General features: G+C 44.1%; 10 protein-coding genes across 20 annotated transcripts; 4 read left to right on the top strand and 6 right to left on the bottom strand.

Moving 5' to 3' along the window:
* Nucleotides 1–4,827: 4,827 nt before the first annotated feature.
* LOC105915332 (latent-transforming growth factor beta-binding protein 1) lies at nt 4,828–53,877 on the bottom strand. The gene is given in 35 exon segments (XM_021308870.2): nt 4,828–5,887; nt 5,963–6,115; nt 7,715–7,995; nt 8,077–8,248; nt 8,617–8,712; nt 8,885–9,037; nt 9,150–9,290; nt 9,363–9,491; nt 9,601–9,672; nt 9,743–9,776; nt 9,778–10,013; nt 11,056–11,199; nt 11,299–11,430; nt 11,525–11,647; nt 11,921–12,046; nt 12,138–12,263; nt 13,506–13,625; nt 13,708–13,821; nt 13,898–14,017; nt 14,132–14,245; nt 15,305–15,436; nt 16,704–16,874; nt 16,944–17,207; nt 18,995–19,123; nt 19,337–19,513; nt 21,340–21,462; nt 24,872–24,931; nt 25,998–26,100; nt 26,250–26,459; nt 27,545–27,615; nt 27,745–28,011; nt 42,886–43,103; nt 46,872–47,415; nt 48,818–48,888; nt 53,646–53,877. Coding segments are annotated over 35 exon segments (5,493 nt in total). The 5' UTR covers nt 53,870–53,877; the 3' UTR covers nt 4,828–5,744.
* A 1,475-nt stretch (nt 53,878–55,352) lies between these two features.
* On the top strand, nt 55,353–64,178 carry ilkap (integrin-linked kinase-associated serine/threonine phosphatase). Of its 4 annotated transcripts, XM_036131525.1 has the most exons (10): nt 55,353–55,657; nt 56,098–56,238; nt 56,411–56,528; nt 56,730–56,836; nt 56,912–57,005; nt 57,100–57,187; nt 62,215–62,348; nt 62,428–62,547; nt 63,788–63,869; nt 63,962–64,178. In XM_036131525.1, the coding sequence occupies exons 1-10, from the start codon at nt 55,615–55,617 to the stop codon at nt 64,100–64,102; spliced, it is 1,068 nt and encodes a 355-aa protein (XP_035987418.1). In that variant the 5' UTR covers nt 55,353–55,614; the 3' UTR covers nt 64,103–64,178. The 4 variants fall into 4 exon arrangements, with proteins under 4 accessions (XP_035987418.1, XP_035987417.1, XP_021164570.2 ...); XM_021308895.2 differs by lacking the exon at nt 55,353–55,657 and having other exon boundaries at nt 56,118–56,261; XM_021308896.2 differs by lacking the exon at nt 55,353–55,657 and having other exon boundaries at nt 56,166–56,225.
* A 729-nt stretch (nt 64,179–64,907) lies between these two features.
* On the top strand, nt 64,908–76,563 carry zgc:162872 (BAR_ACAPs and ArfGap_ACAP domain-containing protein). Of its 3 annotated transcripts, none has more exons than XM_036131517.1 (21): nt 64,909–65,383; nt 67,185–67,242; nt 68,166–68,285; nt 68,422–68,475; nt 68,556–68,611; nt 68,703–68,886; nt 70,631–70,675; nt 70,756–70,851; nt 70,931–71,005; nt 71,490–71,593; nt 71,665–71,716; nt 72,271–72,371; nt 72,650–72,958; nt 73,036–73,105; nt 73,705–73,799; nt 73,889–73,965; nt 74,046–74,197; nt 75,235–75,344; nt 75,420–75,530; nt 75,695–75,756; nt 75,850–76,563. In XM_036131517.1, exons 1-21 carry the CDS (start codon nt 65,331–65,333, stop codon nt 76,029–76,031), a joined length of 2,166 nt encoding a protein of 721 aa, XP_035987410.1. In that variant the 5' UTR covers nt 64,909–65,330; the 3' UTR covers nt 76,032–76,563. The 3 variants fall into 3 exon arrangements, 2 of the variants coding, with proteins under 2 accessions (XP_035987410.1, XP_035987409.1); XM_036131516.1 differs by having other exon boundaries at nt 64,911–65,383; nt 68,556–68,614; XR_004929412.1 differs by lacking the exon at nt 75,850–76,563 and having other exon boundaries at nt 64,908–65,383; nt 68,556–68,614; nt 75,424–75,530.
* Nucleotides 76,564–80,099: 3,536 nt separating this feature from the next.
* On the bottom strand, nt 80,100–90,489 carry LOC105915331 (galectin-9). The gene is made up of 8 exons (XM_036131530.1): nt 90,235–90,489; nt 86,534–86,622; nt 86,100–86,304; nt 85,211–85,330; nt 85,030–85,116; nt 84,815–84,903; nt 82,362–82,518; nt 80,100–80,809 (listed from the first exon to the last, which is right to left on the bottom strand). The coding sequence occupies exons 1-8, from the start codon at nt 90,265–90,267 to the stop codon at nt 80,663–80,665; spliced, it is 927 nt and encodes a 308-aa protein (XP_035987423.1). The 5' UTR covers nt 90,268–90,489; the 3' UTR covers nt 80,100–80,662.
* A 10,678-nt stretch (nt 90,490–101,167) lies between these two features.
* wdr74 (WD repeat domain 74) lies at nt 101,168–106,378 on the bottom strand. The gene is made up of 2 exons (XM_012849864.3): nt 105,623–106,378; nt 101,168–101,908 (listed from the first exon to the last, which is right to left on the bottom strand). Exons 1-2 carry the CDS (start codon nt 106,229–106,231, stop codon nt 101,396–101,398), a joined length of 1,122 nt encoding a protein of 373 aa, XP_012705318.2. The 5' UTR covers nt 106,232–106,378; the 3' UTR covers nt 101,168–101,395.
* A 2,368-nt stretch (nt 106,379–108,746) lies between these two features.
* On the top strand, nt 108,747–122,358 carry LOC105915663 (interacts with SUPT6H, CTD assembly factor 1). 3 transcript variants are annotated; one of them, XM_036131495.1, is made up of 17 exons: nt 108,747–108,964; nt 110,479–110,561; nt 111,576–112,284; nt 112,892–112,957; nt 113,086–113,296; nt 113,580–113,637; nt 113,742–113,845; nt 113,942–114,092; nt 114,918–115,000; nt 115,086–115,215; nt 115,292–115,409; nt 116,412–116,523; nt 116,870–116,926; nt 117,541–117,597; nt 118,964–119,075; nt 119,661–119,812; nt 122,029–122,115. In XM_036131495.1, exons 1-16 carry the CDS (start codon nt 108,934–108,936, stop codon nt 119,784–119,786), a joined length of 2,208 nt encoding a protein of 735 aa, XP_035987388.1. In that variant the 5' UTR covers nt 108,747–108,933; the 3' UTR covers nt 119,787–119,812; nt 122,029–122,115. The 3 variants fall into 3 exon arrangements, with proteins under 3 accessions (XP_035987388.1, XP_035987387.1, XP_035987389.1); XM_036131494.1 differs by lacking the exon at nt 119,661–119,812 and having other exon boundaries at nt 122,029–122,358; XM_036131496.1 differs by lacking the exons at nt 116,870–116,926; nt 119,661–119,812 and having other exon boundaries at nt 122,029–122,358.
* A 2,688-nt stretch (nt 122,359–125,046) lies between these two features.
* ostn (osteocrin) lies at nt 125,047–132,875 on the bottom strand. Its single transcript, XM_036131531.1, has 5 exons — nt 132,843–132,875; nt 130,563–130,655; nt 126,716–126,942; nt 126,480–126,604; nt 125,047–126,385 (listed from the first exon to the last, which is right to left on the bottom strand). Exons 2-4 carry the CDS (start codon nt 130,653–130,655, stop codon nt 126,517–126,519), a joined length of 408 nt encoding a protein of 135 aa, XP_035987424.1. The 5' UTR covers nt 132,843–132,875; the 3' UTR covers nt 125,047–126,385; nt 126,480–126,516.
* Nucleotides 132,876–155,263: 22,388 nt separating this feature from the next.
* On the top strand, nt 155,264–165,472 carry gmnc (geminin coiled-coil domain containing). The gene is given in 7 exon segments (XM_036131602.1): nt 155,264–156,005; nt 157,609–157,996; nt 160,729–160,848; nt 162,913–162,992; nt 163,129–163,245; nt 164,468–164,883; nt 164,885–165,472. Coding segments are annotated over 5 exon segments (1,206 nt in total). The 5' UTR covers nt 155,264–156,005; nt 157,609–157,996; nt 160,729–160,760; the 3' UTR covers nt 165,390–165,472.
* A 12,722-nt stretch (nt 165,473–178,194) lies between these two features.
* Nucleotides 178,195–200,248, bottom strand: LOC105915681 (interleukin-1 receptor accessory protein). Of its 2 annotated transcripts, none has more exons than XM_036131526.1 (12): nt 199,820–200,248; nt 197,471–197,541; nt 192,497–192,692; nt 192,178–192,261; nt 190,984–191,209; nt 190,714–190,882; nt 190,551–190,622; nt 188,603–188,735; nt 188,268–188,416; nt 187,988–188,131; nt 185,608–185,751; nt 178,195–180,237 (listed from the first exon to the last, which is right to left on the bottom strand). In XM_036131526.1, coding segments are annotated over exons 1-12 (2,286 nt in total). In that variant the 5' UTR covers nt 199,822–200,248; the 3' UTR covers nt 178,195–179,341. The 2 variants fall into 2 exon arrangements, with proteins under 2 accessions (XP_035987419.1, XP_012705320.2); XM_012849866.3 differs by lacking the exon at nt 178,195–180,237 and adding an exon at nt 184,587–185,516 and having other exon boundaries at nt 199,820–200,243.
* Nucleotides 200,249–211,247: 10,999 nt separating this feature from the next.
* LOC105915685 (fibroblast growth factor 12) lies at nt 211,248–259,307 on the bottom strand. 3 transcript variants are annotated; one of them, XM_012849875.3, is made up of 5 exons: nt 258,986–259,307; nt 221,738–221,848; nt 221,045–221,148; nt 215,670–215,868; nt 211,248–212,343 (listed from the first exon to the last, which is right to left on the bottom strand). In XM_012849875.3, exons 1-5 carry the CDS (start codon nt 259,011–259,013, stop codon nt 212,192–212,194), a joined length of 594 nt encoding a protein of 197 aa, XP_012705329.2. In that variant the 5' UTR covers nt 259,014–259,307; the 3' UTR covers nt 211,248–212,191. The 3 variants fall into 3 exon arrangements, with proteins under 3 accessions (XP_012705329.2, XP_012705328.2, XP_012705327.2); XM_012849874.3 differs by lacking the exon at nt 258,986–259,307 and adding an exon at nt 238,390–238,816; XM_012849873.3 differs by lacking the exon at nt 258,986–259,307 and adding an exon at nt 227,652–228,190.
* Between the last annotated feature and the right edge of the window lie 2,361 nt (nt 259,308–261,668).

Here is a 261,668-nt window from a genome sequence, read left to right as displayed (position 1 = left end):
GTGTTTGTTAAATGTCTTCATTCACAGGTTTACTTGAGTAGAGTCTGATTTTGTCTATTTAACCCTTTCTAGGTGTCCTTCAGCCAACCTGCATTTCAATCTGAAAAACTCACAGAGGAAGAAATGGCAATTAGAAGGATTTTATTGATACAATATTTTAAGTCTTTGGCGCTCAGACCTCGGCAGGAACATTAATGCTGAATTATACTTTAATATGCATAAGTAGATGTATGAGAACAGGTATGTTCCCCCCAGGTCTGAAACTGGTGGTGGAGTGGAGATAGAAGAAGTTTGTTCAGTCCATATGGTGAACTTGATAAACACAGGTTTGCATGAACTGTCCATGATGAGCAAGCTTGAAGCGACTGTGGAGAGGAAAAACTCCCCTTTGGGAAGAAACCTCTGGCAGAACCGGGCCCAACATGGTGGTCTTCTGCCGGACCAATAACGGGGTGATATTTGTAGAAAATAAATAGTTTTCAATCTGCCCTGCTGTCAAATAAAGGTTAAGACCAGCATCTGGAGCTGGAATGATGGCAGCGAGGGATTTTCACTGCTAACAACCAATCAGAGTCAGGCATTCCTCCTGTTGTGATTGGATGTTTCTGACCGGGAGTGGTGGATTTCTGCAGATGGCTGCAGGACCACCTGGTGGAGCTGGATGTTCATTAATTTCATATTTTACTGTCAGGACAGTTTTAACAAAATGTAAAGAAAAAAAAAAAAGAAGATACATTTATACTAGAGCTACCTACTGCAGCTTTTACCACTCATAACTAGCTCATCAGTTTGTTATGGTCAAAATAAAAGCCAAATGTTGCTGCTCAATATTGTGGTCAATATACAAATGTTTCTGTTTGCAATTAATTTAGTTCTCATGTATCTCTGTTGGAGGTCCTGGGAATCCTTCTTGTCTTTTTTAGCTCCCATGTGTCCTAATATTTGATTCTTGTATCTTTGATATTAATTTGTATGTCTTTTTGTTTATCTCTAAATTTACCATTCAGTTTGCAGCATTTATTAAATGTATAACTGGTTTGTCATTGGCAATGTTCTGCATCTCTGACCCTGTAAACAACAGGAGCGTTGTGGAAACTTCTGTAGTCATTTCTGTTAGAGTTAAAATGTGTTGTGAAAACAATCCGCAGTACTTTACAGCGTTACTATCAGAAGCAACTGGAGAACCAGTCAGTTAATTTACATTTTGTGCTCAGCAACGATTTACAGTAGAACTTCTTTAATGCCGGGGAGCCAAACAGAAGTTGGAATTTGAACCAGCAGCTTCAAGTCTAACAAATGAGATAAAAACAGCAAAGAAGCATAAACCACAACAACACATCTAAAAGTTAAGGTGTGCAAATGTATTTGCATTTCTTGTCAAAGAAACGATAATACAAAAATGTTAAACATCAAACGTAAAAATAAAACCATCAAAAAAAAAAAAAAAGATCTTTAGATTGTTTACAAAAGCTGCTGTGTGAAAGCTGGTCTTTGGCAAATACAGTTTAGGTTTTACTTTAACCTTTGTGTGCTGAAGAGAAAAAATAAAGCATAGGACACTTGATTTATCACAGTACTGCATAAAGTGAATATCTAAACATTTCTACATAGGAGAATGTGTTATCTTTTACTTCAAACCCATCTTCTGTAAAAATACAGCTGCCACATCATGATGGAAGCTGGATGTCACAAACTGCAAACAGAAATTAAACTAACAGATTGTTCTCTTTTTCACTGAAAATGAAATATAACTAACATTTGTTGACAAACTAGATTAATATTTAGCAGAATATAAGTTCACATTTAGTTCTGTACAATGCGTTTCTTAAAAAATATGAAGTAGAAAAATCTATTTCAAATTAAATGAAGTTAAAAATTTTAAGATTTCATGAAGAATATATACAGTAATGGGTTATATTTTGACAAGTAACTTAAAAAAGAAATCCAAACCCTTATGTTTATTTCTAAACCTCTAGCTTTTCAAACCCCTGCTAATGTTGTGTAACTGCAGACTAAGTGGGTAAAACCTAGCTAGATAGTGCGTTAGGTAGCAAAAAAAAAAAAGCCAGAACTATTTACAATTCAACAATTTAATAGTAGATTTCAAAGTTGTATATTTTTACTCCAAGAAACGTCACTATGGTGTGAAGAGTTCAACCAGATTGATGTCCACAGCCAGAGCAATCCGCATTTAGCCTGAAAGCTTGTGTCAAACTAATTTGAAGCTAACTGTTAGCCAGTTAAATGCTACTACATGCATTAAAGTAAAACATGTCAAAAGTGTAACTAAATACATTTTTAAAACTAGTCTTGGTAGAATAACAAAGTTGTGAACATATTGGAGTGTTTTTAGAGTAAATTACACTCTCCAACCCTGGTGCCAGCTGTTAGCATGACAGAAGCTAAATATTCAAAATTACACACTTTTAAACAATTTAACAGGTTTTACAAATGTAAACTTCAAGCCTCAGTAGAATTTTCTAAAGCTGAGAATAAAATACACGTTTATTTATTTTGGCATCAAAATAAGGCATTGTGGTTGTTTTAATGATCAATACAGTTTCCAACTTTATTGACTGTGACGTTGTTTGCTAACAATAGAAATCATCTTCAATTTAACAAATTATTCAAAGAATTTCAGAAATTCACCTTTTAGCCTTAACAGAAAGGTAGAATCTGAAAGCAAATCCGAGTAGCCTACATGTTATTATTTCAGCAGAAACACATCTGAGCTTACTTATTAGCATCTGAGCTAACCGTAATTAGCCTGAAAGCCAACAAACCAAAATGAGGCATTTCAACAATTAAAGTGGTTCATCTCTGAACATTTGCAGTATTTCTGTTACTACAGCGCTGGTTTTACCCCCAAGATTACAATCATTTCACCTATTTAAAAGAATCAATTAAAATTGTTACTTGCTGGTCTTATTTGTAAGCTAACAAGTCAACAGTTAAATAAAAATGCCTTTTAAACTATTCATTACTGACTTGTTAAATATGAGCAACTTGGCTAAATATAAACTGATATATGAAATCATTGTTAGCATGAAATGTTCTCCTGATGTTAGGTTATTATTGAAGACACACAGTGTTATTTTTAAGATATAAATATATTTTAAAATAAGACTAATATCAACATGTGAACAAAAGCAAAATTGCTAAATTTTAATTACAAGACGATATTTTATTGGTGTAATCTTTAACTAACATTGAATATCTGTTCCACATAACTATTTTGTCTTTAAATCTGAGGCCATTCATTTTATAATTGTTATAATTGTTTTTTATTATTATAACTGTTTACACCCTGGGCTGTTTAAATTATCTGTGAATCCATTCTTGTGGTTTTTGTAATAACATCTTGCTAATAATATCACACTTGGTCAATTAAAGTAACCCGTCATGGATATTGTGACTAGAAAAAACTAAAAAGCAGTAATTTCTGGTGTAATGTTTGGGCTTATCTATGTGTAATTAAGTGAAAAACAGAAAACAGGATATGAAAAGGATTGTTCTGGAGTAAAACTCAGTGACGTCAGTCTAAACTTGCTTCATGTAACTAACATTCAGATTGTGAATGTGAGGAAGACAAACATGCTGATGAGCTCTGAAGGCAGCTCACTTCCAAACACTGACCCCATTTATTAAAGCTAATGTGCTTTAATCTGGGCTTTAGAAAGGCCACTGTTGGTGCTGTATATCACACTGTTAATCTACTGTTGTTCAAATTTTAACTGCTAAATAAATATTTTGGTCCATCATCGACATATGTTCACATCTATTATGAATTGGAGCATGATTCTGTTCAACGAAGGAGTTCTTTTATACACAGGTTCCTGTTTTAAAGAGCCAGACAGTAAAACCGATTGCAGTCCTTCATTGGTATATAATTTACTAATATTACAATTACAAAGGACTGCTTTCATTAGCAATATTTGGATTGATATTATATTTTTTAAGTAGTTTCTCCCAATAGTTTGCGCTCACTGCCCACACTGGATGTGTATATTTTGTAGCTACGATGCTAAAGCTCACAAACAGTGGTGGAGGCAATGGGATGAAGGAAATAAAAGAACGAAATCCATCAGTAGTACAGATATTGTGCAGCCCTACTTATTCTCCAGTAATAAACTTTATGCATGTTTCCATAATGGTCAGCTAGCTGCAGAATTAGCCTACGAGTTGGCTCCTGCCGTCAGACAATCTGAACACCTTCATTTTGCCTAATCATCTTTTTACTACAGATGAACCAAAGCGGTTTAAGTTGTGTGACAGAATAAGGATTTGATGTCGCCGCAGTGCAATAGAACCCTCCTGGGTTAAAATGAAGACTGTCTATGTGTAGAAAAGTGAGACTGGCACAATCACTGCATGGCTCACTGATATAAAGTAATCTAGTGTTGAGAGAAATGAGGGTGATCATGTCTGTGGACATCAGAGCAATAATGCTGGTCAGAACTGGAGCAGAAGTTACAACCCCTAACCTGAATCCTGACAGTTTTGGTGGTTTAAATTACAGTTTTTTGTCTCCAGCAGTTATTCAGCTACTGCCACAGAGAGCGTTTAAATCCTTCCATAGGGTGCCAGTTGGTTAGGTCTCCACGGTCTTGCCCTCAGTGTTGTCTCCTGATTTCCTCCTCCTCACTGGATACATTTTCACTTTATTAAATCAGAGCTGCAGAATTTTATGTCTCTTTGGTAGACAATAGCTATATTTACGCGCACAAAATTTCACAATCGGATTGAAATGGATTTGGATTAAAAAACAAAAAATAATCAGATTGTACCGTTTATATGGGCACACAATCAATTGATCCGATCATAATGTGTGTTTTTATGCTCCTGGCTTTATTCAGAGGAGATCCCCTCTGACATAAGCAATTATCAAATTTTCCTAAAAGAAACACAGAAGATGAAGAACTTCCGTCTTTGCTGAACAACAAATGATATCAAACAAAGTTTCATACGAGCTCGTTTGTCCTCCAAGCATCTAGCTTCTAGTTACAGCTGAAACTTTACTGAATAAATAATTTTGAGCTCTTTTAATGTCGCAAACAGGAAAGTTGTATCGGGAGGACAGACAGTTTTGCTTCCTGACGTATTTCCGCCATTCACCAACGCAGAAATACGTCACGCTTACGTTGGGCACACATGTGCACTAAGTTTGCTACTTTCAGGATAACTTGATCCTGACAAGCGTTTACGGCCAATTCAGAATAAAACTTCATTCTGATTGAGTTTAATCCGATCACAATATTCCGATTAGCGTTTTTACATGAAACATTTTTATTCCGATCGGCCCTTTATTATTACGATTACTATTGTCTATGCAGATGTAGCTAATGTTTCATGCATCGATGCCCAAGTTTAGCATTAGACACATTTCATGGCTCTTCTGCAGTGTGCAGCTCTGTTGTCGGCTACCTTGGCTTATTTTTGGCATGGAAATAACTCATAACTGTCATGACCTGAAATCTTGACCCATGAGGAAAAGTTGTACAACTGATATGTGCCTTTAGAAAATTAAAAAAAGAGCTTTGATGGGCAGAAGCAGCCTGCGTTTGGCTCCATGGTGGGGATGCATGTGGTGTGATTATTGAGGAAGAATCTCCCCAGGATAAGCTGGAGGACAGCGTGACGCTAAACGGGTCTGCAGGACAAACTGTTCTGTCTTGGGGCGGTTTAGTGCAAACAGAAACAACTAAATACATCAGTCCGGTATGGATTGGCCTGCTGAGTCGGGTCTAAGCGGCGATGCAGTGGTTGCGTCTGCGGGACATGACGTATCCTCTCCTGCAGACGCAGCGGAACGAGCCTTCGGTGTTCACGCAGCGAGCGTTGACGCACGGGAACTGCAGGCCAGCGCTGTCCTCACACTCGTTTATGTCTGCGAAAACACGGCAGCAGACGTTTAACCACCTGAGTCAGAATAAAAGGGGGGGGGGGGCATGTCTGAACGCACCGATGCAGGTCATGGAGGTCATGTCCAGCTCAAAGCCCAGGTAGCAGTCGCAGGTGTAACCCTCGGCCACGCGGATGCACTGGCCGTTCTCACAGCCGTGCAGAATGCCACACTCCTCTGCTGCGTTCAGCCCGGCGTGGGTCTCATAACGCCCTGAAAGAACGGGACGTAAGAACGCTGCAAAAGTATTCACACCTTTACAGATCTGATCACTTTTCAACCAAAACATTTTATACATTTAACCCTTAAACAGGCAAGAGAGGGTAAATAAGTTGCAAAAAATAATTAAATTGTATGACTTATCTCTTTAGGCCTTAAGTGAAATATTTCCACATTCAAAATTTATATATATTCAATATTTTGGATTTTATGAGTTGTATCTCCCAGGATACGTTGCCCTATTAAGGTATAAACAGAGCCCCAATGATAAACATATTACTGTTCAATTTGATAAGATAAATTATACATTGTTGTATTCCTTGGTCATTTACATTACACATAGCACTTTTAAAGTTTATTTTATTCATTTTTACCAATACTCCAATTTTACTAATCTCATAACAAAGTGACACAAAAACGGACAAAAACATATTTAACTTTTTGTGCACTAAAGATTACACAAAAACAAAACACAGCAATTTCATTTTGCATACACAACGTGTCGGTGAAATTAAGATATTACTTTAATTTGGATTTTAAATGAGAGACCAATAATGCAGCGCAGAATTATTGAGCAGAAGGACGGTTCTAGGTTCTAGGTCAATAAAATCTGATAACTGTGGTGTTCTACAAAGTATCCGCCCCCCCGTATCAGAGCTCGGTAGAACCTCATCTGGCTGCAGGTCTCCTGGGGTTTTCTTCAGCTGCTCTAAACGTCTACAGACTGAAGGTGTTCTCCGTTCTTCGTTAATCAGCTCAGTCAGGTTGCATGGAGAACATCTGAGAACATCAGCTTTTACCTCTGGCCACAGATTCCTAGATGGGTTCAGCTCTGGACTTTGACTAGGCCGTTCTAACCCACTAATCCGCTTTGATTTAGACCATTCTATACTATGTCTGAATGATTAGACAAGATACACTTTATTGTCCCCAAAGGGCGATTTGTTTTACCAGCAAGAACAAATAAAGACAAAAACAGACATTCATGGAATAGCCAGAGATCAGCCTGCTTCAGTCTCTAAGTGGACCTATGAGGTCAAATTATTAATGAGGCCGACACTAACAGGGACAAATTAACGTCTACACCTTTCTGCTTTGAACTTTCTCAGAGCGATGGTTCTCCTGCTGGAGGTGAACCTACAGTCCTCTGCAGCCTCTAACAGGTTTTCCTCCAGGATGTCCTGATTTAGCTCCATCCATCTTCACCTCTGTCCAGCTTCTTATGCTCTGCTGGTCCTGCCTGTCAGTCCAGGTGGACGTCCATGTCCTGGTAGGTCTGCAGGAGGTCCATCCTCTCTCCAGGTCCACATGATGATCAGAACTCTGGGAGGTTCTGTAGAACCTGACCTGCTGTAAACCTCTTAGTGAGTTTTGTTTCTAAAACAAATTGTTAAAAGGCACAAATAGTTTGTCTTCCACAAAGAATCCAAATAAAATTAATTGATCTTTGTGCTTTAAAATGTTTGGGCTATATGTGAATTAGAATATTTCTGCCCTGTGGTCCACAGTTTGTTTCTGCTTGGATTTAGATCACAGTGTTTCCATCCAGGTGGGAATGTGGGTCCAAAAACACCTGCTGGACTGCAAACTTACTCTCATACAGCCTCCGTGGCGGTCCTCCGCCTCCTTCTGCGCTCCTGTCAGTGAAGGGAGGAAAGGGCGGGCCCTGCCTCCACGTCCCCACGTCTTCCTCCTCCTCCTCCCGGTCTTCGTACGGTGCCAGGTTCAGCGGAGGCGAGTCGGGCCGGGATGGAAGTAGAGGCCGCACCCCATATGCAATGTCGGCTCTGGGGTCCGGAGGGAGCCTGAAGGTCGGTGCTCTGGGCAGGGAGCCTTCAGGAGAGCCGTAGTCTCCTTCTGGGTAGTAACCAGGACTGACAGGGAGTTTTCAGCCATTAGGGCATTTGGAACATGAGGAAAACTTGGATGTCAGGAACAATCTTCTCTGTTCTCACCTGAACTCAGACCCACGATAGGATTCATCTGGCGGAGCAAAGGAGCCCGGAGTCCTGCCCCCGAATCCTGACCTGCTGCCCCCTGCTGGAGAGTAGTCGTCATAGTCAGGACCACTGAACCCTCTGCCGGGCAGCACTGGTGGAGAGAAGAACTCTGGACTGTAAGGAGGAGCTGGATAGACAGGAAGAGGAACCCGATGACTGATGTCTCTGTTCCATGCATGGAACACGACCCCATGAGGGATCAGCGAGTCAGAAAATGGATGGAAGGTTAATCATGTCTAAATAGGACCACTGATCAAAGGGAATACCTCCTTAAATAACTTGGTTGGGATCGGGTCCAACATGCAGGTAGAAGGTTTAGCTAACATTTGAGCTCTACTGCGTCTAAACAGTTCAAACACCGATCAGGTTCTAAACATATATTTTCTGTGTTACGTCTTCCTTAACCACTAAAACAAAGGGCAGATGCACAATAGTGATGTAGGGGCATTAGTAAAAACTGCATAAACTGGGTTATGCCATCTGTTCTGCTTCTACCTCCTCGTCCGGGTCCAGCTTCTGGTCCGGCTGAGTCTGGGAATCTGCTTTGGTACGTAGCTGCAGAATATGAGCTGCACAGAGAGGCGTAGTCGTCTGCAGAGGCAAAGAGAGGAAACAAAGACTTTCACCCTAATGTGACTCTATTCTCTGGTTCTGTGGCAGAGAGGAGCTGCTCTGACCACCTGGGTACGTCGGGTTGCCCTTTACCTGTTTATTGTGGTTTCCTTGTGTTGTTTTACCGTTTTTTAATGTTGTCGTTGTTTACCTGAGTCAGTGGCGGGGCAGAGAGCGCAGCCCATGCCCCAGCCCTCCCCGTACAAACAGCAGCAGTCGATGAAGGTGACCTGGCCTCCAAGCAGAGGACTCTGACACAGCAGGTCGGCGCTAACGTGCTGCCAGCACACAGACAGGTTCTCATCTGGAAGAGCAACAAAAACTCATGCATACGCAGACGACATGTCGGTGTTTGTGTCTGACTTTAGTGTAATCTGAGGTTCTGGTCACATCGCAGCAGTGGGAGGAAGGCTTACCCACAGTGAGGTGGGAGGCGTTCACACAGTTTCTCTGAGTGTCGTCCAGCACCATGGGAGGCGGGCAGCTGCAGTGATACGAGCCCACCGTGTTCACGCACACACCCCCGACGCACGTCTCCTCCTCACACTCGTCGTAATCTGGGAGAGGTGAAGCTGAACGTCAGCAGCAGGAAGTCAGGACCGTCTGCAGGCAGCTGTGATTGTTCGTACCGACGCACTCCAGCAGCGCGCTGTTGTAGACAAACCCACTGGAGCAGTAGCATCTGTAGCCCGGGATGTTGTTGACACACACGCCGTTCTTACACACCTCCGGCTGGAAGCGCTTACACTCGTCTACGTCTGCAGACAAACAGGAGAAGCAACGAATCAGCCAGCTACGTCCACGTCTCCTGGCTGGTCAGCAGACGTGATTCTGGGCTTAGCGACACTCGACCAGGTGGGTCTGTACCTGTGTAGCTGAAGGCTCCAGATCCTGATGTCACATATCCTCTCCCGTTGGGACAGAGAGACAGAAACTCGGCTGCAACACGGAAAGCAGAGCTGTAAGAAGTGAAGTGAAGGCGGTAAGATGGTTCCACCTGAAGTCTAACCTGTGTCTCCAGGTGGACAGGTGTGGTACTGGCAGTCCCAGCCCCCAGCCCTCTCCCATGGTGCAACAGCACTCCTGCTGGCTGACGTTGGCGGTCAGCAGGCTGCAGCCGCCCTGGTCGCCCAGGTTGTAGTAACACTCCCTCAGCTCCCCGGGCCGGGCCGCAGTCAGCTGGGTCAGCACCGGCACAACGTCCACCGTGCTGGTTTGGAAGCCCGAGGAAGACGAGGAAGACGAGGAAGAGTGTCTGAGGTCAGGAAGAGTCTCTGATGCTAGAAAAGCAGAAAGACGCTTTAATTTCATGTGTTTTATGAAGTTAAATACTTACAGTGGATGATTTTATTGAAACATACAGTCATGTCATCCTATGGTCATCATATAGCCTTTATAATAGGGCTGAACTATTATGGAAAATAATCTAATTGCGATTTTTTTTCTTAATATTGCGATTTAATGCGATTTTTTTCCCCAGTTTAATTTATCATGTCTTTTTAAACATATACAAACAACAAATCAATTTGTTTCCTCGATGTGCAGATTAGTTGCTAAAAGACCCACAGCATCTAAACTCAGAGCAGAAATTATTACGTTCTGCCTACAATATATTTCAACCAAAATTACAATTTTGACTTTTCTCCGCATTAACCACAAGCAACAAAAATGGCCTCTAAATAAAGATGTTTGTAAACAAGGACCATTTTAAACAATAATTTTTAATGTTTCTATTAATCAGAATATTGTTCAAGAGAACAGCTTTTAGTTGATTTGGACATCAATCCTTGTTGAACATAAAGTGCAACCAACAAGCAAGTCTATGTATTAAACTGATTGACCTGTACTTAATGCTATGTATGATTATATAAACTCTAAAACAAGTAATAAAATTAGATTATCTCACTGCTGCAACTGTCTTCCCTTCCATGTGGAGGCAAACCCACTTTAAACATTTTACCAACACCTAATGGACGCGTCTGATTCACTAATTGTTACATAGCCAAAAATTGCAGACTCTGCAATTTGGAAATTGCGTTTTTTTAAATCGCGATTATATTGAAAATGCGATTAATTGTTCAGCCCTACTTTATACATTCAAAACACAGTCAGACAGTCATTATAGAGTCATAATGTCATTATACAGTTTGTATTATGACTGACGACAGTATAATACAGTCAGGCTCTTAGTTTCAGACTTTAAACAGAAACACAGTGTTGCTTTGGGCTTTTCCCAGTAGGAGGGAGTCAGCAGCAGGTTGGCATCGGCTGCCTGTAGCTGAACACACACATCATGTATGAACAGACGTGAGTGTGTGTTACCTGGCCTCACAGGACTCACGCACTCTCTGGCTGAGGAGTCAAAGACGTCCGTCGCTCCGTCACATTTACACGTAAAGCTTCCCTCCGTGTTCTCACAACGGGCCGAGCCGCACACGGCCGGCTGAGACGCACATTCGTCCTCGTCTGAGACGTGGAGACACACACACACACACACGTCACACTATCAGCTGAACTAGAACTAAGCAACGACTGATTTGTGTTTTTCTGCAGACTCAGACTGACCCACACAGCTGCCGTCCGCTGTCACCTGATAACCTGCCTCACAGGAGGCGAGGCACCGGAACGAGCCGATCGTGTTCTCACATCGCTGCGACGCACAAACAGAACCGCCGGATGAGACGCACTCATCCACATCTGGGAACGCAGACAGAGGAGGACATGTCAGGAGGGTTTGGACGAGGACAGAGACATCATCTAACGGGAGGCATAAGACTCTGTGTGGGCGTACCGAGGCAGGCAGTCCTCTCAGGGTTGGTGGTGAAACCGTTTTCACATCGACACTCAAAGGACCCTTCAGTGTTCACACAGCGGCCGTCTGCACACACGCCAGGCCTCACGCACTCGTCCACGTCTGCAGAGAAGGAGACAGAAAATCCAGGACACTCAGATCCAGCAACCATGCATGCACATTACTACCTTAGACAAATTTATTCAGTTAACCCAACATTCATGTTTCTGGACTGTGGGAAGAACCCGGAGTACCCAGAGAGAACCCACGCATGCACAAGGAGAACATGCATAAAGACCCAGGCTGATTGTAGAACAAGGTTCTGGGTTCTACTAACAGGGCCACGTGTAAAGCTGCCAGACGTCAGTGTTATGAGAGCTAAAAGGAGAACCTCACCGAGGCAGGCCGTCCTGTTCTCATTCAGCAGGAATCCTAGCGAGCACACACAGGTGTATGATCCAGGTGTGTTCACGCACTCCCCTCTGGAGAAACAGAAGTCCCCCTCCAGACACTCGTTAATGTCTGTGGGGACAGAAGCCTCATATGAAGCGTGGTTTAAAAGCTCAAAGTGCTGCAGCAAAAGGTTCAAACCCGTCTTTGTTGCCTTCCTCACCTCTGCACTGCCTCCCCAGGCCTGAGCTTCGGTATCCGGGCCGACAGTCGCACCTGAACGAGCCAACGGTGTTAACGCACACCTGCTCCGCTTCACACGCGCCGGCGCTCGCACACTCGTCCACGTCTGCAGGACAGAGTTAGCTTTTCAGTTTAGTCTAGTTTCAAACAACATCTCCGGTTCTTCCAGATCCACCACCGAATCTTTACCAGGATGGCAAAAGTAAACCTGAGCCTGAGTCTAAGTTTGGTGGAAAGAAACAGAAACTGAAGGCTTTAATGTAACGTTTGATCTCAAATCCATGCAAACTGCAGATTTGTCAAACATCCTGTTTGATTCAGGGATCCAAAGGTGAGGAATACCTTAATAATCAGTGTTAATGGCAAGAAGCAGATAAAAATATAAGTAAAATCAAGTGGTTTCCTCTGCCGTCATTCTTCAGTGGGTCATTAGTTCTATGAAAGCAACAGGATGGAGGGCTGTAAAACTTTAGCTGATTTCAGCTTAAACTTAAATACTTCTCTACTCCCATGTCACAGTTTACATTTGCTGCGTTTCAGTCGCAGTTCTAACTTGGAAATCCTGATTTGCGATTGGAAGAATCAACCGGAACGGCCCCTAAAGTTGGACTTTCCCCTTGGAGAACTTTTTTAAGGCTGATTATCAGATCCAATATGGCCGCCCTTCGCATCGACAACAGTAAGCTGTGATGAAACACGTTTATTTTAATAAGACACAGCCGTAAGAGTGCGTCTAAAATGAATGTTACACGCAGGGGCTGCAACTTTTACCTGAACAAATGAAAAGTGATGTTTGCATGTGGAGAGTACAGCTTTAAAGGCCACTAGCAGGAGGTACTACGAACAAAACAACAGATTTCCTGCTTCTCAGCTTCTTGTTTTTATTTTGCAATCCCGACTTCCCAGACTGTGTTATCTGGAACGCCGTTTACTCGGAGCTACGCCATTCCCAGCTCCTAGTTCCGACTTCCGAGGTAAACAGAACGCAGCATTAGTAAAAAAAACAGGTGGCAGCACTGGGTGGTGTGCCATCTAGTGGAGCTGTTTGGTAGTGCAAAGGAAAATAGCCCCAGCCCTGACGATGGAGCCGTTAGGCCACGAGTTAATAAAAACTGCACAACTTATCGGTTATTTAATATGATGTTTTCACTCTATTTACAAAAAGATTTTAAGAAAAAGTCAATTAGTAAAATTAATAATAAAATCTATGCAGAGAATTAACATCTGTCCCAATAATTATGCTCATGATACTCAACAGATTCCTGTGATCGTTTTCACCTGAGGTTTGTTGGACTTATTTTTAAGGTTCTAATTAAACCACGCTGCATGCCTCTGAGTGTGCACACACCTGTACACTGTCTGTTGGTCAGCGTGTATCCTGGACGACACGACACACACCTGTAGGATCCCACAGAGTTCACGCACATCTGGCCAGGACACTGAGACGGCTCCTCACACTCGTCTACGTCTGAACACACGCAGCAGTCACTGATCACAGCGCCCACCGACCGGAGATCCCTCCGCCGGCATCAGAACCAAAGGTTATCTACCTGTGCAGGTGTTGTTGTGCAGCCTGTAACCATGGCGACAGACACAGCGATAGCTCCCAGGTGTGTTCTCACAGGGGCCGTTGGAGCACGGAGATTGCCGACACTCGTCTATGTCTGCCAACAGTGACGCCACGGAGGATCAGGTTGAGTCAGACCGCAGCGTCTCAGGTGAGAAGCAGGTGAGTGTTACCTGTGCAGAGCCCGTTGAGCAGCCCGAATCCCGGCTGGCAGGATGAGCAGCGGTAGGAACCTGGAGTGTTGACGCATTCCTGTCCGGGACACCGCAGAGGATCCACGCACTCGTCCACGTCTGAAACACACGCAGGTAGCAAACTCACCTGTAGGGTTCTCACGGAACATCTTCCAGTCAGAAGGAGGAACCGACATGAACTCGTTTTAAACGTTGTTGTCTTTCTGCCTTTACCTTCGCAGGTGTTCCCAATAAGCCTGTAACCATGGCGACAGACACACCTGTAGCTCCCAGGTGTGTTCTCACAGTGACCGTAACTGCAGGGGTTCTGCAGACACTCATCCACATCTAAAAACAGCCAAAAATAACTGGTCTCAGTGTTATTCTTCATTATTCTATATTTATATATTCCTATTTATTTATAATGTGTTTATGTGTTCTCTTAAACAAATTACCAACATTTTTCTTATTGTGCCTCATCAAAGTAAATGTTTTTCTTATGGAGCTATTAGCCTTTATTGAGAGATGCAGCAAATTGAACCCCAAACTGTAGTGATAAGATTAGAGTATTAATAAAAGCTAAATTAAATTAACAGTAAATGTTAAACTGAACTGATTTTATTCAGACTTTTAAAATGTTATCTAATAAAGTCATACCAGAAAAATTGTTTATTTTCAACGTCTCTGAAAAGTCGTTAAAATATTTTAGAACTTCTTGATGAATTACCAAAATCAATGTTATATTTTAATGATTATTTCCAGAGTTTTTTGATTTTTCGCCTATTATTTATGGATTTTCTTATAGTTTATTTTTTTCAGATTTTAATATATTTATCTGACCTTATCTTTGCGTTCTTTATGATGTTTAACTAACATTTTGCAGTTGTATAAGTAATATTTGTTCTGACTGATTTCATGCTTTTCTATAACTTTATTAGCATTTAATGGTTATCCAATGCAATAATCTCAATATATTAATATCTGTTATGATAAAGATTCATTCATAATTGTGTTTTATTTTAGCGATTTTGGAATTTCACAGAAAATCTATCAGAATAATTTTGGATTCGGGTCATGAAAAGTTACTGTGGCAGTTCATCCTATTGAAACTATACATTTCTGAATTATTATTCATATAATGTATAAATAATTGAAAGCTAGAGCTCAATGAATAAAGGCCAAAAACATCCAGCCATGGTGTCAACTAAAGGCAAGGCAAGGCAAGGCAAGGCAAGGCAAATTTATTTATATAGCACAATTCAGTACAGAGACAATGCAAAGTGCTTTACATGATTAAAATATAGGAAAATAAAACAGAATAAAAGCAAGCAGGGATAGTGTAGAAACAAAAAAGAACATTTGAAAACAGTAAAACAGTAAAGAGAGAACATTTTGTCTGTGGCTCACCGTAACAGTGGCTGCGCTGAGCGTTGGGCTGGTATCCCTCATGGCACTCGCAGGTGTGTCTCCCACCTGGCTGATCCACGCAGCGGCCACGCCCACACACACCTGGTCTGCTCTCACACGCGCCCCGAACAGCTGCACACACACACACACACACACACACACACACACACACACACACACACACACACACACACACCTTAAAGCTCTTCGAACCACCGAGGAGTTTCACACCATCGTTTTAAAATGTCAAGGTATTTGGAAAACTGCCTTTTTCCTGGGAGTTTTAATTCAATTTAATTAAATTTTATTTATATAGCGCCAATTCATGAAACATGTCATCTCAAGGCCCTTTCCAAAGTCAAATTCAATCAGAATTTATTGCAACATATGTGTAATATTTCCACTAAGAATGACACCAACAGTGTGAGGGAACGTCTTTTCTGCCAGAAAGCAGCAGATTTTGTGCTTTTTTTTTACAGAAGTTTCTGCAAAATTTAATATAGTTACTCTTATATAAATGTTGAAATATATTTCCTATAGTAGGTGTTATAAAAACGACTAAATCTATTTTGTTTGGAGGACTGAAGCTGCCTTTGAGGCTCTGAAGACATCTTGAGGTAAAATGTCTCTAAGGTTTTAACGGCTGCTGATCGTCTGTTGGGTCCGAGGCAGAACTAAGAAACGTTTAGGAGTCAAAAAGTTATCATTTTGGTTAAACTAAGTCAGAGTTTATTACTCTAACGAGTAATGAACCTTTTTTTCTGTGGACCTTTTTTTTCTGTCGATTCTACTCAAAGAAAAGAACTTGACCACATTTTACGCCGGTTGCCTGTTAGCATGATAGAAGAGACATTTTCAGCTTTTAACTTTCTGTTCTCTGTCATTTTTCTCTTCATAGAAGGTACACCTGGTCTGGCGTTCTGTTAGCTGTGACATCATCAGGGGAGGCAGATCATCCACTATTACCATCTAACATAGAAAGTACTCCTGACACTGAGTCTGGTTCTGGTTCTGCTGGAGGTTCTCCTCCCTGTTAAAGGGGAGTTTTCCTCTCCACTGTCACTTCATGCATGCTCAGTAGGAGGGATTGCTGCAAAGCCATCAACAATGCAGACGACTGTCCACTGTGGCTCTACGCTCTTTCAGGAGGAGTGAATGCTGCTTGGAGAGACTTGATGCAACCTGCTGGGTTTCCTTAGAGAGGAAACTTTCTCACCAACCTGGAGGATCTGATGGAGTCTGACTTTGGAAAGAGCCTTGAGATGAGGGGATGTGAATTAATGCTATAGAAATAAATTTAATTGAATTGAAATATCCTTTATTGTCCCTCAGTGGGGGATTTCAGGCGGTTGTTGGTCCAGATCTTGTTCTGGATCAAGTTCTGGCTGCCTCTACTCACTCTGGACTCGGGTGGGGCGGCTCGTCGGGCTCACAGCCGGGCGCCTCTCTAGACTGGGCAGCTCTCCGCCGGGTCTGGATCTATCTGAGGTCTGAGGCGGGGCAGGAGGCTGCAGAGAGTCCCCTCGTCCTGGTGGTGGGTCGGGTCGGGATCCAGAGGGAGGCTGATAAGCTGCTGATGTGGAAAGTGATTGATTAGAGGCATCAAACGCGTAACTTGAACACGGTTTACGTGCCATACCTCGATTATCAGTGGAGGGAAGCTGAGGTCTGGCTGGCAGCGGGTTGGGCCGGCGCTGCTGGGGCCCCAGTGTGTCCTGAGAAGCCCCGGCTGCAGACCCGGCAGGCTGCGGCGGTCTGGAGGACGAAGAGCCGGCGGTCAGGCTGGGCTGAGGCTGCGGTGCGGGTCGGACCTCGGGCTGACGAGGACTGGGTCTGGCAGCAGCCGATGAACCGGAGGAGGCGGGTCTCTGCTGAGAACTGGAGGCTCCACCTCTACTGGACCCTGGAACCGGACCATGAGGGAAAGGAGGTTTAGTTCAGAATCACGTTTAAGAGACAGTTGCAGCTTTGGAGGTCTGAGCTGCTGAAGGAGGAACCTGGGTTTATGTGTCCTGGTTCTGTGTCCTGGTTCTGGCCTGCACTGCAAAAAGGGAACTAAAAATAAGTTAAAATGTCTTGAAATTAGTGTATTTTTCCTTGATTTGAGCAGGTAGATAAGACTATTTGCCAATGGAATAAGATTTTTGCACTTAAAATATGAACAATCCATCTCTAAAATAACAGAATTAGAGATCTTGCACTTGAAATAAGACGATGGAGATGAATTGTTCTTATTTTAAGTGCAAAAATCTTATTCCATTGGCAAATAGTCTTATCTACCTGCTCTAATCAAGGAATAATACACCAATTTTCAAGAAAATTTCACTTACTTTTAGTTCTGTTTTTGCAGTGTGCTGCCTGTGTTCTGCCACACATCCGCTCCCCGCTGTCGGGTTCTGATCCGATCATGAATCGTTGACATCGAGTATCTCCCAGATACTACGGTGAACGCCTTCCCTACTTTAAGATGCTGCTGTGCTGCATCATATATTATCTCATGTTCTGTGAATAGTTTTTTTTTTAACACTGGTAAACTTCATCTTCTTTACCTGAGTTTGCCATATGATGATCAATCATTGTGCAATATTATAACATTAACTTTTTATTCTTGCCATTTCTTTAGAACAGACTTTAGATTAACTAGCTTGCTCGTTTTCATGACCACTTATTGTGTGTAACTCTGTCTCACCTGTAATTTCTTTACCTCATCAGGGTTATAAATCTGCTGCTCCTGTGCTGCTCCTCCAATCAGCTCATCTCACTCACCTGTTTCCTGCCCTTCATAAACCCGCTGCAGCCGGCAGGCGTCCCACGTTCCTCCCCTGCCTGATTACCTCGTTTTCACCTCAATGTTCTGGATTTCTCTGCGCTAGCTTCTGATTTCTGACTGGAACCCGTCCTAAACCCGGATGTTCCCGCTGCTCTCAGAAGCTAGCTGCTGTTAGCCTGACGACCAGCCCAGTGACGCTGTTCTGTCTGGGCCGCCACTACGTCACACAGACGGGGCTCTCTGATTGGTTGACACTCTGCGTCCAGCTGTTCAGATTTTCCCATTGCAGCATCTGCAGCTTTAGACCTTAAGATGCTTGAAATCTCAAAACGCAGCAGGACCTCTGTGCGCTCCTAGAGGCGCATCCACCAAAGACTTAACGCACATAAACCAGACGCTCAAAACACCTTCGTCTCTCTTTTATAAGACCTGCAAACCACATTCTGTATGACTGGTTCTATGTGAACATAGGAGACTTTGACACAGAGTCCTAGCTTTTATGGGCAGGACATTTAGCAGCAGCAGCAGAACCAGTGTTTTGTCTCTGAGTGGCTTCAGACCTCATTGCTGATGATCTGGTGCCGGCTCTGAGTTGCACCTCCGCGGTGATCCACCCACCAAACAGGAAGGATCAGAGCCGGATCACTTAAGAACTTTCTTCACTCAGTAGTCAAACAGGTTTGATCTGTTTTTATAAATTAAAACCCAAAATAAATGGCAAACATCCAGTTTTGAGGAAGCTTTTTGTGGGGAAGTGAGTTTTTCTCACAGAAGTTTTTTCCAAAAGTAAAACTAAAATAATTTGAGTGTTTCCATTTTTAAAAGCCTTGCAAATAAACTCTTTACACTAGAATGGGTAAACCGTTCAGAATTGGCCCAGAAAAGCCATTTGGCTGCAGGAGAAGCCGCTGAAGGCTGACCTGTGAGGTCCGGCAGTGGCTTCAGAGCTCCCTGGCTGGACGCGGCGCCGTCCGCTCTCTGGCTGAACTGCAGAGTCGAGGCGGAGTAATGGTAACCGGGACCGGCTGGACAGATCTCCTTAAAGGCGACTGGAGGAGCAAACAGAACAAACATCTCAATTATAACAAACTGGACCCAAACCGAGCAAAACCGCAAACTCTGACCAATCCTCTAAGAGATTCCAGGTGGTTAGCAGACAGAAACGAGGACTGGATCAGTTTAAACTCTGGCACCTGACCCACATCAACAGTCAACTCTGTGTGTGCAGCTTCTTTTCCTCATGTTTCTCAGCCCTGACCCACCTGAACCAAAGTAGGGGCATCTCTGGCAGCCGGGTCCCCAGGCCTTCCCCACGCGGCTGCAGCAGCAGATCTGCTTGGTGATGTTCCGGCCGATGGGCAGGGAGCAGGAAGACGGGCCCAGACCCGAGCCCACCACCCGGTAACACTGGCCCTTCTCCTCTGAGATCACGCTTTGTGCTGAGGAGGACACGCAGTGAAAGGGACACGTTACATGAAGGGTTGATGTTCTGCGAGTCCAAACGCAGCTGAGACGTGCAGGCGTGCAGAACCAGAACATGCTGGTCAGCAGAGACACAGACAGCCTCAACACGAGGAGCTTTCAAGGCATAAAGGAGGATGCAGAACCAGAACCAGGGCCAAGACCCAACTATCAGGGAGATTCTTGGACAGTTTGGGACCCAAACAAGAGTCCAGTATGTCTGCAGTTCATGTTCAGGATCAGAATCTTATCAAATTCAGCTGAAAATGTAATTCCTGCTACCAGAACTAGCTTCTAATTTAACCAGTGATAAGAGGAGGATGAAGATCAAATAAGAGGAACCCAAACGGGCCCCACACAGCTTTAAGCTTTAAGACTTTACCAGAACCAACCAACACGGTTCCCCTGGGTGCTCAGGTCCTGCTTCATATCTGTGCCTTTAGGACAAGGTGAAGGAGTTCTGTGGGAGAACCTCAGGAGAACCTGTTGGGCTAAACAGGAAACCCGGCTGGGGCTCCACTGGGGCCCATCAACTTAAAGCCTTCCTCTCTGTTAGAGCTTGTAGCTAGACTGGCGAAGGTTATCCTCTCTGCAGTCAGGCACTCTGCTACTTTTTCCTACTACTCTCCAATTATCTACTATCTGCTGTCAATAATTACACATTTCTGCCTCCTGAATAAAGCCATGGAGAGAGCTACTACTGCCGCTATCTATAAAATCATTCCATAGATTTTACTGCTTGCTACAGTGAGTTTCTCTCTGAAGGACCTCCTGCTTCACTCAGTCCTGGTTAAGTGCTTCTCTGTTGTTTTTGTGTCGGATCTGTTTTTACAACCTCCCTGAATCTGGTTCTTTTGGAGATTTCTTCCTGCTAGAAGGGAGTTATTACTTTCCACTGTCACCATGTGCTTGCTCAGGAAGAGGAATTGCTGCAAAGTTAATGACTTGCCTGGGCTTCCTGGAATAGGTAGCTGCTTAGTAGCGTGCAATGTTGACTAATTAAAAATGTGTTGTGTTGGGTTAAATAAATATATTGTATATTTCTGGATAGGAACTGGATTAAACTACATTGAACCGGACATGGAGAGCCAAATCGGGTCTTGTTTAGCTGGTTCTGGTGGCCCGCCATGGGTCCGCTACAGACACATCAGCTGGGAGGCTGCTCATCCAAGCAGAATGCTGTCTCCAGTGTTATAACCCCTCTGAGCTATAACGCTGATGCTCATTTTAATTTTGGGCTCCTAATTAATATCTAATTTTTAGGTTTGTTTATCTCAGCGATTCTGAAAAGAAAAAGTGACTTCTTAACCTTTTTCAGTCGAAGCTACTGGTTTGTATCTTTAATTGGGAATGAAAAACATTCTTATTAAAAAATAATAATCTAATACTGGTAATTCTGTTATTTGACAGTGATTCTGATTTAGTTTCTGGCCCAAAGAAAATTGGACAAACTTTGGGAGATAAAATGTTGTATTTAGTGCTTTGGAGAAAGAAATCCTGGGAAGTGAAAGTCTGAAAGACGGAGATGCTGTTAATAGACAGGCTCTGAGCTCAGAGCCTTCAGACAGCAGCCAGACCAGCATCCTGCCCCCCCCCCCCCCCCCCCCCCCGTCCGTCGATGCCGGTCGGAATGACCGGACTCCAGCCCGGCTTCACAGAAACCGCCTGAGCGGGATGTGATCCGGACTCTCAGAGCGCGCGGTGGGCTCTCGCTCAGGTGGGTTCTGGAAGTGCGGCCCGGCGTCGCGTCATTCCTCTCATCAAGCCGGAGGCGGAGTGTGTGTCACGTGTGTGCGTTACTCACAGATGCAGACTCCATGTGTGGCGTCGAGGATGAACCCCAACCGACACACACAGCTATAGCTTCCCCTGGTGTTCACACAGATGCCGTTCTCACACAGCCCCGGCTGGAGGCACTCATTCACATCTACACACACCGACACATGCAGACATGAATGATGGGAAGCTGCGGGACTTCTCCACGACTCCGACCAATCAGAGGAGACGAGGTCTGCAGCAAAGCCACCAAAAAAAGGCTGCATTCTGCATTTAATCTGCATTACTAGCTGACTTTAACAGCGTTAATAGCTAATATGTAATCCAAAGTCTCCAGGGTAAGAGAGCAGAGGCATGTCCAGGTGATGTCGAGTCAAACGTAGTCCTTGGAAGACAGCTCATCATCGTAAAATAAAATATCTGCTGTGTGGATCAATGAAGAAGCTGAAACCTTCCGCACATCAACACGTAAAGCAAACCTCTATGAAATTTAAACATCGTTCTCACGTTCTCTTCTGGTTCTGCAGATCTATTCCTGTTTTATTTTCAGCTAACGTGAGTTTTAGCGCCAGCTTCTGTATTCAACCGATAAATAAACTCCTAGGAGAGAAACATTTTATATCATCAGGAGTGAACAACCTGCATCTTTACCTGATTGGGACCTGATTGGGACCTATCTGGGGTCTAATACCTGATTGGGACCCATCTGGGGTCTGGGACCTGATTGGGACCCATCTGGGGTCTGGGACCTGATTGGGATATGTCTAGCACAGGGATGGGCAACTGCCATGATAAAGAGGGCCAAATTTTTTTCAGCACGACCATTGGAGAGCCACATGATCACGCACTTCAAATAATTGGATATGAAAGACGCTACAAATTATTCTCAATAAGAACAAATTTTAGATGAATTTATATCTGTATGTTTACTGCACCAACTTATAACTATTTTCTGCATATAAATGCATTTGAATATGTCCTTAAGCAAAAGACAAACTGTTTGCTTTTAAAAAAAAATTGCTAAAAGGGAATTTAAAATCATTCAGGAGCATGGGATATTTCAAATTTAAAAGGAAAGAGGCATAAAACGGAACAGAACTTAACTCAAACAATAATGTGTCTATCCAGAAACCGTGTGGGCTTTCTTACAATACTGAATGCTCTATAATTTTATTTCTGTTACTTTTTGATTATGCACATCTGTTAGCTTTTTATTCTGAAAAATCTAATGTCCGATGCTCCTGAATGCACCATAGCTTTCTGACTAATGCATCACACTCAACGCGGTGCTGTGTAGATGCACATCTGACCGTCCGCTTAAGACAAAGCTTTGCAGTTTCAAAACTCACGTCGGCTCTCACGGTTTATTGTTGTGTGTAAATGACAAGAGACCAACAAATAAAAAAATTCCCCATGTCCGTACTTCTTCCCATTTTGTCTGAAAAATTTGACTTTCTCGGTCAAGTTTTCCCTTTATGGCCATGGCTCTTGACTTTCCCCCCATGCCCTCTATTGTTTGGGTACGGCCCCCTATCGGTCAAAAGTATAGTTACAATTTTTATTTTTTTTTATCATTATTAAATTATTATTGCTCTATTCGCCGCCAGTTGCCCATCCCTGTTCTGGGGTCTAATACCTGATTGCGACCCATCTGGGGTCTGGGGCCTGAATGGGACCTGTCTGGGGTCTGGGACCTGATTGGGACCTGTCTATGGTCTGGGACCTATCTGGGGTCTGGGACCTGATTGGGACCTGTCTGGGGTCTGGGACCTGATTGGGACCTGTCTATGGTCTGGGACCTATCTGGGGTCTGGGACCTATCTGGGGTCTGGGACCTGATTGGGACCTGTCTGGGGTCTGGGACCTGATTGGAACCTGTCTGGGGTCTGGGACCTGATTGGGACCTGTCTATGGTCTGGGACCTATCTGGGGTCTGGGACCTGATTGGGATCCATCTGGGGTCTGGAACCTGATTGGGACCTGTCTGGGGTCTGGGACCTGATTGGGACCTGTCTATGGTCTGGGACCTATCTTGGGTCTGGGACCTGATTGGGATCCATCTGGGGTCTGGGACCTGATTGGGACCTGTCTGGGGTCTGGGACCTATCTGGGGTCTGGGACCTGATTGGGACCTGTCTGGGGTCTGGGACCTGATTGGAACCTGTCTGGGGTCTGGGACCTGATTGGGACCTGTCTATGGTCTGGGACCTATCTGGGGTCTGGGACCTGATTGGGATCCATCTGGGGTCTGGGACCTGATTGGGACCTGTCTATGGTCTGGGACCTATCTTGGGTCTGGGACCTGATTGGGACCTGTCTGGGGTCTGGGACCTGATTGGGACCTGTCTGGGGTCTGGGACCTGATTGGGACCTGTCTGGGGTCTGGGACCTGATTGGGACCTGTCTGGGTTCTGGGAGCTGATTGAGACCTGTCTGGGGTCTGGGACTCGATTGGGACCTGTCTGGGGTCTGGGACCTGATTGGGACCTGTCTGGGGTCTGGGACCTGATTGGGACCTGTCTGGGACCTGATTGGGACCTGTCTGGGGTCTGGGAGCTGATTGGGACCTGTCTGGGGTCTGGGACTCGATTAGGACCTGTCTGGGGTCTGGGACCTGATTAGGACCTGTCTGGGGTCTGGGACCTGATTGGGACCTGTCTGGGATCTGATTGGGACCTATCCGGGGTCTGGGACCTGATTGGGACCTGTCTGGGGTCTGGGAGCTGATTGAGACCTGTCTGGGGTCTGGGACTCGATTGGGACCTGTCTGGGACCTGATTGGGACCTGTCTGGGGTCTGGGACCTGATTGGGACCTGTCTGGGGTCTGGGACCTGATTGGGACCTGTCTGGGTCCTGATTGGGACCTGTCTGGGACCTGGGACCTGATTGGGACCTGTCTGGGGTCTGGGACCTGATTGGGACCTGTCTGGGGTCTGGGACCTGATTAGGACCTGTCTGGGGTCTGGGACCTGATTGGGACCTGTCTGGGGTCTGGGATCTAATTGGGACCTATCTGGAGTCTGGGACCTGATTGGGACCCGTCTGGGGTCTGGGACCCGTCGGGGGTCTGGGAGCTGATTGGGACCAGTCTGGGGTCTGAGACCCGTCTGGGGTCTGGGACCTGATTGGGACCCGTCTGGGGTCTGGTACCTGATTGGGACCCGTCTGGGGTCTGGGACCTGATTGGGACCTGTCTGGGGTCTGGGACCTGTCTGGGGTCTTGGACCTGATTAGGACCCATCTGGGGTCTGGGACCTGATTGGAGTCCATCTGGGGTCTGGGACCTGATTGGGACCCATCTGGGGTCTGGGACCTGATTGGGACCCATCTGGGGTTTGGGACCTGATTGGGACCCATCTGGGATCTGGGACCTGATTGGGATATGTCTGGGGTCTGGGACCTGATTGGGACCTGTCTGGGGTCTGGGAGCTGATTGGGACCTGTCTGGGGTCTGGGACCTATCTGGGACCTGTCTGGGGTCTGGGACCTGTCTGGGGTCTGGGAGCTGATTGGGACCTGTCTGGGGCCGGTCTGAGGTATGGGAGAGTGTCTAACTCACCAACACACTGCGATCCATTGATTCGCTCCAACCCGACCGGACAGCTGCTGTTGCTTTGACCTGCAGATGACCAGAAGAACAGATTCATGTAAAATTGATCCTGGTTCATAATATAAGATCTTTTCTCCCATTTCAGCTTTGATTGCTCCGCTGTTTAACTCTGATCTATGAAATATTCAGAACGCTTCCATAACTTCACAAATAACTGATTTTAAATGGATAGTTAGGCTTTTTAACACCACCTGTCTGCCCCAAACATTCAATTTGTTCCCATTTCTTTAGTGAATTTCTGACAACTTCCAAAGATATTAGACGCAGAAAACAGGATTTTAGCTCCAACAAGGTGTCTTTGTATGAGGCTACATTAGTTTTTATTGTTTTAACTTATTTTGTCATCACTGATCTTAGGTTTCCTTACCTTATTTCAATTTAACTGAGCATAATTCATATTTAGCATATTTAGCTTTATCTTCATTTATCCTTTCCTAGATTAGTTCACTAATCATAGCATTGTTTAATTTACTAATCATAGTTTTGTTTAGTTAAGGGAATTTCACCTTAGTTTATCTTAAATGATTTTAATTCATTATGTTTTGTCTTAAATTAACTTTGTCTAATTTAGTTCATGTTAGCTTGCCGTTTTTAGCTTAGTTTAGCTTACCTTATTTCATTTTGGCTTAAGTTTTGTTCTTATTTGCATCTTATTTTAGCTTTCTTTATCTTAGCTCTGTAATCTTGTCTTAGCTTTGTTAGGTTTATCTAATTTCACCGTAGCATAGTTGATGTTATTTTAAGAGCACACAAACATTTAAAGCCTAACTAAATGTTTAATTGAATCATACTTTTGTAATTTTTTTTGAAGGGAAACAGCAAAAAGTCTTTATACAACTCCCACAAAGTCTGACATCATCATCCTCTTAGTTTTAACTCTGGTGTTCATCTCAGGTAACAATAATTTGGTTTCATGGATAAATTTGGATGAAAAAGATGCTTTTTAAAAGATTTTGTTGCTGAAAATGATGCAGTCTGTTGCTTTCTGAAGGATGAAGCTCTGAAACCCTTTTCCAGGCGTGTGGTTTGGCTGCAGAGCTGCTGGTGGATGTGCAGCAGGATGGAGGTTTTCTACCTGGGATTTCAGGACAGAGAGTGCAGTCGGTGAGGCCCCACGCCTTCCCGATTCCTCTGCAGCACACCTCCCTGCTCCTCAGACCAGGAAGTGGAGAGCTGCACTGCAAGCACAGAGAACATGGATCACACCTCAGGAAGAATCTGCAGCAGAACGATGGAAACAGGCTAGAACTTCATCGTCTGTTAAAGCTCTCAGAAACAAAGCTGCAGATTTACTTCCTGCTGCTCGCTGCTACCTGGCTCCTCTCACCTGTCCATCTTTGACTTCTCTGAAGCAGTACTTGAAGCCAGACTGCAGGTTGTAGGTACCACTGGCCCTCAGAGTCTGGGCCTGGATTCCTCCGCCCGCTGCTGGAACTGGAGCCGGTGCAGGAGCGCCAGCCGAGCCCGAGGAGGAGAATGAGGAAGAGGAGGAGGAGGAGGAAGAGAGGGTCCGCAGGGAAGGACTGGACCCAGAAACCTGGATCCACAGCGAGGGGACAAGGAGAAAAATGGACCGTATTCTGCTTGGTAAGGGTTTACATCAAACAGAAATGTAACCACACTAAAATGGACTAAAATAAAAAATATTAAATATTTATAAATATTTATAATAAAACAAAGAACAATGGCATACAAAATAAAATACCTCAAAGAAAACAACAAATATTTAACTAAATTACCATCAAATGAAAGAATTAAAAAAGAAGATTTTTTTAGAACTTCCCTTCAGAGTAAATATAATAATTTGAACGACGAATGTTGGAGAAAATGCATTTTTATGACATTAAATAAAAATACTGGTGAGGAATTCATGAAGCTCTAAAAGAGTTTAAGGTGCATATTAATAATGATTTTGTGAGCATAAATTGATTGGGACTCTGGATAGAGGAGGGGACATAAAGCTGCTCCAGGCTCTATGGCAGCCAGGAGAAAACCAACAAGAAAATGGTTAACCCCCCCCCCCCCCCCCCCAAAAAAAAAAACATTAAATCCTAACTATATTGAGGTTCTGAAAATGGAAAATAAGTTTGCTAGACATTTGTTTTTCTTACTGAATATGTAAAAGGTAGCTTTTACATATTCAGTAAAAGCCACCATGTTGTATTTTTTTGTATGCACTTAAAAAAAAAGTAAAATCAGAAAAAAGACTCATTTTGTGTATCAAAACAGATCGTAATGTTTTTCATCCTTTTCAATAAAAAGTGAATTGGAAATAATTAGCTATGTTTTAAGAAAAACTAAAATAAATCAATTCAAAACTAAAATTACAACGAAATAAAGTATTCTATGATTAAATTAAACCAAAAATTATGTAATAAAAAAAGTAAATAACTAATAGTCAAATAAATAAAATTACCTTATTAAAATGAATTAAATTAAACATGTAATATAAATATATACTCAAGAAAATAAAAACACATAAGTGAAACAAAGTAAAAGGAAATTACCAAAATAAATAAATGACATAAATAAAGAATATGTAAGTTTTAGGAGCATGTTGAACAGGAAGTTGACTGTGATTGGATCAGGGGATGACCAGTTAAACCACGTTTATGGCGTTACCTTCATCACCTGGTGGATCTTCACACTGGCCTCGGGGGGGTGCTGAACTCTGACCTTCACCATGCGGGGGTCTCATGTTTGGTAAAAGAAACGATCAGAACAGGAAGTCCAAAGGTTCATGAGCAGAGAAATGAGAATATTACGTAAAGATGCCAAATCTTTGATCTGAAGGTTTTCCCTTCAAAGGTTTTGAGGCTCACCTGTGGACCGAGGCGCCTCCTGGTTCTGCCCCAGCGGCAGCAGGAACTCAGACTGTGTCAGCTCCTGATTGGCTGCCGCGGCAGACAGGTGCACCGGTTTGACTATCTCATTGGTGGAGGCGGGCGAGGCGGGCGAGGCGGCGGCGGGCCCGGCGGCTGAAGGAGTGAGGGGAATCTGGCAGAACTTGCCGGTGAAGTTAGCCGGGCATAGGCAGCGATCCTTCTGCAGACAGACGCCTCCGTTCTTACAGAGCAGAGGACAGAGGACTGGGAGGAGAAACACCAGAAACCAGACGCTGCTCAGTCTGCATCAACCACCAGTAGACACAGAACAGACTAATCTAAGCTAGCAGAGAGCAGCTGGAGCCTAAAATCCTAATTATCTACATAATTCAGACCATTTCATTACCTTAAGTCACATCTACAGTTCAATCAATATAAAAAATAAAGTAAAATTCTCCAAAAATGTAAATTTTTTATATTGATTGTAAAATTACAGGCAAACATGTTTAAATTAGAAAAATGTGGGAAAATTTTGTAAAAAAAATGGTATTTAACGCAATGAGTTTAAGATTTGATTTAAGATTTTATGGAATTTAAACATTAAAACAAATATAAGTAAATAACATTTCTATTTCTAGGAGAGAAAAGGGTTAAGCATTAAAAGACAGGCCAGCTGCATCATCTATAGGAGAAACACCCCAATATGTGGAAACATTGGCGTCATCATTTATTTGTGGCTCAGTGACTGTCATATTATTCTCTGTTTGTCTTTTTCTTTATCATTTGTTTTTACTATGGACCTCTTTTGTGTCTGAAATAAAGATTGATTGATTGATTGATTGAATATGCAATATTGGATATTGCATATTTTATCACATTGTTGTGTAAATGGCCTGTTGTCCTTCCTCTGCTTAACTTGAATATGCCATATTATCAATAATTGTGCAATACTTACTCTGGTTATTTTAGTCTTTCTGATAAGTTTTTGTTACTTTAGAGCCAACTTTAGATTAGATTTGTTGTTTATTTCATTACTGGAATAAAATGTGTGTAACTGTCTGTGTTTTTTTCCACTGTCAGGCCCAAATTTCCCCATTGTTGGACAATAAAGGAATTTCTTATTCTTATTTTCTTCTTCCAGCAGCCTAAGCCTATAGCAGCATAACTATAGAGATAGCTCAGGGTAACATGAGCCACTCTGACTAGAGGCTTTGTCACAAAGGAAAGTTTTAAGATTAGTCTTAAAAGTAGACGGGGTGTCTGCCTCACGGACCAAAACTGGGAGTTGGTTCCACAGGAGAGGAGCCTGATAGCTAAAGGATCTGCCTCCCATTCTACTTTTAGAGACTCTAGGAACCACCAGCAGACCTGCAGTCTGAGAGCGAAGTGCTCTGTTAGGAACATACGGGGTAATCAGAGCTCTGATATATGATGGAGCTTGATTATTAAGGGCTTTATACGTTAGAAGGAGAATTTTAAATTCTATTCTTGATTTATCAGGAAGCCAATGAAGGGAAGCTAAAATTGGAGAAATATGATCCCTTTTATGAAGTCACTGTTTCTAGGAACAATGAATAACTAAGAACACACACACTTGAAGAAGTTACTGGAGTGTTTCTCCTGTAGTTTTATCTTTCACCGCCCCAGCCCGTAAACAACAACACTCCCAGGTCATCCATATCAGAGCGCTAGCAGGTGAAAGGTGAGAACGGCTGCGGCGCCAAAGGAACCAGCAGCCACTTCCTGCTTCCTGTTGATGCCACAGGAAGCTGCTGCATTGTTACTCTGAGGGCCACTGGGGCCCAAACCGCCACTAATAAGATGGAAAGTGAAGGATTTTTCCTCTGTTCACGGTTCCTCTACTTTAGAGGAGGGACCAGCAGCTCTTCCATCACATGCGTGTGCGTTTTATGCAGGCGTGTGTGTGTTTGTGCTGTTTATGCTGTTGCACACTCAGGTTTGCTGCTACAAAGCAGCTTTGTCCTCTGCTGTAAACACGCCGACATGGTTATCATGCTGAGCATCGACCCACAGATGGAGCGCATCAGCACTCACAGTTTGGACCAAGTTTCAGAGGCAGAAACAGAGAAAGCAGCGTGATGGAAAAAAGAGTGAAGCTCAGGGATAAACAGAGACACACTGCGACATCATAAACATAGAAAGGCAGAGAAACATGAAAGATCCGGTGGACACAGGAAGAGCAGGAGGAGAAAAGCGAGCTAAGAATGTAATTTCAGACATTGGGCTCGTTTGTCTGGTTCATAACTCCAAGCAACGCAGTAACAAAGAAATCGGGTAAAAGGTTAAATCACAGGAACATCATTCGACTCAGGAAATCTTAAATCTGAAACCAGGTTTGGAAACTGCAGACATAAGGTCAAAATAAACCTTTAAAGTTAAACTAACAGCACTACGACCTAGCGGACCCCGGGATGTTGGTCCTCCTTAAATCTGAGCTTCAGTTCAGACTTAGACGGGCGGCCGCTGGTTTACATGTAAACGCTGAACCCAGCGAAGCAGAAAAACTTTATTCTGCACGTTCCTTCCTCTGCGCCAACGTTGGGAAATGCATGCAGCTCAATCTGAGGACCATGATGGGAATGCATCGTATGGTCATTGATGAGGAGAAACCCCAGTTTCCCACAGAAATGTTGATCAAAGTTCAAACGGGTCGCAGAAAGTTGGACTTTAACCGACTGGATCAGAACTTTGATCCATTTTATAGTTGATACACAATTGCAACGACTGCACCAATCACAAATTTCTCCGCGCTGAATGATAAAGTTTATCTTCTGAAGTTATTTACAGATAAAACCAAGCCTGTCTTCTAATAAACTGAACGGTTCAGTTGCTCTTCATGGGGCCGTTCTCCGCCTGCATGGGAAACGCTGACCTGAAGCTTTTTATTTGGGAAACATCCCGTAAAGCAACAGTAAATCCTCCAGAGTGAGCCAGAGGAGCTGCGACCTTTGAACTCGTTAATGCGGGGCTGTAATCCTGGCTAGTTTATGCAGACGGAGAAAAACACGACACTCCTCCAAACATTTCTGCTCTTCGTGTTAAAAAACAGAAACTGAGCAGATGTGAGGTCAGGGGACTTGACCTCTGACCCCATGATGTCATCACCCCCCCAGAGTGTTTGTGTTCATTACCTCACTGCTAGTTTAAACATTCACACGTGACCAGCAAAACCTCCAGCACACATTCTGCTGCCATTAAGGAACATTTGTGGTAAAACCATCAGCAGGCCTCATAATAATCATCATCATAATAATAATAGTAGTAGTAGTAATAAAATAATAACAACAATAATAATAATGATGATAGTAATAATAATAAATATAATAATAATAATAATAATAATAATAATAATAATAATAGTAGTTATAAAATAATAACAATAATAATAATAATAATAATAATAATAATAATAATAATAATAATAATAATAATAATAATAGTAGTAGTAGTAATAAAATAATAATAATAATAATAATAATAATAATAATAATAATAATAGTTGTTGTTGCTGTTGTTATTATTATTATTATTATATTCTTAATATATTATTATTATTATTAATACTGAGGCCAACCCAGGTCCTGATGTGGTGGGTTATTCAAAGCTAGGAATCAGGTGTGAACTGGATTTAGATTGGGGATGAGGAATATCACGGTTATAATAAAGCCTCTCTGTCAGCAGTAGGCACAAATAGAGTTATTAAATAAAAATTAAAGTCCTGCAATGATGTGAAATACTGACTTGTGTGTCTGTGCTGGCGTTTCTGCTCTGTGGAGACTTTTTACACAACATGCACTGCGAGGACAAGTTCAAATATGTTTGGCAGTGTTCAGGAAATGAATCTCAGTCGCTTTATTGTGAATCTGTGCTTTCAGAGAGTTTTCAGTTGATTAAGAATAAACGTGACTGAGCTGTTGCTTGTGTCTCTTTTCCATTAAACTGCTGAGCTAAAGCAACGTCACATTATCATAATTAAATTAAACTCCTTTAGGTTGCAGAACATAAAATAAATCAACTCTCTTCCAGCTCCTGATGTTCCACGAATTCAGGCTCAAAAAACAAATTCAATGAAAAACCAGGTTCCTCCCTGCTGCTTTCATGTGATTTAAGACGGAGAGAGTCAGCCAGGAGCTGCTGACCAAATGTCCTGATTGGCTGATCATCACCTAGAGAGCAGCTCAATGACTGCAGGTGTTCAGGCGGCCTGCTGGCCCAGGTACAGGTGTTCAGGTGTAGTAGCACATGCTGAGGTGGAAGGACCTCTGCTATGCCTTTAAAACAGCAACTGTTGCTCCTGATCACCCTGGGAGCGTTCACTGGTTATTTCCAGACCTTCTGAGTCCATCATCCTGCAGAGGAGAACATCTCAGCAGCTTCAAGCCTCCAGGATGGACATCCAGCAGGTTCAGAGCAGGAAGCTCAGAGAAATGAGCAGAACCCAGGAGCTCCACCTCAGAGTCTACAGGCCTCAGGTAGCAGGTCAAGGAGAAAGCCTCTTCTCTCCAGAACCAAGATGGCAGCAGAACTTCTGGACCGAGGAGACCAGAGATGATGGACGATGATGGAGGAACCATGATGGAGGAACCATGATGGAGGAACCATGGTGGACAGAACCATGATGGAGGAACCATGGTGGAGGAACCATGATGAGGAACCATGATGGAGGAACCCAGACACAGCAGATCAGCAGAACCCCAGTGTTGGGTGAAGATGGTTGGTGGACCATGAGCGTCAGACGTGAGGTCGTCTCTGAGCTTCTCTCCAGAAACACCAACAAACTGAGCGGGTCAGAATATCTCCACAGCAACACATGGATCATAACCTCCACCTCTGTTTTCCTTTTGTTTAATCTGGACGTTGTAGCCGTTCGGGGTTGTCGGTTAGACTCCTGACCGTCAGCATGTGCTGTTCCTGGTGAAGGCCACTCAGGCTGGGGGGTTTGACGCTAACCCAGAGCCTGCAGCAGGAAACACGCCGCAGCAGCAGCTCAGGTCTGAACCCGGCGGGTCGTGTGAAGCGGCTCCAGCGCCGTCGTTTGAATCTCTGCGTCTGAAGAGGAGCCAGCGAATATCTGGGCTGTCTGAGCTGATCCCAGAGCAGCCCTAGATAAATCATTCCTGTTCTATCAGGGAGGTTTAAAGGTTGAAGGTTCTGCCGCAGATCGACTCATTTGGTCTTTAGGTCTGGTTTCACTTCCACCTCAGACGTTTACATCATAACAACACGAATAATAATTTACTAATGCATCTTTGCACTCTGATCATCGCACCGCTGCAGTGTCTGTTTTGTTTGAAAGAAATATTTCCTTTATGGTCCCACAGAGGGGAGGGGGGGGGGGTCTCTGTGTTTAAACACTGAGCGGCGCACAGGGAGGTCTAGGGTCTTGCTCAGGGACCCAGTGGCAGACTGAGTTTCAAACCGGCGACCTTTGCAGGGCTCTCTTCCCACCAGGCGGCCATGTTTATGGTGTATAAATGTTCTGTTTACTGTCGGCTGTTTGGTTTATTACTGTCTAACTGTACAGATACGCTCAGCGTGAGCTCTGGACAATCCAGACAAGTTCTTCACGCCTTCACAGTCCAGGCAAATAAAGCCGATTCTGGTTTATAACCTTCAAAAACTTTTATGCATTTTGTTTTTTTTTTGTCTGTGATAGACCAACATGTGGAGGAGCAGAACTGTGAAGTGGAAGAGAAGCGGCTGGTTTAACATGTTTTACAAATAATATTCATAAAAGTGTGTTTTTCTGTATTCATCTTTACAAAACATCTCCAGCTCAGTCAGACTGGATGGAGAACATCTGAGAACATCAACTGTCAAGTCCTGCCACAGATTCTCAGTTGGATTCAGGTCTAGACTTTGACTAGGCCATTTCTAAGACATGAATCAGCTCTGATCTGAACCATCCTATAATATCTCAGACTGCATGTTCAGGCTGGTTCTCCTGCTGGAAGGAGAACCTCCACCTCAGCCTCAGGTCTCCTGCAGCCTCCAACAGGTTCTCCTCCAGGATGGTCCTGGTTCAGCTCCATCCATCCTCCAGCAGTTCTGACCTGCTTCCCTCAGCATGATGCTGCCACCACCGTGTGTCAGACTGGGGATGGTGGGTTCAGGAAGTTTTCCTTCAGCACCATCTTCCTCATGATTGCATGGTTGTCTCCTACTTGGCTCTTAACAATCTACAAAAAGGACCTATTATAGCTTTCCTTCAACAAAGGCTTCATTCTTTCCACTTTTCCTTAAAGGTCAGGTTTGTCCTGTAGACAGATTCCTCCACCTGAGCCATGGGTCCCTGCAGCTCCTCCAGAGCCACCATGGTCCTCCTGCTTCTCTGATCAATGCTCTCCTGGTCCAGCCTGTCAGTCCAGGTGGACGTCCATGTCCTGGTAGGTCTGCAGGTGATCCATCCTCTCTGCAGGTCCACATTATGATCAGAGCTCTGGGAGATGTTCATATCAAACCACACACTGGTGGACACTAATAATAATAATAATAATAATAATAATAATAATAATAATAATAATAATAATAATAATAATAATAATAATAATAGAGGTTCTTAAGACCATTTTCAGATTTTTATTTGTAAAAGAAAACATGTGGAAAACTACGCATCGTTATCCTTCCACTCCACAATTATACACGTATCTGTGTTGGTCAGTCAGATAAAATACCTACAAGCTGCAGGGAAGTTTGTGTTTTTAAGGTGAGGAAATGTAATTTTTTAAATTTCTTCTCCTTGAACTGACAAAGCAGATTTAAGGGTTTTTCATATTTTGCTAAAACTCCCAGAAGTTGTCAAAGTGTACTCCTCCTCCTCCTTGTATAAACCAAAGTCAACATAAGTCAAGCCATGTCCTCTACAGATTCAGCGATCTTAACACCTCTGCTGCCTCCATGAGCAAACAAATAATTGCCTAATAAAAACACAAGTCATTAGTTTATGAGATCAAATTGCTCTCATGAATTATTATTTTTGGCGCATTAATTCTGCAAACTTTTAAAGGAGCTATCAGTAATGCTGACACCTTCTGGTTTAAATCGGTACTACATCTTGCCAATCACAATCTAACATGCCGTTTTTAAACGCTGTGTTGCTGTTGGGAAGTTTTCCTTCAGCAGGACGAGTCTATGATGTTGTATTTTGTTCTAGTTCTGGACGATGTTAGCAGACTGCTGCTGCGCTCTGTGCTGGGAACCCTGGGAACTCTCACGTGATTGGCTCAGGAACCAGGAAGTAAACACGGGCTGCACTCTGAACTTATAGTTCTGGACCGTAAATCTAGGTTTGACAGGAGAAAAACGTGACGAAGACGTTGTTGATGAGGATAACTGATTGTTTCTAGGGAATGTTACTTCCATCCCAGGTGACAAATGACGATGATTTACGTTGATTTTACAGTAAATTTCTTAAATTTCTTACTTAATGCTCCTTTAATGTCTAAATTCAGTAATTCTCCTGTTTCCTCTGCTTTAATCAGAGAACGGAGATTAAGGCTTGGTTATTTCTCAAGGCGACCGTCGTTCTTGTTCTTGAAACATTTTGATTCTGCGTCTAAACTTAAGGTTAGAGCAACATCTGGTGGACATCAGTGGTTTTACATTTAAAGAGAAGTCAAGTTAGCTAATTCTTCCTTTGCACAGACCCAAAATCTTTTCTTTTCTTATTTTTTACATGCTGTATTTGAGAACAAGCCGTCTTTGCTGGATGGTTTTGCAGAGTTTTGTCCCAGATCATGAAACTGTCAAGTAACACTTACAGACTCTGAAGCCGGGACCATGAGCGCCGTCTCTCCGGGCTCCCAGCACTCCTTCGGTGCTGTAAAGCGTCGTCACGTTGCCTTTCTCGCAGCGATTGATGCAGCCGTCCTGGTTGCAGAGCACCTTGCAGATGGTCGGCGTGAACATCACCTGAATCCTCTCCATTCCTCCTCGTCTTGCTCCCGTCTGTCCATGGGTTGGCAGAGGGGAGGCGAGGAAGACGAAGAGGAGCGGAAAACATACGAGTCGCAGCTGCTGCATGTTCAGAGTTGCAGTCAGAGTTCGTGGATTTGCTGCATGGCAGGAAACTCCTAAAGCTCTCCGCTCTGAACCTTCTCTCCTTTTCTTGCTGCTTGGAAAACAACCGCTGGAGGAGGGGAAAAAAAGGAGGAAGAAGAAAACGGCATCTCCCTCCCCTTCCAGTTTTCTCCAAAGCCTCCTGAGTGAGAGCGAGCAGAGAGTTGGGGAGAGGTAGGGAGATAATTGGAAGCAGTGTGCAGCGCTGGGCTCAACTCCAAACAAAATGTTTAGCAGGGATCTGCTCCATCGGTCCACACGGGGAGGGCCAGCGGTTACTCCTCTTCCTCACTCCTGAGGCCCTGTATCTCTGCATGCAGTTTCGTAACGGGCTGCAGAACATTAGAGGATGTCAGGCTGATGATGCAACCCTGGTTTTGGGTTTCAGGGGCTCAGATTCACCAAATGTCCTGAAGCAGCTCCAGGCTGAGCAGAAACTGCTGCTTTACACACTTGTTGACATGTTGTTGTCTTTTAAGCTTGATTTGTTGGTGCCGTGTTTACACGACACATCTGGAAATCTTATCGGACTCGGTTTTGTTTTCTCTCCATCTCCTTTGAGCCACTTTGGGCTCTGCAGCTGGTCTTTATATGCCGGCCAATCTGTTGTCCTAAAACTCTTAAGAAATAAAAATGTCCACAGAGGTTTGATGGAGTATTAGCTAAACATCGAAGCTTTGGCTGCAACACGGATCAAGGGAAACATCGTGTTTATGTCAACATGCCAATAAACAAGGAAACTGCTGTTTATGGTAACAGTGGTTTCTGGCATCAGCTCATAAATACTTTAAACTAAAGGCAACAGCCAAGACAGACAGGCGAGGTCAATCTGGAAGTAGCTAATTCAGCGATTGGGTCCATGAAGCCGTCCAGTTATCAGATTAGATCTTTGGGTCATCCCTGCAGACGCTTAACAGGTTCCTCATCAGTGCTTTGACTTTTATCTAGACTTTAAAGATTTAGGGACAATGTTTTAAAAGGATTTTCCACTTGAAGATCAGTTGACCCTGTAGTTAAGCCGAGCTTCTTTCAGCCAAAGTTGAACCTTTTTTAATAGTCCTGACCTGGAAAAGGCCGTTGAGGCGTTTCTCAGCTCCAGACTCGATTATTTCAGCATCTCCATGTCGGTGACTCCCAGTAGAGCCTGAAAGGCCTCCAGCGCGTCCAGAAAGCAGCCGCCCGTCTTTCACACCCCAACCTGTGCTCATAACCCTGGTTTTACATCCTTTACGCTGGCTTCCTGTTCATTTCACAGTTGATTTTAAACTTCTAGTATTTGTTTGAAACCCTGATTTAACTGAGCTTTGACCTCCAACCAGTTTCCTGCTCTGATTCCTGTCACATTGGAATAAAATTCCTTTAATTCAGGACCTGCTTCAGGATGAGAGACCAGACTAAAGGAGAACCCACATCAGGAGCACCACGGTGCATCTCATCAATTAATGATTGTCTTTACCACTCCAGCCTTGGATGGCTTTGCAGCTTCTGAATAAAACAGACTGGAAAAGGATCCCAAGGTCTTGCACGGTTTAACTGTCTGCTGTTATGTGGCAATGGGCAGACATCTGAAACATGCTGGCAGTGTACCCTGCGGAACAAGGCTGAGGACCGTTACAATAAGGAACCAGCATCTGGTTCCTGAAACTGGCTTTAAGGAAAGCTCTTAGTCATCCAACCAAATCTTCAGGGAGCAACTCCAGTCAGACTTGCAGGCTCGTTGCAGCACACAATCAAACTTCCTCAAAGCTTAGAAGTCCTGCTGTTGTTCTTAGGCAATGAGAAATGAAACTACTCTGGAGTCCAGTGCTGCATAAATGAGACCTGGACATGTTTACGCTTATTAACAGAACCGGATCTGGACCAAGGACCAACCTGGTCTTCAGAATAAAGTCACCATCAATGCAAAATCCAAAAAAAAGGTTAAAAAACCAAACAACTGGTCTTCTGTTCTGAAGCTGAAGACGTTTCACTTCCCATCCAAGAAGCTTTCTCTGTTAAAATTTTTATTTTCAATACATTTTGAATTGATAAAAGTTTCTGGATGAAAAGAGAAATGTCTTCAGCTTCAGAACAGAAAACCAGCTGTTTTATTTTTTAAACTTTTTTGGATTGATCATGACCTAGATGAATCTTCATCAACATCAATGTAAGCACAATAGCAATGTATATTAATTCAATTGAATTGAATATTGAGAATATTGAGTTTTGCACACAATCACCTCAACTGTTTGGTCCAAACTTCTGTTCTGTGTAAACTGAGATGACTTTAACTAGTATTAGCTGTATTAGATCCTGCCTGCTGCAGACAACTCCACAAAACAAGCTTCCTCTTTCCCTGTATCCATGGTTTTGCAGAATATAGTCTAAACAGCTTCATGATGCTTAATGGAGCTGGAAAAAGTTGCCAGTTCCAGGGTATGTTCACTAGCTTGTTTGGCCTTCCACCAACAGAGCTAGAGTCCAGCAGTGGTCCTGATAAATGGATGGATTCCAACATTATTGTTGTACCTTGCAGCAAAAGCACTTAGCCTGACAGCTGGGATCCATATCTGAGACTGACACTGGCGTTGCGTGGCACAGGGCCCCATTAAGGCCCCATTAAGGCCCCATTAGGGCCCCATTAGGGCAGAGCACCGCGGTTATGGGCTGAATAGAGGCCGGTTGTTTCTGCGTGTGTTTGTCTATGATCTCATGTCCTGACTGAATGTGGCCTGAGGGCTGATGTAAAGTCAGAATCAGCGAAGCAGAAACACTACAAACACAACGAGTGGCAGAAAGTAGACCCTCTGAGAGCAATATTATTACAGCACCAACATTTCCACCTCCAGAGGGTCCGTTACAGAGAGGCGGGTCATAAAGCACCAAAACACTGCAGAAATGCTTTGAGGGACATAAAATCATCTAAGCTCCTGCCATTCATTGTATCAAGGTTTCAGGAAAGCCTGCATCTGGTGGTTGGACAGATTCCAGGATGAGCTTTGCTAAATCTAGCCCATGAGACCAGAAAGATCATGACTTTAAAATTAAAAAACATGAAGTTAAATGGTCTTTTTTCTTGTTCTTCACAAACGAATAAAGCATAAATTCATGCAACTCAACTGAAAAACTGTTTTCCAGGGATGCAGGAACCTCCATCTTAATATTGAAGAGGAATTGTCGGAGGTATTTTCTCCTGAACAATTACAGGAACTGTTTACTGGTCTAATCGCAGCGATCAGGCCTGAACCGTGTGACGGCATTAACACCCGGCTTATCTGACTTATACAGTGAACACCAGGCTGTCGGCTCCATTAACACACCATGGATGGAAAACACATTCCAGCAGCATGCGAGCAGCTTAAAGGCATGGGCTGTATGCGCCGTTTATCTCTCAGCACCAACTTATCAGCCTCACGCTGCTTATTCCACAAAATAATGATCCAGGTTCTCTGGTATGTGTGTTAAAGGATCCGGTTCATTCAGTCAAACAGCAGCCCGGCTCATTGATGTCTGCAGAAAGGAAATGGTCACAGAGATACAACATCTATATGAAAATTCTAGGTTTAGTATTTATTAATATTGGAGAAATATAAAAACACTCAAGCTAAAATGCTAACAGCATAATTTGAGGTACTATAATACCAACAAGGCAGGACTGGGCAATAAATCAATTTAACTGATTAATTTAAATTCACAATTTTGTAAGATTTAATTTTTGGAAAATCAACTAATAAACTAATTGGGCTTCAATGAAGAGAATATCAGCTACACTGAATATAAATTTAGGAAAATATGTTGTTAAAATATTGTAAAGAGTTTTTTCCACAATATCAGATTCTAATTTATTCATTTACTTTTTTTGTCAGTTTGAAGTTACATAAGTGAAATGAAGCCTGTTTTTAAATCATTATTTAAAACCACTAGCAGCAAACATTTAGTTATATTTTCATTGGTTACAACAGCTGAGCGGCCATCTTGTTTTACCAGCAGGTGTCACAGCTTGTTTTTAGTTTCTGTTTGAATTCAGGTCAACTCCCAAAAGAAATGTTTGAAATAATAATTTCTTTAATTTCTTTTTGCTTTAACATTCCAGTTTAGTTTTGTAAACTATTGTCGTTTATTTGCAGAGTACCAGCTCTTACAGTCAGGTTTGTTTTAGGGTGACGGGACGACACAGTACGTCTGACTAGCTAACAGAACGGTTAGCATTTGAATTTATGCTCATTTACAGCTACTTACACTGGAAAGCTAACACAAGATGGGATTTGTTGTTGCCTGTCAACTTAATTCTCAAAAGACAAGATGACAAACATTACTTTTTAATACTTCAGGGCCGCTGTCATGGAACATTTAGACGTGTCTCTGGTCCAACACCTGAATCAAATGGTTGAATTACCTCCTCAGTCTGCAGTCAAGTCCTCCAGAGCCCTGCTGACTATTTAACTCAGCTGTGTTGCAGTCTCCCTTTTTTCACATATTACAAAAAAGAAAACCCAATAAATATGCAGTTTAAATATTTCTCTGTAACCGAATCAAACTCCTTGATTGTTCAAACACTCATGACTAATTAAAGCTGATTCTGAAATAGCTTTAAGCTGAATTTAGTGCATTCCTTATTAGTTTGCCTTCAGGCCTTTGTGGAGCCCAGACAGATTGGGCTGAGCTCTGCTGTGCCTTGGAGCATTATCCTGCTGGAAGCACCGCTCCATGTTGGTCACAGGGGATGGACGACTCTCGGGTCGGATGCTGTGTTTAAATGATTCCCCTCATCATGATACCAACACCACCCTGAACTGCTGATACAAGGCAGGCTGGGTCCATGGCTTTGTGTTTCCTGCATATTCTGAACACTGATCTCTATTTATTGCCTGGATGCGGATTAGTCGTTGGTAGAACACGTCACCGTGAAGCCACCAGCCGCCATATTGGTACTCCCTATTTCCCCCCAGTAACTAGGGAATATGTGCGCTACAGCATCGAACAAAGATGATTTTCTCATGTTCAGGGGGGCTTAAAACTTTTAAAATGTCAAATGCCATATACTGTTATATTATGTACTAAAACTATGAAGTACTGAGAAAGTCATGTGCTGAAATATTTTGCATGTTATTTATTAATATATTTGTAAATAACATTTATGAATATATTAATAACAATATACAAAAACATATACATATCTATATATATATATATATGTATATATATATATATATATATATATATATATATATACATATCTATCTATTATATATATATATATATACATATCTATCTATTATATATATATATATACATATCTATCTATTATATATATATATATATATATATATATATATATATAGATAGATATATATAGATAGATAGATAGATAGATAGATAGATAGATAGATAGATAGATAGATAGATAGATAGATAGATATGTATATATATATATATATACATACATACATACAGACAGACAGACAGACAGACAGACAGACAGACAGACAGACAGACAGACAGACAGACAGACAGACAGACAGACAGACAGACAGACAGACAGATAGATAGATAGATAGATAGATAGATAGATAGATAGATAGATAGATAGATAAAATATAAATAACATGCAAAATATTTCAGCACATGACTTTCTCAGTGCTTCATACTGTTAGTAAATCCACTGACTGTAAAATTAGCTGTGGAACGTTTTCCCACAGCCAGAAAACTGCTTGTTGTTGCAGCCACATGCTGTGGGGTTCTGAGAGAGTAGGGAGGAGCAAGATGGCGGCCAGTGACTTCAGTTTTTCGGGCCTATCAGCACTCCAGTGAATAAATAGAGATCAGAGATTCTGAACCAACTCACCTGATCAGGAAACGTTTTTCCAACCTGTTGGTGAGTAAGTGTGAATCGTAGCCTCCGCTTCCTGTTCAACAGTGAGGGATTGCTGCAAAGCCATCAACAATGCAGACGACTGTCCACTGTGTCTCTGCTCTGTCTTCTCTACCATAGAAAGTACTCCTGGGTCAATGTGAGCTTCTGTGCTTTCTGTGTCTCTGCTCTGTCTTCTCTACCATAGAAAGTACTCCTGGGTCAATGTGAGCTTCTGAGCTTTCTGTGTCTCTGCTCTGTCTTCTCTAACATAGAAAGTACTCCTGGGTCAATGTGAGCTTCTGAGCTTTCTGTGTCTCTGCTCTGTCTTCTCTAAGCCCCAGTGGGTGGAGGCAGATGAGCGTTCACACTGAGCCTGGTTCTGGTTCTGCTGGAGGTTCTCCTCCCTGTTAAAGGGGAGTTTTCCTCTCCACTGTGGCTTCATGCATGCTCAGTATGAGGGATTGCTGCAAAGCCATCAACAATGCAGACGACTGTCCACTGTGGCTCTACGCTCTTTCAGGAGGAGTGAATGCTGCTTGGAGAGACTTGATGCAACCTGCTGGGTTTCCTTAGAGAGGAAACTTTCTCACCAACCTGGAGGATCTGATGGAGTCTGACTCTGGAAAGATCCTTGAGATGACATGTGATGTGAATTGTTGCTATTTAAATAAAATTGAATTGAATTGGTGGTCATGGTTGTTGTCTGCTGCTGTAGCTCATTTGCTTCAAGGTTGCAGGAGTTGAGCCTTCAGAGCTGGTTCTGCTTGGTTCTAACGAGTTCTTATCTAAGCTTCTGCTGCCTCTCTACCATCTGGACCCAATCTGCCCGTTCTCTTCTGGCTTCTCTCACCAGCAAAGCTTTGTGTGTTCTCACAGCTGCTGTTCACTGGATGATTTCCTCATTTTTGGGATAATTCTCTGTAACCCTGAGAAATGGTTTCTCCGTCCAATACCGTCTGTCACCAACCACTCTGCTACATTGACTTAAATTAGCTTTCTTCCTCACGTTAAGATCCATAAATGTAGTGAGTTACTGTCGTATGATTGGCTGATTTGTTGTGTCAACAACCATCGATGCATTTATTAAAGATACGAGTGAGTGACAGAGCGGCTCCACTCGGTGTGTAGAAGATCCTCCGTGGTAAATTATTCAGGATTTCACAGCAGTTAGAGTGTCTGAACTAATCCTTCGCACAGATCCACCAGGACGGCCGACATAAACTGACCTTTGGGAAGAGAGCGGTGGACGGAGTACCGTCCCCTCTGGCTGTGGAAGGTCCTCATGCTGGTTTTCACTGAGGAAGAGGAGTTGTATGAAGATGTCATGGTACGTAGCTTCCTCTTCTCTCTTGTGATGTGCTTCATCAACAGAGCGGCCATGTTGCCTCCTCTTCCTCCTGGTGATAAAGTGTTTCTCAGCAGGACTGACTGGGCCTCCCTCAGACTGACACATGCAGAACAAAGATGCATCTATCATGAATATGTGCACAGAAATACGACTAAATCACCCACAGTCAGTGTAAAAACAGGCTCATATTCACAAATGAATGACAAAATTCAAACAAGAAGCTGATTTTATACAAGCACAGCTTAAAAAAATAGAAAAAGTTCAACATGTTTTGTTACATTTCAGAAAGTGAAACTCAAATTAGCTCAAAGTAATTTGAACATATGAAATATTACTTTGCGTTTTTAAGATCTTTTTCTTTTCTCGTTTGTCTGGATTTATCTACATATTTCTTATTTGAGGAATGGCTTTGTGGTCTAATTAAATGACCGAATGAATAATTCGTCCATAAATAGAGCAACCTGGAGCTCACTGCACAGAATAATCTGCTGGAGTCCAGAGCTGATAGCTGACTGCAAGACGCCCAGAAGTCTGATTTAAGTTTACTTTCTATCCCTGTAGTGTGTCTGAACTCAAATGTTGCAACTGCTGCTGGTTTTTTAGGAGCACATTCAAAGAGGACAGGCCAGATAAAAGTGCCAGGCTATGAGAAGCTGCAGGGGTTACGGCACAAAGATGTGAACCACATGTTCCAGCCACAAACTGTCACGTTGGCTTTAAATCAGATAAGAAGAGAAATGAGTAAAGCAAACCTCATGAAGCCTTTAGGTTGTTCATCTAGTTCTCAACATTATGTGGTATAACAAATAAAATAAGTTTCTGTTAAAATGGTCAGATTCAAGGAACTATACACTAGCCCGCCAAGGGTGGACAATAATAATAATAATAATAATAATAATAATAATAATAATAATAATAATAATAATAATAAAAATAATAATAATAAGTAAGGTAACAAGGTAATCAAAATTAAACTGTTAGATAATAGTAAAAACTCAGATAGACTAAGATAATCTAACTAAAGTAAGTCAAAATCTGATACGAGATAAACTAAAATAAAGATGTCCTTTCAGCAACATGTGGTTTATTAAATTCTTCTTGGTAAGAGACGAGACAATTACAGTATTTTTATAAAGAGAGAGCTCCACAACAGCAAGATCCACCGGGCCATCACCCTGCACCCCAACAAGAACCCTCCCTACCAGTACCGCCTGCACAGCTACCTGCTCAGCCGCAAGATCGCAGACCTGCGTCACAGATCCTCAGTTACTTCGACTGCAGGCATGTCTTGATGACATCAAAAGCTGGATGACTTTAAATTTCCTGCATTTAAATTCTGACAAGACAGAAGTTGTAATCTTTGGGCCAGAGTCTTCAAAAAATAAAGTTCTTAATCAATCCCTTAATCTGGATGGCATTAACTTTGCCTCTGGTAATAAAGTTAAAAATCTTGGTGTTGTTTTCGACCAAGACATGTCATTTAAATCCCATATTAAACAGGTTTCCAGAGTTTCCTTTTTTCACCTCCGGAATATCGCCAAAATTAGAAACATTCTGTCCAGGAGTGATGCTGAAAAACTAGTTCATGCATTTGTTACTTCAAGGCTGGACTATTGTAATTCTTTACTATCAGGAAGTCCACAAAATGCAGTTCAAAGTCTTCAGCTGATCCAAAATGCTGCAGCAAGAGTTCTGATGAAAATCAACAAGAGGGATCATATTTCTCCTGTTTTAGCTTCCCTTCATTGGCTTCCTGTTAAATCAAGAATAGAATTTAAAATTCTCCTTCTAACGTATAAAGCCCTTAATAATCAAGCTCCATCATATATCAGAGCTCTGATTACCCCGTATGTTCCTAACAGAGCACTTCGCTCTCAGACTGCAGGTCTGCTGGTGGTTCCTAGAGTCTCTAAAAGTAGAATGGGAGGCAGATCCTTTAGCTATCAGGCTCCTCTCCTGTGGAACCAACTCCCAGTTTTGGTCCGTGAGGCAGACACCCCGTCTACTTTTAAGACTAATCTTAAAACTTTCCTTTTTGACAAAGCTTATAGTCAGAGTGGCTCATACCCTGAGCTACCTCTATAGTTGTGCTGTGATAGGCCTAGGCTGCTGGAGGACATCAGGGTCTAATTTTCTCACTCTACTGATTTCTACTGTTCTTCAGTCTACTGTTCTCCAGTTTTGCATTGTATTACATTGAAATGACTGTCGTCATTTCAGCTTTTAACTTTTTGCTCTCTCTCTTTTCTCTTCATAGTAGGTACACCTGGTCTGGCGTTCTGTTAACTGTGACATCATCCAGAGAAGACGGCTCACCCGCTACTACCATCTAATGTAGAACAGATTACTAGATCAATGTGTGCTTCTGTGCTTTTTTGTCTCTCTTGTTGTGTCTCTGTTCTGTCTTCTGTAACCCCAGTCGGTCGAGGCAGATGACCGTTCATACTGAGCCCGGTTCTGCCGGAGGTTTTTCCTTCCCGTTAATGGGTGGTTTTTCTTCCCACTGTCGCTTCATGCTTGCTCAGTATGAGGGATTGCAGCAAAGCCATGTACAATGCAGACGACTCTTCCTGTGGCTCTATGGTTCCCCAGGAGTGAATGCTGCTTGTCGGGACTTTGATGCAATCAACTGGTTTCCTTATATAGGACATTTTTGACCAATCTGTATAATCTGACCCAATCTGTATAATATGATTGAACTTGACTTTGTAAAGTGCCTTGAGATGACATGTTTCATGATTTGGCGCTATATAAATAAAATTTAATTGAATTGAATTGAATTACATAACTTGAAATAAACCTGCTGAAATAAATTGTTTTTATAATTTAAAGAAAAGCAGAGGTGTGTCATTCATATAGTCTTGAGCTAACAGCTCTTTAGCAATCGCTCTGCTGGAGTTAAAATCCTTTTTCTTAATTATCTATAAGCCTGAGTTTGGTAGTTTTCAGAGATTTAACAACGAAACTGAAACACGTCAGGGCTGCTGAAAACAAGAGGCCCAGAGATCTGCTTAAAACGTTCTCCTTTGCTTAGTTGTCTGTCTTGTGTCAGCAAAACACGGCCTGCTTCTGTTTGGATCATAGATGTGAAATATGTAACGTAATTAAAAACATTCCTCTGAAAATGGGAAGGTTCTGGACTGAAATGGAGCAATAAAGCATCCAAAGTCCAGGGAAAATGTCAGAATGACCTTCAGAAAGCCTTAAGATCTCGTAAACATTACAAGAGAAAAGTTTTTTTTTCCACAGTCGGTCCATTTAAAGTCGGATTCACCCAGAATCCCTCCAGAAGCTAATCTTCCCACAGGCGGCCAGGACCTGGGCAATGCTGCGTTTATTCATCTATAGATCACGCACTTGACAGAGTAACCCCCCTCAGCTGGCTTATTTCTTTACAGACAAACAATTGGGTCTTTCTCTGCTCTGCTGGGGGGAAAGCAGAAGAAAAGGTCTGAACCCTGCGGTTCCAGAGAGGAAGAACCAGCTAAAGAACATCACAGTGTGGACCGTGGCTTCATGTTGTTCAACAGGTGATGGTCTCCACCTGCTGTCTGAACATTAAACTGCAAATAGATGGAACAGCAGGAGAGAACACAAAGAAATGCTTCTGCATATTAAGTTTAAGTACGCAGCCTGTCCTGAGAAACAGCAAAGGAGGTGAAACAGATGAAGAACAGAGTGGAGATGAGGCAGAGAGAGGATAGATAAATTAATTAACAGGAGCAAAAGAAGTCCTGAGAGAGTCTAAGGTAGGAAAGGAACAAGATGGTGGGGAGAATAAAGGCAAGGCGAGGAAAGGAGATGGTACAACTCCCTGAAACTAGGAGTGAGGAGACATCAGAGGACACAAGGAATGATTGTTACCTCGGGGTCTGCCACTTCATCTCCTCTGGCCTCCTCTCAGAGGCTCCTGCTACTTCCTCTTTGTCTCCCAGACTTGATTTCAGCGCCAGGGATTCAGGTCTGTGTGGGTTCCTGTGTTCTCCTTTAGTTTGGGCCTTCGCCTCCAGGACAACATGTTCTGAAACTGTTCTCTGCCTCTCTGGATCTGGATCGCTCCTCGTCGGAGCCGTGCTTCCTGAAGAGGCTTGGTTCTTCTTTGGTGTCAGAAACCGGCCGGTACCGTCTCCTGGATCCATGCCCTCACTTTGATCTGCTGAACTTCCAGACTTCAGGAGACCAGAGTCTTTATCGTTTGGTGGCTTTGGACCTGAATCTGTCGGCTCAGGGTTTCTTCCTGTGGTCGAGGCAGGTTGACCAGTGGGAAGGCCGGAGGTCGCTGGAGGCCCTCCCCCAGGAAGTAGGACTTTGGAGAATTGGCAGCGAACGCCATGGAAACCTTTCCTGCACAGACAGCTGTTGGAAAGTCGACACGATGCTCCGTTACGGCAAGGAGGAGCACATCTGGCTGCGGGAAAAGAGGAGAGTTATGAGATCATCTGGAATTTAATCTCAACAAAAGCAAACGTCAAGCACAGTGGTGGATGGAGGCTGGTTTGGGCTGGTTTGCTCCATGCGGACCCTGAATATCTCCTGCAAATTGTTGTGCAATCAAAGCATGAGCCACTGCAACCTGGCACAGGCCTCCACAAGCAGCAGCTACGCCAGGGAAGCCAAGCTGAGGTCCCTGCTTCCACAGGCTGCCGCCCCACAGCGCTCAGTTTCCTACGGCCTAGGAACCAGAACCGCCCCCTAACAGCCACGTATCGAGCTAGCCGCATAGCCGCCTATAGCGGATCAGACAACCTTTCACCCTCCCTGCTTCATCTGCTTCTAACTGGAAGCCCAAAGTTAACCGGATGGACACAGAGGCAACGACAAGTTTGGCAGAGTTGAACGGGGAAAGTTAAATGGTTTATTTAAAATTGTTTTATTTTTTTAAGGGTTGACCTGTGAGCTTACAGGATAGCTCCTGCTAGCTTATTTGAAACCATGCTATACTGATGTAGTATGAGTGTTTTTACGGTTATAACAAACTTTATCCCACAAGGTTTTAAACATTGATGAGATATTAATGTTTGTGTTGTCCGGTCTGCTCATTATGACAAAATAGAGCTTAAGGCCTTTTAAAATTAGTGCAGAATGTCCGCTAGCATAATGCTATTAGCTTCCTGGATAACATCCGCGCTTCCACGCAACTACGGTTAATTTTAAACATAACGCTTCTATTCGTTCAGCTCCACCATTGTTCAATAGTGCTATGAGCGTTATATTATATTAATATGGAATATTAATGCAGTATCATTTAATTACTTTGAACATCCTGCTGTAAAAATATGATGTTAGAAAACTAACTGATTATGTTGGGAGACTTCTCACAGGGATGGACCATGGATGGCCTATCAAGACCCATGAAGGAGCTGCATAGACACCAAGTGTGGGAACGTGCAGGCGGTAAGGAAGCGTTACAATGACATGGACTAGTGGCTCACTGCAAACAAGGAACTAAAAGTAAACCAAATCCTCTTGAAATTAGTGTATTTGTCCTTTATTTGAGCAGGTAAATAAGATTATCTGCCAATGGAATGAGATTTTTTTGCACTTAAAAGGAGAAGAGGAGGGTTCGGCTTTCTGGACTGACCTATCTGTCCCAAAAACATAATAATGGAGAATTTAGGGACAACAATCCCATAAAACGTGTCTACAGGAACAAGAGGAGAAAATAACAACCGACACTTTTCATGCCTCTGTGTTCTCAACAGAGCCGTCCATTGTTGGGAGGAGAAAATGGGAAAAAGCAGGAAAATCTGCAGTGTTTATACTGTTTGGCTGAAATAAATCTTAAAGTAAAGAGTAAATGTTTTGCTTACGCTTGGTGCATCTCCGGGTTTTAGGTGACAAAGTCCAACCGGGACAACATCGACCTCCACAAACACGAGGACTGCAGACAGAAAGATTATTTTAGTTCTTTGAAAACACAAGAAATTGTCTGTTCTCAACAGGTCCTTCACAGAAACTAAAAACTGAGATAAAATAGGCCAACATGACGCAAACTCCAGCAGCTCAAACAACAGTGATGACATAACTGTCCTCAAACCATTTCGTCCTGTTTGTTCCCTACAGACCGTTGGACCAGCAGCTTTCTGGGGAAAACCATCAATTCACAGCCAAACCCTGCCTGGGCCACCTCCTCCTGTCATGAAACTGACGGAGCAGTGCCGCTTCACACCTGAGCGTGGAACGGGAAATGTGAGAGCAAAGTGCCAACAGGCAGCGAGGCGACCACAGTCATGAGAACAGGGTAAACTAAACTAAACCAAGAGGCTCTATTTATATATGTAATGGGGAGTGGTGCACTCTGAAAAGGCTGGAAGTACCTGGTTCAACTCCAGACTACTACTCTGGGTCCCTGAGCAACACCCTTAGCCCCAGAAAGCTCCCTGGATGCCGTACAGTGGCAGCCCACTGCTCCCCTGAAGGAGGGGGTACATACAGAGGACACATTTCATTGGAAAGTATGTCGCAATGGCAATAAAGAGGATTATTATTCTGTCTAAGGAAACCCTGCAGATTGCATCAAGGCATTGACCAGCAGAACCAGAACCAGGCTCAGTGTGAACGCTCATCCGCCTCCACCCACTGGGGCTTAGAGAAGACAGAGCAGAGACACAGAAAGCACAGAAGCTCACATTGACCCAGGAGTACTTTCTATGTTAGAGAAGACAGAGCAGAGACACAGAAAGCTCAGAAGCTCACATTGACCCAGGAGTACTTTCTATGTTAGAGAAGACAGAGCAGAGACACAGAAAGCACAGAAGCTCACATTGACCCAGGAGTACTTTCTATGTTAGAGAAGACAGAGCAGAGACACAGAAAGCACAGAAGCTCACATTGACCCAGGAGTACTTTCTATGTTAGAGAAGACAGAGCAGAGACACAGAAAGCTCAGAAGCTCACATTGACCCAGGAGTACTTTCTATGTTAGAGAAGACAGAGCAGAGACACAGAAAGCACAGAAGCTCACATTGACCCAGGAGTACTTTCTATATCAGAGGCAGACTAGCTCCACAGATGGGTGTCTAGGAGAGACACACAGTTCAAAAGATCAACTCTGATCCAGCTTTCAGGTCTAGAAGATGAAATAGAGCTCAGACAGATAGTCGCAGTAAAAGCTCAGTCAACAGCGACGTCTAGGAGAGAAACAGGGTTAGACTCTGAGAGACAGAACCAGCTGGATCATCTAAAATATGAAGCTTACATCAGCAACTCAGATGATCTGCCCCCCCTCCCCTCCCCCCAAGGATGATGTCATAGCTAACAGAAGGCCAGACCAGGTGTAAGGGAAAAATGACAGAGAACGAAAAGTTAAAAGCTGAAATAACAACAAGCAATGCAGATTGGAGAGCAGTAGGAGAACTCAGCAGAGTGAGAGAAATAGATCCTGATGTCCTCCAGCAGCCTAAGCCTATAGCAGCATAACTATAGAGGTAGCTCAGGGTAACATGAGCCACTCTGACTAGAAGCTTTGTCAAAAAGGAAAGTTTTAAGATTAGTCTTAAAAGTAGACGGGGTGTCTGCCTCACGGACCAAAACTGGGAGTTGGTTCCACAGGAGAGGAGCCTGATAGCTAAAGGATCTGCCTCCCATTCTACTTTTAGAGACTCTAGGAACCACCAGCAGACCTGCAGTCTGAGAGCGAAGTGCTCTGTTAGGAACATACGGGGTAATCAGAGCTCTGATATATGATGGAGCTTGATTATTAAGGGCTTTATACGTTAGAAGGAGAATTTTAAATTCTATTCTTGATTTAACAGGAAGCCAATGAAGGGAAGCTAAAACAGGAGAAATATGATCCCTCTTGTTGATTTTCATCAGAACTCTTGCTGCTGCATTAGCTGGAGGCTGTTGAAACAGCTCCACAGGTTGGTACCTAGAATAAACATAATCTGACGTCCAAACCATCTCAGCAGACTCCTTTCTCTGTGAAGGAGCAGCAGCACCGTTTCAAGGCTCTCAGTGGATTATTTGAACTTGTCATCTTTTCTCAAAGGCAGCGCCAGGCCAGCTTTCAGTGAGCTGCTTGTTTCCAGGAGGAGCTTCAGCTCAGTGTCAAGGTTCTGATGAGCTGGTACCAGGCTGGAAACAGAAGTTTCTGGTGTCGGTTCCTAGAGGCAAGCACACTGGACTTGTAGGAGAACACTAAAGGAGTAATTCAATGGTTGAGAGTTCAAATCCCACCAGAGGCAGTTTTAACTGTATTTTTGAACAACCAAAAGCTCTTTTGTCTTAGTTTTCATCAGCTTGATAATAATCAGTGGAGCCAGCGTCGGTTTCAGGTTTAGGACGGAGGCCGCTGTGAGCGTGGAGCTGGCCTCTCAGCAGAGGATTTAATTATTACTCACAGTTTAGTGGTTGTATTGAACCAAAGGAGGCCCACTAACTGTATCCAAACAGGACACAGTCACAGAGCGGCGGCCGGTCTGAACACCTAACCCCAGACATTTTAAACTGTTTTGGAAACAGTTTGGAAATAAGCTCCTCACAAGGTTCCTGCAGGTTCTTCAGCTTAACTTTAAGACTTTAGGATTATGTATGAGTGTGACTCAAGGTATGCACTGAAAGGCATTTTCTAAGCTACTAAAGCAATCCTCACGAATGAATGGAAAACGGCCACTTTCCCTGACTTGTGTTCCTGATCTGCAGGTCAGAAAGCGGTTGAGTCGCACGGCATGAAAGATGAATGGTCGGAAGCTGGAGATGAAACATGAGCTCCAACAGTCGGTTCTTTGTTTCCTGAACACTAAAGGAGGAGATGTTCTTTGAAGCTCAGACTGTTTGCAGAGGAAGTCAACAGAAGCTTCACGAGCAGCTGTGAACTCTTTAAAGCAATATTCTGCAGCTTGTGTCAGCTTTAAACCTCAAGCTTATAAATCCACTGGAAACAGCTGATAGGCTACATGTAGCACCTGGTCCTTTAATCTGATGAGTCTCAGCAGACTCAGCTTTGTTTCTGTAGCTTGGACCTTTCTATGCAAACCTTTTTCTGCAACACAACCACGGTGAATTATGAAATCCAAAACAGTCGTTACATTTCTAAGACAAACAGTTTTCAGTGTGAATAGAATTTGACTTGACAGCTGGATAGTAAGGCTCAAGCCAAAAACTGCTCCAAGATATGTGTAGAGTGTAAAACACAAGACAAAAAGATGATCTGATTTCCTTCTGAAGCATTTTCAAAGTCATAGATTCACTGTTTGATGGATTTATGCTAAACTAACATCAGATAAAATTAGCTACAATAAAGCTAAGCTATAAAAAAGCTACAGAAGGCTAAGCTAAGATGTGAAAAGCTAATCAAACAAACTTCGACTAATGTAAGCATAGTTATTGTGAAACTAACCTAAACAAGCAACATTAAGCAAAGCTACGCAAGCTTAATCCAACGCTAAGCCATATTGTCTCAAAGGGAATAAATAACCCAAATCAAAGTAAGCCAGGCTAAGCAAAGCCAAAGCTAAACTTGGTTTAAAGGTAAACTAAAATATATTAAGCTAAGATTAGCCAAACCAAACTAAGGTAAGCCAAGATGAGCAAAGCTAAAGTAGTCGACTAAAATATATCAATATTTGCTGAATCAAGTTAAATTAAGATAAGATTATGTTAAACTAAGCAAAGCAAATCTAAGTGCAAGTTAGACAAAGATAAACTAAAAGTCAGCAAAGCCAAGTTAAGATAAACTGAATTACCGCAAAATAAATTTACCAAAGTAAAGCTATGCTAGCTTAATTTAGCTAAAATATTCTTAGCTAAGATCAAGTTTATGGCAAGCGCTCTTATTAATATTTTCATATTTAGTTTCTTGGACAGAAACAACTTAGTATCACAAACTGAGAGCAACATAATAGAAATTATAGAATTTGTTTGAATTTTCTATCTGTCATGCAGCGCTATCTTTGGGATATTTATAGATAATTTGCTGAAAAGAAAGCAGCTAAAGATTATATTTAAATAGAAATGACTTTTACGAAGAATAAATATTCACGTATTATGCAAGAAATGTGTTAAAAAAATAAAAGCTGTAAACATAGAGGAAAAGCAGAATGATTCCACCAGTCAGTTCACAGGGTTTAGAGACACTGGTTTCTGTCACCATCAGTCAGGTTAGTCCATTTAACACTAACCTGTCACGCGGGTTCAACAGGTGGAAATCAGCAGGAAAATAACACATTTTCACCATCCTGACCCTTTAACTGCACAATGTGAGTCAGACACGTGAAAATAAACTGGACTGGATAGATCTACGAGTCCTCTGCTTAAAGCATCAGAAAATACTTATCCCTGTGCATGCAATGGGTCATTAACACCACATTTAATGGATATAGGAAACTCTGAAACACATATGCAAATAATAAGACCAGAAAAAAAAACAGTAATAGATAAATACAAGGAGACAAGAGAAATTAGCCATGTTCTGTGATTCAAAGTAAAGTCACAACACAGTCACGAAACCATTTAAAAATAAACTGCCAGAAAAAGGCAGAATTAATTAAAATAATTATTTTACATGTAAAAACACATAAAGTCTCAGGAAACCAATAAGCTGAAAACATGATAGAATAAAACATGAAAGCATTCAGAGAAACTCAGATGCCTAAAAAGCCTTTGTTTCTTTGCTTTTATGCTCCTGCTGCCTCTCACCCGCTCAGAGCAGCTTTCCTGCGGGCCCCGGACTTCCCTGCAGCCTCTCCCGGCTCACTTTCCTCCCGCTGCAAACGGCTCTGCCTCCGGGACCCGGGCCGGAACCCCTCCGGGTCCATGTGGGGCTGGTCGCCGGGCTGCACGCCTCCTTCCTCCCGCTGAGGAGGCTGCAACGCTGCGCCCAACATCCAGCTGGTCCACAGACACAGGAGCCACATCCGCATGATGAGCCGCTCAGGGGACCCCCGCAGGCTGCTCTGAGATCAGCACCCAGCCCGACCAACCTCCGGGGGACACGGTCAGGGTCGCTGCTGCCGTGGGGAGTTTCCACGGAGTCATCAAAACCCCGCAGCCCTCAGCCGGTTCCAGGGCCGGAGGAGACGATTAGAGGGTCTGAGTCAGGGACCAGAGCAGCACGAGGGGCCCATCAGAACCCAGTGCTTACAGAATAACGAAAGAAAGAGAGAAAGAAAGAAAGAAAGAAAGAAAGAAAGAAAGAAAGAAAGAAAGAAAGAAAGAAAGCAAAACTACAAACACCCCCACCCCATAACAATAGGGAAAAACAATAATAAACATGATGAATAAAAAAAAAAAGAATACATAACAAATTATGGCAAAATTAAATTATATTATGTGCAACAAACATAAAACAGACACGAGAGACTTAGACAACTTTATTTGTCATTTTGTATGCACAGAGTGCGTACAGAACGAAATTTCGTTGCATACAGCTTGTAAATTGTAGTAAAATTAAATTACAGTATAAGGTGCAGCAGTGATTTAAAAGTAAACAATTTAAATGTAACAATTTACAGTGTACAGGTGAGTGTTTTTAAAAAGGGCATTTGTGCAAGAATACAGCTTGTAAATTACAGTAGATTTAAAATACAGTATAAGGTTCAGCAGTGATTTAAAAGTAAAACAATTGAAATGTAAACAATGCAGGAGAAAGTCACTGTGCACAGGTGAGTATTTTTAAAAACCATTTGTATGTACAGAATTTAATTGTGCAAAGGGCATTAGTGCAAGAATGCATTTAACAACTAAGAGTTCGGCAGCATTTGTAATGCTAGATGGAGAGGCAATGATGCAAAATGTGCAAATATGCGAATGTTGTGCAGAGTTTATGGGTTATGAGCAAAGACAAGATACTAAACAGCCATACATTTATATTTGCTAAATGTAAAATGATCTGATTTTAAATATTTAACAGCATTTACCTCATTTATTGATCGGATGGGGGTGATCACTTTGTATTTTATGGTCCTAACACAAATTAGCTAAACATTTAAATGAGGATTTTTTTAAAGGTGTTTAATTATAAGTAAATCCTCACAAACAAAAGGAATAAAACCCAAAACTTAAATCTGACAATAATTTTGTCAGATTAATTTTATTGAAAGTCTAATTTCCCATTTAATTAAATATTTGTTGTTGAGGGAGCTGACTGCTAAACGTGTTTGAGTTTTATTTTGGAAGAACCTCCTCAAAATGAGTATTTTTTTTCCAGAATAAAAGAATGTTAAATGTCCATGCTTTTATTTTGAAAGGGTACTGTATGTGTGATTTGAAGGAAAATTCTTCAATTAAATAAGCTTTTATTTTAAAAGGAACTAATATAAATAAATTCAGATCACCAAATGACATATTTATGTTGTATGCTTTTATTTTTTAAATAGACGGCCAGAACCACACCCGCTTTTGTTTTGAAATGAATGACCGGAAACGTGTGTTAGCTCCTGCTAGCTTTATGCTAACCGCTCAGTTTGATCTGCAGACTGACGCTGCGGCAGATCCAGACGAACCCGTCCTGCTGTGCGCCATTTAACCGTCGGAACCGGTATAAACCGGACTTTGGGTTAACCTGCTCGTGGACCGAGTCAGAACTCTCACGCGCACACTCACACAGCGGCACCGAACTGAAGGTTAGCTGTTAGCCTGTTAGCCGTGGGGCTAATCCAGGGGAAGAATGGACCTGTTCGACGACCTGCCAGAACCGACACAGACTTCCGGTGAGTCCACAGTGACCGAGACCGTTAGCTGCTCAGATACGGGGCGATGTGGACCCAGAACCAGATCGGGTTCTGCTGAACCTGATGAAGAGATGCAATATCTGCAGAGCAGGAGCGGAAGTGCTGCGGGCTCAGAACCAGAACCAGGCTGGGTTCTGCTGAATTAACACCCCTGATGCTGCAGCAGCAGAAATAAAATGATTGTTACCAACAGAACCAAACTGGGTTCAGCTGAAGCAGAAAGCAGCGATGGTTCTGCAGAATTAGAAACACCAGCAGATAAACATGGACCATGTGGGTCCAAACCCAGACTCCTTCCCTCCAGAACCGGCTTAAAACCGCCGCCTGGACAGCTTCATGGTGAAGGAAGGAGATCGTGGTTTTTAGGTAACGGATCCAAAACCATGTTCTTGTCTTTAAAACGTCTATTCGGTCTCCAGCTCCATCAGCCGGTTCCGTCACGGTTCCGCCGCCGCGGACCGCGGAGGAGGAAGAGGAGGAGGCCAGAAGGTTAAAACGGAGGCAAGAGGAGGAAGAGGAGGAGGAGACGAAGGATGCCATCAAGAAAGTTTGTAGAGAAGGTTTTCAGCTGTTCCAGCACAATGTTTGTTTTCCTCCTTTGCTCTCACCAACGCCGCCAGACGAGTAGACGAGGCGAGGCAGCAGCCGGACCCACTCTGTCTGTCCCCCTGTCCCTGTCCCCTGTCCCTGTCCCCCTGTCCCTGTCCCCTGTCCCTGTCCCTGTCCCTGCAGGTCTGCCCAGGCTCAAGGGCTACGTGGCAGCGAGGCGGGGGGAGCGAGACGAGATGCAGGACGCCCACGTTCTGCTGCCCGACATGAGCAGCTGCCTGTCGTCGCTGCCGGGACACGTGTAAGATCCCCCGCCTGGTTCTGGTCCTCACGGTCCAGGTCCAAACTGCCGACCCGTTCTGGAGTCTGTAAACTTTGGAATGTTCTAGATCTCTGGTTCTCCAGGGTTTCTAACGGTCCTTCTGTTATCAGAGAAATAACAGCGTCTCCTCGGCTGTCCTGCTCTGAGGTTCTGTCTCTTTTGGGTCCGTTTGTCCCGCAGGTCTCGCGTCTCGTATTTCGCCGTGTTCGACGGTCACGGCGGCGCTCGGGCGTCTCGATTCGCCGCTGAGAACCTTCACCTGAACCTGGCCAAGAGGTTCCCCACAGGTGGGTCTGGACCCCGCTGGGAAGCCGGTTCCGCTGCCGTGGAGCTGCAGGACTGAAGAGATGTTTCTGTTTCAGGGTACAACGAGAATCTGGACAGGCTGCTGAAGAAGTGTCTCCTGGACACGTTCCGGCAGACAGACGAAGACTTCCTGAAGAAAGCGTCCAGCCAGTAAGATCAGCCTGGTTCTGAGGCGGAACCGCAGAGAACCGCAGAGACGTGCAGCAGCCTCAGAGCTGAGCAGTAATCCCGTTTCTCTGAACAGGAAGCCGGCCTGGAAGGACGGTTCTACGGCCACCTGTGTTCTGGTGGTGGACGACACGGTGTACGCTGCCAGCCTGGGGGACAGCAGGGTGAGACTTTACTGTCCGTAGGTAACGTTACAGCAGAGACGACATAAATCACATGTGGGGTTCTCCAAGGTTCCATCCTGGGTTCCTCCTGTTCTAGATCTACATGCTCCTCTAGCTCAGATCATAAACATCATCAGCTACCATCACTATGCAGACGACACACAGCTCTACATCACCATGTCACCAGGTGACTATGAACATGGACCCGGTTCTGAAGTCCTCACTAAGACTAAGAACGTAGAGAACATGAACCCGGTTCTGAAGTCCTCACTAAGACTAAGAACGTAGAGAACATGGACCCGGTTCTGAAGTCCTCACTAAGACTAAGAACGTACAGAACATGGACCCGGTTCTGAAGTCCTTCCATTAAGACTAAGAACGTAGAGAACATGGACCCGGTTCTGAAGTCCTCTCTAAGACTAAGAACGTAGAGAGCATGGACCCGGTTCTGAAGTCCTTCCACTAAGACTAAGAACGTAGAGAACATGGACCCGGTTCTGAAGTCCTCACTAAGACTAAGAACGTAGAGAACATGGACCCGGTTCTGAAGTCCTCTCTAAGACTAAGAACGTAGAGAACATGGACCCGGTTCTGAAGTCCTCACTAAGACTAAGAACGTAGAGAACATGGACCAGGTTCTGAAGTCCTCACTAAGACTAAGAACGTAGAGAACATGGACCCGGTTCTGAAGTCCTCACTAAGACTAAGAACGTAGAGAACATGGACCCGGTTCTGAAGTCCTTCCACTAAGACTAAGAACGTAGAGAACATGGACCCGGTTCTGAAGTCCTTCCACTAAGACTAAGAACGTAGAGAACACGGACCCGGTTCTGAAGTCCTTCCACTAAGACTAAGAACGTAGAGAACATGGACCCGGTTCTGAAGTCCTTCCACTAAGACTAAGAACGTAGAGAACATGGACCCGGTTCTGAAGTCCTCACTAAGACTAAGAACGTAGAGAACATGGACCCGGTTCTGAAGTCCTCACTAAGACTAAGAACGTAGAGAACATGGACCCGGTTCTGAAGTCCTCACTAAGACTAAGAACGTAGAGAACATGGACCCGGTTCTGAAGTCCTCACTTAGACTAAGAACGTAGAGAACATAGACCCGGTTCTGAAGTCCTCACTAAGACTAAGAACATAGAGAACATGGACCCGGTTCTGAAGTCCTCACTATGACTAAGAACGTAGAAAACATGGACCCGGTTCTGAAGTCCTCACTAAGACTAAGAACGTAGAGAACATGGACCCGGTTCTGAAGTCCTTCCACTAAGACTAAGAACGTAGAGAACATGGACCCGGTTCTGAAGTCCTCACTAAGACTAAGAACGTAGAGAACATGGACCCGGTTCTGAAGTCCTTCCACTAAGACTAAGAACGTAGAGAACATGGACCCGGTTCTGAAGTCCTTCCACTAAGACTAAGAACGTAGAGAACATGGACCCGGTTCTGAAGTCCTCACTAAGACTAAGAACGTAGAGAACATGGACCCGGTTCTGAAGTCCTTCCACTAAGACTAAGAACGTAGAGAACATGGACCCGGTTCTGAAGTCCTCACTAAGACTAAGAACGTAGAGAACATGGACCCGGTTCTGAAGTCCTTCCACTAAGACTAAGAACGTAGAGAACATGGACCCGGTTCTGAAGTCCTCACTAAGACTAAGAACGTAGAGAACATGGACCCGGTTCTGAAGTCCTTCCACTAAGACTAAGAACGTAGAGAACATGGACCCGGTTCTGAAGTCCTTCCACTAAGACTAAGAACGTAGAGAACATGGACCCGGTTCTGAAGTCCTCACTAAGACTAAGAACGTAGAGAACATGGACCCGGTTCTGAAGTCCTTCCACTAAGACTAAGAACGTAGAGAACATGGACCCGGTTCTGAAGTCCTTCCACTAAGACTAAGAACGTAGAGAACATGGACCCGGTTCTGAAGTCCTCACTAAGACTAAGAACGTAGAGAACATGGACCCGGTTCTGAAGTCCTTCCACTAAGACTAAGAACGTAGAGAACATGGACCCGGTTCTGAAGTCCTCACTAAGACTAAGAACGTAGAGAACATGGACCCGGTTCTGAAGTCCTTCCACTAAGACTAAGAACGTAGAGAACATGGACCCGGTTCTGAAGTCCTTCCACTAAGACTAAGAACGTAGAGAACATGGACCCGGTTCTGAAGTCCTCACTAAGACTAAGAACGTAGAGAACATGGACCCGGTTCTGAAGTCCTTCCACTAAGACTAAGAACGTAGAGAACATGGACCCGGTTCTGAAGTCCTCACTAAGACTAAGAACGTAGAGAACATGGACCCGGTTCTGAAGTCCTTCCACTAAGACTAAGAACGTAGAGAACATGGACCCGGTTCTGAAGTCCTCACTAAGACTAAGAACGTAGAGAACATGGACCCGGTTCTGAAGTCCTCACTAAGACTAAGAACGTAGAGGACATGGACCCGGTTCTGAAGTCCTTCCACTAAGACTAAGAACGTAGAGAACATGGACCCGGTTCTGAAGTCCTTCCACTAAGACTAAGAACATAGAGAACATGGACCCGGTTCTGAAGTCCTTCCACTAAGACTAAGAACGTAGAGAACATGGACCCGGTTCTGAAGTCCTCACTAAGACTAAGAACGTAGAGAACATGGACCCGGTTCTGAAGTCCTCACTAAGACTAAGAACGTAGAGGACATGGACCCGGTTCTGAAGTCCTTCCACTAAGACTAAGAACGTAGAGAACATGGACCCGGTTCTGAAGTCCTCACTAAGACTAAGAACGTAGAGAACATGGACCCGGTTCTGAAGTCCTTCCACTAAGACTAAGAACGTAGAGAACATGGACCCGGTTCTGAAGTCCTCACTAAGACTAAGAACGTATAGAACATGGACCCGGTTCTGAAGTCCTCACTAAGACTAAGAACGTAGAGGACATGGACCCGGTTCTGAAGTCCTCACTAAGACTAAGAACGTAGAGGACATGGACCCGGTTCTGAAGTCCTCACTAAGACTAAGAACGTAGAGAACATGGACCCGGTTCTGAAGTCCTCACTAAGACTAAGAACGTATAGAACATGGACCCGGTTCTGAAGTCCTCACTAAGACTAAGAACGTAGAGAACATGGACCCGGTTCTGAAGTCCTCACTAAGACTAAGAACGTAGAGAACATGGACCCGGTTCTGAAGTCCTCACTAAGACTAAGAACGTAGAGAACATGGACCCGGTTCTGAAGTCCTCACTAAGACTAAGAACGTAGAGAACATGGACCTGGTTCTGAAGTCCTTCCACTAAGACTAAGAACGTAGAGGACATGGACCCGGTTCTGAAGTCCTCACTAAGACTAAGAACGTAGAGAACATGGACCCGGTTCTGAAGTCCTCACTAAGACTAAGAACGTAGAGAACATGGACCCGGTTCTGAAGTCCTCACTAAGACTAAGAACGTAGAGAACATGGACCCGGTTCTGAAGTCCTCACTAAGACTAAGAACGTAGAGAACATGGACCCGGTTCTGAAGTCCTCACTAAGACTAAGAACGTAGAGAACATGGACCCGGTTCTAAAGTCTTCACTAAGACTAAGAACGTAGAGAACATGGACCCGGTTCTAAAGTCTTCACTAAGACTAAGAACGTAGAGAACATGGAGCCGGTTCTGAAGTCCTCACTAAGACTAAGAACGTAGAGAACATGGAGCCGGTTCTGAAGTCCTCACTAAGACTAAGAACGTAGAGAACATGGACCCGGTTCTAAAGTCTTCACTAAGACTAAGAACGTAGAGAACATGGAGCCGGTTCTGAAGTCCTCATTAAGACTAAGAACGTAGAGAACATGGACCCGGTTCTGAAGTCCTCACTAAGACTAAGAACGTAGAGAACATGGACCCGGTTCTGAAGTCCTCACTAAGACTAAGAACGTAGAGAACATGGACCCGGTTCTGAAGTCCTCACTAAGACTAAGAACGTAGAGAACATGGACCCGGTTCTGAAGTCCTTCCACTAAGACTAAGAACGTAGAGAACATGGACCCGGTTCTGAAGTCCTTCCACTAAGACTAAGAACGTAGAGAACATGGACCCGGTTCTGAAGTCCTTCCACTAAGACTAAGAACGTAGAGAACACGGACCCGGTTCTGAAGTCCTTCCACTAAGACTAAGAACGTAGAGAACACGGACCCGGTTCTGAAGTCCTTCCACTAAGACTAAGAACGTAGAGAACATGGACCCGGTTCTGAAGTCCTCACTAAGACTAAGAACGTAGAGAACATGGACCCGGTTCTGAAGTCCTCACTAAGACTAAGAACGTAGAGAACATGGACCCGGTTCTGAAGTCCTCACTAAGACTAAGAACGTAGAGAACATGGACCCCGTTCTGAAGTCCTCACTAAGACTAAGAACGTAGAGAACATGGACCCGGTTCTGAAGTCCTCACTAAGACTAAGAACGTAGAGAACATGGACCCCGTTCTGAAGTCCTCACTAAGACTAAGAACGTAGAGAACATGGACCCGGTTCTGAAGTCCTCACTGAGACTAAGAACGTAGAGAACATGGACCCGGTTCTGAAGTCCTCACTAAGACTAAGAACTTAGAGAACATGGACCCCGTTCTGAAGTCCTCACTAAGACTAAGAACGTAGAGAACATGGACCCGGTTCTGAAGTCCTCACTATGACTAAGAACGTAGAGAACATGGACCCCGTTCTGAAGTCCTCACTAAGACTAAGAACGTAGAGAACATGGACCCGGTTCTGAAGTCCTCACTAAGACTAAGAACGTAGAGAACATGGACCCGGTTCTGAAGTCCTCACTAAGACTAAGAACGTAGAGAACATGGAGCTACCCTTAAATGTTAATGTTTTAGTTTCTAGTCCAACTCTGACCTGCTACTATGTTCTCTGCTATGTTCTTGCTTCTGTAATGTTTTATTTCCTCGTTTCCTGTTCAGCACTTTGAATCGTCTCATTACTGTAAAGTGCTTTATAAATAAACGTGCCTGTCCAGCAGGGTGATATGCGCAGTTTGGCTGTGTGTGCGCAGGCGGTTCTGTGTCGGCTGGAGGCGGCGGTCGCAGACGGGCAGAAGAAGTCGGTCACTCTGGCTCTCAGTAAGGAACACAACCCGACCATCTATGAGGAGCGGATGAGGATCCAGAGAGCGGGAGGCACCGTCAGGTGGGTCACCGCCCAGGAACACCTGGAGTCCTGTCCTCGTCCAGCTAAAACCTGCGGGTGTCTCTCTGGTGTCTCACAGGGACGGGCGTGTGCTCGGCGTCCTCGAGGTGTCCCGGTCCATCGGAGACGGTCAGTACAAACGCTGCGGAGTTATTTCAACGCCCGACGTGAGGAGGTGTCAGCTCACAGCCAATGACAGGCAAGAACAGCTGCAGAGGTTCTCCGCTCAGAGTCCCTGACAGCCGGGTGGGCAGGAGGCGGCCATGACGGGTTAACGGCACATGAGAGAGGAAGAGGAGCCCACAGCATCACTCTTCATCAGACAGGCAGAGAGAATCATTAAAAACCTAAACCTGACAAGACTTACAGCTCACAACAAACTGAGCCGTTTGTCCTGGACCCTCAGAACCAGAACCACATGTAAACCTTGATATTTCAGCACCGGGACCGCTGCTGTTAATCAGTTAATATGTCCTCTAAAGACACATAAAGAAATCTAAATCATCTGGAAGGTGGACATTATGTCCAACACAGCGCCCCCTTCAGCACTATAACAATTAATCAAATATGTAAAATGAAGCCATGATAATTTTACCAAGTTATGAGTTCAATTCCAAAGGGAAAAGCTTATAAAACGTCTTGCATTTATTAACTGTTGGTGTTATTTGTTATTCAAGGGAAAACGTAGCAGACAATCATGTCTAACTTAACGGTGCATTTAGTAGCTGAAGATTTTTTTGTTCTATATGTTTGTATAAATTAAAGTGGCTCATATTTTGGGAAAAAGTTTCTCCTCTTTCCAATATTTTCCTAAACATAGATTCAGTGTCGCTTCATGGAAGCCCCGAAGGGTTCGTTAGCAAAGTAAAATTTAAATTCAAATTAATCAATTAAATCGTTTATCGCCCAGCCTTGATAGATTTATTTTATTGCCAATTCACAACATTTCACCTCATCCAGGTTGGTGAGAAAGTTTCCTCTCTAAGGAAACCCAGCAGGTTGCATCAAGTCTCTCCAAGCAGCATTCACTCCTCCTGAAAGAGCGTAGAGCCACAGTGGACAGTCGTCTGCATTGTTGATGGCTTTGCAGCAATCCCTCATACTGAGCATGCATGAAGCGACAGTGGAGAGGAAAACTCCCCTTTAACAGGGAGGAGAACCTCCAGCAGAACCAGAACCAGGCTCAGTGTGAACGCTCATCTTTGCAGCAATCCCTCATACTGAGCATGCATGAAGCGACAGTGGAGAGGACCAAAGAAAAGCAATTGACAGATAAAACGATCAGCTGGAGGTCGGCGTAGAGATGTGGGCATGAACTGGTCTCTGAAAACCGTCTGCTGCCTCCTGTCACCATCCAGATCATGTTCCTAGCTCTAAACACCAGGAAGGTGTCCCTGGTCACATGAGCTGCCATTGACAGGTGCTGTGTTTGTCTGCAGGTTCATCCTCCTGGCCTGTGACGGTTTGTTCAAAGTGTTTTCAGCCGATGAAGCCGTCAAGTTTGTGCTCAGTGTCCTCCAGGTGTCGTCTTCTTTTCAAAGCTGTAAATCTGCTCTGATGGGACTCTGTTGTGACAGGAAGTGGATTTTTTAAGCACCTCTCTCCTCCTGCAGGAGGCCAGCGTGGAGCAGAGGGAGGATGTGACGGAGGAGGAGCTTCGTTTTGAGGCTGCGTGTCAGCAGTTAGCCAGCGAGGCGGTGAAGCGAGGCTGCGCCGACAACGTCACCGTCATCCTGGTTTCCATCTGCCACTGAGCGCGCTCAGAAGCGTCGTCATCGCCCCGATACGTCTGCATGTCTCCTTTGGTTTATAATAAAATCTTTTTCTTTATCTCTTCGTGTGTTTCACATTTCCTGTGAGGGTTCTATCAGCTCAGATGAAGCGTTTGGGGATGTTCCAATAAGGGTTTAGGTATTAAAGTTTATCTACTGGGTATATGTTGAAATCATTTCATTTGAAAGACATGTAGAAAACCTAGTTAAGAATTACAAGGATATTAAGAGCACATAAAAAATAAAAAGATTAGATGAAAAGATAAATAATTTTCTGAGATGAGCCAGTTAAAAAAAATCCTGAAAAGATTTTAAGCTCAAGAAAGATGGATATATACAGTATTTCATGTATTTTTTTGTCTTGTTGCTTTTAATACTCTTATCCTGGAGCACCATGATATTTCAAAATGCAAAGTGCAATTACAAATATAATTTATTATTTCATGTGATACTGCATGATGAAACAGGTAAATCAAAACATGGAAGAAAACTTTGGTATAAAATAATACAGTTCATAGAGTTCAAACTTATTGAAATCCTTCATGATTTAATAAAAGTTACAGTAAAACAAGATTTAGGAATATTTTGAATAATTAATTCCAAAAAAAGGTAAAAAAAAAAAAAAAAAAAAAAAGCAACTGGACTTGTTTTCCGTAATTGAATAAGTAATTATTTGCATTAAATATCAGGATATAGATGAAATATAAGAATATATGAAATATTGATTTGATTTGGTATGATTAACTCTTGAAATTTGTCTTGTAAATTTACATAAGAAAAAGTATTTAAATTATAGAAGCGTTTCTGAATTATATTATGAATTTAATTAGTTTTCTCGCGTTACCGGCGCGCAGTGGGTGCAGTTCCACTCCCCGCCGCGGGGCGTCGCGCTTTCTCCGGTTTCTCCAGCTGAGCCGACACTAAACAAACCGGGTTCTGTGACGGGAGCGCAGCTGTCACGGGAATAAAACAACCGAAACGCGATATAGCTCCGGTATTATCCTTACCGAGCGGGTATGCAGGTCGTACCGGGATCTCCGGACGGTTTAGTGCGGGTCTGTGTGCACGGAGTGTAATTTTAAAGAAACGAATCACCGGAAACGAGCGGAGTCTGCAGCGGAGCTAACATGCTAACTGATGACTAACGGTTAGGATGTTGACTAAACTTTATTGAAACTCGGGGAGGTTACCCGGAAGCCTGCGTGACGTCATGGAACCCCTGTTAGACTTTGAGGAGTGCATCAAGGACTCACCTGAGTTCAGGTAACTTCTGGTTTTATTCAGTCCGATGTTACAGATAAATTAGGTTAATTCAGGTGTCGGACTCAAGATGATGACCAGCACACCTGACAGGTAAGAGCTGCAGTCTGAGGCGCCGCTGATAAAAACCCAGCGTGGAGTTTTTATATCAGCGGAGACGGTAGGAAATGTTCCGTAACGGATTCGGATGGATGTCAGATAACCAGGTGGGTGTCAGGATCAGGGTGGAAAATAGAAGTAGATCAGGTGAAGGAGGCGGGATTCCGGTCCGGATGATGTGGTTCTGGTGGTGTGTTTATTAGATGAGCTCATCTGGAAAAGGTTGGAAAGCTCTCTGGTAATAAAGTTAAAAATCTTGGTGTTGTTTTCGACCAAGACATGTCATTTAAATCCCATATTAAACAGGTTTCCAGAGTTTCCTTTTTTCACCTCAGGAATATCGCCAAAATTAGAAACATTCTGTCCAGGAGTGATGCTGAAAAACTAGTCCATGCATTTGTTACTTCAAGGCTGGACTATTGTAATTCTTTACTATCAGGAAGTCCACAAAATGCAGTTCAAAGCCTTCAGCTGATCCAAAATGCTGCAGCAAGAGTTCTGATGAAAATCAACCAGAGGGATCATATTTCTCCAATTTTAGCTTCCCTTCATTGGCTTCCTGTTAAATCAAGAATAGAATTTAAAATTCTCCTTCTAACGTATAAAGCCCTTAATAATCAAGCTCCATCATATATCAGAGCTCTGATTACCCCGTATGTTCCTAACAGAGCACTTCGCTCTCAGACTGCAGGTCTGCTGGTGGTTCCTAGAGTCTCTAAAAGTAGAATGGGAGGCAGATCCTTTAGCTATCAGGCTCCTCTCCTGTGGAACCAACTCCCAGTTTTGGTCCGTGAGGCAGACACCCCGTCTACTTTTAAGACTAATGTTAAAACTTTCCTTTGTGACAAAGCTTCTAGTCAGAGTGGCTCATGTTACCCTGAGCTACCTCTATAGTTATGCTGCTATAGGCTTAGGCTGCTGGAGGACATCAGGGTCTATTTCTCACTCTGCTGAGTTCTCCTACTGCTCTCCAGTCTGCATTGCTTGTTGTTATTTTAGCTTTTAACTTTTTGTTCTCTGTCATTGTTCTCTTCATAGAAGGTACACCTGGTCTGGTGTTCTGTTAGCTGTGACATCATCAGGGGAGGCAGATCATCCACTATTACCATCTAATATATAACAGATTACTGGATCAATGTGTGCTTCTGTGCTTTCTGTGTCGTGATAAGAATTTGGATTTATCTTGTCAACGATAAATTCCAACTAGTGGAAAACACACAAAACTTATTTTTGCCGTTTTTTTCCCAGCTGTTGGTTTTTTGAAAGAATAAATAAATCCCAATAAATTAAAAAAATTAAATTTAAAGCAGTTATGTAATAATACAAAACAATCTTTATGTAACTAGTGTCCTGATGAGTCAGGTTTAAAGTTTAGTTTTAATGTTACATTTTTAAATGTTTTTTTAAGGACAGTATTTGTGCTTATTGGGCAATAATTGACTTGCTATCACAGCCACACAGTTACCTGATAATGACACAGAGAATCTGTAAATAGTCTTTTTTATCGTTATCACAACATAACCAGAATATCTTGTGATAAAATGTAAAGTCCATGTCGCCCGCCCCTCGTTGGAAGCCTGTTTTCTTTCTTTAGGAAACAGGAGAGGTGACTGGATGGTCTACAAATGTCCTCAGTGACATAAACTAATAAACGTTTAACGTCTCTTCCAAAGGCAGCTGATTCTGACTCTGTTTTCTCCTTCAGACTGACTCTGGATCAGTTTGAGGCCGATGTTTCCCTGCTGGAGACACAGCTGGAGAAGGTACGGCTCTCCCTGCTTCTACCCGAGCGTTTCTCACTGCCACCTCCTGAGCCGGCAGACAAAACCTTTAAAACTTTACCTGCTTTTATTTTCTAACATTAAACCTTCACCTGCTGCTGGAGACCCAGAGGCCTTACAAAAGTATTCACTCCCCTGGAAGAACTGTTTGCTCCATTTTATCTGCAGAACCTTCCTGAAACCTGGTGCATGTTATTTTAATGTGCAGCAAAGACCAGAGAGGCTCCAGCCAGCAGAACCCCCCCCCCCTTCTTGTTCTAACAGTCAGTAACGTCTTCTTTCTGGCCTCTCCTCCATGAAGCCCGGTTCTACGGAGCGTACGGCTGGTTCTGCTCCTCCAGGGTGACCTCTGGTCTGGGTTCTGCCTCTGATGGAGGCCCTCCTGGCCCGGTCTGGGGGTTCTGGTGGGCGGTTCTCTCTGGGCGGGTCTGTTGTGGTACCAGACGATGGAGCTGGTGGTTCTCCAGGGGAACATCAGAGATCTGCTGCACCTCTGGAGTCCTCCAGGAAAGGTTCTACTGACAGCTCATGAGAGCCTTAGATCGCACAGCTGGACTTCATTCACTGATTAGGCACTTCTGAAGGGAACGGGTCAGACCAGAACTTTCTAGAACTTTCATAGGAAAGGAGGGTGAATAAATACGCAGTTTTTGTGTCTTTTCATTCTTTTTTAATATCTATATTTTAGTCCTTTCACTAGTTTATGCAGATCAATCTCATAAAATAAAACAGAAAAACAGTGAAATTATAGGAATGAAAGCAAAAAGGTAAAAAGCCGAGGGGTGTGAATACTTTTGCCAGGCGCTGCTGAGTCTCCTCCTTCTGAGGCGATAAATCATCAAACTCATGTGCCTGCTCTTCCGTGATTGGTCCGCTCTCACGGCTGACTGTCTCCGACCAATCAGGTGATGAAGCTGTGCGGGAAGATGGTGGAGGCGGGACAAGCGTACAACGCAGCCAATCAGCTGTTCCTGGGCGGCCTGGCTGAACTCCTGTCGCAGCAGAAGAAGGAGCCGGTCATGATGGTGAGGAGCTGCAGCGCCAGGAGGGGGGGGGGGGGGGGGGGGGTCTCCTCCTCGCTGGTCAGAGGGAAGCTCTGTTCTGTCTTCTGATTGGCCGCGGCGCCTCCCTGAACCTGACTTCCTGTTTGCTTCTCCTCAGAGCTGCCTGCAGCAGTTCCAGCAGGGCCTGCAGGAGATGCTGAGCTTCCACACGGTGAGTCCTCCCGCCGTCTCCTCCTCCTCCTCTGTGACGTTGAGTCTGGGACTGAACGTCCGGTCCTCCCTGCTCCTCAGATGCTGCTGGATCAGACGCAGAGAGCCATCGTCCAGCAGCTCACCAACCTCTGCTCGCAGTGAGTCGCTCCCGTGTCCGCCGCCACGTCTCCGTGTGACGCCATTATAACCCTGGCCTGACCCCGTCCTGCCGTCCGTGTCTCTCAGGTTCCTGCCCCAGCTGGCCGACACCAGGAAGGAGTTCCTTCGGATCGGAGACGACCTGGAGACGGCGGCGGCCAAGAACGCTCAGGTGTCGCGACACAAAGCGGCCGACGCCGAGCGGGCGAGCCACCTGCTGCTCGCCACACGCAAGTGTTACCAACACTTTGCCCTGGATTACTGTCTGCAGGTACGAGCCGGGTCACACAGGGGAACCTTCCCAACATTTACATTTACGCCTGTTTCACACAGCAAGACGGCCGATTTTCAAAACCCGCGAGACGCAGACATACCGGGTCAAACGGCGAGCCAAACACCGGCAGGTTTCACTCAGGAGCGTTCAGACGGGAAATCTCAAAGTTCAGGGTAGGGATGCAAACAATGATCGGCTTACCATGAATTAATGATGTCAATTAACGCTTAATTAGATCAGTTTGTTTCATCCGATTACCTGGTAACGTCCGCTCAGTGTAGTGTGCCTCCCATCCAGCAGGGGGCGCTGTCGGTCCTTCTCTAGCGCAGCCACGCCGTCACAAAACGCTCGTTATGCGCTTCTGTTTTTAAATATAAAGCTGATAGAAAAAGACACGATGCTGAAGGTTCAGCTGATGGAAACGGATTTTATGGGTTTATTTGATTTTCACGTATTTTATCCTCTTCAGTGACGTTTTAGCTTCCTGTTTTGTTATATTTTATAAAAAGTTTAATAATATAGGCACTTGGACATTTTTTCCAACTACTTTTAGTGCTAAATCTTTTTGGTTAACAAACAGAGCTCTTTAAATTATAAAAAATTTATCGGCAGAATTATGACTGATAATAAGTCAAGATAATCACAATTATGGACAGAACTGGAAATAACTGAAAAATATTTACAAATTAAAGCACACATTAAAAAGAATATTAAAAGGATAATAATGTTTTTAATGAAATAGATATAAAAATGAAACTTTGAATGTATTGAGGTGGATAACAGACGATAAATATTCCATTTTCATGGCCAGTTTAATGATTTCAGACAGAAATGTGATGATTTCCAAGAAAGGACTCCGGAGCGCCGCGTTTAGGAGCCGCCTCCACCTCCTGGGTAGAGACCGTCACGGCGGAGTATCAGATTTCCATCAAACTTCGTAATTAGGTACGTTATTATTAAAAAAACATGCCTGAATGATTCATTTGAATGACGGGGATGCTGTATAGTTTTGCTGTTTAAACCTACCTTACATGTACAGTCCGTGAAAAATGATCAGTACGTCTTTTTATCAAGTCAAAACAAAAGTCTCTTACTCTGTTCTCAGATTGAAAACAGGTTGTCTTTTAATCAGAAAAAACCCCCGGAAATTACGCGTAAAAGCAGAAAAATATCCGCTGAAAAAGTGTTTTTCCAAACACCGATATAATGTGTGAGAAAACCAGCATAACCCAGTTTATTCAGTCAGTGTTTAATGCAGGTAGCCAGTGAGCTGTTAAAATATGTTAAAATTCAGCATGTTTAAATAAATCAGCGCTTCAAAAGATGCTTTTGATACAAGTGAAAATGGCCGCTTATCAATTAATGGTTAGTCGATCGATGAGATCAATCAACTTTATATGAACTCGTTAATCGATAATCAGGGTAAATAAAAATGGCTGCCAAGGAATAACTAGAGAGAAAACGTTACACCGTGCGCTCTGATTGGCTCGTTTGTCCTCGGGACGCGCCACACGCTGGCGTATCGGGTCAGGACGATCCAACATGCTGAACGTCCCTGATCTGAGGTCAGAGCGGTCCCGGCGGACCCGATCACTCGGAACACGCGGCAGAACATGTGGTGCGATCATTTCAGACGCGGCGCTGATCGGGCGTCGGATCAGAACTCCGGTTCCTCGTCTTGCTGTGTGAACCCGGCATGAGTTCCCTGAGGATCCAGCTCTGGTTCTGGTTTGTTTTGCAGCTCAACGCCTTTAAAACGCAGCAGAAGATGGACGTGCTGAACTCAGTGAGTCGGTTCTGCAGCGCCTGAAGTAATTCTGCTGCCAGAACACCGACCCGGTTTCTCAGCTGTGTTTCTGCTCCCAGGTCTTCTCCTTCGTCCACGCTCAGTTCACCTTCTTCCACCAAGGCTTCGACCTGCTCCGGGACCTGGAGCCCAGCATGAAGACCATGGGAGCTCAGGTTCTTACCGCCGACCCGGTTCTGGTGGTCCGTGTGTCGGGCGACCTCTGCTCAAACTGTCTGGGTGTTTGTTCCTCAGCTGTCGCAGCTTTCTGCCGACTGCGCCGCTAAAAGGAAGGAGCTGGAGAACCGACACCTGCTGGTGCAGCAGAGGGTGAGGAACCGCATCAGAACCGCATCAGAACCGCATCAGAACCGCCGCCCGTCACCTTCTGGGTCCAGTTCTGGGCATCATAAATACCCAGAGCCCTGGAAGAGTAGCGCCGGCTTAGTTTAGCGTCTAACTGGCAGAGATTCTTCTGACATCCGCAGTGTCTCTCCCCACATTTTTTTTTGTTTTTGTTTTTTTTTAGGTTTTATTTTTTTTCTACTGTGTCCTTGAGTGTAATGAAAGGCCCCTTTATTATTATTATTATTATTATTATTATTATTATTATTATTATTATTATTATTATTATTATTATTACCATCATCATCATAATATTAATAATAATAATAATGGTAGAAATAGTGATGATGATGATGATGATGATGGTGGACTGGGACCAGTAGCATCAGGTTCTGTTCTGACGGTGGTTCTCCAGCGGCTGGTTCTGGGCCACACCTGGACTCTCACGGTTCTGTTCTGGGTTCCTCAGGATGCTTCAGGTGAGCAGATGGTCGGCTCGTGTCCCGGCAGCGGTGCCGTCATCCAGGGCTACCTGTTCAAACGCTCCAGGAGGAAACCCAAGACCTGGAAGAGGTACGGACCTGCTGCTGCTGCTGGTTCTGATCCGACTCTTTGGCCGTTAACCGTGTTTCCTCTGCTTCCAGATGCTGGTTCACCATCCGAGACAATCGGCTCGTCTACAGGAAGTCCCACAAGGTCAGCTTCTCATCCGGGTCCAGAATCCTGAAATAATCCAGATTCTTTTCTCGTCGCCTTCAGGTTCTGTTTCCTGCACGTTAACTTCCAGCTCGGTTCTGGTTCAGAAACTCTTAACCTGATTAAAATCGGATCTGTAGCTCCTTCCCTGTCTTCCTGTCAGCATGTTCCCTCTACCTCTGACTCATAGACGGTTCTGCTGACTCCTTCAGAACCAGGTTCTGCTGAGCCCAGAGTTCTGATCCCTCTGGTGATTAATGTTCATCTTAAAGCTCTGATTGTGTGTGAGATCAAACATTCAGCCAATGGCGTTGCCCTCTGTTGGTCATGTGACTCTGCTGGTTCTGATCCGTTTAGCTTGCTTCCCGTGTCTTTGGGGATTAGTCCAAATGTTCCATGAACTGGTCCAGAGTCGGTACCGCCGGGCTTCATGGGATCCCAGAAGCTCAGTGGGTGGTGAACACACCTGCTGAGCTACCTGTGACCCGTCCAGACCGCCGTGGTTCTGGTCCTGAACCCGTTCCACCCGTTCTGATGGACCCGTGTCGCTGCAGGAGGACGCCGCCGTTCTGTTCGAGGACCTGCGCCTGTGTGCCGTGAAGCCCGCCGAGCATCTGGACCGGCGGTTCTGCTTCGAGCTGCTGTCCGTCCAGAGGTAAGGCGGCGCCGTGCGGATGGATGGGGGCGGGGCCAGGTCCTGGTGGGCGGGACCAGGTCCTGGGGGCGGGGCTAGCCCCTGGGGGCGGGACCAGGTCCTGGGGGGCGGGGCTAGCCCCTGGGGGCGCGGGGCCAGGCCCTGTGGGCGGGGTCAGCCCCTGGGGGCGGGGCCAGGTCATGGGGGCGGGGCTAGGCTCTGGGGGCGGGGCCATGCTCTGGGGGGCGGGGTCAGGCTCTGGGGGCGGGGCCAGGCTCTGACTCTGTGTGTGTGTGCAGGTGCTGCGCTCTGCAGGCCGACTCGGAGCCGCTGAAGCAGGCCTGGCTGGGCGCCCTGCAGGGCAGCATCGACCTGGCCTACCGAGAGAGGAGCGACGCTCGCCTCACACAGGCAGGTCCACTTCAAGACCCCGCCCCTCTGCCCTGTGCCGGCGACGCCTCCCCGCCCTCTCACCGGCCCGCGGTGCTGGCCGTGGCCCTCGGGGGCCCGGGGAACCGGCGGTGCTGCGACTGCGGAGAGGAGGAACCTCGCTGGGCCTCCGTCAACCTGGGAGTCACCGTCTGCATCCAGTGCTCCGGCATCCACAGGTGAGCCGGCAGGTAAACGGCCGATGAGACCGACGGCGGTTCTGTGACTGAGCCGTGACTCCCTCACCTGTCCGCAGGAGCCTCGGAGTTCACCTGTCCAAGATCCGCTCGCTGACGCTGGACTCCTGGGAGAACGAGCAGCTCAAGGTACGGCAGCACCACCGCTGCTACGGAAAGCAGTTTACAGCAATAATTCATGGAGAACACCACCGGGCGCCGGAGAGCCTGGAAAAAGCTAATTATTTATAAATCATATATGCCTCTATGCATAATGAAAGAAACTCGCTAAATAAATAAATAATCAAAGAAAATTAAAGTTCAAATGAGTTTAAAGGTCAGGACAAATGTGGTATTTCCAGACTTTATTCCTGTCCTGTTTAAATAAACCCAATAAATAAGTAAATTTAGCAGCATTTAAACTGAAGATCCGGTTGTGAGCCGGCGCGGTTCTCCTCCTCAGGTCTTCATGAAGGAAACAGAATTAGGTTCTACTGGTTCTCACGTTCTCTCGTTCTAAACTAGATGTAGTTTATCTTCGCTGCTGTTTTTGAAGAATAATCTGAAGGTCTGATGAAACCAGGAAGAGTTTAGCTGCTTAAATCTGAGAAACCAGATAACAGCTGTGCTGCTCTTAGCCGGCTTTTATCTGCGGTCCCTGTTAATGTAAAAGTTCTGCGTTCATCCTGGTACCAGGTTCCGTTTAACGGTCTCACCTGAAGCCGTCACATGATCTTCTTGATCTGCAGCTGCTGTGTGTTTTGGGAAACGACGTCGTGAATCGGATCTACGAGGCCAGATGTTCCGAGGACGGACGAGTCAAACCCGGACCCGACAGCCCGAGGTGAGACGCTCCTGTTTCTGCCGTTCTTCCTCCCGGAGATGATCTGTGATCCACGGAGCAGCTGGAAGACCTGCTGCTCTCCGTTTCAGGTCCGAGAAGGAGGCGTGGATCAGAGCCAAATACGTGGAGAAGAGGTTCGTGCGGCGCAGCGTCTCGGACGGCGCCCGTAAGTCCCACCGTCAGTGAAGTATCCGCCGTTTAACCCTGAGCTCCAACGGGCCTCCTTTAACCGGATCCGTGTTCCAGAGCCTCCGAAGGGGGCGGGGCTCCACCTGTACCGGGCCGCGTGTGCTGGAGACATCGTCGCCATGGCGACGGCTCTGGCCGAGGGGTCAGAGGTCAACGGCAGCGTCGCCGAGGAGGAGGGACGCACGGCGCTGATCGGCGCGGCTGTCGGGGTGAGAGCGGCGATCCGTACCGGTAGCTCGTTTACGCCAACAGAATAACGTCCAGTAGGCGATGTTTTGTTTTTCTTACTTTTTTATTCTTTGTCTTTTTTCGGGGCGGGGGTTTCTTTTTGTACATCTTTGTATTTGCGTAAATATTGCATATTCTAAAAATTAAACAACAGAATTACATAAAAATAAATTATTTTTTGTTTCTTTAATAGCAAAAATGTATCCCAGTTGTGGTTAGGGAAATAAAAATATATACACCATTTCTTAAAGTACATAAAAATCCTGCTATAAACACATATAGGAGTATAGAAACGTATTTGATTTCGAAATTCTCCAGGTTTTTTTTTAATCATTTATTTGATTTGCATATGCATTTGTGTATTTCCTATTTAATATATGTTTTTAATAATGTATGCCTTGGTTTATTTATGTGTTCTTTGTTCTATTCCCTGTTCGGTTTTTGTAAAAAAAAAAAAAAAAAAAAAAAAAAAAAGAAACAATGTGGCTGCTATAATGACGGGTGTGTGTCTTTTCTAGTTTATGATGTTTCCACCAGAGGGCGCTAAAATCTTAATCGATAATTTTAACTTTCTGATAAAACAAATTTTTAGTACGAGATTATTTGTATAACAAAATTCACCTTATTATTAAGGATGAAAATATATTTTTCCAGTCCTGTTTGAACAAATAATAAAACTAATAAAGTGCATTTAGACAATACAGATAAACGTTACGCAATAATATGTTCCCGGACTTCTGAGCATATCCGATGATGACGTCAAGAAATACAATGGAGGGAATTTAAAACGCATCAATTTCTTCCAGAAAAGTCTTCAATATTTTCTATGCAATATAGTTTAGCATTCTTTAATGATTTAAGTATAGAAATAAGTATTTTCAGTACCATAATTACATTATTTTTGGCGACCAGGAGGTTATTCTGTTCGCGTAAATGAGCTGATGGAACGGATCGGTTAGCGACTCGCAGCTCTGGTGTTTTAACGCGGCCGGGCTGCGCTTCTGTCTGCCGCCTGCAGGGGTCGCTGTCAGCCTGCGAGTTCCTGCTGCAGAACGGCGCCAACGTCAACCACCGCGACCTGAGGGGCCGCGGGGCGCTGCACGCCGCCGCCACCGCCGGTCACACCGGGTAAGCACGCCGCCACGCCCAGCCGCTCTCACGAGCCGCGACGAGCTGACGCCACGCTCTGATTGGTCCGACCAGACAGGTGTGCCTGCTGCTGAAGAGAGGAGCCAATCAGTACGCCGTAGACGAGCGAGGGCAGGACCCGCTGGCTATCGCCGTGGAGACGGCCAACGCTGACATCGTCACTCTGTGAGTCCCATTAGTCACTGATGAATAAAATGATCTTACCTGCCTGACTGCTAACACACCTGAGCTTAATGGAAGAGCTTCCCGCTGGTTCTGTTGGGCCGCAGCCTCTCGGTTCTTGTGGTCGGTGCCGGTGTGTCTGATCTGGGACTGTGGGCGTGTTTCAGGCTGCGCATGGCCCGGATGAACGAGGAGATGAGGGACTCTGAGGGCGTCTTCAGCACCACGGGTCGGTCTCCTGGCGGCGCCCTGCGCCTCGTTAACTCTGCCGCCGCCGCCGCTGAGCGCCTCGTTAACCGACGCCTCTCGTTTGGTGCCTCAGGTGACGACGAGACGTTCCAGGACATCTTCAGGGACTTCAGCGACATGGCGTCAAACGACCCGGAGAAGCTCAGCAGGAGGCTGTTCAGCCGAGGAGCCGAGGAGGAGGAGGAGGAGGAGGAGGAGGGAGGAGGAGGAGGAGGAGGAGGAAGGGGGCTCGGTGTTGGACAGACGTCTGACTGACAGAAAGGGAATCTGGTCCGTCCATGTTACCATAGCAACACGTAGGACGGCCGCATTTTATCATGTAGAAACTTTGAGTTGGACCAAAGCTGAAGTCAGGATGAAGATTCGTGTTCAGCTTCTGCCAGATTATTTATTAGGTCCGATGTTGAGGTTCTGCTCGCTGAAGGCAGATGGTTCTGCTGCGGGGACTGTCGGGTTCCCCCGTCTCTCCGGCCGGTGAAGTAGAACGAGTTTTTATCAGCGAACGGCTCGGATCGTTTCAGCAGAGCAGGTTCTGAGGAGGAGGACCGGTTCTGCTCACGGACCCGACCCGTTCAGGCATCAAACGGTTCTCATCAGGAAGTCCGGCTCGTTTCATTTTAACAGATTCCAGGAGGGTCCGGGTCGCTTTTCTGTTGACCCAGAGAACCAGAACCGACGTTTATTCATCTAATCCAGATTAATTAGGAAAGTTCTGCACTTTGTAATAATGTGGACCACAAAGCATCCTCTGCATGTCCCGGTTAATAAAGTCCGTGTTCTGCTCCGACTGGACCCAGATGCTGGTTCTGTTCCCTCTGACAGGTTAGTGGCTGAATGTCTAGATTCTTGGAAGCTTCAGGTTCTGAACGGACCTGAAGCTGCTGCAGAACTGAAAAGGTTCTGAGTCTCTGGGTCACAGCAGCATCTCCTCAAAGCTCTGTGGATGAGATGGTTCTGCAGAATATTCAGGAAACAGCTGCGAGTGTTCCCAGCAGGAAAGGTTCACCCCGAGGTCCGACTCAGAACCTGGAGGTCCGACTCAGAACCTGGAGGTCCAGTCCCAGGATTCCTGGGTTTCCACTTCTTCCAGGAGAAATACGGCAAAACCTTTCGTCTTTAATCCTGCTCCTACATTGTCTTTAAGATGACAATGCTGCTGAACAGAGACGGGAGGTCCCACTCTGACACGTTTACAGAACATTAAACTTGTGACCAGGGACCAGTTGAAGATGATCTGAGCTTTAAGAGCTGCTGGAGGAACCTTCAGAAGATCCAGGGTCCATGGTGGTCATGAAGGTAGGAGACGGTCGGCACCAATTCTCAGGTGAGTTCTGGTGCTGACGCTCAGGTAGGGCTGATATATAGAAGAATAAATATTATTTTTATTCTTTATGAGAATAAAGTCAGGAGAATGAAGCCAAAGGGATACGAAAATAAACTCATAGTACAAAAATAAAAATATTATGAATATAAAGCATGGGCGTAGGTTTGATTTCAACTTTGGTAGGGACACTACTGGTCTCAAGTTTCATTGGTTTGATGTCATTGGTCCTACGCAGTATGCATGCCCCTATTTTTTTATACTTGACGTGAGCATCAGGGGACATTTCGTTTAAAGAGAAAAGCAGCATTTTTTTCTACATTAATACAAATTTTATAAGCACTATATATATTGTATATAAATAAAAAGCTGCTCCTTAATTTGTAATTAAAATCAATTAGACATCACCTGAATCACTGAAAGGCCAGCTGCTTCACCTCCAAGCTGCCCTGCATCTTTATTACTGGATATCTGTGTTTCCTATAATCATATAATGTTACTATTATACAAGTGTGTTTTTAGTATTAAAGGATTAAATGTAACACAACCTTTTATATCATCCTATGATACTTACTGTCTGAGTGTTAAAATAGCTCCTTATGTCTCTTTTCATTTTTGGTGGCATCATCTACAATCACAACACTAAGCATGAGCCTAAGTTTATTCAAATATAAAATCGCTTTTAACAATTATTAAAAGAAAATATAACACTATCTTATCCGTAATGTAATAATATCCAAAATAAACAGCCAGATTCAAGCATTTTTACCGGACACTAATGTTTGTACTAATTTACTTATGGACTGTGTGGAAATCTATGTAAAATCAAACCAATGTGTTCCTCTGTTTGTACTTTATCCTATTTCTAAAAGTAGAAATAATTAAATAGCACTATTATTATGTTGAACCCTAATTATGCTTTCTAAACAAAAAATAGCAATGTTTAGGCACCATCTCGTATCTATAAAACGAATAACACCTGCTATTTATATCTGAACCGCCTTAAAGGGATTTTTTGAAAGCTTACATTCTTTGCTTGTCGATTTTTCCAGCAGTCTTCAGAACTCCTGCCTGACACTGAATATTTTTGTTGATAAAATGTATTATACTTCTGAATTAAATATTATTTTAAGATGCTAACGTTGGTTACTTACATTTCTTAAGTTCCACAAATGAAAACTACTCTCTCCTGCTTCTTCTATCGCCTGTTATAGCGTGCATAATTCAATTCAATTCAATTCAATTCAATATAATATATATATTTTTAATTGGGACTAGTTTCGTAGTCTAATATTCGTTGTAGTAACCGCAGTATTCTAGTGTGAATTAAATTTAAATTTCGCGCTGCAAGCATGCACGCACATGCACGCACTAGAAAACAGCCAACCAGGGAGACAGAAGGCGGGACTTAAGGCAAAACAACCAATGAGAGTGGAGTTAAACAGCACACAGCACAGGTACGTGCGCTGCTAAGTTAAAGCGACAGGAAAGACCGACTGGACACGCAGGCTGGCAGACGGAGCTGCAGCAGCAGCCGCCGCCAAGCAGCGGAGCTGCGAGAGGAAAATAAGCGACTGCTGTAACAACGATGTATTGTAAATTATAAACATGTTATTCACATCGAATTATTGGTAGGGACATGTCCCTATGGTCCCTATACAAACCTACGCCCATGACATAAGGTGAAAGTTAGTGATGAAGGAGGAGAGAGAGAGAGAGAGAGAGAGAGAGAGAGAGAATCAGAGGCAACAGAGGAGAGAATTAAAACGAATCAGGAAATGTTTCTTTCCCTCTCCTGACTTTATGTCAGCAGAGAGAAAATTGACTTCAGGCTCAAAGTTTTATTTATCAGATCAAACTGATTGTCTTTCTATCGATGGGCGTCGCCTACAAGCTGATGATGGAGCTGTGATCCTCTACCAGCTCTGATGACGTCATGACCACCACCGCTGCTGCTGCTGCTGCTGCTGCTGGGGGGGGACTGGTGGTAGACGCTGTTTATAGACCATGTTCTGCCTCAGAGCTGTAATCATTTTCATTGTTATTCAGAAAGGTGCAGTTCATTTTAAAGATGCAGGTTTAGCGCGTATTCAGACAGGAACAGGGAAATCAGCAACAGGTGGGGCTGAGGGGAGCTCAGGTGTGTTTACCTGCTGAAGGTAACCGCTGAGAAACAACCAGGAAATAACTTTTTATTTCTCTGATTAATGACAGCTTTATTGTTACTCTACGCCACTCTATCAGTTCTCTTTCGCTCGCTCGTCAGACGCAAATCACCTTAAACTTCTTTGTGTTTGTATTTTGTGGCGTAAATAGACTCAGATTTAGAAGCTGCTACATGAAATAAATAAAGAGAGAACAAACACAGGTAGATCATCAGAGTTTAGTCTCTGAATCCACCTGGAAGGTCTCTGCTTCAGCCATCAACAATGCAGACGACTGTCCACTGTGGCTCTACGCTCTTTCAGGAGGAGTGAATGCTGCTTGGAGAGACTTGATGCAACCTGCTGGGTTTCCTTAGAGAGGAAACTTTCTCACCAACCTGGAGGATCTGATGGAGTCTGACTTTGGAAAGAGACTTGATGATGACGTGTGTTTTGAACTGGCGCTATAGAAATAAAACTGAATTCAACTGAATTTTTATTTTTTATTTTAGATTGGGTGCATCAGCCCGGCTGGGACACAGCTGGTAGAACCATGGTGATGCACCCAGAAACTGCCGGCATCCACAGCAGCAGCCAGTCAACAAAATAACTAATTACAATTGACAGCATAAAGCGAAACATTTTGAGAGGATTCTGAATCTCTCCACAGATGAGACTAAGTAAGTAAACTTTATCTATATGACTTATATAGCTTTATATAGATGAGACTAAGTAAGTAAACTTTATCTATATGACTTATAGCTTTAAATAGATGAGACTAAGCAGCAGGAAGTTACTAAATGACTGAATCGGCCCCCTTATCTGTTCTGTTCAACACAATAAAACATCAACACAAAGTACAGTGGCAGGTTTTATTGGAGTACAAAGGCGCAATAAATACCTCGATGCTTTAGAGGCAATGCATGAAGCTGAAACGGGTAACTGCTGCTTAGATATATCCCAATAAATGAAGCGCCACAGGGGGTCTGGAGCTGATCTTGTTCTCGATGGACCCTCGATCTAAAGTCCCAGTGTGGAACAGTAACAATCTGTGAGAATCAGGCTGAGTAAATTCAATAAAACTGAGTAAATGAGCCATTTAAAGATGTTAAGCTAGCAGCTGAAGCAAAATCAGAGCAGCGAAGACGAGAAAGCAACCTAAATATTTGTTGTTCCCACCAAAGATGGAACCCAGAGGGGAAAATCCTGATGAAACGTATGTTAGCTAAACCAGTTTAAATGGTCTGCATCTGAGATGGCTGCCATCTACACGTTGGCCACTAGGTGGCAGTGGGTGACGCGCCCTGCTTCTTTAACGCCTGCAGGTTCCAGGAATGTGAAAGAGAAGATGGTGCCGACCGTCTTCCTAAAAACTGAAACTGGGAGCACGGAGGTTTTAAAGGTGCTCCTTCGCCTGGAGTCTAAACCATCACTGAGGTCAGCTGGACGTCTCCTCCGATCTCCAAGGTGTTGATGCTCTGCAGAGGAGTGATGCGGTGGTTGTAGGAGTGGACCTGCATCCCGTTCACCACGATCCGGAAGGCGTTGTTCTCACAGATGATGGTCAGCTGGAAGAAACGAGGCACAGAGAGGTCATCCTGACTGGCTTCAGTCAAACGTTGGTGGATTTACAACAGCATCAGCTAAAGAACGGAAGAACTGGAAGCTTTAGGAGAGTCGAGCTGCAGCAGCAAACATCATCTGATCACACAGCATGGCTGCCACTGTCTGGATCACAAGTTCTGCAGCTCTCATGTGTCTCAGGGAGAAACTGTGAACGTGTTGCATGTTTGTGGTTTTATTTGCTGGGTGAAGTTTTTTACTTCTCCTTGTTGTTTACCCATGAAAGAGGAACCCCTGGTGACTGGAGGCAAAATGAGTGACGGTAGGGATTTGAGCGCCGGGGGGGGGGGGTTTGCAGGAGAGCAACGAGACAGCAGCAGGGAACCAGAACCAGAACCCCTTCATGCCTGAGAGCCTCTGCTGACCAACTGGACCCCATCTTCACTCAGACCTTCAGCAAGTCTGTGGAGCTGTGTGAGGTTCCAACCACTCCAGCCTCATCCTGGTACCCAGGAACCCCTCCACCCTCATCCCTGTACCCAGGAACCACTCCACCACCTTCCTGCTACCCAGGAACCGCTCCACCACCATCCTGCTACCCAGGAACTGCTCCACCCTCATCCTGCTACCCAGGAACCGCTCTACCCTCATCCTGGTACCCAGGAACCACTGCACCACCATCCTGGTACCCAGGAACCGCTCCAGCCTCATCCTGGTACCCAGGAACCGCTCTACCCTCATCCTGGTACCCAGGAACCACTGCACCACCATCCTGGTCCCCAGGAACCGCTCCACCCTCATCCTGGTACCCAGGAACCGCTCTACCCTCATCCTGGTACCCAGGAACCGCTCCACCCTCATCCTGGTACCCAGGAACCGCTCTACCCTCATCCTGGTACCCAGGAACCGCTCTACCCTCATCCTGGTACCCAGGAACCGCTCTACCCTCATCCTGGTACCCAGGAACCACTGCACCACCATCCTGGTACCCAGGAACCGCTCCAGCCTCATCCTGGTACCCAGGAACCGCTCTACCCTCACCCTGGTACCCAGGAACCGCTCCAGCCTCACCCTGGTACCCAGGAACCGCTCCACCACCGGCTGAAACGACTGCAACGCCTGGCGTCTGTGGTCATGAAATCCTTTCAGCGCCTGGTGTTAAAACATCTGAAGATGATCACAGGCTGCCTGCCTGACATCAAAGTAATCTCATGAAGAAGTTCTGTCTCAGCTTGAGACTAAAAGCATTTCCTACTTTCTATGATTATCTGACCACTTATGGACCGTTATTAAAGCACTGAGCGTTAATCCCCAGACGGTCTGTTCATCACCAAATATGGAAACGCCCATAAACCAAAACCCAGCAGATAAAACCACAAACATGCAGAAAAAGTACGGCACCCGGTCCTGACGCAGCACAACACTGAACTCTCCACCACCGCCGGCTAGGTCCTCTCACACTTCACCAGCATGATGTGGGTTAATGCACATATGATAGCAAATGTAAAAGCATCTTAAAGATCCGGTTTAGGTCCGTTTCAATCGGCTGTGATGTACCGTGAACGGCTGTCCGCGCTGGAAGGGCATCCCTCCGCCTCGCTCCTCGGAGCCCCAGCTTTCGTACTGCTTGGTGTTGCGGACCACCGTGTTCTCGTTGAAACGTGGGTTATAATGCAGAGCGATGCCCGACTGGAAGGCGAGGTTCACGTGGAACCTGAGAGGAGACAGAACAGGAACACAAGCAGCTGTTTAATGTTAACTCTGGTTGGACAAAACCCTCCAGCAGATTCAGGAGGCCTGCTAGCTCAAAAGCTCCTGATTCAGAAAAGACAGAACCTGAACCCAACAGAAACAGCTGGATTTAATCTTTGTACGAAGAAGTTTCATCTGACTTCCTGTTTAGACTGCGCTGTGGTCTGGTTCTGCACAGTGCCTTGCACAAAATAGCCTAAGTTGGTGAAGTGCAATGAGAAAAATATTTAAATAATAAAGAACCGTAATTGGCCATTTCCTATGAAAGTTCTAGGAAGTTCTGGTCCGACCCGTTTCCTTCAAAAGTGCCTAATCAGTGAATAAAGTCCAGCTGTGTGCGATCTAAGGCTCACGGTTGGTGATTTTTCCAAATCCCCTTTTTGAATAACTGCACAAGACCATCTTACCGCTCTGGCCTCATTTCTTTCTACTGAGGCCTTCCTCTTCTACGGCTAACTGCCAACCTAGCCACTAAGCTAATACCTAACCTAGCCACTAAGCTAACAGCTAACCTAGCCACTAAGCTAACATCTAACCTAGCCACTAAGCTAACATCTAACCTAGCCACTAAGCTAACATCTAACCTAGCCACTAAGCTAACAGCAAACCTAGCCAATAAGCTAACAGCTAACCTAGCCACTAAGCTAATACCTAACCTAGCCACTAAGCTAACAGCTAACCTAGCCACCAAGCTAACAGCTAACCTAGCCAGTAAGCTAACAGCTAACCTAGCCACTAAGCTAACAGCTAACCTAGCCACTAAGCTAATACCTAACCTAGCCACTAAGCTAACAGCTAACCTAGCCACTAAGCTAATACCTAACCTAGCCACTAAGCTAACACCTAACTTAGCCACTAAGCCAACATCTAACCTAGCCACTAAGCCAACATCTAACCTAGCCACTAGGCTAACGCCTAACCTAGCCACTAAGCTAACAGCTAACCTAGCCACCAAGCTAACAGCTAACCTAGCCACCAAGCTAACAGCTAACCTAGCCAGTAAGCTAACAGCTAACCTAGCCACTAAGCTAACATCTAACCTAGCCACTAAGCTAACATCTAACCTAGCCACTAAGCTAACATCTAACCTAGCCACTAAGCTAACAGCAAACCTAGCCAATAAGCTAACAGCTAACCTAGCCACTAAGCTAATACCTAACCTAGCCACTAAGCTAACAGCTAACCTAGCCACCAAGCTAACAGCTAACCTAGCCAGTAAGCTAACAGCTAACCTAGCCACTAAGCTAACAGCTAACCTAGCCACTAAGCTAATACCTAACCTAGCCACTAAGCTAACAGCTAACCTAGCCACTAAGCTAATACCTAACCTAGCCACTAAGCCAACATCTAACCTAGCCACTAGGCTAACGCCTAACCTAGCCACTAAGCTAACAGGATACATAAACACTAGAGTTTCGCAGCCAGCCAGCGTAAACTATAAAGAACTGAGCACAGACACTGGCGCTACATGAGCGGGTCAGAATGATAACATGTGGGACAACCAACAAATAAGTTGATACCACCCGAGGGGAGTGGGGGGGGGGGTATATAGGTCAGAACAGGAACAAAACTCTGACCAATCTCTGCCCTTCGGTCCGATAAGCAGAGATTGGTCAGAGTTTTACAGGCCTGCAGCTCCCACAGAGGATGATTTTTAACATCCTTTTTGTGAATACATAATGATTTTACCCAGTATTACAAAAAGTGTTTCTGAGCAGGAATACCAGCTGTGGCTTTAGTGATTCATGTCCCGCAGAGAATTCTGCTGTGAACGGGGAAATATTTGCACTCCTGACTGCAGGAAGCCGTGACTGTGCTGACTCAGCACTTCTGCTAACTTCGGACTGAACGGTGACTGTCATGTTTGTTGGTGACCTGCCAAACCTGCTGCTGTTTCCCCCAGATATTGTGCTGGGAGGTGTGCTACAGTGGTTCCAGGAAGGGCAGCTTTGGGTTTGGGCCGTTTGTTATCCTCCTGCATATTCTGCTCAGAAAATGCAGGAGGATAACAACATCTGAGATAAACGTGGGGGATCACCAGGGTCCTGGCTGAGCTGCAGACGTCTGAGGCACCTCTGAGGAACGTTGGAGGAACAGGTGCTCTGGTGTATTTCAGGTTTATGGGTTTTATAGAACTGGATTTTACCTTTATTCTCTACAAGCTGTTCGGTCCTCCTTAAACTTCACTGTTTCCAGTCCTCAGACATTAAAATTAGGTCTAAGTTCTCCAGGTGAAACGATTAATGTTCAGTTTTTACCTGGTGGCGTTGGGCTGGACCATTCCCTGGATGGTGATGGTCCTACCTGGCTGAAGTCCTCCACTGATGAAGTTCTTGTATGGAACAACCTGAGCAGATGAGGAGAAGAAATCACCAGTGATCCAGATTTTTGGTCCGGGTTTAAGTCAAAGCTCTGAGCTGAGGATTAAAATGAGGAGCAGGAGAGGATGTGCCTTCAGCTTATCTCCACTCACAGGCATCGCTGGAGGAAATCCGGGCTGGGGGAACGCCGGAAAGGATGGAAAGCCGGTCTGGGTGGGAAAGGCTTGCTGAGGAAACGCCTGCAAAGAAATCACTTCAGTGTCACAGACTCAGCTTTACTGTCGCCTGAAGCTCCAACTGTCCCTGAAGGAGACGCAAGATCATGTTTCTCACCACAGGAGTCGAGAAGGAAATGGAGGAAATGTCCACTTTTCCACCGACTGCGATGGTGTCAACGCTATGGAACGGGATGCGGTGTCTATAATCCATGAAGTGGCTGCCGTTCACGCTTATCTAGAAGCAAGGTAGTGGTTCTCCATTATTACACCGAGCACAAAAAGACAAATTTTCACAAGAACGGCCCTAAGAAACACGGTATTCTCCAAAGTTCTTTGATAAAAACAAATAGAAACCAAAGTCAAATCTGCCAAAACCAGCTTTTCAGTAGCAGCTGGGAGCTAACGCAGCTAACGCACCTAACGCAGCTGGGAGCTAACGCAGCTAACGCAGCTGGGAGCTAACGCAGCTAACACAGCTAACGCAGCTAACGCAGCTAACACAGCTGGGAGCTAACACAGCTAACACAGCTAACGCAGCTGGGAGCTAACGCAGCTAACACAGATAACACAGCTGGGAGCTAACGCAGCTAACGCAGCTGGGAGCTAACGCAGCTAACACAGCTAACGCAGCTAACGCAGCTAACACAGCTGGGAGCTAACACAGCTAACACAGCTAACGCAGCTGGGAGCTAACGCAGCTAACACAGATAACACAGCTGGGAGCTAACGCAGCTAACGCAGCTAACACAGCTGGGAGCTAACGCAGCTAATGCAGCTAACACACCTAACGCACCTAACGCAGCTAACACAGCTAACGCACCTAACACAGCTGGGCGCTAACGCAGCTAATGCAGCTAACACAGCTAACGCACCTAACGCAGCTAACACACCTAACACACCTAACACAGCTGGGAGCTAACGTAGCTAACGCAGCTAACACAGCTAACGCAGCTGGGAGCTAACGCAGCTAACACAGCTGCAGCAGACGGAGGACCGGTGCCCACCTGGTAGAAGTCCCGGGTGACGGTGATCTGCAGGGTGAAGTTACTCCCAGGGGGAAAAGGGGAGGTTTGCTTCCTCTCCTCGGAGCCCCAGCTGCCGCACTGGAAGGTGTTGGTGACCACGTAGTGGTGACCGTCGTAACGGGGGTTAAAGTGGAGGGCGATGTTTGCCCCGTGCATGGAACCCGCTTGGAGGTTCACGTGGAACCTGAGGAGTGAAGGGAAACAGGAGGTAAACACTGCAGACTGAACGCTGAGGGTCTAAAGACGGCCTGCAGTTCTGCTCGGTTCTGTTCAGTGAACCAGGTCAACGACGGCTCCGTTGTTCTTGGAGAAACTGGCTGATTGTTTGTCAGACGTGTTTAGAGTCAGAAGGAGAGTTAAAGCGCAGCATGTTTTCTAAAAAGATCTAGATGTTCTGCGGGGAAGTTACCGACCTGTCGATTCCTGGATGGACCCGTCCGCTGAGGATGATGGACTTCCCCTCCTGCAGGCCGCCGTGGATGGAGCCGGTGAAAGGGATGCTCTAAAACACAGATCAACATCTAAATGAGTAAATTTGACTTCCTCTGCTGACTGAGGAGAGCACAGGTCAGTTTTCCCAGCTGCTACGACCGTGGAGTCCATTTTTATGTGTCAGTTCTGCTGCACTTCACTGAAACATCAGTCAGTGGTTTTCATCCTAAAAACCCGTGTGTACGTTTTAGGGGTGGGGGGTGGGGAGGGGGGGGGGTCTCTGCCTTCTCTGGTCTCCCATTTCCTTTCAGAAAACAGCAAATGAAGACCGCCAGAACCACAAATAACTCACTTTTTCCAGGAAGTTCCCCGTCGCTGTTTCGCTTCTTTTAATTTGTTCATTTTAGAAAATCGTAGCTCAGATTTGAACCCGTCGTCTCACAGCCAGGGAGCTTTTTTTTTATTTCTTGGTCAGCAGTGGTTGAACTTTTAAAAGCCCTTTATTAATAAATAGGTTTATGGCCTGCAGACAGTTGATCTAAAAGCTGTTTAAATGGTTGTTTGTTCTGTTCTCTTTATCTCTCTTTGCAGGTGTAGAAGCAGACTCTGAGGATGTTATATCGCTCTCTTCCTCTCCTCTTTCTCTTTTATCTTTTCTCCATTTTAGCTTTTTGTCTCGCCTGTTTCTCTTTCTTTCCTCTCCTAACTTCCTGTTTCTGTTACCATTTAACATGAAATAGTTCCAGAATAAACTTGTGAAAGTAAAACCTGTCGGGCTCTTTTTGGTGATAAGACAACAATTCTTAATGCTACACTGCCAGACAGGACACGTTAAAAGATAAAAATAAAAGCTGTTTAGAAGAAGAATCTGTGATTATTTCACTGAACCAAGCGGACCTACAGACTCTGACAGGTTTGATGAAACTAAATCCCAAACCGAGCTGCGTCTCTGTTTCTTCCTTTGGTTGAACTGTTCTTCCGGACCGTGGTCTGCGGCTCCATGACGTCTGAGTTAAGGTCTTTAAAACCGCCGGACCTCAGAGACACGAAGACACGGCTAACAGACAGGGAGGTTTAAACATTTAAATCCAGAAGGTCTTCCTGTGAAGACGTCTCTCTGAGCCTGAGAGACTTCTAGCGCTAACAGGAAGTCGTTACTTTCAGTTCTGTAAAAAGCTGGACTACAAACTGTAATAATTTACTGTAGGTTGATCCCACAAACTCTGGTTTATGACGACTTTACGTTTTACAATAGAAATCTATTTTAAAGTGACAACTTTTAAAACCAAAGTTATTTCAGAAAACAGGAGCGGAGAGTTTGCAGATTTCTGACTGTGAGCTGGACCGGTACGGCCCTCATTAACCTTTATTAAAAACGAACATGACTCCCATCTGGACATACCAGACTTCCTTTTCTTGCCTTTAGGTTCTCTTAATTAAAGAATCTGCTCCATTTCAGCATAGCTCCCCTTTTGGACTAAGTGGTGCCGCTCGGTGCTGTCGGGCCCCAGCAGTGAGATCCGGGCCTCAGACCCGGCTGTCAGCGGGGCCCAGAACCCGGTCCAATTAGCAGACGGAACGTTAGCGGTCAGCTCGTTAAGGTCTGGCCAGGCAGCTGCTAACGTAACGGACCTCTGGGTCCTAAACGGTGGAAACGTTCATCAGGCTGATTCCTGCAGAACTCTGGGTGTTTAACGTCAGCAGGAGAACCGTCTGGTGTCTCTGATCACATCCGGGTTCCACAGTACCAGCAGAACCAGCTGATGTTCCTGCAGAATGTCGCCTTTTGTCTGATTCAGGTTCTAAACTTTCAGCGAGTGCAGCCGGTTCTGGTGCAGAACACACCTGAGTCCAAGTCCAAACGGGGCGGCAGGAGAACAGCAGAGGTTTTAATCCAGGGTTTAATCTGGTTTAGCTGCTTTTTACATTAATTTCACGTTCGGTTCTGATCGTCTCTTTGATTATCACAATTTCTCTGTGAGCCTCTTCCTTTGGATGCTTCCTTCCTTTGCACCAACGTTTTGCTTCAAACCACTTCCTGTCTCTGTGTCTTTAATTGTTTTTGTCTATTCCACTCGTAGAAACTAAAAAAAGTTTTTATTTCAGTCCAAAGAAGTGAGATGAACCGGTCAGGTTAAAAAAAACCTTTCCTTTGGACGTTTTATAAACGTCTGAAGTTCATAATAAACGGTTCTAAACGCGTTATAGATAAAGTTAAACGAGTAGACGCTTAATTATTTACAGGAATGTCAGACATTATGCAACAGCTGCAACAATAAATCCCATAAAACAGGCAAATGTTTCCCCGTCTGATCCCTGAATGCTGCTGCTGGGATCCATAAATTAAAAGAATATCGTCTTTATAATAAACTCCTGAAGCCTCACTGCCTAAAGCATTCCTGATAGAAGTTTTATCTTTCCTGTGTTCTGCTAAATTAAATAAAACTCTAGATTTATATCTAGATTTATGTTCAGCAGACATAAATATAGATATGATGCTGAGTAGCTCATTGTCACATATGGTAATAATAGATGATCAACTATTCTCCAGGTTCAGGCATAACTTTAGAAAATTAAACACAAAATTGTTCCTTCTGCACTATTTTCCAAACATAAACCAGGGGCCGAAGTTCAGCCGGGGGCCGTTTGATGGAGCCGACGCACACAGAGCCGCTCTGCAAAGGTTCAGGCTCAGATTCTCAGTGACAAACTGATATTAAATGGAAAATGTTACGTAGAACCCGGTTTGTTTTTATTTTATTGGCCTTTTTTTTTTTTTACCCTTTTTTCTAACATACGTCCATCGATCAATATTTATCGCTATTGATAAATGGCGTGGTCCTGCAATCATCGGCACGTCGTGTTCGTGGAGATCTGGAGAGCTTTGAGATAAATTTATGATCTGAACATCTGAAGCTGCAGCCGTCACAGAACAGGATGGGATTCTAACCCACAACCTGCATCAGCTAGAAGTACAACAGACTCACCGCTGAGCCCTAATTGTCAATATTCAATTTAATTTATTAAATATTTAGTTCATTTTGTTCATTTGTGTTGATTTTTAATAAATTCGGTGAGAAAAACGTAAAAATCTAAATTCTTTCTGTTCATGATCAGAACTGCTCAGCAGAACTTTTTTATGAGGAAGTTAAAAATAACTTCATGCATCTTAAGCTGAAGACAGGATTTTAGCTCCAGGCATCTGATCCATGGTTCTGGTCTCAATATGTTCGGGTGAGATCGTTTCTGGTTCTGGTTCTGGTTCTGGAGCCCAAACCTTTTCTCCATTTTCTAAAATCTGAAGCTAAGAAACCCAAACAGGTCACTTAGTAGAGAAGATCCAGCTTTATTTCCAGGTCTGCTCCTGGTTCTGCTGGTAGACCGAACCTCTGCAGAACCAGGAGGTTCAGAACCGACCCAATAGTCAGGGGAACCAGAAACGGACCCACACGCTTCAGATTCTCCCGTTTGGATCGGACTTTTAGCAGAAAGTTCTGAAAGTTGAAGAGAACCTAACAGATGAGGAGACCGCTCCTGATCCAGTTGGACCTTCACGCGTTTTGCTGCCAGAACCTGCAGCTGAACTCGGCGGAACCAGCAGGCTTTGTTCTCATAACGGAAACCCATCTGCCCCCTCCCAGTCTGCGCATCAGGATCAAAACCAGAACCAGAATTTACTCACCGGGTTGTAGAAGGGAGACTGGTTGTAAGCCATGATCGGAACCGAGCCAGAACCTCTGGGAGCAGAAAAAAAAGTGCTTCTGTTGCGCTGGAGGCGGAAAATGAGGCGTCCGGGTCGCAGCTGCTGGTTTTCAGCTCTAGGTTTCGGTTTCCAAGCAGCAGGAGGCGTTTCTGTGGGGGTGGTCCGGTTCTGCTGAAGCCTGCTGGGTTTACTGGAAGTTCTGCTGCGTCCTGGACTTCTTTCTTTGGGTTAAATGGAGAAAAACGGTGAAATTACATCAGGTTCTGGTTTTATCCAGCGGGTTTAGTTCAGTTTGATCAACTTTAACCTGCAGAGGTTCTGCAGAACTTTGACCTGCAGAGGTTCTGCAGAACTGGGCCAAAGGTTACAAACGAACATCATGCACTACGTCATGCGGGGGGGAGAGGGGGGGGGGGGGGGGGGCTAGATCTTCCATGAAGATCCAGCGCCATGAGAACTGGTTGTGGTTAGAAGGTCCTAAAAACTTGTGAAAGAATGTTTTGACCCGATGAACCAGAACTGGAAGCTGAGTCAGAGCTCCTATAGATGGTTCTGACTCTGCAGCGGGCTTCATCGTGCCCCAGGCTGAGGCCCGGCGGGGGCAGCATCATGATCCGGGTCAGAACCGGGCCCTTCAGGGAGGACGGGTTCACCAACAGTTCCAAACACGGATCAGTTCTGACCCAAAACGCTCCAGGCACGGGTCCAAATCCAGGTCGGAAGCTTTCTGGATGGGAAGAGAAACGTCTTCAAAAAGTCCAGTTGGTGGTTTTTTTTTTTTTTTTTTTTTTTTTTACTTTTTTGGTCCAGGAAGAACAACCAGGTTATCTTAGCCGTTTATTTCTGGGTCGGGTTCTGAACAGGGGGTCTCGTTTCTCACAGCAACCCAAACCAACAGAACCTGTCTGCAGCGGAGCCTGAGAAAGTCTGAAGGCCGTAAAGTTTTTATGTTCTGATCCAGAAACCTTTAGAACGGCTTCACGTGAGGGACCACTCCCAGCGCCGCCTATATGACCCTCATCACATGATGTCTTCTTCCTCTTTTCACTACCGGGTCAGAGTCCGGTCCGAGTCCATGTGGCACCCTGCCCCCCCCCCCCCCCCCCCTCACATCAGAACCGCTTCCTGCCATCCCACGAGGCTGCAGGTGTTGCATCACTTTCAGCACATGATGCAACAAAGTGATGAGAAGGAACCAGCCGAGGCTTTTCTAGAACAGAAACAGAATCCGGTTCTGCTGTCCGTCTGCAGGAGAACCAGCAGAACTCTGACAGGCAGGAGAACCAGCAGAACATAAAACCCAACAACTGAGAATAAGAGGCTGATTGATTCTCAGGTTTCTCTGATGATAACTCAAAATGAAAGCAGGAAATCCACCGTTGCTTCGGGTCACTGTCAGCTTCGGAACCGCTCCCTGAAGGTCCACATGTCAATCAGGCTGAGGCCTGCAGAACCAGAGGTGGACCTCCTGGGGTTCTGGTCATTTCTCTGAGCTTCCCGCTCTGACTATGGGCTGGACCTGCTGGGACTGTTCTGTAAAAACCTGAGACCCGCTCCAACGGGTCAGGAGACAGAGGGGTACCAGGAGGATTTTACAAACGGAGGCTTCCAGGTTACACTGTAGAACGTATAAAATACATTTTACAGAACTTTCCCTCAGAAATTCCAAGCAGAACCTGCAGGTGCCACCTGTTGTGCTATTACACACTGTTTTAAAGTTATTTAACGGTTAATAAATAACTCTGTCTGTTAGGTACTGTCTGGATGGCATTAACTTGGCCTCTGGTAATAAAGTAAAAAATCTTGGTGTTATTTTCGACCAAGACATGTCATTTAAATCCCATATTAAACAGGTTTCCAGAGTTTCCTTTTTTCACCTCCGGAATATCGCCAACATTAGAAACATTCTGTCCAGGAGTGATGCTGAAAAACTAGTCCATGCATTTGTTACTTCAAGGCTGGACTATTGTAATTCTTTACTATCAGGAAGTCCACAAAATGCAGTTCAAAGCCTTCAGCTGATCCAAAATGCTGCAGCAAGAGTTCTGATGAAAATCAACCAGAGGGATCATATTTCTCCAATTTTAGCTTCCCTTCATTGGCTTCCTGTTAAATCAAGAATAGAATTTAAAATTCTCCTTCTAACGTATAAAGCCCTTAATAATCAAGCTCCATCATATATCAGAGCTCTGATTACCCCGTATGTTCCTAACAGAGCACTTCGCTCTCAGACTGCAGGTCTGCTGGTGGTTCCTAGAGTCTCTAAAAGTAGAATGGGAGGCAGATCCTTTAGCTATCAGGCTCCTCTCCTGTGGAACCAACTCCCAGTTTTGGTCCGTGAGGCAGACACCCCGTCTACTTTTAAGACTAATCTTAAAACTTTCCTTTGTGACAAAGCTTATAGTCAGAGTGGCTCATGTTACCCTGAGCTACCTCTATAGTTATGCTGCTATAGGCTTAGGCTGCTGGAGGACATCAGGGTCTATTTCTCCCTCTCTGCTGATTTCTCCTACTGCTCTCCAATCTGCATTGTTTGTTGTTATTCCAGCTTTTAACTTTTTGTTCTCTGTCGTTTTTCTCTTCATAGAAGGTACACCTGGTCTGGCGTTCTGTTAGCTGTGACATCATCAGGGGAGGCAGATCATCCTCTATTACCACCTAACATAGAAAGTACTCCTGGGTCAATGTGAGCTTCTGAGCTTTCTGTGTCTCTGCTCTGTCTTCTCTAACATAGAAAGTACTCCTGGGTCAATGTGAGCTTCTGAGCTTTCTGTGTCTCTGCTCTGTCTTCTCTAAGCCCCAGTGGGTGGAGGCAGATGAGCGTTCACACTGAGCCTGGTTCTGGTTCTGCTGGAGGTTCTCCTCCCTGTTAAAGGGGAGTTTTCCTCTCCACTGTCGCTTCATGCATGCTCAGTATGAGGGATTGCTGCAAAGCCATCAACAATGCAGACGACTGTCCACTGTGGCTCTACGCTCTTTCAGGAGGAGTGAATGCTGCTTGGAGAGACTTGATGCAATCAACTGGTTCCCTTATATAGGACATTTTTTTTACCAATCTGTATAATATGATTGAACAGTGCCTTTAGATGACATGTTTCATGAATTGGCACTATATAAATAAAATGCAATTGAATTGGTGAATATCAGCCAAACAGCTGATATAAGGACAATAATTGACAGAAACAATTTGATCATTGGTGTTCTTTTAACAGCAAACTCTGCACATATAGAATAAAAGAGTGACAACTTCTCTTCAAGTTTAAGAATTTATTAACATAAATAAAATGAACATCCAGAGAACATCACTATAGAATGCTGTTTATCTGAAATAACACTATATTCCAATCAACAAATCCTCTTTACTAGGCTAGTGAAACTTAAGTAATAGTAATATAGTAATATCATCTTTATTGACATTGAAACATACATTACAACAAAAAGTGTTCTCTGCTTTTAACCCATCCCCTTGGGGAGCAGTGGGCTGCCATGTGCGGCGCCCGGGGAGCGTTCTGGGGTTAAGGGTCTTGCTCAGGGACCCAGAGTGCAGGCAGTGGGGATTGAACCGGGTACTTTCATCCTTCTCTGAATGCAAGCACACTGCTCTAACCACTAGGCCAGCACTCCCCAAACTAAACTCCAAGCAAAATGAAGATAAAAGAAGCCAAGGAACTATGTACACACAAAAGAAAAAAAAGACAAAATAAAATGGTTGATCATCATCATAGTCATCAGAATGATTCAGTGAATCCTGGTTCACTGCAGATCTGAGTTAAAGAACCACAGTTCATCTTAAAGAATTTCAATTGAGGTTAAATTAGCTTTACTAATTCAGAACAACATTTGGCATGCGTTTCAACCCGTGCAATGCTAATCCCGAGTTTCATCAAACATTATTTGATCAAATAACATTTTAATGAAGGATTTTCTGAGTAAGAATCAATAAACTTTAGGGACGCTTGATTTTACTAATAAGATTATACCTCCTGGAGGTTAGGGGTCACTGTAGCGATCGGTCACTAAAATCGGTTAATCCTAAAGTTATACAAAACTGCTTTAAATCAATATTAATATTCCGTATTAATGCGGTTATAATGCTCATAGCACTATCGAACGGTGGCAGAGCGAAACAAAACAAACCTTATGTTTGAAACAAACCGTATTCACGTATCCGAGAAGGGTGAATGTTATTGGAAGCTAATAGCATTAGGCTAACGGACATTCAGCACTAATTTTAAAAAGCTTCGACTTTATTTTAGTTGTAATGCGCGGATCTGAAAACACAAACATCAATATCCCATCAATGTATAAAACCCTTCTGGAGATAAGGTTTGTTATAGCCGTAAAAACTCTAGAATTACTTCAGCAATGGCATGGTTCGAAGAAGCTAGCAGAAGCTATCCTGTAAGTTCCAAATGTTCCAAAAACAAAGTGAAAATGCATTAAGTAACCTTCTAAATAACCCATTTAACTTTCCCTGTTATTTCTCTGCCAAACCTGTCGGTGCCTCTGTGTCGGTTTGTTCACTTTGGGCATCCAGTTGGAAGCAGTACTGTCAGGAAAAGCAGCGGCCATGTGGCTCTGCAGCTAGCCAAACGCAGTCAGAGAAGGCTGCTCCGAGGTCCTATATGTCTCTGACATGTGAAACTCCGCCCCTAGCAGGCGACTTCAGTCCAGATTTTGCTCTCAGCTTGGGAAAATGGGTCCTGGCTGCAGTCCGCTCCAGGCCTCTGGAGTCAGTTTCCTAAAACAGCTGAGAAAAACAAACAATGCTAGCAGAGATGGATTCTTTCACTTCGCCGTCTGGTTATACAGAAGTTAAGACTGCAGACGTAGATTTGATTCGTCCGGCAGTTCTCTGATACCAGTCGGGTCCTCCGCTTGCAGAGGACGAGTTTTCCCCTTTGTCGCTCCAGGAGCAACTGCAAATGAGTTTCACAGAAAGCATTTTATTCAGCTTGTGAGTCTTTGAGCCCCATGCTGGTCCCCCCAGCACAGACCCTCTGCTTCAGAGTCCCCAGGCAAGGAGTAAAAATAAGTGAGGTGTACCCTGGCTTCAGAGCAGGCACCCTGCGTGAGAGTGTCACGATCCCTGGGCAGTTGTGATTATTTATGTTTGAGTTTTTTATCTTTGGGATCGTGCATTTGTTCTGTTATTGTGTTTACATTCATTGATCGTTTCTCACGTCTCTTCTTAAGTTGCCTTCCAGCTGTTCTGTTACCTTTGATTATCCCACACCTGTGTCCTGTTTAGTTCAATTATCTCCTGTGTATTAAAGTTCCGGGTTTCTGTTCAGTCTTTGCTGGATCGTTAGTCTATTTTTCATCCTTGTCTGTGTTCATTCCTGGTTAGCTAGTATTTCTCTTTGGTATTCCGTCCCATTCTGAAGCCTTTGTATCCTCCTTGATGTGCTTTCTGGATTAAATACCTCTTACCTGCTTACCGCTTCTTCTGCACCGTAGGTCCTCAACAAAAACCTCAATTCATGACAGAGAGGCTGTATCTGCGTGGATGTGGGAAATTCCTTTGCTTACAATCCATTTTGATTTCTCCTCATGTTACATGTTCCTAATTCAGTCTGATTTTGACCTGATGGCACAACACACCAAACTCTGGGTCCCTGGATTGATATGGTCCTGAAATGAAACAGTCCAGTTGCCCAACACGTTAAACTAGAAGGTTTAACCTCCAGTAAAAAGTCTCCAAGGGCCCCAAACGGCCCCCGGGCCACAGTTTGGACACCCCAGGCCTAGCTCCTCCGGTAATGTCTTAGATCCGGAACCGAACTGCTGGATTTTAACACAGCCACTGCGTCTCTAGTTCTGGTCCAGATCCCGGTCCGGTTCTCCTGGGAGAACATCCCCGCTCTCAGTGAAGCTCAGCGTGGCTCCAGGGTCCCACACGGTACCAGAAGAGCAACTCACTGCGACCAGGAGGACCGTAAACGGGTCTCAGAACAGGTCTGAGTTAAAACGCTGCATCTCCAGACGGATCTTTGATGCTTCATGGGTGAAACCATCGGAACCGCTGATCGGGTTTGCTAGGGTTTTCTGCTAAACGATCAGAAAAGACCGTGTGGGATGGAGGGGCGGCGCTGATCCGGGCTCCCACCAACATTTACAGATTGGGCCCTAACGGGTAGAGAACGGGCCTCAAATGGGCTCGGTGCTGCCCGGTTTTATCAGTCTGCTGCAGAACATCTCTGGGTAAAGACCTCTTTGGACCTGGGTGTTCTGTAGGTCATCTCTGGGCTGAGAGCGACCCGGTTCAAACAGCCGGAACAGGAACCCGGAGGTTGAGGTGACGAGTCAGCATTTTGATCTGATGCAAGTCAGCAGGTTCTGTTGTGAGCCATTCACAGTCGGACCTGCGGTGCTGCTGCAGAACCCGGGCGGGTTTTACCCGGACCGTTGGTTGGACTCGCTGCCACCGGGCGGGCAGAACTCTGAGGGGTCCAGGTCCTGCAGCGGACCCAGATGATCACGGTACCAGCACCGTGTCTGACACATGGCTTTGAGGTCTGAATGTTTTCTGCACAAAGGTTCTGACTTCCTGCTGCTATGAAGAGATTGTTGCAGAACTGATTCTGGGAAATGCTCTGAACGGATCTCGGGTCATGGGGTACGCTCAGCGCTAGTTCTGCCTGCCGTTGTGAAACCGCCGTGTCACAGTTCCTACTTGTAGAAGAGGCTGGTTCTGGTAAACCGTTGCCTGTTTACACATGGCTGACTGGGTCTGTGGAGCAGAGCGGCTTCATGCTCCGGTTCTGGTCCGTCTCGCTAAAACTTTGTTAAACTCTTTGTTTCCCCTCTCTGGTTATTTTTCTTCCCCCGCATTGGACCTTTGTGTTCTTTTGGGTCAGCAGTGGTTCTGAGCTTAGAACCTTCACATGGAGGCCATTTTGTCTCTCTTGTTTAATCATGACCTCTGACCTTGATTGGTTTTCCTACACACACCATGAAGCCCAGTGATTCACCACCTGTGAAGGGAAAGAATGTTATTGTGTTATTTTATCATGAATATGTCATTTTATATCATTCATTCACTTCTTTCAGTTTGCTCTATGTTTTTAAACAGCGTTCCTGTTAGTCTTTAAAGCCACTATTAAAATATGAGGGGAGCGTTTCATCCCCCTGCAGCTTCATCTCTGATCCTGGATTTTTAAATTCTGCTTTTGTGAAACAGACCTCTGGGAAGGTTCTCCGCTGTTCTCTGCATGCGTGGATAAAGGTTCTCAGCGGCGTTCTCTGGAGGCCCTCCAGACTGATAGACTGAAACTTGTAAACATTCAATCTAAATTTGTAGACTAATCTTTTTAAATCAGCCACAGCCTTCCTAACCTATTTATTTAATTATTTATTGACCCAGGTTGTTTGTACTTTTTTATGATATGGTGGTTTTTACTCAGTATTTTACCTTGGGTATTTTGATGAGTACTTTTTATCTGTATGTCTATACCTGGAGAGCTTGCCGTCGTCGTCTTCTGTCTGGTGAGTGGAGTTTGTGTCTGCAGCTTTCTACCTGAAACCAAATCTACCCTCAGGTACAAACAAGGTGACCGTGAAAAGCTTTTCACAGACCTGTTCTGATCAAACCATAAACCATAAGAGTGTGCACCAGAATGGACGGATAACTGGATTTGATAACTGGCGGAGGTTAATTAACCAGAACCAGTTAAGAAAACGCTCAGCCTCACCATCACTATCACCCTTTAAAACAGAAGACTACATCAGTTAAAATTATTCCCTAACTCTTTCCCTTTAGGAGGGTAATGTTGTAATATTATTGGCCTAATCCTGCTTCGCTAATAAAGGCCCATTTTTACCCCAAATTAAGATTTGACAATAAATGAGAAAAGCATTGATCAGAAGTAAAACATTGTATAATATGCATATTTAATTCATAGAAATTAAATATGGAGACAGAGTTTACATTACCATTATCAGATGATTTCACAGCGCGATGTAGAAGTCTGTCTGAAGCTGTGACGTGCAGTCAGGGGAGGCAAGTGAGGCCAGGCCTCAATTGTCATCATGAAAAGAAAGAAAATATATAATAATAACATAATATAAATTGTGATTCACTCAGTCATTTGTAATAAAAGTTCTTTTTTTATCTAATTTCCTTATTTTTTATCATATTCTCTTTAAAATCGCAGACTTTTCGCTATTTTTCATGTAAATCCTTGGTGGCGCTTGATAGTGAAGCCGGTGAGGCCGCAGCGATCTTGGCCTCCCCTGAGATTGCGCAATCCCATGTTAACTGCTCTGGCTTCCATTCTGTAATGCATCTTCCTGTCTCTAGATCATAAATTCAATTGTTCAAACAGTTATGAACTGATTTTCCACAATTTAATATATGTGGATAACTTATTGTATTTTGGTCATCAAACTGTGTGCAGGTAACATGTTTTCGTGCTGCTGGGCGATCATAAACAGCAGAGAACTGGTTGTAGGTGAGGCCTGCAGTTCCTTGGCCTCTAGGCAGGGGGCGCTCAAGGAGCACCGCTCCTGATCCTAAAACTGTAGAGTGACAGCAAGTTATGGATGTATTATTAGCGAGTTATGCTAAACAAGTAAAGCACTAAAAAGACTCTAAACATGCAGCCGGAACAGGACTGATGAAGGAAGGCTTTCCTCCCTGGCAGTGAGCTCCACTGAGACTGAGAGACTTTTAAATCTGAAGAAGATAAAGAGAACTTTTACCGGAAAGTGATGATATTTTTGTTCAGAAAGAGCGCCGCATGGACTTAAATTATAAGTAGAGGTAAGACAGCGATAATTATTCATGTTTTGTTTCTGTAATGAAATGTGCGTAATGTGGGTTATAGTTTTAGAATGTATTACAAATGCAGAAATCCATCATAACTCATAAACTGTTACCAATCAAATGACAAATAATTTAGTTTTATTTTCTTCATCAAATAATTAATATTTTTTCATGTATCTTGGTGAATTGATTTGGCTCAATCAGTCTCCTTCAGCACTTTGCATTGAGTCGACTCTGTAGAGTGTATATATCTGTAAATCTGACTGATGACGTCAGAGCCTCACCAGCTATGAACCCTACCGCACGTCACTGGTCTGAAGTAAGTTTTGCCAAGACATCCTTTTTCTACAGTGTCTGTCCTCCTCCTCTAAATTAGGGAGGGAGGGGTAATCTGTAAACTAGCTGCTCCTCCCACTACGGGCTCAGGCCGCAATGACCTAACAGCCATAAAACCAAAGTTGCATGTTATCTTACCCGGCAACAGAGAGGGGAGACACTCTGCATCCCTCAGCAACCCCCACTAAGATATTTAATTTTTCTTAACAGTAAAAAGAAATAAAATAATTCCCTTACCGCAGACCATTAAGTCACATTTACTGCACAAGCATAACTTAACATTCTTTAATAAATGGGTCTCTGTTAAACTGCATGGAGCCAACATGAACACAGTTCCACTCTAACCTTAAACCAGTTTCAGGTCTACTTAGTAAATTATATTTTCCACCATCAGTCCAACTACTAGTTTATGATAAATTCTCAAACATTCATTTTTTATTTTTAACCCTCTTCACTGCCGCAGCATGGCTTCTTATCGTTTTAACTTTTCTTTCCCCCCTTCTCCTGACTTCCCCATACATCCCTCTGTGTTTAGCTCCACAGCTTTTTTCTGCACTTCATCTTCACTTTCTTTGAATTTACGGTCAGAACATCTGGGACACATCTGTTTTCCTTGTCAGGCAGCAGCTATGAGCTCATATGTTTAACTTCTTCAGTTCTAGAAACACAACATAACATTTTTTCTTATTCTGGTCACAAACATTAGTGGTGCACAGCGACACCTACTGTACATGAATGTAACTTCACCTGCTATATTCTATGTATTAGTTTTGTACTTTTCTGTAAAAAAATAGAACAAAGTTTATTTATAATCCTGATTTCCTCCTTTTCTCTTTTGTCCCTAATATTCCTCTAGACTCCATTCTTTCTGGCTCCTCTTCTTCATCCTTTAGTTCTCAGAGTTCAGCAAAGAACTGGAGGCGCGCATTAGCGCCACCATCTGGTGGAAGTCTGCTTCTTCATGGTTTCATGACTCCAGTGTGAAAGTATGCAGGGATTTCGTCTTTTTATTAATTAAACAAAAAGTAATTTAAATCAAATTGTGTGATCAGAACAAAAATATATTTTGATCAAAACAAATCTAAAAAAAGTAAAACATTTTATCAAAATAGATGCGTGATGAAAACAAATTTCCCTCAATATGTGTAAAGAAAATACTAGAAAAATCTAATTCTATTAATCTTTGTATATTAATTTCTATGTTTGCTCTATAGGTTAATTTACAATGTGCCCATTATGTTAAACTTTTATTTAAGCTTTTCAAATTCTAGCCTAAATCCTCTTTCATGCTTATATTTCAGACATACCAAAATAACAAGTTCTGCTGTTTCACACCCCCCCCCCCCCCCCCCCCCCCCCCCCCCACAGCGGTCACAACTTCCTGTATTATACTTTATTCTATAATTATGGTGATAATCAGGTCCGGTAAACTGAAATCTTTCCTGTTTTCTGCCTTTTTAATCCTATAAACCATCTTCCTGTTCTTCCACATTTCATCTTTTATGTTATTCTTTCTTCAGGTTTTGATTGATGCTTTTCATCAGCAGCAGAAATCCTTCTGGGTCCGACTGACCCGTTTCCTCCAGAACCCCGGCCACCCTAACGAGGTCCCCTAACGAGGTACCCTAACGAGGTCCCTCCCGCCGGTCTAACGGGTCATGTGACCGGTCGAGACGCATGGAGGCGGCCATCTTTAGGAACATCACCGACTGACGGCAACCGGGCCGACACCAGAACTTATCTGAACGCTGGAGCCCTCCTGGTTCTGAACATTATAGACTCCAGATAAGAGAAACGAGATTTAAGCGGTTATGATAAAAAGGTACATTTATTAAATTACAGTTAGAAAAACAAACTGTAACGGGTCCGACGGCGGGAGGAAAAAGGTGTCGGAACAGAACCGACGGGAGGTTCTGGTGGGTTCTGGTTAGCCGTAATAGACCTGCGAACATGTCTGACTTCAGTCCAACAGCGTTAACCTGTTTCAGTCTGCAGACGCTGGCATTTCCCACGCTCTGATCACACCTTAAACGCCTCTCAGTCTCCTGCTTTCTTCTTCTTCTTCACCTCCTCGCCTCCTCCTGGCTTCCTCTTCATCGCCGCCTCCTCCACCCGCTCCATGCTGTCCCACACCTCGTCCTCCTCCTCCTCCTCCTTCACCTCCTGCTCGGCCCCTCCCTCCGCCGCCCCCCCGCCCTGCAGCTCCCGGCTGGCCAGCAGGAGGCAGTTCAGCCGGGACTTCAGGTAGACTTTGTGCTGCAGCTTGCGGTCCTCCAGGCTGTGGATGCGGAGGAAGCGGTCCAGGCCGCAGGACGCCACCAGGGGCTGGGAGGCGTGGCACTGCAGGGCGCGCACGCCGCCCGACAGCCCCTTCAGGACGCCGCGCACCAGCCCCTTCCTCAGGTCCAGCAGGGCCAGCTGGCCCTGGGTGTTCCCCACCACCACCGTGTGGCCCGCCGCCGGCAGCGACAGCGCCGTCAGCGGGTACTCGCCGAACTCGGCCTCCAGGACGGGCCGGCGCCGAGGGCTGGACGGGTCGAACACGTGGACCTGAGGGGGGAAGAGGAAGCAGCGGTTCAGGTCGTAGTCGGGTCCATTTAAACCAGAACTTTTTATGGTTGGATGCTCCAGTTAGAAACACAGAACTTCTGTCAGAATCTTAGTTTTATCCTGCAAAACTACAAAAAATGTTCTTCCAGGAGACGATTTAAACTAAAGGTTCTGGACTTTCATGTCCAGAACCTTTTATCCTGATGACCAGAAGAAAAATGACCCGTCTGGAATTTCCCCTCAATAGAAATAATTTTATCGTTAAAGAACATCATGGAACCATCAGTACGCAGAACTAAGGAAGGTTCTGGTTCTGCAGAGTTCTGACTCGGTCACCGGGTCCAAACAATGGATCAGAACTTTCAGCCTCAGCCAGTTTCATCTCGTGTGTTTTTATTGGTTTTATTCTGATTTTGGAGAGCAGTTCTGGGTTTGGGTCGGCTGTTGCTGTCCCAGGCTGGTTCTGAAGGAGATTAGAAACTTTTACAGCTTGTTTTTAACAGCGGGGTTAATTAGTTTTCTAAATGTAAAAATCATTTTTAAAACCCTTCAACAAGTTGTTCTTAGGATTAAAAGTCAAAGCGCCGACATCTGAAGTGGATTAAAAGACAAAAAGACATAATATTTAATTATTGTGACATATTTCTAACAGTGATTTATTTCAACCATAATTGTGATTTAATTTAGATTTTTCTCTACATTAACCACCAGCAACAAAAATGTCCTCCAGATAAAGACATCTGTAAACAAAGACAATTTAAAACAAGAAATTTAACAGTTTTTATTAATCATAACATTACTAATCAATACAACAGCTTTTAACTGAGTTGGACATCAATCCTTTTTGAACATAAAGAATAATTGTTAAGTATTAAACCGTCTGAGTGTTACTTAATGCTGTGGTGAGATTCCTGAAAGTTTCTGTTAATAATAAAGTCCATTTATTTCTGATAATGAACGCCTCACAAGACATTATCCCGCTTATTTCTGTACCAAAGAAATAATTATAATAGCAATTAATAATACTTTAATATTTTTTAACCATTAAAATTGTACGTTTTCACAAGAAGCAGCTGAGAGAACCATTTTATCTCATTGTGACGCGTTAACCAGCATCAAGCTAACGCTGCAGCCAGCGAGATAACTTAGAACAATCAGCCGATTAGACCGGAACATTTTTATAGGTGTCTTATAGAGTTGTCAAAATTATCTTGACGAGCCTGTGAGCAAAAAGGACCGACGCCCCGGCCTTCACGATGAAAGTAAACCAAGTTTATTTACGCAGCACTTTTCAGCAACAAGATGATTCAAAGTGAATTCCAACAGGTTAGTCAATTAAACTTCCCGTTCATAACTTAACTTCATATTAGGGCTGAACAATTAATCACATTTTCAATACAATCGCGATTTTAAAAAACACAATTTCCAAATCGCAGAGTCTGCAATTTTTGGCTATGTAACAATTAGTGAATTAGACGCGTTCATTAGTTGTCGGTAAAATGTTTAAAGTGGGTTTGCTCCACATGGAAGGGAAGACAGTTGCAGCAGTGAGATAATCTAATTTTATTACTTGTTTTAGAGTTTATATAATCATACATAGCATTAAGTACAGGTCAATCAGTTTAATACATAGACTTGCTTGTTGGTTGCACTTTATGTTCAACAAGGATTGATGTCCAAATCAACTAAAAGCTGTTCTCTTGAATGATATTCTGATTAATAGAAACATTAAAAGTTCTTGTTTTGAATAGTCCTTGTTTACAAACATCTTTATCTAGAGGCCATTTTTGTTACTTGTGGTTAATGCAGAGAAAAGTCAAAATTGCAATTTTGGTTGAAATATGTCATAGGCAGAATGCAAAAAAATAGATTTGTTTGTATATGTTAAAAAAGACATGATAAATTAACCTGGGACAAAATTGCAGTAAATCACAATATTAAGAAAAAAAATTGCAATTAGATTATTTTCCAAAATCGTTCAGCCCTATTTCATATAGTAAACATTTTACTGTTACTGCGACCGGTGGGCCGCGTTAATGTTGTGATTAGCCGCGGCTAGCATCCATTAGCTTGCTAACGTTGCTCAGACGTGTTGTTTTCCTTTAAAGGTGCAGCGTGAAGCAGAGAAAACTCGTCCTGTTGGTGTAACAACCAAAGCTACATTCACACTGCAGGGAATACCACCCAAATCCGATCTTTTTACCCATATGTGACGTAAATCTGTCTTTTCACCGCAGTGTGAACGGCCCAGTTCTGATCTGTGCCTCTTCCACATGTGGTACTAATTCAGATACGTATCGGATTTTATTAAAGCGCTGCTGTCTGAACAGTCGTGTTGCATTTTATCCGTCTTTCACGTCTCTCACTGCACGTCTACACATGGTAGCAGCAGCTAGCGCTCCATAAAGACCATTAACAGCTGGGCTGCTTTCTTCTTACGTTAATTAGTCTCACTACGATGTGTAATTTAATATTCTATTTGACAGGCAGAGAAAGTGGCAGAATCCCTAAAGATCAGGTTCCAATTTACACAGTGAAAAACCTGGGTTATGTTTTACTCAAGTTGGTTATTATACGTTTACTTTTATTTTATATTGTATTATACTGTAGTTGATTGAAACATCTTTTATGTGTTTATCGTGTATGCTCTCACTTTTGGTCCGCTGTGCTGTTTTTAAAGAGCTTAGAAATAAAGTTAGCTCTGCTTCCACCACGTCTGGTGCAGCTTAATCCACATGAAGCCACTTCATGGATCATTTCTGCATTATTTGCACATTAAAAGAATAATACCTCAGAAAACATTTTTCAATATTTTCAATTTATGTTGGGTTATTTATTTTGTATTTATTCAAACCCTTAAACTTGCTACTGTGATGCTGTTGAGAAAGCGCGTCCCATGTTGAGACAGAAAAATGTCAAAAATATTTTTGTACACCTTTAATCATGTGTCATCTTTTATCCTCATGGTATGAAGTATCGATACCGACTTTAAAATTGTAGCATTGTGACAACACTAGTGCCCTTTAACACTTTTTAATGGACACCCTGCAGCCAATCAGAATCGAGTATTCACCCAGACGGTGGTATAAAGGGGGCTGATCTATCTCTGAGCCTCAGGAAATCGGTCCACAGTCACTTGTCCACCATACTGGACCCGGGAAGATCTGCTGACCCCAGAACAGCTGAAAGTATTTTTCTGCACTTTTAAATCAAATTAATATCTGTTGGAATCCTGCAGCTTTAATCTGGGCGTCACATGGGTGAACCTGGACAGCACCTTTAACTGGGCCTGCACCACCGTCTGTTTTTATTCCCAAATCTGGGAACTCCTTTAAGTCAGAAAATAATTTGACGGCAACTTTATTTATAAAGCACTTTTCTGTAACAAAACGATTCTAGGCTAGTGCCCGCATGACGCTCACGGAGTGTTTAGAAACAGCAAAAACACACAAGATATTTTGAGTTATTTCAGGATTTTGTGTTTGATCCACATTTCTAGATACTTCTGAGTCCTGGTTCTGATTCTGCAACGTAGAAAAGTCAGAAAATAAGGAAAATTGTTACAAATGACAAACGTGAAACTTTAGGCAGGTACTGCACCTTTAACTGGGGCAGTGTTTGACCTTTAACAGATGACGTCATAGTGACCCCATCAGCAGTTTACAGATCTAACTCAACGTTAACCGATGACGTAACAGGGCGGGAACCACTTACCTGATGGTAACCTGTGCAGGTGACCACCTTGTCGGACTCTGGGATGAAGGCCATGTCTCTGACCCAGTGCGGCCTCCGTAGATCCAGCCAGTCGTCCCGCAGGTTCTTCGCGGTAAACACCGGTTTCTCGGGCCGCTCCAGGTCCCAGATCTTCAGGCCGTTCTCCTTGCCCCCCGTGGCCACCCGGTTCGGGTCCACCGGGCTCTGCCGCATCCGGCACACGCTGCTCCCCGCGTCCAGCTCGGCCACGGGCCGGCTGCTGTCCTCCCGCCACACCCGCAGCTTCCCGCACTCCACGCAGGTGATGACGGCGGAGCCCCGCAGCGAGGCCAGCCCGCTGAAGCAGCCCTCCTGCGGGTCACCGCAGCTCCGGGCCTCCGTGAAGACGCCCTTCTCGGTGCTGAAGGTTCGGACGGTTCCGTCCAAACAGCCCAGCAGCAGCTCGCTCTCCGCGGGGTCCCCCCAGCACAGCGCGCGCACCTCCTGCTCGCGGCTCAGCGTGCGCGTGTTGCAGAAGTTAAAGGCCTGCTTCCGGTCCAGACTGACCCCCTTCAGGATCCCGGTCTCAGAACCGAGCCACACGGAACACAGGCGGCTGCGTTCCTCCATCACAGCACACTGACACCAGCCGAGACCCGATCAGAACCTGGATCGGACCGGACACACGTGTAGCAGCCGTGTCGCGGAAAAAATACGTCACTCTCACTCTGCTGTGTTTCTTCTTCTTCTGACAGAACAACTCTAAAGGTGTAACACCGCCACCACCTGGCCTGGAGGTTTTCCTATCTATCTATCTATCTATCTATCTATCTATCTACCTACTGCGAATTCCTTGCAATTTCTGCTAATGATTCCAATCCAAATGGGATCTTACCTCTGGTTTTATTAGACACCGCAATTAATAATAATAATGATTTAACTTTATTGATCTGACAATGGAGAAATTCACTTCTGCATTTTAACCCATCACCCTTGGGGAGCAGTGGGCTGCCATGTGCGGCGCCTGGGGACCAATCTGGGGTTAAGGGTCTTGCTCAGAGACCCCAGAGTGCAGGCAGTGGGGATCGAACCGGGTACTTGCATCCTTCTCTGAGTGCAAGCGCACTGCTCTAACCACTAGGCCACCACCTCCCCCAATAGTTTGTGATCTGAATATTGAATTACATATAAATTAACAAATGATTCATGGCATATTTGTTGTTGAGTAAGTGACATAATAATTCCAGTGAATGTATACATCATTTATATGTTCCAGAGATTAGTCATTAAGAGATACAGCAGATTTTTTAAATACACCTATAATTCATAAATTATAGGTGTACTACTTTAATCTATCAGCCCTTTTGAAATTGGGAGCTACTTCACTGGTCCAGTAATACGAAGGGCTACCTGGACTGACCTTTGAAATAGAGGAGGTAGAGTTCTCCTTAATTTTATGTAATATAAGCATATTTTTCATGCTTTTTTTATAGATGCTGTAATTTTTAAGTCTACATAATTGCAAGTGTGCATAAACAGAAATAGTAACAGAATAAAATAAAGATTTAGATGCAGCTGACTAGCGGGTTGTGCTTTTTTTTATTTAGAACAGGCTTGTGGGCCCCACACGTGGTCCTCGTGGTCCTTGGTGGCCCCTGCACTAAAGGAACTATGTGATCACTGCAATCTGCTGTCCAACACTATTTCAGAAAACTTTTTGCATGGAAATATACTGAAAGTAATTGGTCTTATTCCCATCTATTTACTAAAGATCAATCAGATCAGTCTAATCTGATAAAATCAAGGTTAGAACGAATAAGAAATCACAATGAGACGCCGTGTTCACCTGCAGAAAACTTTCATGGAGACCTGATAGAAAGCAGGAAGCACTGTGTTGTAAATGTAAGATTCTTCCTCATGGTTAGACTTTTAGCTGGGTTTGAATTACTGGGATTATTTCTTTTGAGCTTAATCTATACTTTTATGGTTTTCTGTTCTAGGTCACAACAATCATTATATTTCATATACACTTGTTTTGTTTCATCGTTGTGATTATTGATGTTTTAGAAGTTGCAAGACAGCAGCAGTTGCCATAAAACAAGAATAAATCAAAATACATTCATTCATGGATAACATGACACTTCACTTGAATTTATTTAATTAGTTGTGATGTTCATTATTATTTTTAACACATTAGTGATAGGAAAGAGAAAATAGTTTTTGGGCTTTAGGTCTTTTCATAATATTCACATGAGTAAAAGTCATTTTTTGAGTAAATAAAAACATGTATAATAAAATTTGGGGAATATTTCTGTGTTTTGTTCCTGTGAATAACAAAAACTTGTCAAGATATAAAATGACATTGATACAGAATTTCTCTTCTTAGTGTTTTAGAAACAGCTCCAAAGTTTTGACATCTCTAGAAAGAGATGAAAATTCACTGATTTCTGTAAATCTCTCCAGAAGTTTTTAACAGTTGCAGAGAAAAAGAACAAGTGGTCGGTTGTTTCAATATAATTATCATAGAATGTGCAACTATTGTCATCTAGATCCAATAGTTTTCTCAGTCATTCTTTAGATGGATATATGTGATTCATAATTTCAAGGTGTTTCTTTTGCTTTTGGAGCTTTAGGGGAAGCTAAAAACGTGGATCTTTATTAATTATTATCAAATTTATTTAAGACGTTTAAATTTTGTCACCATGGGGGGAAATGGTCAGTCAAGCATTTCTAATAAATTGTTACATTTTAAATTAAGGTCTGGATTGATAAGGGTAGGATGTGTAATTTAGTGAGTTTAGTGAGTTGTTCATTGGTCAGAAAAAAATAAACTCTTGGGGAAGCGGCACATTTAAACATGAAAAATCTAAAATATTCTCTACCTTCCATGCTTAGTTTTGTTCATATAATTTAGTCCCATGTTTTTTGTTAAGTCCTGTTTATATCTCCTGAACAGGTATTGTTGTCTTGATTTTATGCTTAGTGCTGAATAATAATAAAAAATAAATCATTTTTACAGTTAATCCAAAGTTTTTCTCCGGTGGCTACCTCCGGGCCTGTAGGGGGCGGTGTTGCATCTCACCGGGTTATTTCCCTTTCGCCATAAAACATCGCAAGAACAGAATTACGTATTGTACGACGCATGCGCAAACTGCGATGGTTCCGCCATTTTGGCTCTCGCTGTGCTAACGGCAGCTAGCTTCTGGTGTTTGTGCTTCTTATTGTATTTCTGTCAGGTTTTCGGTTGTTTTGTCTGCCGTGGTTCTAAAATCCGGTACCGAGTCACTAGTCCGACCCAGTAGGGACCGATCCGGAGTCCATCTTCGCCAGAGATGGACGGAGGAGAGGAGGAATTCGTGTCCGGTAAGTGCGCTCTCTTAGCCGCAAAGCAGAGCAACAGCTAGCCCCTAAAAACATCTCCCGGTGCGCTTCTCCAGCGGCGGGTTTCATCCCGGTTCTGAAATGCAATCCGGCTCTGTGGTTCTGGTTCTGCTGGAGTTTGGTTTCAGATCCAGAGAGCTTCCTGGTTAAACGTCCCGCTGTAAAGCACCGTGTGGGTGTCTGGGTTTCTCTCTCGGGGCTGCGGGTCAGTTTATCAGGCTTCCAGATGCGGTTCCGGTCCAGGTTCTACTTTAGTGGCTGACCGCCGGTACCTGCTGGCCAGCAAAGGTCCGGAATTACCTCTGAGGAAGAATAAATCAAAGATCTGAGCTGAAGCTGTGTGTCTTCCCCCGCTTCTCTTCCTTCCTGGGACGTTTCCGGAACCCAGGAGTCCATCAGGGCTCGGTACCGGGTCCTCTGGGGTTCTCCTCTCCTGCTGCAGCGGAACCAACTCTCCTAGTTTTTCCTGTCCTGTAGAGTTTTTCCTGTCCTGCAGATCTGATGTGTTCCTTGGTCCTCCTGGATCTTTGGCCCCAGGCTGCTGGGGGCCCCATCAGTCTGGGGCCAACAGACGCAGCGTGTGTCTCCAAACTGCACGTTAGCTCGTGTTAAACCTCCTGGATGATGGTTTTAGAGGAGATTCTGGTTTTATTAAGCCTCAATGTTCAGCTGGTAGTCATTCTGTGATGTGTGAATTTTCCTGCTTTGTTACAAAGTAAAACAACTTTTCTGCATCTTTTGTTTAATGGGAAGTTACTGGAATGACGATCAGTTCTTCTAGATATTTCCTCTCCGTCCTATTATTATTATTATTATTATTATTATTATTATTATTATTAATATTATTATTATGAGTTGTGATTTGCAGCAGGTAGAAAACCTGGTTTCATGGCTGCAGGTAGTTGCTCTGAGTTAAATGATCTTAACAAGCTCATAATGGGGAGTGGTGGCCTAGTGAAGAGCAGAGAAGGGTGCAAGTACCCGGTTCAATCCCCTCTGCCTGCACTCTGGGTCCCTGAGCAAGACCCTTAACCCCAGATTGCTCCCCAGGCGCCACACATGGCAGCCCACTGCTCCCCAAGGGGATGGGTTAAGATGCAGAAGTGAATTTCTCCATTGTGAGATCAATAAAGTTTTATATTATTATTATTATTATTATTATTATTAATAATAATAATAATAATAATAATAATAATAATAATAATAAGCTCAGAGGGTTTGAACTGAAGCTTTGCAGCGTTGGGGTTAAACAGTCCTCGTCCCGTTTTGTCCTCCAGCTCTCCTAAAGAACATTTTTAACTCTGGTCCATGAATCACTGCTGCAGTAAACCTTGGTTCCCTCTGATTATGTCCAGCTCTTTGGGGAGTTGAGCGTGTTGCAGCTTAAACGGGCCGATGGGTTTATTAAAGTTCTGCTTTCTCTTTGGATCTACTGACCAGTAAAGCTTAAAACTGCAGAGTCTGTGTGATAAAAAGGATTTTTTCTTGTTTTGCAGACGACGGAGGCGGCACCCCGGTTCAGGATGAGCATCCTCAGTCAGACGGCGAGGAGATGAGAAGCGACGGCCGCCACTCAGAGGTCCACTCTTCTTCTGTGGTTCTGATCAGCAGTTATTGTCTGTTTAATGCAGACGAGGGACACCGTCCACTCCTACGGACGATACGCCGTTATATCGATATAAACGATTAACCAGTGACATCTATGCAAAATAAAAATATCAATCATATCGTCAATTTTAAGATGCGCCTTTATTTGGAAATTCACAAGACTAAAGTGAACAGAGGATACATTCCTAATACTTTAAAAATTAGACGAATGCTGTTTTTGATTTAAATGTCTGGTGCCTGAAAAAGTTTAGAAATAAAATGGTCAGATTGATTTATTTTGTTAATATCAGTGTTAGATGATATCACATCGATGGCGTTGGTTAGAAATCCTAACAGAAACATCGTCTCCGTTAGGATAACGTCGGAGATAAAGCTGCTGATTTACTCCTCCTGTTACAAACCTGGTTCTGAGTTTGTGGCGACAGCAGAACCAACAGAACCGGGCTCAGGTGGGCCGCTGATAGGGGATGATGATAAGAATTCATTTATTGTCCTGCAATGTCGGGAAATTCAGGCGTGACAGCAGCAAACATACGGACAGTTCTACACAATTAGAGCGATGAGGCAGAAGAAAAGAGCAAACTGCTGTAATCTAAGTTTAGCTCTGAAGTAGAAGAGGTTAAATACCAGGAAATACTGAAAAAAGGAATAAAACTCCAGCCTTTTTTAATAACGTACGATAATACGCGATGCATGATGGTGCTGCAGCTTCCTGGCTAAGGCGGTGCTGCCTTTGGGAACGTGAGTCACAAACGTAGAGTAGTAGGAGAAAGCGGACAGGAGGGCCAGGGCCAGTGCTCCCTCACTGGAAGGAGAACGCTGAGGTGGTTGGTCTGGATGACTCCTGGGGGCCTGGCTCCTGGTGGTCTGGCTCCTGGGCGTCTGGCTCCTGGGGGTCTGGCTCCCGGGGGCCTCGCTCCTGGGGGCCTCTGCCTCGAGCTCTGATTGGTCAGCTTGTTGATCGGCTGCGTTTTGGTCTCTGCAGGACGAGGTCAGCAATGACGAAGACGCCCCCATCGCCATGGAGACGGGCGGGGCCGCCAGCAGCTCAGACGCAGAGGACCGCCGCGGCGTTGACAGCGACTCCGACGGCGAGGCCCCCGGGGGCCACGGTGAGAAAAGCGACTCGGAGGCGGAGGCCCCGCGGGCCGCAGACAGCGACGACGACTCTCCGGTGAAACGCAGGATGAGCGGCTCCGAAAACGAGGAAGAGGAGGAGGACGAGCTGCCAGAGAAACGACGGACAAGCGGGTCGGACAACGAGGAGGCGTCCCCGGTCAAACGTGGGGTGTCCGACAATGAGGAGGAGGAGGAGGAGGAAGAGGAGGAGGTGTCCCCCGTGAAGCGCAGAGGGAGCAGCTCGGAGCCGGAGGACGGCCCCAAAGGAGCCGACGGCAGCGAGTCGGAGAACGAGGAGGAGAAACGGGCGCCGTCTCCGGACCGCCGCTCCGACAGTGACTCTGACACAGAGACGGCCGCCAGGCGCAAGGCGGCGCCGATGGACTCCGAGGAGGAGGAGGAGGAGGAGAGGCCGGCGGAGGAGGAAGGAGCGGGGAAGTGGAAGGGGGTGATGCAGTCTGACAGCGAGGAGGAGGAGGAGGAGGGACGGAGGAAGAAAGCTGCAGCAGGAAGTGATGAAGAGCAGCAGGAGGAGCAGCACAGAGACGACAGCGACGAGGACGACGAGAAACCAGGTACCGACCCGGTCCGGTCCGGTCCGCCTGGTTCCGCTGACAGGGAGAACGCCTCGGTCCAATCAGGTTCTCCTCGTTAATCCTTGGTTGACCCTGATTGGACCGCCGCGTTGGAAGAACCGGCGCCGTTCCCGGGCCCGACCCAGACCCGAAGCTTTGTTCGGGTCGGAGTTCTGAGGAGGCCGGGCCTGATCAGAACCAGCTTAGCTCTTTGTTAGGGGTTCTGTTGGTTCTAGATGAGACTTTGTGCAGCTCATCAGAACCTTAGCAGGCCCACATTGTTCTGCTGCTCTTACTCCGCTTGTCGGGTCCAAACGGCGCCGTCTTTTCTCCACGAGACGTTGGGCCGGTCCATTTGGACCGCTGAGGGTCTCGGTCCGGCTTAAAGGTGAATGTGTGTACGAATGGTTCTGACTCTCCTGGTTCTGACCCGTTCAGGACGTTTGGGTTCAGAACCTTTTCTGGTTGTAGGTCTGTCTGAGCGACAGGCGGTTCTGTCAGGTCCGGTCTCCATTCAGGAGGCTTCATAGCAGCTGCTGGACGTGAACAGGTTCTGGTTCTGGTTCTGGTTCTGCTGCTCAGTACTAACGTCTGCTTGTGTCTGCAGTGAAGAGGAAGAAGGCGGTTCTGTCAGACAGCGAGGATGAGGAAGAGGAGAAGGAGGAGCAACCAGGTAAGGTTCTGTTACCGTTCAAAGGTTCTGCTTCACCTTATCGGTGGAGAAGGTCCAGTTTGGTTCTCCTGCTGCAGACACGGTGAAACGGACCCGGAACAGAACCGCCGTCATTCTGTCTCTTTCAGCGCCGAAGAGGAGTCGGGCCGTGTCCGACGACGCCAACTGGGCCAGCGACGGTTCTGGCGGTCTGGATAAAAGCCTGGCGGCCAAGCTGAGGGAGCTCGGGTCGGACAGCGGTACCGACGAGGAGGACCGGTCCAAACCGGCGGCGGGGAACAAGGACGAGAAGGCGCTGTTCGGCAGCGACAGCGAGTCCGGAGAGGAAGACGAGGAGGAGTGAGTACAGGCGGGCTGGACCAGAACCGGACCGGTCCGGAACCGCTGACGGCCCAGCGTTCACTCTGTCGATTGTGGGGATGGGTTAGCGACTCGTTAGCAACTCGTTAGCGACTCGTTAGCGACTCGTTAGCGACTCGTTAGCTGGTAGAGCAGATCCGTCTGGTCCAGAACCTCCAGAACAGTCCGGTCCGGCTCAGGCTTCGGCTCCGGTGTGGTTCTGAGGTTCTGGTCCGGCCCGCCGTCACAGACCTACTGACCCAGAGGGAAATGTGTGTTGCAGGAAAATCATAGCGGACATCTTTGGAGAGTCTGGAGACGAGGAGGAGGAGGAGTTCACGGTAAGGAGCTCCTGCTGATGTTGGACCTGCTGTCTGTTCTGCTCTTCCTCACCTCCTCTTCCTCACCTCCTCTTCCTCACCTCCTCCTCTTCCTCTTCCTGCAGGGCTTCAACCAGGAGGAGCTGGAGGCCGACAAGCAGCCCAAGGAGCCGCAGCGTGTGGCGGAGGAGTCCGACTCCGATGAGGGGGTGGAGCGCGGCGGACAGGAGTAAGTGTCCTCGCCTCCTCTCCTCGCCTCCTCTCCTCGCCTCCTCTCCTCGCTGCGTGTGTCAGGCGGCCATTTTTCACCTCTGCTGTCGTTTAGCACCAGCCTCCTGTCCGACTTCGACATCATGCTGGCCAAGAGGAAAGCCATGAACAGCCGCAAGAGGAGGCACCGCGACGGAGGAACCTTCATCAGCGACGCCGACGACGTCGTCAGCGCCATGATCACCAAGATGAACGAGGCCGCCGAGGTCAGCCCGCCTTTCACAATAAAAGCCTGAAACCTGGAGGCCTTTCACAATAAAAGCCTGAAACCTAGAGGCCTTTCACAATAAAAGCACAGGACCTTTAGACCCGCCTGCCTTTCAGAATAAAATATCAGCGTCTTTAGAACCACCTGCCTTTCAGAATAAAAGCCCAAAACCAGCATGCCTTTCACAATTAAAGCACGGCACGTTCAGCACACCTGCCTTTCATAATAAAAGCCCGAAACCTAGAGGCCTTTCACACTAAAAGCACAGCGTCTTTAGGCCGACATGCCTTTCACAATAAAAACCTGAAACCTAGAGGCCTTTCAGAATAAAAGCTTGGTGTCTCTGCCTACCTTTTAGAATAAAAGTGGAGGGTCTTTAGAACCACCTGCCTTTCAGAATAAAAGCCTGGCACCTTTAGACCTGATTGCCTTTCAGAGAAAAAAGCCCGGCATATTTAAAAGGATCAGCCTTTCAGAATAAAAGCCCGGCATATTTAGAAGGGTCAGCCTTTCAGAATAAAAGCCCGGCATATTTAGAAGGGTCAGCCTTTCAGATTAAAAGCCCGGCATATTTAGAAGGGTCAGCCTTTCAGAATAAAAGCATGGCACATTTAGAAGCGTCTGTCTTCCAGAATAAAAGCCCAAAACACGCACATTTTTCACAATAAAAGCCCTGCGTCTTCAGACCTGCCTGTCTTTCTCAATAAAAGCCCGGTGCATTTAGAACCGCCACCATTTCAGAATAAGAGCACGGCACATTTAGACCCACATGTCTTTCAGAATAAAAGCCCGGCAGACCTGACTGCTGATGTTTGTTTTTCAGGAGGACCGGACTCTGAACAGCCAGAAGAAGCCGGCGCTGAAGAAGCTGACGCTGCTGCCGCAGGTCGTGATGCATCTCAAGAAGTGAGTTGGGTTTCAGTTCTGGCCCGTTTGGCCACAGAACCGCTTTGTTCCCCTCTGAGGCGCCGCCTTCCCGTTTGTCCCTCAGGCAGGACCTGAAGGAGACCTTCATCGACAGCGGCGTGATGTCGGCCATCAAAGAGTGGATCAGTCCTCTGCCGGACAAGTCGCTGCCCGCCCTCAGGATCAGAGAGGAGCTGCTCAGGATCCTGCAGGAGGTGAGTTCTGGTTCTGGCTGAAGCTGACCCGAGCAGAACCTCCTGCACCTTCAGTCACAATGTTCTCCTGCTGCAGCTCCCCAACGTCAGCCAGGAGACCCTGAAGCACAGCGGCATCGGACGGGCCGTCATGTTCCTCTACAAGCACCCCAAAGAATCCCGACCCAACAAAGACCTGGCTCTGAAGCTCATCAGTAAGAACCGCTCCGTTTTCCTCAGAGGCTGGTACCAGTAGAACCGCCCCTAGACCCGGTCAGCTTTCAGCAGGTTTCCTGTAATTATTAGTCTAACCTCAGACGTTCTTTAGAGAACATCCAGCATCATGGAGGCCAGGGAACCCGGCAGAAGGGTTAGGGAGGAGGTTCTGGTCCAGTTTACAGCAGAGTCAGGTTCTATAGAACCATCCCAGAGCTCTGATCCACCTCAGCAGGGTGGAAATCTGCCTCTTTCTGTCACGTCTACATGGAAACGAGCTTTAATGGTTCTCTCATTCTCACTGGAACAGAAAACGGGTCGGACCAGAACTCCTGAGCGTTCAGGTGTGATGGTTCCTGAGGTGGATCGACGGCGGCGTTGGCGCTGCTGGAAGAACCTGGAGCGACCGGGTTCTAAAGGTTCTGCTGGAACGTGATGACAAGGGGCTGACCAACCGGTTCTGATCGGCCAGTTATTGTAGAACCGAACCCAGAGTGACAGCGGGAGACCAGGAGGAACCACATGTTCCTAAAGTTTAGAGTTCTGAAGTAGCCACAGACGGCCTAGTCAAAGTACGGGAGGCGTTTTTACGTCATTGCCAGGATCTGGTGAAGGTTACTGTGATCAGCAGCTAGGTGGCGCCGTTTGAATCTCATAAACGGGTCGGAACAGACGAGCTCTTTCAGCCGTGTTCCTTAACGAGCCGCTGATTCTCTCAGGAAGCTGCTGGCTGGAGTCAGGGGGGAGGACGGGGCGCTGCTAGGGGGCGGGGCCTAGTTCCTCAGGCCCCGCCCCCCGCCCCGTCTCCTGGACAGGATGTTTCCAGGTGCGGCGTGTCGTTAAGCGAGCGTCCGCCTGGCGCTGCTCTCTGGTCAGACAGGAGGAACGTGTCTCACCTCCTAGACTCAGAGGTGCGGTCGGTTCCAGCAGGAACGGCGTGAGCGGCGCAGGTCAGGCGTGAGCGGCGCAGGTCAGCTGATCCCCTGCTTGTCTCCTTCCAGACGAGTGGTCGCGGCCCATCTTCGGTCTGACGTCCAACTATAAGGGCATGACGAGGGAGGAGCGCCAGCAGAGGGACCTGGACCAGCAGACGCCTCAGAGGCGGCGGCTCAGGTGATCATCTCGCTCCTCACACACTTTCCACCATCACCACGCTGCTGCCAGGCAGCTTCTTCATGTCATCCTGTGGATTTCCATCACTTTCATTCCTTTTTAAGCAGAACTCAGGTTTTCTAGTCGTTTAAAGCGTGAGGCTCCTGCCTGACGTCCTTCTGCAGAGAAGATGCAGCAGCTACCAGGCTTTCTCTCAGACTTTCTCCTGCCGCCCCGACACACACGGACCTCTGACTGGTGGCAGCCGGTACCGGACCCGTCAGATCAGAACCGTCAGAACTGTCCTCTGTGTGTTGGGGCGGCTCCTCCTCTTTCCTTCCTCTCACTCCATCTCCCCCCCCCCCAGTGAGCCTCAGAAGGTGGAGAGGGCGGAGGAACCCGACGTCTTCTCTCCACCAACCAGGTTCAGTCCCACAGCTGCATGTTTGCACGCCGAGTGTCCAGCAGGAGCGCCTCTGTGCAGCTGCGGCCGCCATCGCTGCCGTAGTGACCAGAACCAGAACCAGAACCGGTTCTCCTGCTGGAGCGTGATGGAAATGCTGAAGAGCAGCTGGTGCTGGTGCTGCAGTCTGTCAGCAGACAGCAGGGGGCGCTGCTGCACAGAGGAGCCCGGTCTGCCGCTCTGAGGCCTGCAGGCAGCAACATCTGTCCAGCCTCCAGCCGGCTCCAGCCAGAGGTCAGGTTCTGGACGTTCTGGACCCGGCTGGTGGCCTCCAGGCCTCTGCAGCTGCTGCACTGAGCGGGTCTGCCTGTGTGAGTGACAGGCGGCTGAGATGTTTGCTAACGGGTCAGCTGAGCCCAGGGAGCCCCCTAACCTCTGGTTCTGAAGGGTCCGCTGTGTCGCTGCTGCTGGCCTCCCGGTTCTGACCCTGGGTTTGGGTTCCAGAGGCGCCACTCCCTGCTTCACTAACCTGCTGCGGGGTGAAGCCTGCCCATAACAGCATGGAGACTCTGCTGGAGCCTCAGCTCCCCCAGCCTGACTAATAATCCTCCGGTTCTGTTTGGGTCCATCTGCAGCTCTGGAGGCCAGACGCCCCGCCGGGACCTGGAGAAGCAGCTGACAGGAGAGGAGAAGTGAGTCCAGACTCCTCCACAGGCTATTACTATAATAATAGTTACTATAATAATAGTTACTAAATATTACTATAATAATAGTTACTATTTCTATAATAATATTTACTATTACTATAATAATAGTTACTATAATAATAGTTACTATAATAATAGTTACTAACTATTACTATAATAATAGTTACTATTTCTATAATAATATTTACTATTACTATAATAATAGTTACTATAATAATAGTTACTATAATAATAGTTACTAACTACTACTATAATAATAGTTACTATAATAATAGTTACATTACTATAATAATAGTTACTATAGTAATAGTTACTATTACTATAATAATAGTTACTATAATAATAGTTACTAAATATTACTATAATAGTTACTATAATAATAGTTACTATTATTATAGTAACTATTATTATAATAATAACTATAATAATAGTTACTAAATATTACTATAATAGTTACTATAATAATAGTTACTATTACTATAATAATAGTTACTATAATAATAGTTACTAAAAATTACTATAATAGTTACTATAATAAGAGTTACTATAATAATAGTTACTATAATAATAGTTACTATTATTATAGTAACTATTATTATAATAATAACTATAATAATAGTTACTAAATATTACTATAATAGTTACTATAATAATAGTTACTATTACTATAATAATAGTTACTATAATAATAGTTACTAAAAATTACTATAATAGTTACTATAATAAGAGTTACTATAATAATAGTTACTATAATAATAGTTACTATAATAATAGTTACTATTATTATAGTAACTATTATTATATTAATAGTTACTATTATTATAGTAATAGTAACTATTATTATAGTAGTAGCAACTATTAATATAATAATAGTTACTATAATAATAGTTGCTACTACTATAATAATAGTTACTATAATAATAGTTACTAACTATTACTATAATAATAGTTACTATTACTATAATAGTTACTAACTGTTACTATAATAATAGTTACTTACTATTTATATAATAATTACTTACTATTTCTATAATAATAGTTACTATTACTATAATAGTTACTATAATAATAGTTACTTACTATTCGGTCCAAACTAATCAGGCATTTCAGTAGGAATCTAAAAAATCTATTGTTTTTTATTTCTAGTTATTGTAGCTTTTTATACATTTTAAAGTTTACTGTCAAATTAATGTTTTCTATACATTTATTAGGATTTTTACATATTTTTTAATAGAAATTCTAGTTATTATAAATTAATTTAGTTTGTTTTCTACTAGCTGACAAATCTCCCATCAGCTCAACGTTTCAGATGAAACCCACTAATGTCTCTGCCCCCCCCCCCCCCCCCCAGAGCTCTGCGACCCGGTGACCCCGGGTTCTGCGCCCGGGCCCGTGTGCCGATGCCGTCCAACAAAGACTACGTGGTGCGACCCAAATGGAACGTGGAGGGCGACTCCAGCAGGGTGAGGACCTCCGTGTCAAACGCTCCTCTCTGGCTTTCTTTGCATCATTTTCAATAAACTGCATTCCTTAAAAGTTCTTAAAACTAAAATGTTCTTTCACTAAATGAGTTAAAGCAAACACACATTTACCGCTGAGGAAACTCTTCTCAAATGAGACTTCACTGTTAGTTAGAATTTATTCCACATGTAAACGTATATTTCCCTTTAGCTTTTCATGTTCAACATTTTAATTGAACGTTTTAATAATTTAAAACTGAGTTTCTGTTGCTGCAGATTAGAAGCTACCAGAAAATCTGAGGTTTTAAAACAAAAATCCTTTATCAAATAGGTCTTTCATTTTAACTCCAGTTTTTCTGATTCAGGTACGCAGCTTTAGCTTAAATGAACCAAAAGAGTTTCAGCTGGAGTTGGATGTTAGCAGCTTTTTATAAAGATATCACATATTTTAGAATTAAACACAATTAAAAGCCGCCACAGCTCGCATAAAGCGGAGCGGAGCAGTTTGCTGCCGGGCAGGGATCCCGTACCTGCGGTTTGTGTGACTCAGGTGAGGTCTGCTGCTGAGCTCTGATTGGTCCTCTGTAGAGCGGCTTTAAGAAAGCCATCAGCATGCTGGAGAAGCACAAGCGGCGCCTGGCCGAGCAGAGGAAGCTGCGGCGGCCGCAGGGAGCCGTGAAGATCAGCATAGAGGGGAACCGGATGCCGCTGTAGCTGCGGCTGCTGGCCTGCAGGGGGCAGTAAGTCTGTCTGCATGGTGTGGAGCAGCGGCTGCTGCTGCAGAACTAATCCATGGCCTTTGTGGCTGAGGAGCAGATGAGTCGGTCTGCTGCTGCTTGTTGCTTCAGTTAGAGCTGCAGGATCCAGAGAACTCTGGGAAATCCTGCTGCTGCTTCACTGATCCGTCGCTCTGGAGGCTTCCTGCTCCCGCCTGGAAGTCTGCCGTTAAGACTTTACCAGCTTTGGCTAGATTAGGAAATATTTAGGCTCAGATTTTATAAATTTCCTCCTCACTACCTTCCTTACTCCCTCCTTTCCTTCCTCTCCTCCTTTGTCTTGGTTCTTCCTTCCTTCCTTCCTTCCTTCCTTCCTTCCTTCCTTCCTTCCTTCCTTCCTTCCTTCCTCTCCTCCTTTGTCTTGGTTCTTCCTTCCTTCCTTCCTTCCTTGTCTTGGTTCTTCCTTCCTTCCTTGTCTTGGTCCTTCCTTCCTACTTGGTCTTGGTTCTTCCTTCCTTCCTTCCTTCCTTCCTTCCTTCCTTGTCTTGGTCCTTCCTTCCTTCCTTCCTCCCTGTGTTGTGCTATTACACACTGATGTTTTTTTTCTTGAAACGTCTAAAAATGTCACAGCTGATATTCTCATATCTGCACACATAGAATAAAGGAGTGACAACTTATCTTCAAGTTTAAGAATTTATTAACAGAAATAAAATGAACATCCAGAGAAAATCACTATAGAATGCTGTTTATCTGAATTAACACAATATATCAACAAATCCTCTCTATCAGGCTGTGAAACTTAACTAAAACTACTAAGCAAAATGAAGATAAAAAGAAGCTTTGGAACTATTTACACACAAAAGAAACAAAAGACAAAATAAAAAGGTTTATCATCATCATCATCAGAATGATTCAGTGAATCCTGGCTCACTGCAGATCTGAGTTAAAGAACCAAAGTTCATCTTAAAGAACGTGGAATGGGCCTAAATTAGCTCTTCTAATTTAGAACAACATTTGGTGTTTCAACCCATTCACAACGCAAATCCTGAGTTAAAAAGCATTATTTGAGGAAATTACATTATAAAGAATGATTTGCTCAGTAAAATCCATAACTTAAGGATGCTTGATTTTTATTATTGCGAATATAACTCTGGGAAGCTAGGAGTCGCGATCAATCAGTTAATCCTAAATTTATACAAAACACCACTAAATCGACATTAATATTCCATATTAATGCGCTAATAACGCTCATAGCACTGTTGAACGATGGTGGAGCAAAACGAAACCAACCTAATGATTAAACAAATCGTAGTCGTATCTGAGAAGTCCGAATGTTACCGGAAGCTAATAGCATTTATGCTAGCAGACATTCGGCGCTAATTTTAAGAAGCTTCAGCTTTATTTTGGTCGTAATGAGCGGACCGGACAACATAAACATTAATGTCCCATCGGTGTGTAAAACCATTATGGAAATAAAGTTTGTTATAACCGTAAAAACACTCAAATGACATCAGCATGGCGTGGTTTAGAAGAAGCTAGCGGAAGCTATGCCTGTTAGCTCAGTCTAGCTTTGAAACCACCATGAAAACCCAATAACCCATCCCTGTCTCTCCTTCCTTCCTTCCTTCCTTCCGTTCTACATCTTCCTTCCTTCCTTCCTTCCTTCCTTCCTTCCTTCCTTCCTTCCTTCCTTCCTTCCTTCCTTCCTTCCTTCCTTCCTCCTGTTCTTCCTCTCCTTCTTCCTTCCTTCCTGTTCCACATCTTCCTTCCTTCCTTCCTTCCTTCCTCCTGTTCTTCCACTCCTCCTTCCTTCCTTCCTGTTCTACATCTTCCTTCCTCTCCTCCTTCCTTCCTTCCTGTTCTTCCTCTCCTCCTTCCTTCCTTCCTGTTCCACATCTTCCTTCCTTCCTTCCTTCCTTCCTTCCTTCCTCCTGTTCTTTCTTTCTCTCCTCCTTCCTTCCTTCCTGTTCTACATCCTCCTTCCTTCCTTCCTTCCTCCTGTTCTTCCACTCCTCCTTCCTTTCTGTTCTACATCTTCCTTCCTTTCTGTTCTACATCTTCCTTCCTTCCTTCCTTCCTTCCTTCCTTCCTTCCTTCCTCTCCTCCTTTGTCTCAGCCCCCCCACCCCCGGACGGACAGATCTGGGTTTTTCCAGGACGCTGCGTAGGAACCCTGTGCAAAACTCTTGCAGTGCTCTTATTTTGAAAGGTCTCACCTCTGTCTCCTGCTTCCTCCTGCAGGGGCCGATGAAGAAGGGAATGTCCCGCGTCGATAAACAGATGCGTAGATTCGCGGACATCCGGCGGCTGACGAAGACGGGTCACGCTGTGAAGATCAGCGTGGAGGGGAACCGGATGCCGCTCTGATAGTCCACCTGTTTTTTTTATTTTATTTTCCTTCTTTGTCGTTTATGTTTTATTGTGGCTCTTCTGAACAGTTTCACAGTCGCTCCCTCCTCAGGTCCAGCTCTGCCTCTCTTGAAGGGCTTCTTAACGAATGTGTTTATCTGCTGTAAACTTTTATGGCCTCTGAACAAATTCAATAAACTCTCCAACATGATGGCGCCAGCAGCCAGCGGTGTTTCTGTCTGTCAGCGCCTCTTCTCCGCCCGCTGGGCCTCAGCAGCTGCCAAACGTTTAGGAGCCACCAGCTCAAACTTTAGTTATGCTAGTCTGGCTCGTTAGCGGTGAGCGACACCAGTTAGCTCTGCCTGAACTCATTCAGCCCATTTTAGCCTAATGCAGCGCTCCCAAACTTATTTAGTGTCCCAGCCGGGCTGATGCACCCCCGATCTTCATTAAATAAATAAATCAGAGACGATCAGATCAAACCTCCACAACCTGAAACGTCTCTGAAGCAGAAACCCTCCAGGTGGATTCACAGACTAAACTCTGATGATCTACCTGTGTTTGTTCTCTCTTTATTTATTTCATGAACCAGCTTCTAAATCTGAGTCACACTTAGTAGAGGAACAATAACAGAGCGCTCCATAAAAAGTTATTTCCTGGTTGTTTCTCAGCGGTTACCTTCAGCAGGTAAACACACCTGAGCTCCCCTCAGCCCCACCTGTTGCTGGTTTCCCTGTTCCTGTCTGAATACGCGCTAAACCTGCATCTTTAAAATGAACTGCACCTTTCTGAATAACAATGAAAATGATTACAGCTCTGAGGCAGAACATGGTCTATAAACAGCGTCTACCACCAGTTTCCCCCCCCCCCAGCAGCAGCAGCAGCAGCAGCGGTGGTCATGACGTCATCAGAGCTGGTAGAGGTCCACAGCTCCATCATCAGCTTGTAGGCGACGCCCATCGATAGAAAGACAGAATCAATCAGTTTGATCTCATAAATAAAACTTTCTGAAGTCAGTTTTCTCTCTGCTGACATAAAGTCAGAAGAGAGAGACATTTCCTGGTTCGTTTTAATTCTCTCCTCTGTTGCCTCTGATTTCTCTCTCTCTCTCACAGGCTAGGTGCGCATTTACAGCACAATGCGTAGAAGGTACTATATTTCACCTTAAAATTAAGCGTAGGACTTTTTCTAAATAAACAAATTTTCATGTGAATAGATTTTTATTTATTAAGTAAATTTAGAGGTTTTGGTTTTAATTTTTACAAAGGAAATGTTTATTTACTCGTGTGGGAAAACACAGACTGCCATTACATTTTCATCTGGCGCCCCCTAGCGGCAGCTTGTGCAGCCTCCCACAGGTTTTAGACTCTTCCATCCTCCCACCAGCTTCCTGCTCCTGGCTGATTATTCTGGGTCTCAGCTTCGACATGCAGGCCCAGATGTTGTGGTTCTGGACTCTGATCCAGTGGTGGGACCAAATTTTTAATCCCCAACTCTCTCCTAGCCAAAGATGATCTGAAACCTAGAATGTCATGTCCTTGGAAGTCTTTTCTTAACAATGTTAAATTATGTTAAATGGAAATAATAAAACATACGTTATTTTTATAAATCTGTATCTCAACTAAATATTTTGTGTTCTTTATGCAACTTCAAGTGTCGGGCAGAGATGGAGGTTGTTCCATCGCCGTCTGATTCCGTTCTTGGATATTGCATTTTATTTTTTTGTTGAGTACTTCAGTTTATCCACCTGAAAGAAATTAATTTGGGAGCATATTTGGCTTAAGCTTTAAAAAAAAAAGTCTGAATTTAATTGGCGGTTCTGCAGCTCACGCAGAAATACGAGACGTCTGCTATTAATACGGGATAAGTGAAATGAATTAATGCTGCACACTTTTAATAGTTGTTTTAAACTTTAGATTTTAGGTAAAATATCAAGTCAGGTCTGAAAATTAGTGACTTAATGGGTTAAAGTCATCTGACTTGTTTCCACACCTCTGGATCAAAACACCTTCATGAGTCTTCTAAATGGCTTAAGTTACAACAAAACGTCTGGATTTATCTCAGCATCGTCTTCATATGTTCTTCCATAAAGTCTGATTTTTGGAGTGAAATAGAAATTCCAGTTCTCCTGTGGACGTATCACCCCACCTGAGCTGCTGGTCTCTGCAGCTCCTCCAGAGCCACCATGGTCCTCCTGCTTCTCTGATCAATGCTCTCCTGGTCCAGCCTGTCAGTCCAGGTGGACGTCCATGTCCTGGTAGGTCTGCAGGTGCTCCATCCTCTCTCCAGGTCCACATGATGATCAGACATGCATTAATTTCTTTAACGAATAAAAAGAAACAGGCGAATCTTTGCTTCATTTTGTTTTTATTAAGCACGTTTAAACACAAGCAGAGAAAAACCTCTTGAAACAGAACCAGTGAGCAGGACGTTTCCACACAACATTAAATAACCTTCAACCTGAAGTTATTTTGCCAACAGCTTTTAAAGGAGATTTTACTGCATTAATGTGAAGTTATCAGCTGTTAGGGCAGCTGGGACGCTCCTTCCTACCCAGACATTCAGGGAATAAGTAAAATTTAATTGTAATTAAGGGACAAAATGGTAAGATTTTAAGATTTCTGTAAATGTAGACACAGTTTATTTAAACCTTAAAAACTAGTTTTTAGGCTTTGGAATATGACTTTCAGTAATGCTAAAACCAGTTTATACTGTTAATGAACAAAAACACATTTTGGACCGTTTTGGCCAAACAAACCCAAAAAATCTCCTTCAACATAGTCAAATAAATTGTGTAGAAAATATTTTGTTTTCTTCAAATATGGAAGACCGTTTGTGCCAAAAAGGGGAAAATAATCTTTATTCTTATTTATTTATGTTAAAATCCATTTAACAAGATTTAAAAATAGATTTTGATCAGTTTGGAAAAAAATATTTCTAAGATGACATTTCCTATTTCAAATATTTTTTTCCCTTTCCCCCCCAAAAGCTTAAGCCTGTGCTTTATTAATTGTTTTCATTAAATAAAACATTTGTCCCCTCAGGAGAAAAGTTGCATTACAGCCCTCCTCTCTGAGAAAGCCAGATTCCAAGTCTTCTGCTGAACTAATGCACTTTCCTCACTTAGTGGAAGATTGTCGTTGTAACCAAAGCTGACTTCAGCCTCCTCTCACTTTGTTTCTGTGTTGGTTTCAGCTGCAGTGGAAACGTCCCGCCGCACTGCTGCAGAATAAACGATAAGAAAATAAAAACTACGAGCAGAAATCTCAAGTCTCATCGGATGCTTCGAGTCGAGGCTGTAGTTGCCTCCAGTCCAGCAGGGGGAGCCAAAGATGGTGCAGTCAGGTGAAGCTCTAAAGACTGAACCAAGATCAGCCTCAAACTAGGTATGTTTAATAAAGCAACTAGCTATAAAGAATTTATGTTTTAGGATAAAATAAAATAAATCCAATTTGATTTTATGTATTTATTTTTAGTTTTGTTATTTAGAACCATCATGATGTTCAAATTAATTTTGCTGCCTAATTAAAGGACGTTTTACCAAAAAACGGATGTAAATATATATTTTTCTCTCTTCGATGCACCAAAAAAAAAAGGAGCTTTTTTGGAAAAAGAATAACCCACAATATTCGACTATCGGTACCTTCCATCCCCAGTAGTAACTTGTTGTCTGTGACAAACTTCTGTAAATTCAATTTATTAAATGATAAACATTTTTCACAATGTAAATGATCATCTCAGGGTTTCGTGTATTTATTTACAACAACAATAAACTTTTGAGGCTTTAAATTTGCACGGATTGGTAAAATCCTCTCAATCTGGTCTTGGGTAAATGTTCATATTTAACATGAGAACCATTTTAGTATTTATTAGAAAATTTAGAGTTTTTCTTTCAACTGAATAAAAAGATGAATCGGTATTCTTTATAGTTATTCTTTACCTAGCTATAGATTTAAAGGTAATCTACGTAACTGCAGGGTGTGAAGTTTGAACATTTTCAAAAGACAGGAAGTTTAATTTAAATTCACAACAACTTCTCATAAGAAGTTTCCCAATTCTAATCAAATTGTTATAACTTTTTGTAATCGTGAATCTGAAATTAACTTCTTTTTGCCAAATAAAGATTGATTGTCCTTAAGACTCATGTGTTTGGTCCAGAATTTACTGAGCGCACCTGAATGCACCATTTTTAAAGGCGTGGGCGTCCAGGTGTGGCGACAAATCATCAGCGATTGGCTGTTCCAAACATCTGGAGAGAGATAAAGAGGCGTTCCCATGTTTTAAAATGGCAACTCTTACTAACAATTATCGTTTAAAATGCAGAGTGATGAGCAGTTCCTCACCTGTCCAGGTGAGGGCAGCCTCTCTGAGCGGAGGACTCTATCCTCGAGTTGACGGTAGACGACTCGTTCCCACCCGGTCCATGGGAGGCGGATTCTGACGTCGGCGTGGAGTTTCCAGCCCTTTACTAGAAACAGAGGACACGTCGTGTCTCCAGTGTCTCGTTGATCTAAGCGGCTGCACTGAATCCACCTTGGACAGGTGAGTCCTACAGGTGAGTCCTACAGGTGAGTCCTACCTCTGCTTCTTTTTCCCCTGTCTGGCCTCCATGGAGTTCACCGATAGCCGGTCCAGGGGAGCGTTGTTCCCGGGGAAGCTCCTCTTCCTCTTGGGTTCAGTCACATCGTTCTCGGTCCACAGGTTTTCTGTCCGGAGGAGCTTCACGGCGGGCTTCCCTCTGGGTTTCATCGCCGCTGGGTGGCGCCAGAGGACGGCCAGGGTCCTGAGGCCGGTCCGGTCCATCAGCTGGAAGACGAGAACAATAAGAACCAGAAGGTCTGCTCAGTTTGAGGAGACCTTTCTGCTAAACTAGCATAGAACAAATAAAATAAAAATAAAATAAAAATCTGACATTATTCAAAGTGAAAAAATCTTTTTTATACATAATTTAGGAGGAATTAATATTGTATAGAAGTCAAAAATGAAACTAAGCATCTTTACAGAAAATAAAATGCGGGAGTGGTTCGAAGCTTACGTGTGATGGTGTTTATGATCAGTGCTATATAAATAAAATAAATGTAGTAACTACTAGAGGAACACGGAGTTGATTGGCGTTAAATAACCGTCTGTCTAAAAGGTTCCTATGAGAACGTGACAGTCGGAGGCGGAGAACCTGGTAGATCATCGCTGGATCTTCAGCAGCAGCGACTTTCACTGCATTGTTGGAGAAAGAACCCGAGCTTTGAGACGCTGGATTCATGCAGCTGAACTCAGAACAGACAGCGCTGGTTCCGTTGGTTAAATCCACAGGAACCTGACCTGGAGAACAAATGCAGTTTGCTGGAGGGAATGCATGTTCCTTCTATTTGGCCTGGGAACAGCTTGAGATCCCTCAGGTGGTGCTGATGGAAGTCAGGTCTGGACTCCTGAAGCTTTTAGCTCTGGGACCTGACTGCAGGTACGCTGCACATGGATGGATGAGTGGATGGATGGATGAATGGATGGATGGATGGATGGATGGATGGATGAATGGATGATGGATGGATGAGTGGATGGATGGATGAGTGGATGGATGGATGAGTATGAAGGATGCGATCTGCCGCCAGCACAAGTGGCTGATGCAAATGGGAACTTTTATTTATTTATTTTATTGTTAAAGACGAGTTCAAATCTCCCAATTAGAAGCGTTACATCTCTTTCTAACTGAAAATATGTAGAATTAGTTTAACTACAATGATCATATTTTGTAGAACAGGTAAAAACAATAAAAATATTGTTTTACTATAATTTTTTTGGCCTTTGAGTCCTTTTGACCAGTTCTGGTGCAGAGCTGCTGCAGCTGAGACTCCACCTGCTCCGCCTGCTCCACCTCAGGGTGGTTTTATTTTGGTGGGGGGTCTAATGGTGTCTGACTTCCTGTCTGCCTGCTAGTCTCTGAAGACTCTAGCAGATCTGGTATCATGCAGACTAAAGAGAAAACAGATTCCTGCTCCCTTCCTGCTGCTTCACACCTTCTGATAGCGGCACAGAGGGAGGCGCCGCTTGTTTTGGCCTCAGAAGGAGTTCATCACCGGATCTTCTGCCTGATCAGCTGTGATGACTCAGCAAATTATCCGGTTTCACAGTCCAACACGACAGGTGAACAGGTGAACAGGTGCACAGGTGCACACATAGTACAGGTGTTAACGTTAAACAACATTTTAGACACACAGAAACCTTCACATGTGAGAAGGAGCAGCTGGAGACACGAGACTAAAGACTAAAACTTTGTGGGGAGGACATCCTTCTGGACAACGTCTGAGAAGACATATTTGAGAATCTCTTTGTGTTTATTTCATTTTTTGAAGAATAATGACATTTATTCCCTGAAAACATGTTTGCCTCATGGAGAACAGGTGCTGTGGTGGGACATCCATGTATCATGAGGATATTTCTATGTTTTTAACGCACTTGGTGAGAAATGTTGTGCAGACCAGCTGCATAAAAATGCATTTTTTACTTCAATTTTTCTGTCAGTAAATATGTTTGGTTGACAAACCTGCTTTATGAGGACATTTCTGCTTTTTGTACTTATTTCAACTTTTTTCATGACGTTTCTGCATCGTTAAAATGTTGTTGTTTTTTTTTTTTTTACTGCAGATGCACATCTTCTGGAAAGATTTCTACATTTGAAAGACAAAGATAAATTGCCTGTAAATACAGATTAAAAGATAATATAAGATAAAATAGACTTTATTGATCTCACAGTGGAGAAATTCACATGTCACATCGGCTCAATAATCAAAAGAAGACGCCAAAAGGAGGAAAAGGTGCGTAATGTATATACAGTGCGTCCACATATATACAGTACAGTGGATCGAGAAATAAAAGGAAATAAAGCAGAGATTTAATATGATTTATGTACATTTAGGTGACTTATATACATATGGATTAACGTTGTGCATTAAAGTGGTACCAGGTAAAAAACAACAGTGAGGTAGTGAGATAACTATAACAGCTGAAGTCTCTTATTTAACAGGATTATTACACAGGTTATTAGAGAGCATAAATTAATTAGTTCATGTGATTCTAACAATAAAGGAATCTTTTTTCCTTGTAAATCCCAAAAACGATACATTTTAGATCTATCTATAAATGCTAAGCATATGCACCTTGTTCATACTATAGTGAATTTCAGAAATCTAACGGCTAAAGCGTTAAAAAATGTCTCTTATCTGCACCGTCACTACCTTTTCATCAGAATAGAATTTGACTGTGAGGTCGTTAAAAGTATTTGTAAATATTATAAATATTTAAAATTAAAACGTCTTTGGGTTTTTTTTATTTGTTAGAGATTATTTGAAACAGAAGATGATGGAAGATATCAAGATGCATTTTAATGTCTAAACTGAAAAACCTCCAACAAATGTCCAGATGAACTGATGGCATCTAACAGACTTCATCACACTAACCATTCAGAAACTAGTTTAGTTATTGGACTTCATGTTGGAGGTCTGTGTTACCTGTACAGGTGTCTGTGTTACCTGAGCAGGTGTCTGTGTTACCTGAGCAGGTGTCTGTGTTACCTGTGCAGGTGTCTGTGTTACCTGAGCAGGTGTCTGTGTTGCCTGAGCAGGTGTCTGTGTTACCTGTGCAGGTGTCTGTGTTACCTGTGCAGGTGTCTGTGTTACCTGAGCAGGTGTCTGTGTTACCTGTGCAGGTGTCTGTGTTACCTGTACAGGTGTCTGTGTTACCTGTACAGGTGTCTGTGTTACCTGTGCAGGTGTCTGTGTTACCTGTACAGGTGTCTGTGTTACCTGAGCAGGTGTCTGTGTTACCTGAGCAGGTGTCTGTGTTACCTGTGCAGGTGTCTGTGTTACCTGAGCAGGTGTCTGTGTTACCTGTACAGGTGTCTGTGTTACCTGTGCAGGTGTCTGTGTTACCTGTGCAGGTGTCTGTGTTACCTGTGCAGGTGTCTGTGTTACCTGAGCAGGTGTCTGTGTTACCTGTACAGGTGTCTGTATTACCTGAGCAGGTGTCTGTGTTACCTGTGCAGGTGTCTGTGTTACCTGTGCAGATGTCCGTGTTACCTGAGCAGGTGTCTGTGTTACCTGTGCAGGTGTCTGTGTTACCTGTACAGGTGTCCGTGTTACCTGAGCTGGTGTCTGTGTTACCTGAGCAGGTGTCTGTGTTACCTGTACAGGTGTCTGTATTACCTGAGCAGGTGTCTGTGTTACCTGTGCAGGTGTCTGTGTTACCTGTGCAGATGTCCGTGTTACCTGAGCAGGTGTCTGTGTTACCTGAGCAGGTGTCTGTGTTACCTGTACAGGTGTCTGTGTTACCTGTACAGGTGTCTGTGTTACCTGAGCAGGTGTCTGTGTTACCTGAGCAGGTGTATGTGTTACCTGAGCAGGTGTCTGTGTTACCTGTACAGGTGTCTGTGTTACCTGAGCTGTGGGCAGGTGGACTCCATGGACTCTGCAGTGCAGCACAGTGATGGACAGCAGGCAGAAGATAAGCAGAAAGCTGCAGAACTGCATCTGAAAACAACAACAGATCAAAGCACATTACTGAAAACCAAATACTCTCCATTCTGTTAAGATATGAAATATAATCAACTGATAAATGATCCCAAGCACAGAGAACATGTGGGTACAATAATCTGCTCAATAATTATCGTGATGATTATAGTGGTTATCTATCAAACCACCAATACTTTAGATTTAGTCCCATTCATCAATAATTAAAGACACAACCTGCACAGCTAAACTACATCGTAATGTTGGAGGTTCTCCTCCCTGTTAAAGGGGAGTTTTCCTCTCCACTGTCGCTTCATGCATGCTCAGTATGAGGGATTGCTGCAAAGCCATCAACAATGCAGACGACTGTCCACTGTGGCTCTACGCTCTTTCAGGAGGAGTGAATGCTGCTTGGAGAGACTTGATGCAACCTATAAACCTATTTGGCTTAAGCAGATTATTTCAATAAGAAATGCACCATACCGGACAGAGTGGAGTATCTTTATCCGTTTCTTCATCAAATATTTCTTTTTCAGAATCAACTTTATTTGCCAAGTTTGTGGATACAAAGCCAGAATCTGACTTCGGATTCTGACGCTCACATCGAGTGAAAAGTAACAGCAAACAGAACAACAAACTACACAGAGGTGAGACCCGGTGTTTTTCCTCCATGTCTGTTATCAGAGCAGTAAACGCTCTTTCTGCCTCAGATATACGGGACGAGGATATGAGCACCACCAGAATTAACGACTCCCTCCATGAAAAAAGGTTTATAATTAATAATGACTCTGGCTGACGACTGCATGATTTCTTTCACATTTATAAATTCAACGTTTCCCTGCATTAACAAACTGTTCAAATCTCTAATCTTGACTGAGTTTTTATCCTTAAATGCTTTTAAGTTGAAAGTGAAAGAATTTGAAGCGGCCTCAATTATCTGTAATTGTTTAACTTAATATTTTATTTTTTTATGTACCTGTCATTTCATCTAATGTATCTCTGTTGAATATGTAACTTTGCTGCCTCTTGGCCAGGACTCCCTTCAAAAATAAGGTTTTTAATCTCAATGGGAATTTTTTTCTGGTTAAATAAAAAATTAAAAAAACAACCACAAAAACACAGTGAATGAAATAAAGGATACAATGATGACAAAATGTTAAAATGAGTTATGAAAAAGAAATATTAGTAAAAACTTAAATTATATATCAACAAGGATAATATCAATATAATGAAAAGAAATGTAAATGATAAAAAATGGCAAAAGAATTCATGCAAATATATTAACAATAACATCAGGTAATGGATATTGCACATAATCTACTAAAATGATTAAACAAGAACTTTAAAACTATTGAAAAAGTATTGAAATAAAATGAAAAAAAAACTATAAAGTTGATTAAAGAGACTAAAGAGAAGACAGCAAAATAAAAAAACAGATGAAAAAACTAAAAATTAAAACATAATGAAAAGAATAAGTTTATCTAAAGTAACTGTAAAGATAAATCAGATGGAAATGAGCCACAGTCTTCAGTATTTCCTGCTGTGGGTGTAAATAATAAAAACATTTCAGCCTCGGTCATTCAAAGGTCTGATGATGGAAATCAGGACAGCTGATCAGACGCTGAGCTAAGCCTCCCTTACATGGTTTCAAACAAAAAATCCACTCCCACAGACACAGCGCGACACTTTTAGCTTTTGGGATTGTCCAGCAACATCTTCTAATTTTAGCAGTTTCCATTCCTGCAAATAAACGCCTTTTGAGCGTCACCCTGTGGCTGATGTGCGCGCTCCTGCATTCCCTGCAGCGCACACGCTGACAAAGCAACACTCTGCCCCCTAAAACACGCAGACAAAGCTTGTCACTATGAAACACTGTGCATGGGGAGCAAACATCTCCCCTCACAGCTCCGTCACGCTGTGGAGCAGCAGAGAAGGTTCACACGAACAGCACCTGGCTTTGGTCTCCTGACCTTCATCTCTGCTCTCCAACATTTCAAACTTTTATTTCTTTTATTGCTAAAAACAAAACAGCAGCCAATCACAAAACAAATACGCTGTTAACTTTCTGACTGACAGTACAAGCATCAATTAGAGCCGTGAAAAACTTCAATATCTGCTGAATTTTAAAGTTTATGGAATGGTAAAACGCGTTTGGAAGTGAAGGAAGGGGCATTTCTGCAGCTTGGTCCCGTTTCATGCAGCGTGTACCTTGAGTTTGGAGATAAATCTCTGCTGTGTCCGTCTTCCTTCCTGTGTTTCTGTCTTTTTCTAGCTGCAGGTTTTATAGCAGCTGCTCGGGTATCTCCCATCCAATCCGGAGCCTTCCCTCCTGTGACATCACCACCTCCCTTCCTCCCTTTCCAGCCTGCGTGAGATGTTCCATCATCAGGTCCGTTACCTGTTAAAGAGGTCTCCTGGGACGGGTCACACCTCACGTCCTCCTGGAAGTACGGCTTTTAAAATAAACTGTCCTCTGCTTCCCAGCAGCACGTCCGCTCCCTCAGCGGCTGGAGGTGGGAGCTCAGCGCTCGCAGGCATCAGGTGTCCCCCGCAGGAAGATCTGCAGACTCTTCAGGATCACAGCTTCCAGATTTAATTCAATAAAACGCACCAGGAGTCATTCACCGACTGCTGTGGGGAGAATATTCAGACGGAAAAGATCCAGAAAATATCTTCTTTTGGGCAAATTTAACACATTTATGACTTGAAAGACTCTAAAGGTCCTAAAGAAGCTGATCCTAAAGGCTGTTGCTTCATAAAGGTGTGAGGTTCAGGAGAAATCAGGCCACTTATGAAACACTTTTATTTACATCAAGTTCAGTAATTCATGCCAGAACATTTGAACTGTGGCAGAAAATCAGCAGAATTTGGGAAAGCCTGATGAGTCCACTGCCATGTTTGAAACCAAGCAGCAGCTTCATCTGAAAACAAGCTGTTCATGTTCAGACCAGAATCAGCAGGTCTTCCTTTGTCTTCTCTGACTCTGAGACATTTTCCAGCTCCGTCTGGAGGGCCCAGCGGCCCCCAGTGGCCCCAGTGGCCCCCAGTGGCCCCCAGGCCAGAAGTGATAGTTCTGGTCTGCTGGAGTCTCCCCCAACGTGGAGGAGCCTGGAGAAACCCCAAAGATGCAGGAGACACAGTGATCCAATGAGGTGATGCCCATGGATGCAGACCCCCCCCCCCCCCTCCCAGATAATTGGGCTCCTCTCGTTAGGTCTGAGTCTGGCGCCCACTGAGGACGTTTATTTCAGCTGCTTGTGTCTATCTGGTTATTTTAGTCATGATCCAGATCTCATGATCATCAGTGGTCTCACAGAGTCCTGCTCCATCCTCATAAGATTCGTTACCAAAAACTAAAACATGAACATTTCTGTTAAATCATCTTTATTAACCTAAACTGTGCCACGTTTCAGCGAAAAGTTACGGAGAACTAAAGATGCGACGATGCACAGGATGGAATTACCCAACAGCTTTTTCCTGATATCCACAACTGGACGTTATGTTGATCTCCAAACCATTTGGTGTGAATTTGGCTCCATGAAAGGATTTCTGTGACTTTTCCTTCATCTCTTAATGCTGTTTGTCCTGAAATCAGAAAATATTTTTCTAAATTCAGTTAAAGTCCTCCTTTACCCTGATGGATTTATTCAGAGGGAGGTTGTTGGTTATGATGGCTCATTCTCTGCTCAGGTCATTATAGAAATGACTTGTTGAACTTTTAGACTCCTGACAGCGGAGCTAAAATCAATAACAGGCTCTTAAGCGTTATTGTGACAAGATCCTGAACTCCTCTGAATAACAAACCAAAAATAAATAAATCACAGGAATCCGTAAAGCTAACTACAAGATTACACCAACAGTGATTTATTCATCCTGTAAAAACCCAGAACCAAGAATAAGCAAATAGAACCCTAAACTCACAGATGTCTCCCCCTCTGCTAGACGTGGACCTCCGTCCTCCTTGTGTTCCTGGTCCAGAGATATTGGACCATGGTGGACAGAACCATGGTGGACAGAACCATGATGGAGGAACCATGGTGGACAGAACCATGATGGAGGAACCATGGTGGCGGAACCATGGTGGAGGAACCATGATGGAGGAACCATGATGGATAGAACCATGGTGGACAGAACCATGATGAACAGAACCATGGTGGAGGAACCATGATGGATAGAACCATGGTGGAGGAACCAAGATGGAGGAACCATGATGGATAGAACCATGGTGGACAGAACCATGATGGAGGAACCATGTTGGAGGAACCATGGTGGAGGAACCATGGTGGAGGAACCATGGTGGACAGAACCATGGTGGAGGAACCATGATGGACAGAACCATGGTGGAGGAACCATTGACAGGATTGACGGAGAAGATCTAGATCAGCACTAACTCCTCACCATCCAGATGATTTAGGCTCATTTCTTGGCGGTGGGACCAGAGCATCTGGCAGTCGTTGAAGGCACCATGAGATCTTCTGTGTCTGTCTGAGTTTGTGAGTCCTGTGTGGACTTCACCTCCCAGTAGAACGTTTGTCCAACGCTGGAACACCAGTGACCTGGAAGAGAAACTGCGCTTTGGGAGAAGGAAATAAAGGTCAGAACAGGAAACAGCAGGCATGTGTTGAGGAACAATCTGAAGAGGAGACCAGAGAAGAGATGGAGGTCAGGACAGAGCAAAAGAACTTCTTCCATGGCTTCAGTTCTCCTGACCCTGCAGTTTGCTTACCATCATGGAGATGCTTCACCAAACCCACGGTCACCTGAGCAGGCCGCCTGAAATAAGGAGATGTTTCAGGAGAGACACTATGACCACCATGGGGGGAGAAATGGAGGAGGACAGATACCTCGGTGTTCACCTGGTCAGCAGACTGGACTTCCTCAGGTCCTCAGGTCCTTCAGTTTCTCCAGAGAGCTTCAGCTCTTCTGCCATCATCTGCTGGAGTAGCAGCACCAGAACCAGTGATAGAACAGGACGGTTCTGGTTTAGAGACGGCTCTGGAACCTCTGGAGATGACTGATCTGTGCATGGATGGAAGATCTGAAGTGGCAGAGAATATTTTATTGCTGGTAAATGATCTACGTTAACCCCGTTCAGAGGAGTTTATGATGTTTAATTAGATGTTCTGAGCTTCAGCAGCTTCTCTCCTGGTGTAAAAACATCACGATTCATCTGGACGGACACAAACTGGGAGTTTAACCTAAGAAGAACTTTAAGTTTCTCTCTGCCTGCCTTCAGGGGGAGAATAAGAGCAGCCGCTGACTCACAGCTTTGGCTCTAAGTCACCGTTTAAACAGAAACACAGTCGCCGTCAGCGCCGGTCGTTTAGAGGTCCTCAGATGTTGGACTACAGGTGACCTGAAGAGGTGCAGCACATGATGGAGCTGCTGCTTCCTTTAACTTTGGAAGCTTTTTGATAGAGACGACCGAACAGAACATCAAGAACTTCAGCCTGAAAACAGCAGAAGAGGGAAAGAGTTTCCTTCTTCTGCCACTGCTGGACCTCAGACTGAGGAGGAGCAGAGTGGCTCTGGAACGTTGGACCTGATCTTCACCCCCAGAGGACTCCTGTGGTCCACATGTGTTGTTTTGGATCTGAAGAAGTGTTTTGACTTTGGCCCTCAGGGTTTTATGCGCTGCGTTTGTATCCGGGGAAAATGTCTGAGGTTGATTTCCTCCAGGGCTGCCTCAGGTTCCCCGGTCCAGTTTCTGGTGTTCATGGTCATCTGAAGGCTTCACTGTGAGGCTTTCTGGTTTGGGAACTTCAGTTTCTCATCGTTGCTTCGGTAGATGATGTTCTACTGGTGGCCTTCAGCCACGATCTTCAAAGCTCACAGAAGCAGTTTCCCATTGAGGGTGAAGGGTCCAGGATGAAGGTCGGCTCCTCTAAGTGTGGAACCATGGTCCTCCACCAAGAATAAACCGTTCTCCACCAAGAGAAAACCACGTAGGACCTCGTCTGGCTGCTGATCTGTCGCTGCACAGAAAGGCTGGGCTGTGAGACGAAGCTCTCCATTTCCTGCTTCTTCTACGATGTCACCGTCACCTTCTGGTCCTGAGATGTAGAACGTTTGAAAGCATAAGAACCTGGAAACAAGCTGCTGGATCAGCTTCCTGTCGCATTAATAAGGCGAGGAGCTCAGGAAACATTTGTGTTGATTTTATGTTTGTTTCACGTATAAAAATGTTACATTAAAGGTATACTATGCAACCGGGGTTGATTTTCCAGCGAGGCTCCCCCCAGGGGGCGAAAGTAAAAGTGCACTGTCGTAAAGATGCTCAGCTGTTCTGGTTTCTCCGTCAAGCCAGGCGCTTTGGTTGTTTTGAGCTTAGCAGACAGGCGAACGCAACGAAAAGTGGAAAAAACGGCAGTACAAACAATGACTAACACAGTGAAAGTATGAACATCAGGCTTCCCGCAGCGTTATCTTGGCGAGGCGGCGGCCACCGCCCCCCGCCTCGCCAGTTTTATTATTATTATTATTATAAAATTTTTTTTTTTTATGTTGGCAAGACGCTACCGCCACCGCCTCGCCTCGCCACGGCCACCGCGGTAGCGTCTCGCCAACATAAAAAAAAATAAAAAAAATAAAATAATAATAATAATAATAATAAAACTCGATATGCTTGCATGTTTATTTGACGTTAACACGCGGTTCTTTGTTGTTGCTTTCGCGCGTGCATATAGTGAATAAAAAACACATGCAGTTCTCGCCGTAAAGCGAGACCGACTCTCGCGATGCACCAGACTTCTGAGCCTGTGGGTGCGGGCCGAGGGCTCCTGCAATTGCAAGTGCGGTATTTCCCCCACAGACCACCAGGGCGGCCGAGAAAACCTTTGTTTGACCTGAAATGACTCATTTAATCATCCAAAACGGTATGGAACACATTAATTAACTGAAAAATGTTGCATAGTATGCCTTTAAGTTTTTATCTGTTTTAAAATCCCTTTCTTTTACAGACACAAGAGGATTGGGATTCTCACTGAATAACTGAATATTTAACAGGCTGTGCTAAATAAAATGGAAGACAAAGAGGAGAGGAAAACCAGAAATGTTCTTCTTCAGGAGCTCGTTCTGGATGCTAGCAGCTGGCGACAGGTGGAGATCTAGATTTGTTATCCGAGGTTCTTCTAAAGAAACAGACTCCGTCCATCACAGCTGGAAAATGTCCTGAAGCAACATCTGAAGCTTACAGGGAACCGTGATCCGGTTCTCTGGACACCAGCCCGTCTCTGGTGGACAGAAACACAGAGGACACGTCCTTCATGGACAGATGAGTCCACATCTCAGCTGGAAGCTCCTCAGTAAAATGTGATGGAGGATCTGCAGGTGATGCTGAGGAGCATTCTGCCATAAAGCCGCTGTAGGTTCTGGTTGTTTAAGCCTGTCCTGCACGTCTAACACCAGCGGACATCTGTCTTCATCTGGAAATGTTCAGATACTCATGAAGGGTTTTAGGTCATGAAATCTCAGCTCATGAATGATTAAAGTCTGACTTTAAGTACAAAATGGTGGAAAATAAGCAGTTCTCTTATGATCAGGGTGAGACGACTTTACTGTGTGCTTAACTTCATGACGTGAATCTTAAATTATCACTTTGACTCTGTTTTAGTGTCTCCTGTCTGTCAGTAAAAGAAATAATGTCCTAATGGCAAAAAGAGCCCGAACGGTTTTACTTTCACCAGTGGAGCCTTCCTGCTTTCACCATAGAGCTTCGCTTGATTTATAAATGCAGAAGAAAACTTTATTTTTTATTCTGCTGGGACTGATTACTGTTCAATGGACACAGAAACAGGTAGAAGAGGAAAAAAGAGAGAAACAGACGAGACAAAATGCTAAAAGGGAGAAAAGGTGAGAGAGAAAGAGGAGATGGAGAGAGAGATATAACATCCTCTGAGTCTGCTTCTACACCTGCAGAGAGAGATAAATAACAGCAGAACCAGCTGATAAAGTGTTACAGGTACTAACTTTGACTTGTATAAACTGTCAGAGACCTTTTTCTCCTGTCTTTGCTTCAGGAGAACATCAGAGGTGAATCTGCGTCCAGCCAAGCATCTCCTTAAATCAGAGGAACGTGCTGCTCCTCTGTTCCCCGCTGAGCTGCTGACGCTGCAGTTCACACAGATCCGGTGACTCTCGCCTTGTGAGTGAAGGATTCCCCTGGATATTCCCCGCCGTCCTCCGCCTCTCACCTCTGGACTTCCACTGTTTGTCCAGTCTGCTCTCACGCTGAAAGCTGAGCCTCGGCTCTCTGTGGATCTGATCTGGAATCAGCCGGGAGTTAAAACACAGACAAAACAAGGCTGAGAGCAGCAGGGACCGCTGTGTGCCGTCAGCAGCCCGTCAAACAGCAGAAACTCAACGTTTCCCTGTTTCCCTGCAGCAGGACAGGCCTTAGTATGGAGCGCAGAGATTGCATTAAAAGATTTTTAAATCACATTTTAATAATTAAACGGTCTGACAGGTGGGATGTAAAACCAGTTTAGTGACATAACTGCAGATAAGATCGTTTTACTCAGGATGATCTCACATGTTTGAACTTTTCTCAGGTCAGGCACATTCTTGGTAGTTTTTTCTCTTTAAATCAGGGTTAAGGAGATAACTAACATTTGGACCAGTGCATTTCCTCAGGCGTTTCCCAAAGTTCAGTGTCTGCTAAACTCAAGCCAGTCGGTTCAGTTTCAGTTCACATCCCAGGCGAATAACACCCAACCTGCCTGCGTCTTTTTACCCTGCACATCCACACGTCTTCACAGTTCTGAGACTTTCTTATCCGCCGCCGACTGCAAAGTTAACAAGTAGAAAACTAACCGGAATATTTTGGCTTATTTAGCTAAAAACAGAACATATGCTTGTTTTTGCCTGTCAAAAGACAAGAAATTGGGCATAATTTATATTTTGACCAACTAAATATTTAATTAAAGAGCTGAATCTTTAGTTTACAAATGATATATGTAGTTAGCTGTGAAACTATGATGTCCACCTTTTTCCTCTCATGACCTGGATAACCAAAGAGTTTCTGAGACAGAAGGCTCAGATAAAACACAATCCTGCTGGTTTTCTTTCTTTTCATCTTGGCAGTTTCTCTGTCTACACATGATTCCAGCTTCTTTCAGCCGTAGATCTTTACTGGACTCATCAGCAGCAACACGTCTGAGGGTTTCACCAGACGACCCGCCTTTAAAACGCTCAGCAGCGTTTAAACAGAGCTAAATGTGGGGGTGTCCTAACTTAAGGTGCATTTTTTTACTAAACGTTTATAGAATGGTTTTGAGATCTTTTCTTCAGCTGTGAGCATTCAGTAATAATTAAGTCTCTGGGTTGGTCACAGACACCCATATTTCCCAGTGTGTGGGAAAACACCGGACTAGACCCTCCAGAGGATTCTGGTTCTGCTCAGGCTCTCCTCTCAGTCCGCCCAGCTGGAAGACGTTTGAAGCATTCTGTCTCAGATTCCCACAAAGTTTAGTATTTGTGAGACAGAATGCTTCAAACTGAGACCAGCATGGAGATGTGAGACGGATGAAACTCGTCGTCCTCTTTGATTCCTGCTTCAGACGGTCAAACGTCTCCTTCGGTTTTACTCCACATGTCTCTTCAGGCTGAATCTGCAGCTTTGGGACCTGATGGGCTTCACAGATGGAAACAGGCATGATGAGATCTGAGCAGAGGGAGGAACCCTGTTCCCTGTGTCTAACACTGAAGGCCGCAGGATGCTGGACCGACAGATGGAAAAAACGACGGATTCTCTCAGCACATGTCCTGAGCAGACGGACCCAGAGCTGGACGCAGCGGTGAGAAACTGCTGTGGCTGGAAGCATCCAAAAACAAAGCACAGAGACGTTCCATCACCTGGTGGATACACACAGACCTACAGCTGGATGATGGTGGGAGAACCAGAGCTCCTGGCTTATTGCTACTTCATGCAGCTCTAATCCACTCAGCGAGGAGCTAAAGGAGAGAATCCTGAACCCTGATGCGCTCGCTGCCTGGAGTTCCTCCGCTGATCTTTCAGGGACCGAGGCCAACATGCAGCAGAACAGATAAAACAGATAAAATCCTGTTTAGATTTACGGAGGCGGTGCCTGTCGCCTGCTGTCATTGGCTGAGAGGTGGAGTATATCCTGGACAGGTCCCCAGGCCGTCCCTGGGTAACACAGAGACAGCCGTGCACACACCTGAGGAGCACCTGGACCAGGTCGGCAACCTGGTTGCTGGACGTTCTACCACGGCTCTTAATAACTGCAGCTAAAACGATAAAGAACCTAGTAACGTTTTTTAATGAAGCTTTTGACAAAGCTTCTAATCAGAGTGGCTCATGTTACCCTGAGCTACCTCTATAGTTATGCTGCTACAGGCTTAGGCTGCTGGAGGACATCAGGGTCTATTTCTCTCACTCTGCTGAGTTCTCCTACTGCTCTCCAATCTGCATTGTTTGTTGTTATTTCAGCTTTTAACTTTTTGTTCTCTGTCATTTTTCTCTTCATAGAAGGTACACCTGGTCTGACGTTCTGTTAGCTGTGACATCATCAGGGGAGGCAGATCATCCTCTATTACCATCTAACATAGAAAGTACTCCTGGGTCAATGTGAGCTTCTGAGCTTTCTGTGTCTCTGCTCTGTCTTCTCTAACATAGAAAGTACTCCTGGGTCAATGTGAGCTTCTGTGCTTTCTGTGTCTCTGCTCTGTCTTCTCTAACATAGAAAGTACTCCTGGGTCAATGTGAGCTTCTGAGCTTTCTGTGTCTCTGCTCTGTCTTCTCTAAGCCCCAGTGGGTGGAGGCAGATGAGCGTTCACACTGAGCCTGGTTCTGGTTCTGCTGGAGGTTCTCCTCCCTGTTAAAGGGGAGTTTTCCTCTCCACTGTCGCTTCATGCATGCTCAGTATGAGGGATTGCTGCAAAGCCATCAACAATGCAGACGACTGTCCACTGTGGCTCTACGCTCTTTCAGGAGGAGTGAATGCTGCTTGGAGAGACTTGATGCAACCTGCTGGGTTTCCTTAGAGAGGAAACTTTCTCACCAACCTGGAGGATCTGATGGAGTCTGACTTTGGAAAGAGCCTTGATGATGTGTTTCATGAATTGGTGCTATAGAAATAAAATTGGATTAAAAATTTTATTGAAAAAAATACAAATATAATAACAAATGTAGATTTGAGCAGTTTTCTGAATTTCCACAGCGGAATGACAATAAAAGCACTAATGATATTTTTAAGATCAATCCTCAGATCAGGTTTTCTTGTCATTAGGTTGAAAACTGTGCTTTAGTATCAACACTCCATAAAAAAAGATCCATCCTCATTGTTCTTTTAACTTTAAAACCTAATAAAAATTTAAAGACAACAAATTTCCTGTATTGTAGATATTTATCAAAACTGATACGTCATCATGCAGCTCTAAACGAGTTTTAATGAGGTGGACTGAGGATAAAAGGCTCTGTGTGTTGTACAGGTTGCAGACCCCTGACCTGGACAGACCAACAACTCCAACAATCATACGTCTGCACTGTGGCAGGAAGCTGGAGTACCCGGGGAGAACACAGGCAGGTGCATGGAGAAAGAGGCCAGGATTCAAAGCCAGGACTGTGTTGCTGCATGTGGCTGTAGTTCATCCTGTGGCCAGACGGTGGCAGCAGACAGCAGCAGCTGACCTCTGGATCCACTGACACCTTTACCTGCCAGTTTACCTGTAACCTGGTTCTGTTTGCTCTTCTCACCCATGCTTCTAATTTTAAACCTTCAGATTATATTTCTAAACCTTTTCTTCTTATGATCCAGTTAAACCCGTCATATCACATTAGTTAGAAGTGTTTCAGTGTTTCAGACCCAACCTGACCCAGAACCTGAGAGACTCAGGTAAGGTGACATTTCCAGCCCTTTCTGCTTATTTCATGGATGTTTAAAATGTATTTATGTTGTATAAAGGTCAGCTGTGCTTTATCACGCAGTCATCAGGTGACATTAATGCAGAAAACACATCAGCGGCTGCTAACAGGGACAGAAAGCCCACAGGGCCGCCTGTTTCTACCCCTGCAGGTGGACCTCCTTCCTGCTGCTGCGACACAAACATGTCAGCGAAGCGCCAGTCTGAAGATTAACGGACACGAAGAGGAAGAAAGGCTTGGTGTGAAGTGGACCTGTCCTCTGATTGGCTGCTGCAGACTGAATGCGGTATTGGCAGGTATCTGAGGACCTGATTGATGCCAGCGACCCCCTGAGACGGAGAAACTGTGGACGCCGCGCTCTGATTGGTGGAGCTGTGTCTGGTCTGAGCGTGCTCTGCCCCGGTGGCTCTTGTTGAGTTGTGTCTCTTTGTGTTTCCCTTTTTGTGTCTTTCTGATCACTTTCCAGTGATCCTGGCTGCGTTCTGTCTTCATCCCCACCTTTGGTCTCTGTGTAATCAGCTGAAGTTGGTCTCTGTGGTGAAGCTCAGCCTTTGTTTCCAGTCTATGGGGTGTTTGTTTTGTTGTTGTTCCTCTTTGATGGTTGTCTCCTTTTGGGAGATTTTCTCACTCCTTTTGCAGTGATTTGTTTTTGTCTTTCCTTTTTTACCCCGATCAGTGGCCACCTCTCCTCCTCAGCAGACGTTGGTGAAAACTGGTGCTTTAAACTCCCTTTCCAGTCTCTACCTTCCTGTTTTTGCTGCGTTCAGACAGCAGTGCAGACCAGATCCACATCCCCGCTCAGCCACTCTGCAGTCTGTGCAGACGTCCACAGCAGCTGGTGCCATGTTGGCGGGGGCCGCTGGCTCGCAGGCGACCCCTTCAGGCTTGGCTGCTGTCCAGAGGCCCAGCGGCGGTGGAGGCGGTGGAGGCGGCCTGCTCTCGGCCTTTCTGCTGCTGCCTGGCTGCCCTCAGCAGCTCAAAGACTCGCTTTTAACATCCAGATCGCTGATCGGCCGCTCAGCTCTGCCAGAAACATGAGATTTAACTTGAATTTCCAAGCTTTATGTAACAACGCTGTCAGGAGTTTGAGCTTCTCTGTCCAGTGGGGTTACCAGCGGTCCCTTCTATGCGTCTGATTAAATTCACGTTTGAGTCAAATGTGTAAAAAATAATTTCACACACAGAAGAAAAGCCGACAAAGATGAATCGTGTCAATAAGGTGGAAGACAGCCTGGCCTTTTTTTAACAGTTGGCAACCCTACATCTGATTAAGGCTATGAATAGATCCAGGGATTTTCTCATGTTTTACTAAATAAAAACGTTACATTAAACTAAAAAAATATCAGTCTGGTTTATAGCAGTTTGTTGTGTGAGTTACTATTATCACCATACCCTTTTATTTTTAAACAAAGTTCTGTACATACAACTGAAAATAACAGTAAAATGAAAGCAGACTGGTAAAACACAGACAAGCTACGATGGTTAAAATAGTTTAAATTATTATTTAATATTAATTATTGTTTTTTGTTTCTGGAATTATTTTTTTGTGCTTTATGTGTTTTTGTGTGTGTTTATTTTCAGTTTTTAGTGTATTTTTTACACTTTAGGCTGATTTCCGTGCCTTATAGTCATTTTGTTTCACTTATTCCTCAGACTTTCACTCTGATGTTAGTTTTTCTGCGTCTTTGTTGTCAGGTCTTGGCACCGTGTATGTAAGAGTAGCAGCATATAATCAGCATATTAGTGGGGAAGGTGCTGAAGACAAAACAACAGGACATTAAATAAAACACACTAGGGTGACTCATACCCCTGGGAGGAGACCCAGAAGTCTGTGGAGGGACGGTACATGCCGCCTGGCCCGGGAACACCTCGGGGTGCCCAGGATTAGCTGGAGCATTTCTGGGGTTCCCTCCTGGACCCGATCTCTGATTAGTGAAAGAAAATGTATTTATTTCTGTTAACTCCATCACTACACATCTGGTCAAATAGTGACTCAAATTACCAAACCGGATAAAGAAATGAATTCCTGTCAAAAACAGTCAGAACAAGGTTGTTCTTTGAAATAACCAGAGATTATATCAAATAATCATCAATGTATTCTAACTTAAATATGATTAGAAATCTGCTCTGGATAAATGTAAAAGAAATGTAACAATGTTCCTGATAAAATACAACTCTTATAAACAGAGGCGAGGGTCTCCATGGACATGAAGGTTGTTCAAGGAGCTTCTTCACATGAGTGTGGTGTGAAGAAAACAGCCTGATGAAACCTGCAGGCTGAGCTTTATGTGTGGATAAAAGTCATCCATCATACATCCATCCATCCATCCATCCATCATCCATCCATCCATCAAGGGGAATCATCTTAGCTACTGGTTGTCCCACATACCATCATTCTGACGCGCTCATGTAACGCCAGTGTGTGTAATTATTCCTTCCTAGTCTCCGCTTGCTGACTGCACATGCGCGCTTCTAGTGTTTATGTATCTGGTTAGCTTAGTGACTCAGTTAGCGGTTAGCTGAGGGGCTGGGTTAGCGGTTACCTTAGTAACTAGGTTAGCGGTTATCTTAGTGACTCAGTTAGCGGTTACCTTAGTGGCTAGGTTAGCGGTTAGCTTAGGGGCTGGGTTAGCGGTTAGCTGAGGGGCTAGGTTAGCGGTTAGCTTAAGGGCTAGGTTAGCGCTTAGTGGCTAGGTTATCGGTTAGCTTAGGGGCTAGGTTAGCGGTAAGCCATTTATAGTAGCGCTGCTGCTCTCACCGTAGACTTTGAACAAGGCTGAGAGTTGCATGAAGTGAACTGCGTTCATGTTTATGAGAAGAAGAGGAAGGCCTCAGTAGAAAGAAATAAGACCAGAGAGGATTTGGGAGATTTTTCTCACATAATCCCCCTGAGGAGCAGAAGAGCAAGTAAGACAGTTTTGCTCATGTGCAGTTATTCAGAAAAGGGACTATCATGGTTTGTGGCGCACGTCCTCTGAAATCATCATTTGTGAGATATAAATGACATGAAAGGGGGGAATCCTGATATTGTCTTATTATTAACATCATTAATGCTGTTAATATTCTTTGGTAAATTAATCCAGACCGTTTTCCACTTTTAAAAATTTGTTTAACAACGAAAGAATAGGACCTTATTAGCCAAATTAGCCAAAATACAACAGTACAGTGGCGCTAACCAGTGGTTTAAAGTAAGGCTGAAGTTTGTGCTGCCACCCCAGACTCCTCACTGACTCTCCATGAAAGGTCCTTTCTGCTTTTGTCTCAATAGCAGTCGATTCTTCAGCCATACTACTCAGACCTACCACTAACCACCACAATGATCTGGTCCTCCATGGTGAGGGAAACGGCTTCATCTTCTCTGCCCACCATACGTCACAACCACAACCAGTCCCTGATTGGTTGCCGGCTCCTGCCCCGCTCTAACCGCGCAGCATGCATCGTGATAATAAGTAAATGCACCGTTCACGCCGCGGTCAGTCCATACGCACCGAGGCTGGAATGGGCCTCCCTACAGAGGATCCCAGCTGCTTGCATCCAGCATGGAGGGTTGAAATGACTGGAATGATCCCAGAGGAGCTCAGAGCTGAAAAAAAACCTGCCTTTCACTCTGTTTGCAGCACACAGCGCAGAGACAACAGATACTGATTTAACAGAGGGAATTAACTGCAGGTTTTACATCTGGATAAGCAGAAGCACTGATGCACCATTTCTGTGAATCCTTAATCAGACGCTAAAAACGGGTTCAACACGAGAGCGAGACCTGCAGAAAAATGTTTTAACTACTTTAGGACTCATAGCGATCTGATATAAATTAGCTTGTTCGCAGTTTTCTAAAATGTGAGTGAGTTGACTATGAAATGCAAGCGAGTTAAGCTCTGAAAATGAAGTTTATCCTCCTCTAGAATTTGGTGTTTTTTTCTCAGCTGGGAGACGGTTCTGTTCAGAGAACCAATGGCTCCTTTTCACCCCCAACCCCCCAGGATTTAATTATAATATACAGTCGCAGGAAGACATTGTAAATCATCCTTTTTTCACACTTGACTGACCATGAAGAACCTTTTGTCCAAACTATTATCACGCTTCGCTGGTGGCACACGTTGATGCACATTCTTACTGCCCAGTGGCTCCTCAGTCAGCCAATCAGAGGGCAGAGCTCTTGTGACGTGGACAGGTGTGTTGCTGGAAGAACAGCGGAGGCGTGTACACCTGAGTCCTCTGTGCTGAGATGTTTTTAACCTGGTATTAGTTTTCTGTCTGAACATCTAACCAGATGGATGAGAAGATGTTAGGAAGGACGCGTTCCCAAACCTGACCAAGACTGACCGGAGTAAATCAGAGTAAACTCTGGTCAGGACGTGTTTATCATGTGATTTACCTTTTCAATGTTTTATAGACCAAAACATCTGAGTTCTGACTCTCGTTTAGCTAACAGCTGACTGTTCTCATAAAGCTCACACCAAAAAGTGATTTAAAATGGCTAAACATTTGTTTTTAATTTTAGCTCTGGTCTCAGCACCACATTTCACACTAAAGACCACAAAATTAATCTTTACTTTGTATTTGCTTGAGCTGCAGGACTACATTTATTATGGCATTCTTCATGGTTTTGCCCTGGGACTGCATTTTTCCCCCCATTTCATTTATTGATCCACAAAGTGCTTTAAAACATCCAAAGAAAGAGAAAAAAGTGCACAACAATAAAAAGCTAAAACTCAAAAAGATCAAAGATTCACAAGCACCTTTTTACTTCAAACAAACTAGCCCAAAAAACACTAAATTATGTTTTCCAAAAATAACTTCATTTATTACAGGGAAAAAAGGTCCAAACCAACCTGGCCCTGTGTGAAAAGTAATTACACCCCCTTGTTAAATCACGATTAACTGTAATTAATCCCATTTTTGAAACTTTTCTAACCGGGCCTGACTGCTGCACAATCTGTAGAATCAAAAAATCAAGAGATCAGATTCAGGAACATATTAAACCATAAGAAACAGAGACGGGGCAGAAATGGCCTTTTTTCAGCATTCCTGTTTTATTTTAGGTTTATTTGACGTTGTTTGTTTTGGTTAGGCCTAATTTTAGTGTTTCAACACCAGGGGGCGTGGGACAGATGAGTGTGTATTTATGTCTGTAACCTTTTGGCTACCATGTGACTCCATGCTGGTCTCTGATTGGTTACTTTCAGATTCTCTTCGGGGCACCGTGTCCAATCAGCACTTTTTGTGCCATTCTTGGTCTGATCAGATTATTTCATCAAACCTGTCAGTCAGAGTCACTCCCCTGGCATCGCGCCCCTCCACCATGATGCAGTCAGAGTCAGACTGCGACCAGACAGGAGAGAATAGCAGTGTGATAATCTGGGTCTGTCTGGCTGCTTCAGAACCCGGACGACTTGCTGTAATTGCAGGAACCATGAATTCTGCTCTCTGGATTAAATCCTGAAGCAGAACGTCCGGCCGTCAGTCTGTGACCTTAAGCTGAAGCTCGCTGGGGTTCTGCAGAACGACAATGATCCAAAGCACACCAGCAGGTCCGCCTCTGAATGCCTTTAAAAAACAAACAAGATTTTTAGGTCAGCTAGGTCAAAGTTTAACTTAATTCTAAAGGAAAGGCTGGGGAAGCCTTTGGTGCCAAAAAAAACTCCATCATGTCTGATTGTTACCAGTTCTGCAAAGCAGAGAGGATGAACGTTTGTTAGACTCATTACCAGTCATCAGCTGTTGCTGCCAAGGGTGACAGAACCAGTTTAGGAGGTAATTACCTTTCCCCTCTGGTCCAGGTTAGTTTGGCTACATTTTCCCACTTAATAATGGAAACCATCATTTGAAAACTGCTTCTGGTGTTTGCTCAGGTTATTTCTGGAAAACCTGTTTGGACCTCCGTGGTCTGGTCACAGCTGGTCCAAAAAGATTCACCATCCGTTCCTCCACCGTCGGGCCAGAACTTTCAGTTTTCAGGTTGCTCTCCTCAGGAACCAGCTTCAGGTCTGAGATGTTAACTCTCTTTAAAATAAACTGTTTGAGTGTTTGACCTGTCCAGGGTGTACCCCGCCTCCCGCCCAGTGAACGCTGGAGATAGGCACCAGCAACCCCCGCGACCCCATGAGGGATAAAGCGGTTTGGAAAATAAATGGATGGATGGATGTTTGAGTGTTTGGCTGTGAGACAGGAAACAGGACGGCCGTCGGCCTAAACCAGCGATTCTCAGACTCCTGCAGGACGCTCGTCCAACTCAGAGGCTGCAGAGTCAGTTTCATGGTTCCCATTGGCCCAAATAAAAAAAGCAAAGAGAGAAAAGCAGCAGGACGGAGGAGAGCGTCGAGTTATCAGAGTAAAAAAAGTGAAGCTCAAAAGAACAGAATCAGGTGGACTTCAAGTTCCCAGTAGTCAGTATCTTACCTGTAGTAGTCAGGGCTGTTTTCACACAGAATCCTCAGACCAGAAGTAGCTCTGAGAGACGTCAGTTTAGGAAAAATGTTAGAATTTCCTGAAGATTTTGTTTTAGAATTTCACCTGAGTGAGATAAAAGTTATTCTGAAAGCATCCGGATCTTCAGAGCTGCTAAAGTGGAAAATGTTAGTAGAGAGGAGGACTTTTAGTGAGCCTCAGACTCAGAGAGCTGATTGGCTGATCCACCACCTAAACAGAGAGAGCTGATTGGCTGATCCACCACCTGAACAGTGGAGGAAATGAGCTCATAAACATCTTTAACAATTAAAGAATTATTAACATGTAGATATTATAAACTTTATTAATTAGTTTCAGCGGCTTGACGGGTTAAAGGTGCAGCTCTATTAACGTCGTTTTACTGAAGATAAATAAATAACAGGAATATTGGAAAATCATGAATATAAGCAGGAGAAATGTACAAAGAATATAGTACAGAGGAATTTTTACATTATTTACAGGAATGCTCTCAATAATCAACATTTTAGAAGAAACGGAAAAAGTTACAGAAAACCTTAAATACTCTAGAAAAGAGGTGATTCAGTACTTCCTGTGTTGGTGATGATGATGTCAGCATCAGAGCCTAAATGGTCGTCTAGAAGGTTGCTGGTGTGATGCCGTCTCCTCTCTGGCTCCTGATTGGTGAACGGAGCGCTGCTCACTTTGCAGGCTGGTGTTTAAAAGCAGAGAGAAAGACTCACTGATCTGCAGCAACGAGCTTCAAAGTCTGTATTCACGGACCAAATTACCTTCAACATTCCTACATTTTCCTCCCAGAGCTGAAAAGACCGAAGTCCTCTCGGTTCTCTCCGCCTTTTTCCTCCATTTTATGTCGGTTGTTTTGCCAAATCCAACCGCTTTATACCAGCAGGTGATCCCAGTGAAATACTGACAGGTGAGCACACATAATATCAAATAGATGAAGTAATAGTAAAATGACCAGAATGTAGAGGAAACATAACAAGCAGATCAGAATAATGACAAGGAGGTAAATATGGTGCATTCAATTATTTTCAGTGATTTTGATGCTGTGTGACAAGTATTTAATTTATCTTGTCACACATTCAACCAATCAGCTGTTAAAGACAGCGTCACCTCTAACAACCGTGTTCAACCTCACCTAGCAGGAAGTTTGGGGCTCTGAGAGACTCTGAGGATCTTTGGGAATATGGGAACAGAGGATTTATTGGGGAAAGTTTGCAGGAAATGAGAAAAGTTGTCACAATGGAGGAGGACAACCACTCAGACTAGCAGAACAGACTCACATGAAACAAGCCAAACCAAAGACTTTCCTTTAGCTGTAGGTCAGCCGTGAGTTTGTAACCATGCTGTCCAGCCTCTTCAACACATCATGAAGGCAAACATTTATCAGAAAGAGAAACTCTATATTCCAATAAAGGAGCTGCCACTGTGGACTAGAGCTACACTTACCATTTGGTACAAAGTCAGAACTGCCTTTAAGCTGCCAAGAGGTTTATCAGCACTAACAAGCATTGGACATATGCTTGTTAGTGCTGATAGCCTCTGTTCAGACCAATTCTTTCCAAATGGTCTGAACAGAGGCTCACGTTTCTGCATCAATTAATTAATAGGAATTATCTCATGTCATTCGAAGAATTGCGTGAGCATTTTCATCTCCAAAAAACGTTTTTTTCCGATCCCTACAGTTGCGTTCCTTTTTGTCTATGCACAGGGAAAGAGTCCTAAACCCCACGGCAATAGAGAAATTACTAATTTAACTCCAAAGAGGCGAAGGTGATAAGAAGCTGATAAAAAAATTATATAAGATGTTTTTGTCCATGAACATTAGTGGACTCACTTGGACAAAACAAAGATGGGAGGCAGAGACGGCCAAAAGTATTTCTGATGACATATGGGAGGAAGTCTGGAATGAGGCACATGGAGTCACAAGCTCAAATACATGGTGGGAATATAAATGGAAAATTATCAGCAGATATTTCAGGACGCCGGACACAGTAGCTAAGATGGATCCTAAAGTTTGTGTAGGAGAAACTGTGGCTCTGCAATCCCCAATCACACACATGTTTTGGTCATGACCCAAACTGCAAAACTTTTGGGATGAAGTGTACAAAGCTATAAACCAGATCTTTCAGAAGGTTATCACCAAGGATGCAACGGTTGCAATACTCGGTATTCTTCCAGTTGGATTGCAAGGACGAGCCAGATCATATCTCTTAAATGTTCTTCTTACAGCGGCCCTGAAATGCATCACAATTAAGTGGAAGCAACCAGAACTCATGGGTCCAAAATGTGAGGGAATTATACCAAATGGAAAAGATAACTTTTTTCGTTCTGTGGAAGATTTACTCAAGTAAACAAGTCTTTCAACTTAATGTTTGTTTATTTATTTTTTCTGGATAATGTTACATAGACCTACCATCCAAGGTGAATTCTAGGTTTCTATGGTGAAGCTGAGACCGCAAATATGATGCTGAAGCTATAAAATGTAATGCTGGGATGGTTAATCTATAGTAAAATCTCACACCCTAAAAACTGTTAATTGTCATTGTATGCTGTGTAATTGCTCTGTTTTAAAATCAATAAAATTTAAGTTCTAAAAAAAAAGAAGAAATAAACAAGGAGGGGAAACTCTGATAAGGACCAGAGGTGATGATGTCCCGTAGCAGAACAACCGATCTGTGACTGATTGAAGAAGTTACCACAGGATTCTGCTGTAATCCTGACGAGCCACTGCAGGTTTTCCTGGATGAACAGATGAAGCGCAGCAGCTGCTCAGTCCACCTCACATTTGGATCAGAACCCTGGCTGAGGCCGCTCAGAGACCCGCAGCACTTTCTCTGTGTTTCTCCCGGGCCTTTAATTGGCCCTGAGCTCGCTGCAGGTCGGCATTGTGGAGGCAAAAGAAGCTTAGCAGCACGAGGCCGACGGCCAGCGGCTCCAACTCAGTGAGCTGACCAATGGTGTGTGTGTGAAATCATGCATGCGTGATGCGCTGTGATTGTGTGTTGGGGGGTAGTACATGATTGTGTTTTGAGGGGGGTAGTTAATGTGTGCAGGGGCCTCCTGTGCAGAAGTCAGGCGTCGTCTTGAGATTATCTCTACGGGGGACAAACATGCTCAGGATTAACCAGGCAGGTCGGCACACTCTCACACCTGTGAGGTGCGTTCTGCTAACTGTTAAAACTGTTAAGGATTATGAGATTATAGCTGCAGATTATAGTACATCATAACAAAACGGTACAAGCTGCAGATAGTGATCATATAGATCATCACCTAAAAATATGAGTTCTTCGTCTTTAGCTTTTAAATCTTTATTGGGATGCGTCTCTAGTCCATGTCACAACTGGTTTCTTTTTTTCTAAGTAAGCAAATACTGAAGAAGCTTTATTTATTCTTGCTTACCTTCACTTTGCTTCTTGTCTCTATTTCTCATTTCTTATCTTTGGTCATTTTTATGCCGTGATATGGGTAAAGTTACACAGTTGAATATTATGGGTTGTTTAGCTGTCATAAGACTAAACAAATGTCATGTTTCACCATGTCATTCATGCATTTATAAATGTAACTGGTTCAAAGTAAACATTTAAATAGAATGATAAATAAATGGCTATTAATCTATATATTTAGCTCCAAGGTAAATCTTTATTTTCCAAATGAAATACTCTTTGCTCTTTTTATCATCCATCCTTTTCCTCTCCACGTGTCCAACATTTGTGACGAGACGTTTTAACGGCCATTCAGACGTTTACTCGTGGATCAACAGTAGGGAGACGTCCCTGCTTTGGACGGCCTGTTCCCGGCTAAGAAGCCCTGGAAATGTCCCTGATTTCAGCGTTGAATGAATGAGAACCAAAAGTTTCCACGGCAGCTATTCTGGTGGTTGGTGGAGCTGCTGGTAGAGACAGAGGAGTAGCAGCAGAGGCCGGGCGTCACCCCCACACCTGTCAGTCTTGAGCGCCGTTACCCCTCTACTGAAACCATCGTGACAAAGTTCTTACTTTTCATGAAGCTGGAAATGTCCCCAGATTTAATTTGAGAAATCTGGTCACCTTGATCTGCATCACCAGCTGCCACCGAACCACAGAACCAGCCGAAAGTTTGTGACCGGGATGAAAGAAGCGATTCAGTCTCACCAGCAGGAGTTTGACAGCAAGACCTTGCTGGTCCACTTCTGCTTAGCAGCAAGTAGATTTGCATATTAGCTAAACATTTAGGTTCAATATTTAGATCTGAGTTAAATATTTAGTTAGCAGCAGTAAGCTTACCGCTAGCTTAATATTTAGCTAGCAGCAAGCTTACCGCTAGCTAAATATTAAGCTAGCAGTTAGCTAGATTTACTAAGATAGCTTACTGCTAGCTTAATATTTAGCTAGCAGCAAGCTTACCGCTATCTTAATATTTAGCTACCAGCAAGCTTACTGCTAGCTTAATATTTAGCTAGCAGTAAGCTTACCGCTAGCTAAATATTAAGCTAGCAGTTAGCTAGATTTACTAAGATAGCTTACTGCTAGCTTAATATTTAGATAGCAGCAAGCTTACCGCTATCTTAATATTTAGCTACCAGCAAGCTTACTGCTAGCTTAATATTTAGCTAGCAGTAAGCTTACCGCTAGCTAAATATTAAGCTAGCAGTTAGCTAGATTTACTAAGATAGCTTACTGCTAGCTTAATATTTAGCTAGCAGCAAGCTTACCGCTAGCTAAATATTAAGCTAGCAGTTAGCTAGATTTACTAAGATAGCTTACTGCTAGCTTAATATTTAGATAGCAGCAAGCTTATCGCTAGCTTAATATTTAGCTAGCAGCAAGCTTACCGCTAGCTAAATATTAAGCTAGCAGTTAGCTAGATTTACTAAGATAGCTTACTGCTAGCTTAATATTTAGCTAGCAGCAAGCTTACCGCTAGCTTAATATTTAGCTAGCAGCAAGCTTACCGCTATCTTAATATTTAGCTACCAGCAAGCTTACTGCTAGCTTAATATTTAGCTACCAGCAAGCTACAAGCAAGCTGCTGACTGAATATTTAACTTGGATTTAAATATCTAGAGCTGAGCTAAATATTTATCTAGCAGTAAATTAGCTAAACATTTAGTGATCTAGCTACTAGCTTACTAAATGTTTAGTTTGATCCAAATATTCAGTTTGCAAACTTTGTTGACAGAGAATGCTAGCACTCAAATCACTTTTTCTCCTATTGTCCTAATATCAAAGCCAAATTGTGATATTCACAGAACAATACCAGATTAAATATTAAACTACTGAAATACTTTTTACTGCACAACATGTATTGGTGTTTAATTAAACACCCTGATTGTGCTCTCTGTCTTGTCCTCCCTGGTCTTGTCCTCTTCTGTGGCTGCCGTTTAGAGCCTGTTCAGCAGCAGATTGAGCCTGATGAGGTCAGATGTGGGCTGGGAGTGGTGGTCGGCGTGGACGTCCAGCGGCGAGGAGGCTGCTGGCAGTCAGGAAGCCGCCGCTGTTGTCCAACAAATCCCTTCTGCCCAGCCCACCGTCATTAGGATCCCAGCGGGGAGGAAGGGTAGGAAGGGAGGCGGGCGGGGTCTAACATCTGCCTCACTGAACCTGAGTTAGACCACCAGGTAGCCCACCTGTAGCCTTCTGCCTCTGCCCCACTGAGGGGTAATTAGGTCCGAACTGCTGCCAGAACCGGAGGCTGTTGGTTAAATGTCTGACAGTTTTACACCTGGCAGCTGACGATTATTACACTGAAATAGAAATGGAAAAGTCACAACAAGTCAGTCTGTATGAATCAGCCATTTTTGTCATGTTTTTATTTTCTTTTGTAATCTTCATTACTCTAAATGTCGACCTGCAGCAGGTGCATCCAGGTTGTGATGTTCCTATTGAACGCTTAAAGCCGTCTTGACACTGAGGATTCAAACTGTCATTTAATCCCATTTGTCTTGTAAACCCGTCTCACGGTGTCCCACCACAGTTTTGTTTTCATCATTCTCTGTCGGGGACAATTAAAGATCAGTGCCGTACACTCCTCTTCCTCCGCCGTGCCTCTGCAATGTGGTTTTCCATAGCATTGAGGTCCCTGGTAAAATCCCTACAGGGATTTTTCAGTCAGTGGTCATAATTTTAGAAGAAATGAACTTTGCCAAGGGTCCTGACACGAGCCCATACCATGATGCCACCTCCTGCCAACCCAGAAGCTTGCTGACAACAGGCTGGGTCCATCAATCTATTTCTTCCAGCAACCAGAAACCGAAATGAGAAAGTGAGTTTTTTAATCGTGCTGGATTAATCACTAGTTGATAAAATGTTTGTAGTCCAATAGGCGCTGTAAAGTAAAATCCTCCAGCTGTACAGATATTAAGGATAGGATCAATGGAAAATGAGACGAAATCGACTGATTACAGTTGAAGCACATTTATTTCATTTCATATGCATCTAAAATTATTTATCATATTTCTGAGGTTACATGAAGCTCAGATCATATTTCCTGTGTGTGAATAAAACCTGCTGAATAAAGTGTTTCTGGAGGACGCCTGCATCAGACCATCTCTGCTTCCTGGGATGTTTTAGCTGTAATTTGTTTTGCTCTCTGTAACCTTCAGGTTATTTTCAGGATTTCAGTTCTGAATAAAGTTAAATTTGGTTTTAAACAAAACAATTAAGTTCCTAATGAGTAATGTTGATGTTAACGTCTTTCAGGAGTAAATGAAACCAGCTGGCTGCTGAATGAGATACCACTAATCCGCTGACCTGCTTCTTGCCAGCAGGAGAACTACGGTGGCCTGCTTGCTCCACTTTTAATTGGCGGAGGCCGTCCTGACCTGCTGGCTGCAAACAGGAGCTCAGCTGGAAACTGAGCGACATGAAAGAGGAGCCGAGGGCCCGGCCTGCTGACGGACACACCCACACACACCCACCGTTACCAACCTTAACGATGATCAATCAGCCTGACTTTCACCGTCCTTTCACTATTTCTCCAATTTAAGTCGCAAATTCTTTCAGTTGTTTCTTGTTCCACACAGAAAGTATGAAAACATGGAAGCAGTTCATCAGACACAGACAGGAAATCATTCCCAGGTCAGCACAGACATACCGATGGATGGATGAGTTATTGGTGGACGGATCAGCGGATGCTCTTCCACATCCCCCGTTCTTCTGGCCCCTATTCATTTATCGGTTCCTCCTCTTCCTCTGTGGTTAATGTGTCACGCTGCTGGTATGTCAGTTTGGGAATTAGATCCCTAATTGTTGCTGGAGTTTAACTGACCTGCTGTCAGATTACAGGTTAACTCACCTGGGTCTGCGGGGGCGGATCAGCTTTCAGGTATTAATCTGATTTCTGTTAATCAGCAAAACTTATAAAGCTTCATAACAGGAATCCCAGTAATGATGAAACTCTCCTTCTGTTCGGGGATCACCTTCAGGGAGCTGAAGTCTTACAGAAGATAAAATAAGCATGTCAACATTTTCCTCAGTAAATATCTTTCTAATATTTCATTTGGCATGAAATTCAGATGCTTTTTACAACCCCAGTAACTAAGAAATCTAAGTAAATTGGTCCATATGAGGTTTTGGGTGAAATGGAAATATTGGACACGCTTGAAGAAAAGTGAGAAATCCTGTGACAACATTGTCTGAATGTGTAGAGAACTAGTCGAATGCTTTGCTCAGGCATTATTCTGCCTTTAGTTACATGAAATCTGCCTCCAAACATCTGGTTTGCAGGTGTTTCTGGTTGATGTGCAGATCTGTTCTGCCTCCAAACACAGCGAGCGTGTTAACCGCTCCACAGAGCTCTGGTTTCACTGACCAGATTATCGTCTCTTTCTATCTCGCTGGCTCGTCCAAACTCTTAGCAGAAAACTTTAATCAAGCTTTAAAATGTTTTTTCTTCAGTAGTGGAGTGCAGTGAGTGAACAAAGCTGCTTGAGTGCATAAATAATTTGCCATTCCTGCTCTCCTCGTGTATTTCTGGAGCTCCTTGGTTCTTGGGTCGCTAATTTGATGCTTCTGTTGACTGCTGTCAGAAATCCTACCAGGAGCAACTGGCCATGGTTGGTTTACGGTAAATTTATGCTCCTTCCTGCTTACGGCTCACTAGTGTTTGGCTAGTTGTTTCTTTGAGTTCACCAACCATGCCTCTATGTGCAATACTTTATAAATTTAACCAGCAGATGCTGATTTGACCAGAGCTGCAGGGAGGATTTCTAATTACCGACAGACAGATTTCTTTGTCTGGTTTAAGTTAGCAGGCCAACAGAATGCCAACTACTGCAGAACAGAAGTGGTTCTCTTTAATTTCACAAATCTGATTTAATCTGACTTTTAGTTATTGTTTGTCACAGATTATTTAGCTTTGCTGAAATCTCTTACACCTTTGCAGAATCTAAACTAAGCTCAACAGAAGAAATACTGTATGGGCAATAAGCTTAAAAAACTGAATCTTAAAGGAAAAATGCTGAGAAAAGTAGTTCTATTCAGAATTATCCTCATCTCATAGCAACAATCTGTGTATTGGTGATGAACATTATGAAGGTATCTGCAGTGGCGGAGGTTGGATGTGGAGGATGTCGCTCTGCGAACCAAACAGCTCCAACATCCTGCAGAGACCCGAAGGGGGCAGTAAAAGGAGTACCTGTCCTCAGGTGAGTCTGGCTCAACCCACCTTTCCATCTGACAGGTCCCGCGGCTCGTCCTGCGCGCTGATTGGATAAACGGGCACGTGCGCGCTGTGCGCGGGGACACGCACACACCTGGTGCTTTGAGTGGGAGGGAATCTGCTGCTTTGCCCACACGGGACTCTCTTCAGAGCAAGAAATACTCCCTCTGTCCGTTCCAGCCCTGCAGTTACAGAACCAGGACCAGAACCAGAACCAGAACCAAAACCAGGACCAGAACCAGAACCAGAACCAAAACCAGGACCAGAACCAGAACCTGGAGCTGGACCTGCAGCTGGAGCTGCTGCGCGGAGGTTTCTCTCCCTTCCCTTCAGGGGGGCTGCTGTTTTTGGAGAGTCTGGTGCGCTTTACGCGCAGCGCGCAGTGAGTTCGCGTCTGAGTGTGACGGAGGTAAATGCAGCTGCAGACGGGTTGGTTTGTCTGGTGGGTTCCCGGCGGAATGAGAGGCTCCTGTGTTTGTCTTTTATTTAACTCGTTGATGGAAGAACAGCTTTGAATGCTTTGCTCTGCAGTCTGGCTGACAGCGGCTCGTTCAACAGAACATCCAGGAGAAATCAGCTGAAAAATTAAAGGTTTATTCATTTTCCGTCCTGCAAAACTTTAATCTTTTGGTTCACAGCGCATTAAAGTCTTGGATCGGGTACCAAGTGTTTGCTGATTGCTTCATTTGTCTTCTCTGGTTTTGTTTGAAGTCTTATATTGAACTGTTTTATACTTTAAGTGGAAAACACAACTTTTATGTGAGCCCTTCTGAAATTTGCTGACAGAGTAAACATTTTTATTGTTGCCTAAAGCTAAACATGATTTGTTAGTTCAGTGAGTCCAGTCCTGTTCTCATGACAGATTTGGTAAACTGACATTATTCTGCCAATGCTGTGGAAAATCTCTTTTAAAAGGAGTAAAATCTTTAGAACGGATGATGTTTTAGTTGCAATTAATTTAACGTCCTTCAGTTTGTGTCGCATTAGAACTATGGAAATAGTTTCCTCCCATTACAGCTGCATGTCGCTGTGTGCCAGTAACTCCAGCCACAGTGCCTGACAGAAGATGCCAGACTGCCCACTTGTTGCTGCAGCGCTGGCTTCAGACAGATCCAACCAACACATGGGCCTGAATAGATGGGCAGCAAGTGGAGGTTAATGAGGTCTTTATGAGAATGAAAAGAAGGAGAAGAGGAGGAGGGAAAGGAGGCAGTGGTAGAAACACTGATGGCTGGGCAGAAGAGGGCGGGAATTAAAGATCGGTCACAGCAGCAGCAGCTAAACTGCATAATTCTCCCAGAAAATAACAGATTTTCTATGTTTTCTGTCATTTAGTGAGCTTTAAATCAGTCTGTGGGTATGTTACACTGAACGGTCACAGACAAAGGGTTCAAAGTCATGATCAGAGATTTTCTTTCATACTGAAAGATTTTGCCTGCATTCATCTTCCTGTTTAAACCTGACTTAAGAGATTCTGTGGTTTAAACAGCCTAAAATGTCACATCAGTTATTTAATTTGCTCATTTAGGTTTGTTGCTCCAAACTGCATGAAATGTGATTATGTTTAAGTGGCATGTAAAATGTTTTGCAGGTGGTCCGCATGTCAAAGTTCTGAATGGCTCGTTCCAAAGCTGATCAGAGGAACATTATCCAAAACATCACACTGCCTTCACCACGCCACCTTCTTCACACAGTAAACTAAATAAGTATGTTGTTACAGCTCAAGTTGTAGCCCCCCCCCCCCCCCATAGAGGCCGTGACTTCTGTAATTTTTATCTCTACCTGTAGAGGGCGGTGTTTCTATATTTCTTGTTTCCGTCTGTAGAGGGCGGCGTTTCTGTAATTTTTATCTCTACCTGTAGAGGGCGGTGTTTCTGTATTTTCTGTCTCTGCCTGTAGAGGGCGGCGTTTCTATATTTCTTGTTTCTGCTCGTTGATGCTGAGGTTTTTGTAGTTTCTGTCTACATGTAGATTACATGTAGATGGGGAGACCAGTTGTCCCACATTTGGTTATTTCGGATCTGGTCACCCTACCTGTAGATTGTGATGTTTTTATAGTTTCTTACCCCCATATTCCACTTCCTGTGTGACTGCTCTGTTTTGTTCCTATACGTTCATGTCTGACCAACGAAGCAACTACTTTATTGTGTTAATTAATGAGAACAGTTCCACATCCTTCGTGACTACTCCAAAAGTCACCTTCGACAGACGCGCTATCCGTCGATCAAATTACGGAACAGCTCCAATTTTCTGCTCCGCTTCCGTCCGTCGTTGTGGGTTAAGCTCCACAACCGCAATTGTAGGAAAGAGGGAAAAGAACATGAATAACCTCTGTTTTGTTTTAAATACTGTAAAAAAGATTGTTAACCACACATTATTATTTATTTCTATTCAATTCAATTAAATTTTATTTATATAGCGCCAAATCATGAAACATGTCATCTCAAGGCACTTTACAAAATCAAGTTCAATCATATTATACAGATCGGGTCAGATTATACAGATTGGTCAAAAATGTCCTATATAAGGAAACCAGTTGATTGCATCAAAGTCCCGACAAGCAGCAGTCACTCCTGGGGAACCGTAGAGCCACAGGGATTTCTAATATTCCCAACTAAATTAACAGTTTCATTTAAACATTGGATGCAAACTACTCTTTTTTTTGCACCACAAAAGGAAGCAGATTTGTCTTTTCAACATTTAATTTGAAACGTTGTGATGCTGTAAGTAAGCTTTTGTTTTCACGGACTCACGGAGGCGGTCTGGACCGGAGCGGACACGTACAGGAGTGGAGGATGTGGATTTACGGGGTTACACCACCGATGGTGGTCAGGATAATGAAGTTCTCTCTCCACCTGTAGCGGTCAGTGTTCATGTAGTTCAGTTCTCTGCCTGTAGAGGGTAGTGTTCTCAAGTCCTTTCAAGGGACCCCGCGGCCTCTAATTATAAAGAATGGGAAGAATTTAACTTTTACCAAGACACCTTTATTATAATATGTCCACGAGTTTATTTACGTAAACCCAAGATGTCTTTATGAGGAATTTGCACAAGTTCTCTTTAATCATTAAACTTCCTGACTCTCTGTGAGGATTTCCTCTGTAACTTGTCCTCTTCTTCTGTTCGTCATCACTTCTCCACCAGAAGTCTTTGGGAGCGCCATCGTTGGTGTTTCCATGGAAACACTGGGCTCTATATGGGAACATGGCCCCATGGACCTCTGTGACCTGGATGAGGGCAGAAACACACTGCCGGCTGTGTGGGGTGAGTAAAACTAACACTGAATATCAGCGTTTAATCTTCTGACCAGAACCCAACCTCACGCATCTGCTGCTGGAACAAGATCAACAGCAGACCTATTTGTAATTCTGCCGGTTACTGTCCTGTATGAGCAGCTCTTTCCTGACTATCCTCCTCCTGTCAGACATAAATGCCACATGCAGTACAGAGGGACTCTCTGCACCAGCGGCTTATTTAACAATCAGAGTGGTTCAACATCAGCGATCCGTACGGTCCACTTTCAAGTAAAAAGTAAAGTTCTAGTCCTGTTGGAATTTAATTTATACTTTAATTTACTTTTCAGTAATAAGACGACTCAAAGTGCTGTACATGATTAGAACAACATTACATTAACAAAGGAATAATCAAAGTAAATCCTTGACTAGACTTCTTTCATACATTAACAAAGACTTAATTGTTTCTATTCATAATAAGAAATAAGATGAGTATAATCTTGGGTGATTTCTGATCTAAAGCAATTTTGTCCCACTTTTCTAAAGCTACAAATAGAATAACTTCTGTGTTTCATTGTTTCACTGGAACGAGCCGCATCACTAAAATTCAAAGTTTTTCTGTTCATACATTCCTCAAAGCTATAACTTAAATTCAGAATAAATTACAAAAAAGTAAAAAAACAAAACTGGACTTTTTTCCGCAGTTTTAAGACGTTTCGCTTCCTATCCCGGAGGTTTTATCAATTAAAAATGTCTGGAGTAATGTGGAGTATCAAGCTATATATAACTGCCCAACAAAGGCTGTAATGGCTTAGATAACATGCAGATTCAAGGGAAACAGGTCCACTCCTCTGTAACAGGGAGTCATTAGAGCCGTTATTGGCCTGGCTTACAGGAACAATGTTTGGATCCCCCGTATGAGGGTAAGAAATGAGGTGATGATTGGCCGGAATCTAGGTGTATATTCCCTATTGCTATATTGTAAGTTAGGTCTCCTCACCCTCATACGGGGGATCAAAACATCCTTATGTTTCAGTGTATTTGGACAAGGCTTAGTACGTTGTGGTTTGTTATTGTCGATTGAAAAAGTTTGCGTGGCTTCCGCCCATTTTCACCAAGCGTTCATTTTTAAACAAACAGGGTTGTGCGTTTTAAAGCGTAGGCACTGTTTATGCATGAGGCCCCAGATCTACTTTCAGTTGATCAGAGCAGTTCCTGTTTCTGCCTGTAGAGGGCCCTGTATGCCATTCTGATGTCTGCCAGAAGAGGGCAGTGTTTCTGTAGTTTAATGGGCATGATAGGTGGAAAACTCTGCTTTATCAAGTTTGTAGTTAAAGGGAGAGTTTTTTCAGGAAGTTTCCCCAAGTCTAAGAAAAAAAAGGGTAAGACACAATAACGTCTTACCTGCTCTTCAGGGGGATCGTGTGATAAAAAATTCCCAAATCCACTCTGGTCTTATTTCTTTCTACTGAGGCCTTCCTCTTCTTCTCATAAACTTGAACCCAGTTTGCTTCTTGCAACTCTCAGCCATGTTCAAAGTATATAGTGAGAGTAACGAAGCTAAAATGAATGGCTAACCACTAAGCTAACTGCTAAGCTAACCGGATGCATAAACGCTAGAAGCGCACATGCAGGAAGCGCAAACTAACAATGAGCGCGTCAGAATGATGGCATGTGGAACAACCAATAGATAAGATGATTCCCCCAGAACCTGAGGGACAGAGGGGGTGAGAACAGGAACCAAACTCGGACAAATCCCTGCTATTCAGAGTATTTACAGACCTGCAGCTCCCACAGAGAATGCTTTTTTTTTAAGCTCCTTTTTCAGAATACATAATGTTTGACTACTGTCAGGAGTGAAGGTTTATACCCAGTATAAAAAGTGTTTCTGAACAGGATTACCAACTATAGCTTTAAAAAGCACTGACATGTTTTAATGTTCAGCCAAAACTCACATGGTCAGATTATTTAAACCTGCTGGCTTCAACAGTTTTGTTTGATCATATATTTGCATGTGAACAATGTTTCTAAACTATATTTCTCCAATGTTATGAGGGACCACAGGAATGTTTCTGATCATATCGTTTTCTGTCAGAATCTCAGGGTGTTTTCACGCCCCCTGCTGGCCTGATGTGGACACAGCAGCTCTCGCCTCACCTCCAGAGGAACAAACAGGTAACAACACCTGCTTGTTCAGGTTTAACTGGAGTTAAACCAGAGAGCAAACCTGAAATTGGCGAGGATGTCCATCTTGTAAACTGTGATTATACAGTCTGGCTCTCAACATTCATGATGTTTTCCATTCTTCCAGCTGCAGGAGACGCTGCTGCAGAGGGAGGAGGAGCTGGCCAGGCTGCAGGAAGAGAACAACAAACTCAGAGGATTCCTCAATTCCTCTTTCGTGAGGAACCTGCAGGAAAAAGCTAAGGTGTGTGTGTGGGTGTGTGTGTGTGTGGGTGGGGGGGGGGGCACTATCAGAATTTGTGTGATCATAACACACATCTGTTATTGTTGCACAAATACAAATATTGGATATTTCATACAGGAGGAGTGAGTACTGCAGGTCAGTGACTGGATGCAACCTGTTGGGTTTCCTTAGAGAGAAAACTGTTAACCAGCCTGGAGGATTTAATCCAATGATGACGGGTTGTGAATTGGCGCCGTATAAATAATATTGAATTGAACTTGTGTTAATGAACTAGAAAGTAATGGCTTTCCATGATATAAGTAATGTATTTGGACACATAAGAGGAAAGCTTTTTCCTAATCCCTCTCTTTGTTGTCCATCATATAAGACTTTCAATGAGCCAGAACTATAAATTAGGTTTCTTAAAGCAGGAAAACGTTGAAACATGCAGGACCTGCAGGATCCTGGTGCTTCTCGACTGGTTTGGGGATCTGCTCATGACCTGCGTGGTAATTACCAGGACGGTACTGCCTCCATGCAACCAGGCATGATGCATCACAAAACAAGTGTTTATTAGTGTAATAATGTGAAACGTTCCTGCTGGCAGCCACGTCTGACCCAGAGAAGCCCCCACAGCATTGATCCAGAAGGAAGCGCTGTGGGATGGAGGTGTGGTCAGCTGGTAGCCCAGAGGAAAGCTTCCTACAGGCCGCCTCAGCACCAGGCGCCTCCAGTAGCTTTATAGAGAAGATCCTGGTACGGCGATGGAGGGTTGCTCTGGGTCCAGAAACTCTGTTTCCACTTGTACTTCCTCTGGGTTGTCAGGATTGATGGTCTTCTTGGTGCTCCACTGTCAGGACACCAGTGAACCTTTGGGTTTAAGTGGTTTAAACAAGACTGACAGTGAGCCTCCGAATATCTCTGTTCTTTACAATTTTCAATTAACACTGAGTTTTCCTCCAGTGTGTGACCCCTACAAATAAGAGAGTTCACGTCTAAGTAGGAAGAACTTGAAGAAATGTAGAGAAAGAAGCACGTTTACATTTGTAAACAGACCTTGGTCAGAAGTTCTCTTTGACCAAATCATTATAAAATGTAAATGGAGCACTGGGGGTTAAAGAGATTTTAAGCATGTTTTTATCGGTTCTTCCTTCATGCACCCTCAGATGTTCCTCACAGCGTGGATCGCTGAATACCATCAGAGTTCTGTCTCAACCCGTCTCTCATCTGTTCTCCATCACAGAAACTCACCGCAGACACGAGGAAGACGCTCAAGAGGAACCTGGAGACCTTCGACCGGGAACCGCCCAGAACCCGCAGTCATCCGTTCTCCAAACAGATCTCCAAGAGAGTCTGCAGAAACCTGACTGCTGAGTTCTGCTCCGGCTCCTTCGAGGGCTCAGCCTGTTCGGAACCAAACCTGGATCTCTGGGTTCTGCGAACGTTGGGCTTGAAGGACCGAAACACCATCGACACGTCAAAGGAATCGTCATCAGAGTACAGCTTCAGAGATCTGCTTTACCAAGATGCTCTGCCCCCGTCGCTGGCTGCTGAACGCTCCAGATCCTCTTCCAGCTCAGCCGCCACCATGTCCACGCATGTCCACCATGTCCACCATGTCCACGCCGTCCACCATGTCCACGCCGTCCACCATGTCCACCCTGTCCACCCTGTCCACGCCGTCCACGCCGTCCACTGCCCACAGCTACTGCCGAACGGCCTATCGGTCCTCTGAATGTGGCTTTCCTGCCACGTGGACTCACGCCTGTCCAGGGTGTCCAGGAGACGTCACTGCCGCGGCGCTGACCGAGCATCACCAGTCCTCTGGAGCTCAGGCGGCTCCTGGAGGCCGGCCGCTGGAGGCCAGCTCTAAACGTTTATCGTCCAGCTGGTTTCCACATCCAGACTGCTGGACTCCTGCCAAACCAGAGCTTCCCTCTTCCAGCTCTGTGCTGCACGGACCTCAGGCGCCCTCCGGTGGCCGCAGCCCTGCAGGGCAGCCGGACACGTCTCCGGCCGCCAGACCGGCGGATTTGGCCTTCAGCATGTCCCTCAGCCCGTCCAGCAGCGTGAAGACACACAGCTTCCCCCAGGGACAAGCCTTCATCAGGAAGGACTCAGGAGGTCGGTGGAACTTCACCTGGGTTCCCCGGCAGGAACCCTAACCGACCGGAAGGTTCCCCACACAGAGAGGCGCCTGTTTTAGCCCGTTTATATAAATTATACTAGTATTCCTGCCAGTACGGGGGGGGGGTCTGAGCATCAGAAATGCTGAAGTCAGCAGGAACAACGCTTAACACTCAACCAGCATGTTGAGGATTTCTACAGGTTTTTATTAAATAGTTAAAGATAACACTAATCAGACTTGAGGAACGTTTACATGTAAATCTCAGTCAGTTAAAAACAACTTATCACCTTTTTAACGTTTAAAATGAACAAAACTGCCTGGTTACAACATTGAGGTGCTTATTTATTCTCCTTTGTGAAACTGCCATCTATCTATCTATCTATCTATCTATCTATCTATCTATCTATCTATCTATCTATCTATCTATCTATCTATCTATCTATCTATCTATCTATCTATCTATCTATCTATCTATCTATCTATCTATCTATCTATCTATCTATCTATCTATCTATCTATCTATCTATCTATCTATCTATCTATCTATCTATCTATCTATCTATCTATCTATCTATCTATCTATCTATCTATCACACAGATTTATTACAAGTTTAATACGACTTAAAGTCAAACTAACATTTCTAATCAATTCAAATCATTATAAATGTTATAAATGATAATAATAAACATGTTTACAAGTGGTTTACATTAGATTTTAGAAATAAAAAATGACAGTGATTGAGTTTCAGATCTTATTGTTTGCCTTTGATGCTAGAAATAAAGCATGTTTAATCTTTCATTTATTAATTTAGAGAAATAATGAGCCATAAATGCTAATCGTGACAGCCAATGAAATCAGCGTCTGATCACTGCGCCTGTGAACGTGTCAGATCATTTCTACTGTTTTTCTACATGATTTATGACGTTGTTTTTGATATGACCGAACAAATAAAACCTGTTTCTGGATGAGATGCCGTAGAGACGGGTTCTTGTGTGGGACCGGTTCTGCTCGTTAACATCATCTGCTCGTTAACATCATCTGCTCGTTAACATCATCTGCAGCACCAGCCCAGCTTCCCATGATGTCAACAGGAAAGCATCTCGTTTAAGTCTTAACATTCAGACTCTTTACACGTTTTTCATCATTGCTGCTGTTTAGTTTTTAGAAAGGACGACGACCCTAACTCTGTAAATATGAAAACTTTTACAGCATCGTGATCAGCTTAGAGAGTCTAAAGCTCCGTCTAGTAGCTGTTCTGCTTTTATTTCCCTCAGATATCAGGGCAGCACTGATAGTTTGACTAAAAAGTGGTTTAAATAACAGGATAAATGTGTCTGAGGTGATGCAGGTTTTAGTTTACGGATGAATCCAGCCGCCATCAGTCGTCTTGGTCAAAGTTTCCTATTTTTTCTCTAGACTTTGCTGCTTTCTCTCCTCCTCAGTCCGATCCTTGAGCGATCACGATGAAGGCTAGGCTGCCAAAGCCCCAACACTTTAACCACAACATCCCATAAATCTAATAAAATAATCTTCTCTTCTATAATCATGTGGAGAATTTTTATAAGAAGCTAATTCTATGAAAAATGTCATCCACAGTTTTTGCTCAGAACTAAATGTTTATAACTTAAACTGAGCCGATCTGGTCTTCATCTCTACGAAGGTAAACCGTCTGTTAGCATCGTTAGCATCGTTAGCGGCTCTGTGTTAACGAGCCGATCAGTAAAGGAGCGCCTCAGGCTTCTGGTCTCTGACATCTGCTTTTATCTCCATGAATTTACTCAGATCATCTCACTAAAATGTCTTTCTTATCCAGAACTCAGAAAAATCCACATCACCAACTCGAGGTTTGAACGCTGTATCCGAGGTCACCGTCTGCCTTTTAGGCTCGCCGTTGTTTTAACTCACATTTGGAGGAACCAAACGGCCATCGCTCCTGCTTTTATGGAGGCGCTCACCCTGATGGCCGGCGTGTCCCTCCTGCTACGTTCCTCTACCAAACGCATCTCTTCTGTTCTCATCTTTAACAACTCGTGCCTGTCTGGGATCTGCTGGACTCTACGAAACAGCAGGACTGAAGTCATTTCAGAACCTTTTAAAGAGCAGATTGTTTCAATGTCAGATGCAGAAAGCCCTGAGACTGAAAGATGGAGAACGTTCTTTCTAAAACGACGACAGGCTGAAAAGAAGCAGCCAAAGTCCAGAGAGCAGCGCTGTGGGAGCTCCAGTTGGGGAAGATTCCTGATAAACCTGCATCACAGGATGGAGACCAGGAAGGATCAGAATGCATTTATCTCAGGGTCAGATTTATAATAATCTGGGTTAGTTGAGAGTTAATTGAACCCTTGATTAGAAGTCCACGAAGGTGTTGTGATGTTCTATGTTCTTTATTTCCGTCTCATGATGATATTTCAGACGTTTGGACCATTTATCTGCGTTAACACAGAACCAGAGTCTGCAGCAGACCCTCCGGCTCTCGGTCTGCCAGCCGCCTCCATCTTCAGCTCAGTTACCAGCCTAACCAGTCTGACCATCCTCCTCCTCCTCACCCTGGAACAAAAGGGAACCTGCTGCTCCCAGGAGACCAGCTGTGATGATGGTGGGTTTTACTTTCTCCCAGGGGGTTCTCAACGCAGGGTCCCGGCCCTGCCCCGGTCCCCTGAGAGGCCGCGGGGGCCGAGGGAAAGTTGGGCCGGATGGGTGTCCGTGACGGGCGAGCCGAGCCGAGCGGTCCGTCTCTAATGACAAGCTGCAGATGTCCGACAGCTTGGAGGCTGGTTCAGGGACGAGGCACCCCGGAACGTGAAAGGAGGGCCGCTCCGGATCACAGTCGGCCTCGCAGAGGGGTGATTAAAGAGGCCGGTCGCATGAAACCCAATCCCCCCCGGCTGATCGGGGGAACGAACTCACCAACACGTTCTCGCAGAACCCGACAGCTTGACTCGCCTCAACACACGGCCGCTAATGAGTCGACACGTTGGGTCCAGGTGAGCTGAAAAAAAATTACCTTGTTGCAGCTTCTGCTCAACAGTTTCAGCCGGCGGCGCCGCTCGGGTTTCACATTCTGCTCAGGAGAGAACCCGGAGCGGAACCAGCCAATCACGGGCCTGCATGGGAGCGGTGAAGCTGACGGTGGTTCTGCTGAACTTCAGAACCGTAGGGATTAAAATGTTTTATTTGCAGCGTGGTCATCTGCACTCATTAGTAAAGCAGCGAGTCAGCAGGAAACAGGAAGACGTTCCACATCAGAACGATCCGGCTCACAGGGAGATCAGCGCTAAACGCATCAACGCCGTTCTCACTAAAAACATTTCTGATATTTTAACATCAAATTCTCACCAGTAGGTGGAATAAGCCACGTAATCCACAACGATGTCAAGACAAAACAGTCCTTAAGTGAATTACTGCGTATGGAGAGACAAAGGGAACAGGAACAAACCTAAACATGTTAAATATTTAGTCAGAAAGACATTCCTGGTTCGTCCAAATGTTCTGCAGCAGGTTTGAGCAAACAGCAACAGGCTGCTTGTTCTTCTAAAACATTTACCTTCTACAGAAGTAAAGAACCAGATAAAACAAGTAACTGTGACAAAACAACGAGGAATTAAAAGTGAATTTATAGCTTTGAGTGACCCTGCAGACTCCATCCTATGTAGACAACAGTAATTAGAGCTTAACTCTCACTGCTTTAAGGAAAATAGATGATTAATAGGACTGACTATATATTTCCATAGCAGAAGCCGGTCAGTGCCTACAGAAAGCGATTATTCTCTGCAGAGCTGACCGCCTCAGTGTGAACCGTATCGATCTCTGGCTCCAATCAGCTGATTGATGAGGAAACCGTCCAGTCAGGAATGCGCAGCGGAGATGCTTGTGTGGTTACAGATTGACCGAGCCGCCGCCGTGTCTTCGCTCTAATTGCTTTCAGCTAATGCGTCATGTATAAGTGAGTGGAGGCTGCTGACCTCTGACCTCTGGATGGAGGGCTCAGTGAGGGAGAAAACCTGCAGCCAGGAGGCGGAGCCTGGTGAGCGATGAGGTGACTGCTGCAGCAGGGAGCAGTTAATGTGCATTCAGAGGACGGGGAGGACGGGGGGGGGGGGGGAGAAAATAATGCTCTCCATGCTCACGTTTCTTATTTTTCGTCCTCATGACTCAAAATAGTTTGTCACAATTTCCTATTGATCCAAGTTTGTCTTTTAATGAAACTCTGCGTTTTCTGGTTAGAAGTGATTAATGAGCAGCGGTGTGAGGTCTCCATTAGGGACAGGCTGCCTCTTCATCAGGACACTTTGGCTTCTTCGACTCTTTTACCTGATTAGAGACGTTTCAAATTAGGAGATGCAGAGGAAAATCATTCATGAACCGATTAAAAAGCTCTACAGCTGCACGCCTAATGCACCGTGATGAAAAGTGTTTCAGCCTCATAACGGATCTAATCTAATCTGGAAACCGAGCACCACGCCCCGGCTGCTCTAGGTCCATGGATCACAACCTTAGGGGTGTCATGGCGGCTGTTTAAGGTTCCCAGTCTGCAGGGCTCGGCCTGAAGTGGACCGGTTCTGGTCTCCTGGTGTCACGGAGGGAGCAGGAGGTGGTGGTAAACCGACCCAGAGATATGGATCAAGACAGAACCGATGAGATTCTGGGAGCCACCAGATAAAAGGAGTCAGAGTCAGCTCCCTTTTATCACCTGATCTCAGAAAAACAAAATATGGAGGAAGGAATAATCAGGATTCTGTTAGAGACGAAGGAACTCTTTCCAGTTTGATGCTTTAAATTTATCAACCTGAGACCCCAAAAATAACCGTGCCAGAGACCTGGGACCCCCATTTTGGCAGCCGGCGGGTGTTTTTCTTTTTCTTTTGGACATTAGGAGAATAAAATCATAAAATACAGTCTTAGAAATGCAAGAATAAAGTAGTTGTGATAACTCCAAAAACTGCTGTCTTCCCCAAATGTGTGTGTTAAAATGTTGAGCATTTTGAGAAGTTATACTTTTGTACCAGGTTCACAAATAAGGAAATACTAAATCTTTTTTAGCAAATCAGCATCACTAGTATCAGGACTTTAAAATTATTGTGCACAAGGCTTCATTCTCGTAATTTGCAAAAAAAATTTATTTTGTCCATTGTTGGTTAAAGGAAATTAAAAAAGGCCACAGAGGGAGAAATCTGCACAAAACAAAATAAATTTCAGATTAATTTAACATATTTGTGTGAATACTCATAAATCTTGGGGGGGGGGGGGGGGGGGGGGGGGTAATTTTTCACGATTAAAGGCATAAATTTGCTGCATTAAAAAAAGTGTATCTCTGACATTTTAAAGTTCCCGCCTGTCTTTAAGAGACTTGTCTCAGAGAGCATCTCCTCTGCTGTGCCGCCTACCCCGTCTACCCCGTCTACCCCGTCTACCCCGCCTACCCCGTCTACCCCGTCTACCCCGTCTACTGCCCTGCCTGTGTGCCCGGCACCCTGTTGACCAGCCGCCTTCCCGCTAAGCAGCTTAATATTACATCAACTGCATTATTGACATTTCCTGCATTATTGACATTAACTGCATTATTGACATTAACTGCATTATTGACATTAGCTGCATTATTGACATTAGCTGCATTATTGACATTAACTGCATTATTGACATTAACTGCATTATTGACATTAGCTGCATTATTGACATTAACTGCATTATTGACATTACCTGCATTATTGACATTAATTGCATTATTGACATTAACTGCATTACTGACATTAGCTGCATTATTAACATTAATTGCATTATTGACATTAACTGCATTATTGACATTACCTGCATTATTGACATTAACTGCATTATTGCATCCTCGTCCGTACATCGCTTCAGATGAAGGCGTCTGCTAAATGGAGAAACAAACTGCAGGTTATGATGGTTCACATTAACCAGTTGGCTGAATCTTTACAAAAAAACAGAAATCTGCCAATCTGCATTAGAAATATTAAAACAGATCAAATGTCTGAGCAGATTTCCACCAGCAGTTGGTGATTTATCTGCCGTTAAATTAGAATCCTACTGGAAGCTACACCAGCATTCAAACATAGCAGAGAAGAGCCATAAAACTCTGTCAGGTACAGTAAAGCCTATAAATCATTCTGCCTGCACTTCGGTTTAATGGTTAATGACTCTTAATGGATCCTGTGTGATGATGAGGAACCAGCAGATACTCAACAGATAAACCAATCGGTGCCCGGAAACATTTACAACCATTACAACAACCCAGCATCGGCATAAATCGATACGCAGCACTTATTAAACACTGCTGATAACGTTGCTGTTGGAAAAGACTAAAATAAGCTGAGGATGTTTGATTTGCAGACCTTCTGAGATCCAGAGCCTCCTCTGACTCTACGGCAACAACCAGACGTTCCCAGACTGAAAGAGATGGAGCTGCTGTCAGAGACACAGAGCCTGCAGGATTTCCCTCTGGTTGCATTTTATTTTGGTAAACAGGGAATATTGTGATAAATTTAGGTGCTGATGAGGATTGAACTGTGAACACAGATTAGTGAGAGAGCTGAATGATGGGCAGTAAACTCCAGTCGCGTGTTTGAAGTGTGTGTGTTGGGGGGTAAATTGATCAGCAGTTAATCTTTGGTGTGCAGGGAACACACATTCACCACCCCCCCCCCCCCCCCCACACACTCACTGACAGCTGTAATTAATAGCCAGTTTTACCGGTCTGCCGAGGGGAAAGCAGCCTGACTGATGCCAGCCTGTCCGTCAGCGTGTTTACGGCTGAGTCCAGATCAGCCTGGCCCCCAGGGCTTCATCCATCTCTGCACCGCTCACGTTTCAACCAGCGCTCTCCAAGGAAGAAGACAGAGCAGAGACACAGAAAGCTCAGAAGCTCACATTGACCCAGGAGTACTTTCTATGTTAGAGAAGACAGAGCAGAGACACAGAAAGCTCAGAAGCTCACATTGACCCAGGAGTACTTTCTATGTTAGAGAAGACAGAGCAGAGACACAGAAAGCTCAGAAGCTCACATTGACCCAGGAGTACTTTCTATGTTAGAGAAGACAGAGCAGAGACACAGAAAGCTCAGAAGCTCACATTGACCCAGGAGTACTTTCTATGTTAGAGAAGACAGAGCAGAGACACAGAAATCACAGAAGCTCACATTGACCCAGGAGTACTTTCTATGGTAGAGAAGACAGAGCAGAGACACAGAAATCACAGAAGCTCACATTGACCCAGGAGTACTTTCTATGTTAGAGAAGACAGAGCAGAGACACAGAAAGCTCAGAAGCTCACATTGACCCAGGAGTACTTTCTATGTTAGAGAAGACAGAGCAGAGACACAGAAAGCACAGAAGCTCACATTGACCCAGGAGTACTTTCTATGGTAGAGAAGACAGAGCAGAGACACAGAAAGCACAGAAGCTCACATTGACCCAGGAGTACTTTCTATGTTAGAGAAGACAGAGCAGAGACACAGAAAGCACAGAAGCTCACACTGACCCAGGAGTACTTTCTATGTTAGAGAAGACAGAGCAGAGACACAGAAAGCTCAGAAGCTCACATTGACCCAGGAGTACTTTCTATGGTAGAGAAGACAGAGCAGAGACACAGAAAGCTCAGAAGCTCACACTGACCCAGGAGTACTTTCTATGTTAGAGAAGACAGAGCAGAGACACAGGAAGCACAGAAGCTCACATTGACCCAGGAGTACTTTCTATGTTAGAGAAGACAGAGCAGAGACACAGAAAGCACAGAAGCTCACACTGACCCAGGAGTACTTTCTATGTTAGAGAAGACAGAGCAGAGACACAGGAAGCACAGAAGCTCACATTGACCCAGGAGTACTTTCTATGTTAGATGGTAACAGAGGATGATCTGTGTTGGCAGGTACCAAGTCCTACTGGTGAATGAAACCAGCTTCTCCATGCAGCTCGTCTGCAGAGGGAAGCATGAAGTGAACCCAGTGGACCAGAACCACCAGATGACATGGTACCCAAACCATCGCTGACCGTGGAAACGTCACTCTGGAGTGGGCCTCCTGGCTCTGTTTCTCCTCAGCCCAGGTGAGACGTTTGTAACCCGTGAGTCGGATCCGTCTGTGTGCAGCAGACTCCAGAACCAGTTCACTGCTCGATGGATTCTGCTCAACAATCCTCTCAAGGCTGCAGTTAGCGCTGTCGCTGGTTACCTTTCCAATCACAGCTTTTCCTTCCACTCAACTTTCAGTGAATATGCTTGGATCCAGAGACAGTGAACAACCATTCTTTAACAATTACCTTAGCATGATGCTCAGCAGCTGAAGCTCCTTTCCTCCCTGATGGAGTTCTGCTAACCCAGGAAAGGTCAAGGAGCTAGGAGATAGGAGGTAGGAGCTAGGAACAGGAGTTAGGAGTTAGGAGTTAGGAGCTAGGAGCAGGAGCTAGGAGCTAGAAGTTAGGAGTTAGGAGCTAGGAGATAGGAGTTAGGAGTTAGGAGCAGGAGGTAGAAGATGGGAGGTAGGAGATAGGAGCTAGGAGATAGGAGCAGGAGGTAGGAGCTAGGAGCAGGAGCTAGGAACAGGAGCTAGGAGTTAGGAGTTAGGAGCTAGGAGCAGGAGCTAGGAGCAGGAGCTAGGAGTTAGGAGTTAGGAGCTAGGAGATAGGAGTTAGGAGTTAGGAGCAGGAGGTAGAAGATAGGAGGTAGGAGATAGGAGCTAGGAGATAGGAGCAGGAGGTAGGAGCTAGGAACAGGAGTTAAGAGATAGGAGGTAGGAGCTAGGAGCTAGGAGGTAGGAGCTAGGAACTAGGAACAGGAGTTAGGGGTTAGGAGCTAGGAGCAGGAGATAGGAGCTGTATAGAGGTATTCTGATGGAGCCTCAGACCTTTTAGAGGCTCAGGAAAGCTTTGCAGGTGTTTGGAGTTCATCAGCTGATTAGGACGAGACAACATGAGTTTAATTAACTCTAACAAAATATTATAATTTTCTGAGACGCAAATCTTTTGGTTTCAGTCTCTGTGGCTAGAATCATCAAGATTACAATAACGATTTGAAATATTTCTCTCTATGTTTAATGGTTCTATACATTTATATTCTTTAAATTAGAATATTATCAAAGTGTTCATTAATTACAGTGATGATTCACTATGGAAAACATAGATAAACACAACTGAAATAAAGGGTTTTAAAGCCTCTATTTCTTTTATGACTTTTCCCCCCATCTACAGCATTAAGAATTAGAATATTGTATCAGACCAATAAAAAAGTAATAATATTTTTTTTTTAATGCTGAAATAGGTGCTTCAGAAAAATATGTAAAATGCCATCTTAAAGTATATATTTTTTTCAAATTGATCCAAAGTAATTTCCATCATTAATCTGACAAATGAGCCTCTTATTAATGCATATTCCAGATGTTTTAATAATATATAGGTTAGGGTGCAAACCACAGTCTATAGCTTGGCACCAACATGCTCCAAAGTCAGGGAATAACTGGGTTTCCTCAGATCCAAACCTTTTACTGGCAGGCATAATAAACACACTTTCATAACTAGTCTTTCTGTATTTAAACTGGATTTTTTTGTATAAAGTGCCTTGAGAAAACAAGTGTTATATAAAAAGGTTACATTACTATATAAATGCACTCAATTACATTTAAAGAAAGCTAAAAATATCCTTCAGAATGTACCAGGACACTTTGGTCCTGATAAACCTGTCAGACCCCACAAAGCAGGTATGGAACTATTTGCTGGCTCTCATAAATAAGGGAAAACATTATTTACGCACACAGAAATGATGGATGGTGCAATAAAACGTTACTTTATATTTGCACAAAGCGCTGAGGTGTTTTCTCTCAGCATCATGTTGACCTCGTGCTGCTTTTCTGCTTCCAGCTGAAACCTGAAAGCATCGCAGGTATTTAAATGCTGACTTCATTTAATTTGCATATAAAGTGCATCGTCTTCTTTCTGCGGTGAGCTTTTGTGTTTTTTTTTCAGAGGCAAGATTAATGGCTTCACCTCCAAGAAACATTTTCTTATTAAATTAGGAGGCATCATTTATGTGCTTGAAGCTGCACAACATTTAGCATCTTTGACCGGACTCCTTCTTCTTTGTCTAGTGTTCACTTTAATCTTGAAAGTCTGCGGTCGATTTTAAGATTATTTTACTTATGTGCGTCCTATTGTTTTATATATTTAAGACATCCTAAATGAGAAAACATTATGTTACCATTTTAAATGTTGACAAAGACAATGAGGTGCTCTAAGACAGAAGGAACAAGCCATTAATGAGTTTTAATTTATTTTCAGCTCATATTTAATGAGCATAAATCATCTTTTTAATCTCCTAACGTTTGCTTTAACTCACAGCTTGTGCCTCATTGGTCAGCTGAGCGTTGTTTAATGGAGATAAAAGGAAAGAAAATTGTTAATTTTCAGACAATATGAAGTATTGAAGTGGAGGAGTGTGTGCAGAGGAAGAAAGGGCTTAGTTTTAGATTTCAGGTTTAGCTTTTAAACTGAAACCTGAGCCAGCAGAGAGGAAGGACAGCGGTTTCTGTGCAGGACCACAGAGTGTGTTTATGGGGTTTAGTCAGAGTAAAGACTGTAAATACAGACGGCAGAAGAAAGTGATGAAGCTGCTCACTGAAGCTTAGATTAACGACGCGGCTTTGCATCAATAATCTTAGAGCACGACCCAACTGGACCAATAAAATCAGAATAAATCACATATAAAAACCACAAAGTTACAACTCCAGCTCTGGTGCAGAAACTCATCTAATGAGAACCATAAATCCACGTATTAAACACCATTTCTCCCAGATTCACCATTATATTTTTGACATTCGTCTTATTTCCCAGTTATTCAGACTTTTCTCTAACTGATCAATATTTCTCCAGCCTTGTCGAGGATTCTTCTTTGGACCTTGACGGCCTTTTCTGGGTCAAAGTACTGGACTGACATCAAGTCCAGTACTTTGATGTGACCATTTTTAGAGAAATGTTTTCTAGATTTTCTCACCCTCTGTACTCTGACTGATCAACAATTCAAGAAGAAAAGCGTCCCAAAGTTAATTGTTTTCAACACATAACATGAATTTGAGCAAAATCTGATTAAAACTGGATTTTTAGACAATTTGCAATCAACAGACTGTCACAAAGACACAATTAGATCACAGGGACTTTTAGTGTCAGCAGGTAACGTTACATCAGAGACGACATAAATCACATGTGGGGTTCTCCAAGGTTCCATCCTGGGTTCCTCCTGTTCTAGATCTACATGCTCCTCTAGCTCAGATCATAAACATCATCAGCTACCATCACTATGCAGACGACACACAGCTCTACATCACCATGTCACCAGGTGACTATGAACCAGTTCAGCCTCTGAGGAAATAGAAAAAAATCAAAATGTCACAAAGAGACACATCATGCTCAGACTGATGTTTTTCAGCCTTTATTGATGTTAATTAGGATGATATTCTGCTTACAAAAATGAAAACCCAGCAGTTTAGATGATAATATACCATCAGACCAATAAATAAATAAATAATAAACCTTTTAATACAGAAATGAGGGCTCAGTGAATAGTATGTCTAATACACCTGCTCACAGGTTCCTTTTAAAAACGGGCCTAATCAGAACACGTACTCTAAGTTGTTGGATATGGATGGATATCAGACTTATACTGTTCTTGTGCTGGAGATATTTTTTTTTTTTTTAGAGCTGACGCTGTTGTGTATTTAGTTTAATGTGCAGCATTGGGTTCAATGGTAGTAGGGGGGTATAAACGTTGTTATGGATGAATATTCTCTCTCCTTGTCCACAGCAGAGCTAAGCTTGGCTCACAGGCGGGTAATTAATGGAAATTAAAGCCTTTTCTCAGTCCAGCAGAACACAAGGATGCACTTCCCCATCGATATTTCTCTCCTTCCTTGAAGAAGGAAAGAAGGGAGATGCCTCTTGCACTGAGGTTTATCTTAAAGAGGAAAACATTAATGAGTAATAAATAATTAATCGCTGATTGTCTCCAATAACAGATGTCTGGCACAAACAAAATAGAAAAAACAACCAGTGTACAGCTTCAGGGGCACCATGGGGAAACAAAAATGTTCCAGAAAGAACATTTGTCAAAAATAAGCTAAAAAAAGACCTACAAAAGTGTTTTTTTTAAAGCCAAACCAAACAATGTAAAGAATAAACTAATCAGGTTTGCTGGAGACGATCTCTCAAACTTCTTTTTGCACCTAGAACCTCCTGACCAGGTTGTTTTCACATTTTAAACCCACCATTTGTCTTTCAGTTTGATTGAACTTCACCTTTAACGTAAAGCTGATGGAGCCTGGCTTAGTTACCTCTGTGTGCACAAACACGTTTAGAAATGCAGGATTTTAAGCTCTTTTATGTGAAGTGTGCCTGATATAATGAGCTTCAGAGAAACCAAACACTCTCCTTTCACCAGCGGCAGCTCTTTCCAGGCGTTAGCAGGCGGATTAGGGGGGGGGAAATAATGGCCGAACATGTCAGCGACGCCTCAGGAGACACCACAACAGGTTTAAGGCAGAGAATGGTGGGATGGTGTGATGGAGGCAGCTTTGCACTGCAAAAAGGGAACTCAAAATAAGTAAAATTTTCTTGATTTTTTATTATTTTTCCTTGATTTGAGCAGGTGAATAAGACTATTTGCCAATGGAATAAGATTTTTGCACTTAGAATAAGAACTATTCATCTCTATCATCTTATTTCAAGTGCAGAATATCTAATTATCTTATTTTAGGGATAAAAATACTCATTTCATTGGCAAATAGTGTTATTTAGCTGTTCAAATCAAGGACAATATACTAATTTCAAGAAAATTTTACTTACTTTTACTTCCCTTTTTGCAGTGTGGGCCTGGATGTTGTGGTCAGATGATCAGCTGATGCAGAACCAGTTCCAGTTTCTGACCTCCAGAAAAGTTCAGCCCAGCTATGTTACGATGTTTAAAACCAGTTTTCCTGTTAAATAACCTTTTCTTAAAGTATATTTTAACTAAACCCCTTTTCCACATTCCATTTTAATATGAAACCATAAATTCAGCAACTATTTTTCCTTTTCTTCCATTTCCTCTGGTTACATCAAGATGCTGTTGCTTCTTTTGACACAAAACTCTAAAACAGGACAAGAGAAAGAGCCCAAATCAAACTTTGTACAAAGCTAAAAACTCCAGAGTAAAAGCAAACAGGATGAGTAAAAACTAATCTGAACGCTCCTGGGGAGGCTGCGGCCAGCCAGGGCGAACCCCTGATCTGGAAGCGCCTCCCACCTGCGTGATAAAGTGGAAACAGCGACACCTGCAGGATGTGAACATTTCCTACTTCATTTCCCACCAGAGCAGCAGGATCTTGAGATCTTCCAAACGTGTTCTGGGTCAATTCCTCCCATCAGAAATCATTTGATTAATTGATCTAAATAAATAAATAAAAAACATGCAGGAATGAAAACCGAGCAGAAATCCAGTTTTCTGGGATTCGTCCTTTGCAGCAGCGCCCCCTGCAGGTGACGACATTAACAGCAGGTGTGAATAATCCAAACGTTAAGGGTCTACAGTCTGTGCTGCTGACTGAATCACTAATCAAGATTAATGCAATAAAAATGTGTAGAAACAGTTTATTTGAATATTATTCATGCAGGATAAACGAGAGGAGAAGCTCCCAGCAGACATCTTACTCAGGTCATTCCTCTCCATGACGTCTGCAGCTGGCACACAGAAAGACTTGTGGATCTACAGGTCATATCCTTGACCTCCATGCAGTCATATTCATCTGCTTTAGATTTGCATCAGTTTGAAACTTTGCGTTTAAGAGTAATGAGAGGAAGCTGCTTCCTGTTAAATCAAGAACAGAATTTAAAATTCTCACATATTAAGCCCTTAATAATAAAGCTCCATCAGAGATCCGATCGCTCCAGATGTTCTCCAGCTGGTTCCTGGCTCAAATGTGACAGATGTCCTGGAGGGAAAGCTGTTGAGCAAAAGGCTCAGACCGGGTTTTCTGCTGGGGGCGGAGTCAGCTCCATCTTTAGCTTAAGCCCCTCCCTCTTTTCCTCTGAAGTCCTGGAGTTAAGCTCTTCCTGCTGATGGATGGAGTTCCTTCCTTGAAGTTCCTGGTGGCTGCTGAAGAGGGCGTGGTCAGAGGAGGCGGCGGGATTAAGGTGATTGTGGGCGGAGTTTAGTGAAGGGGTGGGGCTTTGGGCTTTGTGGGCGGGGTCAGGGATGACTGTAGAGGCTCTATCTGAGACGGCTTCAGTTCTTTCACAGAACACCTGCTGCATCTCAGTCTGCACTCCGAGCTCCACCCGTCTGTCCTCCACCTGACATGCAAATCCAGCGCACCCTGAGCACCTCCTGCTGTGCTGCAGCCCCTCCTCCCTCCTCACATGGCCCCTCCCTCTGGGCGGAGTCTTTCTGGCTCTGTGGGCCTGGGTGGCCGAAGCCCTCCTGCCGGTGCGGTTCTGTTCCAGTCCGTCTCTGCGGTTCTGGTTCCGGATGCGCTGAGCCCTCTGCAGAGCCAGCGCCGCCAGGTCGGAGTGAGACGAGGTGCTGTCGATCAGCCTCCTGCCCAGAGCCAGCGGCCGGACCGGCAGCGCCAGCCGCAGCCGCAGCCAGAACCGAGAGCGCCGCGGTTCCGAGCGACTGCCGCGCCACGTCACGGTGCAGACGGAGGCCTGGCGGAGCTGAGTCACCTCCACGCAGGGCAGCTTGCTGACGGAGCGCCGGACCACGGCCACGATGGTGGCCTGGAGGCCGTGCTGCAGGTGCAGACCCAGGCGACACTCCAGGAGGCTGAAGCTCTTCTCTGCCAGGAAGTCAGGACTGAGGACGAAGAGCAGGCGCCGGCTGCGCTTCATCAGGTGCAGGACGGACTCTGACAGATCTGAGACACAGAAGAGTGAAGAGAACCGGCTCAAACATCAAGTTTCTCATCAGCAGAAAAGATTGTTAGAGTTTTCTTAAGGTGACAGAACCATTTCACTGTGAGCTTCAGTCAGAGAACATAGGCTACGTTCACACTGCAGCCTGAAGTGACCCAATTCCGATTTTTTGCCCATGTGTGACCTGGATCAGATCTTTTTATGACAGTCTGAACAACACAGATCGGATCTTTTCAAATGTGACCTGTGTCTGTACGGCCGGGTCGCATTTATCCGACCTGTACGTCACTGATACTCGACAAACGTCACTATTCTGCGTCCTGCTATGCAGAAGCGGGAAGAGATACGACACCCATAGTGGACAACAATGAGGAGAGCAGTCAATGGAGAGAAAGCTCCGGTTAGAAAAGAAATTAATGACCACAAAATGCACGCCAGCATTATAATCCATGTTTACTTTTGCAAACACTGAGGATGCTTTGCTACGTGTGACGTCATCGCATCCTCGAGTGCACATGCGGGACACTTTGGTCGAACGCATTCAGTTCACACAGGAGATCACATACAAGTCACATATATTTAAAAATGTGAACGACCACGCAAAAAAAATCCAATTTCACAAAAAAATCGGAATTGAGCATTAAGAGCTGCAGTGTGAACGTAGCCAGAGTTAGCTAAAAGCTAAAGGCGGCTAAACGTCTGTGCTTGTTTGGAGTCCATAGAAGTCTAGCAGAAGCTCGTTCGGCTCGGATCAGTTGACGGTTCCAAGCCCGACATCTCCTGGACGTAAACTGTAGAGCACCCAAGAGTCAACTGAGCGTTCCAAACATTAGTTTCAGTTTGAACTAACCTAAGTATTTCAGCCTGAGAACGTTCCACGCAGACTGGAACACGTAGAATCTCAGCGGGTTGGGTCAGACCGGGCAGTATGAGGAGGGGAACCAACCACTCACCAGGTTGCTCTGTGTTCCAGGCTTCATCTTCTGATGCCAGCTAAACGTTCACAGCTTCAAGCCTCAGATGTGAAGCTCTGAGTCAGTTTGATGAACAAGTAACGTTTGAAGCAGCTAAAGACGATCTGACAGTAACATTCTGGTTATGGTGGTTTGTTCCGCAGCATTAAGGCTTCACAGGTTTGTGTTTCACTAACTAATAGAAAACATTTTAAAATATTTACTGGTAAAACGTTTTGTTTTGATGTTATCTGCACCAGTCGGGTATCCAGACCCAGTCTCTACCTCCCATCCTGTAAAGCAACCTGTGAAACCTGAAAACGGCCATTATTGTAGAATTACTCATCATGCTGGTCACCTTCTCCACGGCCAGCGCTCAGTTCTGTCCGGTGTTCGTCCATCACTGCGTGCTTTGGCCCGTCCACAGAACAGGACCGGTCCACAGACCAGGACCGGTCCACAGAACAGGACCCGTCCACAGACCAGGACCCGTCCACAGAACAGGACCGGTCCAACTACAGCGAACAGTCAGGGCTGCAGAGAGGATCATCAGGGCTGAGCTTCCCTCCATCCAGGACCTGTGCAGGTCAATGGTCAGGAGAAGGCTAGCTAACATCTCTGCAGAGCCACACATCCTGGACACCACCTGCTCTTACCTTCAGGTGGCGCTAAAGGTTTGCTGAAAACCAGCCGCCAGATAGACAGTGGATCCATCAGAATACGTCTAATAATAGCTCCTTTCCTGGGCCAACAGAGCTTCAGACTGCTGAGCCGATTCCAGAAAGCCTTTAACTCCGTCATTAAATCCGGCCTACAGCCTTCCAGAAATAACTACAAAGCGTGCGCTTTCTTCTCTCCGGACATTTTCGTTAATTTTCATGAGTTGTTCTGAGCTTTTATGTCATCTCACGCAAAGGATTGTGGGATTGCTTATATCCTTAGCGCTGGTAAGGGATGTTGTGAGGTTGCTTGACTAAACTAGCTATGAGAGGAAGCATACAGGCTCCTTTTTCCTACAATTAAATGAAGCCTCTCATCCATTGAGCCAAAGTTTAGGTTATTTAAATTAACCTGAATTTTCTTTGGAACATAAAAGAAAACACACTAAGATCTAATGTTGGAACAACTTTAGGACCTGATTTGTGCTTGGAGCTGTTCTCCACCATAAATCTCTCTATTTAAGTAGCAGCATTAACGTCTTTTGGGCCAAATTTAAAGCTAATTATCCCAGTTTATTCAAACGTCCATGGTAGGTCTGATCCGTCAGTCATGGATTGGCTCGGAACCACCGGCAGTAGAAACTGCAGCAGTCCATCATTAGCTGAAAAGAATATTTATTCTGTCCAGATTTAGACCAAATATGCCCAACATTTCTGGTCAGAAACGTTTCCATCAAACTTTAGTGAGTTTCACTGTAAATAAGAGTTACAGTATTTGATCACAGGTTCTGTTTTTTATTTAGGGTTTCCTGTCTGCCTGCGTGCTACACCTGAAGGGAGAGGCTTAAACTGTGTTTAGGGATGTGTGTGATACACCAAGTCTTGAACAGATCCACAATGTCATTCAGTTGGATCCCCAGATTGTTTCAGCCGAGGTAAAGCTTTGTGTTTTTTTCCTCAGCTTCTCTGCCTTGTTCTTTTGCCACAATAGAACAAGGCATTGTCCCCGTTACTGTAGACGAAGCTCCAGTCTGCTCCATCCAACCTTCACTTGTCTATAAAACAGCCAAATCCTGGAAGTCCTCCATTCGAGTCAAAGACAGATCCCCGGCATTATGTATAGCCACAGCAACCCCAACAAAAATCTTCCAGGGATTAGTTGTAAATCTCCAGATCCACAAAACGCACATCAGCCAATCTCCTGTGACCACACCAGCATTATAAATAATTACACTCATGAAGATCAAACAGACTCAACCGAAGAAAAGTCTGCAGTGTTTTTAACTGCAAACATTAACTGAGAAACAGTGAAATAGATCCACATATTCTTTATTATAAACAACCAAAACCAGAAAAACAATATAAAAATATGTTTCAGAGCATGATAAAGTGTATTAAAATACTGACGTTTAAATTCTGAAACAGCATGACATGCTTTCAACCTAGAAATCATTTTCGAACGACTGATTCTTTGTAGACAGACTTCTGTTAAAATCAAAACAGTCATAATAAGAAATGGTTAAAGAAAGTGCAGTATTGGCAGAATTTTAAAGCAGATCGTGTCTAAAGGAAGCTTCAGTGGATTGAGCTCCATCAGATTTCCCTCATTTCCTCAACAAATCCTCCTCTATGCAGATGACACCATCCTTTACGTTGGTTTCTCTCCATGAAGCAGCAAAAACCTTTTTTTTTTCTTTAAATAAAATGTAACAGGACATATAAACATTTATACAGATGGGGGTGAAATGTACTAAAATACAGTTCTAACGGCCACAAGATGGTGCAAAAACAAAACTAATTAATCCTAACGATCAGAAAAGAAAGCTGTCCTTATGTAAAGCTATATTCACTGTCCTGATGCCCAGTTCACCGGCTATGAACATCTTTCTCTGCCCATCAGTAAAATCAGGTTGTATCTGACAGTTTGTACCCTCAGTACCAGCAAGAGTTATCTCTTAGCAGGTCACACACAGTAAAACTACAGATGGTCCAGAAAACAGTGGACAGTCCAGGCTTTCTACACCGTGGCTGGCTGAATCCAACCCGATCCCTAATGCTGCCTAAAGAGTAGGGCTGAACGATTTTGGAAAATAATCTAATTGCGATTTTTTTTCTTAATATTGCGATTTAGTATGATTTTTTTCCCCCCTGTTTAATTCACCATGTCCTTTTAAACATATAAAAACAACAAATCAATTTGTTTCCTCGCCGTGTGGATTAGTTGCTAAAAGCATCTAAACTTGGTGCAGAAATGATTGCGTTCTGCCTACAATATATTTTAACCAAAATTGCAATTTTGACTTTTCTCTGCATTAACCTTAAGCGACAAAAATGGCCTCTAAATAAAGATGTAAAAAAAACTTTAAATGTTTCTATTGATCAGAATATTATTCAAGAGAACAGCTTTTAGTTGATTTGGACATCAATCCTTGTTGAACATAAAGTGCAACCAACCAGTAAGTCTATGTATTAAACTGATTGACCTGTACTTAATCCTATGTATGATTTATATAAACTCTAAAACAAGTAATAAAATTAGATTATCTCACTGCTGCAACTGTCTTCCCTTCCATGTGGAGGCAAACCCACTTTAAACATTTTACCAACACCTAATGGACGCGTCTGATCCACTAATTGTTACATAGCCAAAAATTGCAGACTCTGCGATTTGGAAATTGTGTTTTTTTTAAATCGCGATTATATTGAAAATGCGATTAATTGTTCAGCCCTACTAAAGAGGCAGTTCTGGTTCTGCAGTAGCTGTGAAAGCTCAGTCCTACAGGCTGTTGCTCCATCCGGACCCCTGTGCTCTTCTCAGGAACACCGTCTTGTACCGGCATCCCATCAGCATCTCAGTCCAAAGCGTTCTGTTAGTTCTGTGATGAGAGCAAGGTACCAGATACTACGGTAGTAGAGACTACCCTCCTTACCTTTAAGACCCTGCAGAGAATATCTCTCCTTCTAACACCACTAAGTGTCTGGTTTGAATTGGAATGTGCTTTAAGTTGATTTATTGCTTAAAGGAGTAATGTTTCTTACATCGACGTATTCAAAGTGTATTTCAGGATAGTTTTGTTTAATATCTTGGCATAGCTTTGTACTTCTCGTCTCTCCAGACCCAGTGAGAATAATAATAGGGTCTTTCTAATAGAGTCATGTGGTTTTGGTCCATTAATGCGTCTCCGATGAATGTCCAACAATTCAGTTTTAAATGCTGTCTGAACTACGAGGCAGAGTTAAAGATGTTCTGTGGTTTTTTTGTCGTGTTGCTAATGAGGCCTGTCTGGGAGTTTGTGCTGTTCTGACTACTGAGCCTCATCAGCGCCACCTCCTTACTGCCCCCCTCCTCGTCTCTGCACACTTTCCTCACAGGAAGCTCCACCCTCAGCCTCTTCCAGAAGCGGGACGTCAGCTCTTTGGACTTGTCCCCCTGCCACCGGACCAGCGCCAGAGCCACCCGGGCCCTCCGCAGCTCCCTGACCAAGCTCTGTCTCTGGACCGGCTTGTACTGGACCAGGATCACCCTCAGGTGCCCCCCCAGAGCCATGCTGTCAATGCCGGCTTTCAGCTCCAGCAGGGCCTGGGAACCCTGGGAGGCGTAGCCGGGGCTAACGACCACTAGGAGGCGCCGGCTGCGAGCCACGAAGCTCAGCGTTTCGTCTGTGATGGCTGCAGAGAAAGATGGAAGGATGAAGGGATGAAGTGGTGATGGATGGACAATGAAAGCGCGTGGATCAGGAGAAGATTGAGGAGAACTCACTTCCTCCGGGTAGACTGTCTCTGTCAAAGATGCAGACCGAGTATCCGAGGACGTTCTCCAGAACGCTGCGCAGCGTCGACAGGACAAACTGCTCCTCCTCGCTGTTCCTCGCGTACGAGATGTACACGTCAAACTCCTTATCATCTAAACACACACAGAGCAAAACTCATGAGAACAAGCCTGTCTGTGGAAAATGTCTGCACACATCATCAATATAAAAAGGAAGCCACTTTATCTGATCTGATGTCTGATCTGATCAAGGTACATTTCTTCAGAACTGAAGCCGCAGCCTCGATGTTTGTTCCTTTCCGTTGAACCAGTGATGGCAACAGGAAAGTACGTCATCGTTCTAATCTAACATTTTATGTATCAATGTGACGCCTCCATGTGGATGAATCATCAGCACAACGCTGACAGACGGTGTTTGAGCTGATAAACTGGCTTTTCTGCAAACATGGCTTTATGCGTTTTGGTCAAACAGCGTGTCCTCTGGTGCCATCGGTTCAAAGGTGACGGCTTCAGAAATCTGGTGGTTTATTCAGAATTAACTCATGCTGCCATGTTGCTTTTAGAGGCTTTCTCCTTCAACCCTTCCAAAGACGATAAACATGTCCATTATTTTTCTACTTTTCAGGTTAGCAAAGCAAAATGAAACACGTAAGTGAAGAAAAACTACACAAAATAAAGTCATGTAAAATAGATTTGGCCAAGCTTAACTGGAGGTATTTAGATTTAAAAAAAATCTAAAGTTAATCTTTAGGATTTAAGATTACTATCCCTAAAGCAGGCAAACCTAAAGAAAGTTGACCTAAACCAGGTTAAGCCAAGCTCAAAATACTAAACTAAACCAAGGCAAGATCATCTAAAATAAGATAAATTCATTTTAAATAAACTGACATAAAGCTAAGGTAAGATAACAATGACACTCTAAACTAGTGTTAATGCTAAATCGGTATTAGCTAAGTAAAGCTAAAGTAAGTTAACTCAATATAGGCAATATAAGTTAAACTTAGGTAAGCTATGATATACTAAAGTAACCTTACCCTCTTAAAGATCCAACTGATTACAGTAAACTATGCTAATATCAGGTAAAGCAAACTAACTTAAAAAGATAAATTAAGCTAAGCCAAGGTAAAATACACTAAGCTAAAATAAACAAAAATGAGACAGGCTAACCTAAAATAAGATATGTAATTCAATATATATTTTCAGCTGAAGTAAATTTAGCTAAAATATGCTAAGCTAACACAGGCAAGAAAAAACTAACAGGAGTTAGTCCATAAATGTAGCTAAAATAAGCTAAGCATAACTAAATTAGGTTAAACTATGATAAAGTCAAGGTAAACGAAATTCAAATAACCATAATCCTACACAATCTTAGCCAAAATAAACTAAGCTAAATGCGCTAAAAATGCTAAAATAATATTAGCTAGCCTAGGCTAAAGGGACTTTTTTTAATCTCATTAGTAAATTAAGTGCAACACAACTGAAAATACTGCTGGTGTTTTATCAGATACATCATCTGCCAGAAGGTATTCAGGTGTTTGAGAATTATCTGTTTTATTATTATAGCTGATTTTCTTCAGGTTTTTTTTTAAATCTAAGTCACAAATAAAAGCTGATGCCTCTTGAACGTCACAGGCAGATGTTTCACACAAAAACACCTTTTTAATTGGCTACAGTTCTTTTTTTACAATGATTTAAAATAATTACTCTCCTATTTCAATGAGCAGGATTTAATGCAAATGTAATGCTTGAAATATTTATCGTTAAAGGGTAGCTACAGATATTCATTTTGTGGTTTCCCATTGAGTCATGACCATTTTCTCAGAAACATGGGAAACAATTTCCCCCCTTATCTTATCTCAACATAATTTAGAGCCACGCATTTTTCTTTTAATACCAGCCTGATGATAACAACTTATACGCAAGAGAAAACTTCTAACCTACAACATAAATTCTCCATGACGCAGGATTAGTTTGAGAGAGAAAGGGGAAATGTTTTTAGGGTGAAACCAGAGCCGCTGTCTGACAGTTCCTGAGGCTTCGCAGAGTTTTCCCACAATGACACAAACACACCAAATGACTGAGAAGTCAAGCGGAGAGTAGTCTGAACATTTTTACAGCGTCCACTTTGGCGCCCAGATTTAAAAGCTTAGCTATAAAACATGTCGGCCCGAGCTCCAACGGTGCCGTTGGCTTTTTGCTAAAGCTTTAATAAACTAAAAGCTCAGAGTGCAGCCAAACGCACAAGAACATAAACAGTGAAAGAAAGGCGGTGACACAGCTGATATCCAGCAGAAACTTTGGCTTTTACTCCCATTTGTGAACGTAGAGGTGCTGAGAAACGTCCGGAGGTGAGAGCAGGTGGACGTCTCACCTGTGTGCCGCTCGTCGGTGCCGAACCAGGAGCGGTAGAGGAGCAGCAGCTCCAGCCAGAAGACGTGATAAACCACAAAGAGAAGAAGCATGAGCACCAGCGTGACGCCGAGGCCACAGCCCAGCTCCAGGGAGGGCAGCGAGACTGGAGGAGAAAAACACACCTGGAGGTTAACACCTGCAGGTTAACACCTGGAGGTTAACACCTGCAGGTTAACACCTGGAGGTTAACACCTGGAGAACTTTGGGCTGGATTCTCCGCCTCTCAGAGTCTTCCTCACCTTCCTCTTTCAGCTGAGCTCTGCGGGTCAGGAAGCCCTCTGCGTTCCTCACAGAGCAGTTAAACTCTCGCTTCAGGTCTTCTGACTGGAAGTCCTCGATCATCAGCACGCTGTCCTCAGTCACGTCGCCAAAGTTGTATTTCATATTGCTGCAACAAACCCACATTCACATGCCAAAGCTGTTATTTCAGCGGCCGCAGGGTGCAAACACACACATGACCAGACGTTCTAGTCCTGGGTGGACAGAACCAACCGGTGCCGTTAATGTAGAGCAGATAAATGAATACACTTCATCTAGAAATCTGAGCGAAGCATCTGATTTGTCCACTTTCTACCTGTTCTTTTGGGAGAAGCGAGGGTTGTTGAGCTGATCCACCCTCTTCCCATCCACTGTCCACCAGATCTCCCGGGAGGAGTTACGCAGGACGAGAGGAAGCAGACCTCTGCAGACCAGATGCACGTCTGAGTCTGACGGGCAACAGAAAGCAGAATCAGAACCAGAACCAGAACCAGAATCAGAACCAGAACCAGAACCAGAATCAGAACCAGAACCAGAACCAGCGCAGCCAGACAGGCTTCTTCCTCAGCCCTTTGCTGCAGCTTCACTGGATAAAACGGACCCATTCTGACTAAACTAACAGTTTAAGCTTCTCTTCCATTCGCTGTGATTTGTTTCCCTCCTCCCGGTTTCCAGTAAATCATTTTAACTCATGAATTATTCCCGATCAATAACAAATTACAGCACTAAATGGATCTGCTGCATCACTCCATCAGTCTGATGAGCCCATCCCTCAGTGACCATCAGCAGCTCTGAGACGTTCTCCGCCTGCAGCCTCCCATCCATACAGAACTCTGCAGGAACCCCGGATCAGAGGCTGCTTCTCTAAACCGCTCCCAGCTGTTTGTCCAACTAAAATAAATCATAACCCATTTTCACAGTTTGGTTTCTTACAAACGGCAGAGATGTGGTTATGATACAGGACGCTGTCACACTTTAAAAACTATGTTTTAATGTTGGAATACGTTGTCTAAACAACCCATTTCATAAATTTATGGTCTTTAACAGACAGACATCTGACATATTGATGTATTAATATGTGATTTCATGCTGAAATACTTTGTTTTATGCTCTCAAACAAAGAGACATGTGGTATTACTAATGAATAAATGTATAAATTAATACATTTTATATTCTCTCTCATAATTTCTTAATATTTTTGTGTGCATTTTTTTAAAAATGCCTGTAAAAGTGTTATTTAAAGTTTCTCACACCGTCCTGCTCATAGTGCTGGAGCTTAAGACTCTTGAAAATCAACAGTTCTGCTCAACTTCCTGCATGTGTTGGTACTCTGTAACTCCTGGGAACTTAATTTGATTCAGGCTTAATCTGTGAAATACGCCGATAACCGATTAATAAATATAAAATTATGGTCCAATGTTGGGTTTCTGCGCTGTCCTCACCAAGTAAAAACTCATCTTCAGAACCAATCTCAGCCCAGAATGGTGATAACCACTGAAAGCAGATCATGTGGGGAACATCTCTGGTTATCTAACCATCAGCTGCAGAAAATATGCTAAAGTTGCTTCCTCTGCGTTTCTAACCATCGGCTCCTAGGCGGCCTGCAGCAGGAGACCCATCCAATATGGCGGCGATGAAGGATGCGCTCCAGCATGTAATGAGGCGACTATGTATATAATGTGTGTGATTGAGGCTACATCGCTACGAACGTCACATGATGAATAATATCAATAAACTCCTGAAAGCGTATTAAACTTTATGTAACTGTAGTTTTTATTTAATATTAATGACTTCATATAATTTTTGCCATATTTTCAGCTCATCTCTTTTAGGTCTGCGTATTTTATTGATGAAGTAAAAGTAGCGCCGTCTTTCCAGAGAGAGACCGGACTGATGAAACCTTTTATCCTGCTGTTAATGTCTTATAGTTAATAAAATAGGTCAAAGTTTATAAATGGCAGCTGTTATCCGTTATTATGAAATTTAAAAGGGATTCTGGGTAATCTTCAGAGGCTTCGCTGCACTAAGAGAGAAAACAATAAAAGTTACATTTTGTTGTGATGCCGGTTCTGAAAAGGCGGTCCAAACAGAACCGGGTCTATCGCAGCTTTTTGGCTAAAAGCGTTTTAAATAAACCCGGAGAGGAAACTTTACCAGAATCCAAATCTAAAAACAGAGACGAGAGAGCAGAACTTTTGGGTCGTACTCCAACCAGAACCAGAACTCATGTTGCGTTAATCTGACCCGGTTTGACGGACACTTACTGGTTCTGACAGAGAAGACCTTGTGGGGGGTCGGGTGGAGGATGGTGGGGAGTTTGGACACGGTGGTCGGATCTGCAGGCAGAACACGGCAGCCGGGTTGAGCAGAACAGAACCAGCAGAACCAGCAGAACCTCAGCGGCTCTCAGAGGAGCCTGGGACTCACAGATGGCCGAGACGTTGATGCTCCTGGTGAAGTTGAGCAGACGGCCTCGGCGCTGGTACCGGACCGTGCAGAAGTACTGGCCCTGGTACGGGATCAGCATGTTGTAGAACCGCAGCCTGGTACCGCGCTGCTCCCGGTCCGTGTCCCAGAACGGGTACCGGTAACATTTCTGAGGACCAGAGGGGAAGGAAACATCTCAGGAAACATTCTGCAGCTCATCGGCGCCACCTTCAGGTTGATCCAGAACCTGCCGGGTCAGGAAGAACTTACCGAGTTCTCTGCACTCACGAAGGACCAGCTGACGGTCGGCTCGCTCTCGGACATCCTGGCGGCGTCCTGCAGGTCCGGACAGTCCAGAACCTGACCCATCTGCATGGCGATCAGCGCCTGGGTCGGCGGCACCGCCACCGCAGGCTCGCAGGGGGCGGACCGGACCGCCTCGTCCCACCGCAACACCTTCAGACGCATGGCGATCTTACTGCAGGACGACTTGTTGCTGCGGAGAGCAGAACCTTTTAGAACCCGGACACGGACCCGACACGTTTCTACATCTCAGACGTCGTTTAGAAATCTTCCTGTTGGGAAATGTTGGACCGCCGGGCTTTAGGTTCCTCCTCAGACCCGATGACCTGATCCATTTCACGGTCGTTGGTTCTGGAGAACCAACGAGCAGAAGCTCTGAAACCCAGAACCGGAAGTGAAGGCTTCTGGTGGTTTTCTTCCACCCGCCGTGACCCAGAAAACCTGCAGAACTTTGTGGGTTTCTGCAGCCGCTCCGTTTCCACTGTGACCTCCTTAAGTTTGAGTCTTCTCACATCCGCACAGAACCAGCTCAGACCGGACCGCACCAGCAGCGCCGCCTGCAGCCTCCCAGGACCAGTCCACCCGACCAGACTGGGTCACAGCGCGACCCGTCTACCAGAACCTGTCAGAACCTGTCAGGTTTTCTGGGTCTCATGTCTGATGGAACCATTCAGACGCGTCTCGTGACGTTTGGGCCGGTTTGGGTTCTGAAAAGCTGAGGCCAAATATTTCTGACATTTAAAGGTTTTAAAGCTCTTCATGTCTTCTTAGAGTCCGGGTTATTTATTTATAACTGAGACAAGGAATCAGAACCGGAGAGAGGAAACCTTTACTGGCCTAGTCAAAGTAAAGCTGAGACTCAGATGTTCTCAGATGTTCTCCTTCTAATCTGTCTGGAGATGTTTTACAAAGAACAGCTTCAGTCCGGAGACGTTCACCGCTGGTCTGGACCTGCAGCCAAAGGTGGTTCTGTGGTTCTACAGAGTTCTGGCTCAGGGCCCGGTCACAGCTGCAGGCCGCACTTTTCAGAATTTAACCGTCAGAAAAATACTGAAAACAACGAATCCTTCTTTAAAACCGCTTTGTCAGTCTGTTAAATAAAAACAAGTTTTTCCAGGGTTCTGGAGAGCAGAACCGACCCGTTACCTGGGGCGGACTCACCTCAGCATGCAGATGTACTGGCCCGTGTCGTTGGCCACGGCCGGCTGCAGCCACAGCCTCTCCCGGTCTTTGCTGAAGCGCGAGCTGCGGAGCAACAATCAGAACCGGAAGATTAATCAGAACCGACTCGATCAGAGACGCCGGGACGGACCCGACATCCTGAGCGGCACCAACACATCGCCTGTGGAAGGAGGTCGTTAGGATCATCATCACTGAGTCCCACAGAGCGACTCGGCTGGTTCTGCCCGGTCTGATCTAACCCGACCCAAAACCAAGTTCCTGCCAGAACTGCCTGACTGGACCCGGCTGGTTCTGTTACCTGTTGGGGATGGGCTGCTCCAGGCTGTGGCCGTCCAGCAGGCGGTACCAGAACAGGTTCTGTCCGGCGCTCTGGGCCGACGTGTAGTTGTAGACGGAGGGATGGGAGAAGAGGGCACAGTGGATGGACCCGGCCTCGCCGTCCAGAACCGAAACCTTCCCGGCGCTGGACTCGCCCCAGTCGTCACACGTTGGTTCTGGTGGAGAGGAGCAGAACCGGGTCACATCGGGTCACGACTCTTTAACGTTCAGACAGAAGCTTTTAAATCTGGGTTAGATTCTGATGACCCGATTATCTGAGCTCAGCCTGCAGGACGGAATAACGAGCATCCATCGGTCCAGTTCTGGTTCTGACCCAGTGGAGCGTACCTAGAAAACGGTTCTGGATGAGACGGGCCTGAGCTCCAGGTCCAAACGGCATGTAAGGGAAACCAGGAGTTTTATTCTGTTTCTACTGTTCAGACACGTGAAACCAGAAGGTTCTGAAGGACCTGCGGGTCGGCCCACTGGACCTGGTACCTCCAGGACACATTCACGTTTATCTGATGTTATTCATCAGTGAAATTAAAAAAAAGTTCATTATTCTCAACGATTTTCTTGCATGAAAAGTCTGAAGGTTTTCATTCAGAACCAGAAAATCAGCCTGGAGTAAAAAAACAAAAAAAACCTGGAGAGGTTCTGGGTTAAGGTCCAAGAACCGACGGGTCGATCAGGATAAGGCCAACGACCTCTGACCTTCACCCAGTCAACGCTGAAAACGCCGGACCCAGACGCTGCTCTGCTCACATGGTTCTGATGGTTCTGATGGGTCTGAGCTGCAGCGGTCCGTCTGTCCTGGATCCGCTCCAGGCTTTATGAGGTTTTATGTTTAACCAATCAGGGTTTAGAGGACCTGGTCGTTAACCGGACCTCGTTAGGACACTTCCATCTCGTTAACCATTACAGCAGAAAAGCTGCCGGGTCCAATCAGAACTTTCTGCAGACGGGCGACCCGATCGGGCCGGAGAAGAGGACCAGAGCTCAGCGACCCTGAGCTCCATGCTGGAACCACTGACTGCATCTGAACCCAGAACGAGTCGGACCTTCGCCTCAGAACCAAAACATTTCTGATGGTTTGTGACCCGCAGACTGAAAACGGAATCGCCATGGAAACATTTCAGGTGACGATTCGGACCCAGATTCAGTTTCTGGAGCTGAGCAGAGAGCTGGAAGCCCTTCGTCCCATGAGAGGGACACCAGGACAGAACTTTGGGTCGGTACCGAGGAGAGCAGAGGTACCGACCCATCACGCACTCAGAACCCGCCGCCTGCAGCTTCTCCTGAAAACAACAAACATGTCTTTCTCCCAGCTTTTATTTTGAAAAGACAACGCTCAGCATCAGCTTCCTGGTGTCAGAGGAGTCTCACTGAAACTTTCCCTGATGCTGAGCGTTGTCTTTTCCTCAGAGACGTTTACCTCATCACTGCCACGCAACCGCAGCAAGTTCTGACCCAGAGAGGCAGCTGCAGCCACGCTGTACGTACGTTTATCAAGACCAAGCCTTAATAATAATAATAATAATAATAATAATAATAATAATAATAATAATAATAATAATAATAAGCCTTAAAACGAGTCCCAACCCGATGAATTCACAGAAGCGGGTCTGAAGAAGGTCAGATCTTTTATTAAATCCATCTGATATATAACCTGGAGACACACAGAGCCCTGCTGTCAGATCCTGGGAGGGAACCGGATCCCGGGTCGGTCCAAACGTCTCCAGCGGTACACATCAGTACCTTACAGCATCTCACAGCTAACCGTCACTTTAAACAGCCTCTCAGAGGACCGGTCCATGGATTATTTATAGCCTCACAGATTTCTGCCATCACAGGACTCCTGCCTGCCGCCGGTCGCTCTGGGAATTCAACCAGCAATCAATCATCTAAATTAGCGGCGGCTAATTTCCTCCTGATTGATTTTCTGACCGATGAAGATGAAGATGAAGATGAAGCCAATCAGTCAGTGGATCTGGACGGAGACAGGCAGATGATCCTGATTCATCATAGGAAGGTTAATTAGACGCAGCCGGAGGGCAGGGGGACGATGAGGCAGACAGGAAGTCCTTAAACGCCTCATCTGATGAACGCTGCGCTAAAAAACACCAAAGTCTGTCTGGACCTGTTCCCAGAACCAAAACTCCTTAAATCAGCGTCTCAAAGATCTAAAGGTCAGAGAACTTAAAGCCTGATCCCTCTGTATCTTTAGACGTCTTCTGGTTGGTCCCAGATCAGCAGAGCGTCTGCAGACTCCACGCTTCAAACACGGCTGTCTGGCTCCTTCAGTTTATCACCACCACGTCTTCAGTAAGATCTGAACCACCTTCAGGGTTCTGCTGACCTCCCAGCAGAACCCTGAAGGTGGTACTGGAGCCGCCTGGCACCGCTGGAAGTTCTCCTCTGCTGCCAGTAAGACCCAGTTTGACTGATTTAATCAGTTAAAGCCAAATAAAACATTCAGGACTAAAGAACAACTCCAGCAGCCCAAGTTCTGCTCGGTCTGTCCAGCCCACAACTAAATATTCTTTCCCAACAGAAGCTGATTGGCTGCAGCTGATTGGCTGCAGCTGATTGGCTGCAGCTGATTGCAGCCTGGCTCTGCAGAACAACTAAAACTAACGGATGAAGCGGCTTCCTGCTCAGGAGGTAATCTCCACGGACCGGCCCGGTTCGGCCCGGCTGCTCCTCAGGATCCTGAGCTCTGGATTAATGGATCCTCTCTGCAGCTCCTGCACAGCGTGGATCTGCGGTGCTGCTGGTAATTGACCTGTCAGCTTTCCCCTGCCGGAGTATTAGTCTTCCTATTAAAGGCCCTCCACCCTCCTGCAGCACCCTCCATCCATCCTAACAGCAATCCCTCCAGCCTCATCCCTCCATCCGTCCGTCTCCACCGTGTCATCCATCCTCCTGCTGACCAGCGAGCTGCTGGCGGACGCTTTGATCCGGTTCCGGGGACTGGGACCCATCAGGAGGCGACCCGTTAACAGGTTCTGCTCAGCAGAGCCGTGATGGATGAGGAGACATTTATTGGTCACAGCAGATTTTATCTGCAACCAGCTGGAAACGACCTTCCCTACAGGAAACATGTCAGCCTGTCACACAGAAATGCAGAGTCAGCGTTTCTCTAAACGCTAAAAAGAAAACGGCTTGTTGTAAAAAAGATTCATTTGATTCTTTTAAATCTGCAGAACCGAGACAAATAGAACCGGTTCCTGAGCTGCATGTCGTCTCCGGATGTGAGAAACAGCGATGCTTCATTTTAGATCTAGATCTGTAGATCTGCTGCCTCTGGGTTTAAAGGGAGAACCTCCTGGTTCCTTTGCTGCTCCGGATCACACAGGTCACTTATGAGCCTGGTTCTGGTTCTGCTGGAGGTTCTCCTCCCTGTTAAAGGGGAGTTTTCCTCTCCACTGTGGCTTCATGCATGCTCAGTATGAGGGATTGCTGCAAAGCCATCAACAATGCAGACGACTGTCCACTGTGGCTCTACGCTCTTTCAGGAGGAGTGAATGCTGCTTGGAGAGACTTGATGCAACCTGCTGGGTTTCCTTAGAGAGGAAACTTTCTCACCAACCTGGAGGATCTGATGGAAGCTGACTCTGGAAAGAACCTTGATGATGATGGGATGTGAATTAATGCTATATAAATAACATTTAATTGATTAATTCAGTAAAAGTGACAGAACCACTGGTGATGTTCCAGAGTTTCTGCTGCAAGGTTAGCAAAATAACACCTTTTAGTCGCTGCGTCAGCTTGGACTCATCCTGAGTAAAAACTTCAGCAATGAAAGCCGTTTAGTCCTGGTTCCCCTGGTTCCTCAGATTCTGGGGCTTCTGGGTAATTAGGACAAACTCAGTCGTTCAAACAGCTTTTTAGTATCTTGAAAAGTTGCTGATATGAAAACTAATGATTTGCTGCTCCCAGTGATTCTGCTCAGTGTGGGCCGGATGTTCCCAGAACCAGCGCAGCTTCTCCTGCCATCATGTCCTCCTGCTGCATCCATCTCCCTCTGCGCCTCCTCCCCTCCTGCTGCGTTATGGATGAGGCTCCTCGCTCAGGGAGACGCCGCGCTGCAGGAGCAGAAGCTGGAAGTTCTGCTGACCCGTTTCAGGCCTGGTTTACGGAGCAGGATGCAGGCAGACGGAACCGACCTGGACTAGAACCAGCCGGGCCGCAGACGGTCCGGTCCCACAGCTGGCAGAGGTTCTGCTCAGAGCATTAAGGCCGGCGCCACGCCATGAATAATTCATCTGCTGCAGCGGCTCCAGATAAGGTCCGGCTTCCATCCGGACCGCGCAGGAACAGGACAGAGTCTGGGTTCTAAGGGAACATCTGGATCCACCTAGAACCCGTTTTCTTCCTGGTTCTACAGCAACACGGAACCGCTTCTACCAGAAAACCCAAAGTTTAGTAATTCACTGCGAGTGTTCAGTTCTTTCCTTGTGTTGCTGTTAGTAGGAGCCGAGGACGGCAGGAGGAAGAGGAGGAGGAAGAGGAGGAAGAGGAGGAGGAGGAAGAGGAGGAGGAGGAAGAGGAGGAGGAGGAGGAAGAGGAGCTTCCTGAACCCAGGTCCAGGTCCGGTTCAGGTGCCGGTACCGCTCAGTAATGGGTGTTTGCAGAGAATCATAATGAACCTCTTGAGATAACTGAGGCTTTAAAACGGGCCGATGTGGTTCTGTTCAGGTCCAGTTTCTGTTCCAGGACCAAGCTTTAGTTTCTCTTTAAGCTGCTCGTTTATTAAACGTTTAAAATGTTATTTTATAATAAAATAACATTTATATAAATAAATGTTATTTCCTGACGGTTCAGCAGTTTTTACCCTGAAAATAAAGCATTTATGTCACATTTCTGGTTCCACGTGTGAAGACAGGAACCGGACCCGGATCACTGACTCCGCCTCCTAACGAGCTCCCACCAGAACCCACCTGTCACCTACCTGTCGAATCGTTGGATTGACTGGCGGCTCCGCCCGTCACAGCCAGGAGGAAGAGGAGGATGAAGGACGCCCTGCGGAGAGACGGACAGAAGAACCCGTTTAGTTAGGGTTCTGCTAGCTGCAGCCACGGTCCGGACCTCAAACTGGACCCGGATCGTGTTCTGACTGCTTTAATGAAGAGAACATCTCAGGTTCTGCTCGTCATCTTAAAGGTTCTACAGAATCTACACGGCTGCAGGTTCTGTTTGTTCTGTTGACCCATAAACGCCACAGCTACGTGCAGCCATGAAGGAACTTCCTGTAAAAAGAGTGAAACTAGAGAATAAATAAATCTACACGTTTATGCAACACCTGATGCTCTCTGTGCAGAGGAGCTGCAGTAGGGCTGGGCGATATGGATTAAAAAATGAATCTCAGATTTTATCATACCAAATCCGATTAATCGATTTTTTTTCCTCCTTTTTGTTTCATAAAAAGAAATTAAAGAAATTATTTTAAAACCTTTCTTTTTATGTCAAGCATTATCAGGGAGTTGACCTGAATTCAAAGTGCAACTAAAAACAAGCTGTGAAACAAGATGGCAGCCGTGTCATTATAAACAATGAAAATATAACAAAACATTTGCTGCTAGTGGTTTTACACATTGAGCTAAGAACAGGCTTCACTGCACTGTGAACTTCAAACTAAGTTAAAAAAAAGTAAATAAGTAAATGAAGTACCTCGTATTATGGTAAAAAAAAGTTTCTACTTAACAATATTTTGACAATATATTTGCCTAAACATATATTCAGCATCACATGCTGTTCTCTTCATGGAAACCCAATGAGTGTATTAGCAAAATAAAATCCAGATTTTCCAAAAATGAAATCTTAAAGAATTGTAAATTCGAATTAATCGATTAAATCGATTTATCCCCCAGCCCTAAGCTGCAGCTTTTAGACGATTTCCCTCCAGAATAAACTAAAAATAAAATAATTATCCATAAACTCAGAGGAAACTTAGCTCAAGTTTTTGTTTTTTATTAATATAATAAAGGGAACATGGGCGTCACAATGCACGGGGTGAAGGTGGGACGAGGGAATTAAATTAAATATGATCAGAATAAACTGCTGGATCATATCTACGCTGCATACCCAGAACCAGAACCAGAACCAGAACCAGACAGAGCAGCAGCATTTAGTCCATTTAGTCTAAATCACGGCTGAGTCTCGCCTTTAAATGTCGATGTCTGTAGTTAAACTTTTGATTTATTTATTTAACCAGGAAGAAAATCCCACGGAGCAGCAGCTCCTGGTCCTCCTCAGACCTGGACAGAGCGCTCCACCTCCACCTGCCTGAGGAGAACATCAGGAGGCCTTCAGGTTCCACCAATCAGGAGCCGCCTTGGAGTCCGAGCTGCAGGGTGAACCGGGCCGGACCTCCTGCCCAGAACCCAGCTGCAGGTGGATTCATACGTCATCAAACCTGTTTATGGAGGTTCCTGCTTCCAGAACCCGTCCCGGGTCTGAGGCTCCACAGCCGGAGCTTCCAGGCGCAGAAAGATGGAGGAGGATGGAGGGAGGAACAGAACCAGGGGCCCAACAACACCATCCATCACACACAGCTCAATAGAACCCAGCCGGTCCGGTCGGTGCCTTTATGGGCCTCCGTGGACCTGGACCGGCTCCATCCCATCATCTCAGCTGTTTATTAAGGACCAGATTTAATTATCAGGAGGGGGGGGGGGGGCACTCTGCTGCTGCTGCCCTGATTCACATGTGATGAAGGGGAGGAAGAGGAGGCTGCAGCTGATTCTGCTGAGCTCTGCAGAGTCCAAGCGGAGCGGAACCGCCTTGATCCGATTATGAGAGCGGATCGATGAGCAGCACCGGCAGCTAGCCCAGGCCGCCGTGAGGAGGCTCCTCCTCCGGGTCAGCAGGCAGAACTTTTCCAGCCTCACGGCTTCTGATCAGCGCCTGAAAGCTGCAGTCACACCTGCGCCAGCATCACAGGTGGACGCGCTTTAATGGGCTGTTCTGGTGCCGATGGGTTCCAGCTTTACCAGAACCATCATTTAGTCTGAGCGGGTCCACTTTCTGCCCCCGGTTCCGAGACAAAAACCCACATTAATGCTTTAATTAGGAGTTTTTTACACGGAGACTGGCTCTGAGCTGTTTGGGGTGTGAACGCAGAGCAGAAGCTCCGAGGGACAAAGCTGGGCTGCTGGTCCGGTTCTGACCCATTTCAATAAGTCTGGGGAAAATTAACACTTAACTACCGGAGGTTCGGTGAACGGTACCAGCTGTCGGTACCAGGTTCTGGTAGGAAAACTGCAGATCTAGAGAAAACGGTCCGGAATGAGGGACTTACATGGGCTGCAGGTCGGGGGCGTCTGCACCGTCGGTTCCGGTCAGGATCAGCCTTCCAGGGTTCTCCAGAACCCGGAAACGGGTTAGAACCAGCACCGAGACCAGGACAGGATCAGGACCGGGCTGTCAGGGTCCGGCTGGTACCTCCGGGGTTCTGATGGTTAACTCCACGGGGCAGGACTCCGCGTACCGCCGTGGATCTGCAGCGGTGACCCGGTCCGGTTCTGTCTGAGTGGTCCGGGAACTCCTCCAAAGTGTCCCGGGGATTACCGATCCAGGACCAGGCTCCTTTTCTACCAGTTAGACCGACCAGAACCGGTCCAGTGGTCGTTTGGATCCGGACAGGAGGGAACGGGTCGGACCCGAACCGGACTCTGAGAAAAGTGCGTGAGGAGCGCAGAGCGGCGCTGCTAGAAGTAGGAAGTAGAAGTTGATTCCGGTCTGGCTCCGCCTCCTCTCTGACGTCATCACGGTACCGTCTGCTCCCCCCCCCCCCCCAACCAACTCAGCTGGAGATCCAACTGATCAGTCCGATCCAACCAGAACCGGGCCAGAACTCAGCGCTCTGGGACGTTTTATTCCCCACAGAGAGAAATATGAGGCGGAACCTCAGTTTGTTACTGCAGGGGCAGATCCAGCAGAACCAGCCGAACCGGTCCAGAACCGCACCCAAACTTCCCTGAACAGAACCTCCCAGAACTGGGCCAGACTAAAACCTCCCGGTCCAGAACCTTCCGATCCAGAACTGGTTCTAAAACCAGAACCGGTCCAGACTAAGATGTTCCCCCCATTTCCCCTCCAGACTTTTTCTACATGTTTTTGTTGTTTTTTTAATAAATTAAAATTTCTCTTCCAGAATCTGTTGTAGAGGCGGACCAGCAGGTCTGAACGAAGCACCGGTTCGGTTCCGTATTTAACGTTAATTAAAGTTTCATTTAAGAAGTTCATTTAAATAAATCTGACAGGGAGCAACATGAAGAGCCGAGCAGCTTAAACCAGGGGCGCCACCAGGGGGGCCAGGGCCCTCGGTGCCATGTTCTCTCTCCCCCCCCCAGTGTAACATCCGTTTAGCATTTTCATCCCATGATGCACAGCGAGCTGCTCTTCCTGAGCTTCTATCACTCTTTAATTTATATCCAGTATCTACTCTCTCCTACTAATGGTTTTGTTTTTCAATTCATTAATAAATGTGCTCCTTATTCCTAATATAATTACACAATAGAAATTAATTGTTCTCCAATTCAAAATGTTAACTATTGTTATTGGTCTTTGCACATTAAATCATTAGTAATCACACGTATCAGCAGGCGTTCACTTAAGTCTTCTGGTAGTTTTCTACAGGCAGCTTAACTACAGCAGTAGTTGTAGTAAAGCTTCAACTACTGCTGTAGTTGAAACATTTCTGGAGGCGCCACCGCCTTAAACATGCTAGCAGACTAACCTTCAGTACCTTTAAAGTTCAGGGCCCCTATCAGGGGCCCCACAAGGGCCGACATGCTGACAGTGGGGCGATGGGTCCAAGATGCAAGATGCATTACAGACCCAGCTACAACGAATAGGTGCCAGAACCGGGCCTGATGACATGTAAGTGGGCTGGGCTCCACACTAAAGAATATGTTTCCTTGCTGGATTAATAAAGCTGTAAATAGAAATAACATACTAATATAATATATTAATAAGGTATTAATATGAATATAAAGTAATACATTTGTCATTGGCCTAAATTCTGCATTTTATGTTTGTTCTTGGTTAGAAAAGATGAAAAAACATGTTTATTTCAGAGGGACTGATAACCTTACAGAGAATAGACTTTAAAATCCTTCTGTTAGTCTATAAATCCCTGAATTAGCACCTAAATCCATCACAGACTTGTTATCAGGGCATCAACCCTCCAGACCACTCAGGTCTTCTGGCTCCAGCCTGCTCTGCAGAACCAGAACCAGAACCAGAACCAGAACCAGAACCAGACATGGAGAAGCAGCATTTAGTTCCTATGCTCCACTGATCTGGAACAAACTCCCAGAAAACTGTAAAAGTGCTGAAAGCCTGAGTTCCTTTAAATTAAGATTAAAAACACATTTGTTCAGGATTATAACGGTTCTATTTAAACTGTGTTACTAAAACATCATTAGTTCAACTTTGTAGTCCAACTGTTTTTAACATTTACTTTTAGTTTCTATTTCCCATGTTCTATTTTGTTTCTACAGTTTATTCCTACTTGCTTTTCTCTTCTTCTTTTTTCCCCTGTATTTTAATCATATAAAGCACTTTGCATTGTCTTTGTACTGAAATGTGCTAAATAAATAAATTTGCCTTGCCTTACCATCACTGACTCAGACTCAGCTGAAGCAGACTCTGTACATTAAAAAACTTGCCTTGTCATGCGTTACGCAAATATTACACCGCTCATGTTTCTGCAGAAGAAATTAGTAAGAACTGATGATGAATCAACTTCCTGAAGCAGCTTCTCAGCGGAGAATTTACCCACAGAGGGTTATAACTCTCCAGTTCGCTTTAACTGTGTCTCCAGGAGTCAGGTCGCTCCTGGGGTTTAGATAAATCTGTGAAAAATAAATAATATGCCAGAGAAAACCGTTTTTTCAGGTGAAAACCAGGAGTGTAGTTTCCAGGAGTTTGGCGAACGCTGATTGGATCCCTGCGGAGAGAACCGTCTGCCCTCATTCCTGATTGGATGCCGCCACTTGCTGTTCATACGCTGAAACGACAAGAGGCCGGAAATTCAGCAAGTATTAAACTGTTTTTTTTTTTTTTTTTTTTTTTTTACTGTTGAATTAAATTTAACAACAAAATCAACACAGGAGTAAAATCCTAAAAAAAATATCTGTTGCTTTTTCTCTTTTTGAGATGCTTTTTCACGCTGATGTTCTTTGAAGAAAAAAACATTTTGAGATTTTCTGGCACCAACATGTGTTGGAATTGTAAGATAAAATAAAACTAAATGAATAAATTAATAAAATAAAATCGATCAGCACCCCCTGAGTGAAAATGTCACTTTAAAAATATGTCAATATAAAAATATTCTGCTTTAATATCTCTGATAAATTTGAATCGGACCATTTTGGATTATTAAAACTTTCAGGGAGTTTAGTGAAATTTGCCAGAAATCTTTCTGACCTCTTTTCTCTAAATGTAAATATGAGCTTCTCCATCACAGCCTCAGATTAAAACCAGCTCAGCACCTTAACCTGCAGCGTTTTAACCACAGGAATAAACCGCCTGCCTTCTGTTCTGACTGGATCTTTGGCATTGGAAGGGAATTCCTGGGAGAGCTGCAGGGAAAGTATAAAAAAAACATCAACATGGAATAATTCAGCACAGCTTTCATCAGCCTTCCAGTTAAATGTTATAGAGAATCATAAAAATCTTTTAAAATAACTCTTTGATTCTGTCTCAATGGGAACTTTTCATCAGAAGCTGAGTTCATTCTGTGGCTATAATTATAAATAAGTATCGACTGATAGACGTATATCGACAATAGAAAGAAAGGTAAATTAAAAGTACAACAGTTTTCCTTCCTTTTGCATTCTAGTCATGTAGGTTAATATTACATCATTAATCCTCCCAACCAATCACAACGCAGACCCAGGAACCAAACTCCGCCTCCTTCAAAGAGTTCAGAGAGATTTTTCTTTTTAAAAACTGAATTCAATGTTTGTGTGTCTGTATCTAAAAATAGGTTGCTAAGCAACAGGATAAAACGGCCAGGGCTGCACTTAAAATATGTTTTGAATTTTGATAATTATCGATATCGATCAATATGATTTCTATTTGATCAATATGCTTTTTTTCTTATATCGTCCAGCCCTTGGTCAGTCTCATTAGTCTCTTTTCATGTGGTGCTCACACTGTCCACCACAGGGGGCGCTCTTTAGCAGGTCCAGTTAGAGCAGAGCTCCTGTGTTCTGAGGCTTCATGAACCGGATCAGAACCCCAAAGACTGCCTCTGGTGCCACTGAGTCCCTCAGCAAGGATCTGCTCGCTATTTTATTTTATTTTATTTTATTTATTTCTTCTTAGAAAATTTAACCTTAGATGAAAAAACAGATGTTGATGGATTATTTTAATGTAAAAAGCGTTTCCTGATGCTGCAGATTCTTTTCCAGTAATGGGTTTAAATATTGATTTTACAGGAATGATGGGTCCTTTATTAAATACTAATAGAGTTAACTGGAAAGTTACTATATAAAATGTATGTTTAAGGGTAAAATAAAATCCAGTTGAGTGGAAGGACTGATATGGTCTGGAGAGACGGGTGAAGCGTTGGAGAAAATCAGGAGCCTGCATGGAGGGTCCTCCATAGACCTCTGAGTGGGAGGGTAGGTGGTCTACAGCGGAGGAGTTTACAGGGAACACTGAGTTAATAGTTTTATGTCTAAGATTAAAAAAGATGCAACTGAACTGTGTCCTTTTGTCAAAAAATGGAAACTACTTTAATACGTTTCATGAATGTGACCGACTTGTTCTGCTGTTTAATTAGTTGGAAATCGTTTTTAAAAATGTGCTGTTAATTGGTCTAAAGTGGCTTTTTTATTTTTTGGTGCAGACAAAAAAAAGAAGAAACTATTGAGTGGAAATTGTTAATTTTTTTGGCAGGAGAAGCAAAATTGTCTATTTTTATTAGTAGAATGAATAAGATGAATAATGTTCCAAAGGAAAAAGCTGACAAAATGTTCACCTTGATGGTTAAATGTAGAGTAAGAGCTGATATTTCATTTTTTCATGGATGAATAATCTGACTGAGTTTTTCTCTCAGGGGAGTTTCAACAATATTGTGTGTTCTGTGTTTGATGGACAGTTATTCTTTAACTCTGTTTATGTGATGTGAAAACTGTCATAGTGAAGGTTCTTAGGAAAATAAATGTGTTGTTAAAATACAAAAAAGGAGCTTCCAGCCTCTTGTAACCAACCGGGCTTTGGTCTTGAACTGGACCGGCTCTGAAATGCCTCCAGCCAGCAGGTAAAAGTCCAGAACTTCAAAATAAAAGCCTCAACACCAGCTTTTTACTTTCAGATCCTCAGTGTTTTATCATCAATAATTGCTGGTTTTCTCTGTTTACTTGATTTGATAATTTTATCAGATTGTAAACTCCATGCAGAAAGAACCCAGGCAGGGAATTGAACCTCAGACCTTCTCCCTGCAGCCCAGCTCTTCACTCGCATGGTAACAAAGTGCTGATTGCTTGACAACGATAAAAGTGTCCACCGCTGAATTTCTCCAGATAGTTTCAGCCGAAGGCCTCAGACTCGCTGCGCTGCAGCAGACTCGTGTTTTCCTGTCTTTCCTCATTAAACATGGATGAAGCTGCTCGGCTTTTAGGACATCCGAACATTTAACAAAGTGCTCGGCGGAGTGGAAACCAGCGGCTGAGTGGGTTTTCAGGCGAAGCTCCCCCAGGTTTTGACTTGTTTCCGTGTTCTCCGTGTCAGCTGTTCCAGGAAGCAGGGAACGCATTTACATTTAAGCCTGTGTGTCTCATCCATTAATAAGGTAACATGGGAGTGCTGGCAACACGCTGCTCCCTGAAGCAGGGGTGCCCAAACTTATCAACGTGTCCTCCCCAAAATAAACATAATAAAAGTCATAAAACTACAAGACAAAAGTAGTAATTTTATGAGAACTCTTACCAAAAAGTCTTCCCCCTGTGTTAAAATAAGGAGTGTTGAGCATCTTGTAAAGTTATACTTTGGTATCGATTTCATTAATAAGGAAATGCAAAATATTTTTTAGAAAATCAGCTTCCAATTATTATCAGTATCAGGACTTTGAAACTTCAATCTCTTAATATTACAACTTTATTCTCATAATGCTCTTTATTCTTGTAAGCCTTATGACTTTATTCTCATGATTTCCAAAAAAAAAGATCAAAGAAAATAAATTATTGGCCACAGAGGAGTAAATTAACCCCCCAAAAACCCATAGTTTCCAGAAAAGTAGTACATTTGTGAATTTTGTTCCATGATTAAAGGCATAAATTTTATATATTAAAAGAAGTATATCTTTGACATTGTAAAGTGAAACATTTTGGTCCCTAAAGGGTTAACCAGAGACGCATTTCCCCTCTGAGGGACTAGAAAGGGAAATATTTACGAACTGCACAGCATTTCCACAGTATTTAATTTCTTCTCTTCTGCTTTATAGCTCAACTTTAAATTGAATTTGTTTCATGTTAATTGATCTAATAAGTTTTGTGTCTTTTACGCCTTTTTGCAACTCTCACACCCAAAGTCCCCCATTGGGACACTAACACGGCCCCTGGGGTCCGGGCCCCAGGCTCTATTGGATCAGAACCCCTGAACTGTAAAAAGATTAAAAAGACGAGGCAGACGCTGACATTCTTCTTTCATTCCTTTTTTTATTTTTCAGTTGTCGTTTTTTTTTTTTTCATCCTGCTGCGTATTTGCGATGAGTTTCTCTAATACATGATGCATTTATATGACGGTGCAAATATCAGCAAACACAAACAAAAGTTTCAAACAGATTCTCACACCAACGACGATTCCTCGTGCTTTTCAGTGGGAGGGGAGAGCGACAGCGCCCCCTACAGTTTTAGCACTGAAGTGCTTCAGACAGCGACTCTTTTCTGCACTTTTGCTGCGCTGCCTTCAGGTAACTGTCAGAAAATCAGGTGTTTGTCAATTCTGACAAATTAACCTGGAAGTTTCTAATATGGACCAAAACTAATGAGCTATAAAATCCACTGAAAATAGGATTGTATTTTATAATAATTGATCTTTTCAACAATTTAGATTTTTCACAATTAATTTTCAGGAAGGAAAATGTCCTTAATTTTTTCTTTCTCTTTTTTTCAAATAAGCTCAGAAGAGCAAACAAATAACAAATAAAATAAAAAGCTTAGAATAATAAGTTCCTATTTTTGCTTTTTAAAACTTTGACAGAGTTTTGACGTTTTGTGGCCCTGTTGGCTTTCCATACCCCAACTCTACTGGGCGTTTTTGGGGTTACCTGAAGGCAGCGGTGCTTCAGAGCGGAAACTGAGTTTAAAACATATTTCTGTCTAGTCTGAAGCAGCTTATGTGACAGAAAAAGACTCTGAAATTTCTCGTCGGAGCGGACTGGCGCTCTGGGAAAAGGTCAGGAGCCTCTACAATCCATGCGGTCCAATTAAAATCCCAAAGTGGAAGACTTTCTCAGAGGCAGAAAGGTGGATTGTGATTGGCTCGTTTGTTTCCCTCCATCAGTCCGTTTGCCTGTTTTTAATCAGCGACAGAAAAAAACAGCTTTGATTCAGGCAGCGAATCAGAGTCAGAGCCACGTTGGCCCCGCCCGCTGTGACCTTGGTGTTCAGGGAACAGAAACAGCAGCACGTTCAGTAACATTCAGACATGGAAACTATTTCATTATTCCTACATCAGTGTTTTATTCCCACCGGCTGACGGGAGGAGACCAAGTTTCCTAAAAACACACAAAGTCACTGAAAATGAAAGGGACGATTCTCTGTCATTTTCTCTGTCGACAGACTCTTCTCTGAGGAATGGGAGCTTCCTCAGCATGAGAGCATATTCCCAAAGTATTAGGAATATGCTGGACCTGATTTTAGGAAACCCGGTCAGTGTTCTGGGACAGGAGGTAAAAACAAAGGTTGCAGAGGGCAGTGACGCGACTTACATCCAGTTAAAAGATCTTTAAGAAGGATGGAGGTTGAACAATAATCTGTAAACGTTTCTCTGATCCATCCAATCTCTCAGGGACATTCCTGATTCCAGCATTTTTTGGTAAGTCTCCTGTTGTAAGTCATGAAATTCAGATAAGGTTGCAGTAAAGTAGCTTCAGGTTTCAGGGCAGTGCTGTTCGCCGAAGAACGGCAGTGTTAAACCTGCTGCCAGAGCCTCCCATCAGCCGGCGCCTGAACGCAGCACGGTGGTGAAAGAAACCTGGGTCTGTGGCCAAGAGAGGAAGGACTTTATGTCTCAGCATGATGTCTTCATCAAGGGAAGGAAACGGCTTTTTTTGCTTAAAGGTGCACAGCCACGTTATTTTTTTTTTCTAAAAATGTGTATGTATCTCACTCTGGTTGCATGCAACGTTTTTATGAAAGATTATCACGTCCTGCTGACATATTAGTTGTCATTTCGGTGTTTTACGCTTTGTTGTTGCTCAGTTTGTTAGTAAATAAAGTCTTTCACGTTTATTTATGATTTTACCGGAGGTACGTTCTGCACATATACAGCAGGGGTTAAAACAGCGGCTAACGGCTATTAGCATCTCCCAGCGAAACAATGAAGAAAGGTCCAAGATCCAGTAAAAGAAAACGCAAATAAAAATCTATGAAGAGGGAAAAGTCTGGAATGTCTCTGGGAATCCAGTCTGAACGTTGGTGTTCACTGAAGCTAAACCTGCCGAGGCTCAGATGTGACGCAGAGTTGACTGACGTGAGTAAATGTTCTGATATGAGGCTCTTAAAGCTGCTGGTTTATTTAATTAATAACGTTGGTCTTCATCACGCCGAGCTGCTGCTTTACTGTGAGGCATTGCAGTGAGTCAGGCTCAGTCCGACTTTATTTACAATTGTTTTATTAATTAAGCAAACCGGCTTTATGACAGTTCTGAGATACTGCCACTAGATGGTGCCACGTCTGTTTATATCTGCTAATCACGGCCATTGCTGGGGGTTATTTAACCACAAAAAGGACCATAACACATTATCAGGATGAACGCTTGGTGTATTTAACCTTATTTTATCATGACCCAACGGTTTTTGGTCTTTCTTTACAAGCATCTTATGTGGCTATGTACCTTTAAAGCAGCATTAACTCATTAGGTTTAAAGAGAAAAATTTGGCTTCTTTCATTGCATCACATTAATCATATACGTCTCTGCAATTTGCAAAAACTCAGAAAAACATCCATCCTTTGTCTATGCTGGCTTATCCATGTAGGATCAGGGAGGGGCTGATGCGTACCTCCGGGGGTCAAGAGGCGGGGTATACCTTGGCCAGGTAGCCAGTCCCTCACAGAGTAACACAGATAAACACCTCCAGCAAATTTAGAGTCACTAATTAACCCAACAATCATGTTTTTGGGCTGGGAGAGGACGTCGGAGTACCCAGAAAGTACCAACGCATGCATGGGGAGAACATGCAAACTCCACGAAGAAAGATTCAACACCAGAATCTACTTGCTGAAAAGCAACGATGCTGCCAACTGCCCCATGTGAATCATATGAAAACAGAAAGCAACAAATAACTTACATTCAATAAGCTGATAGACCTAAATGTATTAATAAACAGTTGTGCAGCATAGCGACCTCTACAGGTTAATTCGGTCACGATTTCTCTGCTGCAGGGTTAATCTGCTGTTTGAAACCATTCCCAATAGATCTGAATCTTCTAAAACCATTTTTCTCTTGATGCACTCGAGAGGCTTGGAAATCCCAGGTTTCTTTAACACACCATGGCGTTAATGTTTTTTTTTTTAAGACACTTAACTGCTGCTGTGAAAACAACAAGAAAAACTGACACACATTTCAGCTTAGTCCCCCTACTTTGGTTTTCCTCCTAAAACATTGAGTTAAAATAACCGTTTGTCTGAAGCTGCAACTCAAAAACTGATCGTTGGTGCCTAAAAAAAACTGGAAGCAATGAATATTGGAGAAAAATTAGAAGAAAATAAATTACATCTGGATTTTAAACAAGTGATTGAAAAAAAACCCTTCAAGATATGTTTCCACCTAAGGTAAACAAAAAGTAAAAAATCTTAAATCAAAAATAAAATATTGAAATATTAATTTGAAAATGTTTTTAATTAACTATATCTGTCAATAAAAATGTTTTTTTAAATTAATGTAGGCTCTTTTATGCCTGATCTATGTTATTTTTTTCCGTAAAAGAATAAAAAGACGAAATAATTGCACATTCCTCCAGGAGTCACGGATTATCACTGGCAGGGGTTTACATCATGAGGCGGCCTTCGGTTGGATCGGTCATACGCCGATGCGTGCTGATCGTACATCACCTATGAGGTCACAGCGTGGGAGGGGCCTCGTTTCAGTCTCCTTCAGACCGGATCTCACTTACACAACTCTGCTGTTAGTGTCTCAATAAATCATTTAAATTCCCAGAGCGGCTGCGGGGGCGTTGCTGGGCTTTTAGAAAATAAATCATGCAATGTTCTCTTCCTACAATGTCTCAGTATTTGGGACACATGTGAGAGAGCCCTGAACGCAGCACGCATTGGCGTCCCGGCCTGATCGTGCAAAGCTTTGGCTCCTCCTTCCTCTGAGCCCCCAGACAGCAGCAGCTTCCTCACCGAGTTTAATTCCTATGAAAACCATCCATCAACGACGCTGCTTCAAATGTGCTGAAATCTGCTCACCAGCTGAACAAACGCAGCAATAATTCAGTTAAACTACAGCAACTACTGCTATCCTTAAAACAATCTAACAAAGCTCAGTGAAACATGTGGGCGTGATGATGAAGTTTAACAGATTTACATATTTTTACTGTTCCTGCATCTTTCATCTACTGACCTTGGCTTGTTTTACATCCACTTCTTGTTTTATTTTGGAAAAATCTAATTATTTCCCCGCATACAAAATTGTGTAAAAAGTTTCATCATCTAAGACTTGTATTTAAAATTATTTAGCATTACTTTACTACGGGTATTTTCTGGCGTTACCTGCAGTGTGCACTTGTGTCTTTTGCCTCATTAAGACCTTTTCTGGTTTAAACACCTACTTTTTAAGGACAAATGACCATTGGGGAGTAATTTTTTCCAGGTTATATCTAGATAAACAACTTTGTAGTAAATTAATTTGATGCAATCATAGCAGAAATGCAAATGTGTGTATGTGTTCTTGTTTTTATGGTCTCATTAGGACCGGGTCTGGTCACCGGCCTCGTCGGGACCTGAAGTCCTCACAAACCAAACCTTCTTCCTAGTCAAGGGGACCGTCAAATTTGTGATTCAGATTTATACTAAAACTTTGTTTCCACACTAATATTTCTGTCTGTAATTCCAACTGACATGCAAACACCCATCCACCCCCTCCGCTCCCCCAGTATTAAATCCAATTTTCTTTTCAGGTAAAACCTGCAATGAAGAAATCTAAAACGATTATACACATAGTCTTCTTCTAGTGTTTTTAGCGATGGTTGGCAGGATGTTTCCACACATTATTGAGACACATGATTGATATTAGAAAGGGGAAGTCGCTTTTACACATCAGTGAAAAAAGCAATTTTCAAATTGAGATTTCTCTGTAGCCAATTCTAGGGATCTGAATGAGAAAAGAAAGAAATGCATTTACAGTTGAGACACAAATAAAAAAACAACGGTGGAAACAAGGCATAACAAACTTAATAGAAAAAGGCTATAATTGGCCTTATATGTTAATCTGTTGGGAGATTTCTTTTTTCTTCAAATGATATCATTGTTATTTTTTGTGTTGCAGGGAGCAAATCATGTGTTATTTAAAAGTAAAAATTCCTCAAACACATTAAAGGCTTTGAAAATGGTTTTCATAGAAATAGTCTCAAGGTGGCACCGATAGCAGAAAATCGTTCTGACAGTGCTGAACAATCTGAAACATGCAAAAATAGTGGACGTTGCGTAATCTGCAGTGAACAAACAAAGCCTCAAATGTCAACAGCAAACTCTTTTCCTTTCGGGATCACAAACAACCTAAATGATTCTGCTCAGAGGAAGTTGTCCAGTCAAGACAACCCAAGAAGTTCTTGTGTACCTTTGCCTTCCTGGACCTTTAAGTCGGCAGTGTCTGCGCCTAAGCCTAGAACAAGGCCCTGACCCATTAAAGCAAAAAAAGAACAAATAAACAAATCGTGGCAAACAGAACCTCCTCCATCTGATTTGACAGAACAACATGGAGAAGAAGAAGAAGAAGAAGAAGAAGCACGGCGTGAGGAAAGTTAGAAAGTTTTAGCATTCGTTAGGAAACAAAAAGAAGTGAAGTGTCTACATGGCTTAAAGCTTCAGAGTTCGGAGCGCTCGCTCGACTCAAAGGATATTTTGTCATCGTTGTGACAGAAAGGATGATGATTACAATGTGTTGATGAAGAGTAGGTGTGCTAGCCTCCTGGCACTATTTCAGCAGGACTTTTTTGCATAAAATTTAAATCTCCATCCTCAACGTCGTGATTTTTTTTTTAAATTTCCAAGCAAGACCCTCCCCCATGCCCTTGCTCGTTAAAATATTTCACCACAAGGAAGAATTTCCCCCGATTTTTAAAATCTTTTTTTTTTTTTTACGTTGTTGTCTTCGTCTTCGTTGTCTTGGCGGTTGGTTGTCGTCGGTGGTTGTAGTTGCTGAACATAGGGATTGTTAAAATGGGAGTTCTCGTTGTCTTCCTCCTCCTCCTGCGGGGGGCGCTGCAGGCTATGACGCCTCGCGCTCTGTGGAGGAGTGGGCAGACCCCCGCGCCGGTCGATCCAGGCTCCTGGCACGGCCGCTGTTCAGCGTTGGGCTCCTCGACGACTTCAGCAGCTTCTCCTCGAGCTCATGCAGAGACGGCTCCTTGTACATGCAAACTGCAGAGGGGGGAGGGGGGGGGGAGAACATCAGTTTTTCAGTACCAGCAGTTATTCCCTAGAGAACTCATGCTTTCCATTCAAAAATTCCAGACTTTTCCCACATCAGACTTCTTTAGTTTTCAAATTTTGTCCTAACATTGTGGAGATTTAATTGGGAAACATTTACCTGCTTCCATTTCCTTTCAGTTTGATCCAAGAATTGTTAAACTGAAATTATTTCTGATTCAGCAGAGAAGAAAAGGAGTGCTCTTTTTGGCATCTGCACAAACCTAGATCCGTTTAATTTCCAAAGTAACGTCTTCAGACTCAGTGCATTATCAGTCCATCTGTGGAGCAGGATGGGGATGGCTGGTAGCCTCGTGAGACCATCCTGATCTCGCGAGTTTTCAAGGTTTCACTCGCAGATCAGTCTGGATACTCTCCGTTGAAGAAAATTTGGAGCCGTTCACCAAACGAACGTCCAATCAGCGTTGGCTTTGAGGCGGGTTGAGGTGTGACGCAACGGGAAGCGCGTCAGTTCAGTCTTAACAGCATGGCGGCTTCAGCCGATGAAACTAGCGTTAGCGTGGCTATCGAGCAAGTTTTATCGGAATTACAGAGTATTTCTTTGCTGAGCTAACGAGCCTTTACCTGCAGCAGCAAGAGTAGCTTGGCTTGTGGTTGTGTTTTCGTCGTCGCTCTGTTACGAGCGACGACGAATCTGATTGGTTCATTTGGCCCGTCTATCACCAACATAGGCCAATCAGCTAACCAGTATTTTCGCCCCTTCCCAAAATTACTTCAACGGAAGGTTTCCAGATGGATATGCGGAGCAAATCTATCTGGCGGAGTCAGGTAAGATGGCTGGTGCCCATCTCCAGTGATCATTGGGCAGGTTGCCAGTCCATCACAGGACAAACGACCATGGAGATGAACTCATACCTTTACCAGAACTGGATTATTCTACAGAGAATCCTGATTCTTGAAAGGGACAGTGTGTAACTAATTTGGCTTTTAATTAGCAAAAAATCAAGTATTTGCTTTTATAAATGCATATTCTGGCAAAGTCTAATAACCTCACATCACAAATGAAATCATTCTCATAAATTAGAATTAGTAGTTTATAAATACATAATGGCACCACAGGGAGGCGCCATGTTGCATCACTATTTCTGATTACAGTAGCTGAAAGGGGACAAACTTGTCAGCATTATGCGTTTTCCTTATATGTCCCCTATATGAAGACGTGAAGTCGGTTGTGGAGAAGTATAAAACAGGCAAACACGACCGTAGATCATCTGTTTGTCATTTTCTGTTGAAATGGAGGACCGTCCGTACTCTCTGCCCAGCCAGAGGGAAGAGAAAGTAACCAAGAAAAGAAAAAGCAGTAATAACGGGGAGAAAATGAGAGTCTATATCTGCGCAGCTATTATTACCAGGTGGAGATAATTCATGAGGGAGCGGGATTTAAAACAGATGCTGAGGTTGCAGCTTTCTGCTGGACAGGTAAGTTAATTAAATATAACAGTGAAGTTTATTTAGGTGTTATGTTAGAAACAGGGCAGTGTGGTCCAGCGATGGAGGGATATCAGCCGTTCACTGTCTGTAGTGCAGCAGCGGCTGATTTTACTCGTGTTTATAGTTGCTTATCAGAGCAAAAAAAGCGGCTGAACTTTCAGAAACAAGGCCAAAAAAACCTGTTAGCAGCTATCAGCTGTTAGCAGCTGATAGGGAGGACGGGAGGGAGGGCGCGTTAATATTGTCACATTTATGACACTCCACGGTTTCTGTAGTAGTTATTACGCGCTTAGCGGTGAGGTCGTTTGTAGTTCATTCAGCGCACCACTAGATGGGTGAAAATCTCACACACTGGGGCTTTAAATCAAACCTGATCCCAACTTTGGCAAACTCCAAATGGGTTTCACTTTGCTATCAGCACAGCTACATTTTCCCACTAGGAGACAATAAAAAAATGTTTTTTATTCTGTCTTGAAAAATTTGTAAAAATAGGGGAATCTCTGCTTAGTTTGACATCAAAACCACAGATTTGTTTTAAACCATCTTTAAAAAGTGTGTAAAAGCATTAAAAAGGAGCCAATAAAATAAGAATCAATGTAAAAAGAGATTTACATTCAGATTCAATTGTTATCCTTTTGATAATAGCTTTGTGAAGTTAAAGTCTTAGCCTTCATAGATGTGTTGGGAACCTTAAAGGCGTCCTTCATGTCTAAGGAGAGATTTATTATGTTTCCAAATTGAATTAATCAAAACGGTATAAAAAAAAACAAACTTATGTCCGGTGCGTAAACCGGCCAATGAAATCACCCGACTAATCACTCATTCAAGGCTGGTGTGAAACCAACTGTTCCTGACACTGATCCAGTAAACTCCAGTTGTTTCAGACCTGCAGAAAAAAACCCTGCTGGAAGGAGGTGGAACAGTTTGATCTGAAGAAAAGGATAATAATAATAATAATAATAATAATAATAATAATAATAATAATAATAATAATAATAATAATAAATTTTATTTAAAATGCGCCTTTCTGGAAACTCAAGGTCACCGAAATGGATAATGAAGGATGTTAAACTAAGACAGTTGGTCAGAGTGCAGGTGAGGGGGAGAAAGGAAACCCGGTGATGGGAACAGGGAGGTAGGGAGAGGACAGGAATGAAGAAAATGATAGCAGCAAACGAGCAGAGCAACTGAAAGCAGAGACGGAGCCTTGTGTTTCCTATTAAACCTCCATCTGCGTTATTAGAGATTCAACTTGACTTCCAAGAAGCTCCTGTAGGACATGTGACTAAACTCTGAGCAAAAACTAAATTTTTTAATGTTTTTAGACAGATATAGACCATGAACAGACCTCACCAGTCTTTCAGAACATGAAGACATCCAATGAAACACATTATTGCTTTCACAGCATTCTCAGATGTAGCTTGTTCACCTAAACTAAAACTAAAACTGAACTAAAGGATGCAAATAAATAAGGGTTTTAAAAACATTGGTTTAAAATGTTAATACTGAATATCTATTTAGAAAGCAGGAACCTCTCACTAAATTTGTAATTATATGGTTTTTGTGTCTTGGTATAGTTATTTTTTAGTAGCTTGATGGTGCTCCTGACAATTGTCCATCTTTTTGGACTAGATGTCCAAATAATGTCTAATTTGGCTCTGACAGGACCAAACCGATGACAACTAAACACCAAAATCGATCTATTGACTCTTGGTAAACCATGGCCTGCCTAAACTTCTTCTCCTGTTTCTACAGAGAGGTCCTCCCTCGTCTGAATGGCGTCTTTAGTTCAGAACAAAGGAGCAATTAAGGGCTTTTTTCCTCACCTTCAATAGGTCTGGGGACGAAATGTGAGCAGGGTTTAGTCTTCTTCACCCGGTTCCCCTTCATGATGATTCCCTCCTTGTTCAGACCCAGGAACCAGGCCCGGCCCGACTCGTGCTGCCGGTACAGGGTGGACGAATAGATGACGTAGTAGTTCTCGAACACAGACTCCTTAAACTTACACTCTGGTGTGAAAATATCCTGACAGAGAAACAAAAAGTTTTTTTCAGTAAAAACTCTTTAGCAAAATACTGCATAATAAGTTATTCAAACATTGTCTCTATGATTCATAGAGACAATGTTTGGCCGAAGTGGCTGAATAGAGTGACGCAAATCTGCAAACAGTGCAGTAGAGCAAAGCAATATTTCACTGGAGTTCAACAATATGAACTTTTCTGTCAATTTGCATAGCTTTCAAGGAGCAATACGTAAGATATTTACGGTAAAATCACCCGGGATGGAAGTAACATTCCCTATAAACAATCAGTTCTCTCCATCAACAATGTCTTAGTCACGTTTTTCTCCTTTCAAACCCAGAGGTACGGTCCAGAACTACTTCGGTTCAGAGTGTAGCCCGTGTTCACTTCCTGGTTCCTGAGCCAATCAGAGTTCCCAGGGTTCCCAAAACACCAAACAGCATTTGGTATTTTATGTTGGGAAAAAAAACAGCAGCCTGCAAACATGGAGGCCAGTAAGAGAAGCCGACCAGAAGTAAAACAGAATACAACATCCTGTCCTGTGGAAGTAAAACTTCAGTGGAGATTTCACATCAGCAACAGACCGTTGAGGAAACTGCAGGCTGTGTATATGTTGTTCCCATTTTAACCACTAGGTGTTATTATTACTTATTGTTATTTTATGGGTGATCCTAGTCCATTTATTTAAGCACAATACATTTTTTTTTATATGTATTACATTTTTAAACAGTACAATAAGGCGGTATTTCAACATGGTGTGATTACTGTAATCACTGCAAAACCGTAACCTGACGCCGCCAGATAGATTTGCTTCGCATATCCATCTGGAAACCTTCCGTTGAAGTAATTTTGGGAAGGGGCGAAAATACTGGTTAGCTGATTGGCCTATGTTGGTGATAGACGGGCCAAATGAACCAATCAGATCAACGAAGCATATGACGTACTCGTAACAGAGCGACGACGAAAACACAACCACAAGCCAAGCTACTCTTGCTGCTGCAGGTAAAGGCTCGTTAGCTCAGCAGAGAAATACTCTGTAATTCCGATAAAACTTGCTCGATAGCCGCGCTAACGCTAGTTTCATCGGCTGAAGCCGCCATGTTCTTTAGACTGAACTGACGCGCTTCCCGTTGCGTCACACCTCAACCAGCCTCAAAGCCAACGTTGATTGGACGTTCGTTTGGTGAACGGCTCCAAATTTTCTTTAACGAAAAGTAGCCAGACTGATCTGCGAGTGAAACCTTGAAAGCTCGCGAGATCAGGATGGTCTCACGAGGCTAGCAAAACCGCCCCATAAGTCCAAATATTAATGTGTGAGCATCTAAATCTGCATTTATCTCTGTTGTTTCTCCTTCAAGAAGAGGATGGGGCCGCGATGGTGGCCTAATTCTGCAGAACTATCTGTTCGTGACCCGAAGCCAAACGTGAGTCTGCTGAGCAGCTTTGACCTGCACAGACTGAACAGGTGTGTGTGTGTGTGTGTATGTGTGTGTGTGTGTGTGTGTGTGTGTGTGTGTGTGTGTGTGTGTGTGTGTGTGTGTGTGTGTGTGTGTGTGTGTGTGTGTGTGTGTGTGTGTGTGTGACGCCTCAGGATATAACAGGTGGTGGAGACTAGCCAATCAGAGCAGAACATCTCTCTGTCTTCCACTTATAACGGAGACTCATTCAAACACTAATCAGCCTCTCTGAGGAACATTAACCTATTTGAATAAAACAGGTTACTGATTGGGTGACTCCTTCAAGAGTCACCCAATCAGTAACCAGCTGTGTGTAATTTAACCTGGGTCTAACTGCAGATGTTCTGCTTCTGGCCTCAGAGGTTCTAAAGAACAACCATGGAGACCAGGGAACCCAGCAGACGGGTCAGGGAGGAAGTTCTGGTCCAGTTTCCAGCAGGTCAGGTTCTACAGAACCTCCCAGAGTTCTGATCATCATCTGGACCTGGAGAGAGGATGGACCACCTGCAGACCTACCAGGACATGGACGTCCACCTGGACTGACAGGCTGGACCAGGAGAGCTTTGATCAGAGAATCACTCTGATTACCCTAAATAAAATCTATAGGAAACTAATGATTAGAATCAGAATCAGTTTTTTGGCCAAGACTGTGTGCACAAATAAAGAATTGGGCTTCTGTCTCATTCGCTAACAGCCTACAGACATCAAGCATAAATATAAAATTTTATAATAAATGCAGGTTGTGATGGTGCAAATAAGTCAATAATAATAATAATAATAGCAACAACAACAATACATTTTAGACAGACAACACCAACGAGGTTGAAGTCATTTCAGTTCAGAGAGAAGATGAGCGGGGAGAGAACCCACCCTGGGGGGAGCCGGTTCTGATGGTCCTTAATATGATGATGGTTTGTTAATTTGATCTCATCTTGGCACATCCAGCTGGTTTCTTTTCTGTTTTCTACTCACAGCTTGATGGAAAAAAAGCATCTCCAATGAAAACAAACATGCAGAGTACCATCTCCCCTCTGCTTCTGGTTTCTGATGCTGAAAACAAACATCTGAAGAACTGCAGCTTAAAGTTTCATGGCTAAAGCGAACATCTATTATGAAAGAAGAGCGCGCTGGATGAGAGGAAGCAACAGAACAACAGCTGCTGATGTCTGCAGACGGTCCACACTCAGAGGCGGCTGCCTGGTTCCTCTTCAGCAGCACCAGGGTCTCTAGGTGTTTGAGTTTTGCTGTGCTTCTTTTTGCCTGTTTCTTCAACATTAAGTTCATACATTTATGGGTTAGTTCTTAGTTTCTTCCCATATAGTTTTCACAGTTTGTGTTATTTATCTCATATTTCTTCCATATGTTTTTAATTGTTCAGCTCCTCCCTTTTCCTCGTCTCCACCTGATTGCTCTCACCTGGTCTTGGCTCACTTTTGTAGCTAAGCTCCCTGGTTTTATTGCTCATGGTTGTTCTTCTCTGGCTCCTGTTTATCCGGCATTGTTCCTACTACTCTACTTTTTTACCACCAGATTATTATGCCAGTCGTTCCACCAGTTTCTACTTTTTCTGAATTTCTTCTTTTACCATTAAAGCATAGTTATTTTCTGCCACTATCGTACGCAGCGGTTGGGTCCTACTTCAACCAGATCACAGAAGAAACCAGCCACCCAGCAACAAAATCCCTCTGGATAGCTCACAGAACCACCAAACCAGACTACTACCCCTCCTTCTGAGCCACTTCCTGCCATCAGACACATTAAGCTTGAGATAATCCTTTTTTCCAAACTTCATATTCAGTTATAACTTTCTGGAATCAACCAGCACTGTACTTCCTACAGAAAATTATGATTATGTCGTCAATAAACCTTTTAAAACCGTTTCCTTGTCCCAGTGGTTCTTCTGCATGTGGGTCAAAAGATTATCTCAGATTGATCACAAGCCTCCACTCTGTCCTGGTGTGGTTAAAGGAAGACGAGAGTGCAGCGTGTTGTAGTGGCAAAAAATTACGTTTTCATAATTAAAAGGAGAAATATTCAAAATGTAGCCACGAATGGAAGAGCTGGTAGAATAAAATGGTCAGTCAAATGGTTGGGTAACAGAGAGAATATCAGATGAACAAAATCCAGAGAACAATGGACCAAGGACCAGAGCAACAGAGAGCATGAAATTAATGGAAGAAACCAGCGATGAGTGATAAAAACCAGGGAGCTTAGCTACAGAGGGACGTATGGAGAAAAGTGAGGCAGAACCAGGTGTGAGCAATCAGGTGGAGACGAGGAAAAGCTGAGACTGATGAAGGCAGGGGAGCTGAGAGGAGGATTTTAATGAACAGGATGTGAACAGAGAAACACATGGAAGAAATAATACAAAATATAAAAAAAAAACATGAGAATAAACTAAAAACTAATCCCCCCCCCCCCCCCCCCCCCCCCTCCCCCAACTGCATTTCCAGAAAGATCTGATCCACCAGCACCGGTGGCTGATGCAGATGAAAGATTTTAGTTTTTCATTAGGGCAAAATTATTGCAGAAAAGTTAAAATCCTACAAGTGAAAATGTTAAGAACAACACAAAGTATTCATCTTTTGATAAACACACTTTGGACATCATCTTTAACTTCATAGTAACATCTATCCATTTAATTACTCAAATGCAGACTTTGGTGCATTAAAATCTTCTTTGAATCCAATTATTAAGATTGGCTAATTACAGCGAGTGTTTTAGAAGAAGAAGAAGTCATTATATTGCTAGACCAAAAAGAGTTCAGTTTAATATCGTTAGAGTCAAATTAAATTATTCAAAATAATTTGCAAACTGGATGACCATCTTTTAATACGACAAATGAGCAAAACATATTTTGGATCTGCAATAATTTACACATTCATTCCGACAATAAAATCAAATTTATTTAAAATGATCATATTTTGTAGAGTAGGTAAAAAAAATAACATAATGCGTTTGGTTTAAAAGAAATTGTGCTCATGTTTTGGCCCTTATATTCCTGTGACTTGACAATTTTGGCCCATTTAACAGAAAGTTTGGGCACCCCTGATCTAACTCATGATGGATGATGCTGGGGATGCAGCATCTGAAGCTAAGCCTGACCAGGGCAGTGGTCTTCCTCACAACCTAAAGTGCTGTGAACCTATTTTTCTTTTATTACTGGTGAGGTTTTCCATCCGGCTGATTTTCAGAAATATCGTCTTCTAGTTTTAGCTCACATTTCAAAACATTTCCAGTAAAGGATTCAGCATCAGAGCATAGACATGGTTCAGGGAGTTTTTTCTGAACTGCAGCTAACTGAGCGCCTTAGGGGTGAATTAGAGCAGAGACGCGTCCAGCATCAGTGTCTGACCTCACACATGCCGATAATTCCCGTAAACCCACCGCTACACCGGTGGAGAGCCGCAGCTTCTGTAGCTGCAAATGGTTGTTTTAGTTGGAAATTTGGATTTTATCCTACCAAAACATTTACAATTAAAGAGCAAAACTAATGCAAAAACTGGGTGCTGCTTGTTGCTTCATACCTGGTGAATCTATCTGAAGTGAAAAGTTTTCAACAAAATAAAAGCTGCTCTTTAACAGAGGCAGGCTTTTATTGTGAAGGGCTGAGACGAACAGTCCCCATTAGTCTGATTCATTGATCAACTCAAATGAATCTCTGTGTCTTTATAGAGCTGTATCGTCCTCTGAGTGAACAGAAAGTGTTGCTGAGTCTCTTACAGATGTGTAGAGGAAGCCCTCGGCGTTCATGCCCACGTAGAGGCCGGCCTTCACTCCCTGGATGGCCACCACCCTCAGCCCCACGGGGATCAGGTTAAAGAGAGCTGCAGGAGGAGACAGAAACAGGTTGAGGAAAACACAAATCCGTCCTGCAGATGGAGAAACAAAGACATGCACGGCCTCTCTGCTTCTGCAGCTCCACATCCTCCGCTGACGTGCTGCGGCGCCTGCAGCTGATAAACGCGGAGAAGCAGAATAGAAGAGCGAGGGACCGAGTGATGAGAGGTGATTTAATCCTCTGGGACTGAGAGCTGGCGTGTGGGTGAGGAGGATGAGGAGGTGGAGGAGGAAGAGGCCTGTGGCGATGCTGCTGTTAATCCTCCTTTATTTAACTCAGATGATCTGAGAGAAAACCAAAACATCTCCTCCTCCTCCTCTTCCTCGCCCCCTTCATCTCCCTGTCCTCCTTTTCATCAGGTTTCCAGCAGCAGCAGCAGCAGCAGCAGCGAGCGTGGATCTGCTGCAGGAACACGCTGCAGACACGCAGCCACATGCAGGAAATCAGGCTGTGCTGATCCTCTGCTGCTCAGAGCAAAGAAGCAAGGCTTCAACGCTTCTTCAGAGCAGCCGACATGAAACTGTCAAACACGGCTTCAGGTTTCAGAACTGTAAGCAAACGGCAGTCGGACTCACTGTAGTCGCTGTTCTCGTCTTTGCAGCCGCTGATGGTCCCATCGGGCAGCATCTGGAGGAAGAAGCCCTGCTCGCTGTGGAGACGTGTCACGATGCCTTTCAGCTGCGGGTCTGCAACAAAAAACACACAAGGGCCGGTTCAGCTCCTCTGCAAGTTCCTTAGCTGGTCTTCAAACCTCAGCTTGAGCCGTTCCACACGTCTGAAACCTCAGCTGACCCAGCATGCATCTTCTTCCTGCCCAGCAGCCACACTGGGATCTCCAAGAGTCCTGATCCACACACACATGCAGACACACAGCGGCTCAGCAACTTCAGAACCTTTTCTTCCACACGGCACATCCTGCACGGTTTAGCTGAAAAACGACCGGATCAGTTTGGTGGAGAGATGTTAAACAGCCTCGACAACCTGCTGTCTTCAGCATGCACGGCCGAAGGCTCTGATGGACCCGAACTAACCGCTCCGATATGTTCCTCCTTCAGCGCTGAGGGTAGAAAGGATGCAAATAATGGCAAAGTACAAAGATATGAGTCAGTAGAAGCGAACAAAAGTACCAGCAGCGCCACAGACGTCCCATGGTGCCACCATTCTTCCATGATTGAAGAAAATGTGGAGCGAAAGTAAAAAAAAAAAACATTTCTTAAAAAGTGATGAAGTTTGAAACAGAAACAGGTTGGGGAGGGGGTTCTGAAGGGACATCCAGCAGAGCACAAGGCCCACAGAGAAACACGGCAGTGGCAGCATTACGCTTCTGGGTTACTTCTCCTCAGATGGAGCTGAGATGTTCCCACAGTTCTGACCCAAAAACCTTCTGGTTTGGGAGAGAACCTGAAGATGAAGTTTTATTTTTCAGCATCACAGTCTGAGTTCAGATCAACAGAAGAGATTTTATGTGACTGAACAACACATGGCGGTCTCTAAACGTCAAGAGGAAGGAAAATCCTTTGTGGCTTTCAGCTCGTTTACCAGTAAAAATCTGAAAAGTGTGGCCTGCATGTATATTCAGCCCCTCAGAGTCAGAACCTCCTCCTGCTGCAGGTCTTCTAGGGTTTGTCTCCACCTCACATGAACATCTAGAGACTAGTTCTCCGTGCTTTTTGGTAGAACAACTCGGACTGGATGGAGAACATCTATGAACATCAGTTTTCAGGTCATAAATAATCCTTTACATTAAAGTCTGGACTTTGACTAGGCCATTCCGTATACTTTAACAAAAAGGCTGTCCAGGGAGGTTCTCCTGCTGGAAGCAGAACCTCCACTCCAGCCTCAGGTCTCCTGCAGCAGGCGGAGAAAACGGATGGAAAAGGTGAAGAAGAGCAGCGAAGCACGGAAAGAAGGAACCTCACTGCGACCCGGTTCCAGCGTTTAGGAGCAGAACCGCCAGCAGGCAGCGCTTCACGCCGTCTCTGGTTGACCTGTGAGGGACATGTGACCCGTGGACGGTCCCTCCTGGACGGTCTCAGGACGGAGACAGAGGACAATGTGGGCCAGAAGGACTCAAATAGACAGAGAGCTGAATGTGGAGCAGGCTGCTGTAACCTCCACCCAGACGGGAGAACGCTGATTCTCCAGCTCCTGATAGCTTTAAGCTAATCAGGAAGTGTATCAGCATCGCCTCACATCTCTGAGCTGCTCAATTTCTCCTCCTGCATCTTCAAACCTGGAGCTCCGTCCTCTGCAGCCGAGCGTGAGGAGAGCAAACAGGAGAGCTGGGCTAAAGCGGAGCTGCGAGGAGTCAAAGGGAAACTTTCAGTCCCATGTTTTCGTTTCAGGAGGAGGAAGAAATCTCTGAAAATGGAGGAAAACTTTCAGTCGACTGCAGGATGAGTTCCAGGATAAAAGCTCCGTGACCTTCTCTCTCTCCAGCTGCTTTCCTTTTCTTCACCTCCTAAATGTGACTTATGTTTCCAGCTGCTGCTGCTGGGTGTGTAGCGGCGTGAATCGTCTGTGAGCCGCTCTCGCTGATTAGCATCACCTCATCAGAGGCGTTCCTCTGAGCGCTGCTGTATTCACACGCCTGCTTCACACTTCCTGGATTTAACAGGAGCTGAGAGCAGAAGAAGAAACACCTCGTCACATGGCGAGGCGCCGCCGTCACAGGGCGGGTCCACAGAACCGAGGCAGCAGCACTCCGGCCGCATCGCAGCCACAGCCCGTCTCCTCTGGGCTCACCTGCTGCTCACCTGCAACACACCTGCTGTTAGATCAACGAGCCGACCAATCACAGCACGCCTTACTGAAAGGCACGACACAGATGTACAACGACTAGATGCTGCAGCAAATAGTTTAGTTACCCTAACTCATCCATCCATCATCCAGCCATCCATCAACCATCCATCATCCGTGATTCATCCATTCATCATCCATCATCCATCCATCCATCAACCATCCATCCATCATTCATCCATCCATCATCCATCCATCATTCATCCATCCATCAATCAATCATTCATCATCCATTCATCCATCATCCATCCATCAATCATTCATCATCCATCCATCATCCATCCATCATCCATTCCTTCATCCATCTATCCCTCATTCATCCATCAAACATTCATCATCCATCCATCATCTATCCATCATCTGTACATTCATCCATCCATCCATCATTCATTCATCATCCATCCTCCATCCATCATTCATCCATCCATCAATCATCCATCATCCATCCATCATTCATACATCATCCATCTATCCATCATCTGTACATCCATTCATCCATCAATCATCCATCGATCATCCATCATCCATCCATCATCTGTACATCCATCCATCCATCTGTACATTCATTCATCATCCATCATCCATCCATCATCTGTACATTCATTCATCATCCATCATCCATCCATCCATCTGTACATTCATTCATCATCCATCATCCATCCATCATCTGTACATCCATCCATCCATCTGTACATTCATTCATCATCCATCCATCAACCATCCATCCATCAACCATCCATCAATCCATCCATTATTCATCCATCTGTATATTCATTCATCATCCATCCATCCATCAATCATCCATCCATCTGTACATTCATTCATCATCCATCCATCCATCCATCCATCCATCATCCATCCATCCATCCATCATTCATCCATCCATCATTCATCCATCCATCCATTCATCATCCATTCATCCCTGCCTCCATCATCCAGGTGTCCATCCTTTATCCATCACTGAATCCATCCTATCTTCTAACATTTAAATCATCTAAACGGTGAAGCAGGACCATCACTCAGCCATCCTGCAGCCGGCTGTCAAACATCAAACCAGACTAAGTTCTCAATCTTGTCTCCAACTTGTTCACTTTGATCTAAAGGAAATCATTTACATGCATGTTTTTGATATCTCAGGTGTGGAATCTGGAGTTAGATATACAGAAATAGAGTCTCTAAATGTTTCCAACAGAAGCATTAAACAGCACGATCTCTGCTCACATGCCATCAGATAATGACCCACCTCCATCACATCAAAACCTAATGGACCCAAAAACAGCTTATTTCCAAAAGATGTGAGGGCTATCTCATGTCTGATTGCACATTTCTGTAAACGAAGGCTCAAAATTATAGCACAGAATTTACTGCAGGCTGAGCGTTGAGTGATTAATTCATGCAACAACATAGTAATTCATATCATTCGCCAAGTGACCGATATCTGACTTTCTGGACTTCGTACGAGTCTTAGCAGACACTAAAGACTATTCACAACACTTTAAGCTAATCAGGAAGTGTATCGGTCAGTGCAATCAACTGATTATATATATATATATATATATATATATATATATATATATATATATATATATATATATATATATATATATATATATTTAAAAAATAATTTCCCCATAGTAACAATTTGGGCTGGGTGATAAATCGATTTAATCAAATTTAATATTTTTTTTAAAACTGGATTTTATTTCCAACGCTCTCATTGGGCTTCCATGAAGGCAACAGCAGCAATGCTGAATATGTTTATGAAAATATATTGTCAAAATATTGAAGAGAGGAAACTTTCTTTTATCGCAGTACGAGGCACTATAATTTACTCATTTACTTATTTTTATAACGTTAGTTTAAAAGTTCCACCAGCGTGTTTCACAGCTTGTATTTAGTTGCTCTTTGAATTCAGGTCAACACCAAGATGAAATGTTTGAAATAAAAGCAAATTTAAAAAAATTATTTATCTAATTTCTTTTTTGTGAAATGAAAAGGATTAATTGATTTGGTCTAATAAAAAAAAATTGTTTTTATTTTCAAGCCATTTCACCCAGCTTTAGTAACAATAAAGACTCTTGAATTTAAAAGGTTTTTTGATGGAAGAAAATCCTGCGCAGGTTTTTACAGAAATCACAGCCAACATAATGACGGCAGAAATCAGGTTCAGTGGAGGAGGAACGTCTGATGCTTCTGATGCTGCAGGGGTCGGTTCTTCAGAGGTTTCCTGAATAAATGAGTCTGCTGGGTAGTAAAGTGCATAAAGCAGCAGGCGGAGCAGAAAGCGAGCCGCTGATGGAGGTGGACCTGCAGAAATCACGCTGCGCTGTGGCGCCACAAAGATCTCATCACACCTGGTTCTGCATGAGAACACAGGCTCTTACAGCAGCGCATGTTTCCCGCAGGATGTTTAAACACAGTGTTGACAGGATTTTCTGAGTCTTCAGTAGGAAACAGAAGCTGGAATCAACCTCATCAAATATTTACCACAGAGGAAGAAAATTATGCAATCCTACTGGCTGTGTTTAAGTTTCTGCTGCTCTCATGAAAGCTGATTACGTTGTGCAGATCCTCCTGCCAGCGCATTAAGGCAGCTCAGCTCTGTTTATTTAATAAGGTACCTTAAGAAGTTTTCCCTTCACACAACCTAAAACCAAACAGCAGAAAGACTCACGGCAATCTAAACTGCATGTTTGCTACAAATAAATCCAGTAAATCCTAATTTTGTTGTCGTTATCCACAGATGGACCGGGAACCCATGAGCGGTTAACTCGGTCAGAAGTTTCCACAGATTGGGAACAGAGCTGAGCTCGTTTCTGGAGCTGGAGCGATCAGGTTTGTGGTTTTCGTGGACAGAGTGTGACGCTTAGCCAAGTCCTGAGTGCTGGTAGGACAGAGCAGATCTGAGTTCCTCAGGTCTCACCTTCACCTGTGGCGCCGCGATTTGACTGCAAGAACTAGATCCTGGTGGTCTGATCAGGATGGCAACTTTACGGAGGAACTATATCTCCTTTGGGAAGACTGTGGAACCCTCCAGAGAGGGATTGAGAGTTATTTCCACAATCTGGTCTCATAAGTGGAAACAGAAGAGTTGGACGAGGCGATGGACGGGAACGTCACATTCTCAGGTTGAAAAAGTGAGAATTTAGCGTATTTTGGATCATTTATCCTCAGTCATTGTTCTGAATTCCACCTGTAACTTCACAGGGTTAGCTCACAAGTTAATGATGCAAAATAAAACTTTAAGCTTCTTTGATTTACTGCATCTGGGACTCAAACTAAACACCTAAAATCTAGCCCCCAACACAAAGACCACTGTATTTGTAGTTCAGTCATCTTTCTTTAAAACATCAGCAACTACCAGAAGAGCCAATCTCCCCCCAAGAAACCTCCAGCTTCTTTGGATTAATTTGACAATTTAAGGATTATCTGCTAGTTTCTCTGTGTTTCTGGCTAGAGAATAAACTACCGTGTGACCAACAGGTGCATTGGACGCTCAGTTACCGACTGAAAACTAAACATTAGGAAAAAAGACACAGAAGCACCAAGAGAACCAAAGGAGAAATGTTTCTAAATCAGATTCCCCAACAGGCGCCCTGCTCAGATGCGTTTGTTTCAGATTCCTCCGACAACCAATGAAGGCTAAAACCTTCCAGAGCGTTAAATGCTGGTCAGAATGGGAGCGCCCACCTGGTTTCCTGCGTACCGGCCGCTTCTTCCCGCTGCAGAAGCGAACTTTGCTGAAGACGCTGAAGATGTGTCTCTCGCACAGAGACCTGGGGTCTTTACTGGGACTCGAACGCTTCTTGTTGGTGGTGACCTTCTCGCTGTTGGACTCGCGGGCTTGGCGCCTCTGTCGGATCAGGGAGCTAGCGATGGCCGCCGCCATCTCCCCGAGGAACCAAATCCCTGCTCTGGGTCTCAGGTTTGGATCTCCTTTTAGTCAAAGATGGACCACATGACACCAGGAGAGCAGTGGAACCCCCCAGGGGAAGCAGTTCTTTGACGACGGACCTCAGGCTTTGGGTCCATCCATGGTTAGATCCCAGAACAGGGTGGAAACCTTCCAGAAAGGTCCTTCAGACTGACTGTAAGCCTCATTCCTGTCCCACAGATCAACTGTTTGAAGGTTTGTCGGCTGATCCGGCAGAGTTTAGGACAGTTCGCATCTTACACCTGCGGTTCTGACCCACTTTAAGTCAACATCGTTTGACCAGATCCAACTGGTTTTTCTCCAGTCGCAGAAGGTATGCCACGTCTGCAGAGCATTGAGTCAGGAATAACGAGGACAAATCAGAAACTTAGTGGGCTCTCCATCTCAGGCGGACCGAGGAAACAGATATGGATAAAAAACATGAAAGCTTGGTGAGTAATTTATCGGCTTACTTCTTCAGCATCTCCTGCCTCCACCGCGACGAAACGCTTTGATTTTGCATCTAGAAACGCCTGATTTGATCGCTCCACCTTCCCGAAACATGGCAGAGCCGCTGCAGGAGAATCCAGGAGCCGCCGAGGCAGACGAAGAGGAGCTGCTGCTCCGCTTTACTCCACTGTTTTCCTCCTCCTCCTCCTCCTCCTCCTCTTCCTCTGCTGCATGTGACGAGAAGCAGAGAGGGAGAGAAGAGGAACGAGCAAGCAGCCGTCAGCGCTCGCCTGTGAGAGACGGAGAGATGGAGGGATGAAGGAGGAGGAGGTGGTGGAGGTGTGGAAGATGCTCCTAAAAATATTCCGCCTGATGTTTCATGTTGCTCCCACATCGGACCACTCCACCCTCACTGCATCAGGCCGACTCGCAGGAAGGCTGCTGCTTTTGTTCTCCTCCTCGTTCCCATCAGACGGTGGACGACTTCCTTCCATCGGTTCAAACCCAGAAAGGACGGAGGATTTACGGTTGGTTCGGATCTGCATCCCAGCATCCATCCAAGCAGCACAAATGGTTTCAATGGCAAGGAGCTGATTTCTTTACAACAACAGAGAAAATAGCCTCTCCTTGATGTCTGCGAACAGAAAGCCGCCATATTTCACTCCACTGACGATGAAGATGTTAAACGAAAAAGTTTTAAACGCAGCATCAGAACCTGAATGTTTGCCAAGAGAGCCAGCAGAACGAACAACACAAAGTGATGAAATGTGGACCTAACATGGTTCTAACCAGCGTTCTGCAGCCTTTTCAGTCCAAATATTCACCATCGGTCCATCTGAACAAAACCCGCTAAGAGTTGCAAATCTGACACGTCTTTTTGGATAAATATATACTGCAGGAAAAGATGCTCCATTTTTTTTCATCTTCTTCCAATAAGATAAGAGAAAAATATAAAACTTTTGCAAAGAAGAGGATAAACACATCTTCTGCTGGATGCAGAGTTTAGGAAAATGATGCAAAAAACCCACAAAACTTTCAGACCTGATGACAAGAATAAAATTCCTGGTACTTTTAGTGGCATTGAGCTGTGGAACTTAGATAAACTGAAAAATCTGCGATTTTTAAAAAGATTAGTTGGTTCACTTTAGCAAATGTTATTAAGAGCCATTGTGGAAGGTGCAAAGAGCTGCAGGCTGCAGACCCCTGAGACTGAATATCAGGAATGAATGATTGTATAACGCTTAATGTAGCTCTGGTGTGAAGCACCTCGGGTCGTCCAGTCCTGACTGTCCTGGCTGTGATCTGAGGATCTCCATGTGTGGAGAATCCCGAAGCGGAAAACCAGATGATGACCATGGAGGTTTCAGCAGGAATGGTGTAAATTCCTCTGGAAAAAGACGCAGCAATCATTTACCTCCGTTTCCAAATGGTTCATAAGAGCCAATAAGACAGAAGATGGTGGAGCACAATCAGAAACACGGCTCTGTGGAAGTACATCAACTTCCACGTTCAATCCTGATGAAAGCGAAGGCTCCCGGCTCTGAGGGTTCGGTCTGCAGTTGCTCAGCATCGCTGCACAGACTCGTCTCGTTAGAGCAAACCGACTGCAGGGCTGCAGGAAAAGAAGTCCGGACAGCAGACGTCGAGGGCTGATTATCCATGAGAGGGGAAACACTGGGAGCCTCCAGGTCCTAACAGGCTCTGCCAGCACCTTCTCACACTCATGATTCACTCATCACATCTGATGACAGCTGCAGCCCCAGGTGGAACAACCAAAGCCGGAGAAAACTTATCCCTGCGCTGATTTTACTTTAATCCATCCACAGATGCATCGTGGTGAGGCACACAGAGCCCTCTGGCCCGCAGCTGGGATCTGTTTCTGCAGCTTTAATTAAGGTTAACACTAATGATGTCAGAATGAAGGGCTGAACTCCTCTGATCCGATCATTCCCACCGTCCATCCACCTGTAGTCGTCCATGACGGCTGCTGAAGATGTGAAAGAGGAACGGACAAGTCTTACGGAGTGGACATTCCAATTATGAGTGAAGAGCTCGTTACACAACCTAATTATCAGCTGCAGAAAGGAATGCCCTCACCAACATGGAGTCCTCCTGGTGATCCCAGCTAGTGTTGATGGGGTCAGGTTGGTTAACACAAACCATTTAAAGTCTAATCAGCGTTTCTGCTGCATCAGCTGAATTCACTTACAGTCTAAATGTCCCCGCCTGATCCCTTCCTAACTCTTAACATCTTCCCAGAATCTTCCTGGAATCCTCAGTCAACAACTCTCCAGCTTTTCTGGGGCTTTTAAAGCTTTTCTCTGGTCTCCAGTTGCTTTTTCACTCGGCTTCAGACCAATTATTGAACCTGACTGTACCAGCTAAGCATGAAAAGAATGAAAGATAAGATAAGCTAGAATTAGATCAGGAGAAGCTGTGTTAATATAAGCTAAGATAAAGCAAAATACATTAAGATAAGATAAGATAGACTTTATTGATCTCACAGTGGAGAAATTCACGCGTCACATCGGCTCAATAATCAAAAGAAGGTGCCAAAAGGAGGAAAAGGTGCATGATGTATATACAGTGCGTCCACATATATACTGTGGGTCAAGAAAAAAAAAAGAAATAAAGCAGAGATTTAATATGACTTATGTAGATTTAAGGTGACTTATATACATATGGATTTGACATTGTGCATTAAAGTGGTACCAGGTAAAGAACAACAGTGAGGTAGTGAGATAACTATAACAGCTGAAGTCTCTTATTTAAAAGGATTATTGCACAGGTTATTAAGCTGAACATAGCTAGGATATGCTAATGTATGAAAACTAAGTTCAGCTAAATCTAAATAAATTAGACCAGTTAAGACAACTTAGGCTCATAGAAACTATTGAATGTAGCTCAAGTTACCTAAGCTAATTAAAATCAATCAAAACTAAGATAGGCTAATTAAGCTAAGCCAAACTAAAATAGCCTAAAACTTGCAAAAATTGAAATAGGCTAAAGTGAAATAAAGTAAACTAGGCTGTACTAAACTAAGCTAAGCTTATCAAAAACAAGCAAGAGAAAGCCGAGCCAAGCATAAGTAACATAAACTGAGCTAAGCTAACTAAGAAATATTAACCTTTCATAAATAGGATAAACTAAACTACGAGCTAATCTGAATCAAGTCGAGCCGATCTAACCCAACCCCACTTAAAGTAGCTGAACTAATATATGTTAAGCTAAAATATAATACAGTAAGTAAAGCATATTTGTGAGCATTCTTGACAGTCTTTCTGAGGCTTTTATTCTGTTTATGTCAATATTGAAATTATTGTATCGACTGAAATTACGAAAATTATTGTGATATAAGTTTTGTCCATTTTGTCCAGCCCTATTTTAAGAGAAAACGTCTTTGTGGTGGCTGGTTTTAGCAAATAGCACTCTGTAGCACCGCCCTGGAGGTGAAAAGAGAGTAAAGCGGCATCATCTTGGACTTTCAGAGCAAAGAGGACAAGTCACGGGAAATGAAGCGGTAACGGAGCTAAAGAAAAGTTCTCTCTCTCTGTTTTCTGTGTGGATGTTTTGACTTTGACCTGGAAAGCAGGAGTTAAACAGGTTCAGTGGAACCACAGTGGCTGTAAAAGCAAACAGAAGTGATTCTGTTCCAGAAATCTAGATTCCTGCTGGTACGTCTGCAGACTTTCTGCTTCAGGTTCATCTGATCCAAACCAACTGATCTATAGCAGCGGCCCTCAACCTGGGGTCCCTGGACCCCCGGGGGTCCGCCGACCACGGGTTGGGGTCGGTGAAACGCGTGTTGGGCCTGAGGAGGCACTGCTGAGGATGCGTCTGGGTTGAACTAAGCACCACAACAGACAAATATTTTTCTCTGCCCGCTTCAAGTAAAATTAGGAAATATGACAACAGTTACATTGAGTTTGGCTTTATATATTTTTAAATATAATTCCTAATGTATTTAACAGCACAAAAGGCTGTTTAAAAATACTATCAGCATGAGGAATCTAAAGGTGTCCCGCTGCTAAGGGGTCCCTGGCCACGAGAAGTTTGATCCACAGTGAAAGGCTGAACCAATGGGAGCCCATCAGGCTGGTCATGTGATGCTGCTGAGATACGGCCTGCAGCAGCAGAGTGTCAGTGAACGCAGCAGAGCGTCAGTGAACGCAGCAGAGCGTCAGTGAACGCAGCGTCATGCTGAATGTAGGCCTTCACTCTGAGCAGAAGAACCAGGTCAGATTCTTTAACTGCTGATGAGTATTTGTGTCCTCGTACCTGCAGGGAGGGACCAGGAGGAGGAGGAGGAGGAGGATGGCGGGAACAACCTTCATCTGTCATGATGATGATCGGGTCGTCACTGCGGGTCTTAATTAGAGAAGACCTGCTGTAACCTGTCAGGGCAGATTCAGGAACACCTTCATGCAGTGGGACTTTCCACAGCTGACCTCCCCTTGTCTCCGTCCCACAGGTTCACTCCCCACAGGAGGGGCCCTGCATTGCTTAACAGGACGTGGAGGTCCAACTAGAAACGCCCAGGCGGTACCGCAACAGGTCCAGTTCCTGCTGACGGAGGACCCGACGGAGCAGCCTGATCCCCTACGGCTCATTACCACCCAGCAGGAGCGTGTGTGTGTGTGTGTGTGTGTGTGTGTTTCAGGTGTGTTTCTGGACCAATTAAACAAACACCACATCAGAGGACAGCAGACTGTCGCCAGGACAATGGAATAACAACAGAGCAGGAACTGGTACCAGTTCACAGAACCCACACACTGTCTTAGGTTCTGATGGGATTCTAGCTGAACTCCACCTGATTGAGCTGAATTCATGTCTAAGTTGTGTTTGAGCTTCTTCTCATCTGTCTGAACTGGAGTTGTGACGGAGTTAAAGCTCATCTGGCTGCATGTGAGTTAAACCGTCACTATCATCAAGCAGAATTGTTTCTGAATTCTTGGTTAATTTTGACTGAATTTCAGCTTCTATCTGGAGGAATTGCACCTGAATTCTGTGGGATTATTTTGAACAGTTAGGACTAAATCCAACAGCAAACAGGCTTAAATAATCACAATCAGTAATAATAATAATAATAATAATAATAATAATAATAATAATAATAATAATAATAATAATAATAATAATAATAATAATCAGTAATAATAATAATAATAATAGTAATAATAATAATAATAATAATAATAATAACAATTATTATTATTATTATGGAGTTTCAGTCTCATGTAACTGGATGCATACTGCCATCTGCTGGTCGTCCAGCAGGATCGCGGGTGAGTTTGTGAGTTTTCAGACAGAAAAATGTGCTTTACTCTTCTTTTGTCTTCAGGAGATCTTTTGATTTCATCTCTGCAGCTCAGACTGCAGGAACTTCCAAAAAACTCAGGACTGTAGGAGTTTAAGACTAGTCAACATGTACAGTTGACTCGTGTGTCAAGTGCCTGACATACTAGATACAGACATATCTGTCAGGCTCTTTACTGTAAGGAGGATTTAGTCTATGCATGAATGTCTCCTGCAGACAGCTCTGCATCTAGAACCATCATTCATCAGCAGCTAACAGAACCACGTGGAGCAGGGATTACTCTGGAGAACCTTTGTCCAGCTCTATAACACAGCATTACATTCATAAGCAATGCTGTGCAGAAAACAAACCTGATGTTAACCTTGCTCAGAGGCAAAGTCAACTTCTCTGGGACCGGAGGCTTCTGGGATATATCGTCACACAGAACATGGATCAGATGGATTATTTAGAAGCCAAGCAGATCACTCACTACCTGGCGTCTGTGTTTGCAATGATCCCAAAGCAGAAAGACCACGACGCTGATTAGTTAATTATTTGGCAGCCTTAATTTATCGTGAGCCATATCAACATCACATCATTCTGCAGCTTTATCCTAAATCACATGTTTTCTTTCTAATACCAAGCAACCCTATAACCTGTTTGCCAGAAGAATGGGACACAATCAGACCTGGACCTTGTCATGGATTGGTGTCTTCAAAGACAGAATGGTGTGTAAGGAGGCTGATGAGAGCCTAGAGACATTTCTGAATGATTTACAGTCTGATCACGTGACAAACTTCTGAACCACTGCTGTTAAATGTTTGATGCTGAATCTTTAATTTAGCGGATTGAGTTGTTGTAAAATTCATAACCCTGAGAACCAGAAATCTTCTGAGTCCTTCACACTCACACGGAGCTTTCAGCTGTGCAGAAACACTCACAAACACGACTGGTTCCCAGAACCTTTAACAGGACTTAGTACTGACCCGGAGTCTAAAAGCAAGAGTTAGCCCCAGGTGGACACGTTGACAAAAAGCAGAGGGAGACAGACAGATTTCTATGTTTTTCATCTTCTCTCAACTCCAACCTGCAAACTGTACAAGCAGAACCACCTTTCAGCCTCGTTTACACCAGGCAGGCTACCTTAGCACATTCAGAAGTGCTTGTTTGAGAAAATAACCTGGGGATTCTGGACCAAAAAATAAATAAAGATGAGTCAGAAAAATCTCCAGCAGATGAGCCGTAAAGTCAAGGAAAAGAAAATGGACAAAAATAAAACCACAAAGAGTTTAGCCAGGACAGGAGAGTTGCATCGCCTTTCAGCTGATGGTCTGATCAAACCTGATTTTACAGGCGCAGCAAAGTATGGAGGACAGAGAATGACAAAATGAAAAAGTTATATAGAAGTACATAAATAAATAAATCAATACACTTAAAAAAAATAAGAAAATTCATATTTATTTAATGCATGTTTAGAATATTAAATTTATTTGTTATAATTCAAGTGACCTTCACATTTTCTTCTATTTCTTTTTAACAAATTATTTATTTACGTATTTGATTTAATCTTTAGTGTTTTTTAATGTTTTTCTTTTACTTATACATGCATTCATGTCTCTCTTAGTTTTCCTTGAATTTTCTTACCTGTTTTTTTTCCCACCAAGTCTTTATTTCGATGTATTCTTTTCTAATTATTCCATCTCTGTCATTATTCTTCCTCATGCAGTTATAAAATATGCAAATAAAGTGGGCGGTCCTTCGTCAGCTCTTCTGCTATTGGTCAATCAGACTGAAGGTGCAGGATGCGTGTGCAAATCTCTTCCCTCCATAATTTTACTTTGACCAAGCAGAGAAAGCCCTGTCACACACAATCCATTTGCACAAGGAAATAAAAGAGACATAAATGCATCTTTAAGGAAAAAAATGGAAAAATAAAAGAAAACAGTAAAATCAAATTTGTAAATAATGTGTTAGAAATTTACAGAGAAAAAAAATTTGGTCAATTTAATTATAAAATGTTGTAAAATAAATAAATAGGATATTTTAAACAAAGGCATCAAGAAATATACATTTATATATTTATTTTTTAAATTGGCGCATTTCAAGTGTATTGTTTATTTATTTGGTCATTTCTATATTCATGCTTTTATTTTTAATACAGTCGGTTTCTGTTAGGTTCTGATGAGATGAACAAAGAAAAAAGTTAAACATAAGCTAGGCTTAATTTAACTCAGATAAAATAATATCAAGTTAGGTGTAAGTTAAGGTAAAATAAAACCAAGCAAGGTAAAGATAACCTTAGTGATGTTAAAAATGTTTTAACATTGACTGAGCTAAATCATGCCAGGCTATAATAAAGTAATAATAAGCTAAAAACATCTTAACCAAGTGAAGCTAAGGTCAAGTAGTATAAATTAAGTTAAATGTAAAAAAACTAAGTGAACCAAATTATGTGAATTAAAATTAAGCTGAAATATGACTGAGATAAATTAGCATTGTTTTAGCTAAGTTAAGCTAGGATAATATATAGTAAGTAAAGCTAAGGTGGTATAAACTAAGCTAAGCTAACAGTGTGCAGTTCTATTGATGTAATGTCAGAAACCTGTGTGCTCAGGAACCATCAGACCCATTTTGTTTCTCCAGGTAACAGGTTATTAAAGCTATGCTAAGGTAATAGCTAAAGTTGAGTGAAAGTAACGCAGGATGCTAAATTTTGATCAGCCAAACTAAGCTAAATAATAAAAGCTAAAATAAACTAAATTATGCTAAATGTTTTTCTGAATATCAGTAAGTGAGCTAACAGCTATTTAGTTCTTTATAAATTACTAAATGAAACAAACAACTGAGTTTACTCCATTTGATCAAACTCTGACCAAAGAAACAAGGTTAGCTTGTTTCTTTTTAGCTAACAGCTAAAGTAAAGAAACAAGCTATTAATTTTACAAATGTTTGCTTGCTGAGGTGTTAATGTTGACAACAGTGGTTCATCTTTTGAGTTTAGGACTCTCTCTTATTTCTGAAAAGGTTGAATTAAGTGACTTAAATAAATAAACACTTTCCTCTGACAATGATCAGCTATAAGGACGGAAACTGAAAGAAAAGCAGCTTAGGTCCAAGAAAAATCCTGAAGAGCTGTTGTTGAAGGCCACTTTGAAAGGTCAGGGTTAGGTGGCTTTAAGCTTGTTAGGTTTGTTTATCTGTGCTGCTGCTCGCAGAACGTGATTAATGAGTGGAGTTAAAGAAGCTAAAGCTGGAAGGGAAAACCACCGGCTGCAGATTAGCATCTCTGCTTTCAGTTTGTTAAAGCATCTGGTTTCAGGAGCGGACAGCGGACCAGTGGAAACCTGGACTCCGATGATTCCAGAGTAATAATAACGATGGTGGCCGTTTCACCGAGTCGTGTGTTTCCACGCAGCGGCCGCGCTTACACTGGAAGTCTGTTTATATGTAAAGAGATATGCGTGACATGAGAGGTGTGAGACCCTGAGAGCAGATCTGTCCCAGATATTTATACTCCAGAGCGGAGGCCAGGCGCTGCAGGGGCCCATTCACCGTGTACTACAGTATCACCGCGGTACTTTCTGCTCCACTGTACTCGCTACTCTTTTAGAGACAAATACACACATTCATGGAGAAAGTTTACATCCGGTTTATAAATAAACTTTGATTGAAAGTTACCTGCAGTTATCCTGCAGACATTACATTTCATGTAAAAATGGCGTTATAGTTACTGCTAAATAGTAAAAAAAAAACATAAATAAAAATATCCAGGTCAGAGTTTAAAAAAATTTATAATTCTACTAAACAGAAATACAAAGGATATAAAATTATCAAACTAAATACTGTTTTCAGTGTTAATTCTGTAAAGATAAATAGTACAAGAGTAAATAAGATTATTATCAATAATTAGCAATATTGGAAGCAACTTCCCCCACATTTTCATTTCTGAATACATTCTCACTTATTCAGTTGGATCTTAATCAATAGTTTATTGTTGTAGGAAAAACAATATAGGAAAAATAAACTATACGAATGTATATATTCATATAGTGAATATATAATATTCACTATATGAATATATAAAAGTCAAAGTTTCGTAGCACTCTTAAATGTTTTTCGTCACATTTATGCTTAAATAGTCCATTCTAATCCAACATTACAATGACAGAAAAAGCTTGTCAGGTTATCAACAGTGCACACTGTAACCCCCCCCCCCCCCACCACCATACACACACACTTTGATTTCCATGCCCTTCGTGTCTCCTTTGCATCAAACTGTTTTGCATTACCTGCAGCACCGAGACAACCAGGTAACCAATGAGGGTGCAGAGAGCTGCTCTGTTGTGAGACTCATAAATCCTGACATCTGGACCAGCCTGCAACATCTGGGACCATTTAAAGTCCAGGTGTTTTACTCGTACTGTTTATCTTTGTTTAAACTCAATGTATGGACATGAACCGGATCATAAATGAGGTTTTAAAGGCGCTCGGGTTGAGCTCTCTGGACGCAATCTTCCAGCTGCAGCTTCAGTCAGACGTTTGTCTCTAATTAGAAAAGTTTGTCATCATCCAGACAACCTTACCGTGCCGTAAGCATCTCATTCTTAACTGGACCCGGTTCTGGTTTATCCCATTATTAAAGTCAGGCTCAGTGCAGCTTTTATAATAACATTAGATCCAGCCGGATTCGTCCTCCTTTAACGCTGATCAGTGAGATTAAGTCGGGTCTATGAGGAGAACCGGGTCATCTCAGACACTCATGGACTCACCCTGCTGGCTGCTCTCCTTGTAAACACTGCCCTTCTCCTCGTCCTCCTCCTCTTCTTTACTCTTCCTCAGGATCAGGCGTCGGAACAGGCTGCGGTACCGGGTCATCATTCACAGACCTCTGATCTAGACTCTCAGCAGTGACTGAGTCGGTTCAGCATGAAGACGTCTCAGAGGAGGATCTGGTTCCAGCTCTGCAGAGCTGACAGTAAACAGAGCAGAACCTCCACATGGGACTCTGAAAGCCACACACTGGCTGGTCTGGCTGCGCCTCCTTCAACCAGAGGTCACCAACGTGATTCTCTGTCCGAGTTCAGGTCTAAACGCTCTGGATTAATCCCAGGGAGAGGCTCGGGTTACAGCGGCTCCGGTTACCGCATGTAAATACACCAAACCACCTCTCTGTCTGGGAACTGACAGGTTCTGATCTGGCAGCTATATCTGACTTTCTAAAATTAATGCTGGACACAAAAAAGGCAGCAACAGGCTCCTGAGCATCAGCAGGGGGCAGCAGAGAGTCACAGCCGATGGTTTCAGCCACGGATCAGAGGGAAGTTAAAGAACAGATTCTGTCACATTTTGGTTTCAGTTTACAGAACAGAAACATCTCTGCTGCAAGTCTCTGACCACACCGGCGCTCATCTGCAGTTGTATGGTCCAAAAATGTTAAAGAGAAACAGGCATTAAAGGTTTAATTCTTGGCAGGCTGCACAATGGCGCCCCCTGCAGGCAATAACCTTTCATTATAGGAAACACTCAGATTCATACAAAGGCTCCAAACAAATATTAACCGTTCTGATCCTGGACCTTTCCTGAGTCAGCAGAACTCCATCAGGGAGGAAAGGAGCTTCAGCTGCTGAGCTGATTCCAGACTTTAACTCTGACGTCATTAGTGACGGAGACATGGAGGATGGAGTCAGAAACATGGAGGATGGAGTCAGAGACATGGAGGATGGAGTCAGAAACGCTCTCTGCCACTGAGCTATATTATACACTGGAGTGCTAATAGCCGCTGTTAGAACGAGTCGCTTTGAAGCCACCAGCCGCCATATTGGTACTCCCTATTTCCCCCCAGTAACTAGGGAATATGTGCGCTACAGCATCGAATAACGAGGATTTTCTCATGTTCAGGGGGGGATTAAGACTTTTAAAATGTGAAATGCAATATACTTTTATGTTATGTTCTAAAAATATCAAGTACTGAGAAAGTCATGTGCTGAAATATTTTGCATTTTATTCATTTAAATATATATATTTAACATTTATAAATATATAAATAACAATATACAAAAACATATATTTACATATGTGTATACATATATGTACATATACACATACATATACTTATATATACATATATGTATATTTAATATGAATAACATGTAAAATATTTCAGCACCTAATTTCCCAGTAGTTGATAGTGTTAGTACATCCACTGACTGTAGAATTACCTGTGAAACGTTTTCACTCAGCCAGAAAACTGCTTGTTGTTGCAACCAAATCCTGTGGGATTCTGTGAGAGTAGGGAGGAGCAAGATGGCGGCCAGTGACTTCAGTTTTTCGGCAAAATCAGCACTCCAGTGTATAATATAGCTCAGTGCTCTCTGCTCTACGGACATTTTTGTTGATTTCCGTGAGGTGGGCTGTACTTATGCATCTTGTCACGCAAAGGATTGTGGGAAACCTTAAGGCTCTTTAGCGCTGGTAAGCGACGTGGCAAGGTTCCTAGCCTAAACTAGCCGTAGTAGGAAGCTTCCAGGCTCCTTTCCTGCATCCTTCTTCACTGACTGCTCTGTTCAGACACACTGATCATAGAGACTGATGATGCACTTCCGCTTTAGCTAAAAAGAGTCCTTACTATATAAGGATATTCAGATTGTGCCACAGACACCTCAAGGACCAATGCAGCCGCCATCTTGGATGGGTCCCTCATATGGACCAGTGGCCCTGTAGAGCTGGTACTGGCTCCTGTTCTGAAGAATTAATACTAAATCAATTTCTCAGGATGAGATGCGCTGACACAGAAACCATAACTGATTGGTCACATGGACCAACTTCATTTTTTACATTTAGAGTTTTACTTTAACAATGATTTAAAAATTAAGTTGTTGCTCTTTTAGCTTCAGGATTTTTCATCTCCTGATTCAGCCTTTTTGGATCTGTGGCTCGCTAAATATATTAAAGGATGAAGTATTGCCCTGTTTTCTTTTTAGTATGATTTTTTTTTGCCCCATCCTGGTAGATTTGGTGTAGAACCAGCTCCCAGAATTCTTACCCAATCTTCACATAGTTTGGTTTGAATCAAAAGTGAAACTGAAACAAAAATCTGTATTTTCTCTTCTTTCTTATGCACTTCTTGTTACTGTGCACTATTTTATTTTTATATTTGTATCATGTTCGAATAAATAAATAAATAAAAAAAAAAGTCAGAGATGTAGTTATGATACAGAACGCTGTTTCACATTAAAATGACTGTTTTCATGCTGAAATACCCTGTTTTATGCTCTTTAACAAATACAGACATGTGGTATGACATTTATAAATGTATAAATCAATATATTTTATGTTTTAATAAAGAAATATGTTTGATTGTTAATTTAAATTTATGTCAGTTTTCTCACAAATACAACCCTGATCCTTCTGCACACCAACAACAATAATTTCTTCAGAACCATTCTCAGTCCGCACTGCATGGTAATTTAGACCGCGTCATCTACTTTCAATACAGCTCCAGTTATTGCAACTGTTAGCTGCACCAAACTCAGGCATAGTTGATCCCTCTGTGTTTACTCCTGTTGGCGTGTATGCTAGCTTAGAGTAGGAGAGACCCATCCAATATGGCAGCCGGTGACGCAGGATGCGCTCCAGCACGTAATGAGGCGTCTATGTACATGCTTATGGGCCCCATCATGGACAGGACACACAGCACAGCTCTGGTGTTTGGAAACTACATGTTTCCAAACGTGTTTCTTATGAGAATGCATATATATGCAGCCTATCTTAACTGGGGGAGTCTCAGCTGTACCACTAAAAGCCATGACTTCAGTCTAACTAAAGCACCGCCTTGCTGCTGAAATGTGCTATACAAATAAATTTAACTTGACTTACTCTAGTTGAACTTTAAGAAGATGAAGCCTTTAAGTTTTCAAGGAATTTTAGCAGCGAATTGACACAGTTTCTAACTTTTTTTTTTGAGTGAGATATAAATCTGAGTATCATCAGCATACAGTGGAAGACGACACCGTGCTTTCTCATTATTGAGCCAATCAAATATAAAGCAAAGAGAAGGGGGCCTAAAATTGAGCCCTGTGGCACCCCACATGAGGAGCAGAGTGTGATTAATGGCCACCAAGGCAAACACACAAGGTTTCACTTTTTAGGTATGATCTGAACCAACCTATCGGTGTCGCCTTAATGCCCGGTCCCAAATGTAAGACTTTGTGCTCCACTATATTGAATACAGCAATTAAAAGGACAAAACAACACAGTCACTGGAATCCATAGCGAAAAATATATTTAAAAAAATCTAAAAACACAACTGATTTGGTACTTTGTAGTTTTAAAACCAAATTAGGCCCAGAACCTGAGTGACCCTGAGTTTAATCAGAACATTGTATTTTTGCCTAGTTTATGTTGTCACACAGGTTCTCCTCTCAGTGATGTCCTGATTCTACAGTAATCAGACCTGGGTGTGATTAGGAACTTTACCTTTCTTTTTACTTTTTCACACACCAATCTGACTTGAAAAGATTTTTTTTGATTTAATAAATAAAATCCAAATTAAAAAAACAGCATTTTACATTTACTCAATTTTTGTTGTCGGGTATTTTAGTTCATTTGAGGTTCTGAAATATTTAAACATAGGACAAAAGCAAGAAGAAATCCGTGAGGGGCTAAAAACAGGGAAACTGTATTTGCAGAGTCTCAGAGGGCTAGAAGCCAAGGCAAGGCAAATTTATTTATATCGCACATTTCAGTACAGAGACAATGCAAAGTGCTTTACATTATTAAAATATAGGAAAATAAAACAGAATAAAAGCAAAAAGGAATAGAATGTAGAAACAAAATAAAACATGAGAAAATAGAAACTAAAAGCAAACATTAAAAACAGTTGGACTACAAAGTTGAACTAATGATGTTTCAGTAAAACAGTTTAACTAGAACAGTTAAAATCCTAAACAAATGTGTTTTTAATCTTGATTTAAAGGAACTCAGGCTTTCAGAACTTTTCCAGTTTTCTGGGAGTTTGTTCCAGATCAGTGGAGCATAGGAACTAAATGCTGCTTCTCCGTGTCTGGTTCTGGTTCTGGTTCTGGTTCTGCAGAGCAGGCTGGAGCCAGAAGACCTGAGTGGTCTGGAGGGTTGATGCCCTGATAACAAGTCTGTGATGGATTTAGGAGCTAATTCAGGAGTTTATAGACTAACAGTGGAAGGTGTGTCCCAGTTCTGTTTCGCCACTCCAGCCTCCACTGTGTCTTTGTTTGGATCACAAAGGTTCAAGTCGTTGGGTTTGTAGGACACGGTGACCAAAACACCAGCATTTGTTCTGTCCGGTGGTACCGGTGCCACGGATCTGAAGCATGTTCTCCCCTTTAGGAAAACACCGGACCACCAGCAGCCGCCAGAACACGGCAGAAACTGATGCAGAAAGTAATGGAGTTTTTTTTAGACTCTGGTTTATTCTAAGAACCTGCGGAGAACCGAGCAAACGGACCTTCTAACTGGTTCTGTATGAAACCAGACGTCAGTTTCTGTGACGACATGAAAAACGTCTCTGATAAATGTTTTTATGTTGATCCAGGAGGCCCCTGTAAGACTCCTCGCTGACTGCCATCTTCATCACCCTCCTCCTCCTCCTCCTCCTCCTCCTCCTCCAGGTGAGCAGCAGCTGCCCAAACACGCTCCTCTTTGTTCCGGCTGTTTGTGTGTCAGCTGCAGCCTCATGCTGCTGCTGCAGTGTGTTCCCAGGCTGGCCAGCAGGGGGCGAGCAGCTGCAGCAGCAGAGCAGGCATCAGGGCGTGACAGGGAGGAAGAGGAGCAGCAGTGAAGGACACACTGCTGCATCCATGTTCCAGCTGCTGCCGTCTCTGAGCACGGAGTCCAGATCCCCGAGGACGGTTCTGATTTAACAGTCATTCCTGTCCTGTGAGTCTCTGAAGTGATCCGGATCAACAGTTCTCCAGGATCTTAAAGGTCTAATAGTTTTGCTTTCCTCTCTCAGTCTCACTACAGCACCTGAACATTTAAACAGAGGAAGTTTATTTCTAACCATTGAATCCACAAACTGAATCCAACAGCAGCAAATTCAGGCAGAAATATGTGAGATTTATCAAAATGGAAACAAATAAACCTGATGTGAAGGAAATGAAGCTCGCCTCTGTGTAGTGAAACCACCCGTCGTTATCCTCCTCCTGTCAGAGGAGGTAACGAGTCCATGAGGGAAACCCAGACGTTTATCTCCATGGCAACGTTCTGCAGCTCCTCCCGGAGGGTCGTTAAGGTGTTCCCAGGTCAGAAGGGTTCTGGTTCTGGTTCTGTAGGAAACCAAGGAAATCTCCCAAGTGGACATCCTGATCCGATGAGCTCAGCTGACTGCTGTGGATGTGGAGGAGCTCCATCTGCAGGGTGGAGCTCCGTTACTCTCCACATCGTTGCTGTCTGTGTTCATTCTCTCACAGAAACTACTAAATGTTCATGTTAGCAAGACCCAGTAGCCTTCTTTCAGCCAGCTGGGTGGAAGTGTGCAGCAACAGGTGGGGGAGGGGTAGTGCTGTATGACTCTGTGGAGCTCTGGACTGCATGATGGGTCAAAACCTCTTACAGGTTCTGCAAACCCGGTTCCTGCGAATCAGTCCATGCACAGTGGACCAACAGAACCGCACCAGAACCCGGAGAGGTTCCTCCTCTCTGACATCCTGTCCCTGAGACCTGCAGTTCTAAAGTAAGTTCATCGTTCAGCAGGAAGTGAGTTCCTACAGACAGGAAGTGCAACAGTTCACCTGAAATAGGATCTGTGGAGACCCAGGCCGTCTGCTGCAGGACCAGCAGGAGGAGCCCTGAGCCGAGCTTTAAGGAGGAGGCGCTGTGGACGTATGGACAGACTGATGGACGGATGTGTGGACAGACTGATGGACGTGTCGATCTGCTGCAGCGCCCCGGTCCCAGCTTCTCGGCGGGTCGCCTGCTCGGACTCAGCAGCATTCCCAGAGCCTCGTCATGAATTATGGAGACGGTCTGCTGACGCTGCCTCTTCACACTTTAAGGTTAATGTCGCTGCCTCCTCCTCCTGTCTCAATGGGAACGCTCTTAAAGGGCCACGCCGCGTTTTGTCTCCTCCTCCCGGGAGCTGCTGAGGTTCTGTCAGGCCCTGAGCTCTGATGTGTCCGATTCTTCATCTCATCTGTGGTTCCGCCTTGTCCTGGTGAACCAGAACCAGATCTGGGTTCATTAAATGTTCCGGCTGTTCTGCGCTAAAATGGCCTCAGGTTATTAATCAGTTCCAGGCCAGATAATAAATGCACCTCAGTTGTTCCTCCTGTTTCTTCTCAACAGAATCCTAAAATTAAAGGTGATGTAGGAAAAAAGGGATTTATTTTTCTGGGCTTCTCTTGTTTGAGGCTCCTCCATCTGACAATAACCGGTTCTTTGGACATGACGCCTCCACCTGCCTGACCGGCGGGTCAGAGGCAGTCCAGGTTCCTGCCTTCATGTCATTCAGCCAAACTGTGACCAAACATCTGGACGTTGCAGCTGGAACAGAGACTCAGCGGACCGGTTCTGGGCCGGTTCTGGTGAGCCTGTGAGAACTGAAGCCTCAGTTTCCCCATTGTAGCACCAGGCGGGGTTTTCTGCTGCTGCAGCACGCCTCCCTCTGGGTTCCACCTCCAGAGACCATAGGAACCTGAACCCGTATGGAAATTAATTAATATCCCGTATTAATATCTCTGTCATGGCCGAAAACTGATATTTAGTGGTATTATTTTAATATTTCGCCCCAAAGCGCTGATATTGCTCCTCTGCTTCTGGTAAACATCAACAATCCTGCATCGCCGATAACAACATTAAAGCTAGGGCTGAACGATTTTGTAAAATAATCTAATTGCGATTTTTTTTCTTAATATTGTGATTTAATGCGATTTTTCCCCAGTTTAATTTATCATGTGTTTCAAAATATATACAAACAACAAATCAATTTGTTTCCTCGCTGTGCAGATTAGTTGCTAAAAGACCAACAGCATCTAAACTCAGAGCAGAAATGATTGCATTCTGCCTACAATATATTTAAATCAAAATTGCAATTTTGACTTTTCTCCTCATTAATCACAAGCAACAAAAATGGCTTCTAAATAAAGATGTTTGTAAACAAGGACTATTTTAAATATGAACTTTTAATGTTTCTATTAATCAGAATATTATTCAAGACAACAGCTTTTAATTTAATTGGACATCAATCCTTGTTGAACATAAAGTTCAACCAACAAACAAGTCTATGTATTAAACTGATTGACCTGTACTTAATGCTATGTATGATTATACAAACTCTAAAACAAGTAATAAAATCAGATTATCTCACTGCTGCAACTGTCTTCCCTTCCATGTGGAGGCAAACCCACTTTAAACATTTTACCAACACCTAATGAACGTGTCTAATTCCCTAATTGATACAGAGCCAAAAATTGCAGACCTCTGCGATTTGGAAATTGCGTTATTTTAAATCATGATTATATTGAAAATGCGATTAATTGTTCAGCCCTAGTTAAAGCCGATATATCGCGTCTGTATTTCAGACCGTTCCCTGGGAACCAGATGGTTTTCTAGAGTTCACTCAAAGCTTAATGATTCAGCCTTTATGTGTTTTTATGAACTGCGGGAATCTTCTTCTAAACAACTAAATCTGTTTGTCTGGCTGCTCTTTGCTTCCCGTTTCCTTCTTTCTTCTTGCAGATGCACGACACCAACCCATCCATCCCTTCCTGATTCTCCACAGCAAGTCGGCACAACTTGGCAGCTTTCAGGCTGCACGCCCTTCCTGAAGCAACGGGATCTGAACCCGGGACCCCGCATCAAAGCTTTATACAGGTTCCTCACCTTTCCAGATACTTTTAAACATCTAGATACAATAAAACATAGATGTGTTAAATATTATCTGTGACTTTATGGCAGATGTGTGTGCAGCGGGCAGAGTTTGCAGGAAGGAAGGACTGGAGGTAGGAAACTAGAGAGGAGGAAAGGACAGATGGAAGGACATAGGGTTTAGAGCAGGCATGTTTCAGATGCCTGAATGATTTACCTGCTCAGTGTGTCACCCAGGTCTGCAGAGATCTGCTAATTAAGCGCTCAGGTGTGTTGAAGCAGGAAAACGGCTAAAACTGACCGCTGGCTTTGGAGCACCGCTGCTTTACACCCAAGATTTCCATCTTATTTCCTTTTTTCCCTATTTATCCAGACCTGGAATCACTGCAATAATTTCCCCATCGTTTAGATTTGATTCCAGTAAAACACACAGTCGCTATAAATGCTCCGCCAAATTTTGCTGTCACTTATATTCTGAACAACATCAAGGATTTCTGAGTCTTGACACAGTTTTATGGAAAAGTACTTAAATTTGTGTGAGTATTTGCTAGAAAAGTGAGACATCTTTGTTAGGGAATGTGAAGTAGAGCGTTTCAGAGACGACTGGGATCCTCCTTTCACCGGAGTTTAAGGGCGAGAGCTGGGTCTGGGTCTAAGAGCGAGGACGATGGTGATTCTGCTCTCTGGGAAAACATTATTCTTTCAATTATGTCAGGAAGGACGACGGTCATAAAATGCTTAGAATTAAATAACTTTCATCAGGAAAGGAGGAGCAGCTGAGGCTGTGAGTGTTTCCAGAGTAATTACCGCTGCTGTTTTCGCTGCATCAGCGCTTTCTGTGTTGATGAGTTTATTTAAACCTGCAGGATCGACTCCGGAGACTCCTGAGATCTTTCCTCCGCGTAGATGTGCAGAAACGCTTCCTGCGCTCATAAAGTCTGTCTTTCAGAGGGAACGTGTGCTCGGCTTACATCTGGGGACCTGAGGTTCTGCTCGGCGCCAGCAGCCGGAGTGTGGACTGTTTCTGGGTTTTGCCTGGTTCTGCGTAGCTCGGATTAACTGAAGGTCACAGTCCTGCTGATCGCTGCAGGCTGGTGAGTCATTTTAGGACAAAATGAGGTTCTGAGCGGTTCCACAGGGAGGCATTTCCACATTAATAGGTCAGAATACAGGAAGTTACTGTGGCTCCTCTGACACTGAAGACATTAACGACTCCTGAATGTCCGGTTCAGACGGGCTTCCAGTAACCAGCTAAGCTGCTGAGTCAGCCTCCAGCAACAACGGACCGTCCATTATCTCCAGCCAGAAGAAAAGCAGCATTAACGATGGAAGCTTCTCCCACTAATGGCCCGTTATTCCATGAGGAGAGTCGGTAATATTGGACGTCTGAAGCATTAGGAGGCATGAATCCATTAGCAAACATCAGGCTTTATTTACTCTGCTGCGGTTCTTTTCTTAACGGGCTTTAAAACGGACATTTCTGTGGTGGATCTGAATCATCAGCCTGTCGACGTTCAGTGAACAGACTCACCAACAGCTGCTTTAGTTCTCGCACGTCTAAAAATAACCCACAACAAACATTAAGAACGGGCAGAAATGTGTGAAAACTGAAGAGTGGCTGATTATTCTGCTGCTGCCACAGCCCCCTGGTTCTGATGGACCCAGTCTAATTATTACCTCAGAGCTCAGGAAGGCCGGTTTGATACAGAGATCCACGGATTGATCACGTCTCACTGGGATTACTGCGAGGCGATGCATGCTGGTGGTGATCAGGCGGCGCTAACGCGTCTGCAGGCTGCAGAAAATACCGCAGATCCCCAAACCGTGGAATCATGGTTATCACACAATACAGTTTACTTTAAAACATCTTGGCTCCATACTGCCATGTGAGCTGCGTCTCTCCTTCAGTCCAGCCAGGACTCCTTAGACCTAGACTTTATTTGTCATTCGGTATGCACAAAGTGTGTACAGAACGAAATTTCGTTTCGTACAGCTTTTGTAAATCGCAGTAGAAGTTAAATTACAGTTTTAGGTGCGGCAGAGATTTAGAAGTAAACCGTAGATTTTAAATATACAGTATACAAACAATTGAACTGTAACAAAAAAGAGACATTATGTACAGATTGGATTGTGCATGGGCATTTGTGCATGAATGCATTTGAATGCAATTTTAAGACTAGGAGTCCAATAGCATTTGTAATGCTATATGAGCTACAATGATGCTAAAATGTGCAAAAAAATGCAAATGTTGTGCAGTTTGGCAGTTCAACAGCAGTTTAACAGTCAACTGCTCCCAGATCCAGATCCAGATCCAGATCCAGACCAGAAACCAGATCCAGACCAGAAACCAGATCCAGATCCAGACCAGAAACCAGATCCAGAAACCAGATCCAGAAACCAGATCCAGACCAGAAACCAGATCCAGATCCAGACCAGAAACCAGATCCAGACCAGATCCAGACCAGAAACCAGATCCAGACCAGAAACCAGATCCAGATCCAGATCCAGATATTTTCCCGTGGCGTCCCGATGCTCTGCACCAGCGATCAGTTAAAGTCTGCGCTTAAATCACATTTCTACTTGACAGACTTAAACTCTATAAAGCAGGACCTCTGTGTGTGCTGCACTACTTTTACTGGTTATTTTAATTACATTTGTTTGTGTAGCTGTTGATTTTTTACATATTTAAAGTAAGCCTTCTCTGTGTGGTTAGAAAGAACAGTTCAATAACAAACCTCAGATAGGCTTTCATGAGTCAAAAAGCACCAAACTGACTTTTAAAATCTGTGAAATTAAATAATAACAGAAATAATGACTCTTCTGTATGGCAAACTCAACCTGTAATTATAATGCCTCCCTTTTTGAGTCATGCTGGACAAATACATGAACAAAAATCAGAAACAATATTCTAAAAAAAAACAAGTTCTCTATTCTTTTCTCATCCAGTAATGATAATAAAGAGCAGCAGTCTCACAAAGACACTTATTTAACAAACTAAAACATGTATTATTAAGCATTTGGTTGCTTGCCCAGTAATCAAGTCTTTGCCAGCGTCTTTAGTTAAATTGCACAAGCAGAGAGCCGGTTCCTCTCCTTGGTCCGCTGGCTCTGCATCAGTGATCAAACCTTCGCTGTGTCAGGGAAGAGCAAAGAAGACAAACTGCAATCTAACAGGTTCTGCTTTTGGCCTTCCCAAGATATTGTGGTGCACCAGAACCTTTTGGTGGTCCAACAACAACCTTTTATATTTCTCTGTGAACGTAGGAATGAAAGGAAGTCTGGGAAACGTGTAATCCCTCTTCTTAGAGGACATTCATTCAACTATTTCATCTGGAAGCATCACAAACAATCTCATTTCCTTAAATACTCTGTTTCTAGAATATTAAAGTAAAAGATACAGATTTATTATGATTCATTGGTAAGTCCAGTGAAAGGAAAAATAATGATTCTTTTCTTTCAGGGACCTGTTGTGTCTTCTTTGTTTGATCATATTTCATTTTAAACAATAGTTGTGTTTAGTTTTTCTCCTCTCCTGCACGAAAACCGATAAAATAACAGTTTTAAAGTTAAAACTTTGTCAAAGTGCCTTTTGAAAGAATAACATTTGATCCTTTAACATTCAGAAAGAACATTTTAATGTCTCATAAATACTCTCTGATGCTCGGTTCTCCTGCTCCCAGACGGGCTCCTCTGAAAGGTGCCATCAGCTCCTCCTCCTCACTAAACGTGAAGCTCAGAGGCTTTGAATCGATTGTAAACGGATAGACTCCCCTCCATCACTCCGCTCTGAGTCGGTTTCCTCTAACAGCTTCCTCCATAATGAGGAGAGCTGCCAGCCGCTGGGAGTGATGGAGGCTGAGGAGAGAAACCAGCAAGGACGACATAAAACAGGGAGGGGCGCTCCAACATGCTGAGCTCAGCTCCTTCTGCTCCTTCTGCTCTTTATCTCCCACACTGGGGGGGGGGGGGGGGGAAGGGTCAGCAGAACTTCTGGTCATAAGGAAGGAAAACATTCATCTGAACATGGAAATTATCTCCAAACAGCTCTGATGGGATCCATGAGGTTCTGGTTGTTTTTCTTTCTCCTCAGATGAAACCCAGACTGGGAACCAAACGTTCAACCAGAACCAGGAGAAAATCTTTAATCATCACCGGAAACACAGAGAGCGAAACTATCAAATATAAAAATACGTTTTTCTGCAGGACGCAGAAGAAAAAAACCTAAAAATCCACAAAGTTCAACCATATGTTAGAAGTTGTTTTCTGAAAATGTGCAGCAAAGACCAGACAGGCTGACCACCCCCCCCCTGCAGCCAGTATGTGTGGAGCCTTCAGCAGCAGCTCCAGCTCTGGGGGTTCTGACCCGTTCCTCCAGGCTGAACTGCTGCAGCTCCTCTTCACATCTGACCACAGCTTCTCAGCTGCAGCTCTGGACTTTGACTAGGCCGTCCCCTTAAACCCTCCAGGGCTGCTGCAGCAGTCTGCTTCGGGTCGCCGTCCTGCTGGAAGCAGAATCTCCGTCCCAGCCTCAGATCCCAGGCAGACCGACACCGGTTCTGGTCCAGAACATCCCTGCATTCAGCACCGTCCATCTTTCCCTCCACTTGGAGCGGTTCCCCAGTCCCTGCGGCTGAGAAACGTCCCCCAGCATGATGCTGCCTCCACCGTGTTCCACTGAAGCCAACTCTGTGGAGCGTCGTAGGGACCGACCCTCCAGTCTCTGCTGAGGACCTCTGCAGCTCCTTCTGCGTGACGTCCTGTCTCTGATTGGTGGGTTTGTCCTGGCAGTGTCACATGACACTTAAATCGCACACAGGAGGACTTCATTTCACCAATTCTGGGACTTTTGAAGGTAGTTGGCTGAACCAAAGGGTGTGTGAATACACACATTAATATTTTGTTATTGATGATGATGCTCTAAAACTTGGAGATCATTCGTGGATGGAGATGGGACAAGGATCAGGATGTGAGGGATAAGAGCCGGTTATTAAAGTGTCAGATTACACTGCAGATGTATAATCACCAGAATATATGAGACATTTATGAGATTCCTCAGGGCAGGCGGTCAGGCGGTCGGTTACAACCCTGCAGCCCTTCAATCACCGTGGCACGGCGAGTGTTTTTCCAGCGCAGCGATCCGTCACTGATGCAGAGCAACGCTGCAAACCTTCAGCTCAGCGTCAGACAGCTGCACCACACCACAGATCACTGAAGGAGGTTCTAAACGTGTTCAGCCACCAGAAGTGAAGAGACGGTTCCTCGTGTCTCAGCGGGAACAGGACCAGCAGAGAGTAGAAGACAACCAGCTGTCCGTCCAGCCATCCATCCTCAGGTTTTCCTCAGGTCAGAACCGTAGCTGGAGCCGTAAACCCAGACCTGCTGATCGAGACACCAACAGCTGGTTCCACCTTCCTCTGGTTGAGAACCATCTTGTCAGACTAAGAGTTCCTCCTGGTGCTGCATCTGCACACTGATGCTGATAAAATGCCAGCTGTAGTGCAATTTAATGCTGTTAAAGCCACTTAATGTTTAAATAAAACAACGTTCAGTCTGTCAGGTGAATATCAGCCCAACTCGCCTCTGATAGCAGAACAGTTGGTTCCTCCAGTGTTCTTTAACAGCAAACTCTAAATATGGAATAAATTACAACTTATCTTCAAATATAAGAATTTATTAACAGAAATAATTCAAGTCAAACATATTTCAATCACAACTCTTCTTCACTAGACCAGTGAAATCTAACTAAAACTACTAAGCAGAGTTAAGATTAAAGAAATTAATGAACTATGTACACAAAAGAACAAATAAAAACAATTGGATAATTTTAAAGTTCAGTGAAGATGTTTAATTTAGAGAAGAGTTTAGAATGAGGTCAAATTAGCTTTAAACTAATTTAGAACAACAATTATGTATTCACAATGCAACTCACAGAGTTAGACACAACATTATTTGAGAAAACAATGTTTAAAAGAATGATTTGCACTTGATTTTTAATTCATCTAATTATCATCTCTGTAAATATATAGATTTAAATTGGTAACTTAAGACGGAGGACGGGAACTTTAAAAAGACGTTATGTTGGTCACGTAGCATCCAACAATGAGCCTTATTTTAAATTCCACTAAAGAAACTATTATTATTATTATTATTATTATTATTATTATTATTATTATTATTATTATTATTATTATTATTATTATTATTATTGGCCACGTGGTATTTGGTTGGTCATGTGACATTGGTAGTGATGCAGCAGTGGATTGGGGGATGTTTAAATAAAGCAGCGTAGGGAATTATATGTAATATATCCAAATATATCAGCTATTGGCCAGAACATCAATATTAATATTAATATCAGCCCAAGCTTTCATATCAGTGGTTCCCCAGAAAATACAGAACATATGAATTAATTTCCAGGTTTTTAGGGTTGTTTCTGACATTGTGCCTGTACCATAAAATCATTTCAACAACTGAAAGCTGCATGGGCAGAAAAAAAGCAAACTCTAAGGTTGAATCTAAACCTAACTGCCTATACATAAACTGGATGTATGAAATGCAACAAGACATAACTTTAATATAATATACAGACAGCAGCAAAAAGGTGCATTTCTGTTTCTCAACAGAAAAACTGCATCAGTCTGCAGTTTGGTTTCCTGACTTTCAGTTTGATCAAGAGCTGAACACAGCTGAGCGCCACAGAAAAAAGATCTGACCCGGAGAACAACACAACTGTTCTGCAGCAGGAAGCAGTTCCTCCTGCTTTTATTAACGGCGCACCTGCAGGTCAGCACATCACAGTTCACGCTGCAAATCCCAAATACGTCTCCGTGCTGCTTCCCAGATTATCCCAACACAACGAGTTTGCTTCCCACAGCAGCGACCGCCGTGCTGACAATGAGCTCAGAGGGGGCTGGAGTCCGGAGGCTTGCTAAGGTCTTAAATCTGCACCATGGACAAAAAAACAAACATTGTTCAGAGAAACCACAAGACGTCCTGTTTGCAGGTCGTCATAAACCAAGTAGAGGACATGAAACGTAGGAGAACGCGCTCTGATCAGAGGAAACCAGAATGCATGAAGGAAGCTAACACCCTGGGTCCACCATCTCCACAGTGAAACACGGCGGCGGCAGCATCATACTGAGGGAAGCAGGTCAGAGCCGGTGGAGGACAGATGGTTGCAAACCTAAGAGTTGGTTCCTGAGGTATATAGACAGAAATTTAGCCCAGTTTGTCAGAGAGAAGGAGATATTGTTTGAAAAGTGGTGCTTCTCATCGAAAGTGAACAATTATGACACTTTACGTGAGTTATTATTGTTGGAAGACTTTAAAAAGTGCATCCCTGATCGAGTTGTGTTGTATTTGAATGAACAAAAACAAGTGGCAGTTTAAATAAGGAGATCTCTTTCAGGATTGGCGGAGCAATCAAAGTGAGTATCCAATCGGGAGAAGAGAACTTTAACAGGAAGTGATGCCGGAGGAAATACAGGAAATGACCCAGGAGAAGGTCTGCATCAAGATCCTATAGCGGCGCCAGCTGGCAGGAAGCAGCAACTGCACCTGAATTTAAATAACGCGAGACAAGACAAAACAAACGACGGCCATTGGCTGTAAAATCGAGCAACAGTGGGTCCATTGTGGCGCCATCAGTGTGAACGCACCTTTAGACTGTGATATCGACACATGTCCATGCTGCCCTGAGATAACTGTCCATTTGTTTATGCGTGGCTCATCTGTGACGTCCTCAGCGTCCGTCAGCTCTCTGTTGTTTCCCAGTGACTGCTTTCTGCAACTCATAATCTGTAATAGTTCCTGTTCTGGTTACCTTCTGTTCCTTATTTTACTAGTTAGAGCCGCTCTTCCTCAGCTAGGATTACTCCCTCAGTTCTGGCCATTCTCTCGCCTCCCTGTTAGATTCAGTTCTCCCTCTGCTCCTGCCAGTTCTCTACCCTCCTTCCCCCCGTTAATTAGATCTCTCTCTGCTCACCTGTGTGTAGTTAGCTAGTTAGCACCACCTGCTTTAGCTCCCGTCTACCCAAAAGAGATGACCGCAGTTGATATGTTATTCCCCAGGAAATTATTAAAATGATGCGATTTTTGCTGACTCGCTGCGTTAGCATCAAACTAACCTGTCGCTTATGCTAACTACGGTACATACGACGTTAACGTTTGGCATTGTAAAGCATCATTACATGTTTGAGAATTACCCGTAAGCATAAAGCAGAGTGTCATGTACAGCTGATGTGGAACCGGGACTTCACTGTGACGACAGGTTCTCTCCAGCGTGTTTCAGCGTAACGGACCGTTAGGTGGAGAGTTTTCAAAGTTACGCTGAAATTAGGCCGCTCCTCGTAGAACGATCTGTACGACACGATGTTTGACAGCAACATAGAAAAGTCAGTAAAGCTTCTGAATGTGTGTCAGCGCAGCTATAAACCGTCTGAACATCATGACCTAACGCTAGCCGCTATTAGCTCCACCAACAGCCGCCTTCGACCTGCACTGCCCCCCCGCCACCAGCCGTCCTCCTTCACGCTGAAAAACGAATCCTGGTGAGGATCCTGTTATATACATAGTCAGCACAGCCATTACCAATTATCAGGTCCTGTTTCCCTGCATTATGATTTTAACAAACTTCACCTTCATAAATCGACTCCAAAGCTCTTGTCTGCACTTCGATCCAATTCCAGCAGACCTGACACTAACAGTGTGTCTGCTTTGCTGTTATCTATGTGAGGCAGGACTAATTACAGACCAATTAAAGGGACAGGCACCAGACCAGCATGCACTGGTTGAGCGGGAAGCAATAGAAGCTGGATTTCTATTATCTGGGTGTCAGACCTGGTAAATGCTGACAGTGGCTCTTTGGTGGTTGGGTTTAAGAACCAATGGTTACTTTGGTTCTGCACAGTGTTGAATTAAAATGCACGCCACACTTTTCAGCTGATTTCTTGTTAGACACGTTAAAACCAGCGATGTGCTGCGGTGTGTCGGTGAGTTAGAAGTGCAGTAGAACCCGCTGAGGTGTGACGGGAGCAGGACGTCGGGGTTTGGATGCTCCAGCAGCGCCTCTGTTAGCGGCAGCTCCCCAGTGCCGGCCTGTAAATCTGAACCGGACACCGACACCGTTTGTGTTTTGGTGGCTTTCAGCGCCTCGGTGGAAACAGACATCGACTGGAAGCCTCGGCTGTTTGTGTCTCAGGTTTCTGTGAGTCCTCAGGAACCCGATCGCCGGATCGATGCCACACACTGGTCCGCTGCAAACAAACACTGTGATGATCCCAGCGGAGGACCCCGCCTCGCTAGGCCACGCCCCCTTCCAGACAAACCGCTCAGCCACCGGGCGACACCAGGTCCGCTCCGTGTCATGTGTGGCCCGGGGAGGCCGAGGATTATCCAGCAGGCAGCGATAATCCTGAAACATTCAGCATCTTTCTGAGTTAGAGAGGCCTGAGAGCTGCAGATCCACCGACCACGCTCCCGCCAGCAGCCAGCTGACTCATGGCAGCTTTAAATCTCCTCGGCTGAGAGCCTCTCACTGACTTCAGCACAGTTTGCTCCCTCTGCAGTGGGACGAGCAGAGAGCCAGCTGAAGGAGCGTCCAACCAGCCCCATCACACCAGGAATACATCCAGCCTCTGCTCCTTCCATCAAACGGTCTAAAATTATCTGAAAACAGGATAAAAATAGCCTCCTGGCAGAAAATAGCCCTGTGATGCACTAGTGACCAGTCCTGGGTGCACCCTGCCTTGCTCATGGGCTCATTTCAACCTGAATAGCTGCAGGGCTTTGATTGAGGACGCCTGCAGATGGTTTTATGAGTTTTCCTTCGTCCCAGAAGGAAACGTTGAAGTCGGTGGTGTCCAGTCAGTCCTCAGAGGGTGCTGCGTGTTTTCTATGCTGCCCTGATTCAACACGCCTGACTGGGATTAATGGTTCAACGGCAGGCCGCTGCAGAGCTGCAGACACGCTGAGGAACTAGTTCAGCCGTCTGAATCAGCCGCTGGAGGAAGGATACGTCTAAGACCTGCAGGAGTCCTGAGTTTAGTGGGTTTATGTAAAGATTACTGCACCGTCACTGTTATAGCTGCTGAAATAAAACACGCCAGACAGAACCGTTCCACAAAGAGGGAACAAACATGTTCTCTGTTTGTGTACTTATTCTACACGGTAATAACAACGTGTTTATTTAACCCACACTGAGGGGCGCCTGGGAGCCGTCTGGGGCCCAGGGTCTTGCTCAGGGACCCGTGGCAGTGTGCAGGGATTGAACCGTCTTCTTGCAGCCTTCTCAGACCACAAACACGCTGCTCTAACCACCACTGATCATTATGGTCTGGTCGGGTCGGTTTGCTCTGATCTCTATTATGCTTTTTGAATAATTACATCACAGTATTTGCTGCAGAGCTGCTAAAAAAAAGCTCACGGACTTCTGGCTGGAACAAATCTGACATTTTTATTTCTCAGAGTGATTTTGTAGTCCAGGCTGAAGGTCACTGGGGTGGATCAGTGAAAATGTCCAGATGTTGGATGTATTAACCACATTATTCATCGCCCCGTCCCCCAGCGGACTACAAAAATGGCCGAACAGCGACCTGCAGAGGGGGGCGGGGCTAGAGTGCCTCCTTTAGATTTAAAGAGACGGCACCAAAACGAGTTGCAGTCAGACGCTCCTCAGAACGGCTAAAAGAGGAGCAGTGGAGCAACGATGACGAGGAGCTCAGACCAAAGCGTTGATGTTCTGTTAGACACCACAGCTGGAGGATTTTAATGTGAAAAGGAGGAACTGAAGAGCAAAATGTGTCAGGTTTGAAAAATCCGAATGAGCTCCAACGAGATTAGATCAGCTGGTGGAGTCGGCTTCATTAAACATGATTAAATACAGTAATATTTAATATACTCTAATTTCTGTCATGGATGTTTTGCCTTAATTAGCCACTTTTCTCTTTTTTAAGAATACCTACTAAAAATTGAGAGACATGATGTTGGGTTGATTTTACTGCATAAAAATCCATCATCTCTCTGATTTGATCCCAGTATTTAACTGAACACGTCTGACAGGAACCTGAATGATATTTATCCTTTAATGTCCCTCCTCTCAGTAAAGATGGCAAACTAACACAACCTCGGACTAAAGTCGACTCTTTCTGAAGAAAGCAACATCAGCAGCACTTAGCCAGGAGAACCTCAGGGCCGTGTGCTCAGCTCCCACTGAGCTCAGATCCAGACAGGACGTAACGTTCTGACTCTGAGCTGCAAAAACAGGAAAAACTCTCCCTGCACTGTAGGAGACGGGGGCCTGAAGGTTAGCCTGGGATTCCTCTGGGGTTGCTAGAATACTGCCTGATCAAAAAAGCCTTCAGATTTCCAGTTTCACGTGGAGCTTCTCAGAAATATATGTATTTATATAAATGGTGACGCTCAGCGGAGCCACAAGGAGCCGCACACAAAGCAAACACACTCTGGGCTTCATGACAACGTTTTCTGACCGCATGTTTTCCGTTTGGCTCGGCCGTCTCCTATCCCAGGACCATGACCATCTGTCCGCCTGGTGGTCGGTCTGCTCGGTCGCTCTATCATCCGTCTCTTCATCTCTTCCCTGTTCCCCATCTGTCCTCCCAGGAGACGGAGGGGACCATCACTACAGAGAGCTTTGGGTTTTTCTGCTAAAATTAAATATTCTGCCACCTTGAAACCCAAATAAAAACTAATGAACCAAAACTTTCCTCCTGAACAGCTCTGAATCTGTTTCAGTGGATCCCAGCGCTCACGTTCTCCCTCCATCCTCAGTGACATAACGGTTCTGTCCACAGAGCAAACAACATGCTTAGTTCACCTCAGAAAGTTGGAATGAAGGAAAAACTTAATTTTAAAGGGGATTGTTGTAAACTGGCAGGAATGATAGACACACAGAAAGCTTTTTGCACTATTATTGGCCATCTTAGGTGTGTTTTCAGTAAAACAGGCCAGTTGTGGAGGGGAAACGCTGCAGCTGGCTGAGCTGGTCTGGACCTGATGGATTGTTTTTCCTCCTCGTCTCCTGGGTGGGGGCTGATTTCAGGGACTCCTCCGTTCTGATCCGTATTCCTATTTTCTCTGAGTTTCATAAAGCCAGAACGCTTAGAGTGGCATCAGGACGGCTGAACCAGACGGACATCCTCCAGGAGGCCAGCCTGCTGCCTCATCATCCCGTCCATCATGCAGGCTCCAAACCGGGCCGGTCCCACCTGTCTGCGCCCCAGCAGCCTGTCTCTGGCTCCCAGCAGCCTGTCTCTGGCTCCCAGCAGCCTGTCTCTGGCTCCCAGCAGCCTGTCTCTGGCTCCCAGCAGCCTGTCTGCCTCTCTGTCTCTGCAGCTTCTGCTGCGTCGCTTTCTGGGCTTGACAACAAACACTGGCTGCGCCCCATCCCATAATAACCACACCTAGCAGCTCCAGCAGCTGCAACCAGGATGGGGTACTGCAGCACCCACCCATCCATCCACCCATCCATCCATCCTTCTCTCATCCCTCCATCATCCAGCCTCCTACCTGCCGCCTTCTCCTTCTCTTTCTCCATCTCCTCTCTCTCTGCTGCCTTCCTTCCTGGATCAGCTGTTTTCCCGCAAAGCGTCGATCCTGAGTCCGCAGCGGAGGAGGATGAGGAGGAGAAACGAGGCGCGGTGTTTTCCTCCTCCTTCTTCTTCTTCTTCTTCTTCTTCTTCGTCCCTTTTCCGTGTTTCGGTCCTCCCTCCTGCGGACGTTTCGGGCTCGTGCGTTCACCTGGACCGTGTCCGCGCGCCGCTCTGTCTCTCGCTCGCCGCACGCGCCGTTCTGCTGCAGCCCGAGACGGGAGTGACGTCACCACCGGAAGAGTTTTTTAGGGTATGACGCTTATTGCGATGATAAACCTGGGGGTTACAGGTCAGGGTGACACCTGTCCGCCCCTAAACCCAGACCCTACTGCGCATGCGCGGACGTTTTTATAACACCAAAATCTGACGCGTTTCTCACTTTTTTTCTATTCATTATTTCCATCTTTGAAGGAGGTCTAAATCAATAGTTCTCTCCTTCAAAGTTTGTTTCGGACCTTATTCGCTTGTTTCACTCACTCAGAATCTGTGTAATATAAAAATATGAAAGTTGGTTCCGTGCAGAGAAAAAGAAAAGCCAGCAGATGATCAGCATCTGAAAGTCACGCCTATAACAGGTAATAAATGTTTCTTATCTAAACTAAGTTATTAATTTCCTGAATACAGCTTAGTCCATTCCTAAAGTAAACTGGGCTAAGCTACCTCGCTAACTGGGAACATCCAAGCTGCGCCAGGTGAGCTACCTGTGCTACAACAGTAAGCGAAGCGATGCTGAGGTAGTTCAAATAGTTAAATAAAAAAAAGATCCGGAGAAACTGAGCTAAATCAGTTGAGCTATCTAAAAAACAAACCAAACAAAAAGCTCAGATAAACTAAGCTAAAACAGGAAAAAATGCATATAAACCTTCATAAGATGAACCAAAGTGTGCTACAGTGTTAATTAAATTAAATTAAATGTATATAAAGTCAATTCCCAGCATGTCATAAAGGCTCTTTACAGTCAGTTCAACCAAATCCTCCAGGCTGGTTAACAGTTTTCTCTCTAAGGAAACCAGCAGGTTGCAGCTTTCACTCCTCCTGGACCAACATGGAGCCACGGTGGACAGTTGCTGGCATTGAGTCGTTGACTTCGCAGCAATCCCTCATAACGAGCACAACTGGGAGTTGGTTCCACAGGAGAGGAGCCTGATAGCTAAAGGATCTGCCTCCCATTCTACTTTTAGAGACTCTAGGAACCACCAGCAGACCTGCAGTCTGAGAGTGAAGTGCTCTGTTAGGAACATACGGGGTAATCAGAGCTCTGATATATGATGGAGCTTGATTATTAAGGGCTTTATACGTTAGAAGGAGAATTTTAAATTCTATTCTTGATTTAACAGGAAGCCAATGAAGGGAAAATCTCTCTTTTGTGTTTAGTTTATTCATTTGTTCTGTTCCCAGTATATTGTAGTTTTGTTCCACTATAAGAGGCATTTGTCCTTCTCCCTTGATTAAGAGTTTCCTTGTGTTTCAGTTCAGCTCCTCAGTGTTAATTAGTCTCCCCCCCTCAGCACTCCTTGCTCACAGTCTGGCTCAGCTGCTCCATATTATGTCCTGATTAACTCACCGGCTTCCTACGCTGTTCTCCACACCCCCCTCAGCAAATAAGCACCGTGTTGGTCGTGGTTCCTGGTTGGATTCTGCTGTTAACCCATTACGAGGTCCGTAGTCATGCCTGCGAGTCTTCCACGTTGTTTCTGTCTGTTGCTGCTGAAAGTCTTTGTTTTAATTAAATCTTTCAGTTAACCAGAGACTCCGTGTTCGCCTCGGTCCAGAACGTCTGACACAGCAAGGAGCACCTTAGTTTAATATTTACGTCTCTGACCCGGTGGTTTGGTTGGTATCGCTGAATGTTTGTGCTGTGATTAATTCAGATCATTAAGTTCTGGTTTCCACTGTGGGGGGGTCAGGGTTACTCATTTCATGTCTGGAGATATGGTGCCAGAACATTTTGCTGCCTTGAGGCAACATTTAGGTTCACACAGTAAAGTCCGGTTTATCATTTTTGGATAATTTTGTATTCTCAGACCTGAATGAAAAAGAACTCATGATCACAGTCAGCGCCATGATAAACCACAGAGAACATCTGATCCACACCTCAGAACCAGAACATGTGCTGTTTATTGTAGCTTTAAAGCACATTATAAAGGTTCTGTTTGTCAGTGCTCTCCTCTGAGCGTTTTGTATCTTCAGCACATCTTAGGGTGACGGATGGTTTCCTGTCGGCACGGTGGGGGGGAGCAGGTGGAGGAGAGGTGCTGAAACAACAGGAAGGTGGGAACAACAGAGCAGAGGAACCGGGGGCATAACAAGCAGAGAAAAAAGGGCAAGGAGGAAAAACAACTGAATCTGGAACAAAAGGGAAGCAGAAGAAAACTGAAAAGGAATAAACCAGGAAAAACTGACGTTAAGATGGTCTGGAGTCTGGAGGAATAAAGAAAACAGAGGATAGGTGAGGAGGGATGGTAGAAAAGAACAAATGAAATAAGAACAATATGAGGAAAGGAAAAAAAAACATTAAAAAAGAGCTAAATTATCAGAAAATGGGTAGAAATGTATATGTTTAGCACAAAAAGCAGAGAAACAAAGAGCTTTGCATTCTC

This window comes from Fundulus heteroclitus, unplaced genomic scaffold, assembly GCF_011125445.2.
Source record: "Fundulus heteroclitus isolate FHET01 unplaced genomic scaffold, MU-UCD_Fhet_4.1 scaffold_44, whole genome shotgun sequence".
Classification (NCBI taxonomy): domain Eukaryota; kingdom Metazoa; phylum Chordata; class Actinopteri; order Cyprinodontiformes; family Fundulidae; genus Fundulus; species Fundulus heteroclitus.
Note: the sequence above shows the minus strand (reverse complement) of the source record. Positions and strands in the feature narration are given on the sequence as shown.

Bases quoted from the DNA above. Each gene is read 5' to 3' on its own strand.
- ilkap (XM_036131524.1), top strand. From the start codon at position 56,212: ATGCCATCAAGAAAGTTTGTAGAGAAGGTTTTCAGCTGTTCCAGCACA. The intron at 56,529-56,729 runs GTAAGATCCCCC...TTTGTCCCGCAG, and splicing joins TCGTCGCTGCCGGGACACGT to GTCTCGCGTCTCGTATTTCG. The intron at 57,188-62,214 runs GTGAGACTTTAC...GTGTGTGCGCAG, and splicing joins CCAGCCTGGGGGACAGCAGG to GCGGTTCTGTGTCGGCTGGA.
- zgc:162872 (XM_036131516.1), top strand. From the start codon at position 65,331: ATGGAACCCCTGTTAGACTTTGAGGAGTGCATCAAGGACTCACCTGAG. The intron at 67,243-68,165 runs GTACGGCTCTCC...CCGACCAATCAG, and splicing joins TGGAGACACAGCTGGAGAAG to GTGATGAAGCTGTGCGGGAA. The intron at 68,887-70,630 runs GTACGAGCCGGG...TTTGTTTTGCAG, and splicing joins CCCTGGATTACTGTCTGCAG to CTCAACGCCTTTAAAACGCA.
- LOC105915331 (XM_036131530.1), bottom strand. From the start codon at position 90,267: ATGGCTTACAACCAGTCTCCCTTCTACAACCCG. The intron at 85,117-85,210 runs GTGAGAAACATG...ATTTCTTTGCAG, and splicing joins TTTCCTTCTCGACTCCTGTG to GCGTTTCCTCAGCAAGCCTT. The intron at 80,810-82,361 runs GTACATCACAGC...CGTTTCTTCCAG, and splicing joins AGCGCGGACAGCCGTTCACG to CTGACCATCATCTGTGAGAA.
- wdr74 (XM_012849864.3), bottom strand. From the start codon at position 106,231: ATGGAGGAACGCAGCCGCCTGTGTTCCGTGTGGCTCGGTTCTGAGACC. The intron at 101,909-105,622 runs GTAAGTGGTTCC...TTCCCCCCTCAG, and splicing joins CCTGCACAGGTTACCATCAG to GTCCACGTGTTCGACCCGTC.
- LOC105915663 (XM_036131494.1), top strand. From the start codon at position 108,934: ATGGACGGAGGAGAGGAGGAATTCGTGTCCG. The intron at 108,965-110,478 runs GTAAGTGCGCTC...CTTGTTTTGCAG, and splicing joins AGAGGAGGAATTCGTGTCCG to ACGACGGAGGCGGCACCCCG. The intron at 110,562-111,575 runs GTCCACTCTTCT...TGGTCTCTGCAG, and splicing joins GCGACGGCCGCCACTCAGAG to GACGAGGTCAGCAATGACGA.
- ostn (XM_036131531.1), bottom strand. From the start codon at position 130,655: ATGCAGTTCTGCAGCTTTCTGCTTATCTTCTGCCTGCTGTCCATCACT. The intron at 126,943-130,562 runs GTAACACAGACA...CTCGTCTTCCAG, and splicing joins TCCACCTGCCCACAGCTCAG to CTGATGGACCGGACCGGCCT. The intron at 126,605-126,715 runs GTAGGACTCACC...CTCTGTTTCTAG, and splicing joins CAGGGGAAAAAGAAGCAGAG to TAAAGGGCTGGAAACTCCAC.
- LOC105915681 (XM_036131526.1), bottom strand. The intron at 192,693-197,470 runs GTAGGTGACAGG...CCTCTCCACCAG, and splicing joins TCAATCCAACGATTCGACAG to AACCAACGTGTGACGACTGG. The intron at 180,238-185,607 runs GTGAGTTCTCCT...TCTGTGTCTCAG, and splicing joins AGACAGTCTACCCGGAGGAA to ATCTGTCAGAGTCCGTCCTG.
- LOC105915685 (XM_012849873.3), bottom strand. From the start codon at position 227,850: ATGGCGGCGGCCATCGCTAGCTCCCTGATCCGACAGAGGCGCCAAGCC. The intron at 221,149-221,737 runs GTGAGTCCGACT...CTCCTCCTGCAG, and splicing joins AGACGAGAACAGCGACTACA to CTCTCTTTAACCTGATCCCC. The intron at 212,344-215,669 runs GTGAGGAAAAAA...CCCCCTCTGCAG, and splicing joins CGTCCCCAGACCTATTGAAG to TTTGCATGTACAAGGAGCCG.